Source organism: Colius striatus, chromosome 2 (genome assembly GCF_028858725.1).
Source record: "Colius striatus isolate bColStr4 chromosome 2, bColStr4.1.hap1, whole genome shotgun sequence".
NCBI classification, from domain to species: domain Eukaryota; kingdom Metazoa; phylum Chordata; class Aves; order Coliiformes; family Coliidae; genus Colius; species Colius striatus.
This window is the reverse complement of record NC_084760.1, coordinates 84237477-84525834: the sequence shown is the minus strand read 5'-3', so window position 1 is coordinate 84525834 and position 288358 is coordinate 84237477. Positions and strand designations below refer to the sequence as shown.

Here is a 288358-nt window from a genome sequence, read left to right as displayed (position 1 = left end):
GGAGGAAATATTTTGTAATGAACGTTTTCATTACTTGGGTTTTCATTATGATTAAATTAGAGATTATATTGATGTGTTTACATATATACATACAGTCAGGCACAATTACATACAGAAGTTCACACGTCTGTACATATGTAGCATTTTAATCTCTACTCCTTTTTTCCTGGTACAGAAGTCTCTTTTTTTCCCTGTTAATTCTGTCCTCAAATACTCTGAGGCAGACACTTCAGTTGCTAGTTATAGACAAGCAACTAAGAATCAGATTTAAGAACTTGTCCAAAAGTCATTCAGAGCCAATGGCACCATAGAGAGTAAAGTCTGCCTCAGTTTCTCTAGCTTGCTTTACTTCCAAGGTTCATGAATGCACGATGAAATCTGCTGCCAACGTGTCGGGGGTGATGCATTTATGTCACACTGACCTGGTGTTGTGTGGAGCTGCCTGCATGCAAAGGGTAGTTGGACAAACGCTTTTCTCCCTAGAGCTGGAGAGTGCAGGTTTGCATGCAGGTAAGTAGCAGAGAAAGACTGACTCTCTCAGCCTCAAAATGATTTTATATGAAGAATGCAAGTATCAAGCATACTTCCCACCTCTTAACATGGATTTTAAAATTTCCTCTGAATGCTTTCACACAGTGAGTTATCCTTACAAATGTGGGCTAGGTAGCTGTGTCACTTTCGTGATACTCTTCTGCCTGCTGCAGCCATTTTGCTCCTGGGACTTCATGCTGCTTTTCAGTGGCCCGCTCTTCTGTAACACCTCCAGGCAAATTGTAACTCATGGGATGGAGGCATGCAATATTATGTTTCCTAAAAACTGGTGTTTCTACCCTCTACTGCTTATTTATCTAAATTTAAAACTATCACACCAGAACATTGTACGTCTATTCTTTTTAAATGACTAAACAAACCAGCTAATTGTGGAAAATGTGGAACAGAAAAAAAACTTCACTGGTATCATAGGGCTCACGTTCCACATTTAAACATTACCAAGGATTGAAACTATTCTGTACATTTTATTTCATTGAATTTGACAGTGTTTGAATCCACTGGGAAACTTGCCTGAGTAGCTTAGAGGTGGACAACCTCTCATGGACCCTGGAGTAGTCCTCAGAATACACAAGGTGCATCAGAAGTATGCTTTCCTCTTCATGTATTCAAGAAATAAATAACTCAGAAAAAACATTTTTTTACATATTCATCTGAGACTCCAACATTTTCTTTCATGAAGTCACAAAACCACACAACATGCTTTCATCACTGCCAAAATTCAAAATACTATAAATAGGCCTATAACCTTTCAGTTCAAATTTGAATATATTTTTTTTTTAAAAGGCAGACTGAAAAATGGAAAATTCATTACTCAAAAAATAAACAATGTCCTTTCTTATAGAGGCATTGTAGCACATATGTTCAGCAGTAACCAAATGGGACATGAAAAAACAAAACAAAACCCAAAATAATATAACCCAGAGACTTATGATTTTTGGGTGAAGATACAAACAGCAGGAACAGATGAGCATTTAAAAATAACAAACCTATTATATTCAAATGAAACAAAGAATGAGAAGACAAAGTAAAAAGCTATAAAAATATAACTGTCAGTAAAGTTGTTTTGGGACTGAATGTTTCCCCTGTGAGATTCTCAGGAAGTAGCAGGCACCCTCCAGATTTAAAGCTTTCATCCCTGGGCTCAGAGCTATATTAGTTTCCTGTATAAAAGGAATCGAGACAAGAAAACATTTGACCAACTGCCCCAGCAATCGTACAATGTTTTATACTCTGTGGAGCGCTGCCTAACACAACAAAACCTGGTATTGTTACAGGGGACTCAAAAGAGTCCAACCAATTATGTCCCTTCATGGGGACGGCTGTACTAGCCTTTGATCACCAGTTCTAACTACCAGCAGTAAAGCAAACACAAATCTGCAGACAGCATCAATAAACCTTGCAGTGGAAGGGGACAGAGATACTCTGTGCCCAGCTGGCTTTTTCCCCACCCCCCTCTTCCCTAAATTCCCATTAACATTATCTACTGGTTGTCTTCTCTAACTCATGAGTAAATTCAAGGCAAGCAAAGGGTAGCTTTGCTCACTTTTTAAAGCCAGATGCATGGCATCAAGTAGAAAATGCGATTTTTTTAAAAAAGCATACCACTTCAGCAGAATTCTCTCACCAAAGCAAAGTTCAGGCTGCTAATTACCTTTATTAAACTCTGGTTTTACTCACACACATATGTATACATTTATTTGTGGTCAAAGAGTTTGTAGAAACGTTCTTCTCTTTACCTCACTGATTGTTTAGTTTGTGGGCTTTTTCCTGAAGATTTTCCTGCTAAACACAATCTAAGCACTCCAAATTTTCTGGTGATTTGTGTTATTATTTCACTGTGATCTCACAGTGCACAGTGAAGAGGTCTGGGGTAAGTGTGTACCAAGTATCCAGCACTGCAACTTGGGCTTTTTAAGTTCAACAAAACAGATCTCTCATAGCCAAGCAGCACATAGTCCTTTCAAGCTCACAGCCAAAGCTTCAGAATAAAAACTACAGTGGTTTTCATCATGCAGAACAGACAGGTTTAAGGTGCAGATCTGAACAAAAGATTAGGAAGGGCAGTCTGGTCCAGCAGTTAAGCCACTAGCCTGGGACCTAGAAATCCCGGCTCTGCCAGTGTTGCCTGTGACACAGCCTGTGCTGCTGGTGTCAATACACAAAATCACATTGGCCTCAAACCCCACGCTCAGCCTGAATGCCCTTGAAATCATTTAGTCAGGCAAAGTACCTTTGAGGGTTTGGGCCTTGTTTACTTTGTGCTGCAATAACTGTCCATAAAATGAAAGATGATAACGTTTCCCTATCTCAACAAGTACACTGAATACCCACTGTAACAAGGACACCCAGTATACCTGCTCAGGTGAGGTGCTGTATTGCTTCAAAGAGGCATGAAAACAAAAATGAGCTTCCACATCATCCTCATGCTGTACCTCTAGCCTGAAACAACCACGGTCTAAGGAAAAGCACAGGGTTGCAACCTCATAGACCTGTGAGGAATTAAGTAAAATCCAATTCTGTCACCCATGTGTCTGTGGTCAGATATTTCTTAATAACTAGTGGGTGCTGACTGGGTTTTCCGCCTGCTGTCTGCTTTGTCTGGCACATGATTCAGCTCCTGACACTGAAAAAGCTCTCTATTTTACTGGCAGAGCCAGTCTTCCCTTCCAGCGCTGCTGGTTTAAACATCTCACAGTGCACTTCACTTGGGACAAATCCTGCTCCCATGGCTGGCTGACTTGCAGGAGCTCTGTCTCTCGTGTAAATAAAGCCAGGACAATGCTTTTTTAACCACATTGCCCAGAAAATAAGGTTCTATTAAAAGTTTTCCATACTGTCTTCAGGTAAAAATTTACAAACTATTATCTACTCTGGAACAATCACACTGACCCAAAATTTAGGGGTGGAGAATCTGGAGGAAAGAGAGAGAATTACTACTTGTAATGCACTGAAACAGGAACATGACTTGGATTCAGTTTCCAGTTTACTCTGAACTTTGCCTATGTTTTCACTGCATCTTCCCCATACCCTTGTTCCTTTAGCACATAGTCCAGATGATATGGCATTTTTTCTCTCATCCTTTGTCTGGCTTACCTGTCCAAAATATGTTCCAGAGAGTAAAAAATTATTTTTCTGGGAGGATCTACAGCCTTTAGCACAAGAAGAACTTAGTGAAAAACGTTACTATAACACAAGTCACAGCTCTTTCACTTTAGTAGGACTACTTACATCTGGATGAAAAAGTAATGCATGCCAAATAGGTAGTAAAAGCCAAAACACATGGGTGATAGCCAAAAAGACAATTCAAGCTTTATAATTTACAATCTGTTAAACTCATGCCTTTACTTTTTTTTTTTTTAAATGTTTGCATAACTTCTAAGTAAACTTTCAAGAGGAAAGAAGAAACAAAGCACTGAAGAGAGTAAAGTCAAAGAAAAAAACAAGTAACATGAAAATAGAATGAATAGACGTTGAAGTCAAGCCCTTATGTAGAAATGAAGTAGATAACACAGTATCTATAGCAAGCAAAGCTGTATTTAAATAATTACAGCCCTATAATAAACTGGAAACACGGTAGATGTGTGAGCAAGACACAAGGTACAATTGCATGTAATACAGTGGTTCATACTTACTCAGAAATTCTGGTCCTTACAATACTAGTTGATACCAGGCTGCATTTTATTCAAGCCAGTAAAATCTGTTGTGTGGTCTCTTGACCTTGCTAATTGTCTAATTTACATGTAAGACAATGATATTGCTTAGTCATTTAAAAAGGAAGTGTTCCCACCCTGGAGTTTTGTGCTTGCACCTCCTCTGAAGAAACTTTAAACTGGAGAATGCTACAAGTGAATGGGAGTTCAGTGCAACACAGTTCAGAATTACCTCTCTTAATTGTTTGAGATCCAGAGCATTTAAGGCTTTACATATCAATTCTATTCAGAAGAGGGAAAATCTGAAGTTATACAGCTTTACATAATTTTGTGGAAGATAGAGAAAAAATAAAATTCTCTCTCCTAAGCATGCTCCAGGGTGCCAGGATGCAATCCACAATGCTCAGACAATCAACATGTCCTTGCATTTAAAAGGCCAAGCCTATCTTGATATTCTAGAATCACCTCTAGCTTGATATTCTAAAGTCAGTACAGAACTCAAATAAACAGAGGCTGGGACCACTGTGCAGCATCTTCAGCCAAACCTTACTGTATTAGAGGAGGGAACCACACAGACTGAGAGAAAAAGCTTTCCATCTTTCCTGCACTAGTAAGCAAAGAGATGAAAAATGCTAAAGTAATCTTCAGAAGAAGGCATCTTTATTATGTTCTACTGTTGTACAAATGGGGAACTTAGCTAAACACACAGAGACAGAGCTGAAGTCAGTGGGCTGCATTTTCAATTTCATGTTTTCCATCTAACCACTGTAAAAAGTTGCTCCGATTCAAACAGTCTGTGAGATACCACAGGTGCTTTCTTGCTAAATATCAATCAGGTATCAATCTCAGAATGAGGTAGATCCTCTAAACATCATGTTTGGTATTACCATACTGACAGGTAAATCCACCAGTTGAAACCACACCTATCTGGAGCCTCTGTGTGTGCATTTGAGCTGAAAGTAGAACCTGTCTCATGCCACAGGGTGCATGAGGAATTACCAGTATCATTGGTTTACACACTTCCATTAAACACTCTCCTGTTTTGCATCCATTTGCCATCCATTTTCCCTGAGTGCAAAGCCACACACTTCTACTCCATGCCACAGTCCGGTGCTGCATCACTTACATCAGTGTGACTTTGTGGAGAGATGTGTATAAATAAAATGTATTGGATCTGCAGATCTGACTCGATAAGAGGAAAACAAAACAAAAAAAAGTATTGCTGCTGGACATTATTGTGTATATGTTTAACCTGGATAATTTCAGCACAGCCTCACAAATTGTTGCACCAGCACAACCAGAGTAGTGACAAACTGCAGTGCAGGAACAGCCACGAGCAGCAGGGGTGGGAAGAGGGAATTTCTGAGTTTGCCTTGTGTGAAATCCAAATTATTTAACATCTAATTGCATCCTTAGAGTTATTAGAGAAAGAGGGGAGGAAATAATCTTTAGTTTTTAGGAAAAGATCCAATGTAAATTATTTTCTATTGCTTGTGCTTACACAGGAAACCAGACTTGGACATACTGCATTCACTTTCTAGTTCTGTTCTGAGTTTAACTAAGAGAGTTGTTCCCTGAAGGGTTCCTGGAAGCTAATTGATAATAGCTGATGAAACTCTGTCAAACTTGTCAATTCCTGAACTGTTTCCCATTTTGTTCCAAACTACATTGAATTCTCCCAGCAATGAAGGACATCAAGGCAGCTGCAGGAGCTGATGCAGTGTAACCCTCAACAGGTAACACACTGAGAAGTGACTATGATCTTCATGAAAAGAGGGCAGTGAAAAACTCTTTTAAAGCTTGTAGTTCACTCATTTTGCTTCTGAATGGTTCAACAATAAAGGATTGACAGTACCAGTTAAAAATTATACTAGGCCCTGCTGATCTTCTGCCTTCCACCCAGAGCTGCTACCCAGTCACAGAGTCTATATATATCTGCTCCTCAAGTGCAGTTCATAGCCCAGGGTAATAACAGAAAACAACTGGTGGCTAAGTTAAAATGCTAAGCACTAGGCAGTGGTGACTGAAAAGCTGACGCATATACTTGTTACAGAAACTTTTACTACAGGGCAATGTTTCAGCAAGACAGAAATGCCCAATAACAGCTAAATCCAGCAAAAAAAAAGTCCACTGCATCCCTGAATCAAGTCACAGAGCTAAACTCACAGCAATGTGTGGAGGAATACTTTTTTCAGTTTGCAGTTTAAAACTGCAAACATACCTTGACTCACAAAAGCACTGAGAGTAAATCATACCATAGGAGTCATGAGGGCTCAGTCCCTTTATAAAGCTCATCGCTCTATGTGCATTTTTTCCTGACAGACCAGATCATAAAAGGTTTGGTCACCTCTTACCTGAGAAATGGAATATAGCTCAGCTTACTCTGATTGACAAAGTTATAAATACCACAGAGAAGACAAATCAGAAACAACTGTTCACCCTATCTCAGATATAAGAATTAAGGAACATCCCGTGAATTTTTAGAACACAATTGAAACAACATTGGATAAGAGAAACTCGCTGCAATGGTTTGTTGCAGAGACATTCAAGGCAAGACTTTGTCAGTTCAGACAAACTCCTGTAGGATAAGTCCCTTGGCATCTGTTATGATCTGAAGACAACCTATGGTCTAGTTTCCCTGCAGCTACAAGACTGTATCATGTAGAGCAGCACTGTTTGTGCCACACTTTGTGCATCCCCTCCAAAGCTACTACCCTGCTGGACGGAATACAGAGCAAGAGGGACTTTTCATCTGGAACAGCATGTCTCTTCTGAATGTGGCATGTTTGTATTGCTGTTAGTTGTATTTGTCTGGTCACATCTCTGGAGGCTGTGCTGTTCTCCTCTGATGTGTACAAGGAGTTAGACACACAGGTGCTACCGTCCTACCATCCAGCCTCCTAATATTACTGCAGGATAAACACGGCAATATTAACAATTAGTGAATCAGATAAGACTCTCAGTTATCAATTCCCCAGCCAAATCTCTGAGGCTATACACTCTTTGAACACACAGCTAGGACTACTCCCTTGCACTGGGATGCATGTTCCCACTGTCTCCCATCGACCATCACTAACACTTCAGGACCTCCTGGGGAACAGGTTCACAGAGCTCACAACTTCTTTTCAGGTTACTTTTTGGCTGGATCAGCTCCCTGAGTTAAATGAGCAATGGTGCCGCTGTAAAAGAAGGGATAATCATGTATTACTGCAGATGGGAGGTAAGGAAAGGGTGAGACTCATGTGTAACCTGACCTGGAGTGAATCTTGACCTGGTCTTGAATCTTGACTAAAAGAAAAGGCTGTGGCTGTCATGAACTTAAGGTGTATTCTAAGCCACAGAATTGCATGGTCCCAGCCTTAGTAACTGCCATCCTAAACTTCTCTGCAAAAATCCAGAAAGCTCCATAAGACTGTAGAGAGATGGACAGATGAGAATGTCTCAGTAGGTGTGTACTTGTCAGATTGTGGCAACCTCAGACATTCACACCACCAACTACCAGATATTAACTGCTGTGCACAGGAGTCCTTCTAAACATCAAACAGTGGAGACTACATTTGACTCCTAAAAATTAGATGTAGTCTAGGAATCTTTAACAATCTTGTTCTCTCATGTCCTGCTCCTTCACACAAGGGACTGCAGCTTGAGCAGGACCCAGCTAAGAAGCACTTGCTATGTTTGTTACATACCAAACTGATCATCAAGACACCAAGGAAAACCGATTTATCTCAGACATATTTGGCAATTTATATTACTGCCAAGCGTACTCCAGGCTCCATATACAACTCTCTTGTCCGCAAAGCCTTCTTGTGGCCTTAGTACACCAGTCACCCCAAAAGATAGCTGAATATAACTTTATTGATAGGCTTCTTTGCTCAGAGAAGTTTTTCAATTTTCAGATATGCATAAACTCCTTGGGTTCTCAAAATGCACCTCTTAGCAGAAATAGCTGTCAAGAGTAGACAGCAATGAAAAGCTGTAAATAACACTAGGCTACAATGTACATTCACCAAAGCACTTGGAGCTATTTAAGGAAAGGCTTCCAACGCAAGGAATTTTTCCTTCAAATAGAGCTGGACTCAAGTAACACCTCAAGAGGTTAGAAAAATTTGCCCAAAATGTTGCCAAAGCAGTCCCATGGTCAAAACAATCAGGAATAAATAAGCTTCTCAGGACAAAAGCCTCATCTGCTTGCTCCAGGTAGTCCATCCAAGAAGTTTCCTTTAATATTCACCAGAAAGCACAAGGTTCAATAGGCACTCTCTGCAGATGGGGAACTAACTGAAGTCAGCAGCACAAGGTTGGGATGGCTTCCTCCTGGGCACCTCTCACACAATCCACCCATTAAACTTTAACCTAGCTTTCTATTTAAACTGATTTACATTTGTTTTACTTGCTAATGAACCTGCCCAAAGGGATTTGTAAACCTTGTGAGGACTCCCCAACTGTCTTGAGGCTCAGAACCTTTTCTGAGTGCAGGGACACTAGGCACAAGGTTTGGCCACCACTTATATTTCAAAAGCTATCAATCACACCATTTAATACCACAGAAACTATTCCAAAGAGTTCAAATAATCAGCTTTAAACCACTCAAGTTTAATTTCTCTCACAGAAAAAAAAAAATATTAAAAAAACCTGAGAAACGCTGGCATGTTTCTTCAAATCAAAACATTGTTAGATCAGACACTGACACAAGTTCAGACCTAGCATTTGCAGGGCTGGATCAAAGAAGAGCCCCAGACCTAAAATGCAAGGAATGAACAGGTTTGGACCTCCATGTTGCTTGTTTTTGGAAGCCTACCATATTTATTTCTCAAAAGGTAATGGGTTAGGCATTTTCCAGAGTACAGAGAGGCTGCAGGAGCACAGAGCTCCCAGGAAATACACACAAGCAAAACAGAGACAATCAAGACATGGTTCAACCAGGAAGGAATACAGAAGAAAGAAGCATAAAATAACAGTGAAGGCTGAGAGATGAAGGGAAAGGTATTGAAACATTGCAGAGCAGGTGGTGGGAGCCTTGGGAAAGGAGCTGCTGTGTTGGGCAGTAAGCAACACCCTGTTTTACTACTTAAAATTTGAAGAGATGTTGCATTCCTATGTCCCTAAAGACTATCTGCTCAACGCTCACTCTGAAAGTCACCCTTCTCCCCCTCACAACCTCATGTCTGTAACGTCAGTATAGTGCCACAAAACATGGCAAAGGGATAGTATTTGTGGAGATCTGCCCAGGCATTTGTAGTCGGAGTATTGTCTGAAGCTGCTCAGAGCAAATAGTTTATGCAGATGTAAAAATGCTTGGGGTAAAATCCCCGGCCCTGTCACATTAATGGTTCCCATGTTCAAAGGCTCACTGGAGCTTTGCACAAAACGAGGACTGAGTTTTGGCTGTATGTATAGAAATTAGGAAGTTATTTCAGCCTATGGGTCCCAGATTCCTAGTCCCTGGCCTAAACCATGGGTAATATCCAGCAAAACATCAGGGGACTGAGCCACTCAGGTCTACAAGCTGCCCTACACCTCCACCAGAACAGTTGTAGGACTCTGGGAAAGGATGAAAACTACTAAGACTCTGTTGACAGTTGTCAGCTTCCCACTGTCTCTTTTATCATCATTTGAACCCTGTCCCACTACTGAAAATGTGTAGAGATGTCAGAGAGTAGCAAAGTCAAACTCAAACAAAGAGTAGCAAAGTCAAACTCACATTACAGTGATGCTGAGCACTGGGAGTTACAGCCTGCTGGGATGAAGCAACCTGCTACCCTCTCAATAGGCTTGGGGACTCTCCTGCCAATGGGACCTGTGGGAGTCCCCAGTGCTCGGGATCAGCTTCTCTGAAGGCAACTGAATCAAAGACAATATTAAGTCATCACTCCACCATGGTCCTGCTCACTTCAAGAATTTATTTCTTGTGTCAGGAAAAGTGGAGAAAGTTCTTTATGTGGACTATAAGGGGGAAAAAAAAAATAATCTGGTCTTCTCTTTTGTCTCATACTTCAGTCAGTCATGATTTTCACTACTCCTGGAGAGATGCAAGGGTGATGGCCTAGACAGCTTCATAGGATAAGCACACAGGCCCAAGGGATGGTAACTCTAAAGTGTTCTCTGTTTAGTTTGCTTAAGCTCAGACAAAACAGAAAATGAAAAGAAACATGTAGAGCAGAAAAGGAGATACTGTCAGCATCTGCAAAGAGGTGTAAGGAAACACTGACAGATCCCCATCAAGACTGTCAGTCTAAAGTCCTCTCCAACAAAGTTGGAGAAAAATTCAGGATACTTGGAAAAGAATATCAGCATATATCATGCATTTTATAGCAAATCTTGGTTAAGCCAATCTTTCAGACTCAACAGTCTCATTGGGCTCTATGTTCAGATTTTGGGGATACTTATAGTTCAATACAAATTTATTTCATGACACACTATTTTTTTAGGAAGGCTTAAATGTGTAGACTAGGCAGCCTTTGCCTAGGTAACTCCGCTAGACCAATCATCAATCCTTTTGTAAGGATGCAAACATATCACACATTTGTTGTACATTTGCCTTACCCCATAATGTCTACAGTCAAGGATGATTGCAGAAAGCTTACTGGGCTTCTCCATCCAGCTGCTAATCCAAACCATTTTGCTTACAGGTAATCTGCCAATTATAAAAATAATTTAATACCAGGTGGTTAGGAGCAGGGGCTGGTGGTGGTGAGGGACATGGTGATCAACAGAACATTAGTATTGCTATCCATACAAGAACATCATGGTTTAGCCACGAATGTTTTTTAAAATGTGGATTACATAAGAGGAACACCTACAACTTAATGAGCATGATCTACCAAACGTATTGCTCCAGTTGATCTGAATTATGTCTTGCATCTTCAGACTTATTTTGAAGGATATTCATTACTAAGAAATAAGGCTTCATTTCCACCAAGTCCTCCTCCTGTGAATAAAGGATCTTGCTTCTTTTGAGGAAAAAAGAAATAGCGATGCTAACTCTCATAATATGTGAAAGCTAACAGCCAACTGAGGTTAGAGCAGAATTCCTGCTAAGACTTGATGAATTTTTCAAACGTGACTAAATTGTGTCAAAGCCTGAGGTTTCATGAAGCCACAGCATTATCTTGGAGACACTTAAATCTGGAACTTGCTACAGATGACTATATCAGAGACAACTGTATGGTATCTGGTCCTGTCTGATATCTCTATCCTAAACTCTCTAGGTATTCAGTTATACCAATAAATGCTACAACTAAGTTGAAAGAGTATTGAAGACAGGCTGGCTAATTAAAATTAACAAAAACGTATGTTTATTTTTTAAAGTTTAAAGGCTATTCCTTGAAGCATGAACAATGCAAAAATGTGTCATTTGTTCACTCTCTGACACACCTTTGTCTGAGACGCCTGTGTGTAATATTCTGTTTCAGCAGGAAAGCTGCTAGCTGCTTGAAGGATGGCACTGCAACATATCTCAGCTGCAATTTCACTGTCTTAGATTGCAAGTTAGGTTTATCTAGGTAGAAATTAACCCCAGCTCACAGACTGCCCCACTGTAGTCATGCTGCACTGTACTAGAAGCTTTCTAAGCAAGGGCAGAGCAGGTCCTGTACCTCTCTGAGGATCCAACCCAGGGATGAAGTACTTGAACCTCTCCTCCCAAAGGCCACAAGGAGCTGCAAACAAAGCACAGAAGTGTTGGAAAACATGTTGATAACACCAGGTGCAAGCAGGTAAGAGGTGAAGAGTGTGTCACAAACACATCTGAACTTCCACAATTCACTGTCAACATAATTTTACCACTTAGAAAATGGTTTCACCTTACCTTGTGAGCAAAGAAAACCTTCCAAGTAAAGCAGTATGTTCATTCTCTGCTAACTTTAGCTATACATTTTGAACAAAAAAGGACAACAAGAGAAAAGCATGTAAAGTAGGGATTAAATGACAGGAGAAAAAGAAATAAGGACAAGATTCTTCGGTAAAATCTCTAACCTTCTTCCTTTAGTAAAGGAAAAGAAAAAAAACCCAAACCCTTTCCTCTAATCATACTGCCTACTACTGATATTCATTAAAGGTCTGATTGTTCAAACTCACTGAAGCTGTGAACACACTATGAAATGCAAACTTTCTCTTTCATATTTTCAATAAATTAGAACATAATTCTCTGCCCAAATTCTTGGGTTGCCTCATGAGGCAAAGGTCTTGGCCCTGACCTCCAGCATAACACAACTAGAAGGAACTTGGTTAGTTGATATGAAACAGAGCTTCCAAAATGCTTGTCACGTGAGCTTAATAAAGCTATGATAAATACTTTTCAGAACCAAAATAAATGAGAACCCCGGAGTACCCTGAAAGCCCAGTCTAAGGAAATCAATCTATGATTAACACTTTTTCATCATATTCTACATAGTGTTTCTTCTTTGGGAAGACAGTGCCTTTGTCATGGTTATTGGGAGACTGGGAATAAATCTCCCTTCATCTTGATTGCTTATACTTCCCCCTAAGTTCTGATATGACCTCCACCTTGACGGTGTCAGAGCGACTTGCAGCACTGCCTTGAACAGTGCAGCCAACATCTAAAGCAAAGCACAAGCTTTGCTCTTCCTCTAAATGAATTTGGGCATCCTATACGTACACTGTAACCTCGTAGCTGTCTGTGGTAACGACAGGCGATGGCGCAGCTTCAGCCAAGAGCAGTTCTTGTTCCACAGTCCTGTATTAAGACCCTCCTGGGGAAGTTACATATCAGAGTTGAGTCACTCTTGCAGCGACAAGTAGCACATCCCGCGCTCCAGTCCTGCCCTTTCTTTTCTCCATCCCGGTCATGCTAACGCACCCTTTCTCTTGCATCAAACTAATGTTCATCAGAGCCTTCACAGAGCTGATTCAGTTCATTAACCCAGGAGCAAACAATTCGCTTTTTTGTCATGTTAGTTTTCTTCCAGGCCAGCGAGTAGAATCTGTTTCAGTCAGGGCCTGACAAGCACTAGACTTGCTGCCGACCAAGGGGAGTAGGCAGCCAGGAGCAGGCAAAAGGAACAATAAGATGAGGATGGGGCACCGGATGTCTCCAGTACAAAGGCAGACATGACCGGCTGTAACATGTCACTTTACCTTCAGGAATCTGACCCTGACTGAAGAAGGATTCTTTGCAGTCACAGAGCAAAACCATCAGCTGCAGCTCTGTTCACCAAGCTTTCAGCAGTCTTACTACAAGCCAGTAAGGACCCTCACAACCAACAGGGAAGCTCTGAAGCTAATCTAATACCCTATGGAAAGCTAAGGCAAATAGTAAGTTTGTTCCATTCATGACAGCTGTCGTTGGTGGAGAAATATATACTACAGATCTCTGTTTCCCAATGGCTAACAGTTTTAAGGCTGCTTGTATTGACTAAGCATTTCATGATCTGCAACCAACTCAGAGAGAAGAAAAAACAACAAACGCAAACAGGTCTGCACAGAAGAAATGACAAAGGAAATAATGGAAAGGCACAAAGCTTGCTATATTCGTAAAGTCCTCCCTCTTTCTATGCTTATTGCAGATCATCTGCCCATCCTTGGTTACTCCTGTCCCTTGTCAATTTTTTACTCAAGTTCTTTCTATTTACCTGCCTCCTCACGCACAGACACCTTCCCTAAATACCTCTAAAGCTGCTACAGCTTATTCCTTTTATAAAACCTCTAAAACCATTCCTCTACCATACATGTTTTAGAAAATCAAGTACTAATTAAGTAGCAAAAAGCTAACATCTTTGTATTTTCACATGAATATGTACCAAATGTATATACATACTTAAATATGTATAGTATGTTTAGTATCACTGTTTCCCCTCTTCTCTCCTTCGTTGTATGCTAGGGCATCTATCTAAATTGGAGCTTAATTGTTATGACTTGTTGGGAAATCTCATTTTCAAGTGCAATGCAATGAACTAGGGGTTCATCTAATTCCACCCAGTTTATCCACATAAAAAAATAACACACATCACTGAACCTGACTGTGTGAGTTGACAATCCCTTCCAACAATGAAAGCGATTTGTTACTTTTCCTCTAACAATAGGTACAAGGAAAAGGTTCCTTCTCCACAGCTGTTTCTTGAAAACCTACCGTACACTACAATGATTGACAGAACTTTCAATAGAGTAGGTTGGGCGCTTATTCATCGTGAATTGATCCAAGCCCTTGATAACCTGATAAAAGGATGCAGTTGACTGCTTTGTAAAACAGCCAGGATTTCAAAGCCTGCATAAAACAGTGGATATCATAGTATTTAACTCGTTTTCTCAAAAGCAGAGGTAATCTGCATAACTCATTTGTTTAGTGATACTCATCTAACATATTAGCCTCACACACACACAGTCTGACCTTCGTTACACGTAAGGTTTCAGTTTAATTTTTGGCTTCTCTTCCTACTGTGTTTTGCATCCCAAATGCATTGCTTGTAACTTTCCAGCCAAAAGTAAACGGATTCAATTTATACAGCAAGTAAAGCTTTTGCAAGTGGCTCCCTTGAAACTTTTCTCTGCCACTATCACAGCATCCATGATACCATTCAGGACTGGGTAGAGTTACCCTCTATAACAGAAACACTTTCAAAAGCCACTCTTGCCCCTTTCCAGCTTCACAATAACTTGAAGCATCACTGCTGTGCAGGGAAAACCCCTGCAGCTTTGAAAATTATAAAGGAGGAAAGCAGACAGATCCCTTTAAAAGGGGTAAAAGAGGTTACGGTTTCCTTCCCATAAGAATTACCATATCCTTTGATATTCTAGCTACTTTATCATTTTCCCCAGTTTTGCAGAATAGCAGCTGTGATAACATAGAGTCCATCTTCTGCACTGCCTGTCACTGCGTAGAGAGAGATCGGTGAGAACGGAGAAAACACTTGTTGTGAGTCTTCAGCTTGCCTCGGGTAGGAGGCAATAGATGAGTCACTACCTGACCCAGGAGTCAGGGGTCACCCCCTCCGGGGAGTCACTGCGTTGTTAGGTCCACTTGCAGCTAATCCCCAGAGAGTGGCTCTCACTAAAAGATTTCTTTTATCCCCTTGGCTGAAAAAAAACAAAACAAAACAAAAAAAAACCCCAACAGAGTTAACAAGCCCAGTAAAAATCCATGACTCGGGAAAATCCTTAAGGATCAAGTGGGGAGGGGGAGCGAATATAAACTAATCCTAGAGTCCAAAACGTCCTTTGCTAAAGCCTTTTAAAAAACAAAAACTTCACTAGAGTCTCCTCGTTAGTGCCGATTACAAGGAAGGCATTTCTTTCTTTCTTAACTAAGAATCTCATCTCGACAACACAAACAAGGGTACCCATTGACATGGTGCAGTGCTTTCTAATCCATTTGACCAGCTGGCTTTGTATGTCTTTTATACATAATGAGGGAGAAAAAAGAAAGGCTTCTCCTGGAGAAGAGCCTCTGTCTCTTCAGCGGAAATACTGGTTTTACTGCTGGATGGTCTGCAGTGTTCCTGGGGAATAGATACCAATTTTTCTTTAATAGAAATTTTTACAGTACATGGTTTTGAATATCAGCAGTGACTCACGGAAGTTATAGAAGACTTTTTCCTTCTTTTTCCCCCAGAGAAAATGACAAACATCTTAGATATTAGTTCTGCCACCAGTTTCTGAATCTGAAGACATCAGCCCAGGTTTCCTGGGGTTAAAATAAAAGCATTAGTGATGACACTAAATGTCAAAAGATGCCTCACGAATGAACATGAGGACAATATAGGGCAGCACATACACGGCAAAGAGAAAAAGGTGCATAGGAAGGGCCTGGATAGACCTGTGGATTGCCTTCAATACCAGCTTACAACACTCATTTTCTAGGTTGATTTCTAAAGTCAGATGGGAGAAAGATGAACCCTTAGCTGCTGTTGCCCCTCAGTGATTTCTAGCTTGGGCCAGCACCAACGTCACAGCTCAGCACTGCAGAAAGCCATCAATTCCCTCCATCTCCATCCCAGCCAAGTGGTCTTGTCTCCTCCCAAGGTTACCATTGCTAGCATTCACTTTTGTTTTCACAGAGCAAATAATAGCCAAAATGCCAACCAACCAACAAAATAGCCAAGAAATAAAATGAGTAGCTGTCAGTACCAGAACAGCCAAGAATGAATGCTGATATGGGAGTACGAGCCTCCCTTTTTTGTAGCATCGCTATTCTGTTTTGGCTCAAGCGACCTTACAAACACATACCATGCCCTGGGATGTGGTTTTACCTTCCCACTCCAAGACCTTAGTCCATAATCACTCTTTTCTCAAATCAGTGTCCAGAATACACTTTGATTGTTGGCTTTCCTGTCCACATGTGTTCCCTCATTTTGAGGGTTTTTTTGTTGCTTTGAGTTTTGGTTTTGGTTTGGTTTTTTCCTCAAATACCAACATATAAACTATAACAATGGTGCTGGGCCTAGTACAGATCTTTTCATTGGGTATTAATTCTTGTTAAAAGATTTATGTTTCACTTCCAAAACTTGCATATGGATGCACATGTCATGAGTTTCTACATAGCATATTTCAAGCTTGGGAGCATTCACTGAAGGCTGCTACAGAGCCCTGAACATACCTGAAGAAAAAGCATAGCTTTTCCCCACATGCTTCTATTCTGTTAGCTTCAACTATCTGGACTTCTGATGGACTTCAATATTTTTGTTGCTTTGTATGATTCGTATCAATAAGCTGAACAACATTGTCTCCTTTGCCATCTCACACCTCACTTTATTTTGCACACAGTGCCCTTTTAACAGAAGGAGTTGGCCCCATTTTTCTTCACATCTGAGAGTGGAAAAGTTTCCAAATAATTGTTTCCCAGCAAAACTCCAGGCCCTAGCCCCAGTTTGAGGGGCATGAGTGTTGTCAGGGGCAGCACCAGGAGGTGCTGCAGCAGTGCAGAGCTCTGTTAGAGCAGGTGCAAGAGGGGAGCTTGGAATCAACAGTTCCCTGTTTTGTCAAATGCTGTTAGGATTCACAGCTGTGTTTTGACCAACTTCCATAACCTCATGCCTACATGGGAACCCGTCTCAGCCACAGCTTCTACTGAGCAGTGCAAAGCCTTCAATAATGCACACTTGGCAAGGCTGGTGCAAACACAGCCTTTGCAAGCTCTGAAGCTGTGACTCGGAGCTCTTCTCTTTCTCTGCAGACTCCTTCCCCTCCCTTTGTATCAGAAACATTTCCATCTGCCTGCTGGTGAAAGATGTCTTCTAAAGCAATATATAAATATATATTCAGATGTTTAGGTGACATCTGTAAGGACAATTCTACTCTAACATTAAAAACAGCACAGAAAAAAATGTTTTGGATATTTTCACTTTAGGAGCAATTAAAAACTCATGTTGCTAATGTTCTGTGTTTTCAAAGAACATACATGCATATCTATAATAAAATGATTGGGAGGTATGACTGAAGAACTAGCATTTAATCTTAGAAACTTTGACATATAGTTCAGTCAGTTCCAATCCTTTCCAAAGTTAAAAGCTCCAAGGGTAAAGTCACTTAGCTTTGTGCAATGCAGGAGTTAAACAACGTGGGGAAGCACTGCACAACACAGACTGGGTGAAGATACACAATCTACTGTTCTTTTTCTATTAAACCAGTTCCCCTTCAAAGCTGTGAGGAGAAGAAACAAAGGCTGGATACTTAAAACTTTTAAAACGTAACTAGGCTGTTTTATTTTTCCTGTCTTTCATTTGCTGGGGCTTTGCAATTTGCCTCTAACCTCCCCACTATGAAGTCCTCAGTCAAGTCAAACCTGTTTGCCATTTGTGTATGTGTGTGCCCTTAGACCCATACCCAGCCAACAGTTTAGAGTAAACAGACCTACCCAGGGAGGAGCTGGAATTTGAACTGCAAATCATGTGTGGCCCAAACAATTACTCCCTCTCCAGGTGAGGGAATGCAGCAACATTTCTGATGTCTAAGCAAATTTGTCTGCAGCAGCTACAAAGATGGAAAAGCAGTCTTTTTTCATCATAGGTGGGGCAGTGCCTCAGAGACTCATCAACAACAATGAAAAAAAGAAAACTGTTTAGCTAAGCAGTCTGCTCCGTTTGCTTACCTACTGCTGATTTGTTGAGCTAATATTTTAAAAATAGCAGGTATATCTTGGAACCACCCTCTTACCTCAAAGATTATTCTTCTGAATATCTTACATAAGACTTGCATAAGTAATGTATTCTGATCCTGGTAAACTTGGTTGTTCTAGCTAATCAGGAGTACAACACAAACAACTTCTTGGTCTGCAGAGCTGCACAGTGACCAAGTGCTTGACACAGTACTCATCCTTCTTTAGCACAAGACTGACCTTTCAAAGAAGATTAAATTTAGGCAAGCAATTGAAAGGCCTGAACAAGCTGAGAGCTGGTAACAAAGGCAAACACTAGCACAAAGGAGAAATAAAAGGGCAGGAATAAATAAGGGAGAGCAATAACCACTCTCCATCTGAGAGGGCAGGGACCAGAGTGAGATCTGAGTATGCAGGGGTTTTGGTATGAAGCACTAAGATCTTCATCTCTCCCTCTCACCACCACCGGTTTAAGCATGCTTAGATTCAGATCTGTGAACTCACCTGCTACATATGCAGGTTCTAATTACACCGGGTGGTCCACTCACCTCTTGACCACATCATTTGAAATGTAAATGACAGGCCGAAGATAAAGGCTACCTATTTTCGAGAAGAGCTGTCCCATGCAAGACCTGCACATCCTGCTCCTCACAAAAAAAAAAAAAATCTCTCTTCTGGATTGACATAGAAGATTCCTCTGAAGACAGGTAAGGGTAGGGGAGGATGAAGAGGATGTGCAACATAATTGGTGTCGAGTGGTATCAATACCAGGCTGGAAACTGGAAGAGTAACTTCAGAGTGCTCCAGTAACACACTCATTATTTCATCTTTTCTGTCTCTTTTCCCAAACCCCAAGGTTTAAGGCTTTGTGTGCATAGACATGGAAGAAAGTAATGTACACAAAATACATGGCCCACACAAGTTTTGTTACTCATAAATGAGAACCCATAGCAAATTAAAATAATACTTTGATAATCACTTAACTAATATGCATGACCTTCTGCATTAGAGAATACATGTTAATTAAAACTTACACTAAATCTGCAAGGAGGTAGCCAATGGGACCATTGACAAAAAAAATAACCCCCAAAAAATTCTAAACAACAACTACCTACAAAATTCACAGTGGTTGGGAAATAAACTAAAGAAGGTGGATGGTGCAACCACCATTAGCCTCCCATGGCATTACAAGGCAGTCCTTATTACATGATCACACACTGCTTTTGCCCAGACTCCTGCCTCATTCACTGCATAATTTTAATGAAAATTAAGGTAAATGTTGTAATGCTACATGTCTTGGAAGCTCAAACTAGGAGTCACTACAGCTTCACTTACAAAGCTTCACATATGGTGTATGTTTTCATTCTACACTGAAACATAAGGCTAAAAAGTATGCAATAAGCACCAAGTATTTTGTCCAGGGTGATCAGCCTGGTTATATAACACAGGTCCAGCCTGGGAGAGGAGTAAACTTTGAATCCTGAATCTCTTGCTGTCAGCAGGTGCTAAGTTGTGTTGTGACCTGTTCCAGCCACACCTATAATCACACAGTGAGCTACAGGTAACTCCTGAGATTGCCTTTTTATCTTTAATCACTTCCTGTTCACACTTCACTCTGCCAACACCTCCCATCAGGATTATTGCTGTTTATTTCCCATGAATATCTAAGAACATCATTCATCCCAGCAATAAAAGTTTCCACGCAGTGAGGCGTGCTTCAGAAGTGACCTGCACAATTTCCTAAAAGGTTCCTTGACTAACTTGTTTGTTGGGAAACAGGAAGACCTACATTGTCTGCCATAAAAAGCAACAGTACTAGGCAGGCAGAGATCACTGAGGCAGTTATTCCAGTGTAGTTCTCTAGAAATGAAAGTCTTGTACACAGATGAAATCATCTACTAGTAGCACCAGTACTATAGGTCTGATCTTGAAAGTTTTTAGTCAGATTGTTTCCTCTTGCAAATGCTTGGACAAGACAGAGTTGCAAATTTTAGATATACCGCAATGGTGACTAATTACTCAGATCCAAGATTTCTAAGAGATGCTGGTTTTATTTAGTTTAGGATCCTAACTGTACACTATAACAACTGAGTCATACCACAGCCTCTTAGAAGTCCACATCTCCTTCTCCCAGCTACACATAATGATACCTAGGCAGTCAGCCTAACCACATGAAAGATAGCCCTGAAAAGTCTAGTAACTAACTTTTCTCTCACAAGGACCTGCAGGTGCCAGCAGCAATGCATCCCATCATATTTGCTACATCCTGCCACACAACCAACACAAGAGATGCACACCAGTGACCTTCCAGAAGTGTTGTTTGCCAAACACTTTAAAATATCAGAATCTGTTTGGGAGGCCACGTGGCAAACCCAAATCAGGGTATTTACACATCTGAAAACAAACTGGGGTTTTTTGCTACAGTGAGAAATAACACAGAAAATAATGAAATTATGATAAGATTTCTCTGAAACAGAAAAGAACGGTTTCTTGCAGTAGTTATTCTTTAGCTGTCGAGCATATTGCCACTGGGTACTACAGATGTCAAGTTTGAAAGCAGTCCAAAAATCAAATGCACAAGGCCACGCAAGAGAGATTCAAGGGCTAGTAACCTTGAGGATACCATCTCTAACTCCAGAATGTAACACACTACTGAAAGATAGGACAGTACACTAAAAAAAGATCATTAATTCTGTCTTGCTCTTTTAGCTCATTACTGACCACTGTCAGGGGGACTCCTTATATTCTTATTATTACATTTGCTATTAGACAAAGATGTCCAAGCAGAGCTTGGCTACCCACCATTCCTCATGTACCTCCTGTCTGCTGAGCAGATACAACTGCAATAACCTCAGTTTGGACGTACCTCCCCTGCAAAGGACTGCTGACAAACAGCAGCAAAATGATGGACACTGGACATGCTAGAGCTTGCAAGTCTCAGCATTCAGCCTCTGCTCAATACCTCCATTGGCCCCACAGAGTCTGACCAGTGAGAATTATGCTGCATCTTCCATTTTACACACACTCATTCTCTCTCTCAAGTCACAGTTTTGCTTCTGATGATACTCGTCTGCTTCCCCAGGATGACAAAAGTAACATCTCAGCCTTACAGAAGCCAGAGGCACTTCCCAGTATTGCTCTTTTCTTCTGCTTAAAACATCCTGCTTCATATTCACTGTAAGATTGAGTGTTTTTCACTGCTGCACACAGCTTTCCCCACTACCATTACACATTTTCATAATTAAGATTTCTCTGCCTAAGTCAACGAAAATCTACTGAAAATGTCAAGTATTTCAAAACTATTACCAGAAATAGTCACATTGCTTTCAGACAATCTTTTTTCCAGCAGGCACCACTTCAATGCAGAAATTAAAGCAATTTACTTCATCTATCCTCCACACTCATCAGGATTTGATAACACTGGTTTCTGCATAGCTCAATAATGAGTTACAATTATACCTAAGAGGCATAAACTCAAAGGGCTGGTCCTCTCTCTATGACGTTTTTGTATAAACTGGCTACATTCTGCCTTACACCCCTTGCAAAAATGTGCTTAGTGTTTACTGTCCATAGATTCATCTTTCTTATGGTCCTTCCACTTGGTAATGGGGGTCCAGCATTCCACATATGTAAGAAATAAGGAGAGCTACGTAAAGGATCAAAATAGAGTTCTGTCCCATTGGATGGATAAATTTGCCACAGGCCTCGGTGACCTCAGGCTCCACACTATCCAATTCAGTATATTTTTTGTGCCTGGCACTATTGATCTTCCTGCCTCTTCACCTATAAATTACAGCAACTTCCCCTATGTGTGAAAAACCAAGCACGCTCAGCTTTTCCTTCTTAAGAAAAATCTTTTCTTAAAAGAAAGCAGATACGAGGCAAGTTCATGGTTTTAAATAAAATAAAGTTGATTTTTATAATGACTCTAACCACAGTCTAAAGATAACACATCTCCTATGTACCCTTACTTCATAAGTAACCTGCCATTCTCACTACATCATGAATGAAAAACACACAAAAAAAGTTTGCCATATCCTGTAAATTTTAAAATGTTGCTGTTCTCCAGTAAAACCATTTGTCTAGTTGATGAGCTGCTGCCTACAGCTGCTCTGTACATGAGTAAGAGATATCAGACTTTGCTAGTACTTGAAGGAGATGTAGAAAAGTGATAGCTACTTTAGAAAGAAAATCACTCATTAATCCCTGATTAGCAGTTCTTCTGGGTTGCTATTGAAGCAAACAGCCATCTGCAGACAAAGTATGAAGAACCAGGATGATTCAAAGTACAGAAAATCTTATTCTTTGACAGAAATCAGCCAGCCAACAGGACTCTAAATTAAACCATTTTTTCTTAAACTTTCCTCAGAAGGATTTTACAAAATGGAGGGAACTCAGTAAAGCTTGTACTCCCTGTATCTTGTCTCATGCAACAGTAGCTTGAAATCTGGAATGTTTAATGGTTTATTTTAATTTCTGTCACTAAGATATACAAACACCTCTTTAAAACAGTGCCCTGGGAACAGAACAGAACAAAATCAACCCTTTCCATAGTCCCGCTTGCTTCTTTAAATCTTCCTTTCAAGCAGCATAGTTCTTGTGTCTTCTCCCTACAATACACAGAAGGAAACAACCCAAGCTACAAGCAATGTTGCCAAGAATGTTTCCTTTTGTTTTAGGTGAATCCTTATGGTAGGCTTTTAGATGATCTGGAAAATGTATGCTTTTATAACTTCGCAGCTGCTGTTGAGTGTAGCAGTCCTGTCTGAATCTGGTCCAGCGCAGGTCACCAAGAGTCAGTGCTAGAACAAGCGCTTCTTAGCTGTTACCAATTGCATCATCACATCACTTCCCAGCATAGTGTCTTGTCACTAATCATATGGGGCCAGAGATTTTTGTTAATTTGCCAGGTGAGCTTAGTAGGGTAAGATCTTTCTAGAATATCTGAAGGAGAGAAAAGTTACTTGTGGCCTTCTTTCTCATTTTAATTTTTACTGAAAAGTAAAGCAATCAGTGTTAACTTTGCAAGAAGATCCTCAGGGTTATCCACATAATCAGAGAACTCCAAGTAAGTAAATGTCTAAAATAAAACAAAAACCACTAACAAATGCATTGTTTTGTCTTGCTTCTAACACAATACATCTCACTAAGCCCCTAAAACCAATACTGAATGTCCTTAATTGTGATCATGCTAAACACAAGATTACCAGAGCCAGAAAATATCTTGGACTTGGATCAACAATTGTTTTCCATTTTGAAAACTTCACAATGAACATGGCTGGAGACTTGGCTTCCACTCCCTGAATGAAACATCAGCTCTGGGTCCCCAGAGTCCAAAAACTGAAATGACCCAGATGCTGCAAAGGTCAATGTAACCAAGAACCATCACTGAATTTACTATTTTTGCTATAATAATGCCTAAAAAGGCTTTAGTCCGGAGCCAAGGGTCCCACTGCATTAAGCAATGGGCAAACAATCTTAAAGTAGTCCCCACACCAAAGACCCTACAGTACAAGTTTCAGCAGGCTTCATCAGCTACATAAAATAAGCAAGGAGGGGGACCTGGTAACCCGGACACAAGCACATATTGGCACAATGAGCATTAGTCATGGCTTACCACCAACTAATCTCAAAACAAAATATTTTCCAGTAACCATTCTCACTTTTACCAACAAATGACAAAACAGAGCTTTTTTTTTTACTCTTCTCTCTGGGCTCTCAGTACTGAACCACCTACAGATAGAACACTCTTCTCTCTTTTTGCTAACACCACATCACTTCAGTGCATCTTGTGCACTGGTTGGGATGGAGGGGCAGCATGAGCAAAAAAAAAAAAAGCAAACCATGGCAAGCCAGTGAAGTAGATGCAGGCTGCCCTTTCTTTTCACAGTGAATGAGCTTTCTTTTTTTCCAAAACCTGATCTTATAAGGAGTTGTCAATGGGATCTTTTATGTAAAAGCTGCATTTAAGAGGGAAAACTCACCGTTCTCAAAAGAACATTGCATTCTCTCCTTGTTCTGAATCTGTTGCTATATGTGTCTTCACCAGACCAGCCTTTATCAATAACATTTGGTACTCTGCACAGTAGCTCAGAGAGAAAGAGTGATTTTCTACACATGATTTATCACTTCACTAAGTCTGAAAGGTCCTAAGCTTCTATGCTTATGCTCTCCAGTGTCCTGCTAGGTTGGAAAGGAAGCCATCAGTGATGGTACAAGGTCTGGTTTGGTTCCAGGGAGGGTGGCTGTAAACGCACCATGAGGGCTTTCTCCTGGTGGGACATGGGAGCTCAGCTTTGCTCAGCCAAGATTGTTGTGAGGTTATGTGACTCAGTTCACTACTTTTTGGTTTTACTTTTGGCTGGAAACTTCATAAAGAGGTTGTCTTTTATCTCCCCTAGCACAGGAAGGGTTTGGTTCAAACCTCTGGAATTCCTGGATGCTGAAGAAGACTTCAAAAACACAGAAGGAGAGGCTGGACTCACCCTGCAAAGCAATGCTATCACAACACACTTGAGCCTATATTCTATATTAAATTAGAAAGTGCTTTTTCCATTTCTCTCTAAGTGGAGCAATGCTAGGTGAGTCGAGCCAAGCCAAGTAAGTGAATTCATGTGCCTTAAAAGCACTATCCAAACAGACATGAATCCTTTTTCCATTCAGAGGAAGGTATTATTTACAAGTTAACCATATATTCTCCCATGGTAACAGTGCAAGAAAAACATTCCTTCTCTCCTTTGACATGATACTATAGTTCTCCAATCTTCCTCAATATAGTGAGTTCAGGGTAAATTTCCCATTTGTCCCCCTCATCCCTTACAGTTCCAAACAAATGAGTCCTAGAATGACAGAACACCATTTCACTGAACCAGCTAGCTGCTTTTGGCTTCCTTCTCATTTCTCCCCTATAACACAGGGCCTTTTATCTTAGGGCTGTCTCCTCCTGGGCATGCCTCCAACTAGCCTTAGTGCCTGCTGCACATGAGCAATATCTACGCAATATCATCATTGCTTTAAAAATGTACCAAATGCAGGAAAACAGTTTCTCTCTCTCTCATCCGCCCCTCTTTTTTAATAAGAATTTTTCCATGTGGTTAGAGAAATAACATCTGGAATTACTGAAGGTTGCCAAAAGGAGAGAATGAAAACAATGACTAGAGTAACACTTGAACCTGCCAACTTCATATAATCTAGATCTTCTTGATGCAGTTCAAAAAGAAAAAAAAAATACGGAAAATGTTTTCATTTAACTTTTTTTTTTCATCTGCTGATGTAAGTTGCAGAGTCAGCCAAGACATAGCACCATGGCGTGGGCATTCATCCTTGTAGTGCTGATATCACAATGGTTCTGTAATTCGTCTATACATATGCAACAGCAGATCACAGTTTCTCTTTCTGAGCAGGATCCCACTGAGCTATTGAAATTTCTCCCAGGAACAGATGCAGAGCTGCACTGGACATTTTTCATCTATCCCACAATTCAGTGCACAGAATTTGAAAGTTTCCTAAATATCCGTTCATTTTTTATGCCCACAAGCAGTACTAGTATGCTCTGATAGATTTTTAAATGTTGCATACTGTTGCAACGTAGTCTCTGTCAAAGATCAGCTCCCATAGGATTGCCCTAACCACAGACAACACATTTCTCTGCCTAGTCTATGAAAGGTCTTCAAGCACTTTCACGGTCTCAGTTTTTCACTTCTTTTCACCTAGAACAGATCTACTACGCTAGCACACAATTAATATGCCCACTGAAGTTGGTAATTGCGTTGCCAGTACAGATAAAGCAAGCAGCACAACTGTTTCATGAAACAGGAAACTCAGGTGGTAGGAACCACCAGCAAAATATTCTGTGAAAAACTCACATTTAGGAATCAAGTCATGTAGCCTGAGGAGTTTTCCATGGGATTTAAATGAAAATGTATGTGCATCAGGCAGGGGAAGAAAAGAGCAAAGCTGAAGGCTGCATACTCTTTACTAGAGCCTTGCAGGAATGAGAGAGAAGACCAGCAAAGCACAGAAACCAATAGACAGCAGAGAAGGATTTATAGCAACACTTTGGGAAAAAAACTAACAGAGGCCTCTGGAGAACAGACTTAGCTAGCAAGAAGAGTCAGCCAAGAAACTTTCTCCTGGTGATTGATACACTACATATTCAGGGATTTATAGGTATTGTTTGTAATCTGCCTGAATCCAATACGTGCCAAACTTCATCACCCATTCATTCATTCATCTATCCATCCATCATTTTTTCTCCTTAAAGATATCACTCAAAAGACTTAAGTCTAGCTAACTGCTAGGTCAAACAGGGTTGCATGGTTCATAACAAGACAAAGCATATAAAACTATTATCATCTGACAGTTGAGAAAAGGTGATGAAGAGTCATGCTGTTATCACAGGAGACGCTACACTCTCCTAGTAAAAGCAACCACAGTGTAAACTTTTTTTGCAGGAGTGTTTCTACTGATATTTCAAAAAGCCCTTAGAAACAGCTATTTTATGCTAACATCACCCTTGTGTGACATTAACTTACTACCATCACTACTATTAGTCTTGCAGGAGGAACAGGTGATGTTCATGGCAGCTTTTACATCAGTGTCCCAGCATGATAATTCCACCCTGGCTTCAGCAGCCCATTACTGTCTCAGGCAGAAGGCATCTACTTCCCTCTTTTCGTTTCATAAAAGTTACCATTTCATCAGGCTGGGACAAGCTTCTTTCTGCACAGCTATCATAGCTCCTTTCCTTCAGTGCAAAGCTACTGGAAATTCTTATCAAGCTTGCCCACTCCATTGTTCCATGTTATCACATGTTATCAGAGGAGTCACTGCACATTTAGCACACGTCCCCTTTTTTCTTTTCACTAAGTCACTTGGTAACAGTTCCAGTAGCTTTCCTTGCCTGAAAGGCTTTTAACAATCCTACCAAGATGGTTGAGCAGCTAGAGATGTATTAACAAAGGTTTATCCCTCACGTGGATAGACCTTTGTTCCAGGATAAGGCAGGATAAGACTCACTGTTTAGTTTAAAAGCCTTCATAAATAGTAAGCTAAAATAACCTCATCTAGTTTAATACCAAAACAGGAATGTCTACAAGATGTGGCTACATTGATTTCATTTTACTGTTTCAAATTCGTTTCCTTATCTTACACTAAGAGCTTTCCCATTTAGACAGTGTTAGCCTGCTAAATGGTAGTTAACCACCCACTATTTTATACTTATTAACTTACTGTCATTTAACATAAAGTGTTTAGGCAAACCATGAGAGAGATGATAATTCTGATCCTCATATTAAAAAGTAAAGGGCTCCAGGCATTAGATTGTGAAAGATGATTTCCCAGGATATATTAAATTCTGGTTTAATGTTCTTTTTGATATCAGAAAGTCAAACCTCATTTCATAAGAGGGCACTTCAATGTGCTTTGCATACAGCATGCTTTCCCTTGATAAAGTCTCTGTGCTGTAGCAAATTTGGAATTTGATCAGAACCTCTGGAGCATGCCACTGTGGGAGTGTAGGAGAGCAAAACCCACACCATGAACCTCATCTTGCAGAAGTTCCTTAGATAGTTTTACACCAAACATAAACAAGAGGAATGAGCCAAGGGGCTCAGCAGAAAGCATCACAGACTAGAATTATGCTGCAGAACAGACTGCAGATGCAGAGACTAGTTGGCACAGTGATGTGAAGTACAGCACACATTACATGTGTAGCTACATGTTGACTATATGTCTGCAAGAGTCATGACAGAATGATAGACAGAAGCATACCTTTAGGACCATCTGTAAGTGAAGGGGTGGCAACTGCCTGCCTAACTCTAGAGGAACTGTTGAAAAAAAGTTATGACCTAAGCCTGGTTGCAATATACCTGCTGTGCCTCAGAGATTCAGAGTTTCAGGGGGAAGTTCCCCTCTGTCCTCAGGGTCTTGCATAATTTTTTTTCGCATGTTCCTTTAGCTTTTGCATACTTCGACATGAAATAGGTTGAAACACAAAAGCACAATTGTTTACAAGAAAACCTACCGTGACTGATGTCATTACAGGAAATCTATAGGAGAATGTACAGGGGAGAGAAGTTTGGAGTGAAATGGAAAGAGTGCCCTGATAACACAATCAATTTTCTGCAACACACCAACAACTACTCCCGATTTCCCCTCCTTCTCCAGGCTCAAAATTCCCCAGAAGTAGAAGATTACTGCAATTATTGGGTGATATTCTGAGATCAACAGAGTAGGTTTTTACACAGAAACTTTAAAGTGAAGGCCCACCACTGGCAGTGTGTCTTTTAAATTTAGTACACTCCAGACTTATTTTCAGAATAGGTGGCTGCCCAATACAGTCGTGCTCAGTATAGAAAGCCCCCTCACAGACCTACCCTCATCTGATTGCAATTGCTGAACACTGTAATTTTGAAACCATAGGGGCAGCCAAGCAAAGAGTGAAATGGTCAAGAGCCTTTAACCATTCTCCAATTTGCCTCAGGTTCAAGTGTTCTCCCATAGCCATGCTATCTGTATGTCAGCAAGATGTTGCTGGCATAAAGGAATAAGCTGCTTTCCTGCAAATACTGGCTACTTGTGGAAAACCTTAGCATTATGCAACTAGGTCTTGATCTAATCTGATAACTGTAGTTGAGTATTTTCTGTGTTGCTCCCAAACAGTATGCTTTCAGTATGACACAAATGAGTTTTCAGGACATTCTTAACAGTAGATCCTGACTTATATCATAAAGGAAGGCTATGAGCCAGCAGCGTACCCAAATGGCCAGGAAGGCCAATGGCATCCTAGCTTGTGTAAGAAATAATGTGAACAACAGGACCACAGAAGAGATTGTCACCCTGTACTCAGCCCTGGTGAGGCTGCACCTCAAATACTGTGTCCGGTTCTGGACCCGTCAACACAAGAAGGACATTGTGTCCAGAGATGGGCAACGGAGCTGGTGAAGGGTCTGGAGAACAAGTCTGATGAGAAGCTGCTGAGGGAGCTGGGGATGTTTAGCCTGGAGGAGGCTGAGAGGAGACATGATAACTCTCTACAACTACCTGAAGGGGAGTTGTAGTGAGGCGGGATTCAATCTCTTCTCTCCAGTAATGAATGATTGGACAAGAAGAATGATTGGTTCAAGTTGCACCAAGGGAGGTTTAGATTGGAGATTAGGAAAAGCATGGGCTGCCCAGGGAGGTGGTGGAGTCGCCATCCCTAAAGATATTCAGAAGACGCGTAGATGAGGTGCTGAGTGATACAGCTTAGTTTAGTGACAGCAGTGTGAGGTTAGTGGTTGCACTTGATGATCTTAAAGATCTTTTCCAACTGAAATGATTCTATGGTTCTATTGCAGATTGTTTGAAAAAAATAAAGTGATAATACCAGAGCTTCAGGCTTGACAGAAGGCTCACAGTAGTGATGGCTTACTGCACAGTATTATAGAAGTGATCCATGTGTTGTTTGGAGTCAAAAGCAGTGGCTTTGAGTGACTAATTAGCAAAAGAATCCCGTATCTTCTAGATCTGCTTAAAGGTCTTATAGAAAACTCAGAGGTAATATAGATTAAAAGCAATAATAACTGATTATTTCTATTTTATTAACATCAGTTGTTATTTAATGAACTTCATTATGTTTCATAACTAATTTTGACTCTTCCATATTAATTCTTGCAAAGTAAATAGCAAGTCTCATATCCAGTGAAATTTTATCCCCTTCCTTCACCCTTCCACACAGTAGGTGCTTCATAAATTGTCGTTATCTTTTATCACACAATTTTTTTGTTTGTTGTAACAAAATTCCATTATTTTGATAGATATCTTGTTGATGTATGATTTTATACTTAAAAAAAAAATCCAAAATTAAAAACACTTGCAATGTCAGAAATTTACTTGTATTCAGGCATTGTTCAGTTGCTTCTTCCTGTGTTTTCATGCTTCCCATTGCACTTCCCCATGACCCTCTCTAATTCGGGAAAGAAAAAGAGGGGAAAAGGGAATACTTACAAATATAATCAGACTCACTGTTCTCTGCAAGCCTATGTTTAGTCTGAACAAATATATGAGACAAAAGGAAAAGAGCGAGACATATTTAATCAGCCCCACCATTGAAAAGTAAGAATGTTTTTCAGAAAAAAATGTAATTGCCAATTAGAGTAGAACCACAGTTTTGTCAACCAGGCAAGCAAACTACTCTATTATAAGTTGTGCTGATCTAGGAAATAACCTACCTGAAGGTTTTTCTTTGGAGAACTACAAAAAGTGGCCCAAGTTTCCATGTATAGAAAAGGCTACATTAGCTACAACTATTTCTGGGTTTTGAAACCTTCTTTTAGTCAATATATCTGACAAATCTTTTAATCTATGGATGGAAAAATCAAATATTTCCATACTGGGCAGCATTTTTTTTTTTTCTATCTGGACAAGTATGGCTTAGTTTTGGCATAATCCTTTTACATTACCTTCTTAATAATGCAACTAAATAGATGTAAATAAATAGTAAACCTTTGCAATTGACTTTGGCACAAATCATTGATAACACTAATCTTTAACAAAACTCTGCAGCAAATGAGTCCATTTAGTCAAGGAGAGGCAAGCTTATGTGTGTTAGGAGCTAAAATGGCATATTTGATAAACTCTTTGAGGCCACATTTCAATACATTCCAAGAACACTGGTGCTGAAGGAAATGAAACTGAGCTTTAAAACTGAAAAAAAAAAACTTTAGGAAAAGCAAAGCTCAAATTCACTATCATTTAACTTATTTGTTTGAACAACTGATTTACTATACACATTCCCCAAACAAACAAACAACTAAAAGTTAAAATTTAAATTTACCTTTGGGTTTATGACCAAAGCAGAAGAGTTAAACAGGAATTATGTCCACATTTTGTTATTTTATTTGTTCTGGAGATGTCTTCTTTTATTTACAATTACTCTATGTAGCACTGTAGTTCTTATTTAGGAAATAAAAATCAAGAAGAAATTACTCCTCTTTAGAAATAAACAATCCATAGATAGGCTTGCAATGCACTTGTGCTGTTGTCCTCCTGCATACATTAGCAAAATTACCAAATTATGAGAGGAACTAAGTACAAAAAAACTATTTAACAAGAAGTTAAGTGAAAATGTTCAAACAAACCACAAAGGTTTTGGTTCTGTTTTTCTACACAGTATCTATTGATAAAGAGCAATAACACAACACAAGATAAAAAAAATCTTTGAGAACTACTCCTTCTTCTATCTGACTTGATGTAAGGACATTTTTAAACCATCTTGTTGATGTGTGATTTGATACTTAAAAAAAAAAACCAAAAACAAACCAAAATAAACAATCAAAAACAAAAAAACAACCACGAAACACATGCAGTGTCAGAAATTTACAATCCATTAGCATAATTTCTTGTCAGGCCCTTCACACCAAACAACAGGTGTTTGATCATGAACTTGAGTACAAATCTCATTTTCAACACCCAGTTTTGGTCATTCTCATGTTATTCCAGGAGTTTCTTAAAACCTTTCATCCAGATGATAAGGTGAGCTACTCAAATTTCACTTGGGGGCTGGATGTGGATGAATTGTTTCTAAACAAATACAACTCTAACCTGTGTGGTTGTGGCAAACAGTTGTAAAACATGAGCAAGAGCACACCCCGAGAATCTCAAATATGGTGAAAAAATAGTAAAAATAATTAGAGGGTTTTCCTACTATTTAATTATATTGGAGAAGGAAGGATGATAGGACATATGGAAAGGAAATATGGTAAATACGAGGAACGAAAGATGATCTTCTATAGATAGAACATAGCTATAAACTAGAACCCCTCAAAGCCCCATGAAGTGAAGCAAACAGTCGCTTACTTCATCCTCAGTGTAATGCTGCAGCCTGGAGATACAATTGGCAGCATCACCCTATATCATCCTGGCCCCACATCAGGGCTAAGCAATCCAACCTTATTCATTCTTTTGCCTAAATTCTTTTTACTCTCTCTAGAGACAGCTCAGCTACAAGATACTAAAACAAAAGAGCAGAGATTATATTAATCCTCAGCAAATAGGCTTTTACCTCTAAAGATACATAGGAGCTCACATTGAACATCTAACACTACAGCTTGCAGTAGTTTCTTCTCCATGAACCAGTATGGTATCTTCATTTACCTGAAGTATGAAAGATGTTGTATCTAAGAAGGAAAAAAGGGAGGGGTGGGAGTGGTGCACCAGGGCAGAATCTCTTTGTCTTAAGATCCTTTCCCCATTTAGACAAACAGCATCATTTTGTTGCATCTAGAACAACTATGGAGCTTTCCTCAGATATTAAAAACAAATTCAGCAATCATCTCTATATCATGGTTAGTGTTATGTAATTATTACTGAAAGGTAACTGCATCACTGAGGTGACAACATACAACAATCCAAGGTTGTGGACTGTCAGGCATCCAATATGTGGTGTCAGTAGCTGTTTTCACAATAATGGAAATAAGAATAGCTGTTATTATTCACAGAAATCAAAGTTCACAAAAACCTTAAATTCATGCCAGTTTAAGATTCAGGTCAGATGTTCCTGGACCCTAGTAGCTTCCTCCTGTATCTAGTGGCCAACACAATTCTCCTGACTGACAAGAAGTTTGAAATGTTTTGCAAGATTGATGAAAAATTGTCTGGGAGGGTTAAAACAGATTAGCAAGGAACTGTGAGGTGATGAATGGAGCCTGCCCCTGCAAGTCTTCCAGGTTATCTTCATCTTCATGCCCACTGGGAACTGACTCACAGGTGTTTTAGGAAGAAGCAGCTGCCTGCTTTGTGACATTTCAGCTTTAGCCTCAAGGTTGAGAAAATTTACAGGATAAGATACAGAACAGAGAGGAGACAGTCTGCTGGAGATATTAAACTGCATTTACTACAACCAAGGTAGAGCTCGTCTGGCAAGTGAGCAGAAAGGTTTCCATATTTCAAACTCAAAAGAAGGCTGGTCCCATCTCACTGACAAAGGGCAGAGTCTCTGAAAAGGGAAAAGCATTTAAAGTAAATTAACACCATTGGTAAATTTAGAGATGTTGAAAGCTGCTTGACACAGGCTGACATTTCTGGAGGCTGACATCCTCCAGTTGCAGGGCACACAAAACAGCATTGCCCAGCTTCCCCCTTCCTGGGTCCCAAAGAAGAGATGGATGGTGTGAGTGTGCACATGCCAAAATCCTGCCCAGCACTGAGCAGTGCCTTCACGTTAAGAAGTCATCTAACTCCTGCCTTGCTCCACGCTGAAGCCCTTCAGCTCTTCCTCCTGTTGGTAAGAGGCACACAAGAAAATTGCATACCAATTAAGAACACTTATTTTCTCAGTGCAATGCACATCTATGAATTTAAATTTAAACACAATTTAAAGCAATAGATCAAGAAATGAACAAAATTTATTGTGACTGGTATTTATTATGAACCCATGCAACTCATAGAGCTCGTATTATCCCAAGCAGAGTCATGGCAGCATTTATGTAAGAGGCATCACACTTTTTGACAGAGTTTTTCTTTTCAAAAGCATAGACCAAACAAACAGACTCATAGTATATCTGTCAATTAGGAGATAAACCCAATAGATGGGAATCTCTGAGACTTTATCTCACCTTGGCCCAAGTTAATTAGTATGGTGTTACCCTGTTTTCTAAGAATCAATATTGATTTATAAAATACATAAAAATTGTCGTTATTCTTCTGTTATGCAGGGAAACTGATGTATGTGGAGACTGTATGAAGCTGAGTTTTTAAAGACAGTACTGGACTACTGATATCTTCACCTGTCGTCTGTAATATGTTTGCTTTTTAAATGGTCTTACAGTTTTACTGTAACCTTTGTCCTAGGAGGGTTATTTAATCTGCAAGTCAATAGCAACACAATCTTTTTATCAAGCCAGACACAAAAGTCTGCACAAGCTTTTTCCCCTCCAACATGCCACTTCAAACTCCAAAGTCACGTCACATTAAGTCCAGAATCACACGAACACACCTCCAGTCCGCAAACCGAGTGCGCAAAGAAGAAAGCTGAATGAGCGGAAAAGGAGCATTTCTTGGTTCAAAGAGTCCCTGAATTATTTACAAAGGAGGTTGAGAGGTTGCAGCAAGGCCCACACAGCTGTCCAGAATTACCCCAGTCAGAAACAGACTCTGCATCACTTTGCAGTACGCAAACCTTGTTCTATCAGTGAACCTATAGTAACTACATGACCACTAGGGATTAGTGTGACCCTCAGGTCATAAAACTTGATCGCAGTAGATTAGCAAAAGATCAGGCCAGTGCTGGAGAGAAGGCTTTTTTTCTTTCTTTTAAAGAAAGAGCATCACAACTGAGATGCTAATTCTGCTTTGGATCAAAAGTAAAACACACACATGACAAAACAAATGGCTGCTTACAAATATTTTGTCATATTAGATTAAATTATAGTGCACAGACTAAACAGAGAAATCTGAAATGCAGGGTCTTGTGTTTGGGATATCCTTGGAGCTTTTATACAAAGAAAGAGAAGTTTATACTTTGGCATTGCATGGAGCACAGTCATCTCATACCTGTTGCCTAACACAAACACAGCTTGCTCTACGACAGTAATGTATCTGTCAATGCAAGAACATGTTGGTTTAACTTTCAAAATCCTTCTCCTTTCCTACTTGCTTTGACTGTGCCGCCCTTCCGCTTGTGGTGCTTCTTGTCCTTTCATGATAAAACAGTCTGGTCTCTCTTCCTCAAGGCTGAGTTTTGGGTCTATCTCATTTCCACTCCGATTTCCTATTTCTTTCCTCTTTTTGTCTCATTTTAGCTCTCATATCCTGCAGAGGCCCCATCTAATAGGTAAAGCAGCCTCCCACCTTCTACCTACCTCAATCTCCTGCAAAACCCACCCCTTGTTATGAAGTTTTCTTAGACCAGTCTCCTCATCAAAAACATTTCCACGCCTTCCTACCTATTGCTACTCTGCACACCGGGGCGGTCTGAGTCAGGGGGAAGGCTGTCAGGGAAGAGAACTGGCAGAGGCAGCAATAGGAGAGGCAGCAACACATGAATTAGGTCAGGCAGGGAGTCAGCCTCTCCAAGTGGCAGGCACAGGGAGCAAGGGGCAGCCAGGTACCAAGTTCAGCTGTGTGTGCAGTGAAACAGCTCCTGGAGGATGGAAGGTGTCAGGCAGAAGAAACTGCAGGACCTCACTGACATTTGATGTCAGCTGGATGTTGTCGGGGGTTTTTTCAGGCTAGGAATTTTAAGAAAGGTACTACTCACTAGGCTAGTCTGAGAGCTTCCCTGTAGAGTTCTGGATAAAAAATATATATATTTTTTTTTAAATCTCCATACTTGTCTTTTAGAGAAAAGCTTATGAATTTAAGAAAGGAATCGAGTAAATGCAACATGCCTGCTGAGACAAGAGCGCCTAGACTGATTAACCCAAAAGGTCCTTCCCAGTTCTGTGTGTCTTTGTTTTCCAGGAAGTAAAGGAGCTTGTTGGACAGGTATAATTTTCACAAGGTAGAAGGAGGAGGAGAGAGTAAAGCAGTGTCTGAGCTTCAGGGCTTTTTTTTGAAGAAGAAAGTTTCAACCTTCTCTTCTCCTTTTTTTAAAATACATAATGGCATGGTTGGTTGTTCCACTTATCCTGCAAAACAGAGGCCCTTTTCTCCAAGATCTTGTGTGTTGCTAGGACTAGCGAAGGACAAAGAGGATCATGGGGGAGTTCAGTGGGGCCAGCACATCCAAGATCACAAACTGGCCAGTCACCCAGGCTGGCAGAACTGGAGGGACAGCATTTCTGTAGGCTTTCTGCAGAGTCGCTGACTGGTCAGCATGAATTACTATGCAAATGGGAGAGAGAATAGCAACAAAAAAGGATTTTGCCAAAACCACAAAATAATTAAGACAATTCCTGTCCTGCAGAAAAGGTATCTAGAAGTTAATTGCATCAGCAAAGGGATGAAAGCCTGCACTAACTGTACTCAGAACAGCATCAGCAAGGATCATAGAATGGTTTGGGTTGGAAGAAATCTTAAAGATCCATCTAGTTCCAACTGCACTGCCATGGGCAGGGACACTTTCTACTCAAGTCAAGTTGCTCAGAGCCCATCCAGCCTGGCCTTGAACACTTCCAGGGATGGGGCATCCCCAACCTCTCTGGGAAACCTATTCCTGTGCCTCACTAAACTTACTATGACAAATTTCTTACTCATATCTAATATAAATCTACCCTCTTAAAAAGAAAAGCAGAGTCCAGAAAGCTCCACGTATTTCTGCTATCCACCACCCAGTATACTCTTTGCTATCTCACCTCCACCCACCACCCAATATCTCCTCCAGGAGAAGATGTCACTCTCCCCTGTCAGCTCCTGATCAGCCAACACAATAGCCCTGCTATTCCTCACACAAAAACACTCTCCATGCCTGATGATAGGGGGAGGATCACTTATGGGCAGCCAAAAGGCCTCTGTCACTGCACCACTGATGAGCCTCTCTATCATCCCCTAGAGAAGAAATAACCCAGAATACATTAGTTTGATAGTTCCTGTAGGAAGCCCCAGCAGAGTCTCAGCATCCCTTGACAGCATCCAGCAGGGACACGTGACTGCAGTATACACCCCTTCTTTGACAAAAGATTCTCACAGAGCAGTTGCATCAAAAATTATCACACCACCATATATCTTTCTCCTCATCCACCCTAGCAGCATCTCCTTCAACCTCACTGTCTTCTCTGGCCTGTGTTGCTGCAGCCCTTGCTCAGCCAGGCACATTGGTGGCAGCAGCCCACATGGGAGATGCCCTGCGAGTCAGGGTGGCAACAGCACAAAGCACTGGTTCTACCACCTCTCGTATCTGTGCCATCATGGTCCAAAGCATTGGTGTCCAGGATGATGCAGGCATTTACATTAGCAGAGGTGATTTCAAACCTCTGTCTGCCAGCAGCACCTAACATGGCAATCATTACTGGGTCTGCGGCCTAAGGACACTGCTTCAGACTCCTTCACATCTATTCAGTAGCAATGTAAACCCAAAGCATCATTAAATCTGGCACTCTCCCCCTTTGCCCTAAAGCTCACTGGATAGCTTTGATTTTCACAGGTCAAGCTCCAAGCCTGGTCCTCCTAAAGGCACTCACCTCTTCCAATACAGCCAGCATAAAATACCTTCCCTGCCTGTGTTTTACATTCATTCTATCTGCTTCAGAACTGATCCCTGAAACAGTCCAAGAGGTTAAGGTGCCAACATGATTGTAGTTTGAAGGGACAAATATTTATTTTCTATTAATGTCCATTAATTACTTAAAATGCTGCTTAAGGTGACAAAAATTGACATAATCTCATATTTCAGATAAGCAGAATAGCTAAACTCTGAGAGGGTGACAAGTGGAAAAGCTTTTTCCAGCTGTGGGACAATGCCTCACATTCAGATCTGTACTGCTGGTTGCCTCACACCACTCAGTTGAGGCTTCCAATGGAGGGAACTCAGCATAGCACAGCCCAAACCTTCTCTAGCACCCTGCTTCCACCTGCAAACTTGCACCTGCTAGAGTACCTGGAAACAGGTCCTCCTCTTCTAGCCTCTGATGTCCAAGCCTGAATGCCCATTGACCTTAAAAGGTATTACACCAGCTGGGCTCCTACCTCAAGTGTGTCATACCTGTACATGCACCTCTGCAGAAACTGCTAACATTCATTTGACATGCAGCCTTTGCTGTCTGATAACTTAAATAATTTTAAAAAAAACTTCTCTTCCTGATGTCTGTGGTTGAGAAATGTTTGTGCCAAATGCCATTCATCTGGTAGTTATAGCTACATACATGTTTTTATTTGTCTTGCACTTGACTTAATACCATATGAACTGATGAGAGTAAGAGTACATTGATCTCTGCCCTACTGCTTTGCTTCACAACAAAGGTGTAGACACAAGAGGTGGGTTCACCACACAATATTCATGTATTGCAGTTTTGAGCAAGAACAGTTTGTAAACATCAGAATAAATAGTAAAAAAAAAGTTTGAGTTTTGAAACAGTAACATATGTCATTAAAAGACAGTTAACTTTTCAGACATGTACAGTGCTCCACATTGTTCCCTTGCTTTTCAAAGGAAATGATTAGTGTTATTAGCACAGCAGTCCTCTTTTACAAAAGGAACTCTAGCCAAGGTTAATGTTTAAGAAGGAATTAAATATTAACTCAAGGAAAAGCACAGAAATCATAGTGGTTTCAGACCATACATCAGACATGCAAAGAAATATTGCTGTGAAAGGAATTTAAAAAAAAAATAAAATACGAAAAGCAAGCGAGTTTGGTTCCCAAAGCTAAAAAAAAAAAAAATCTTAAAAAAGAAATCCGGAGTTTTCCTGCCTAACCGATTTCAGGTTCCCCAAGAAGGGAGGATAGCATTGCCTCTCTGCTTTTCACTCCGGGACAGGTAATTTTCCTCCTGCATTTGGTTTAGCAATGACTCCTTAACAATAGAAGGTGGATCACAGTGACTTAACCTGCTGAGGAGGGCTGCAATTTGATTCCCAGCCTGAGATTTGCAGGTAAGATAAAGTGCAAAGGTGACTAAACACCACAACAAGCAAGGTCTAGCCCTGTGGCTTTACCTGGAAGGGAAAACGGATTATTATTATAGCAGCAAATCTACCAAGATCTGTTTCTTTTCTCCTGTTCCAGCTCCAGTACATGAAAATCCTTGCAGCTGTCTGAAGACGGTTTTATAGTAGCAAATGACTTGTTATATTAGTCCACAACATGCATTCTGCCCTGTTCTACAATAATCCCTTATTCCCTTTCCCGTCTTTGCATTCACTGCAAACTTATGAGCTGAGAACAAAGCCATGAATATTAATGAACTGCATCACTATAAATGCACATTTTTATATTGCGTGTTGTGCTGAACTTCCAGAAAAATATTCTCATTAATATGAATGTTTGATCCTAGACTATATCTACACTACACTTTTCATCTTCAAAGCATTTTAAAGACATTAACTAATTAATCCACTCAAAGCCCTTTGGGAGGGAACCAAACTATCATCACCACACTGTTCTTAAATTTTTACAGATAGCGAAACTGAGGCAGGGAGGTAACTTATTCAGTGCCTCAGAGGAAAGAGTGTGTAAAAGTTGTCAGGACTTGCTGCTTTCCTGTCCTAAACCTGAGCTACTACTGTAGCTCATCTGCTCCTCATCACTTGTCACTGTGGTGAGAATGCCCTCCTTCCACATTCACATAATTTTACAGCAAGTCTTTAGCACATGGTCTTTAATAAATAGCAAACATCAGATAAGCAGCTCTCTACTCACCAAAGGAAAGGTGGGAAAAAAAAGAAAAAAAAAAGAAAAAAAAAGGAAAAAAGGAAAAAAGGAAAAAAAAGGAAAAAAAGGAAAAAAAGGAAAAAAAGGAAAAAAAGGAAAAAAAGGAAAAAAAGGAAAAAAGGAAAAAAGGAAAAAAAGGAAAAAAAGGAAAAAAGGAAAAACGGAAAAAAAGGAAAAAAAAAAAAAAGGAAAAAAAGGAAAAAAAAGGAAAAAAAGGGAAAAAAAGGAAAAAAAGAAAAAAGGAAAAAAGGAAAAAAAGGGAAAAAAGGGGAAAAAAGGGGGAAAAAGGGGAAAAAAGGGGAAAAAGGGGAAAAAAGGGGAAAAGGGGAAAAGGGGGAAAAGGGGAAAAGGGGGAAAAGGGGGGAAAAGGGGGAAAAGGGGGAAAAGGGGGAAAAGGGGGAAAAGGGGGGAAAAGGGGGAAAAGGGGGAAAAGGGGGAAAAGGGGGAAAAGGGGGGAAAAAGGGGGAAAAAGGGGGGAAAAAGGGAGAAAAGGGGAAAAAGGGGGAAAAAGGGGGAAAAAGGGGGAAAAAGGGGGAAAAAGGGGGGAAAAAAGGGGGAAAAAGGGGAAAAAGGGGGAAAAAGGGGAAAAAAAAGGGGAAAAAAGGGGGAAAAAAGGGGGAAAAGAAAGGGGAAAAAGGGAAAAGGGAAAAAGGGAAAAAAGGGAAAAAGGGAAAAAGGGAAAAAAGGGAAAAAGGGGAAAAAAAGAAAAAAAGAAAAAAGAAAAAAGAAAAAAGAAAAAAGAAAAAAGAAAAAAGAAAAAAGAAAAAAGAAAAAAGAAAAAAAGAAAAAAGAAAAAAAAGAAAAAAAGAAAAAAAAGAAAAAAAGAGAACTAAATAGCTTCATGAGGAAAGTGACAAATCACTGGGGCCAACTCAGCCTACTGGACTGCTTATTTCAGCCTAGAAAGAGACATGCAAGTACTGGCTATTACATGGGCTGTATATGCCCTTAATGGGCAAGTGGAAGGAAACTGACCTTCTCTAGCAGAGCAAGGCAGTGCAAAATGAAATCTCAACTCAGAGTATTTATTCATATGGGGAATGGATATATATGTGGGCTGTCTCTGGAATTCAAAAGTACTAATACATGTGTAAATGGAAATCCTATACATTCCGGTTTGGAGGATGAGGGGGAAAAAAAAAATCCATGGTTTTTGGTTTGCTCACTAAATGCATGCCTCTGTGAAGGCCAGAACTCTGGAAGCCTGCTCTGAAATGCCTGTCTCTCTTTCACCAGTGCGGCCAGATCACATTTTTCAAGTTTATTTTATCCCTTGTCTTATAAGGGAAATTAGCAAAACTATATGGAACAGCTTATCCCTCACACCTTCATCATCTGGAAGACAGTACATATTAAATCTCCAAGGGACAAAAAACTAACTCAGGCCTTAAAAGCTAGTCTCTTAGGAGCCAAAGGCTAAATAAATAATGATTTTCATAGGGAACCATACACATACAGCCTGGAAAAATAAGTCTAAATAGTCTCTACAGAGCAACAAGATATGATTATTTCTCATATAGTTGTGTGAGGCTGGAGCAATAGGTACCAAAGTCAGAGCACAGCTTGGCGCTAAATTTTGTTAAAGGATTTTCTCATGTTTTCTCCAAGAACTTTCTTTGGGAAAGAATAGCTTTCCATTTATTGTCCTTCCTGCTGCAGCTTTATCTAAAAGAACCTTAGCAACCTAAAATTAGCAACCTAAAATTACCACTTGAACAGTTGTAGAAGAATAATGTGTTAATGACCAATTTCTCTTTACCAGGTAAATTGCCCAAACACACCACCTGTACAGCGTAGTCCTCCAATAGAAACTACAAAGTCTGGAACACCATGTTACCTGGAAGCATCATTGATCTGTCCACAAGGGTCACAACAACATCTAACAATTCAACTGGTTTCTTAAAATCCAAACGGTCATTTCCAACAATGAAGCAAATTTGTATGGCTTCAGGTGAAAAGGTCTCCAAGGCCTTTCAGAAATGTTGTGTATTTCTTTATCTTTTTTTCCCTTGGCTTCGTTGCATCATGTTTTACAACTGCTCATCAGGTATTGGCCAACCAGGGTTATGACAGGAATATATCACATCACTAGAATTTAATCCATTGCTTCACTATATCTTTTTAAAATATTTTCTATTCTCAACAAACTGACCCAGCTACTTTCAGATGATGCTATCTTGGACTTTTTGCTCATGTCAATAACACTGGGAGAAAAGTGCAACTCTCCCCCTATGTCAGTCCCTTCTTACACATCTGTCTGCATTGAGCAGCTTGTTCCACGGTTCCTTCCAGCCACCGCCCGCACATACTGGCCTATATCTGGCAATTTATTCTTTCTATCAGGCCAAGGATCTCACAGTCTTCGTCAGTTGCACAATTTATTACTACAAACTTTTTACATCAGGTTGTTAATCATGTACTCATCAAGTCCCTTTTATAGCACTGTACACTTTTTTGAAACACTGCACTAAACGACTTGTAGGGTTACTATTGGGAGCTTTTGCAACACATTTTCTTGTGATCAGTGGTCATTTTTTACTCAAATGCCTTCAATTCCTTTCCTACATTAGGGCAGATAACCAGACCCACAGCTAGACTTGCCAGGATAGCAGCTTGCAGGTCTTCAGAGTAGTTCTGAAGTAGCGTTTGCAAGACCAGGTTTCAGACAGGCACACAAGGCTGTTTCTCAAGCACATTCCCACTCACAAAGGAAGTGGCAGGCTGAGGCAGGAAACAGGTACCTCCCAGTAAAGACGTTTTCTGCAGCTCTTTACAGAACATACAAAGTTGCCCAGTTCAGAGAGGGCATTTCCGTCACTAAAGTTCACAGGGCTTAATTTCAAAATTTCCTCATCTGCTTACACTTCCGATAGTCATTATGTTTATGTTACAATAGACTGTCTCCCTAAAAACCAATGTAACACTACAGTGAGCAGTGACAGCTGTCAAAGTAGAAACATATGAAGATTTTAAAGCCTCAGGATGCAAATGGTTTAACATCACCATACTCAAAATTCACATTTAATGCACAAAAAAAATTATTACCAAAACATCTTTTCAATGTGATTGACTCTTAGCTCTGGTAAGCAGACTGGTACAACATAAAAGCCACTAACTACTCTTTTTAAAGAGCATCTCAAAAATAACCTAATTGGAAACATGATTGATATAATTTCCAAAGAAAACAGTGGGGTCACTGGCACATTTACATAAGTGATGGCTGGGGCACTGTCTATGGGTGGCACAGGAAAGTATCATGTGCAGTACATCTGGAAAATGTCCCATGACATATGTTTGTATCTAGATTTCCAAGAGGCTGCTGGGAATAAATATTCTCAGGGAGAAGTTGAGAACTGGTAAGAACTTAAATTGTTTAAAGGGGTAAATACCAATTAATTGCAAGTAATCTACCACAGAACTGGCACTACCGGGGTCAAGGCATCACAACCCGGAAACTGCATCCTAAATAGGGTATTGCAGACAACCACTCTTTGGCCTGAGTTCCATTCTGATATGGGAGTTACTTCCCTGACTGTTTACAATAGGTTGATGAGTTGAAGTTTTGATTTAACACAGTTTCCACTCTTCTGCCCTTGTATCAGCCCACAAAAGTATCATCAGTAACAGAAGCTGTATGTTAATATTTGTTACTGGCAGCACAGATAATCTTCATTTTAGCTTTGATCTTAAATGCCATCTTCAACCACTTCGGTTTACTTGCTGATGCCCAGAATATGGCAAGATAGGTGTTTTCCACATGCATGTGCCAATACCCTCAATACTTGGAGCCAAAGTTGTCTACTTTTCTCTTTTTTTTTTTCCACTGGTTCCTCAATCACACACACTCTGTAGTGAGCTCCAAGGTGCTCAGCTTTGCTAAAAATCACAACTTGTCAGGTTTTCCATGATGACCTTATGCCCATTTCTTGTGTAGGCTCTGCAACTGGCAAAGTTACCTTCCCCTCTCCCCTACAATTCCTCTACAGCTTACATTTTTCCTCATCATACAGGAATTAATATGTGGGGCAGCTGGATGCTTTAATCTTTTTCCAGGTGCAAAGTGCCTGGAATTGATCTCAGGCCTTCAAAAACATTTTGATAATCTTTCAGCAGTTTTGCTGTAGGAATACGACAACGTACATCTGCTTATATGAGATTTTTTTTAGAGTTCCTTGTCTCTCTATTATGTGAATCACTTGTCTGTCCTCTTCTGTGTGTCACAAGGGTTATGAATTTACTAGCATTGGTGACTAGCAGTGACTTTGGCATTGTCAGTACTAACTGCACATTCACCATGTAAAGCTCTTCTTGATGCCTTCCTCGTATTTTATATTGGCATAGTGGAATGAGGATGATCCATTATGAGGATTTTAATATTTGCAGTGCTTGTTTACAGTTTCACATTCTTTCCCTTTATTAGTCCAATGTCTTTACTGATAACACACTCTCTATGCAGAATACAGTTTCCTGCCCGCATGCAGCTGCCCTGTGCTGGTGGTTAAATTGAAGTTTACAACTGTTTCATATTATTATTAACATATTATTTTCCTGTTTTCTTCTATGGATTTGCTTCTGCACAAATTTGGTTGATTTCACACCTTTTCTTCTCTGTTTACACTCTGTGTTAGATGTGAGCTGTATTGGAACATGGCTGTTATGTTTGAGAGGCTGATTTCTAGCTTATTGAGCAGTCCTCTTGAAAATTACACCATATCTGTTCTCATCACTAAGGTACAGTTTGACTTTTGAGACACACAGACAACAGCAAACTACCCTAGCAGTTCTCCAAATGCCAAAGTACCTATCCTAGCACATTTCAAAGATGTTTTGTTGGAGAAATCACTTTAATACTGGAACTGCTAAGTGTTCATGTTACAGTTTCAAAACTTCCTCTTTGACAAGTCTCTCAGTATAGTCCCATGTTTTAACAATCCACATAGGAGTAACAAAGATGTGGAAGACCAACAAATTTCAAATAGGTCCTTTCCATGGCAAGATAGGATGAATCTCCTCTACCTTAGGTAACATGACATTTTTATAAGTAAAGGTTATAGTCCTTCTGTGAAATGTTATTTCAGTTCCTGCATGCACAGAACCACACGTGAGATGCTGTGCATGTGCATCCTGGGCCTGGTCTGGAGAGACCAATAGCATCATTGAGGAGTCATTCTCAAAACTGCAGTATGTATTTCTGTGTTCCTCTTTCAATTAATCTAATGGTAGATCTGTTTATCTGCCTTGAGTAGATAAGGAAGTGAAGATATTTGACTAGAAAATGACCATAAACCACAAGAGAACATATTATAAGTATTGATAGCAACCCCACAATTTTTAGACTCTGTTACAAGAGTTGCATACATACTAGGGGGCATGCATAGGTTAAATGTTACTTCTACCTGTACTAGTAGAAGTAACAGACAAAAAGGAAGAGACAGGCAAAGTTCAAAGTCTACACTATCTGATAAGGCCTGTCAGAACGAAAACCAGGAGGTACTGCCAGAACTAAATTATTTCCTCAGGACAAATCATGCATTCGGAATCAAGCAACATGGACTGAACAGATAAAGCCCATTTATATGCCTATCTATTATTATGTTACATATTTCACCAAAATAATAAATATATACACTCTCTACAAACAGAGGGTGAAACCACAGACACAGCAGACAACACAACATCCTTTCTGCTGAGACTTGAAGAGCAAGACACAGAAAAGCTGAAAACCGACAGATATACATATACTGTCTGAAAGCTGTACAACTCTCAAAAAAAGTCAAAGCTGTCTCTCCTCTTACAAAAAGGGATTACACTTGCTCCAACACGAAACTACCCTCAAAGACTACCCAAGAATTTCTAAAATACCAAGACATTAAAAACAACAAAAAACCCAAACCAAAACATATATCCCTCCCCAAAGTAGAAAAAGATTTTTTTTTTTTTTTCAGGTAAATGAGAGTTAGTCAAAACAAACAGTACAAGCAGAGGCAGAGTGTGTCGTATATGTGATGAGACAAATTTTAAGGGACTACACTATTTAATAAGCAAACAGGCTTCACTAATTATGCTGAATTTTCCTATCTTGATGGAGACAAAAGAGGTGCCATAATAGACATCCCTACAGGAGGGCTTTATGAACAAACAGGGCTGCATGTAGTAACTTGGAGTTCTCTCAATTAAGAAAATGCCTGATAAGGATGGGAGCCTCCCCAGGTGAACTGTCTCCATTCAGGAGTGTGCCACAGTTACCAGGACCCTTATGACCTGGCCGTACAGCTCTTGAAGGCAATCTTTGTCATTAACCAAGCCAGGCGGGAGACTTTGCTGCCAGACCAGCACCAATGCTGCTCTCTCTGCTTGAGGACAATGACACGTGCTCCAGACTACTACTGTTTTACCAGTACAGGGATGTTTTATTTCCAGTAAGCAGTGATGGAAGACAGGCAGAATTTACCCTGCTTTTTACCTTTCATGTTTCTGCAAGCACCAGAGCTTAATCGCCCATACTTCCCTCTGCTCTGCAGCAAGAGTTTAAGGAATTATTCTATGTTCAGCTCATGAAAACATATCCTTTCCAGTGACAGGTGAAGAAGCTCTCATTTTTAAAAACACATAGCTATTGATTTTCCCAGCTACAATCATATTGGAGAAAATATGCTTTCTCCAGCAGGAGAAAGGATTTATAGATATTTATAGATATTTATAGATATTTATTCAAGAAAACCCTGTAAATTCACAGTGTTCAAGGTTCCTTTTCATGAACTTACTACAAACATTCATAGCAATTTTGTTCCATCTTTAAGAAGGTTCACAAACATGGATAACATTGCAGGTTCTTGTGCAAACATATATCTATTAATGAAGATATGCTAAAAGACTGGAAAAACTATTTGCATTGAGAGAATTTGCAGAGCTAATGTAAAAGCTTCTTGTGGTCTGGGAATTCCCAAGGCAGATATAAAAAAAGTGCACACCACAAGCAACCAGTAGAAGTAAAGCAAATAACAAATATTCAAATAATGTACAAGTACCCTCCAGACTCTGCTATGCTCCCTCTAACCATCCACTGCACAAGATGAAAAGTGGGTTAAAAAAAAAAAAAATCAAAGAATGTTTGCATAATATTTGGAAACAGAAGAGATATATTTGCCAAATGCATTTTTGCTACAGTTGGTTCACTGGTTTTAGCCAGATTCTTCATACTTCTGCTTACAAGAACATCTGCTGATCCTTTTTTGGCTCAGCAGCACACCAGATTCAGGTTTGTTCCAGGTAAATGAAGACAAGACTGGGCTATAGTAGCATGGGATCAGCTGATGCAGGATGGCACCACCGATACGGCCTTCAGCACTTCACTCTAACTTTGTGTATTTTGCTTTTATTGACTTTTCACAAAATGTCACCATAACACTGTGCAACTGACAGCAAAAAGGATGAAAGACAGATATCAGACATCATTGCTGCCTCCCAGACTTTAGCAGACCTCCTGGGGAAACCAGCAACCTTTCACCCTCCACACTAGAAGGGGCACACACTGCTGGAAGAGCAACCAGCTTTGCAAATGCTCTCACCCTGTATCTGTCATGGTAGGCCAGTCCTCTTCTACACCAAAGCTCCTTGCTCTTTCTCCTCCTCCAGCAGATCTGGGGGATGGGATACCACTTAATTCAAGATACTTCTACACAATTCATTTACTGTCAGCACCACATAGATTGACAACTGTCACAGCCAAGGGAGCAGCAAAGCCTGTCACAGGAGTAGGAGGAGGAAGGGAGAGTTGGGAAGTGTTCATCCAGGTCCACCACTGAGGCCAATACGTGCAACCTTGCCCTACAAGACTGCGGTAGCTCAGTGTTCCTGAAGAAATAACTTCTTGTTGACAAGATGTGCTTCTGGTAGGAACAAGGAATTTCTATTCACTTGGAACAAGTGAAGCTCATTAAAACTCTTGTTTGCTTATGATCTACTGTCCATTGTAGTTCCTCCATGAGAAGCACCTATTTCTGTCAACCATTCAAATGTAAAGTCAGAGCCAAAATAATCATAGAATAACTTGAAATCAGAGGTATTTCTCTTGAAAATAAATACTTTTTAAAAAGAGACGACAAACAACTCTTTTCTATTTGCTTTTAGATTAAACCAGAAGTTGGCCATTTGTTTAACCTCAGGCTTTGGTGGACTGACATGTCTGAACAGACCTTAACACAACCAGGACTGCGATACTGAGGTTACAGGAGAAGAAGGGCAGAAAGCTGTAGCTTGTTGAGAAGATCAGGCAGCTTCCAAGTCCTAACCATGACCACAATTGACACCTCCCGTTTGAAGGAGAAGCACATACAAAGGAGAGAATGGCTGAGTTTAAGCTGAATTCTTCGCTGGTACTTCTAAATGCAAGGAAAAAGGGTGGGGAAAGGATGGGGAAAAATGGGTCACACGGTAGTTTCATGTTGGTCTTTAGCTGGCAAAACACCAGATACATCTAGAGTGACTTATACTGTTAATTGCACATGCAGATAAAATGGGTTACAAATAATAAGAACTTGAAACAAAATCAACTGGCTCATGATCCTTAAAGGCTGTTATGTGCCCTTCCCCAAGTCTGATAGTGAAAATATTTGCCAAAGCCAAGCATAATATTAAATCATAAAAAATACAGAGTTGGGACAGAACTATGTGCTGTAGGAGTTACATCACCAGCCCCTGCTCTGGGAGGCAAGGCAGGTACATAGAGAAAATGTCCGTTCCTCAAAACTTCCGCCTTCTGCCTACACAGGCTACAAGGTCAGTCCAGAGGCAGTCAAACCTGATGACAAGGTTAATGACACAGAGCTGGGGTTGAAACAGCACCAGCAGGAACTATTTTAGCAGAGAATGCAGGTGGGAGAGAAATGGAGTTCAGCTGAAGGAGCCCCCTTCACCTGTGGAAATGAAGAAACACACCCTTTGTGCCTGGGTCAACTGAACTCAAATATTTTACTCAACTAAAACTATGTAAATATTTAAGCCAAACGGGAGACTGTTTCTCTCTCTTTTTCTTTTTTTTTTTTTAACTCTCCAGCTCTCCAGCCATGTGTCTACACACACTCCAAACGCTGGGTTATACAGATAACAGGTAAGACTCTCTTAGATGTCTGCCAAAAAAAAGAAATCAATGCTGTTTACTGCTACCTGAGCTTGGGATTTCTCATAGCTGAAGAGATAACCAGCTTTCCTGCTTTCCTTCCTCTTGGAATCGTACTTAATTTTACCAGGTATAAAAATGTAAACATTTGAGAGGGGAAGCAAAACACATTAGACAAACTTAAGTAACAACATCTGTCCCCAGTCAGTGCAGTCCATCTAGTTGGAAGTTGCAGGGACAGGACCCTGTCTGTACCAGAGGAGTGAGTTGGTCAAATAACACATATGGAGTTGCACACAAGCAACAATCACCTCCCATGGTGCTGGGTGCCCACAGGGGCCTGCAGCTGCGGTTGCTGTCCCGCTCAGGCCTGCCCAGCACCCCACCTGCCAGGAACCCCCTCATACACAATAGACATTGCCAGCACCCATGGATGCTGAGGGTGATTCACTCCTAAAGCCAAAAGCAATTAAACCAGCAAGCCCATTTAGCTCATCATGAAAGTGCATGCTTGTGAAACAGGACTCTGGCAGAATGAGCGCTAATTTCAATGCAGAGCCAGCAATGCTGCACTGACCTGATTATTTCTGCAAGCCATCTCCTTGGCCTTAACTTTGGCCCTCTGGAAGGTGCCCATGCTGCACCTATCGCTGAGTTATTAGCATGCTCCCTAAGCCAGGCATGTCCTATCTGCATTGCAAAACCAAACCAGATGTGAAAAGGGTTAAAGAGCTAAATTCAGCGAAATTCTTCTACTATTAAAATACCAACAATCTCCATACAGCTTTAGGCTACAGCTACAATGCAAAAACAGATTTTTACTAGTCTGTGCTTTGCAAGTAGCAGAATTTGGAATATGTATCTTTTATCAAAAGGGACTAATATTAAGTTTTTAAAAATGCATATGCACACACGTATGGCTTTAATTATTACTTCAGATAGGCTGAACTTTATAACTAGCATGAATTAAGCATGCTAGCTGAGAGATTTAAAAAAACTTCTATTTTCATGATCTAAACATGACCTGCAGGAGAACATGTCTTTAATATCCTTCCTGGTGGTGGTTAAGCCCTGGTTGAGATCAAATCTGCATTAGACAAAAGATTGTTCCAGGAACTCTGGGAACTTCTGTTTCTACCACCAAAGCTGTTCCTTACTGCCGAGTAGGTGGGTCACTGCATTTGGGTTTTGCTCTTTCTCTTGTAACAATGCTATAGTTACAAAGGTAGCTCAGCAGGTTCCTCTAATATCACAACTCATTCCTACTACCCACCCACTTTGTTAGCAAGCTTTTCGTATGCTAAGTGACAGAAAATCAGATAGAATCATCATACCACTGTATCCCTGCATCTTCCTATACAACAGGCATTGTCATAAAACATTGTCCTTGTGAGAAGCAGGAATGCTGGGCTCAGCAGACTGTGCTACCAGACTTTCTTTTCTGCTTTTATTTCTAAAATACATGCTTTGTTTCCCTTCCAGACAGGGATCTCAATGCACATGGGCCTATGTGCATTTTTTATGCTTATTTCTCATGCTAATTTGCGGACAAGTCAGCAGCAGCTGCTCATCCAGACACAGGTCATTTCCCTGCCTGTGGCCCACAATGTCCACGCTGTGGACACAGTGTCCTCATTACAGCAATAAAAGCATGCGTTTATGTCTCCAGGTAGCTGTTAAACCTGTGTCTCTTAGTGAGGGCTCTGATTCATACAGGGAAAGGGCTTACCCTGCAACTTCTACAGTAGCTCCTCAGGTTTCCCTCCCACACCTACACTGGAGATTTTCACCCTTCCTGTGAGGACAGCTCTGCGGCTCATGAAACAACAGCTGATCTACCACAGTTCACAGCCCGACATATGACAGTAAACCAGTACAGGAAAAGGTGCAGCATCACAGTCATCACCTCAAGCTAAGTTGTCCCCACTTCTCTATTTGATCACTACATCGTATGCTGCTTCTTCTAGGAGCGTGGTTATAAAGGGTTACTAACTATAACTAAAACCTCCTGACTTGGAAGATAAAAAAATCACAGCTGCAAAACATCATTTTTGTGTTCTTTTGACTAAGGAGCCAAGATACGTTTCTCCCTTGAATTGTGTCACCTGGACACTTAGACCTCTTTGTGCAGAACACTGTATGTGCCATGGAAGCAATACAGCAGCATGTGAATTCTCAGTGTTTGCTGACCCCAGGCAGTTAGCCAAAATTGTTTCCATTAAGTGGAAAAAAAAATGATGACAGAGTCTGTTCTCTCACTGATGCAATAATGTTTCTGTTAAAACAAAATAAAATTCAAAGTCCTGCTTTTTTTTGAACAAAGACTCAAGAGATAGTTACTTTGCCAAGCTTCAAGCCTCATGCAGTGAGTACTGAACACAAAAAAAAAAAAAATCATTTTTTTCTTCCTTTAGGGCCATTTAAACAGGCTTCAATAGCTATGTCTGGCTGGCATTTACTGTTTCTTTATGGTTCAGTTTCCCTGAGCAAAACCCCACACAGTGTTATCCCTGCCCCCTACACCCAAGCCCTCCTTGTTTGTTCCTACCTGTATTTTATATGAAATGTGCCTGTTATTTTCCTGGCTAGAAGCCAGTCTATGCTGCTTTTCATCCTGGTTTTCTACTCTGTCCAACAAGGTCAGTCTCCCTACCTGCTTTGTTCCTGGCCATAAGGAAGCACAGTGTTTTCTAGCAGTGCTATGGAATAATCACCCCTGAGGGGTCAGAAACCACAAAATGAGCCCCCCAGGACCATGAGTTTGAGATGTACAAATGCCAGTAACATGGATGGATCAACCCTTCTATAGTTGCTTCCAAGCTTTGAAGAGTCCAGCACCAAGCAGGAAAGCAAGTTTGCCATCCTATGTCATGGAAAGAAGCTGTGACCACTTAGGATCATCTTCCTCTCTTGGTTTTCGAGGACAAGATGACATGAAAAAAGTTAGGAAGAGAGAGAAGCTCAGATTTTTCCTGATGAAACCCAGTGACAGACTTCACTGCCCACATCGTGGAGACCTGGGGTTTCACTGAAATACCATGATACTCCGGGTACTTACATGAAGTGCTGGGTACCTTAGGGATTCTGCCACTTACATGCCTTGTTCAGCATCACATACTGCTGTAGGTACCGTTGTACATGATTTTCTCTATTTTCTTCCAGTACTTTCCCCTCCAGGTTACTCTTGCTCAACTACCTTCCCATAATTGACTTACATAACCTATTTTTCTCCCTTTGTGGGAAAAGCCAGCATTTCTATTTAAAAAAATAAAAAACTTTAAAAAAAAATCAAACAGCACTAATTAACAAATTCATTCAGAAAAAGAGCAAAAGTTAAACAGTAATTGAAATTCCCAGCCAATAAACACTTCAAAACAGACTGAACGATATCAAAGACAAAACTGAAGTAATTTCAAACCTTCAAAGGTAGACTGTAATGTTATGGAAAGGGTTCTCAATCACTCCTTCTAAATGAGGTTTATTCCAAATTAACACCTTTTTGCAAAGGGCTAGATGAATCAGCATTTTCCATTGAAAAAACCTTCCACATGATTTGCAGCTTGTTCTACAGCTTTCACTAAGCTTGACTTTCTTGCCTTTCCTGTACCATGTTTATTTTAGCATCATTACATCATATTTTGTCTCATTCTTGCAGTTCTCCTTTCTGTTTCTTGTCAGCTGGAGAGGGACAATATTTAAATAAGGCTTAGCCAAAACAGAAATGAAGGGCTACTAGAAGTAGTAGGCAGTGAGGCACAGGGCTCAACACATTCCCCAGTTATGTGGGCATAAATCCTATAAGAAAAAAGGAATAGCTATAACTGTCCGACTTAAATCATTTGCCTTCTGTTGCTGACCACACATACAGTTTGATTATTTTACTAAAAAAACTTTCCTATGAATTAATTATATTGGTCATCGGAATAGAATAGTACTTTATATTACAATGAGAACCAGTTAGAATATTGTTTGATACCATATAGCCATTGTACAAATGAAAATCTAGGTAGACTGAAGCACTATGGTATGCTAGAGGAAGGCAAAAAAGGGGAAAATAGGAAGGGAAGAAAGAAGAGTGATGGCAATTTGGACGAAGAAGCAAGTCTTGTGCATGACAGGCCTTCACAATTACGGATGTTCTTATTCATCTTGCACATAGAAGAGTTTCTATTTCTTTCTAGGACCTTCAGTTTCTACTTCTCTGTTAAGACCTTGAGATGTGTTGATTCCTTGTGGCAATAAGATCCCCAGCTTCATTATATGTCATAACTTGGAATTAACAGTAGTCAGTCTTGAACAAGCTAAGGTCAAAGTCAGCTCTGTCAAGAAGTAGAAGGTACAAACAAGAGAGAATGACAACCCTGGAGACTGCTAGGCAGGAAAGGGAGTTTCTGTGGCAGTGAATATAGTAATGGACCCCATAATAATTACACTGCAAGATTTTGGGCATGATATATAAAATGGGAAAGTAAAAACCTGATCTCTGTCTTACAGAAATTCTGATCTAGGTCCATGATCACACAAGGTGCTTTACGGGGTCCCGCTAAAAACAGCAGTTCCTCACAATCCACCTCAGGCTCACACAGGGGCGTACAAACTAGCAGCATGGTGGCCTACAGTCAGAGGATGTATGTCTAGTGAAACCCTGGCACCTGTCCATGCTGTGCTCAATACACTTCAATATATATACTGTCAACCCAAAAAAATAAGTACATATAAAATATTGCAGGTAACATTTGAAAGGGATCAAAACATGATAAGCAGTAACAAAGAGTGATCAGCCTTCCACAGCCTGTTCTCTAACAGCTTCCATAGTAAAGTCATCTGAACAGCACGATGCTAAAGCAGTCTTACACTTTAGAACTCTGTAAGAAATGGGCTCCTTTGTGTTGCCAGAACTATTGAGACCACTATTGGCCAAGTCTGGAGAGCTGGAGAGGCCCAACATTGATAGCACATGAAAATTAAAGATTAATATCTTTTACAATTTCTAGTTACTAATAGGGAAGATGAATAGTCAGAGAAGCATATAGATGTGTAATTTGGCAGAAAAAGACAGTGTCTAGAATCTGAAACAAAAATAATATTCAGACTAGACAAGCACAGCTAGTTCTGAACTAAAAAAATTTAAAAATCAGTAGAATAGTTTAGCTTGGAGTGGGATAGCATTCCATCACCTGAGCTTCCTTACTAAGGCTGATATCTTTATAGTTGTTGAAGTCACAGTCCTTCTCTTATAGAAACAGCCAGATTCCTTTGGCCTCTGTAACACAGCAGTTCACAGCAGCATGTGGTTAAGGCCCATGATATCCCCTTTTATGATACAAGTGATAAATTTTCCAAGGAGAAATTCGTCACTGTATCAGGACTAGCACTCCTAGTGATCTGCTCCTTGACAGAGGCTTTTTAACAATTGCAAGTTTTCACTAAATTTGATGATTCAGTCAAAACAACAACAACAAAATACCAACCCCAACAATCATCATTTTCTAAAAGTAAGAGAGGGGAAAACCATAGCAGATGAGTATTAAATATGGTCAGAACAGCTTTCCAAAAGTCTGGTTTGATAAAACCACATTTCCTTCTTAAAATTAAATTAATGCTAGGGAAAGCCCCACAGGAAAAAGTATTTAAAATTAAATTGAGGAAACTTAAGAAATGTCATTTAAAATCCCATTATATTATCTTTTGTATTTCTTACTCCTATACTGTTGGTTACAGCGTGAGCACGGAATAGCTGGATAAATCTGTGGGAGTGGTGTTTGTTAGAAATCCTGTTATGACTTCAATTCATCTATTGATTGAAATACCATTCCTATTCTAAGTCAAAATATCACAGGTGTTTGGCCCTGAAACACTTTGACACTATTTTGAACATCTAATACAAAAATTCAGAAGTGTAAACTTTGGGAAGATGATGGTGAGTGAGGAGTTCTCAGAAAAGGTAATTTCCTTTTCAATCACAGTGCAGGAACAAACTTCAAAGTGGTATGATTCTTTAAAAAAAAAAAAAAATGAGGTTTTAATGGTTCTACCTGTCAGCTTTGGTTGTTGCAGTTTTTTGGGATTTTTTTCTTTTTTAAGGAAAAGCTGCCTGTTGCAGAGAAAAATAACATCATTTGTTGGCTAGGCTTGAAGAAAGATTTGCTCCAGGTAATGGCCTGTCTATCCTCACTTAGATTCAGGAAGATTGTTCAGATTCTATCTTCTACAGAAAACTCATCTGCATCCAGCCTTTTAGGTCCTATATCTGTGAATCAGCAAGAGAAACAGTGCTTTGCCAAAGGACTCCTTTCTTATCTTGCTCTCTGTGACTTGATTAAAGATCTTTTGTTGAAATAATGTTGAGTGAACTGGCAGAATCAGAAAATTTAGAAACATCTCTTGTGTATGCCCAGGAATGTGAAGCTGGTTACTGTCTGACCATAACCACAACCACATAAATACAACTTTCCATTTGAGGGTATGCATGTGCTCAGATCTCCTTTTCTACCTTACTGTGCAGGCTGGCAAGATGCTGAGGAAACATAATTGCAGATAAAAGCACCAGCTTTGCTATTAAAAGGGCCTCACTGCAATGAAATACTGCTGATTACATGGAGGTGGAGTGTGAGAAGACTGGTCCAGAAAGGAGAGACAAGGAATCCAGATATCTGTACATGGAGAGATGAGAGCTGGCTCACCCTCAAAAGCATTTATTTTCATGTTCTGCACCCCAGACTTACTGAAGGATATGAAATAAGTACAGTTTCTTTAATCTATAGTATCCCAGAGGATGATCCTCCCAGTACATGGATTGCCAAGGAGGTGGCAAAAACATTAGACCTCTCTACTACATATATTGTGTCTAATTACACAGAAAAACTGAGCTGGTGGCAAAGAAAACACAGGGTTTTTTGTAACTTGTCAGAATATTAAAACATAGACATTTTGTTAATTATGGCTATGTAAGGGGACTTTTTCCTCTGTGTGTCTGCACATACGCCTTCCCTTAAATCTCCTACAGACATGTTTATAGAAGGAAGGATAAATATTTTTCCATAGCTTCATGGAAAATTACTACTAGAAACCTTGGAGGAGCACAGCTGTGGGGTCTTTCATTACCTCAGCATAAGCAGAACTTTCTATGCATTGAAATTTTGTTGTGCTTTCCTGAGTATGGTCTCCCAGTTGTACGTTCAGCCCTTTTGAAACACCGCACCAAAAGGATCAACGTTTTTCAATCAGGTTAGTATTTCAGAGGAAGCAACCAAGGGAGAGGATTCATTTCTGACCCAATAGACTGCATATTATTTCCCAAACCTATACACAGTTCTATAACATGAGAAAATGGGTCGGGGGCATGTTATCTCTCAGATAAGACCCAAGCTAGTACCAAAACACACAGAATCCTTCTACATCCTCTTTTATCTCCAGACACCTAGCATCATCCTAGAAATTCACCTCCCTGTGTGCTCCACGCTCTGAGTTCAGGCAGATATTTTTGTCTTACACCTTGTCCCACACGGCAAAAATAACACCTTGCTTCTCAGAGGTGGCTTCAATTTTGCAGTATATTAAAAACTGTTTGGTGCTTCTCAGTAAATCCATTAAAAATGCCAGAGATTCTCTGTAATGAAAGCCTCTTTATAGAAATAAAATATCCCATAAACAAAGCCACGCACTAGAATAAAAACCACCCAGAAACTCAACAGTCTTCACTGCTGCTGATCCCTCAGATTGGGCTGAGCAAGATTGTCATGACGCTGATGGGCAAGTTGTAGAAATAAGGGAAGAGGAAAAAAATAAAACAAAATCAGGATAAGAAAATATTTATTATTAAGGGCTCACTGCCTACTCAACAGTTGCTAATACAGATAAAAACACCCTTCACGCTAAAAAACACTCAAGCCACTGTTTCTTCACACTGTCTGTGTCAGTGCACATGCCCAAACAGCTGACTGAATAATTAGGATAGTGGGGTTTACATATTAAAAATTTTATAGTGTGAATATTTTCATTCTCTATAAATATTGGTTTAAGCAGAAAACCGGAAGTTTGAATATACAAGACAGGCTAGTGATTTTTAGGAGTGAATAAGACCTTGATATCTACCTGTAGCCTTCTTTAGCATCTTTGTATGTCTTCACCGATACATCGGCCCCCCTCACTGAAATACTGCATCTTAATACTGAATATATTTCCAATTCAGTAATCTTCCAGTTCAGAGCTATCTTACTGACAGTGACCTGCTGAATTTGAGAGACAGATGCTGATAAATAAAGAACTCTTTTTTTTCTTTTTCTGCTACAGATTTCAGATTAATCGGGTAACCTGAAACTCCCTTTCATGCTGTGGTTGTCACACCTGAGGGATAGGATGCCACTCAAAGAAGAAATGGGCCCCTACGAACTTCATGAAATTCAACAAAGCCAAGTGCAAGGCCCTGAGTCAGGGCAACCCCCGGTATCAATACAGTTTGGGGAACAAAGGAGTTGAGAGCAGCCCTGAGGAGGAGGACTTGTGAGTACTGATGGATGAAAAGCTGGATAAGACTCAGCAAAGTGTGTTTGTAGCCCAGAAAGCCAACTATATCCTGAGCTGCATCAAAAGAGGCATGGCCAGTGGGTCAAGGGAGGTGATACTGCCTCTGTACTCTGCTCTCATGAGATCTCACCTGGAGCACTGCGTCCAGCTCTGGAGTCCTCAGCTCAGGAAGGACGTGGACCTGCTGAAGCAGGTCCAGAGGACAGACTGTTTGGCAGGATGTGTAGCAATAATGGTTCAAAACTGAGAGAGGGTAGACTTAAGCTAGATACAAGGGAGAAATTTTTTACAATGAGGGTGATGAAACAATGGACCAGGTTGCCCAGAGAACTGGTAGATGCCCATCCCTGGAAACAGGAAACATTCAAAATCAGGTTGGACAGAGCAACTTGATCAGTTTCACCTGCTCACTGGAGGGGGTTTGGATTAGATGACCTTTAAAGAATCCCTTCTAAACCAAATCCATTCTATACTATTCTAACTCTTTCTCCTTCTGGGTGACTGCCTAAATTCCTATGAACTCTGCCAAAGTTAAATATGCACAGGGTCAGAAGGGAGAAGTTGGTGACACTTTTTTCTTTAGGACTTTCCAGATTCTTAGGTTCAAAAACCTCTTATTGAAAAAAAAGTTTATAATCACTCCTTTCAATTCTTTCTCCTTTTAACTTCGTAAAAGGGAGACATGACAAAATAAATCAGAAACGTAAACCCACAAAAATTATCTATATTGGTGTTTTTGCAATTCAGTCATTAAAAGTTTTCTAAAAAAGTAAGCGTTTTCTTTTTCAAACACCAACGTTCTGAGTTTAAAAAAGATCCATTTCTGAAAAGATTAAAATTTCCACTGACCAGAACTAATTGCAAGAAAAGGAAGAGGGGCTGGCCAATTGCCCGCCGTCCACATTCTAAGGTATTTTTGTGAAAAAAATATCTTGGCCCTAAGAAGCATAATCCATTAAGTCAATATGGTTCTGATGACTTTACTGGAGCTTGGACTACATCCTACATGAAAAAAGGACAGTAATTAAGCATGCAGCTGATCAGACATGACTGTCCAAACATAGTCAAGTTCAGAGATTTGGTTTACCCATTCGACAACAACACACTTGATACGTCAGCCCAAGCGTAGCTATATGGCAAGCTGCTGCCTTTCCAACCTTCCCTTCCCACCTCATTATGTCTTCAGGTCACTTCATCTCATTGTTGCTCCATGCTTCCCCTGGGGAAATCTTCACCACCCGAACTCTTCCCCAACACCTCCCATGCCACACGCACCCCACGCTCTCCTCTACTCCCACTGGGAGATGTGAAAACCTTCCTCTTCCCACCCACATGGTGGAGAACTCTCACTGTGCAAAGGGGGCTGGAAAAGCCCTTAGCATCCCTCCAAGACAAACCAGGATATGACCCAGGGAAAGTGACAGAGATGCTAGAGGCTGTAGCCATTCTGCAAAGGTGTGTGGACCCCACATAGCCCCTGGTTTTCCCCTCCTGGGCAGTAGTTCTGGCTCTGCCCCAGATCAGAAGTGCACCAGATGTGGCTGAAATTTTGGAGCCAGGCAGATGAGGCCATCAGACCTAACCACCAAGCATACACACACTGACATATCACCAGCAAAGGAGACCCTCAGTTGCACTAAGCCAGTAGATATAGCTATGAAATTCTGTTTCCTCTTCCTCACCTGCACGCAGCAGCCTGTGACTGCAGAATTGCAGCTGAATTTCCTCAGATTTATTCATCTAACCTCGTGTCATGGTGCTTCATGATATTGTTCCCTCTTTTCCCTTCCTTCATGTATGAATAGCAGGCAGCATTAAAGTGAGAAAATTGTCAGAAAGGAAAAAAAATGCTTTCCCTAGAGCCTCCCATTTCAGGCCTGTAATTGAGAAAAGCAAATACATATTACATTACTGTGATTAGTATTGAGTGAAACAAGCTCCCATCTTCTGTTTCATCTAAGTCTCTTCATGGAAGACTGAAAATAAGCAGCTTTCTGCCTGCAGAATAGGCTCAGGCAGTTTAGGGGCGGGAGGCGGGGGTTGGCAGCGAGGTTATATATATGCAACTGGTCAGTGCACACTTTAACAGGAGGTCAAATAAATATATTACAATTTTTTTTTTTTTTAAATGCTGTTGCTACTTTCTTTTGCAGCAGAGCTCTGCTGAGTGCTGTTGAGCCTTTTTACTAAAAGTGCTGTAAGGCAGAGATAGAAATCCCACTCCTCCTCCTGGCAGAGCTTGGGTTAGAAGAGGTCTCCTGTTGCAGGCATTGGGTAGCCTCGAGCACTTTGATGATCTGGAGCTATAGCTACAGTAACCAAGCAAGTGTTTAAGGCCTGGACTCTGCTAACAAGCTCATTGCCATAATTTATTACCAGCACAGTCCTATTATAGGCATCAATGGCAGAAGCTGTTGCTTGTTTGAGGCCCTAGTGCTTTTTTTGTTAAATGACGGGGTTGCATAAAAATGAAACAAAACTAATGCCACATGTCTTCCCTTTTCTGTAGGTGCTGACATACATTCACACACCAAACACCCACAAACCAGTGGTTTAAAATGTTACCCATTTCCTCGTCCCCCTTCCTTCACCCTGTTTGCTACTGCCCTTGCAGCAAAGCTGGGAAACCAAGTACACAGTCCGGCCTGCATTGCTTCCAACTCTGGCAGTCCAGCTAAAACCCATCTTCTGCAGACATTCAAGGCCTGCTATGTAAACGGAGTATTAAACTTTGATATGTTTATGGGGACCCCTCTAACCATTTGGCTGCTTGCTTTATTGTCCTTTGCGTATGCAAAGGCAAGTCCAGCCCCCACTTCTCCTTCAGTGAAACCACTAAGAACATCTGTGAGCAAATCTCCTAATTCCCCTTGTAGGACAAAGGGAATAATTTCCACAAACATCTTAGAAGTCAAGGAACAGTTTTCCACTTCTCTGGCCTGTGGAATCTGAAGTGGCTCAAAATTACCTACATTCATTTATTTATTTACTGGAAAAAATAGCCATCAGAACCGGCAATCTTTGCCAATTTTTTTTTCTTTTACCATTGACAGTCTTGTTTTCCTAACTGGACAAAGAAAAAAAAAACCAAGGAGTTTAGTTGCATTAGTCACTAAGCATAAAACTTTGGTCTGTCAGGCTTTTTCTCTTTTTAAAACCTTTTTTCTTCTTCTTCTTCAAACCTTTTTTCTTCTTCTTCTACTCTATGGCCAAACAAAGAAAGGAAAAAAAATTAGAGATATACAGCAAAGAAATTACAAAATATAGTCTATAAAAATAAAAGATAATTAGCCAGCTCTAATTTGTGCTTAGAAGTAGATTTCTTTCTGGCATTGCACACGTGCAGCTCAGTCTACATGCTGTGGCATTTAGAGAAGGGGAAAATGCTGAGCACGCCACAGACTTTGCTGTTTAATTACCCTGTGGTTGCCACCACAGCTCAGCTTGGTCTAACAGCTACTGTTGACTAAAGGGGCAACCCTTCCTTCTCGCTACTCCTACTGCCTGTTTGCTCAGGCTTAACAACCTCCCAGAGCCAGCTCAGCTCACTAAACCCAGAGGAAAAAAAACAAAACAAAACCAAAACAAACAAAAATCCCATCACCAAACTCAATTCTACTGCCAAAATAATATTTTTTTCTGCTCATCAAGTGAACTGAACCAACAGATAAAACAGGTGCTACTCCCTGTACAAGCAGGCAGGGCCACGACTGCAGGGTGGGAAGGGAGACAGGGGACATCCCTTTCAGTGGTGAGATGATGCTGGATGGACACAGCTGTATCGCCATTGAGAAATCCTCCAGCACAACCTGCTGATGAAGTCTGCCTGAGCCACTGCTTCTTGCCCAGAAGCTGTCAAGATGCACGCAACTCATCCTATTCCACCTCCAGCTTTACCAGCCTACAGTCTCCAGCAGAAAAGCAACAAGAAACAGCTGGGACAACAAGTTCCATTCTCCCATGACATTTCTCAGCAATCTCTTTGCTACAGCCACACCAAAGGTTGCATGTCAAACTTACTGAATCCATCACATCAAGAGAGAGATCCCAGACTGCAGACACACATTGTGATTTATCATTTCCATGAAAAGCACAGGTATTTGGAGAAATTCTTCAGAGGAAACAAACAAAAAGACCACACTTGTCTCCTTGCAATATTTTTTTCAGTGTTTGCCCAAGGAAGAGGTTCAGGTTGTATGGTGTTCCCGTCACAGATGGCCAAGTGGCAATGCAGGAACAGTGACCAATACTTACAAGTCATAGACTTGCCAAGGGAAGCCTTCACATGAGAGGAACAGGACGAACAACTGCAAGAACCTTTAAGTCAGAAATGCTACTGCCTGTACCTTTTTAGAGTAGAGCTTCTCCTCCTATCTGTAGGGAAAAAAAGTCAGCCTTGGCAGTGGGTGAAACTAAAAAGCTTCCACCAACATACTTACAGTGAGGGAAATGGATGCTTAATTTTAATTTTTTTTTTAATATTAAAAAGCAGATACTTGGCCTCAAAGTGGATGTGAGGACCATTGTTAAGCATCATGTCTCTGGGATCATTGCACAAACAGTACCTGACACCACAGTCCGTAGCTGCCACACCTGGGCAGCTCTGGCTGATGTTGGCACTCTCCATAACAAACAAAAGCAGAAGGCAGGTAGGCATTTTCCATCTGCCATTTCACTTGCTGTCAAAAAAGTGTGCCCTCAAGATATCCACCTACTTGCTGTTTTTTAAATGTTTCTGCTAATACATAGCCAATGACACAATACTTTTTCAGATCTGTAAAATATAGGAGTGGTTGAAGCACTACATAGAAAGGAAAATACAAAGTCAGAAATTTCAGTGCTCTATCTCCTACCCTCAGAGTCATCCTCCAGTACTCAGGCTGGAGCCTGTTTGAAAGAAGAAAACACATTTCTATATCTTTGCTTTTTAATTAAGCCACTGTGTGCTGCATAAGACAACATTCACTGGAACAGGGAAAGAGAGTAAGACTGAGCCATGCCATCTGCCCTCATGGCTAAGGTACACAAGAAGGGTTTCAGTCCACTTCCCAAGCAGTCCTGCAGAAGCATCCCAAATTTTTTCCTCTTGAAAATTCAGATTAAATGAAAAATCAGGGCAAATTCTGCAGACCTTGAGCAGTCTCATAAAGGAGACATTGCCGATTCTCTCTCCAGCTGTGTTTTAAAAGCAGCAGCCTCTAAAGCACTGCACACACAGTTGTGACACATTGCAGACAGGAGCACACACCACAGAGGCCAGGGGTCCACAGACGTGCTAGACACTCAGCTGTTTCATCCCATCGAGACCAGGAAACTTCTGGGCTGAAACATACATGCAGAAGAGAGATCTCAGCTTTGGGGGAGCCAAGTGGTTTAGCTACAAGTAAAGCAGAAGTTTTTGTACTTACAAGTTTAGCTTCCATACAGAGTTTCTCCTAGCTCTAGCCCAGCCTCCCTAGAGCTGCCTCACTGGTGATTTTTTTCCCCAGTTGTCTTTTGCATAATCAGGAAAGAGACTGTGTTCTCTCTCAACAAAACATAACATATTCTAACATTTTAGCAGCTGGCCCTGGGACATAATCTATGGGACTCTAGTTGCTTACAACCTAGTTTATGGTCAGCTTCCCAGAAACATTTGTGTGCTTGAGTAAAAGTTGAGTACAACAATTAATCTCAAGTTTCAAATAATAAGAAACATTTAGTCAGCGGCAAACTTCATGGAACACAAAAGAAGCTCCAATAGAGTCAAGAAAAACAGTATGAAGTTCTGAAATATCATGTATTTAATATTCCCCATGATAATTTATTAAATATGTAAAACAAGAAAAAACATATTCATTATCAGGAAACAAGTCCTGTAGCCAATACTTCAGCCAGCTGTAGCCAATACTTCAGAGCTCAGAAGTACTTTCTGGACTGTTGTTATATGGTTAGAAAATATTTTCCTAACTATAACTTATTTCCCATTTCACTGCAGTCCTTTGCTTCCTACATATCCTTTCTGGATTTCAGTAGGGAAAAATGAGGGATGACTGACCAAGAATAAAGGTCTAAACCTTTGTGCTCCTTGGAATCTGCCTCTCATTTTCCCAGGAATATGTGAATTCAGAGATAAATTTCCAAAGACTGTCCCTTCCTGCCAGCAAAAAGAAGATGTTTTCCAGGCTGTCTCTGGAACATGAGCAACACCACCACCACAATCTAAAATTTGGGAAGGAAATTGGCCCATCTATAAAGGATTCAGCCAGGACACAAAGCTCAGCTTAGCAGACTGCTGCTCTCCTCTTTATGATAGCAGCAAGATGTAAAGCAGGTACAGAGGGGTTCACAGCTCCATGAAGTGCAATGGTTCTCACTCCTACCAGATCCGACGCTAATGCTATGTGTGTCCATGACCAGAATTTCAACTCTATGGTAGTAACAGGGAAGTCATAGTAGGAAGACAGAGGGGAAACTGTCCTTACATTGTCTGAGGCTGTTTGGAATATAAATCCTATCATACTGTTGCAGAAAAATACCATAACAATTTCACCACAGTGTGGTGAAAACTGCATTCTCTAGTGCAGTACATAAGCCAACTGTCTTCTATCAAGAGTAGCAATTAGGAAACTTTTATACTGGTTTAATAGAAGTGTTAAGCCTGGGGCTCTCACAATACAAAAAAAAAAAAAAAAAGTGACTTTCTGAAATGCAGTTGTTGAAATTTTCCCCTAAAAGAGAGAAAAGGACAGATTTTCATCTGCTACTAAATATGTAGCTCCTGCACAAATCTATATCGGTTTATATCAAACAAGAATATAAACCAACATCTCCAGATACGTCCAGATTAGCCAGGTACATCATTTTTCAAAAGGAATTACATTGCTACCATAAAACTGAGAAAATTCTCTTGCAGCATCACCAAAAACTTTCCTGACAAGTAAAATATTGCAAGCTTTCACCTTTCTTCCTTTTCAAACTAAAATTATCGCATGACATTTTTGCCACAACACCTTCAAACATATTTTACTGCGCTACAATTCTACCTCTTTCCTGCCTTTTTCTTAAAAAATATGAGACCTGTGCTTATTGAAGCCCAAAAATAGGTTGCCATGGACTGCAGTGGAATTTAGGCCAGGTCTTTCTCAGTCTAGATTACCCACTAGACACTTAGGAATCCTCAGGTCTCTTAACAAGATCACATAAAGAAGAAATTGCAGATGTCCCAGGTTAAGTATGAAGGCAGGTTACATGGAGACTATCTACAGCTTGTGCAAATTTAAGTAATGGTTATACTGAAGTCTGTAAAAGCTTTTAAACAGGACTACAGAAATTATAAATTCAACACATCACAAATTACACTGCTGAATTTCATCATAGTCTGTCCCTCTCTTTCTGTTGGTCTTCCCAAGAGCCCCTTTAACGAAGCAATCACTGCTTATGGCTGTTAAACTGAAGGGTGCAGCAACCTTCTCATGTTGACGAGCAGTGTAAAAAAAAAAGAAAAAAGTATTGAAGCTATTTTATGAGATAGATAACTCAAACTAGAGAAGTCACCACCCAAAACACAGGCCACATGCAGGGCTGGAGTTGGAGCAGAGTTGCGCTGTGATGTCTTGGGGAGTTTCTGGAGAGTTTGAAATTTATTGCCTGGAGCTGCATGTGTGCAAGAGATAAGCAGCAACAAATGCCTCATGAGCAAAAAATAAAAGGCAGAAAGGACACATCAGAAACAGAGGTACATGCCAAGGAATATTGAGATGGAAGCAATGTTTCCACTACAAAAGTCACTTTCCCTGAACACAGTGGGACTCAGAGCAGAAAAAAATGGACTTTATGTACATCTCTATAAAAACAGTCAGACCTCAAAGATACTCAACTAATACATCTAATAGACACAAGCCACAGAAGCCTCAATATCAGTTAAACAAAGTATTACTTTTCTTTTTACTCTCTAAAAAAAAAAAAAAAAGTTTTGAAATCAACTTTGTTGCTCTTATACCATAAACCTTGGTTGAGAAAAGGTGAAGTCCATGCTCTCAAGGACAGTTGGGTTAGATTTTGGTTGGCAGCTTCACTTGAAAAGCACTTCCAAAAATGTAGATGGTTACATTTGTCCACCACCACAGACACAGACCAGGCTGACACAGGCAGGTCTGGGCACCAGTGCCTAATTCCTCTGTAGATGAAGTTAGAAGAAACCTTCCTCATGGAAAAATACTTTTAAAGACATTCCCTTGTATAAGCCATTGCCTATAGGGAAACGGGATCCAAGACTCCACAAGTAGCACCATCACTCAGATTTCAGTAAGAGTCTTTGCCTAGGCACAGGGGTAATAAGGACAGGCCAGAAAGTGTGGCCAGAACTAGGACAAAGTAGCTCTTGCCAGGAACTGAAGTTCCCGTTCACAGTAGTTCTGTTAAGCAGCACCCAGAATAAAAATTTGCAAGTACAAGGCATCTTCATCATCACAAGGACCCACAGAAAGCAAGGAGCCACAGGCAGGAGCCAAAACTGTACACAGTTTCTGACTCACCCTTTGTCCACCTGCAGCCATGTGAGCTATTTTTCACTCCTTCCCCTTCTCTTCCTTGCATCTTGTTGCTTCAGTTCCCACATTATAAAATTGAAAGTTTAGTTTTACTATCTGAGCTCCCCACCACAGATCGTAACTATAGCCTGCCTTTGTTTGCAGGCACGTTCTCTCCTTTTCTGTCAAAGGGGGCACTACCTGAAGCAGCAAGACAAGTTAGTTCTAAGAACAAAAAGCAGTTGTCCTGCTGTACTGTAACACCAATAATGAACTCCAGTAACTCCAGTCAGTCTGTGCTAGCATTAAAGTTGATAACAAAGAAAAGCTTAAATCAGCAGGCTCTCTAAGCATATTTATTAAGCATGTGTTTAAGTATTCAGCTAAAACAGGGGCAGAGTTGCCACAGTATGATTTAAGGAAGCTGCTTTTTTTTTTTGTCCTCCTCTGGGCCTTTGAAAAGAGCATAGTCATAGCTAGATCTCATATGTTGCACAATGATTGAAATTTTCATAGAGAATTCCAGAGTAAATTATTAGCAGACTGCACTGCCACAAACTTGTCAGCTCAAAAAATTTGGTTTAAATTTGTATTCAATCACCATCTTGTTTTGTAACTTGTGTCATAGACTCTGGTTATCTCGTGACCTCTGGTTTTCTCTCTGATTTGAGAAAAGCAAAAAAAAAAAAAAAAGTTGTTTCTAAAGTAAACAGGATTTTCCCCCTTCACTATTCCAGGAAACAGAAATTCTTCCCAAACCCGTAATTAAGGAAAAGTCAGATAGAGTTCAGATTTTATGAGCAAAGCAAATAAGCTGTTAGAGTATTAAAAACATTGTGGAATTCAGCTTACGAAGCTCTAGATCTTTTTGTAGAATAGAAACCATTGATTGACAGTGTTTTCTTCTCATCAAAATGTAACATACAGCATTTCAAATAGCTTTTAAGAAGATTTACAATTAAAGATATAGAATATCAGTTTTCACTGCTTTTCCACTTGCTACCTGTAATAATCTTATCTGAAGATAGGTGTCCTTTTGTTGACAATTTTGGTTCTTGTCCATTCAAAGCAGAGACATAGTCTTCCCCCTCTTTAGGCTCTACTGACCCTTCACATTATCATGTGTCAATTGTTTATTTTCCTGTGTGTGGATCAATGCCCAAGTGAGGTTGTCTTCTTCTTTGGAGGCAGATTGAGAGCTAGCAGAAGGGGGATAACAATGGCTCCCATGTGGTATCATTTCTTGCAGAAGAATCCAGAGACTTCAGCTATTCTCAGGACCCTACTGTGTTAAGAAATACACATGTCTACAGTAGGCACGCTTACATTGTTTTACTACATTTTCCATGCAGGCAATGGATTTTTTGCAAAGGTCATTGGATGTAAGCCAGTCACCACTGGCAATATAAATTGTGTATTCTTCATGTTGAATCATAAAGGGAGGGGTGCGAGGGAAGTGAGAGACAGATTTGCAACTTTCTTCTTTTTCTTACAATTAATATGGATATTTCTCTTTATAACAACAACATTCCTGGTTCTTTTATAATGCTTGATATCCAACAGTCTCAAAATATATTAGAAAGGAAGCACTCAAGAAAGGAAGAAATCAAGGCCCAGAAAAGTAAACTGATGCACATCAGCTCCAGCATGTTAAATATATGGCAGAAAGAAGAAAAGAATTATTTCAAGAACAAAATGTTTGATATGTCCCTAAATATCTGAAAATAGCTTTTGGCTTCCACTACAACTCTGGATGTCCTAGGGAGAAATGCAGACCTTCACCACCGGGAGCTTGCCTTCAGTACAGTCACCATTTAATAACAGGGGGAACTACTGTTCCTGTACATCTTAGACACATTGGTAACAAGTTTGTGGGCAGTGGTTCCATCTATTGCTGGAGTTCCACCTACCTAAGGAGGTTTACAGACACTAATTTCTATTCAATTTCTCTCCCACTGGGGGAGTCAATGGCTCTAAGTACAAGACCAAGTCTGCCACTGGGGGGAATTTGCCCCCAAGTAGCACTGCCATGAAGGAGCCCAGCCTACAATGAGACATAGAATGGCGATTCCATCACCCATTCAACAAGCTGAAAGCCCAGCTCTTACACATCCATCAAAGTCCATTTTAATTGGGAGCCTAAAGCTATTTTACTCATCAGTAATAAAGGAGCAATTAAGTTCGCAGCCAAAAATGAATTAATGAGATACTGCAAACAAGCTAATTAACTCCTTCATGGGTATTCAGATAGAAACCACACAAAAAAACCACAGGGTGCACTAATTACTTCAGGGGTCTGGGTAAAATGAAACAAAAAAAAAATAGAAAACCACAACATTTGGAGCAAAGGCTAGAAGTCTGTCATTAAGCCTCTTTCTCTCACGTACAGAAAGCATAGGAAGCCATGTATGACACTGCACACATGGAAATGCCTGCCTTCCTCATGTACAAGATCAAGAGCACTGGACCATCTGGAACATCTTTCATATGAGGAAAGGCTGTGGGAACTGGGGCTGTTTAGTCTGGAGAAGAGGAGAATGAGGGGAGATGTTATTAACATTTATAAATATCTAAAGGGTGGGTGTCAGGAGGTTGGAGTATCCCTTTTTTCTACAGTAGATAGTAACAGGACAAGGGGTAATGGCATGAAGCTGGAACACAAAAAGTTCCACTTAAATATAAGAAAAAACTATTTCACCGTGAGGGTGAGGGAGCCCTGGCACAGGCTGCCCTGAGGCGTTGTTGAGTCTCCTTCCTTGGAGGTCTTCAAGACCCGCATGGACATGTTCCTATGCGACCTGATCTAGGTGAACCTGCTTCTGCAGGGGGGTTGGACTAGATCTCTCAAGGTCCCTTCCAACCCCTACCATTCCATGATTCTAAGAGCAGTGTCAAATTTGGTAACACTAAAATTGGACCTATTTGCTCCATTTCCCTTGGTAGAGGCTCTGGATGTCACTATGAGCAGAAGAGTTGGCAAAGCAATTTGTCTGTTTAAACATACTCTGAGGGAAAGTAGAGCTTTTGCATTGACAGCTGGTAAAAGCCAGCATGAGGTATGTGGCATTGTGTAGTGCCTGAACAAGACTGAATTTCATGGCACAGTTTGAAGAAGAACAAGAGGGTCTCTGTATAAATGCTAAGGAGGTTAAACTGGATCCATTTTGCTCATTCCCATGCTTTGGTCATTTATGGCCATGCAAAAAAAGGGTAAAAGAGAAAAGTTTTACTTCTTTACCAGGCTTTTTTGCTCTGGTACAGATCTCATGCTTGAAGTTTAGAGCAACAGAGAAATAAGCCCTTACCACAAAACTCATGTGGTGGCAAAATACAGATGATCTTCAAATCTCAAAACCTGGGCTATTTTTAACGAAAAAACCCAAAGGTTCCCAGTGCTCACAGTGGAGTCTCAGCTGGCAGGATTCAATAACCAATCCAGGAAACCCCTTTCAACATCAGGTTTCAAAAGTTATCGAAAACAAAGAGCAAGCCCACAGAACAATATGATTCTTGATCCCTATTTCAGTAGTAGGAACACAGAAAAGCCTCAGAAATGGAGACATCTGTATTTATGTAGAGTGTTTTCCTTGCCTCTTTGTACTCCATTAAATTGCAAATGGTGAAAAGGATCCTTTTTGTGTGTGGATTCGCCATTGCTCCATCCCAGCTACAATACCACCACTAAAATATGAGAAGAGTACTTTCTGAAAGTTATAGAAGTATTAGAGTATTTGTTTACAATTAATACAATGGTAATTAAGTCTGAAGTCATGGCAGTTCACAGTAGCACTACCAGCTTTTTTGGAGTTTGCCTGAATTTGCAGAGGATTGAGATCAGAATCAGGCCTCGAGGATAGCATTTATACATGACAGCTTGTACAGAACCTGACCTCATAAGTCTCTTTGTTTGGATTCAGTTTACAGCAAGACTTTTGGTTCTTATTCATATACATCGGCAATATTTATTTTTCTTTACAGAATCACAGAATGGTAGAGGTTGAAAGGGATTTAAAGATCACCTAGTCCAATCCCCTTGCTAAAGCAAGTCCACTTAAGTCAGGTCACACAGGAATGTGTCCCGGTAGGTCCTAAAAACCTCCAGTGAAGGAGACTCCACACCCTCCCTGGGCAGCCTGTGCCAGGGCTCCCTCATCCTCACAGTAAAATAGTTTTTCCTTATGTTTATGTGAAACTTTGTGTTCCAGCTTTTGTCTATTATTCCTTGTCCTGTCACTAAATATAACAGAAAAAAAGTGTTGCCCCATCCTCTTTACATGAACCTTTTAAATACTTGTAAGTATTAATGAGATCCTACTGCAGTCTCCTCTTATCAGACTAAACAGTCCCAGTTCCTGCAGCCTTTCCTCATAAGGAAGATGCTCCAGTCCCCTGATCATCTTGGTTGCTCTGTGCTGGACTCTCTCCAGAAGTTCCCTGTCCCTCTTGAGCTGGGGAGCCCAGAACTGGACACAGTACTCCAGATGAGGCCTCACCAGAGCAGAGGAGAGGAGAATGAGAACCTCCCTTGACCTGCTGGCCACACTCTCCTTGATGTATCCAAGGATGCCATTGGCCTTCTTGACCATGAGGGCACATTCCTGACTCATGCTTATAGTTTGTTATCAACCAGGACTCCCAGGTCTCTCTCTGCAGAGCTGCTCTCCAGCAGGTCAATCCCCAGACTGTACTGGTGCATGGGGTTGTTCCTGTCCAGGTGCAGGACTCTGCACTTGTCCTTGTTGAGCCTCATGAGGTTCCCCTCTGCCCAACTCTCAAGCCTGACCACATCTCGTTGAATGGAAGCGCAGCCTTCTGGTGAATTAGTGAATTTGCTGAGGGTACACTCTGTTGCCTCATCTAAGTCATTGATGAAGATGTTGAATAAAGACCAGCCCCAGAACCAGTCCCTGTGGAACTTCACTGACCACAGGCCTCCAGCTTGACTTGGGTCCACTGATCATCACTCTCCGAGTTCTGTCATTCAGTCAGTTATCAATCCACCTCACCATCCACTCATCCAAGCCATACTTCCTGAGCTTTTATATGAGAATGTTATGGAAGACGGTGTCAAAAGCCTTGCTGAAGTAAAGGTAGATGACATCCGCTGCTCTCCTCTCATCTAGTCAGTCAGTTATACTTTAATAGAAGGCTATAAGGTTGGTGAAACAGGATTTCCCCTTGGTCTTGAGTCCCCCTGATAACCATCTTTTTCTTCACATGTTTAATGATGACATTCAGGATGAGTTGTTCCATCACCTTTCCAGGGATGGAGGTGAGGCTGACCAGCCTGTAGTTTCCTGGGTCCTCTTTCTTGCCTCAACTATAACTTCCTTTCAAGTAGCTGTAGAGAGCAGTAAGGCCTCCCCTAAGCCTTCTTTTCTCCAGGCTAAACAGCTCTAGATCCCTCAGCCATTCTTTATACAAGACATGCTCCAAATCCTTTACTGGCTTGGTAGCCTGCCTCTGGATCCTCTCCAGCATCTCAGTGTCCTTCTTGCAGAGAGGGGCTCAAAACTGGACATAGTATTCAAGATGCGGCCTCATCACAGATCAGTATAGGGGGATGATCACCTCCCTGCTCCTGCTGACAACACAATTCCCAATACAGGCCAGAATGCCATTGGCCTTCTTGGCCTCCTGGGCACACTGCTGGCTCGTGCTCAGTTGGCTGTCAACCAACACTTCCAGATCCCTCTCTGCCCGGCAGCATTCCAGCCACTCCTCCCCAAGCCTGTAGCCCTGCTGGGGGTTGTTGTGGCCCAAGTGCAGGACATGGCACTTGGCCTTATTGAAACTCATAGCATTGGCCTTGGCCTAGCCACCCAGCCTATCTAGATCTCTCTGTAAAGCTTCCCTAGCCTCAAGCATATTGATACTTCGACCCAGTTTGGTGTCATCTACAAACTTACTAAGGGAGCACTCTATCCCCTCATCCAGATCATTAATCACAGAATCTTAAGGGTTGTAAGGGATCTTTGTTAAAAAGAAGTGGCTCCAGTACTGAGCCCTGGAGAGACTTATCATCAACTGGATTTAACTCCACTGACAACAACTCTTTTGACCCATCTAACCAGTTTTTCACCCAGGAAAGCATATGCCCATCTAAGCCAAGAATAGCCAATTTCTCTAAGAGAATGCTGTGGGAAATAGTGCCAAATGCCTTACTAAAGTCAAGGTATACAACATCCACAACCTTTCCTTCATCTGACAAGGAGGTTACTCTGTCATAGAAGGTGATCAGGTTTGTTAAACAGGACCTGCCCTTCATAAACTCATGCTGACTGGGCCTTATCACCTGGTTGTCCTGCACGTGCTGCATAATAGAGTTTAGCATGGTCTGCTCCATCAGCTTCCCAGACACTGAAGTTAAACTGACAGGCCAGCAATTACCTGGATCAATAACGCTTATTGTGGTCACAACACCAATCTAAGTATGTTCCACTTATGAACAAAGATTCATGATTTTTTTATGCAAGTCACTTTCATTCCTAGCTCAAAGTTATTCTGCTTGCATGTATTTCTTTTTCTTTCTAGTTTACTTTAGCTGATATAAGAGGGAGGCTCATAAAGTCATCAGCATATCAAAAGCTTATATATGTTTTGAACACAAGGAATGTGAACCCACTCTTTGCACACGTGTTACAGCTATAACTTTGCACAGTCACAGTGAGTAGTTTGCTGCAGTTTGCCTTGGGAAAGATAAAGCAGAGCATAATCTACACATCCTGCAGGTCTTGAGGCTGCTGAAATGCATATCATATCTCTTGGTGGGTGGAAAATACAGCAACAAAAAAATCTCTGAAAAACAAACCAAACCACACAAAGCTACAAACAGATCTTTAACTATATCAAAACATAAAGTAAGTAAGACAAAATAACTATTGACTTTGGGTTTTATTATTCTCAAAGTTTCTTATTCAGTGTTACAAGAGGAAATGAGTGAGTCTTTTTGGCTAACATGAAAACAATATATGATTACTGTTCATTTATTTATCAAGGCAAGAGCTCATCTAATGGTACTACAATTCTCCTTGGAAGCAAAGGAAAGGAGAAAGAGGTGTTCACTTCTGCTTAGAGAAGTACCCACGTGGCTTCCATCTCCGTCAGTCAAGAAGGTGCAGTTATAAAAATATAACATCACAGTCACGCTAAATACAGCTTAGTGGAAAAACTGGAAATGGAAGGACTAGATTCAAGGGCACCTGGATTTTATTCCTGTTTGGTCACTGGCTTTAGCAGGATTAAATGACTGTCTCTTTGTCTGCTCCACTCCTCCTCCCTCCAGTGAATAAATTATAGTCATAGCTTATTATAAATAGCATTTACACTGCAGGAATATTATACTAACCTGCAAGCCTGTCAGGTCTAACTAACATATAAAGTGCACACCAAACAGGGTAAAGTACTGTTAACAGTCCTAAGTGCTGGGGTTTGAGCTATACTGATATGGCAGTGCTTTGGTCTCAGTTTTATGTTTGTCAGATACATGCTTCTGCTCTTATCAAAATGTGGTATATAACAGCCAGCTCTGAGGAGTTCCTGTGTACGAGTTCCTGCCAAGCTTATGCCACATTCCCCACACAGCATTTTCTCCTAGGCTTTTGCTTTGCACACAGTGCCTGGTGTTGACTTTGACAAAGAAAGTGTTAATGATTATTAAAAGCCTGTGAAAACACTTGCTTTTCTGACAGCTCCTTTGGGTTCAATGTCACTTGCTTTCCCTGAAAATGGCAAAAATATTTTTGTGAAGTTAGTTTCTCCTGATTATCTGATTAACAAATACACATATTTTCAGATGAGTTTGTGTTTTTCTTAAGAAAGGACATCAAATCTACATAGGATGCGTGAAATGTGTTTATCAGCAGTGAGAGAGAGAGTAGGTCTGCCTTTCTCTTGAAGATGTAATATTTCAATAGTAAGACAACATGCCAACTGGAATAGATCTAATCTTAGCCTATTATTAATAGCAGGCCATCCAGCATAAAAATCTCAAACTTAAATTGGTAAGAGTCCAAAGTCCAAGAAGATTTGCATTATTTTTTTCTTTTCTAAACAAAGATTTTTTTTCTTATTCAGACTACATAAGTCGGGATTCAGCCCCTCCCCTGTTCACTGTGGAGAGAAAGAAAAGTTTTAAACAAAATAGTTATTCCAATGGGTTAATATTAAATACCCTTTTCATTTTCATTCTTATACATGCTGATCTGAGGCCATGAGAATAAGGACCTGTGCCTTCAGTTGTTTCCAGGAGCAAGCTTCTGGAGAGAGTATAGAACATTGACACTACAGTTGCATCAAAACTTTGTTAATCTAGTTTATTCAGCATTTTCTATTCCTGCATTGTCTCACTTTATCTGCTGTCCAAAAAAATATTTCAGCACCATCCAAGAGTGATCTGTTACTTTTCATGCCACAGGACTTTCTGACAGCTCCTTGGAGTATTTTTCCACATATCACATTAGAGACCTGCAGATCAATGATCCCACTCTGCACTCCCTCAGCTGTCTCTTACTTGGAGCAGATTAAGCAAGACGAATCTCTCTCCACCTCCCCTGCAGTAAAGGTTTATTTACATTGACTGTCTGACACGATTTAGACTGGATTAAACCGCCATGCAACCACATCTCAAACTGACTTACTCCCCTATGTGCTCCTACTCCTTCTATGGCTGGCATGCTCCTGACCATAGATAGAGCTACACCAAGCAACCTTGCTAGCAGAAAGGTAACTCTTAAAATAAAATTTACAAAAGCAGACAGCTTTCATCTGGCTTAGTGAGCTAAATCAGCTCCAGACATGGTTCTGGAATAAGAGCAGGGCTGGAAGGAGTGACTGAAAAAGAGTCATGTCAGCCTGGAGTCAGATCAGCTCAAGCTGAGATTGCTCTGTATCCTTAGGTTATTTTGAAAATGAGACTATGAAGCGTCATTGTCAGGAGTGGCCAGCGGCACAGGCATAAAGCAGGTGCTCCTAGCTAATGACTTAAGCTGCAGATGATCCATTGAGGCAGTCAGCCTATATGCTTTTTGCTCACAGCATGTACAAGGTAACTGGAGCTATCCTAACCTTCAGGGTACAGGCTTAACCTGGTCTAAATGGCAAAGGTTTAATCCTTCAGTCCCAGGAAGTTTACTGTAGATACCTACCATTTGCTAATGGCATGCAAAGACACCAGCTAACACCATGTCCTGTCACGTAACTGCATAATACATCTCAGCTTTAAGGAATAACAATTATTAAGTCTTCTCAATAGCTGACTGAGACCCATCCCTTGGAGCCTCCCTAAGGGGGCTGCAGATCAATGACACAGTACTGGTGTAAAAGGAGTAGATTGTCAAGTGAGACATATTCAGAGACAAACCTTCCTGGCTGAACTTTCTTTTAAACTGAATTCAAACCCTAATAACTACCAAAATTTACTTATAGAACTATTCCTTTTTTTCTTTTCTTTTTCGAGCCATTTCAAGCCATTCCCCATTAAAACTTATAAAGACTCATTCTAAATGTTCCCAAACAGGTCATTATAAGCAGGAGCTGAACTATTTCAGTCATTGAAAGCAGCAGTTGAAAAAGAAGCAGAGGAATAACAGGTTTCACTTGTCATTCCAGATTAAGTCTCTCTGCAGTTTATTAAACTAAAACCAAAACATTTTTTTTTCAAAACCATTTTGTGATCTCACTGAAGAAACAGACAGTTGCAGTTCAACATGCCACTGTTGAAAAACAGACACATATTGTTCACATGCTCTATCAGAGTATCATACTGAATTGACTTAACATTCTCCACAGAAGAAAGGAAAAAACCTATAAAGATTGTACAAGCTGGTACACTGCACCACCCTGTAATTTTAAAGAAATTCATCTATATTTTAGCTCAAGGTGTCAGAGCTGCCATTTTGAACAATTCCCTCACTGTGGTTTGCAGCAGCAAAAAAACAACAAAAAACCTTAAACAAAACAAAAATGCATATAGCAGCCAACCAGAAGAGAGGAAGAAAAAAAAAAAGAGAGAGATATGGAAAGAAGAAAAAAAACTCCCCATATCCCAGAGAACATTACATCAGTTCTCCTCCCAGTTTTATTTAAAACACACGTGCCATCACTCACAGCTCTGTGGTTAGTGGAAAATATGACTGCAACTTCCATGGTGTGTGGGTTGCATAAAAAAAAAAGGGACCTTTCTTTGGCACAGCTGAATTTGGCTACTCATGGAAGGAAAAAGGGTGGCATATTTGTACAAAATCCTTGTGTTTTGGCAGGAAGATAGTCCTGGGTGAGCCATCAAGCCATGTTTTGTTCTTTAGCAGAAGCATACACACTTTTTCGTTTCAGTACAGAGGATAATAGAGAAAGAGCATAGCAAAATGTTCAATGTAGTATGTTTCTACCCCTACACAAACAATAATTCAACTAGATTATCAATGAAAAAGCAGTCCTTATAAAATAAATTTAGGTCAACAAACATTTCAGCTTTGATTACCAGAACAAAGATAGATAGTGTAAAACATTAATCCCAAAATCAAAATATTACCTACGTTTATGCTTTAGAGATGAGTCAGCTAACACCCCTCAGATTATTACAGTACAGACAAGTTGTTCAAAATCTGAGTCAAAAAATAAGGCAGCATTGAAAACTCCAGCAAAGCTCAAGCATCAGCCATTCATCAAGGACTGGATTTTGTGTATGCATGTACAAGAGAAGCAAAGATGCAGAATGAAAGACATTTAGATGATTTTCTGTTAGTTGGAATAACTCTATGCCATCTAACATTGTGCAATGTCACCATGTCAGCAGAAGTTTGACTTCCAGACAGGATTATTTTCATAAAGGTCCAGGGTCACCATTCAAAAGTCATTAGCCAGCGATTTTGAGGAGTTAAAAAAATCTTCATGTTTAAAATAAAAGGTACAGTGATTTTCTTATGTTTGTCTTGTAGAGGTTTAGAGCTCGTATTTTCAACTTTTCCAAAGTTACTGCTTTTAATCAAAAGCTGAATTTTTCCAGGACGTCTTAAGAAAGACACGAAATACCAAGAAAAGCAGTAAACTTGGAAGCCCTGGGACTCCCCTGCCTCTGGTTTGCAAGCATGGTGCACTATTGTTGCTCTTGTAGGTTCCCAGGGGCCATCTATGTCAGGAGGTCAAGTCCTGACACATGAATGAAGTCATACCCACCACCAGCAACATTTCTGGCCTCTACTCACCACAGGCTGAGTCACAGTGGCCCATGGAGCATCTCATGCTTGCATTCCCAACACCAGGCTGCACAGCACACAGGCAAGAAACACAGGAAGCAGCTGTTGTGGATGGGCCCTGGGGTGGGTTTTTCCCAGGGGATGCTCCCTCTTGGGGAGCCATAGCCAACCAAGGTCCAGGTCTCAACCGGCCTTCTTCCAGTAACGACCCTCCATCTCTGCAGCTGCACTGTGTTCTTATTCATTCCTTTTTTCAGGCCACAAATTCAATGATGTAAGCATGCAGCAAGACCTGCAGCCTACAATTTGCATTTTTCCTCAGTGAATGTGTACCAATGAAGACTAATTAAAAACAGCAATAGCAATGAAGAGCAAGGCAAAGTGAAGTCACTCCTCGATCCCTCTGCACACTCAAAAAAATAAAGGAGAGATCACACCAAAGTGACCTTGGTGAAAGGGGCCTCGAGACAAGTCAATATTTGAGATGGTGAAAGCTAGGTGCAGGTGCTATCTTCAGTCCAAGGCAACTCCTAAATAACTCACTTTACCTACATAGCAATTGTTGAATGAGAAAATGAATCTGTGCATGTACCTTGTTAACCATGTACCTTGTAATGCAGAAACACCATGTTAGGTGACAGCAAAGCATCAGTAATGGAAGCTGCAGCTGCTTGTAAGCTGCTCATCTACACTAGCAGCAGTAAAAATATTTGACCACGTTAGACCTATGAGTGAAGTTGTCCTGGTGACAAATTCTAGATCTGAAAAAATTGGATGGGGGGGTTGGACTAGATGATCTTTTGAGGTCCCTTCCAATTCAATCCTTAAGATTCTGTGAAAAATGACGGTGGAAGAAAGCCCCATTTGTTTTTTATTTCATATAAATCTAGGATGTCAATCTCTTTCACACAACTCTATTGATGTATAATACAACACCAGACAAGAGACATATACATGTTTATTTTTTTCTTTAATGTAGTTGTAAAAACCCACAAACCTAAAAGTGTAAAAACATATGAAGTGCTGTATCACACGCTGCTTTTCAAGTGCATAATTTTAGTATCTGCAAATACGGACAGATTTCAAGTCAAGAAAATCCATCAATTACAACTGGATGCAACCCGAATTCTAAAACAACTAAGGAAAGATACAAAGTTCCAAGACACAGGGAAGTTTTTCCTGTTTATTTCTTCTTTTTTTTTCTTAAACTTGCCAAAAAAAAAAAAGCTAGCCTCATACACTTGAGGCATTCACCATCAGACACTAAACCTTTGATGAGCGTCAAGAGGGCAATTATCTCTTAAAGAAAGACTTTTGTATATCATGGGTCCCACATTCTAAATTCAGTCTGAGAAGCAGGAGGAAAAACGATTCAGACGTCAACAGTGAATTGGCCAAAGGTCTCTGTGTTACAGATATACCACTGTTACGTTTTACATGGCCTTAGGAAGCGTGGCAGTCATTTGACCTACCAAACAGCAAGCACTTTTGAAGCAAAGCCTAATTGTCACTTATACTTTGTCACGCCATTTAGTTTCAATGATTTCCCGAACTCTTCAAGGAACCATGCTTATGTTCCAGTTTTGCTTTTGTCAGTACCAATGTGATCCTCATTAAAACAAAGCTGTCAAAACGGTTTTGATGCCACCTTCCTTAACAGCATCTGCTTTATTTCCTGTATTGTCACCTTGACTGTGGGAAATAAGAATTAAAAAATCCTCACCAAAAAAACCCAATAACTTATATCTACATTTTGTTTGAAAGATGTTATGCAGTGATGGGTATAAAGGTTTAGAGTCTGCTCTTTGACAGCACAGTCCTTTACTGAGGATAGATGAAATGGTGTTCTTTAGAGATCTGCTAGCTTCTGAAGTAGATGTCTTCCATTTCCACACCAATCACAGGCATCAGAGGTAATTATAAGGGCAAAGTTTACAAATCATATTCTTATTCACCTTGGTTTAGAGACTCAGTATTTCAGTTTACATTCTCATTTTCACAGAATCACCAGAATCATAGGAGTTGGAAGGGACCTTTAGAGATGATCTAGTCCAACCCCCCTGCAGAAGCAGGTTCACCTAGATCAGGTCACACAGGAACATGTCCAGGCAGCTCTCCCTGGGCAGCCTGTGCCAAGGTTCCATCACTCTTACAGTGAAATAGGTTTTCTTTATGTTTAAATAGAAAAAAAGAGATGTCCCAACCTCCTGACATCCACCATTTAGATATTTATAAATATTAATGTGATTTCACCCCCCCATCCCACACAGTCTCCTCTTATCAAACAGCTTTTCCTCGTATGAAAGATGTTCCAGTCCCCTGACCATCTTGGTGACTCTGCGCTGGACTCCAGATGAGGCCCCACCAGGGCAGAGTAGAGGAGGGGACGAACCTCCCTCGACCTGCTGGCCACACTCTTCCTTATGTATCCCAGAATGCTTTCCTACATCTTCATTTGGTTGAGTCTTACTAGTTTAATTTATTGATTTTATAATTTCTAGTTATCAAATAAAAGATCTCTGCCTCAAAATTACATTTGTTTTAACTTTGTGATTTGGAATCACAGAACGTATTAGTTTTGCTGCAACTATATTCTATCATTTTCCCCCATGAACATCTACTTTTATTGGGGCATGAAAACTTATAACGTGTGTTTAAGACATATGTTAACTCCAACTCCCAAGTCTATAACATTTTTTTTCTGGACTATTTTAAAAAAATATTTTCAGACCTGTAAATCTTTCTAGATAGTGTTCTGGACAGTTATTAGATTAAAAACATGAAATATGTATTCCACATTTTGAGAAATGGGAAATTAACCTCACAAACTACTGCTAAATGTGGTAGAGGTTAATATACGTGGATACAAGCTGTTGAGGACTGGAAGCACATCTCATTCAATCAGTGTACCATGAGCACAGCAATCTCAGTGACAAAGGCATAGCCCGCTGGGAGGGCTAGCAGCTTCAGCTGCTCCAGATAAATCCACTAGCAAACATCAGTCAGGCTCCTAAGAATGGGCAACCGGGAATATGGCTTCAGGCATAGTTTGCTTTTCTAGTAATGACATTCACCCCCATTTATAAGCTTCTACAACCTCTTAATATTGCCTTGAGCCATGTAAATTAAAGAATTATACTAAATTTCTCTAGCTGTCTGAAGCAAAATAAAATTAAGTATTTTTTACAATACTTGGCTAATACAACTAAAAAAAATAAGTCTGTACAGCAGGCAAGAAAGCTCACACAGAATCACTGCAAGCTTTGCTCATTTTAACACACAAACTCCAATTTGAAGGTGGGGAAATAAATTCAGTGTGCTATATCTTCAGCCCCTAGCATTTGTGTTAAGGGTCAAACATGGAAGTCTGTGTTAATATTTTTTTTAAAAGGCATTGACTACTCAGCTAACAGAATTTTAAGGATGATTCAGGTTCTCATGGTTTCAATTTGAAGTCACTTTTTCTAACTGTGAAACAATGACGGCTTAGAAGCAGCACCCTGTTTGGTAAATATTCAGCAGACGTTAAGTTCACAACAAAGCAGAGTCTAAACGGTGCTGCTCTAATAAATTTGGCTGAAAGTTCGGATTAAATGGTTAAGTCACCTAAAAAGAGTTTCAAGTCAGTAAAACTTTTGTTTTCAAAGGAAATTACATACAACTGCCTTTGTAAAAATCTATTTGTGTGTAATCTGACAGATTTTCTGTTTTTCAACGGCCTTCTCCAAAGCCAGGTATATCAGTATCTGGCCTGGTATATAGGCCGATATTTTTTAATGGGTTTGAAATTGGTACTACTTTACTATTCAAGTCCCAGCTTCTGTATTTGTTATTGTCTGAGAATCTCAGCTTTCATTTAAGATTTAGGCAACATTAATATATTAATCTTTTAAGATTTTTGGATAAAACCCATAAAATTCCAAACATATGAATAGGCCAGACAACACCCTTTTGCCTTTGCTTCTTCTCCAGTAGTTCAATCAATTAGAGAAAGCAAAACAAACTAAATTCACAGAAAACAAATCAAACTAGCCTGCAGGCATTAAAAGTATCTACTGAATTCCTGAGTGAATTTGACTCTACAATACACTTGGCAAAACTGCTGAACATTCTCAGTAACTAGTAACATCACCAGGTAATGGGTTTTGACAGTATTCTAGGCTTACAAAACACTGACACAGCACAACTTCAATCCATATATTGGATTTGCTCAACCAGTATAATTCATTCTTCTCTTTGCTTTCCCCACATTAATCTCTTTTCCAAGAAGGCTACCAGGGTCTCTTGCTACAGTCGCATCTAACCTGGTGGCAGACGTGAAGCCAACACATAGCAACAGCCTTACTGGGCTTAAGTTCTGTTGCCAATTGTCAGCATGGACAGGTCTAGAAAATAGGTGCCACTGATCTAAGGCTCCAAAACTCCTTGCTGCAGGGGTTGTTAGGTGAAGAAAAAAACAAGTAGACAAGAAACTTAATTTAAAGGTGCTACAATGCCCATCCATTCAGTTTGTCCTGTACTTGAGACTATAATTCCTGCTGCAGAAGTGAAGCAAAGAGCAAGACCTTGCTTCCACTGCTCCAGAGACAACTTGCCCTGGTAAGATTCACTGCCTCCAGCTACCTACACCACGCTGGCACCTAACATGTCTGTTTGATAAGCAGAAAACTGAAAGGGGAACATCTTCACCTTCCATGATGGCAGGTCACAGATGAGCATCTTTATTCAAATGGCTGGGAGCAGCTGAAATTTGGCCACATGCCTTCTTGCCACCTCTACTAGAGGGCAGCAAGTCATAGCAGAGGAGTAGTTCAGACTGCCGCCAGCAATACTGGTGGTGCCCTTTCTTATCTAGGCAGCAATTTTCTACCTGCCTGGGGCAGTGGAAAAACCTTGCTCTGGCCCTGCAGATATGCACTATAACAAGGTGATACACTGTAGTGGTGACATGAATTATTTCAGCTGTTCTGAGCCAAAGTGCAAATTTTTGCAATGGCCTCTAGTGACAAAGAGATAATTTTTTCTACAAAAGCAATAGGAGCCAGAAGTAACTACAAAACGTAGCCAGCCTACTCCCTAAGGAAGCAAAGATATACAGAGAGGTTATAGACACAGCCTCATTAGTATCACTCTCCTAGCATTTCTTAATTCTTTCTGCTCAGTACCATCCATCTCTTTGGGGATCCTAGTAGTTAAAAAAAAAAAGAAAACCACCTTTTTGTTTTTCCCTTTAAACCCAGCCCCCTTCAAGCATTGAGGGTCCTGGACAGGACCAGTAACTTCTCCATTTAACACAAATGGACCTAGAAAAGTACTTCTATCTGCTCCTTTACATCTGACCTAAAACTATACTAACTCTGCACAAAGATGACAACTAACAAAGGGCAGTGGAAGGTCCATGTCTTAGACTCCTGACTCTGGAGGTACTTCCCCATTGCAACACTGCCTGCAAAACCTTCTCCTTGTACTGCTAAAATGTAATCTTCTCAGATGTTAGCCTACTGCCTGCCTTGGCTAAAAGCTATACATTTTTTGTTTGAATACAAAGCTTCATCTTTTAGATTAATTAATAGACAAAATAGGGGAGTACTAACCCTACCTTCTCACCACTTGTCTTAGGGACTGTCACATCCCTTCCCCTAGTTGCTCTCTGTATTTTGTCTTTAACCATTTCTGACACACAGAAGTGAACAGCTCCTCAATCTGTACAGCAACACATTCATCACTGATTCTGTAAACACATATCATCCTTTCATCCAGCCCACAAAATCCTCTTCCTTGACAGAAAGCAGTAACCACCCCCAGTCAGCACTACTCCACTCACACAACAGCCAATAGTGTGAGCATAACATCCAGCAGGAACATAGACCAGGAGTATCTGCCTTCAAGTCATGCTTGCGGCAAGAATTCCCAAATGTCAATGGCCCCAAGGACTTCTAAATGCACCCAAACTCTTCAGTGAAACAGCTACAATTAGCTGAGTACAAGCCTGACAAAAGTATGTTGTTGATTGGGTATGTATCAGCACAGAAACACGGATGCACCTTAAAAAAAACTTCTACTGCACTCTGGAGAAAAACAAACCAACCAACCACCCACCCACTTACTACCTCTGGTTGAAGGCAGCAATCCCACAGGAAGGAAAGAGCCTTCTACAAAGAGGTCTGTGCATACATATAACTGATATAATTCACATTGAAGACAAGAATGCAGGTTTACCAAGAGAGCATTCAGGGACAGTAAGCAACATGCCACCTACATACTCATACCCGAGGCTTTGCTGCAGATTGGCACAGATAAAATGCAAATGCATTTAACTGTTATGTACACAATGCATGCCACAATATCAAGACGCCCCTGCTCAGGTGAGTTTAAAGAAACCCTCACTTTTTTATTATTTGTCTGAAAACACTAGCCTGACCATTAAAAAGACGTCAGCAAGTGTGTATGCTCAGTTTTCCAGTTGCGTAACACTCACGAGTGCCCTTCCTGAGAGGGGAACACGAGACCAGGACTTGACATCATCAACCTACACCATGCCTGCATAGATACCTCAATGGGCAGCCCTGTGGCAGGAAAGCTGGGCTGAGTGCAAGCCCAGCATGTAACTGTGTAGAGACATGTACTCAGAATACATGGGGCAAAAGAGCATGGGACAAAAGTATGCTTGCTTTTCGGCTTTCCCTGGTGATGAGACACTTGTGATAGGAGGGACATACGAGATTCCCTAATAGTCTTCCAGAGGAGACAGAGAAGGAACCCTTGAGGGGAAAAAAAAAATAATACTAATAAAAAAAAAAATCAGTATCCAGATAAATATCTATTCTACCTGACACATTGAACGTCTTTAACACAAATTGCTTTCTGACGGACAAGACTGATAGATACGAAAATAAAGGGAGAAGTTTTAGGCATATAAAAAGGCAAATGCCTTGTCCATGAAAGAGGCAGAGAAATAGAATCATAGAATGGTAAGGTTAAAAGGGACCTTTAGAGATCATCTAGTCCAACCCCCCAGCAGAAGCAGGTCCATCTAGATCAGGTCACACAGGAAAATGTCCAGGTGGGTCTTAAAGACCTCCAAGGAAGGAGACTCCACAACTCCTCTGGGCAGCCTGTGCCAGGGCTCCCTCACCTGAACAGTGAAATAGTTTTTTCTTATATTTAAATGGAAGCTTTTGTGTTCCAGCTTCATCCCATTACCCCTTGTCCTGTTGCTAGATACCATAGAAAAAAAGAGATGCCCTAACCTCCTGACATTCTCCATTTAGATATTTGTAAATGGTAATAAGATCTCCTCTCAGTCTCCTCTTCTCTAGACTAAACAGCCTCAGGTCCCGCAGTCTTTCCTCATATGAAAGATGTTCCAGTCCCCTGATCATCTAGCTGGCCCTGTGCTGGACTCTCTCCAGAAGTTCTCTGTCCCTCTTGAGCTGAGGAGCCTAGAAGTGGACACAGGACTCCAGATGAGGCCTCACCAGGACAGAATAGAGGGGGAGAAGAACCTCCCTTGACCTGCTGGCCACACTCTTCTTGATGCATCTTCTCAAACTACACAGAAAAATAGTTTTACAATGGGGGACACTGTATAAATCTACTATTTTGCATACTTTGGCTGATTTACTTCCAATCTTCACTCCTATATGAAATGCACTTGCAAGTAAGCCATGTTCAATTTCTAGGAGATGTAGACATTCCTCCTGGTTCAATTTTCTAGACATTTTTCATCAGATAATGCAGGTTGGAAGAGATCTCAATATGGTTTCTTATCCAACCTACCTGCTCAAGCCAAGCTTAGGTATGAGGTCAGAACAAGTTGCTCAAGTTTTTATCTAGTCTAGTCTTCACAGCCTTGAAGGACAGGGACTGCACAGCCACCTTTGCCACCTGTCTCACTGTCTGATTGTTCATGGGGGAAAAGGTTTCTCCTTATGTCCAGTCTGAACCTCTCATTTCAATCTATACCCCTTGTCGCTCCCTCTTTCATCATGCAGTACTGTTCATAGTCTGGTTCCATCACCCTAACATCATCTCCCTAGGCATTAGGGGCCTTCTGTTTATCTGCTCACAAAGTCATCTCTCCTCCAGGCTGAGCAAACACAAATCCCCGAGCCCATCCTCACAGGGCAAGAGGTGGTGGCTTCTGCTGAAATCACTCTGGCTAGTTGCGCCAGGGAGCCCAAACAGGAATACAGTTATTGGATGGGATCTACCAAGTTGTGAATAGTGGACAACACTTCCCTTGATCTGCTGCTTATGTGCTGGTGATACAGCACAGGATGCTGTTGGCCTCTTTTGCTGTCAAGGTACACTTCTGGCTCACATGCTTCCCTCAAATCTCTAGGTCACTTTCCACAGTTCTGGTCCCCCCAGCTCCTCTATCCCCCAGCCTGTATCCCTGCCAGGGGCTCTTTCTTCCCATGAGCAGGACTTTGCATTTGCCTTTGCTGAACTTGATAAGGTTCTTTTAGGCCCATCCCTCCAGTTTGTCCACATTCCTCTGGATGGCAGGCCTGCCCTCCAGTACACCATCTGGTCCTCCCAGTCTGATGTCATTCACAAACCTGATAAGAATGTACTTTGTCACCTGCTCTAGTTCACTAATAAGCATGCTAATCAGAACAAGCCCCAGGACAGGCTACAGGGCAGACCCTCGATGTGATGCACTTGTCACTGACTTCCTGGCAGAGTACAGTCCTATCAACCACTACTCTCTGAGCCCCATCATCCAACCAGATAGTTATCCATTTAGATATCCACCCTAGCATGCAAGAACACTGCAAGCTAGGGGGTTGTAAGCCTTGCTGAAGTTGATATTAATGACTGCTCTAGGCTTATCCTCAAATCCAATCATTTAAAAAGAATGAATCAGGTCAATCAATCATGAATTACCTTTGGGACTTCCAGACAGACTAGTCCTAACTGTCTTCTCCTCCACGTGCACAGAAGTTTTCTCTAAGAGATGGAAGCCTCTGCAGTATCAGTGCAGTTGTTCTGGCCAGAGTTGGGAATGATGCCCAGAAGAGCTGCTGCTGAGCCCCAGTCTTTGGCAGTATTCTGCACCTTTTCTCATTGTCCTTCTATGCAATTGCTTTTTCTGAGAGCTACACCCATGGTCTGGTCCAAGTATGTGAAACAGGTACATGGCCCTCCTTAATCAGGAGTCAGTCTTTCCCAGTTGTACCTGCTGCTTCCAGAGATATCAGAAGACCTCAAAAGCAGAGCTGCAGCACCAATAGGAAACTGCAGCATCCCAGTCCCACACACAGCCCCCGTCCTGCTCAATGCCCAGTCCCTCTTTGGTCCCCACACATATTGCAACCTTAAGGAGCATTTGATACCAAAGTTTACTTTGTTCTGAAACTGCATCACCTACTGGGGACACAGCACTGCCACTGGCCCTGGAACCCACTCTCCCCAGGGTAGAAGACATGGACCTGAAGGGAACTACTGTCCAAGCACAGTGGATACACTGTCCCCAGTGGGTACAGCAGCCATGAGCTGCTGCACAGACAGCCTATCCCAAGGGGCCTTTTGATTCTTCTCTTTCCAGCCCCCAATCCCACACTGCATTATGGGATACCTGTTCCCACTACAACCTATTCCCAATATGACTACTGTTATTCCTAAACGATATTTTCCATTTCCAAAGTGTTTCTGGGTAACCACCAAGACCTTACTAAAACCAGGGCCCTTGGTTGAGAGACTGACACTTTTTGTATAATGCTTCTCAAAATGGTGGTCCAGAACAGAGGTGCCAAAATTCTGCTGTAAGGCAAGCAAACACCCAGGACTTAGCAAGGGGAACTCTATCGGGCATGGTCCATTCAAGCCGCTAGGCAGTAAAACAGAATGAAAAGGGTTCATCACCTGGCTGTGTTGATCTGAATAAAAAACAATAAAAGCAGGAGGAAAAAAAAGTTATAATTGCCCTGGGCTTGGTAAACAAGTAGTTAATGCCAACAGAACAGCTGGCCTTCAGAAGGGATTAACTAATATAGCAACTTGTAATTAACACAAGGTCATCACTAAAAATTACCAGACCAATTTGCTGTTAAATAGCTTCCTCTAGGGAAAGTGTTCCTGTTGGAGTGTGAGCTATTGCATTGTGTTCATGAATATAGACAGCCCGTGCAAAAGTCATGTTTCCCTGGGCAGACATGGTCACCATACAGGGTTCCCCATGCTTCCCACGTGTTCAGACCCATGCCCCTCTCTTCTCTCACTGTCCTGCAGATCAAAGTGGCCCTCTGTTCCCTTGAAGACTGACATGCTCCAATACCTGCAGCATCCAAGCCTGCTGCAGGTCTGCATAAAGGCTGACAGTGATAAGCCAACACTTGTAGAATAAAATTGGGCATCAGCTTTTGGGCTGGTTCCACCTACATTCACTTGCCCGGGCATCACAGCCATATAGAGAGGGCAGACCGTAACAGCTGCATCTCTTGCATGGTTCCCTCCACAATCTACTTCCCACCGCTGATCAAATTCTTCCCAACCAGTCTGATCTGTAAGTCACTTTGTCTTGGAAACTTTCCTCTGGGGTCAAGTCCACATAAATGGAAGTTTCAGGCATACAGTGGAAGAAAGCATGTCGTTTATTAGGCAGCAGTTTCTCCACTTCCTTCAGACACTCAAATTTCTTTATCTCATTTTATGCAAGGGGCTGAAATGGCATGTCTAAATGAGTGCTACCAATTCTTACACTTGTCTCTGCTCTTCCTTTGCTTGAGAGAACATGCTTCACTCTCCACATCCTAGCTGCTTGCCTAAAGCTTCCCAACCTCACCTCTGGTTTCAATGCACAGACTAAAACATCTGATTATTTCCCAGAACTCAGAAGAACCTTCTCATGAAGTGAGCCATAAAAACACACTCCTTTATCTGCCCCAAGGACAGAGGCAGCCTGTGCCAAGAAATACCCTTTGCCTTTCACTGTCATTCTTCCACATGTCACTCCATGCCTCACTGCAGTGGTAGGCAGCCTTCATGAGGTGGCAACTGCAGAGGCTGTTCCTAGTACCACACATGCTGAAATATTTGATTGCCATGTGCTACAGCAGCATGGAGGCAGGATAAAAGCTTCCACTAGTGATTACTAGATGACTTTTGTTGCTGCTGGAAGACATAGTAGCACAAGAATCTGCTGCTACCTGATGACAGGATTGCAACAGAGGGAAAGCAGGAGGGAGACAGTGCCCCAGGGAGACAATTGGAGGGGTTTCATCCCACCATTTGGGTGTAACTCTTACCTCCAAGTTCCTACCAAGACTTTTGCGATAGAAAAGAGCACGTTAACATAGCTATAAATCTAAGCAAAACTAGGAGGGGAAATGTCAAATGAGAGAAAGTGCAGCCTCCTTCCATCAGTGCCATGTGCCAGCAGTACAGTAATTAGCCCAATAATCTTCTTCTCAGCCTTGCCTCAGTATCTACCAGTACAACCACATATCAATGTACAGGCTTGTTACCCCTGTACATACACCCTTATGCACAACAGAACAAATAACAGATAATTTCCTATCACTTAAATACCAGCTTCAGTTATGTCTTATCTGACTTCTTCCCTTGTGCTTCATTAAAGGTATTCAAAAAAGGAACAGGATTAGCAGCTCAAAAGATACGTTTTTACAGGTCTTCATGGTAAAACAATTATTGTATAAATTGGGGTAGGCATGAGGAACTGGGCTACTCGAGACCAAATCCTGCCTTATACTTCTCTCAAGCAAGTAAGCAGACTTGCCAAGGCCTTTGACTCCAGGGCAGCAGAATTATATGTTTTCCAGTTTTGCAACATACTTCACTTTAGGGGTAAATAAGCTACTTTTCAGCTTTCATTCAACATGCAAAACACTTCACAGTGAGCTTGCTAAACAGTTCTTCACAGGGCAAGCAAATAAGTGATTCTTTTTATCCTTTCTGAAAATTTCATATTCTTGAATTTCTTACAAGTCTGGGAAGGTGGAACTCGTTTGTAAATAAGATCCTGGGAAACACACACAGCCATGGTTTGGCAGGACCACAGCCCTGAATGAAGTCTTTCATTTCCAGCATGTTTGGTAACTTGGGTTAAAGAGCAAATGGTGGTTTTGATAGAATATTTCAATCAGAGCAACTAGAGCAATACAGTTACCTTTACCTAAAAGAGACTAATATAATAATAAACAATAACAACAGCAACTGATTTTTCAAAGCATTCCTCTCCATACCTCCTAAAGTCAGCAAAAGTGCTTCAAAAACACTAGGAGCAGTGATATGATTCCTCTAAGTGTAAAACTGAATACAGATGGGGAGAAAATGAAGATATTTGCAGCAGAACAGAATCCACACACTAAGATTCAAGTGGAAAGGGGTACTCATTTTATGATTTCTCATTGTAAATGAGAAATGTACCAAACTAAATGTACCCATTCATGATCTACAAACCTATACAAGCTTGTAGATTTATGACCTTTACAATGAGCCCCTTCTCCATTCAGACATAAATCAGGCTGCTCTTCAGGTGTATGGCTGCATAAATTCAGTTGTGGCATTGGTGTCTGTAATTTGGAAAAAAAAATTATAAGCAAGAAACATAAAAGGTGATAAAATATTTCAGACTGAAAATAAAGCTGTCTGATCTCGCCTTGTGCCCATGCTGATGGTAAACCCACAGAAGGTGGTGACTGGGGCATACTATACAGCAAAACCCACTCATCCCCACAAATGCCAAACACCCAAACTGTGGTGATTCCCGTTCATCAAGGAACATCTTGGAGCATCATTTGGAGAACAGTCTCATTAATTTAACGATTGACAAAATGGTATCTGACCTTACAGAACCTGGAAGTGAAGCTCGCACACTAATAGCTGCAACTCAACATACCTGCCCTGTAATCTGAACAGAAAGAAATAGTATTTCCCAAAAACTATTAGCACAAGCCACAACACGAAGTTGTTAAAAGTATCAGCATCAAGTAATTGGTTGGTTTGGAGATTCTATTCCTTACAGAATCATCTTATTTGCTAATTTTCAGGGAATATTTTTATCACAGCCTCAACTGTATTCCTACAATTTAAAAAAAAGTTCTTCTTGTTGCATGGTACATTCCAGGTCAGTTGTTTAAACGGTCATATATCTAACTGAAGCTTAAACAGGAAGTCAAGGAAAGCAACAGAGGTAAATTTAAATTTTTCTATCTCAGGTAATTTTTCCCAGAATGTCAAAGCTAGAAGAGACTATTAATAAATTTAGCACCAATATCCTGTCATAACTGTTTATTCTGGCCAGATAAAACCCCATTTGGTGGAAAAACATTGATTTCCTTTCAGCACCGTAGTCTGGAACAGCAAAAGCTTTGTTTATAAAAATCCAAATAGCTTTTTCTCTCCAACCTGCCGAGTTGGCTTCCATGTAACGACTCATACTGTAGGGGACAGAATGACCGTTCACATTCTGAATTGCAGACCATCCAATTTCTGCAACTAAGCTACACCCCAAAAAGCTTGAGTTATACTGGATAAAGATTATCAAGGCTTCAGTTCCCTTCTTCCTTCCAACATGAACTCGGTAGATTATTGACTTTAAAAAAAAAATATTTACTGTGTTTATGGGAAGATGCTTTCATGAGATAGCTCACAGAAACACTTTTTTTTTTATTCAAAAGACCATCTATATACAAGAGAGCCACTGGAGTTGGGGCAAGACCAGCTGCCAGGCATCTGGCAGGTTTGTCAGCATTGGCACACATGCTGGATATCTGGCAGTTAGCTTTTGCATCTGTTAGTTTCAGTAACAGCCATAGATACATCAAAAGCCACAAAGGCACGTCCTGGTTATTTTTCATGGTGTCTGCATTGATCTAACACATTGTAGGTTGACTGCCCAGCATTTGGTTTGGGTTTGGTTTTTTTTTGGAGGGGTTGGGGGGTGTTGGGTTTTTTTTTTCCCCTGCTAAAAGAAAGTGTGAAATAAGAGGGCAAGTGCTGGGTGACAACTGGAAGAGATCCACCTTTAACATACCAAGGCTTTGGATATAAAAACATGTATATATTTTATAGATCTAGATAGATTTGTCAAGGCCCTCTAGAGACTAGAATGACTGTCACACAGAGGCAGTGCTCCACACCAACATTTCATGCTTCAGTGTTCACCAATAAACAATCCATACTAAAAAAGAAAAAAGAAGAGGAGCAATTCCTCTTAATGTAATTCCACGTGGCTTAGGTTGTTGACTTTAATTGATCTGAGGCAATGTTATCCTCTATTGGAGTTTAATAAACCTGTAGGCTTAGTGCTGTGCCGAAACTTGCTGGCTAGCCTAGGGCCACTATCACTCTTCCCTCAATTCCAAAGAAGAGAGCCAACACTTCACTAAAAAAAAAAAAGAACAAACCAATAAACAGGAAACCACATTTTAGCAAATCTAAAGTCTAGTTTCGTGAGTATCTTGAGGGCAGTATAAGGCCATATTGATCCTGAATGCACAGTCTGACCTCGTCCGCCTGCTCACCCCACACTGAGACCAGCACAAACAACGAGGAGGCCACACAGCAAACCCAAATTGGGAAGTTAATCTCAGCAAAAGCTAAGTATTTAGGTTGTGTTTGCTGAGCTGGTTTCATTTGGATCAGTTTCTCAAGCTGGCTTCCAGGTATGTCTGTGCTGACACACACTGGGGATTTGTTTGGGGCAGAGATGCCGGGACTGCTTCTGGCAGTGGGTGCAGCTCAGGTGCCGGCAGACACAGAACAGAACAACCCAGTGCTGCTCTGCGGATTTTGTAGAGGTGCTAGGCATCCTGGCCTAGCCAGCACCTCCCCAGTAGCACTTGCCATTAGCTTCAAATTGTGCAGCGCTCCTACTTGCATCTCCTTCCAGCAGGTAAGTATTGCCATGACCCAATTCACACCAGCTGTACCTCTCAGCAAATAATGGCCATCCATTTGCACTAGCGCAAACCCCAAGTTCACCCCTCGTCTGGTGTTCCTGCATAGGTACTCACACACTGAATAGTGCTCACGCTACAACTTGAGCAGATCAGGTCAAACCACATAGGTTGTGAATTAGCTGAGGCTGTGACCATGCTTTACCTTCAGGCCAAGGCAAAGTTTCACACTGCTTCTCTCTTTTACAACCATGTAGAAGAGACACCAGCAGCAAATGGGGGCAGAAGGTCCTCTACCTGCATCAGGTCTTTGCAAACTTTACCTTTCCAGTTAAAGCCTGCTTTCAGACACACATATCTTGTTAACAATACTGTCTCAGTGTGTATCATCTGTCAAAGTGAGGCTTTCAGGATTTTTTTTTTCAGCTCTAGCAATACATCCTTGCCATTCACAAATTCTGCAATGTCTTACGTTTACCCACTAGAGGCAACTCTCTCTGGTATCTAAGGTGTTTTGATGACTGTGATACTGCATTGCTTGTCATCACTATACTGGAAGGAAGTATTTATGGTCAAATCTATACTAAAAGGACTGAAGTTTATTGTCTTTGCTGTTGGACTAGTAGGAAAAATAACAGATTTTACATTTTCAAAGAACTTGGAAAGCATCTGTGAGAGACAAGCAGAACTATACCTATCCCTGATAATATTACAAGATTAATATAGGTGGGAGGGGAAAAAAAACCCTACAGCTATGTAGTTCCTTTTTGGGTTTGGTTTTTTTCTTAAGAAAAACTCACTGCAGAGTAAGCCAAGAGATACAGAGGCACAGCAGATACACTTGTCTCACCCGTCCTGCCTTTTTTTAGCACACTTCACAGTTTCCTACTCAGTGATCTCTGTGTCACTTCAGTCTTATAACCCTTGGTGGGACCCTGAGAAACCTATTTTTCTACTCGTCTCTCCTGGGAATCTGAGGTTTTTCTGACTGAGGATATCCCACCCATTTATCCCTCTTCACGACCACCTTCCCAAGAGTTCAGATCATGGCAACGCTCTCTCCAACAGCCTCAATTCAATAACATGTCTGAGCAAGAAGGAGTGTTTTTGCCTCATCCTGGTGGTTCTGCCATACGCCTTTTAACATCCTCCAACCTTCATGAGCCTGGGAATCAGGGAAAAGAGGTTCAAGCCTTAAGTCACACAACAGATAGCATTCAGGGACAGCTGTTTATACTAGCTAGAGCCTTACAGCTGCAAGGGAATGAGTCTCAGGCAAGAAAAACATAGCTTTTAACACTAAGCCACAGAAAGATCACACTCAACAGCTCAGGTTTCAAAACCTGTTCCTGCAAAACTGTGTGCACAGGCATCCATTGCAGGTGGGCCACTATTTAACACCTGAAGTGGTGCCACTGGTATCACCTCAAAAACAACCAGCACATTCATTTTATGCAGAAACCTAGGGGAGGGGGATTTCTCTGTTCCTAAAGATTGACCTCCAAAATCCTAGGTATGCCCTCAGAGTCCACTAAAGAAAGCTCACATTCAATAAAACTGTTTTGGGTGTCATGGGCAGTTACATACAACTAATAGCAAACAATTGGAAGATAGATTGGGAGACAGCTAATTTACATTTTGCCACTTTTTGTCTATCTTTTCAGTGGCCTATAGTTAATCAAATCAACACCCCTTCTTTCTGTGTCACAAGCACAAGAAAGAAGTAGGCACTGTACACCCTTCCCACTATTCTCTTACAAATGGAGCCACAGCAGAATTCAAAAGTAGCACACAGAGGCCGAGTAAATTAATGCATTTGACTCCTCTCAAAAGCCAAGAAAAAAGCTCAAACGCCACATTTTCTTAAAAGCAAAGCATCCCATCAGCAAAATAACACTGACTGTCTGTATTGAGGGCAGTGGGCTTTTTCTTTTCAGAAATAGCATCCATTCATCTGTTGTTGTTTTTTTAATTAGAGAAATTGATAAATACAAAACCAATGGGGGAAAACAAACACAAAAATAACAAAGACACATTTATCTGCTCAAGGGAAGTGGCAAAGAGCAGCTGTCCTTTAATGATCGCCAGGCACGTGAAATTAATCCACATCTTTATTACAAATTTTAATTTATTTCATTGGTTTAAACTCCAGTCAGACCAAGAAACCAGGTGGGGAAGGAATAAGCAAAGCTCAGTTTACCACCAGCCTGGCCAGTCATCTCTACAAAAATAAGTACCTTTGTCTGCTGCCACCACAATTATTCTCTCATCACCATTGCTGAAGATGAGATAGGGAAGCCACTGCCCCGCTCTGAACAACGGGCGCTTTACGCCAGCGCAGTAAATGAATAGCTCCAATTATTCACAGGGGCTACGGATACATGTGGTGCAGAAGTTTCATTTTTAAATTTCCATGAAATACATGTGTTTAAATATAGCATAGGGAACAACAGTGCATTGATCTAGTCCTTCCCCCAAGTATCCATTAGTGGGATGCAATCTTGCACTGGCAAAATTCCCATTGAGCCCAGGGAGCTTTGCATGAGGGAATATTGCATTGTTCAGCTACTCATTCCTCTCTTGTACATCCTGCATGACAAGGAGACAGAGCAGGAGGACAAGGCACTGAAAGTTCAAAGCAAAAGGAATCATTGCTCAGATTAAGGGAACAGCCTGCTCCTCGCTCTCAGTAGCCTGTCCTGCTTTCAGGGACTCCCCTAAAAATGCTGCAAGGAGTAAAGGGTGCTTGAGGGCTAGAGCTGCTTACATATCTTGTCTTCTATGCTGCAGCTATAGTCCAACTTCCCTTTTTACACTCATATCCAGAATCAGTACTTTTTTTCCCCCTGCTGACTGATGACACATTGAATTCATACTTAGCAAAAGAGTACGGGCTATTTGAGTACCATCCTGCCAAGGCTACCACATGCTTTTATTATTTACAAGTTCCTTAGTTTTCAGACATTGGCAAAAGAAGCTTATCAACGTTTTTATTACAGATTCCACTTGTCCACAGAAGTCAGTCAAATATTTAGAAGTACACTACGTATATCTCAATTCAGAATCAGCTGCGGTGGGAACGGGAACAGGATTAGCTTTAGTTTGTGAAAATTTGCAAGAGATTCATGTATCCAGATGGGTTTTTTTTCTTTGCAAAAGAATAGTAGGATCATTTGTTTCTGTAAAAGGCTTTATTAAAATATAGAATGTACCCGGCACAAAGGGCAGTTCTATAGATCAGTGATTTTAATACACTTTAAAAAAACCAAAAAACCTCCTAAAAGCATTTTGTTTTTAGTTCTGCTAAAACTTCAGAATTAAGCTGAGGAATTCATATTTCCTTACAAAAGCCTTGAATTTTATTATAGAATGAACAGCATTTGTAACTTCCATCTCACATTTTTAACTTAAGCACAGTTCAAAGGAACAAAACACATTTGCATACATAGAGTGAACGAGGCAATGAGCAGTTACAATTAGCATCACATGGATTATATGCCATTCTGTCCCCCATACCTTTCCTTGAAATGAAAATATCCACTCCCTCAATGCTTTTTTTGTACAGCAGTCCCCTCAGCTCCTGATTAAAATTGGGGCATCTTATGCTCAGCACAGGAGAAGCACAAATGAACAAAACCCAACTATTAGAAGCTAATCCCCATTCTGGTAGGGTTGCAATCTAAATTGAAGTTAGGAGATAACACCATTACTCCAATTTACAGAAGTGGAGCTGAAAAACAGAGAGATTAAGGGTTTGTATATGCTAAAGCATTTCACAGTTTTGTTTTCTTCCATGCTTTGTGTAGTTAGTTTATTTAGATTGCAACTCATCAAAACAGGATTATCTGTCATATGTGTTTATGCACTGTCTAGCACAAAACAGCCATGAATAACTACAGAAAATTTGCTTTTCAGATGGTAATATCTACAGGTGATTAATAATGATGCAACTCCAAGCATGTAGCTGGCAATACTGTGTTTTCTTTTCTGGGTTACAGTGATTAATACTCCAAGTCATGATCTACCAATACTTATGTAAACAACCTGCACAGTGGGGGAAGAGAAATGGTACTTCTCCACTCCTGTGAACAGTGGGAAGACTGAGATATCTGACATCTATTCGAGGCAATAAATTAGTAGTTGTGATCAAATACCATCAACCCTTGCTTCTAGAGTTATTTGTCAGAGATATTACAAAAGGAGAGAGGAGGAGCAGAAGAGAAGCTAGTACTAAGTTAACTAGCACAGATAGCCAGGAAAGCAGGGAAAACTGATGATACTCCCTTTTATACAATACATACTTATATCATCTGGTGCTCTTTGCCCCATCTTTTGCCAGACTGCTACAGTTATCACACATTACCTACACAAAACACCAAAATGCAGGTATTCAGTGTAACCTGAACTGCCCTGATGTGTTTGATCAATTGATATACCACGAAAGCTGCAAGAGACCCAGTCTTTCTGGAGCAGCTGCTGTAAAGTAGCTCTAATAGATTTGTCTGTCCTTACCCCAAAATAGATAAATAGCATTAAATGTTTGCATTTAATAGGTTGCATGACAATCCCATGAGATACCTAGGTTTTGGCTATGCAATGCATACCAAGAGGTTTGGTCTCAGGCAGAGTCCACAGAAAAGACAAAGCCAGCTGCCAGGACAGTTCCCCCAGCCTTGGCCTTGCCACTCTGTGGGGTCCCAAGGACAGGGCTCTGCAGCAAGCAGGCAGCACGTTGGGACAACACTTCTACCAGCCTGGACGCAGCCCACAGGCCATACAGTCTCCATCACAGCCTATACTGTGAGCTCTGCAACAATTCAGAAGTCTTTGCCTGACTTAAAATGCACCAAATGAATGAGAAGGATCCCTTCTGCAAAGCTCCTGGAGTTCAAGAAAAGTGAAGTTTAATGGGGAAACACAGAGGTATGAAATGTAACATATGAAACAGATTAATAATCAGATTTAAATAAGTACTCAGGACAGCTGGACTTGAAAACACTACAGCATCACCTCTGGTAAGATTTGTGGCTCAGACTCCTGGTCTTGCCAAGCAGAAAGCTTCAAAATGAGTGATTTATACAAAAATTGAGATTACAGACAGAGGGAATACATTAAGAAAGCTATTTTTATTTACAACCAAGAGATCATTTACTTTGAAATCAGGACTTGAGGCAGATACTTCACCATGAGCACAGCCCTGAGGAATGCTGAAATCAGCCATCAATAACTCTTTTCACAAGACAAGCTCCCTGAGGGCAGAAGGATAATACCAAGCTGGGTGGTAGTTTTTAAGCAGCTGGACACAAATTGGGACTTGTCGGTTGTTGTTCCCAGGCACTGCATGTCAAATTGGAATAACCTGTTGTGCTCTCTTATTTTTTTCCATGACTGGCTGCATAACACAGAAGAGGCACCTGTTGACTCCTGGATTAGTTTTCCTTGTGATGAACAGCTCCTATCAATCATCACTCAATGAGAGATTTCAAAATAATAGTTTCTTCTAATTTTCTCCACAGTGAGAGGCATTCACTGCAAATGGCAACCAAGCTGCAACCTGCTTTTCTGACATCTGAGCTCTGCTGAGAAAGTTTCTTCACCAACTGTTTTTGGAGGCTTCTTGCTGTTTCCAGCGTGAGTTAAAAAACCTACTCCAGAATCCAAGCTCATGAAGCCACCTAGAAAGAGCATAGAAGCCCAAGGCACACTGACATTGGAACCATCTGTGGCACATCTAGTCTCCCACTGGCATTAAGCCCAAGTAGGGGGCCTGGTATTTGAGCTCACTGTATAGTAGCTTATAACATGCAGCAGAGAAGATACAGCTGCCTAGGAAGGCAATGGGAATTTCAGAGGCCTGCTAAAGCAGTCTATGGAAGGTGCTGTGCTCCATGTTGCATGAACAGGGCACAGGATGCCTTAGCCAACAACTTGCCTCATCACTGCTGACTCAGTAATGCCTTTGATTTAAACTTTTTGTAGCTAAAGGCTCCCTAGGTCAGATAGGGACGAGATGACACCTTGAGCTTCAGTGCTGCCAACAGGAGCTAACCTCAAGCTACTCAACACACACTCCAGCAGTTACGTTTCAAATTGATCTGTGTACACATTAGCAGCATAACTGCTAAAATATAGTGGAAATGAAGCCCAGCATCAACACTTAAGGGTCTTTAATCTAGCAACCAAGAATGGACTTGTTTCTTTGTAACCCAAAACCACTTTCAATTTGGTCCTTATCTCTTGTTCAGCACCTCCAAAACTCCTTCACTGGAAATAGCCTTAGTGTCACCTTCATCTGCTTGAATCTCCTAGCTGCCTCTGTGGGGATCCAAGATGGCTCAATAAGCAACTGCTAAGATGATTTTCTCATGCCCACTGTTAGCAGTTTCTCGCTGATGTGCCATATATTTGGCAACTTCTTAAGAAGTGCTACAGATCATGAGGTTCCACAATAACTCATGAAGTTGCTTTTAACAACCACCTTACAAGTGAGAGGGGCTGTTGTAACAGACAACCCTTTTCAGGCCTTGAGCCCGAAGGCATTAGAGGATACTTTGGCAGTACAAACTTCTTTGAAAACATTAATTTTGTTGTACTGGTTGTTGGCTACAAAGTAATATTGACTGTAGATGGGCTTCACGGGAGGCAAGTAAAATTATTGCTTGTCTTCCAAGTGTAGTAAACAACTAAACTATTGTCAAGAGAGCAAGAAATGGCATAAAATGTGAAGTAGGCTTTAACATTCTTTCCATCTTGAAGTATAATACAGAACAGATCTCTGAAAGGCCAGAGGAACTCTCCATTGACAATGAAATTAAAAAAAAAAAATCCACACAGGTGTACTCCAACATCAAAATATCCCTAAGAATGGGGACTCTTCATATTTACACATTTACCAAACAAGTATTTGAAAATTCCTCTCTGGTGACTAATCAGGAAGCTCTGTACAGTTACATAAGTCTAACTAAAGACAACAAAATTGCTACATCAGGAGCCAAAATGTAGTTTGACAGATATTTTCTCAAGTGTCAGTTTAAGCAGCACACACACACTCTCCACACGTCCCCATGGTACACGACATCACGTAGCTCCCTGTGGGGTGAATCTCATTCATTTGGTTTGCCTTTTCTTTCCCCACACCCCTTCCCCCAGGGGAACATGCCACCATTGTACTGGGTAGTTGTTGCCAAAGTGATATGGGAAATTGTGGTATTTCTCCTAGCAGATCTTCTCCAAGCATCTCAAGAGCTGCTGTATCTCTGGTCAAGTCCAGGTGGAATAGCTGTGCCAGATACACATGGCTGCTGAGAAGGGGATCTCCAGCATGGCGGGTTCCCTCTTCACATTTAGCTCAGTCCAACTGCCATTTCAGTGCCTGCTGCATCTTACCTCTGCTTCCTTGAGATGTAGGCACGACAACTTATTTCTGTGTTACATACCTTAAAACTGAATTCAACACATCTTTGAAATCAAAGCTGGAAAGATTCTTCGAGAAGTCAAAGGAAGAGTTTTGCTGCAGAAACAACCCATAGATAGACACTGCCCAGCAAGACAGAGAACACATACTGCCAGCCACTGATGGATGCAGGCTACTCAGTCTCTTAGCACGAGCAAATACATTTATTTACATAGGTGTAATCTATACCTCCTTGACATTAGAGTAAGCTGTCAGAAAAACGTGAGCTAAACACTCCCTGTGGGTTTATCAAACAGGAGAACAGCCACTCCCTTTCTTAACCCTCCAAAATCTCACGTATAAAGTATAAGCCTTAATTTTGAAAGGGCAAGGAAGACAAAATATTGTTTGAAACTTTAAAAAGGCCAAATCACTGAACGTGGTTTATAGTTTAAGTACAATTGTTCTGGGTGGTCTGCAAAGCACTAAGCTTGCTGTACAGAAAGGAGTATTTTTAGAACAATTCAGTGGGGCCCCAGAGTGTTAGAAAAGATGAATTCATGTTACAAAAACTCTTTGTGAAGTCTCACACAGAATGCAAATGTTGAAAAAAAAATAATAATACCTTCCCTTACCTATTTATTTTCATTTCTTATGCCAAGGTCATAATTCCTTTTTATGTATTTTGAGAATAAATATTAAGATTAATAGATCATCAATATTATGAAGGCTTAGTTTCTGGGACATAAGGTCATTGGCAAGCAAAGATCTACAGTCACTAAACACAGTGGTAATAAAAGTCAAGAACTCAACAAATCACTTTCATTTCTGATGCAAACAAAAAGCAGTTTGCATCCTGAATGTGCAAGACATGGCTTGATCCCTGCCCTCAAGTCCCTAGAAGTGGAAAGACTCTCGCCAAGGCTTGGTAGCCTGGGCTTACTTTCTGCATTAGTGGGTGCAGATGTAGAACAATTTATTAATGCTTAGTGAAAAAATAAAAAAAGAAAAAATCTGTTTAGGGATATTTTTTTCTACATCCTTGCTACTGGAGTGCAGTCACTGCAGCTCTACGTAAGGCTTTCTCCCCCAGAACTACACAACTTCTCCCTCTCAGAGTTGTGGCACATTCTCCAATAATAGCTTTTGGCTACTCCTACTTGGAAAAGGAGTTCACAAGATTTAGTTGTGTAAGACACTTCTGGAGGTACATACCTTTAAGAGCTGTACAAGTGGATACACCAAATATAGAAGAGTGATTTGAAATGCCAAAAGTGTTCCTTTCTTTCAAAATGTTTTGCAAAGCAGGTATGCACTGTGCCATCTATAGTAAAGGGAAATAAATGCAAGGGCAGGCAAGCCTGTGCAAGTTGACTCAAAAAAAAAAAAGGAAAAATTAGCAGGCAAATAGCAGGATACCTGGGTTTTAACACCACTGTTCTCTCCACTAGACACAGAGTATAAGTTATGAGAAAAAGCAGATTCTCATCAGGACTGGCATTAGAAACATTAAGTCTATTGTTTTCCCACTCTCACTTCAAATGACATCCACTGCTTTCTTCAAATGATGCCCACTTCTAACACAGACAGTATTCTCAATGTCCCTCATGGCTACAGACCAAAAGCAACCCCTGGTGCAGTTCTAATGCAGACACACACACACCTCTCCTCTATGCTAAGGCCCAATTTACATCTACAAGAGCACAGAGCCCCTGCACTTGCTAACTGACCACTGCAGCAGTAAGTGTCCAGTGAGATACAAAAAACAATAGAAAACAAAGAGGCTTTTTCCATTGGGTCACCAGAACAAAGTCCAGAACCCAACAAAAGTCATTCAGCACAAACCAAAACACTGACACACAGACTGCAGATGTCGATTGAACTGGAAAATTAGGCTCCCTCTTAAGTTTCCAGCAGCTGCAAGGAAGAGGCAGGTATGACAGTCCCTTCCTGGTTTCTAACACCTGTATCTCCTAATAAAGGACAACTCACCCAAAACATATGCCAGCTGAATAGCCTCTTATTAGAACTGGCATTGATAATAACATCTGTAAGTCTCTCCATAACCAAGTAAATAATCATTGACAAACCACACACCAATTACAACCACAAGTGTTATGTATGTTAGAGATACTAACCACCCTCAGGTGCCAGGGATGAGTCATTTCGGGTGGCTGGAGGAGGGAAAGAGGCAAAACAGTGTAATGTCTTCTTAAACTGACCTTCTTTTCAGTCTAACACTTCAGACCAACAGGCAAATACCGTAACACTGCCTGTGGATACTGGATCCATCACATCCTCTAGGATCTGCCATATAAGACACAGTACAATGTCACCTCATCTCAATAATGACACGGGAGTGATTGAATATTAACCACACCAACCACAACAGCTTATCCAAATACAAACACACCTAAATCTAAGCCTACACCCAGTCTTTCCATTTCTTTCAATAGAGGTCAATGAAAAAAAACAAGGATATAGTCTATCTGAGCTCTAATAGAAAAAAACCACTGCAGTTAAAACTCTGACCTAATACAAACTGATGAAGCAGTCTTCTTCTCAAGGAAGACTTCACATTCATACAGAGTAGTTTTCTGTTTCCCACACTGACAGAGGAATGAAGAAAGGCAGGACTGAAACCCTTAGACTGTGCTGCCTCGAGCCAGAACAGCAAGACAGAAAACCAATTCCTTGAGAGTTTGTGCAATGCCAAGCAAACCCCAACATGGTTATGGCATACATGGGTTGAAAGGGCCTAGGAATAAGTTACCTCAAGAATGGCAAAACTGCCACTCTAAACGACATCTGGACAAACAAATATAGTTCTATGGAGCAGAATCGGATGCCTGGCAATTCCTAAGTGATTCAAGTACATTCTCTTTTGTATAAAAATCCAGGATACACAAGGCACATTCACACTGTAACACTTTTCACTCATGAAAAGTTTGCTTTGGAAACGCAAAATCTATTTCCTACTTCCTCACAATTGATACAAGTTCGCCTTAAACAGTACCTCAGCATCTGCTGTAAATTCTTCAGAACAGAACAGTCAAGTGCTGCACATTACTTGCTATACTGATGACAACTTTAAAGAAGCAGTCACAACTGTCACATTCATAGACCTGTCATTTATGTCACATTACTTGTTAGCAACGTACACAGCAAAAAGAAAAAATTCTATTAAAAAAAACCAAAAGGATTTCACATCAAACTTTTTAGTAAAAAGAGCTGATGGCTTGGGTAATGAAACAGCCTACCACAATTAACTGCCTTGTGTAAGTACTATTAAACAACATCACAAGTGACAGATCAATCTATCCTCACACCTCTACGAGCATCTTGAGCATAAGAATCAAGCAAGGTATTTGCCCAGACTAAAGCCAAACAGATGGCAGGATTCTCATGTTGCTATTATTAAATACATATATATTATAAATACACATTAAATAAATACACACCTATATTTAAATATATAAACTATAAATAACACACATATGCATGTGTAAACGTATACAACCACACATACCACACACCAGCCCTGCTAAAACACAGGCAACCCTTTCATTTCTACAATTACGAGATCAATAAACAGCTTTGCACAACTTGGAACAGGGTGCAGCTTGCCCACTACCGAAATCTGCCGTTCCTGTGATAACACCGAGTTGCAGGTTTTCCACGAGGGAGTATGTAGAAAGACAAAACATAAGGTTAACACTAACAATAACATGTTGAGGAAGTTGATAAATTTTAAGTGGCAGGACAAATCAATAAACCTGAGAACTGCATCAACTGCACTCTGTTTTTTATCAGCCAAATCTCAGTCTGGTGTGGGAAAGTTCAGTCAGTACATGCAAAGACACACAAGAAAGTAAGTGTCTGTGCATTTATGCTTAACTTCCAGCAAATAAAGTGAGGGGAAATAAAAATTTTAAAATATATATGCTCTTGTCTTGGTCCTTCAGACTTCAGAAGATAATTTTTAACTGAAGTAGAACATACACAACAGAGGTAGAAGGCATCCACTCTGTGGCTGGAATATAGCTATTAGCCAGCTAAAAATTAAGTTACAGTTTTGCTGTAACACAGAGGGATTTACAAGGCCCTTTGGAGACATGAAGGTAACAGTTCAATATATTCAATGGTGGATGTTCAGCAACTTCAGTGGTCACTAAAAGGCCATCTGAAGATACAATTAATCTATTCCCATAAGCATGCCTGATTCCGAGCTATCAAAACAACAGTAACACACAGGAACAGCACATCCAGGCACATGTGAATGGAGGAGGCCAGCCAGCACAGGACATCTTTGGGGTGCAGGACTCAAGGATGCCAGCAGGCTGTGTGCTTGGTTGGAGGAAAGCCAGGTAGGAGTGGTGGCAAGGCACGTGAAGCAGCAGCCAGAGGCTGTATTACCTCCTGAGAGCAGGACTGGGCATGAGAGAGTGGATAATGCACTTGTCTCCATGTTGCTTTCTGCTTTAGTGCTACCAGTTTAACGTAACCCCTACAGAACAGAATATTTTTTTCCAAACTTACCAGAAGGTAAACAAGGTTCCCAAGCGACCATCAGCACAGCCCATATGAAACACAGGCAGCATCACAGGGATGCTACTAAAAATTGGGTTGGGAAATGAGTACAAACTGCAGAAGAGTTTGCCTACTCAAAGGAATTTTTCACTTTTGATTACAAATTACCCTTCTTCTACACCTCCTATTCAGAGAGAGATATTCTTTAAGTAATCTAACAACACTAGAGAGAAATAGGAGCGCCACCATACATTGAGAAGAAGGTATCCCTTCCAAGAGAAGGGGATTCAACCAAATACATAGACAGCAAGCATCACGAACAAGGATAGACAGAACAGGCAGCATTCATAGCCTTAGGTAGGCAGACGGAGGTAAGCTGCGTGGAATCAGAGGTTCACCTTAGACAAAAGGTCTTTACCCGGCCTTTCCTATTTGCTTCAATTTGGTTAGGGAAAAAAAAACAACAAGCCACCACCATAAAACTCAGGACACTCATCATGATGAAGCTTCTCTAGGTTTTCTAGAATCCCCCAGTACCCAAAATACCACAGCCCACCCAGGCCCCTCCTATCCATGTATCTGGCAAGCTAGAAATTAATTTCGTTTTAAAAGAGTTACCCAGATTGATGGGAAGGGGAGCAGAGAGAGGCTAAACTTTAAGGCCGGGAACCTTCAAGGCCTGAGTGCGAGACCCTGATCCCTGGGAAGTGCAGGCAGCACCCATAGGACTTCAACACAATTCCCAGCTTTCCTCTGAAGAGCTCACTCTTTGAAAGTAGTTTTTATTTCATTTCAATTAAGCAATTCTATTTAACACATATCATGATGCTTTCCAAATAAATTAGGATTTCTCTTTCTCAACCCTGTCCAAATACCAGCTGCATACCTCTCATGCTGAGCAAATGCAGAGAGCCTTTTACAAGAGGGCTTCAGGCTGAAGGAGAAGACTTGCCTATAAACTCAAATCCACCACTGCAACACAACTTTGCTCACTCTCCATCTTTCACAACAGAATTCAGTCACAAATTCAAGAAACCTGAGATATAACTAACATTATGAAACACTAATGGTTGGATAAGAGAGCATCACTGTCACAGACAATCAAGACTTAGAGAATTCATAAAAATGCCTTAGAAAAGAATGACAAAAATCATGTACTTACACATTTTGCTGAAAGTCATGGCATGGTAACATCTGGAGCTCGTAGACTCAGGGCTTTACACAATCATTGAGATTACAGAGCAGACTTCAGGAAAAACCTGACCTTCCTTTCACCCAAAGCTCACCTAGACTGCTAGGTTTCTGCAAGTTATTTTGAAGCACAAGCATTTCCACCTGGACTTAATTGGGTTCATTGAGAGAACTCATGAACACATGAGTCCAACCAGATTGGATCCTCTTGGAACATTTTAGTCCCCAGAAATTGACCAAATCATAAAATGATGGACTATTTGCATCATAATTGATAGGATAATAAAAGTGGGATATTGAATGCTTTAGTGAATTATTTCTTTTCTGTTGAATGCACTACAAGGGGAAGGGAAAGTTGCATACAACACTACTGACACTTTCTTTTGCTTTTCTTCATGCAGCCAAGGCAACAAGGCTACTTACGATGTTGTGGTTTCCAACTTACACGGTGCTGTCATTTGCTTGTGTAATACTGACACAGTCATGAAATATTAAGTTCTGTCTTTTCCTATGCTATTTTAATCCTAACTGGCTGCTTTTCACCCTCCCTCTTTTTTCTTTTCTACTACTAGTTCTGGAGTTACAGAAAGTACATTTCCTGTAATTTCAAGGAAACTTTCCCAAGAGACTTAGCATTTGCTTTTCTGTCTGGATTACACCATCCACTGGTTCTCCAGGAATTCCACACCACCTGAACAATTGCTCTTTCCAATCAGTTTTTAGAGTTGCAAGGTGAAAACATTCCATTTTATAAAGTGCTAGTTAACTAAAAGCAAAGAAATCCAGATAGGTCCTTCTTCCTTCACATCTCCTGCATTAGCAGAGGACCAAGAGCTTCACCACACTGAGGTTTTTTGCTTGTCTTCTCAATACACATGCCTCTGCTTAGGTATCAAATTGAAGCCCAGGAAACAGCTTCACATGAGGGGAGCATCACACCTGGCACCCATGGTCCCCCATTTTAGGGCAGAGGGACAGCCACCTTCACCTGGCAAGCTACCAGCTGTTCCAGGCTTTAAGATACTCAATGGGGACTCCTGCTACCCATCATGGTAAAAACCATGGGCAGCTGAGCTCACAGGACCCCTGCTAAACATCTGAAGCAATTTATAATAAAATATTAAGTTTTGGATTAAGATCCACACATTAATGACTGCAATAGCAGTCTCTGCAAGGCTAAATAGTATTGTTTGATAGAACAATTAAAATGAAGTGAAACCGGGAGCAAATATGCTCTGATATGCTAAAATAATATTCACATATCTCCTGCAAGGCACTGGGAAGGATCCTGCCCCTCTTGGCATAACTGTCCCAAAAGGGTCTCCTCCAGATTAAATCCTAGCAATACCCCAAGTCAAACTTCCCAGTTTCAAGCAGTGAAAGTAAGCCGGGAGCACAAACCTATTCAGCTGCCTGCCTCTGCTTTTCAGAAAGGGCCGCAGTCCCTCTGACAACAGGCTGTACCTCTGTGAGAGAAAGGGCTTCTTGACCATACAATGACACACACCTAAACACTGTTTTTTGGGACATGAAACATATGGAGGTATTGCTCTGTTCTGGAAGGTTTTGGTAACATGGATTTCAAGCAACAAATCTTAAAGTCTCATCTAAATTGACCATCTTTACAGATATTAACAGTGATTTTTCTTAATTCATCATCACATTTTATTTGTTCCTACCAACTTAACAACACCTATTCTGTATGAAACTACAAGTGACTGCTCCCTGAATCAGATGTTTAGCATTGCCAAAAGTATATACTATTGTACATAAACCTTATATATACACCATTTTCTGTGGTTTCCCATTTCCTCTTTGAGAGCTGGTATTTACCAGTGGTTTGAAAGAATCCCTTTCTAAATCTCTCAACACTAGTCTTGCAACGGTAGATTGTACTCACCTGTCAGCTTGCATTTCTGTAATTACTTTGAGAATGAGGATTAATTTCCACCAAGTCCTACTAGCTCCCCAGATGCTGAACTTATGGGACATATTTCTTTCAGTCATCCCAACCCAAACCACAATTGGCCTTGATTGTGTGCCCATATCTACCATCGGATGGGAAAATGGAGAGACACTTTTTAAAGAGCTGCTGTCAGCTTCTTCAGTAGAGCTGGAGATTTCAGGTGTATCACCCCTTCAACTTTTTATGATTGTTCATTTGTGAAAGACAAAGAGCTGTATTATTGGAAATATTCACTGGCCCCGTGTTTTGCTCACGGTCATCAAAAAGAATCTGCTGCAAATGCGACAGCCACTAAATGACAGCCCTACATTTTGGCTTGCCTGATATTTGCAGTTGGAGATATTGCTTGTTTTGCAATGCTCTTGCAGTGAAAAGTTTAGTATTACCTTTTGTGCTACGAATTCTAAATTTCATCAGGAATTTCATGTTAAGATGCAGGTTACCACAGGAAACATTTTGAGTAGACAGGAGAGGTTACGATGTGGTGTTCACATTGACACTAGCCCAGAGCTGTGCACCACTTCCACGGGAGACAGCTTTCCCAGGCTTTCAGGCTTCACCTTTCGTACACATCATCCCCCCAGTATCCCCAGCCACACATCCCCAAATGCAAAACAGCCAAACTGAAGTAAAATGTTCCGGTTCAGCTGTACCATTTGCTGTGTGAGGCTGTGCCTCCCTCTGACCCCTGGATATCACTCAATACATCCTGGGATTTCAACAGCCTGTGCAGAAAACAACCCCATAGAACATAACTTAGGCTGTGGTTTCACAGGCCGTTCAAGTCAATATAAAGTTGCGCTGATGCTGAAAACAGAGGTCCGAGCTCTGCGTTACTCACATACTCCTGCCTTTGCTCGTGCTTTTGTTCCACAGCCACGAGGCCATGGGATGAGTCCAGATCAGAGCACTAATATAGCAGAAAACAAACTCCTGTCTTTTTAGAGCTAGCGTTCATTTGGATTGGCAAATTGCTGCATTCTTCATCCAATCTGACCTTTACAAAAAGTATGTGTTAACGCTGAATTCATGTCCTAAGGTTTACAGTGTGCTGTTCAACCCTCTTAACACAACAGCAGCACTCTGTATCGAATGCTCCCTGTTTAGGCTGCCGTGCTGCTTCTGCAACAGAGCCAAAAGGCATCCGACTCAAGAAACAATTTGTCCTCATGCAGGTGCAGGCACAAACCGACCCAGAGCTCAGCTGCCCCAGGGGGAGATCTCTAGGCCTTCCCTTCAACACACATCTGCCATTTCCACTGCCCTGCTGGGCAGCAGCGAGGCATCAGACCAGCTCACAGACCCTGCAGATGTGGGCAGACAGAGGCACCAGATCCCTCTTCTTCCTTCCCCATGCTCACTCATGGGAAGAGTAAATCACCACTCAATGCCATTAGCTGGATTACGGCCTCTACTAAAGAGTGGAAGTCAAATTTCAGATATGATGGTACTTATGAGAAGCAGAGCTGCACACACACCCTCCCAGCCAGCAAGAGCTCTAAGGCCACTGCAGGGGCCAATGCTACCATCCACAGCCAGCCAGCAAAGCTGGAACTTTGAAGTAATTAAAAATTAAAAAGGGTTATCAATGGAAGAACCAGAAGGTTTACATATGTATATGTGGACAGAAGGAAGCCTTAACAATCACAAAAGCCAGTTGTTAGTGCTCCTCTGCAATGAAGGAATTGGTTTCACACTGATATTCAGCTCCCTTTTCATACAGTACAGGGAATCCTTTCCTGACATTTAGGCACAGTTGAAGGCTAATCAAGATCTCATAAGTTACCAGGCCTCTTACTGTTATTGAATTTCCCTCCATTTCTTATCTTGAGTAGCTATTACAATTCCAGGTATTCAAGTGAATGTCATTCAGAAAAGATAAGGTAATAATCCATTGATACAAGACCCTCGTATTTAGATTTCAGCATATCCAGCTCCCTGTTTATGTTATTAACCATGGTAGAAAAAAAGGGGGGTTAAATTACCCTGTATTTCCTTCTCAGACAGTGTACAGAAAAGAAACTACTCAGCAGATGTCATCTACTCCTCTTAGCAACGGAGAGGAGATTTGTCAGTGTAATTTTGTCTGCTTTCCTCAGGAATGCAAATTTTAGGGGGTTCACCCCAAAATGCCTCCATTAACATGCCCATTATACCTCTCTGAAAGGCGAGATGAAATGACTCATATTTGTTTGACTAAGCTTTGAGATAAAACAAAAATCTTTTTAGAGACAAGGTCCTCTAGATCTCAAGGGATGAATCTCATTCTTCAGTATTAAATTCTTAACGTTAATAGAGGAATTAGACCTACAAATAAATGTTCTTTGGTACATATGCTGCAAAAAATGACACAACCTGCTAAATCTATGCCATCCGATAACAAGCATTTCCCTTCACATTCAGAGCTTCTCAGAAGACGCAAAGCCTTGCCACACAACTACTACTTGTTTTCCAGTAAACCAGACAAAATAACTATCTGTTTTCATACAGTGGCTTTAATTATGCCCTTTCTTGATTTGAACTTTCCCTTTCTTTCCCATCTTTTCAAGCAGCACGAGAAATACTCAAGGTCCACGTGAGTCATTTATAACCACCAATACAAAAACTCAGTTTTAAAATGGGCATAGCAAGAATTTTTCAAAGAACTGTGGAAATGTTTCTTCAAACTGAACAAAATGCACACCGGAAGCATAAGCCAATCTAGCAGCTTGGTGAGGAGATTTGTCTTCCATCACTCCTGCCAGGGCTCTATCCCTTCCTCCCCTACTCCCCTAATGCATTAACTCCTAGGCAGATGTGGTGGCAGTTGTCAAAGCAGCCACCTCTAGCCACCGTGGTGCAAGCTGTGAGCAGGGTGCCAGGGTGCTCAGCCAGGTTAGCAACCTAAATGGACTCAAGGGGTGGGTCAGGAAGGACCAGAGAGAAGGACAGTGGAGAAATTGTTCTCTTCTGGTGAAGGCAACCCGCAACATCACCTCAAGTATATCATTTTCATCTCAACCCTTCACTTAACTTCTTTAGCAGATGAGCACTTCTGGCTGTGATAATTCAGCATATTCCCTCCTCTCTCTGGGAAGGTACCAACCAGGTACAAGGCTGGCAGAAGGGACTACGTAACTACACCTCAGATGCAATGAAGTGGGCAGCCCAGTACCTTCACCTTAAACTACCAAGGAACTGAGTGATTAAGCTGAAGGGCCAGAAAGTGAAGTTTCAATGTCCACAGCTCATGTGCTTCCAAGGTCTGTAGGCTCTGCAGTCAAAACCTGAAATGTCCTATACTACCAATGACAGAACACTACTGCCTGAAGCTGTGTCAAGTAAGATTCATGTTTAAGGTCAGCAAGAAAAGACAGATCACACAATTAATAATATATAGTACAAGTTCCTTACTAGCAAAATAAAAAAAACCAAAAATACATCTGGATCATGAACAAGATTGAAACCTTGGGCCTTCTTTGAAAATGGGGTTGTCAGATACAGCCTTTAAAAAAAAATATAAATAAAATCCAAGCTGCACACCTAACAATGGGATGGGACAGGATGGGGACAGAAAAGGAGGTCTATCATTTCTTTTTAGAAGTAACTCAAGAGTTGCACTGGGACATTTACATGCTATTCTGGAAAAGGGCTCGGCCCTTGCCTGTGTGTTTAACCACTGAGTTATCTATTTGATGTGCTCTGCATTCAGCAACACGACAGGGAGGAGCCGGCAGCCTACCGGCTCCTCCAGTGGCCATGTGCTCTCTGTGCTGTACTCATACACTTGAACTGGGGGTAAATCTGGGGGTCACAGCGAAATCAGCTCATGCTTCAGCCGTGACGTGCGCTAAGCAAAGAGCAGCATTCCTGGGCTTGGCGGTACACTGCTGGGAGTATTTTCAGTAGTGTGCAATCCGTCCAGCTGTGTGCTGAATCGGGTTTGACTTTTGTATGAACTTGGGTCAGGCAGCAAGAAGCCCAGAGAAAGCAAAAGCTCCAGAGTTACTACGCACCCACTCTACCTGAAGAAGGCAAACTGAGGAAACCTGAACAAATAAAAAGCTCCCAAGAAACCAGGACTAGAGACTAAAAATCAAAAGTGCCGATTTGATACATTTGAAAACCCCTTTATGATCATTAACCATTAATTCCTATTTTAAGATCTAAACTGTTACACCTATTTCTACCCATTTAAGCCATTACTGCAATTTCTTTCAGATTATCCACCGAAGCAAGCATGCAAGACTGAGTCCTAACCAATAATTAGTAAAATCCCCATTTCCCAGATCCTCAAAGTCATTTTAAGTGCCCCAGCTATTAAAAAAAACCAGTAGAGACCTTAGAGCTCCTCCTCAGCTCTAAGCTCTTGAAGAAAACCAGTTTATTTTTACGCAAAGTTTGTCGATTTATTGCAAGGCATCAAGAAATTTCTGAATGGTCTGACCAGCTTTACATGCCTCACTGAATTTTGAAATGAAAGCAAGGGAACATTTGCTTGAATCAACAACATAAGTCACCAGTTTAAAGGTTAACACTTGATTGTGCAGCACAAGAAACAGACACTTATCTTCCCAGTTCAAGGACTTCTGGTTTTCTGAACAGCAGCACGTAACGCTGAAACAGACTGTTTTGTAGCACACTTTTGCAGAGACAGAAACCAAACAGGAGGCAGGACGGGTGGCCTCAGAGCATCGTTCACTTGGAGCAGGGCAGAGAGTGGCTCAGGCCCCGCTCTCCACACACACTGGCACACCACCAGCCACCAGGAGACACTGGTGGGCTGTCACCCATCCCGTCCTGGCTGCCTTTTTGACACAGACAACGCTGGCATTGACACCAGCGCAGTTGTTTCACGTGGGGTGGCTGCTGTAAAGCTTCCAGAGCTCTTCTTCCAGCCAGGAGACACCAAAGCCAAACTCGGCACCCTCTCTGAGACCCTGTTTGACCAATAGAAAACCACAAGAAAGATAAAAGTACAGCGTGTACAGATGTACAGATGGAGTACAGCTGCCACAGATAAGGGACATATAGCAATAAGCAAGGTCCTTACCCACTGTGGCAAGAAAAAGGTGGGCTTGGGAAGAGGTGGGCAAGGGACAGATGCCTAAAACGCAACCAGGAAAGAGAGAAAACGCAAAAGTAGGGACATGCACTCCTAATTAACACAGTTTGACAACTAAGTTTCACCATCCTGAAAATGAGTTAAGACATCAACTTAGATATCAGTCAAACCAACAGCTCCCAGCCATGGTATACACACCCAGGGATGCCCAGGGCAAAATTCAGCAGTGCTTAGTGCTACTGTGCAGGGCAGCACCAGGAGTAGCTTTTCCAGAAATCGGTTTGGGAATCAAAGGGAGTGATTCTGAGGCAAAAATGTCAGATCCATCCACTAAAAAGGTTAAAAAAAAGTGTGATGGCTGTAGCTGGCCTGTGTTGTCATACATTGCTTACGTTTGGTTTAATTTTAAACTGAAGAGTCAGTCCAAGGTTTGTTACACAAACATATGGCACCGGTATTACATTCTACCTTGTATTTATAGAAAGTACCGTGGCGGTCCAGGCAGCACAGAGATGCCATAATGTTAACAACATTTATTATTAGTATGACAAAAGAACAAAAATAAGTCATTAAAAATCATAATTTAAAGTTGAAGGGACCGATTGGAACATGGGACAGAAACGCAGTTACTAGCTAAAATTCCATCAGTACTAATGCACACGCAGCCCTCAGGCTGCCAAGTATTTTGTTATATAAATATGCCCTCAGAAAGGTAATTTGTTTAAAACCCAGGCCCCGAAAACTGATTAACACATTTAATGCTAGTCCAATTAACACCGAGGCCTGGGTGATAGAAGAGCATTGAGGCAGAAGTCCATCCGAGTTCCTGGGAGCGAAGAGGAACAAAGCTTTTGGGACAAAGGGTAAACCTTAATTATGCCTTTTTATTACCCAAATTGCCATTTCCTCCTCCTTACCCCAAACAAGGCAGGAAGGCTAATGGCATTCTCGTATATCCCCATAAATGATGCAATTGATAAATGCCATTACTAGATTTTTCCGCTCCAGCTGTTAACCTACAAGCAGCAAAGGGTTTGATCCTTTGCCCCTTTTATTCAAAAAAATAACTAGGGAAAAAAAAAAAAAAGGCAGGATCCAGTACCCAGCTTACAGCACTACTCCAGAACCTTCTGGAAGCATTTATTAGCTTTGGCTGCCGACCAGTGATTGCTGCAAGAGTGGACTGGAGCTGCGAAGCTGCAGTGCAAACTGGTTAATCTGTAGCTAAACGTATTTGTGACTGGGGGGGAGGAAACAGGTGGGTGGGGGGGGGATAGTGTTCAGCAAGAAACATTCAGTGCCTGGCAGACAGGGCTTCAACAGTTTGAAAGGTGACTTTTTTTTCCAAAAAAATTTTATTGGGAGAACTACAAAACATTTACAGTACAAAGTTTACAGTCTCACACAATTTGTAGTGAACTGACTCCCGAAAAATATATTACAACTCAAGTTGACTTATCCTTTAGTTACATTCAAAACATACTTCTGTTAAAGTAGTCCAAAAGAGTACATAGTGCTCAATCTGTACCTATGTACAAACAAAACTAAGCTACTGCTCATTCATCCACCGTCCAGGAAAGTTTTGGAAAACTCCTGACTTTCTACAAAAGGAAGGAAAAATAAAAATTACAAGTTTTGGAATTCAGTTAAACAAGATATGCTCATGTACTGTATAAAGTTCAGATCCAAAGATGGCCTCCATTCTTCTAAAATAAAGAGTGGCAACAAATTTTGCTGTAGTTAAAACCCATCCCTACATTCAAATTATCTCAAGCATTATGAAAAATACTTATTTGGTTGAGAGAGATTAAGGCAAGCATGGACCCTCGAGAAGGCACTGTGAGACATAATACTGGGACCCCTGATTATTGCTACATACTTTGAGACTAGGTCACAGTGTGATTGGTGGAGTCAGGCAACAAGAAACGCTTTTTGGTTACTTTAAAAGAAATTAAAAAAAGTCTGAATTCAATTTGCCACTTTTGAAGTCTGATTGCTAAGTCAGTCTTTTTTCTTTTTGTTATTGATGGTGTTTTGCTGCTTTTTTTTTTTCTGTCGTTTTCAACTTGGACGGGCTACAACCATTTACATTCTAAAAAAAAAACCCATAGAAAATTCCTCAAACTACTTCCACAGCATCGAGACCGATTTCTATAAAGAAACCATGCAATCTTTCAGATTTACGTAAACAAGGAAAGAAATTAATGAAATAAATATTACATACAATCTCTTAAATTAAGAATTTTACTCATTTACAATAAAATAACCAAGTGAAGTTACAAAAAGGCATATATTACTGTGAAAAGAACACACTCCACATTTCGCCGATTAATAATGGCAATCATAATTTAAACATAATAAAAGAATATATATCTATTGCTTTTCATCATACCCGATAAATACAGTATGAACAAATTACCAATGTATACTTTTCACAAGATAATAAATAAGTTAAATAGTTTCATATTGAGTTGTGTGCAGTGACTCATTCATGCAATCAACTCAAACAGCTAAAAAAAAAATTAAAAAAAAAAATCAGCAGTTATTCTCCAACAATTACACAAACTAAACTCAGTTGAGTGCTTCCAAATAAAGCAACAACAACAACAAAAAAAAATTGTTCTAAGCCAAACATCCACTAAGTGGTGGCAATGGAACCAATATTAAACTTTGGAATGAAGGTTTTAGCATTTGTTATAATAATAATATATAGATATATAAAAAAAAGAAGGTTGTTATCAAGGCATATTCTTGGCAGGATGTTGGATTTATCTTTTTTCTTTAAAAAAAAAAAGCTTATAGGTTTAGTACGTTCTGTGTTTTTATTTGAACTGGATTGAACGACAAAACTAGTTTGTAACTTTTTTTCTCATGTGTATCTGAAGGCTTGGAGGAGCTGGGCAGGCAGGACTTGCACTCCCCGGATTGTTTGCTGCTTTTTTTTCTGGTGGTGTCTTTTTCTAATGCTTTTTTTTCCTCTTTTCAAACACAGATGGAATGGCTGCTGCTGGTGCGTATCATAACTTGTCTCCAATGAACAACAAGAAAAACCCCAAAACAAAAAATCCCCTTCTTCCAAGGTCTCTCTATAAAAATAGGTTTGTTCAGTTCGTGTCGTTTGCCCTTTTGAAAGACGCTTTTTGTTCAGCTCTCGGTGTATATATAGATAGATAGATAGATATATTAAAAAAAAAAAGAAGAAAAGGATTCACTTTCTTCGCTCGGTAACTTACGTGCCTAGCAGCCGCAGGACCTACCCCTCCCCCGGCCCCCCTAGTCGTCGGAGATGGATAGGCGGCTGAAGATGGGCAGGCGGCGGCCCGAGTCCAGGCTGGGCGACTCGGAGCCGCTGAGGGAGCCGGAGCTGAGGGAGCCGCTCAGGTAGCTCTCCCGGTCGGAGAGAGAGTCCGGGGGGCTGGGCGGCGCGTCGAAGACGGGCGACTCGGAGAGGCGGCGGAGGGGCTGGAAGCTGAAGGGCGGCGAGGCGGGGGGTGGCGGGCAGCCCCCGCCGGGCGGCGGCGGCGGCGGCTGCTGCTGGCAGCGGTAGTAGGCGGCGGCGGCCGCGGCGGCGGCGGCGGCCGCGGCGAAGTTCTGGGTGTGGAGGGCGAGCGGAGCGATGAGGCTGCCCAGCTCCTGCCCCGAGAAGGCGAAGGCGTTGTTGGCGCAAGGCGGCGAGAGCAGCTCCTCGCAGTACGAGGCAGAAGCGGGCGGCGGCGGCGTGCGCGACCCGCCGGGGCTCTCCAGCAGGGCGGCGTCCAGGCGACCGCCGGGCGGCGGCGGCGGCGGGGCGGCGCTGTGCGGGTGCGGGTGGTGGTGGTGGTGGTGGGCGGAGAAGCCGGAGAAGCTCAGGCTGTGGTGCAGCTTGGGCCGCTCGCCGCCGCGCGGGTGCCCGAAGCCGCCGCCCCCGCCCAGCGGGTGGTCGCGGGGGGCGAAGGCGCGGAGGTCACCGGTGCTGCCGGCGGGGTGAGGGGGCGGGTGGTGCGGGTGGTGGTGCGAGCCCGCCGCGGCGGCGGCGGGGGGGGCGGCCGTGCCCCCCCCGGGCGCCGGGCGGCGCTCGTCGGCGTTGTGGATGAAGTGGCAGCGCGGGCCGTAGGGGCAGAAGCCGATAGTGTGGAAGGTGCGGCAGAGCTCGGTCTTGTACTTGGGGTGGCGGGTGAGGCTGCGCAGCTCGTGGAAGCCGTGGGCGAACTGGCACTTCTCGCCGTACTTGCAGGCGCCGCTCTCCTCGAAGGGGCGGCACAGCTCTGTCTTGTAGCGCGTGGAGTTGATGGGGGCCCCGCCGCCTCCGCCGGAGCCGCCCCCCTTGCCGGCCGCCGCCGCCTGCTGCTGCTGCTGGAGTTGCTGCATAAGGTGCTGGCTGCGCTCGCCGTTTTCGCTGAAGGAGCGGTCCCGGAACTTGTTTTCCTTGTTGAGCAGGGCCGTGGGGCTGCTGCTGCCGCCGCCGCCTCCTCCGGAGCCCGTCTCCTTCAAGCTAGCGAACGAGGAAGAAGAAGACGAGGAGGAGGTGGAAGAAGAGCTGGAGCCGGTAGGGCTAGGGAACTTGGAACCGCCGGCCAGCGCCGGCAGGTTGCTGGTCGAGTGCCGCCGCAGGAAGCCCGGCGCGAAGCTAGAACTAGGGGGGGTCACCGGCGTCCCCACGGCCTTCTTGTCCAGCATGCTGCTGAGGTTGGTCAGGGACTTCTCTGTCTGCCGAGGGGAGAGGACGGGAAGGAGGGGGCGGGGGAGACAGGGAGCGGGAGAAAGAGAGAGAGTGTTGCAGGGTGACCGCCAGCCCATCGCCGCTGCGGCTCGCGCGGGCGCCCCACTCCGCCGCCCAGGCGGGCGCACCGCGGCAGTCGGGGCGGGGGTCGAGCCGCCCAGTCGGCCCCGCTTAAGTGCCAGGGCGAGCGAGGCAGAGCCGGGGAGAATCCCCCTCTGCAGGCTTTGCCAGGCGCCCAACTTTCAAAAAGTTTTTCTCGGCAGCGCGCGCGCGCGCCTGCAGAGTGCCTCGGCGCCCCGCAACTCCAGCTGACAGCCCCCTCCCCAAGAAGCCCGTGGCGGGGGCGCAGCTCGCCCCGCTGCGGCTCGCTGCCTTGCATCAGCCGCCCCGCAGCGGGGCCTGCGCCGCCTTAACCCGGCCAGCTGTCATGCGGCGACCAGCCCGCAGCGCCAGCCAGCCAGTCGCGCGGCCCATCCAGGGCGGGCGCGGGCCTCCGGTCCCGCCGGGATCCGTGCCCCGGGCCCCAGCAGCCCGGAGCGCCGTTCTGCAAACCGCGGCACCGGCCCGGCAGCCCAGGCCGCGTTTGGGGAACCACGCTTCTCCCTACCTTGCACAAGAAGTCAATGTCGTAGAAGGCGGATAAAAGTGTCGTCGACATTTCTAGATCCTGTAATGGTCGGAAATACAGGAAGGACCGAAAGATCCCGCTCTCCTCGGAGGGTTTGGAAAAGCCACGACTAGATAGGAAGGGGTTGTTTGCTTGAGATCCGAAATGGTCCCGTCTCCTTCCCGGCTGGGCGGGCGGGACGGCGGGTGCCGGGCCGAGGCGGCGACGGCGGCTGCACAGCAGCGAGCGAACTGCGAGAACTCAGCGGCACCCCGCGCCGCCCCCATATAAACGCCGCCGCCGCGGCCCGCGGGGGCGGTGCCCTGCGCCGCCCGCCCCGCGCTGCCCGCCGGGCCCGCCCCGCCCCGCCTCTGCCGGCCGGGCCGCCCCAACTTTTGCAGAAGGCCGGGAACGGCGGGACGGGTTGGTGGGGAGATAGTCTCGCTGTGCTGCCCGCCCTCAGCGCTCCTTCATAACCCAGTACCCCCGAGCCAAGTGCGTTCGCGGCGGGGCAGCGCGGGCGGGACGACCAGATGGCGCTCCCGGCGCCTTACGGGCCCGGCCTACGCTGAGCGGCCCTTCTCCGCACCCCTTTCCAGCCACCGCCGCAGCCCCGTCCCTCAGGGCAGCAGCGGAGGCGGGCGCGCAGCGCCGGGGACACCTCTTCCTCCCGCCCCACCGAAAATAAACTTTTGCCACGTAATTGGTTTGAAACAAAGGTCGGGCCCGCGCTGCCCCGGGGTGGACGGCAGGCCGGCGGTTGGGCACGGGCTGCGCGACCCGCCGCTTCTCCCTTCTTTTGGGGAGTTTGGGTCTGTGGTCCTTTTTTCTGTTAGGAGTTTGTGAGAGGTTGGCGGGCAGGCACGGAGGACAGGCAGCGTTACCACTGCAGCGGTCGGCGTGATACGCGACACTCACCCCCTCCCCGCACCCCTCCCACGCCTCCCTCCCACGCTTACCCCCTACACACTTCACCCCCCGCCGCGGCCCGGCAGCCCCAAGGTCTTATGACCCGCCGGGCTGCGCCAGCCTTTTGCCGAGCCCCGCCGCCGCCCTCGCCAGCCACGCCGGGAGCCCTCCCGCCGGGTTGCTTCACCACCCCCGGGACCAGGGCGAAGGCAGCGGCGGGTCCTTGGCGGCAGGTCTCCTTCCCCGGACCGGTGGCAGACTGCTGGCTAAGGCCGGCCGGGAACCGCCGTGTAAAACACACACCCCCCTCATGCCGATAAGGCTGCGCAAACACGACGTGGGAAAGGCGGCGGAGGCAGCGGCTCTGTACTCCCCGTTCCCTCCCGCGTTTTCTCAGCCGGGGGACAAATGGGAAGGGGAAAAGGAAAGGACGTGTAAAGTTTTATTGCTTTTAAAGCCAGCAGAGGCGTTTGATCCTCTTTAGCTTCCGAACCGGGATGTCAGACCCTGGATATCCAAGGGTGCAAATCTGACCACGTCAGCAGGAGCCCTGTACTTTGAAAACGCATTTGCAAAGGAAAGCAACTTGCGGGAAGGGGGCAGGGGGGGAGGCGGCTAATAGCACCCTTCGAGTCGGGTTTTCACACTCAGCCTACCCGCCGCCATGCTGCTCGCGCTTCCATTTGGTTCCCCTCCTCCTCCCCCGAGGCCGCGGCGGGGGGGCAGCAGGCGGGACCCGCCAGGCGCACCCCCGGCAGCCCGGGCCCGGCTGCTGCGCGGAGAGGCCGCCTGTGACCCACGGGAAAAAGGAGATCGGCTGTCAAGCTAGGGCCGCGCGTCCCTACAGACACCGACAACGCGCCGGGAAAAACGAGAAGCTGGGGAATAAAAAGCCCAAACCTCGCTTCGTCCTGTACCCAAGCATTTCGCTTAGACAACTCCCCCTGTCGCCGGTCGCTTTGAGAAGCAAGCGGCCAGCCCCGCTCCAGGCCCGGCCTCGCCCTCACCCCGGCAGCAGCCTCGCACGGCGGGCGGGAGGGGCCGGGCCCGACCGGGGCGGGCGCCAGCGCCGAGGCGGCTGCGCAGGGCTCGGCTTCCCCCTAGTGCCGATTCGCCTCCCGCGGGCGTGCTGGGACAGATAGAGATCCCTTCTATCTTTTCCTGCTCCTGGCCCGAGAGGGGCTGACAGTTCCTGGACGAGCAACAAGGCGCTGCGCCTTGGACAGGGAGTAAACGCGGGCGCATGCCCGAACCACCGGCCACCGTTTCTCACAACCTCCTCCCCGCCCCACTCGGGTTCGCTTGCGTACAGACCCAAGATCAAACTCACTCCAGGCATTTCTGTGATAAAAAGCTCCCTTTCAGAGCAGGCCCAGCAACTCGGCAGTGAACCCAGCAAACAGCGTTGGACAATAACCGTACAAGGAGCGATGTGTTATCGTCGTTTGCAGGAATACTTTGATAAACTGACTTTGATCAAACACATGGCAGATAAGTACTCCAGCATCAGGTTTTGTTAACCTTCTTCTGCAATTGCTGCCTAAGAGTTTAAAGGTTCTCGATTGAGTAGTTATACAGTAACTCAAGTCACTAGCAGTGTCTGGTGAAATGTAGGTCTGCTGATAAAAATTTTATTTGCTCTCTATAAACGAAGGCACAATGACAGAGGTTTCAGCTGCATTTTGAAACCATAAGGAAGAGACCGAGTTTTCCAGCTATTTGGCTTACCGATTAACCAAGTCCTCAAGGCTTCACATAGTTACTTAAGTTTTACGGTCACTCTGCATCTACTACTATGCTGTTACCTGCCTCCATTTATCCATTTTTTGGATACTGAATATATACATGGATATGCGTTTTTAATTCTACCCAATAAAAAACCCTAAAGTGCCAATGTTTCTAGGAAGTCTTACACTAACTAGACACATGCAAGGTCATGCAACCATACTGTAATTCTGATACCACTACACAAAGTTCTGTTTGTTTTCTAAAACAAAAGCTGTTGCTACACTAGTTCAACAGTGTTGGAAAGGTGTGGCAAACCCAACAGCTGTGAATTAAGAGTGACTTCCAGACACAGCCTGGGCTGTTCTTTTCCTGGGGAGCGCCAAACAGATGCAAACACCTTAACTTTTAGCTTAACTCCCAGCATGGGCTTGTTAGGTCCGGTATAACTTGAGTTCCGCGGAGTGTCTCTTCACTGCAGGTTCCAGCGTTTCCCTTGTGCCTGCTGAAGTCCCACATTTCACTGTAAATTACTTACGTAAAATACTCCTGAACCCTGGAAACTTAAAGACAAAGGTTTAAAGAGCTGTAAGCTGAATTTGTTGGGATTTTTTCAGTAGCAACTTTGTCTTGTGCCGTTTTCAGGTGTCCACTAAACCTAATCCACAAATTTATCTCGATTTATAGATTCTATGTAAACTCGAGAAGCTGGAAGCCACTGGCTATCGGGAACCGCAGCACCCAGCTAGGGTGAGCGGCGCGGGTTGCCCGGGTGAGCTGCTTCCAGGCCCTATGGCGAGGCGAAGGCGTGCCGCGGCGAGCGAGGCCAGGACGGCGGGCCGTGGCACGAAGGGGTCCCGAGCTGGGCCGGGCGTGTACGGCGGTGCTGCAGCGCCACCTGCTGGGCGGGCGCCGCCGCACGCGGAGATCCCGTCGCGGCACGGCGCCGGAGCCCGGCTCGTCGAGATTCCGACAAAACTGTGCTAAAACGCAACTGCGTGAGGGGACTGAAAGCCAGCAGTGGGTTACCGGACAGGTTGCCCTTCCAAGGAGACTGAAATAACAGCGTACACCGAGGCACGCTTTTGTTTTGGCTGTGCACAGCTTTGCCACAGCCAAACATGAAGTCACAGCCTGTGGCAAAAGGAACGTTAACATACCCTTTTTAAAGTAAATATTTATTTTCAATGTCTCATTTTCATATTGAAATGCAATTTCAGTTCCCAGAAACAAGCGTTTGCAAAGCACAACAAACATTTTTCTGTGTTTCGGTGACTGTTGAGCACTCAGTTATCTTCCCCACAGCTGCCTCACCTCAGCACTAGTGAAAATCTCCTAAAAGCTGCCATCCAAGATCACACTAACTCCACTGAGCACTTGCTCTACTGAGCAGGCATATTTTCCAAAACTGCTTGCAGAACAAGGTGTTTTGAAGTAAAGATGAAACTGTTTTGTTCACCATGGAACGGCTGCTTTGTTTTGAACACAGCAGACTTCATTTTAGACCAACAGTATAAAAGTAGTTTATACTTTAAAAAAGTAGATTTACAGTAAAAAAAAGAGTCACGCAGAATTCTTCACTGCTGATGTTTCTATGTGCAAAAAAGAGTTACAACCAAAGTGAGAATCCTTGCCTTCCTCCAGAGGAAAATGCAGTAAAATTTAAAGTCTTGTCGAAAAAACATCATGAAGCCAAGGTTTACTTTCTTTTCAAAATACTTAAATTTTAAAAATACCCCATTAATTTAATAACTACCATTGTACATCTTGAACGGAGAGGAAAAAAAACCCCACAAACAACTTTTTCTTAGTATTAAAATACAAGAGGTAAAAATGTGAGATAAAACATAACACAACTACAGGTGGCCTGCACCTGGATGAATGGAAAATATTCTTTAGCTGCTTTACTTCCTACAGTAGCTATAATAAACCATGCTCAGCTGAGTGAAATTAGCAAATGCATTTAAAAGAAACAGTGTCTCACATCACATCTGACCAAAAAAAAAAATAATGGACTCATATATAAAAGATGTGGGTTGTACCTGAATATTGAATAGTTTGTTGCAGGTTTACCAGAGTAATTATAGCAACCTCTTATTCCTCCAACATCGTTAGAATTCGGTAATGTCCTATCCAGTAATGTCTGCGCAGCTTCCTGAGGATGAACTTTTCATAAACTTACTTTTCCAGAGTTTCATTTTTGCTGAAGTCATCAGACTTCAGCAGATTTAGTATTTTAAGGTAGACCGATATTCTCTCATTTTGAATGGCCAATCTTGAAAATTCCACAGTTTTGGAAAATTCTGGAGCTGGAGGTAGTGCTCTAAGGTGGTGTCCAACGAGCTGGGCTTGTTCCAGTGCTATTCTTGATAGTCGATCAAGTTCTCTGTGATCTGCTAAAGTTAGATGAGTCAGCGATATAAGCTGTAAAAGGTGCTTACTAAGTTGCCTGACGTGAGTCAACTTCTCTGCCCAAAAATTTACTTCCCCTTTATCAAACAGGTAATCATCTTCTTCCTTTAGAAAAACAATGAAAGAAGATTAATAGAATAATAACAATAGAGGCTGCTATAGAACAGCTTCTTTTCATACAAAAGGTAAAAAATTCATACCATTTTTCAAAAACTTCAGAAAACCTTCAAGATATTTTTTTTACCTTAAAAAATCAGGCAGTTATGGTTTAACTCTTGGGAAATGGTGCAAGTAAATAGTAGTCCTAATCCTTAACATGTGCTTGCCTTAGCCTGTGAAACTGTCTTATGTTTCACAAAGACCTCTCTGTAACCAGTATGGTAATTTGCTATATCATGGAGCTTTTTTAGTGGATTAAATGAAAAAGGGAAATTGTATCAGTCAGTGAAACATCAGAAAGACATACCTAAAGCATAGGCTTAAGAAAAGATTCATAATACATTTCATGGGTCATATTAATTGTCAACAAACTTCTCAAAGATGTAGCTGCTCCTGTTCCTTCCAGTGTACCATCAAGCATTACTTTTACAGTCTTTTCAGAACAGAGAGCAGTGTGCTATACAGCATTAGGTTTTACAGAACCAGCATGGCAAAGGGGTTTTTTTTTACTTAGTAATCCTTCTGAAGATAGTGACAGATGTGAATGAGGCTGTTCGGTAAATTTGTGCCACTTTCATACGACTGGTTCTGCATGGCACACCAAAGATTTAAATGCCATTTCTGGAAAAGCCATCAGTTGGCAGAGCACTGTTTTTGAGTGCCCAATGTGCCTGGAATCCACAGCAGCAGTTAAATTAAAAGCAAGCCTCAAAACGTTCGAGTCAACAATGACTTGTTAAGTAGCTACTGATTTATTTCAATGCTTGCTTGTTCGTATCTCTGATTTTATGGTGATATTGGCAGGAAAAAGACATCAAACTCCACTCTGATTCTAAACACTGTCCATGTGCATTTTCTAAAAAAACTGTAAACCAACTAATCATAGAATTATTATGGTTGGAAAAGACCTTTAAGATCATCAAGTCCAACCACCAACCTCACACTGCCAGGCCCATCACTAAATTATGTCTCTGAGCACCTCCTCTATGATCTTTTAAATATCTCTAGGGTTGGTGACTCCACCACCTCCCTGGGCAGCCCACTCAGGCCTCATCAGATGAGATACTTCATCATATTCCGACCAAAAGACTGCAGAAATCTCAACATGAGATAGCAACTGGCTGTTAAAATTACCAGCGCTGAGGTCTCCGAGTCTCTCTTGGGATCTCTGTCTTCCAGCAGCCATCCCAGCAGGATGGGGACACCGCCATGGACCTCCCCCCACTGCAGGAGCAGCTCACATAGTATGCCAAACGCCAGATCCAAGGCCATCGGAGCATTCACTATCCTAAGTGAAAACTCTGTCGAGAGAAAACACGCGTAACAACGTGTAGCACGACCACAAGCATTTTTAAATAAAATCAGCACAAAAATGATTTCTTGAAAAACAAATGCTGAACTTACACAAACACATTTAGAATGATGAATTACACTGCAAATAAGTTAGACGAATGTTTACTTGTGTGCCACTTGGGGCCTTTTCTCAATTCCCAAATAATACACGAACCAAGTTAAAACTGCTGATACTTAATATTTTTTTCCTGCCCATGTAGTGACATTCATTAATTTGGGTTTAAATATACAAAGATCTCTGTTAGAAATATCTCCAGAGACAGTCTTGACACTATTACATGGTGACTATTTTTGCAAAACTGCAGCTATGCCTTGATCTAATTTGTTTCCACTGGAACTCAAAACCTACAGAACATTATACGTTTTTCAAAAAGCTGGGATATAAAATGAATCATCATTTGGTGTGCAATTTACAAGGTATACACACACCCATACACACACATGTGAGAGAGATAAAACAAGGAAGATAGGCTTAGAGAAGATGTTAAAGAAGGGTAAGGCAGACACTGTTTATACAGTACCATCACAGAGATACATTTATACAGGTTTTGCTGTCATGCCAGAACTGTACACAAAGGTATCATCCACACCGTATTTCTTCCCTAACTTCCCCACTGCTCTCATTTGGGCAGTTGTTGTTTTAACTGTGTGGTTTCTAGGGCTGCCCTCAATAATGGAGTACATTAAAAAGTCAGAAGCCTGGTTTGCATGAGAACTCCAACAACAGTGTTCACCGCTACAAGTTTCATCACTGCTAACATTACTGCAATTTTTCTTTTTAATGGGGATGCAGCAAGAGGACCAGAGGAGGAGAGATGATGAACAAGCCCCTGTAAAAGCCCTATTACTAGAAATTGGATTTTTGACAAAATTCACCTTTGTCCATTGTCACCAGCAAATAAAAAGAGTTCACTAAAAGGTCTTTTAAGTAGTGACATCATAAGGACATGTCATTCTTGAAGGCTGTCTTTTACAAGCAGACAACACGGCAGAGTCATAATTACTTGGTAAAAAAATCCCTACAGAGATGGAAGGCAGACCTTACTTTTTGTGTCTGAGTGTATTGAAGTATTTCCCCTGAAGGAAAATGATTCTTGATGTGAAAGGGACATAGGAGCGCTGCCAAGGCCTGTCCTTCACAACCCTCATGCAGAGCTGCGGCCTGGGCCTCTCTTCTGTGACACCTCCTGAGGCTTCATGCCAGCTGCAGGTTTTCTAGAGTATGTTGGCAGAGCAGAGAAATGTGCAGCAAAATGCCAGGACTAGGCAAATACAAGAATAAGGAAGCACAGGAAACAACTAAGGGCAAACCAGATCGATGGAAAGATAGGTATGTGGTATCTGACAGACCAGGCAATGTACTGAAGATACTGGAGAGGATGAATTAGTATTTGAGACCATGAGAACAAAGGACTGTAATAAGGAAGGGAGTGAAGGAGAAAGAACAGATGGTCCCCTCTTTATCTTGGAGTTAGATGAGGGTAAATGGAAATCTCCTTGAACAAGCAACAGGAAGGCAGGCAGGCAGTCTCCTGGTGACACTAATAACGTTACATATGCGGTTTGTCTCTGCTAGACAGTAAAATCCAATGTTCAAGACCATTTTCTTCATGCCAGGACTTATCACTGTATCAGGACATCCCTCAGCTTTGTCCATGAGAGACAGCTTGCAGGGGTGTAGTACAACATTCCCATACCATTTAATTTAATTAAATTGGTGTGTTTAGGTATTGTTTTTGCTGATGTTTCTTTTAGGACTTCTCCACCCCCTCCCCTTTCTTAAACTTGCTTTCCCTCTTGTGATGCTCTACTTGGTACCAGTCTGATACTCTTAAAACAATGGGTAGAATGGTTGTCCTCTGTTTTGATTTGTTAGGCTCAGGTAGAAAACACAGGTTCATTCAAGTGCCATGGGGACCTCAGAAAATAACTGGCAATCCTCAGAGCTGGAAGAATAGAAACAAAGATGGAATGCAGGGTTCTGAGCCTGAAACAAACATCCTGGTTACACAGGCTTAGAAAACACAACATTTCAAACCCAGGTCTTTCGAATTCTCATGATCCTTCAGAATTTTACAGATTATTACCAAAACACCTATGGCTGTCTACATTTATATAACATCTCTTTCTTGTGTCACTTTACTTGATTTAAATACTTAGCAAATTAAGTGATTCTGGGAGCTAAAAATCAAACATGTTATTTCCCACTGCTCTCTTCCCAAAGTTTTAGCTGTTGCTTCAGAGGACTGATTATAGATACAATTGCTGACATTTGAAGTATCTGTCATTTTCTGGGGCCTTTTTTCCCTTTTAAGATTTAGACTTAAGTATATATATGATGATCTTCTCTTTATGAATGAGAACACTGAACTACTGAGAAACGCATCAAAACGTACGTTGAGGCCTCTAATTCTGTTATTACATGAACATGCTGAAAACCACCAAGAGGTGGCAAAACAAGTAATGCTTAGACTGAACTTGCTTGCTAGCAGTTTTTCAACAGTGTGACTCAGAAGAAAAGGCAGTTCTGTGGTCACATACCATGGCAGTCTTGTAGGGAATCCTTGTGTCGCAACAAAGGAAATGGTAAGTTGTTGGTTTGGTCTTGGCTTGTTTTTTCAAAGAAGACACGAGAAAATAAGTACAAGAAAAACATATAAAGGAGGCCGAACACAGGGGAAAAACATGAAGACTCTCAACACCACTCTGAACCAACCCAAAAGATGCCACTATCCTTCTGTGAACTGTAGACACCCCTTAACTGATCAGCTAAACTCATGCATCAGTCCTGACATTGAGACCAAAGAAAGACAAAGCAACATCACTTTGATAAAGCTGAAATTCAGGCTTCAAAAATTTGGGTAAGAGCCTGCCTACCTTGGGTTTTGTGCTAGAGAAGCTAGCACAGTGGCCTTCTGGTACTTGTGGTGTTGACACAGATTCAATAACAAATCAAACTCTGGCAGATGAAGAATTTTCACTTGCACCTGTGCACCCCATACCATCCTCTACTGAAGAGCATCTAGAGTGGCTCCATGGTTTCTGAATCACTTCCTCAGCTGCTGTTTACTTACTGAGTGTAGTGATATTAACTGACTTTGATACTGGTTCACAAATTTGTTGCTAGAATAGTTAAAGATTGGATTTGGGGAGTGCCACAAGGACAACAAAGAGATGGAGCAAGTATTCAAAAAGGTCATATCAATTCCCTAAGCTTGAAGAGCTGAAGTAATACCAGATAAATAACAGCGAGCAAAGTTGCATCCATACCCGTGATTCAATAGTAAAAAACACTTTCAGATGGGAAGATGTTCTGTTGCTCTAAAAATAACAGCAATGGATGCTGTAAGAACTTACAGAACCTTTTAAGATACCCAAAAAGGAGTATGCCTTCTAAAAATAAGCATATGTGTCTTCACTGATGTATTAACTGTTTACAAGAACTACTCCTTACATCATCATTTGCCTGCAAAACTGGGCTGATCTTCAAGAAGCCACATATTACACATGATGCGGCGTTCATGACTCACGCTATGACTTCAGAAAGTGGTCTGAGCAAGCTGGAAGTTCACCAGAGACAAGGAAGGTGGCTCTCTTCTCTCCATAGCCCCCTCAGGTTATGGGCTCCTGATGCATACCTCCAGACAGCTCAGGCACTTTGCTGATTACCTGGTAAATTAATGCTCAGAATAGCAGAATATGAATTTGGCTGTGTGGGTTCTTCTGCTCGGCTGGCAAGCTGAGCTGGTTACTCTGCAGTGAGACTTGGTACAGCTGGGAGCTGGGGCAGGGAAGATCACAGGGCAGCAAGGGGAGGGAAAGAGCCCCAAGGGAGAGCAAGACCTCCCTGTTCAGCAGGCTGTCAGCTCAGGTCAGCTATAATCCAAAACTTCCGCATCACAGTCATGTAAACAAAATACTAAGAGAGATGATTCAAATGACTGAGTATTAATAGCCTTTCATAATGTAGAGTAACTATTTAAAGTAACTGAGTAAAAAAATTTCGAATGTCAGATCTCTGGAAGTCACTGCCATGGGAACTAAACTGGTAGAAACTGAACCTGAAGCTATTACCAAACACTGAAAATACAGCAGTGCTCCTACCACAACAGTTCAACAGACTATCAAAACTGTGTTAAAATTACCCTTTTTTTTTCATTTCTAATATGTTCCAATATGCAAAAACATCACCAGCAAGACAAGCGCCTGACTACATAAGCCACTATAGGGGCTGAAATACAAAAAATTCTCTATGCCTTAAACAAGTAGTTACAAGCAGAAGAATTAATACTACTCCTTGAAATGAAAAACAAAAGATAAGAATCAGGCACTGCATGCTTTTTTCATTTTGAGGAATTGAATTTTCATAAAGGGAAAGGAGTTAAGTACCGCAGTGTTTTAGTCTTTGTGAATCCACCCACATAAAAATTAGACCTCCCACATACACATTCATATACTCTAAAAGCTTTGATCGCGCCAGATGTAAATATTTCTTCTAGTAGCCTATTACATGTTCTCCAGCTATACAATTGTCCTCTGTTAAAGCCTCAGTGATATTATGGGGATGTGTTAAGAGCATGTACACAGATTTTAAGGACAGTCATGATAAAATATAGGCAAAATGGAAAAGCAGAACATGTTCCTTGCCTAACAACAGCATTTGGCAGTTGGTTTTATACTGGAAATTGTTAGCTAATTATAGATCAAAGAGCAATGAAATTTTTGTACATGTCTGCTGTGCTCAGGACAAACATAAAGAGAAGTTAAACTGCAAGGAAGCATAGTGTACCAGTCCTGAGAGAAAGTCTCACAAAGAACAGTGCAGCAAGGAAAACATATCGGGTAAGTTCTCCAACTGAAATTACACTAAGTATTTTAGGTAGACCAGGTATACTCTAAATTGGTAAAATATTTTGAACTTTTTTCACAAAGTGCTGCCTACCTAGGTATAAACGTGCCCTGAATCACTATCAGTAGAGTACCTCGTAACACCCTGGTAAAGTAGGGTAGTATTCCTGCTTCAGAGACAAGCACAGACATTTAAATCAACAAAGCTCACTGAATGATTGCTTTACAAAACTGGAGATTTATCTCAGGATTTCAAGCAAGAGATCATTCCTAGCCAAATGATGGCAGATCCAGCATCAGAGTCACTAATACCTGTAACATTAGATTTGCAAGAGGAAAATTTCATTTACTGACTCGCTAATCACTTTTTGTTGCATCAAAGGTTTTCTTCTTTTTAGTGTTAAGTACTAATCAGATTTGCCCCTCTTCTTGACATATCAAATATAAGAAATCTCTGAGAGGCATTAATGCTGTGTTTATGTGTGCACAGGCTTCACAAAACTTAAACAGCCTCGCAATTTAAAAAATAAAAAGAAATCCCACTGGCCCAACCTGAGGGCTACATAAGCTGGTAAATAAAGTGAGGTTAGAGACTGAACTTCTTACATTGAAATAACCTGCTTATATGTTCTGCTTTGAGCTAGACAGGAATTATGCAACTCGGCAGCAAGGCAACACAGAGATGTCTTGCCACCAGAAAAAACAACAGGACAGAAGAAAAGCAGTAGCAGTAGATAGAAAGTAAAATGGTGCCCATACCCAGTCAGTCTCCACAAATAATATTACAGAGCTACCATATTTCTGGGCACTAAGATTAACAAGGACAACTCAGTAGTAAAACAAGAGAAAAGAAATGCAGAAATGGTAACCCGTTGCATCCGGCTGGTTGGCAGATGGCTCTTGAAAGCGTGCTTATTCATTGCACTATGTCAATTTTAAGTTACAATCGTCAAACTTTCCACTTTTTAAAATAACCATTTATGTAAAATCTAATATATAAGCAGATTCCTTTTTATAGTGTTTCATAAAATCAAAGGCGATTAGATCATTTCTATCCTCTCGAGAAAGAGCATTCCCTAGATGACGTTACAGCTACTTCATCTGTTTTCCATTTCCCTGCCGGAGTCTGTTTTATAGCCGTGCTTTTCCAGGATGACTTTCAAAAAGAGGCCCTTCCTGACATCACGCAACACGATGTCAAAACACAACACGATTACAAAACAAACTAATCAAAAGTAATTTCTTAATAGTTGCAGTCTCCGAGGAGAGTGGCAGTGATCCTGCTCTCTCAGCTTCGACTTTGATTATAAACAGATCTGAGTTAATAACATCTCTGATTGTGACAGAAACTTACAGCTCAGGGCTGAGCAGAAAATTAAAGTTCCTTCTTAAACAAAAAAAAAGCACACACGTATTCATCGTTTTTTAAAGTCCTTTTTTGGAATGTGAATGGAACAATATTTTTCAACTCAATAACAAGTGTGGGTTTTCTTCTTTTAAAATCTATATATAAGCATACATAAGCTTTTCCCGTGAAAGCCATACCTCCTGTACACAAAGGGGTTTATTACAAAACAACCACAGCTCACAGGTCTGACAGAGGAAATGAGCTTTTGGACATTACCACTTGCATTATTGCTTTTGCAGAACCTTCCCCCAAAGCTATGGTCTATTTTAAGCAACAAAAAAACCCAATACCCCCTGCATAACCTCACAGAACCTAATGTTCTCCTTTTGAAAAGGTAAAAAAACGTTGTTCAGCTAATTGTTTAAAACCCTGCCAATGAGAACATACGTTCTTTAACTCAAATTACGTAATTATTGGAAAAATGAAGATAAGTACTCAATTTCAAAATTAGCATCACTAGAAGTAAATGTATGACTGAAGACTGTTGTTGTTGGCCTACTCCAACTAAGGAACTTTTTGCGTAGCACCGAGGATTAGAGAACGTGAATGAGATGTAAGTTACAGCTCTGCTGCAGGAACACAGGAGATGAATTAATTTGTGTTATCATAGCTCGAATTTCAGAATAATATCTGGAGAATGGTGATGAAAGGTTTGTTATTTAAGGGATAAAGGCATATGGAAAGGGTGAGTAATCAATACAGAAGACTGCACACAAAATTCCTTTCCTCCACAATACCTGTGAAACAATATGATTTGGGCAGAACACTTCAATATATAAAAGCTGTTTTTAAAGCAGTACTAGAAAGGCAGGCCTTCCTTCATTGCTATGGAGTCACAGCCACGACCATCACAGCTTGCATAAGAAGCCTATCGTGACCTGAAAGCTGCTGTCCTGTTTACTCACTTGCAATTAAAACACTGATAAGAAAAAAAACATTTACTAGATTATTCACATTACTTAACATTTACCACTTTCAGACTTCAGTGCTGAGCACATGCAATTATTTTTCATCTATTATTTCTTAATTTTCATGAGTATAGCTCATAACCTTTACATAAGGGTGCTACTGTGTAATTAATAGAGCTAAATGAAGCGCTGTCAGTAAATAATCAGTAGCCAGTCTTTGATGGATAAGCTGATTCTAATTCAGTCCATTCATTTTCAACTTTAATTACTGGCATTGTATTCTACAAAGCAAATGGTCCCTTCATCCATGTGATGATCTAACATTGTGTAAGTGGGCTAAGAACAACTTGTCAAGTGTTGATATAAATTTGGGAATACAAAGTAAAGAGTCACAGTGATCATACATTCTTTATATAAAGTAGTTCTTTACAAAGATGCAAGTAATATGAAGTTCCCATTGCAAAAGCCACTGATTTAACAAGTACCATACACACCAATAAACCTTAATAAGACAATTAGGAGTTTTGATGCAGTAGTTCTCTCCCCCTTTTCTTTAATTAAACCAATTGATCTGAATTGCAAAGCATATGTGTGACCTGATCTGGAGGGGGCTTGCTTTAGCATGGGGGTTGGACTAGATGATCTCTAAAGGTCTCTTCTAACTCCTACCATTCTGTGATTTTTTTGCAAGACACAAATAAAGGCACAAAAATGGTATGTACTTCTATGTGAGTACTGATGCAACACTATACTTAGCGGTTTTTCTTACTACAACCCTTGTTCTACAAGCATGCTTGTCACAGCTGGTGACAACTACTAAACAAACTCTTCACTTTTGAAATACTGGAATTTGGAACAAAAGTAGATTATTTGAAAAATTTCTAGTAAACATATAACAATTTGAACTACTCAAGGCCACTTAGGTTATAATATGCTTTGATCTTGCTCCAAGTTTTCTCCTGAATGGTAGTTTACATTGTTATATCTCATTCAGGAGTTCTGCTCTAAAGGGTGGGGCAAAGGAAAGTTGCAGATTCCTGCATGCTGTGGGTGTTGAGCAGAGAAGACTCTTGCTAATTTACTTCAAAACATCTGATTCAGGTGTATGTGCAGGTTACTGAATGCAGATATTTTTGAGCACAACAGCAAAAAGGAACTTGGGAACCTCGGCAACTCAGTCTTCTTATTTATTCTGATACCTTATAATGAAATAGTACAGGGAGAGACTTTTTAAGATTGTTTTTTAGTTAATTTTTATCTTTGTTTCATATAATTTATGAAAATGGGTGACATTCGAAATTAACTGACTACAAAATTGTTCTTACGGAAAGTGCCATAAATCCTTTGTATAATAACTTACGTCAAAAAGGTTCATGATACATTCTCTGCTTCTTTACTGGTTGATTTTCTAAACCCATTTCCTCAGCATGTAAGAGCATATATTTAAAGAGCAAGACCCCACAGAAACTGTTCACTATACGAACACTTGATGGAAAACCACCCTCTTACGTCAAAAACTTCCAGTACAGTCCATATCATATGTCTTATTCAGATGTTGTCTAAGAGATAAAGCTTACGTGTAGAGAATGGCTCACATAATTTTTATGGTTTTGCTGACACATATGTACACAAATACACATCATAAATATACCTTTAAGTTTTCAAACACACTGCAATGTTAGAAACTACCGCAACCACAAAACATTGACACTGCAAGAGTATTAGTAACAAAGGACTGAGAGGACTTTTTCCTTTTTCCCTTTCCCTGTCGAGATCCAAATGCCTTCTAATACCTGTTGCAATTTGTTTTCCATGTGGTGTAGTATGATCTGTTGTTACAAAGTTTCTGACATTCCAATGAAAAATGTCAGCCTGACTCTGGAGCTGTGATCTACAGACAGGCGGATGCTCAGTGATTACAGACCATTCAGGGGCAGTTCTCCTGTAGATGTCTAACAGATAAATTAAGTGCAGCTGCAAGCCTCAGTCCAGAACAAAAAATACTCATCTCAGAAAAATTTTTCAAGAGCATATTCAATCCATGAGGGAACTATTTGCTGTTCACAATGGGAAGAAGTTGCACCAATGATTTCACTTGAGAGTGAGTTGATTTCTGGGCTTTCTTTCAGAAATACTCTGAAATGAGAGGAAGCGTATATATTCCCCACTGTAATACCACAAGTTTTGTTCACAGCAAAGCCTTGCTGATCCTAGCATGGCAGAGGCATTTCTAGCATCATGACTCAGAGTGTCTTCCCAAGATGACGTTCAACATTTCATATTAAAGCAAGAAGCTCACCTTTTTTCTTTCATACAGCTCTTGCCTCTCCAGTGATTTGTGGATTTTGCACAAATCTACAAAAGGGCACTTCCCTTTACATGGACAGATCCACACCTCTTTAGAAATCCTCTGGTTTATTTATCTCTCTTACTGAAGCACCTGAGGCTCTAGCATTTCCATACAGCTGTCATTTAAACGCATTACAGCTGGGTCAAGACTTGCTAGGAAACTTCTAGATGTCGTCAGTGCATCCACTAGAAAGGCCTAAGTGAGTGACTTGGATGGTATGTCTTTATCCCAGACATCTGTGGAGTGGCTACCTGCAACTCCATCAGATATAATACCATTTTGGAGGCCTTGGCACAATCAAGTGTATCAATAAATCGTAATGTGGTTTGTAGTAGTTACTTTGAGGCCTTATTTCAAGTAAATGTATGGGAGGAGTAGGAGCTGCTTAGTCTTGCCTATAATATGAACATATACACAGAGTGTTTGATAAATATTATTGAATTAATAATCAGAGTTCTTCAATAGAAAGTCTAACATAGGTATCAATATACCTGTCTAATATAAACTATATGTTTACCTTTTCCATTTCGTTCAAACTCCTTTGAGGAGCTGGTTTGTGTCTTTTCAACTGAGAAGGAACTAAGATAAGTGCTGTGAGTGCTGCCCTCAATCTACTGATATGCTGGATATAAGTGCCCCTTGAACAAGTTACCACAAAATGGAAAACATTTGTGTCTCTCAGATTAATGCAGACATGAACTATGCAATACCAAGGAATTCCCAGTCACTGGCAAGAAATCTCTCTCCCTATTCACTGCACATTCAATACATGGCTTTGAACACTTCTTATTACAAAATATTCTAAATAGGCAAGGAAGACAGAATGGCTAAGTAACCAGTGACTCTTAGTCATTCATCATGATATGGAGTGCTTCACAAATTACTTGTATTTTTAACAATGTCCACAGAAACAAGAAATAGCACTATCAGGATTAAAAAATCCTGACTGATTTTAGATGTCTGACGTGACACATGATGACCTGTTTCACTGAGGAGTCAGCACCCCATAATGCTTTAATAATCAAAATCCATTTCTCTCTGGCTTCAGATAGAAGTGCTCTGAACTCCTGCAAATCATGCCTCCAAGGCATCTAGCTAAGCACTCAGCAAATTAGTGACCTCCTTTCCAAACTTGAGTTGGAGTGACTTGCTTACCTGCACAAAACAGCTCTCTGGGAGAGGCAAGGACTGAACACAAATCACAAAAGCAACACCAAACAGCTTTGGCACATTCCTTCTTGTGATCTTGGTCTTACTCATTATATCACTGTCAATTTTGCAACTGTGGTAGTAGTCATGCTCTTGGAGATGACAGGTCCCTGTATTCTAGATTCCTGATTCATCATCAGAGCAAACCTGCCCTATGTATAGAATTGTAAAATAACTTGTGTAAAAAATGCAAACGGTGAGAGTGTAGCTTATCTTTGCTTCTTAATACATGCAGTACAGCGAGGTTGAATTCAAGTTGAAGTTCCTAACTTTTGTATACACAGCCTTGCAATCTTATGAATATTCTTACTGTGGGGAAAGGGTGGAGGGGGAAAGATGGCAACGTGTATGTGTAATGTTCCAAGTTCCAAAAACAGGAAAGAAATTTGTACCTTATTCAAATAATGTGTCATTATATTGAGGGTCATGGGTCAGAGAAACAGTAGAACCATAAGGCTGACCACTCACGCATCTGCTGCTTCAAACTGATGGAGTAATAGGAAATGGTAACATCACTGGTGATGGGAGGTGTATCCATAGCACTGCTCCAGGTTCTTCTACCTTGACCCAGTCACCAGACTCCAGAGTCTCAACATAGGTCTAATCATCTCAACAAATGAAGCCCTGGGTTTGACATTCAGCCTCATAACTACCTCCAATCACACTATGTCCCAAAATGCAGAAAAGTGTTCCCCTTTTATCTCCTTTGTCCATTCTGTTTCTTCCCTTTTCATAGAATCATAGAATGGTAGGGTTGGAAGGGATCTCTAGAGATCATCTAGTCCAACTCTCCTGCAGAAGGAGGTCAACCTACATCAGGTCCCATAGGAACATGTCCAGGTTGGTCTTGAAGACCTCCAAGGAAGGAGACTCCACAATGCCTCTCAGTCTCTCTCGACACACCTTTCACCAAAGAACTCTCTCCTCTCACACTGGCAAGAGCAAGTCCCCTCCCCTAACCAGACCGAGCATCACCTCCTGTTCCCTTAATCTCATCGGTTCAGCTTGCCTCTTTAAGCAGTCAACTGATTTTTTCTTATTTACCTTTTTCCCCTTTTTTAACCAGAAGTGATGGCCCATTCCTCCTCATTTTGCTGACCACCCACAGCTATTATTGAAAGGACAAGAGTTTTCACTATAAGTGCCTAAATGCAGCCTGGCGCAGAGCTACCCACAGCCACAGCTGCAGAGTCCTGAAGCACAGCATTCCCTCAGCAGCTGTGCTGTGAACACAGGTAAGCATTTCAGGAGCAGAGAAATTTAAGCTGCTTAGTGAACACAAAAATCTTCAGAGCTTTTAGGTTCCCTTCAGTCTCTACTGAATATATATAAAGTATAGCATTTCATAGTCTTATTTCTCAGCCAAATTTGTGCATCCTTTACAAAACATCTCTGGCTACAAAGCATACACGTGTAACAGCATTCAGTGAAGAGGCCTTCAATTTTCTTTTCCCATAGCCTACATAAAGATAGCATTTTCCTCCTATTTTTCTAAGTAAAATCATGTCAGCTGTAATCAAAAGAAACAAACGTAAAAAAAAAAAACAACATGGAAGAATCTCAGTAGCAACTATTTGGGATTAACATAAATTTATAATGAAAAGTCAACCCTAACAAGAAGACCATCATTCTTCCTTATAAAACATAGAGTTCACACAATTAATTTAATTTACAAAACAAACTATAAAGAGAAGATGGATAAAAAAAAGTGCAGGCAATATGTTTAACAGAAGTCAATTCAAGGTCTGTTGAAAAGGTACAAGAAACAGGATAAAGTAGGAGTGCAGGTAGAGATGAAGGGAGCACTCAGTGCATAGAAAAAATAACAGCTCTGGTATATTTTATTTGATCAGACTGGCAATCTACAAGAAGAAACAACATCAAAGGGATTTTTGTCCCATTTTTTAACAAAATAAGGAAATCAGCAGGCATGCTTCTGTGTACGTGTTTCCCACCACAACTTCTGAACCAGCTGCACAATTTCAATCCAGTCTGACAAAAAGAATACGGGAATCCAAAATATTAAGTTTTGTTTCTATGAAACTAGCCAGCTGGGTAAAGAAAAGAGACCCTATTGCTGTCCTGCCTAGTAAAAGGCTGAAACTTCAATCATCTGATATGAAAAAAATCCATTTATCTGCAAAAATTCCATGAAAAATAAACCCCAAGCTCCCTTCATTTCACTGCTCCAAAAACTTTTTTTTCCTTTTCTTTTAAATAAATAATGCTATTTGCCATTACACTCCACAGTGACATATGTCTTTAACATAGACATGTACATCTTTAACATAAAGATTCTTTCTGTCTTTAGTATTTTATTTTTCCAGTTTCAAATGAGCTTGCTTCAGGATTCTACTTTGCCATGGATGGCACTAGTTGAGCCGTCACCACTAACCAGCTATTCTGTTAAAATCTTCTAATCTGGAGAATTTACCTTTACTCTGTGGCATGCTTACACAGCATCATACAGATGATCATGCTGAAATTAAAACACACTGCAAAAGAAGGCAGCTAACAAGCAAGGGCTGATTGCATTGCTCCTACTACTTCTGGGAATTTGAAATGAAAACACTGATGTCTGTGATACAGATTAGCATATGAAAAAATTTAACTTGTGTATATAAGCATTATTTCACTCTTTATCCCTAGGCTCTCCTTATACTTCACAGTATTTGCACTCCAAGGTCTGTGCTGTCCTTTCATTAGGACAGCCTTAAGTCACTGGATCCAACGAATCTCAAGTCCTCTGTACTTCAGTATATAATCTGTGAGACCGTTTCCCATCTCAATATGATCTCGCCTAATTAAAGTGATATACGCAACACGCATTGCTTTAGGAGAAGGAAATCGAGATTAGGAACATATTTTTTGAAAGACCTTTGCCTTGTTCGTTAATGGTTTATTTGAGCCTAATGATACTAGGCCCCAGAGAATATGGCATATACCTGTTTCCCTGACATTTCAGAGAGATGATGGTGAAGGAATATGGGACACTAGTCTACTGTATTGCAAAATGGTGATTGACTTGAATAACTTACATTTGGGGATTTTGAATTAAAGCAGAAAGATATCCTGAAAATTTAATTCTTATTTGTGCTTCCTAATGCCTCTATATTAGACATATTATGCTGTTTTTACAACAAAAGTAGGTTAAGTTGAACACCCAAGGGTAATGATATATAGTTTTGAAGGTCCACTATTACAATACACAGATTCTGAAATTAGGAAAGGTTGGTTTTATTTGGGTATGAACTCACAAGTACAGCAAGTAGAAGTCCACAAAGCCTAACTGCTGTCTTCAATACAAGCATGAAATCAGCTTGTGTGTGTCTGCACATGAGGGAAAGTAAAAGGGTAATTAACACAGAACATGAAAAAAATGAACGGGTTTTATTAGCCCTGGTAACAAGATATTCTAAGTCCAACCTCCACTGTGATCAAGCCAAATGTATAAGTTAATCAAGACCTTCACTAAAGTATTTCTGTTAACACTTTCATCTTACCAGTGGGAATTTATTTATAAAACTGTTTTCCACTGCTAGCATGACAAGGTGATCATTAACACACCACAGACCATGTGAAGGAACAAAATTAAAAACACGTGAAAGTGGCATTACACTGGTACTGTAAGCAACTGCCATAAATAATTCTGCTCCTCAAGGTGACTTCAGTGGTCTTGCTCTAAATCTAACATATCAAAAGCCCTTCATAAAAAGTCTAATTCTCAAAATTTAAATTTCTAGGCTCCCCATGGATGTCTAACATGACTTTTTCATGCATGAGAAATCAATTTGTTCAACCAAACCAGTTCCGACTTCCCCTTGTAAGAGCTCATTTGGAGTTGATTACAGGAAAAAAAAGACATTGAGTTTTACACATCTTAGGTTTTGAAGTAAGAGCTCATTGTGTCCCACAAATGCTTCCCATCTCCCCAATCAACCCACTAGGAATTGAAGCAACCAAATCAGTGGGAAGGCTATGGCTCAGGGAATTGGTAATACGATAAAACCACCTTTCGTTTTAGGGTGCCACTTTGACACTGGCACAGGTAGGCACTATCTTGGTAATTAATATTGCTGAGTGCTGACTTACGTGAAAACAAGCTGATGGTTTAGGTTAGTTTGCAAAAGTATTTATATTCCCTACCTCACTCCCACCCACACAAACACAAATTAATTTCTGTGTACAAAAATCTGCTTGCAGAAATATATCATCTCCTCATTCTTGGTGAAATCCCTCTCAATGCAAAATGACATTACAAATAAATATCAATATCCTACATGCATGCTTTGAAATGGAGCACGGGCTTTGCATAGAACAAATATTTTGCTTGGGGCTCTGCACAGGTTTTTTAGCACCATTCTTGCAGAGGTGATACCTTATGTTGCAAAGAGCAGAACAAGAGGAAATCTGCCTCCTTGATATCTTTTCAACCTCTGCTGCTGAAAGACAGAGACCTTCATTCTCCACAGCTGTTGACAAGAGTCTTTCATGTGCAAAACATTTACAAAAAAATCTCATTTCCCATAATATTAAACATGCACTTCTTAGCAAACATTTTTCTATTTTCTATGTATAATATAAGCTTTCACCTACTTTGCTTAAATATGAAGAGTTTACAAGCTGGTTTGCACATTTAGGGTTATGAGGTATGGAAATAAGTAATTGACAACTTGTAAAATTTACCAAACTCTCCAGCCCATCACATGATTTCTGCAGGTATCCCATCTCAGCTTTTATAAAGAACACAACGTGTGTGTGGGTGTGCCTGCTCAGGGCTCCCAAATCTTTCATGTCAGAACTTCCCAAATATGGTTCTCAACTGTATGTGAAGTTGATATTCAAGATACCATAAACATCAGAGATGCTGGGCCGCATCCATAGAATCATTTCAGCTGGAAGAGACCTTTAAGATCATCAAGTCCAGCCTTTGTCCTAGGCCTATCAACCACTAGACCATTTCCCTAAGTACAACATCCAACTGTCTCTTAAATACTTCCAGGGTGACTTCTGCATCTTAAGCAACCTGAGGAGGAGGGATGTGGTTGCAGGTTATGGGTAACTAAAGTTCTTTTTGGGTATAGTCCCAGCTAGAATAGCACCCTGTTTGTTCCAGCTTTCACTTGTGCAGGGCAACAAATGATCAAAAAGTTACCACCAACTTCCATATCCCAATTTTTAACCTCTGGTCAGATGGTCTGAGAAAGTGAGCACCCTATAAAAGGAAATTATTTTCTTTTAAATTGTAGGCAACTCCCATTCAATCCTCCACTGTTCTTTCTCCTATTCTCTTTTCCCCATTCCTAATCATTAAACAATTCTTTCTGAAGCAAGAGGATTTCTTTCTATAGTTGTTTGGCTGACTATTTTGCAACACAATCTAGCTTTAAAAAAACATTTTTTTTTAAATAATTGTCCCCTATATTAAAATTGCTGAGGTCTGTAGCCATTGGTCTTTAAAAAAAAAAATCTCTCGGGACAGCTTAACCTTTTCATAGCAGCAGTGAAACAGAAGGAGCACTACTAATAAAAGTAGAGAACTGCAGCAACTGGTCAGAAAAACAATGCAATTTCTGTCCAGACTTCATTTTTATAGGTGAAGGACAAGCTACAATATTATTATTGCTAGTTTTGTTTCAGTTTTTCAAACCAATAAAGTTGGAGTCCATTTATTTGAATGATATAGACTTAAACCTTGGTATAACAAGAGCTGAATACAGTAGCGAAGTGTCACATGGATTGTGGGCCAAGTCCCATACTCTTCATACATCATGGAACCTCTATTATATCTCTAAGTAACTGAAATAATATTTCAGAAGTATAGGTATGATTTAAAAGCTCAGCATTTTTGTTGATTCCTAGCATGCCCACAACACAGAATGCCAGCTGCAAAAGGAAACAAGAAACCAAAACAACAAAAATTCACAACTCTTCATGACTTAGCTGTAAAAAACAGTCAACATTGGGAAAGACAATTTATTTTCACCTGTCATTCCATGGCATTCTTTCACACTTTTGTGAACAGAGTACTTTTGTTCCAAAGCACTGCAGCGAGCACTTCCAGCTTGTTCAGAGAAAGCACAAAACAGTTCTGTTCATAAGAATGTGATCAGTGCTTCAGTTTTTGTTTACCCCTGAAGAGGTTGATTTTACATAGTTTACTAGCTTGGCTTGAAAAAACTACCTTTTCAATGTTCTTTAACTCTTCTGTAGCTAATCCAGGAGTAGAAAGCAAATCAATATAAGAAACACACAGAGATTATTATTTTTCTAACACTAATCCATCACAGACATCTGTCAGAAATAAGTGCAATGTTTTATAAAGCAGAAGATGATCAATACTGGTGCTCTTGTGCTTATATCAAAAGGGCACATACTTGTTAAGCTAACAGAACAACAATTGTCCAGAATGTATCAGAAAACCTAGTTTCATAAGCTTATTAAGTTTAATAAAAAAGTACAGGAGAGTGTGAATTCACTTTGCCCTCAAGTAAGTGGTTCATTAATATTTTTACTCCAAGACTGCAAGTTTTGTAGGTAAGATGTGGCTAGCAAACAGCCTTCCTCTATGTGGGCTTTGTCATAAAAGAAAAGAATTGGCATCAGAAATTTTTCAAAATTTTTCCCTGAGACAAAGGCTACTACCAAAGATTTTTCTGAACAAGAATATTGAAGCCAATTTTCTGTCTTCTTAAGTTAACTTTTTCTCTCTCTGTATATAAGAACAATAGCTAAATGTTAAGAGTCACCATTAAGTCAGGAAACAACCATACAAATGCAATCTAAAAGACCTCAGTTACTTCCCAATCAGATCTTCTAAAAGTTTTCATAAGAGTCGTAGATATTTTAGGGTATAAAACTAGAATGTCAGATATAAAAGAAATATTACAAAGACTGAAAATATATCTCTTAGCATAAAAATATGATACAACTAGGCTACAGGTCAAGTCTGTTCCTGACAGTTTAGCTGAGAGGCCAGACAAATTGATTTACACTCTTAGGCCTCAATTCTTTCATTCTGGAAACTGACCTGCAATTGTTACCTTCTCAGAACTATTACAGAAGATGTAAAAAACTTGAAATGACTTCTTCAAGCCACAGTAAGTATTTCATAACCTCTTACCACATGTCATTTTGCTTTCTGTAGCAAACTTCTTAAATGTAATAGACATCAGGTAGTCACCAACTAGCACAGGTATTTACTATCTTCTTAGTTTGCCAGGATTTACATGGTCATTGTTACACATTTGTCTCTCTGCAGAAGTCCTGTTCTGTGCGCATGTGTATGGAAGTGTTCACCATTAAAACCACATAAGGGAAAAAAAAGATGCAGCCAGAGGTATGGTCCCTTAAGCAGAAGGCTGAACATTCAGCATTTTGAGAAGAACGTTGTCCTTTCTCTCTGAACCCTGTTCTCCTTACAATCCTACAATTTCAGACAGCCTAAGTACATTATTGGTGAAGCTACCCTCCACAGTTTACAGTAGTTTTCAGTAACATCTAGTGCACTCCACCATGCAGTGTTCTAGTAATTCTTGGCAGCACACTAGGACCCACTTCAGAGGATTCCCAGAATACACACACAGCTGTTTGACCTTTTGTCCTGTCCTCAACATGCCTTATCTAATATAACCAGAGAGATGTCATCACCTTATAGCATTGCTGAATACTAACTCCTACACCATGTTTGAATATAATACCACAAACTGCTGCCACTACTTTACACCTCTCCAGTGAGGCTGCACGAAGTATTGCTTTTAACGTAGGCTATTACATCCCATTTAAATCCTAACATGCAGCTCAAAAGGCTCCTCTTTCATAGCAAGCTTAGAAATCCAGTTCTATTCAGTGAGCTGTGCATCTGGTTATGAGAATGCAGTTATCAATAACACTGTCGAAGCAGAAGAAATCCTGGAGCTGATCCCCCCAAAAAAATAATTCATTAATCTTCCTTCTACTTGTCCCCATATCAAGGAATATTTTTGGCTAACACATTTAGCACTTTTGGATTAGTAACCCAAATGGATGCTGTGAGAACTTTTGGACTGTTCCCAGCCTCCCGTGGCATATTGCAAGGTCTGACTGGGAGATTTTTCTGACCAACAGATTCCCAAATTATAAGAGACTCTCAAGGTTGCTTGAAAATCATTAATGACAAGAAATACTTTTCAAATGTGCTTTCCAATTTGCTGTTTTTTTCCCACCCAGGGCAGTAGGAAGGGCTTGAAATTGATGCAATTGTGGGAAGCTCTTAACTTTCTGCACCAGAGCAGCTGATGTCATGTATCTACAATGAAGATGTTCGATCTTCCATGTGCAGCTGTAACCATCCACAGCACTGCCAACCAACCTTATTTCCAGGCTGACTAGTGGAACAGCTCTGTACAGCAGTTTCAACACAGCTCTTTCTATAGTAAAATTCTGACTATGTGCTTTTTGCAACCTCTCCACCAAATCTCTAGAGAAGAAATTCATCTCTCAGAATACACAAGAAAATACACAAGTCTGACAGAGACTCCAGTTAATGCATCCTCAAACCAATTTGCATGCATGCAGTTCCCTAGTTTACGTTCAGGTAATACCACTTATTTCTCAAAGCCAGGCAGCTGCCAGAACTGGTTTTAAGAGCCACAACTAAAGGAGCTCTCTGGGGCCTCAGAGGTCTATTAGCCTAACCTGAACATCAAGGCAAGTCATCCAGTGCATGAGAAAAGTTGAACTCTACAAATTAATCTTTGTCCAGGATCAGAGTAACCTGATACTTGTTTTACTCACCACCAAGTCCTCCCATTTGCCTCTACGTGAAGGCTATGCCAGGACAGAAGCAGAGCAAAAAGTGGTGAAATCTGTCCTCAACTTTGGCAAGAGGATGAACACATTAGTCATCTGAAAAGCAGAGTTCTCAACAGCTTATTAGCATCTCTCCTTTATATGCTTCATCAGAAGAGAGACACAGCAACTTAAAACTTGCATTATTTCACAGAGAAATGGTGCAGAAGTTCTAGCTCCCAGTTATTTTCCATCTCCAATCCCACAGCACAGACTTAGCAATTTGTAAGCAAACAAGACTGGGAAGAGGAGGGTTAACACAAGCGTTAAGAGATATATTGAACACATTTACCCAATGGTAAACATGTGAAAGAGGAGTCCCTCTTGCTATGCCCAAAGTGCACGTTTGAATAGTTTGAAAACAGACGCCAAGAAGCAGCTGAGGCAATACAAAACGTAAAATACCTTTCTTTACTGTTTACCAATATGCGTGATGCTCTTATGCAGCTGAACAGTACCAATGACAACAGTATTTTTAGCATTTTAGGTTTGCCCAGTAGTTACTCTTAGCTGTTTTACTAGCAACTGCAGCAGATAAAATCTGAGTTACTTGTTCTGAAATACCTCATGGATAAGCTGTAAAGGACATTTGGGGTACAAGTTCTGGGATCATGCCAGTCACCCATGATTTGCTGATATCACCTGTGGTGTTGATGATGAATGCCAGACCATTGTGCTGCACTAACATCACACAGACTGTGTAATCTCTTATCTCTAGCTCAAGTGATTTACTTGATCTTCTTAGGGCACATATGTACAAAGACTTCTGCACAGCTTTAGGTTCAAGAGGAAGACTTTCAGAGAATAGGAATAAGAAACATAAATCTGACTAGAATTTCTTCTCTTCTTGTCTCTTTCAAATGTTAATACAGTTAGCCTGATATTCTCTTAACTCATCCTTTCCTATCTCTGCTAATGCTTATTTGCATGACACACTCCCCATTAAAACCCCCAGGCAGCTTCCTTGCACACGTCTTCATGACAAAGACTCCTACTCTAGATTCCTGAAGAAGTTTATTTTGAATTCACATTTTGCATTCATGATGTGTGAAAAAATATAGGTGCAAGAAACAAGCACATTTGTTTTACTTCATGCCAAGGAAACAGCACAGTTCACAAAGAGGAAGGTTCTACTCAGTCAAAAGCTGAAATCTAGAAAGGAATTCAAAGTCACCTTGAAAATATTTTCGTTTTTTAATCTACTTCACTTTATTTCTGCTCCCCAGCAGCACATTTCAATTTCTCCCTTCACTCACATACTCTCTAGTCAATAAGCAAAACAAAAATTGCTAAAATCAGGCTCCTACATGAGTTTAGTCTGATATGGTAAGATAGGGCTGAGATACTATGGTTTTATGAAGATTAAAAAGTACAATCTATCAGAAAGGGAACAGCCACCATGAGGAGCATCCTCTTTTGTTCAGAAACTCCTGGCCAGGAGTATCATCTCAGGCTTATTTTTAAAGTGTATGAAATGGGAACTGGAGGAATAGCATTAATATATTTGAATTTTTGGCCAGTGGATTAAAACAGAAATATGTTCAAAACCAACTACATCATTTATAGCTGCAATCCTGTTCTCAGAGTTACCCAAGAGCTAAGGGAAATAACAAATAGCATCGGACCGATTTTCAAAGAAGCTTACAACGCACCCAATGGTGGTGGTGCTCCGTGTGAGCCATCTACCTGGCTAGTGCTGGACAATGCTCTGCTGCAGCCACACAGCTTCCAGAGGTAACTTGCTCATCTCTGTACTATACTGCTATTTCACAATAAACATAGCAGAAGGTTCCTGAAGGCCTAAATTATATTTTAAGAGCATATTTAGGCTGTTAAATCATTCAGGCACTTTCGAAAGATTTGCTCAAGTTCACAAATCAAATTGCTCATCTAAGCTTGATTCAGCTCAATTTTTAAAATCACCTAAATTGGTGCTAATGCTGGCAACATTAAAAATGCTCTTAAACCCATTTAAGGTTAATTTGGTAATTTACCAACATAAAGACTCAGCTGACTAAAGAGGGGGCTTTATATAGGGAATTTTACAGAATTGCACTGGCTTAGCTGTAATAGTAAAGAAGAGTTTATTCAAACTTCTTAAATACTGGCAAGCACGTAACTTTACTTAGGGTAACTCTTCTCTAGATAAAAAAAGCCGTAGAGGAAAACAATACCAATGGATATAGGTTTTGTCCTCGCAATGAGCTGCTTGTTTTTTGCACAATATTCAGTAAAGCTATCATCAGTACAGAAATAAACCTTGTATTTCTCTGACACAAATGGTCTCATTTCTTATAAGGAGCAGCTTTCTTGGATATGAAATGCTGCTGTGAATAGGTCTAGACTTTACACAGCCATGGGTCACTAATTTAATTAGATTTCAAAGGAGCTATTCTACATTTACACTGAATACAATACTTCCTGTACCCTCCCTCATACTAAAAGGAATAAAACAATCCCCCAGAAGTTTACACCTCAATGCATGAGGAAACAACAACAAAGTGTACATACAATACCTTGAGTTACAGATGGGGTTTATATTGTTCAAGTTATTAGGAAAACCTTAACTACCTGACAAGTGGGTATTTTTAGCAAGGAAAAAAGGTTTCTCCTTTCTAGTGAGACATGATTCTGGTTGACCTACTCTGCTCAGAAAGTGACTGCCATCAGCCAACCTCAGTAATTTGCCCTCCTAATTATGAGCTTTTACACATAGTACAAAAATATTTCAAGATTCTCTGTATGAATAAAAGAAATTTCAAAAATGAACTTCACTGGTAACAGTGGCAGTCCTTGCCTTCTATTAAAAAATAGGGGTTTTTTTTTGTAGGAGTTTTCTTGGGGAGTGAAGGGCGGGGTAGAGCAAGGATAAGAGCCCCATGTGTTTGGACTGCTGAGCTTTTCTTCTTTCAAACAAAACTTGGGGCTGCAATTTTCACTAGGTTCTTGTATCACATGTGTTAACCTGCATTTCAGACTCTCCAAGGTTACTGCTCTCTGAGTGATCCAAAGCTGCATGGATTATTTACTTGAGGAAAACAGGCTCTTACTAAAATTCTCGGCCAAGGAGCTAATATTACATTTCAAATAATTACACAAGATAGAACCTGTTACTGGAACTGAAACCACACTAATAGATGGAATCATTGAAGGCCAAGGTGGGGACTGGGAGAATAAAGAATCGCCCACTGTAGGAGGAGATCAGGTTCAACACCATCTAAGGAACCTGAAGGTGCACAAGTCTATGGGGCCTGATGAGATGCATCTGCAGGTCCAGAGGCAACTGGCAGACGAAGTGGCTAAGTCACTACCCATCACATTTGAGAAGTCATGGCAGTCTGACAAAGTTCCCACTGACTAGAAAGGAGGAAACACAACCCTCGTTTTTAAAAAGGAAAAAAAAGAAGACCTGGGGAACTGCAGGCCAGTCTCACCTCTGTGCCCAGCAAGATCATAGAGCAGACCCTCCTGGAAACTATGCTAAGGCACATGGAAAATAAGGACTTGATTAGTGACAATCAACATGGCTTCACTAACAGGAAATTGTGCCTGACAAATTTGGTGGCCTTCTACAATAGTGTTAGAGTATTGGTGGATAAGGGAAAAGAAACTGACATCATCTACCTGGACTTGTGCAAAGCATTTGACACTGTCCCGCACGACATCCTTGTTGTGATGGACGGATCACTCAGCAGATAAGAAATTGGCTGGATGGTTACACTCAAAGACTTGCAGTCAACAGCTCAACATCCAAGTGGAGAGCAGTGCCAAGTGGTGTTCCTCAGGGGTCAGTACTGGGCCCAGTGCTGGTTAACATCTTTGTAGGCAACATGGACAGTGGGACCAAGGGCACTCTCAGCAAGTTTGCCACTGAACCCAAGAGGTGTGGTGCAGTTGCTGTGCTGGAGGGAAGGGATGCCATCCAAAGGGACCTTGACGGGCTTGAAAGGTGAGCCTCTACAAACCACATGAACTTCAACGAGGCCAAGTGCAAGGTCCTACACATAGAATCATAGAATGGCAGGGGTGGGAAGGGACCTTTAGAAACCATGTAGTCCAACTCCCCTGCTGAAGCAGGTCCACCTAGATCATGTCACACAGGAATGTATCCAGGCAGGTTTTGAAGAATTCCAGAGAAGGAGACTCCACACTCTCCCTGGGCAGCCTGTGCCTGGGCACCCTCACTCTCACAGTAAAATAGTTTTTCCTTATGTATAAATGGAACTTTTTGTGTTCCAGCTTCATCCCATTACCCCATGTCCTGTCACTAGATACAATAGAACAAAGGGCTGTTCCAACTTCCTGCCATCCATCATTTAGATATTTGTAAATATTAATGAGATCTCCATGATGGAAATGAAGTTTGGGGAGGGCCTCCATATCCTAATAAGAAACACAGCAAATAAAAACCAATTATGATGCTATTTCCTTGATTATGGTCACTTCTGCTTTACAAAGTGATGTTACAACAGCAAGAGCTGCTGTGACCTTAGTATTAATTAGTAGGACAAAGCCCTCATCCAGCTTAAGGGCAACGTCCCTTGGCACAGGGATACAAGAAATAAGAATGCAGAAGATACAAGGAGCCAGAGAGAAAATCCAACATTGTATTATTTGGAGACATTCTAAGGCCAGTGTTGGGGACTTGAGGCACAAACACACAGAGACTCTTGACACTCAAGAGAGCTGTAGCTGGAACTAGATAAATTGCCAGAGCTGTGATGAGAGTGCTGGAATCACAGCTGAGGGATTTAACACAAAGATGAAAGCCATCCATAACACACGCCTCCTTTTACTTTATCCTACCCTGTGGCACTGTGTGTTGTGCCTGAAAAGTGCAAGCTCAACAACACATCTGCCACACGAACACATTCCTGGCTACTTCTGCAGTAGTGGCAAATGTACAGTTTTACTGCCTTTCTTATTTTTTGTCTAAACCACAGAGCTGCTTTATCTCCAGTCTAGCAGAAGTTCACAGGGAGATAGATGACTAATTTGAACTGATTGCAGACAAGACAGTACAGGCATTACTGAGTAGCACAGACCAGTAGGGACCACCAGAGAGATGAGCTTGGTAGCAAACTCCAATTTATTCTTAACACATGGAAGGATGCGTCAGCAAAGACTCTCAAAGTGAAGCACATTAATTAGTTAAGCCTACTCAAGTTTTGTGGCTATTTTAAAATTAATAGGGTTGAGTAAACTAGGGCATGCAGACAAAAAGGCCCACATCCTTGAAAGCACGTTGTGGCTGAGAATTGCCTTTGTTGATCTGGATTTAACTGGATTTCAAGGTCTAATAATGAATCAATGAGCTGAACACTGTTTCCCAGATTCCTGTGTCTCTGTGATCAGGCTATTATAATGACCTGGGATTCAATGAGTGCCTTCCACTGCATTATATTAGACCAAAGCTGCTATTAAAGAACTTTCAAAAATATAGAATTATGTGCTAGTTGACTCCTCACAGCTAAATCCAAAAAGCTGAATACTGCTGTTGTGTTTTTTACATATCCATATAACCAAATTATACCAAGAACAGTAAAAGTAAAGGAATAAAGCATGATTGATGTCAAACATCATACCTTGCTGAAATCCTCCATGGTGTGTGTTTCTAAGAGATCGATGGATCACTTTACAGTAAGAAAGAACTTCTTGATGAGAAGAGAAATACTTTAAAAGAAAAGTTAACGTACCTGTTCTTTTATAGCTCTTTTTTTCAGACTGTGCCACTTGTATAATCTCAGCAGCAGCATCCCTTACTACCAAATCTTCATTCTGCAGCAGTAGAACCACACATTTCCACATAGCAAGGGTATCAGACAGTCCTGCATTTATTTATGGAGAAAAAATAGAATATTACTTCTTACATGCATTCAAAGAAACTATAGAGCTTGGTTTCCACACCTAAACATCACAAATGTAGTGAAAGGCTCAAATATGGGCAGGAGAAATGCATTTGCAAACCACTGGGAAGACAACTGCCAATGTGATAAAAACACTTTCAGCATGTGTGAACCTTATCTAGGTGGCTGACTCACTTGGTTTAAATAATTGGCAACAGATAAGAAAATGGACCTCTTTTAATCCATGTTCAACTTGAAGTTGTGGGTGCTCTGAGTTTTCTATAGCTTCTCGGAGCTCAGAATTACTGCTTGGCAACAGCACAAGTTTTGCTACTGTAGACTGACCAACATACTGTGATCATGGATTTGCTGTTAAAATTTGCCTGGAGCATGGGCTGCCAAATCAAGTTTTGTTCAGATACTGTCAGTAATGCTTGCCACAAATGGCATTCTCTGCAGGTAAGAGCAAACCATCTCACATCCCAGATCTATCCATCCCCTACTTCTCACATATTCCTCTTACCCCACCACTCACCAACACGCTCTGCCACCCATATACCCGCTATCTGTACTTAGAGGTTTGTTGGGGTACTTTTCAGATGACTTTTCAGCTCTTGTTGAACATAGTCATTGAAGGAATCCACTGGAAGGTCTCTTTTAGAGGCAGCCAGCTGTTAGATATCACTTTCCAGTGATCACAGAGAACAATGGAGTTGGCACTTCATTGCTGAGCTGTTTTTCCTCAAACATGTTATCAACAGGTCTATCACAGAGTTGTATTACAAGTCTAGCCAGACAATTAAATGTATTCCATTGCTTGGTCAAAATTAATTGCAGGAGGCTTTAATACACAGGCAGAAGCAGCATTCCTGTATTTCGTAAAACTTTCTTATGTGGGAATAGCATGGAGTATGATTATTTCAGAAAAAAGTTGAGATTTTTTTCTAGGATAACACATCCAACAATGTTATACTGGCAAGCTAGAGTAGTATGATTATTCCCTTCTAAATGGCCAGCTTTCCCACCTAGAGAAGTTTCAACTGTATCTCCAGGAGAGGTAGAAGTCTGTAAATGGATTTTCCAGAAATACATACTCTGAACCCTCAAATAAAATGATGGAGAAAGGATGGGGTCACTCAGAACATGTTGATTGGCATTCACCCTCTTCTTATTGGGAATGACTACAACCCTATTTCATACAACCACAATTTCCTTTAACTTCTACTTCCTACTATATGTGGTCAAGCAAGCTGATGCAGAATGAGTGTGTATAACCCCTTTAACTTTAAGAGAATGAGTCTGGATTTATATCAATATAACTAAACACCAGATCATGCCCTTGATTTGTCAAACTACTCACTGCAATGCTGACAGTTTCACAGCTGTGAAGAACACCAGACTGCCAATTCTAGGTAGTAATGAAGGTAAACTCTGCATCTTTCCTCCCCCGTCTCAATTTTCAGAGCAAAGACCTAATTCAGGTGCCTTGCCCACCTAGGCCTTGGTGGTTTATTTTCCTGAGAAGTTTTTGGGGGAATTTGTGAGGGTTTTCTGTTTGCTTTTTTTGTTTGTTTGTTTAAAATTTTACACAGGATACAAACTGCTGCTATTTTTAATTTCAGACCTTCACATCTGCCCAAATGGGAAGCATAGAAACCAGCAACTGTTCTGACAAGACCAAAAAGGAAACTGTTCTCCGTCATCTATAGACCAGATCCAAACAGTAATAGACAAGAACCACAGCATTTGGGAGTTTTTCACTCCACTATTTTCACTTGGTATAAAACGGCAACGTCTGTCCTATAAAGAGCTTTAACTAGATGGTAGAGGTCAAATCCAGAGTTGATACTATGAACATTTAATAGTACAATGTCTACCTCACATAATGGAATTAGCTCTGTTAAATATCATCAATATCTCTTAAAAGACATATCTGAAAATAAATAGTTGACTTTTTAAAAACAGTGCTATCTACAATTTAAGAAAAATACCAAAATCTGTACTAGATACAAAAATTTTATCTAGTACATATACAAAGCCTTCAGCTACTCAAACTAAAAACGTTTAAATAACTACAATGGAATAAAATATTCCAGAAACTAAAAGTATTTAAAGCTGCCTGTCTTGTTCAGGATGCAAAATAATTTCTTTATCATTACCTATTTGTACATATCTCTTGGCCCTTTAGTCACAAAAACCTCTTATTCTCTGTCTAAAGACAGCAGGAGAAAAAAAAAACCTGCTAAAACAAAAAAAAAACCAAACCAAGGTCTTCTGCACATCAGACCAGAGAGTTTCACTTAGCTGTATCTCTCATTAAGTAATATATTGTTGAATATGGCTGTGTAGGGGTTTTTTTCTAAAGAGACAGTCTAATATTAACTTTAAAAAATAATTATTATGTCTGGGAGGTATAATGTGATTCAATTATTAAACATGCTCATAGTAGAATGTCTCTGTTTTCGATATTGAACCTTTTAACATTTAGCCAACAGAGCTTTGTTACACTCGGTGTTAAACTAAAATATATCCCCATCATCAAGAGACTATTTCAGAAAGATTCAAGTCAGAGAGGAACTGAAAGCCAGTAAATCTGTACCGCAATGTATAGTGAGCCTGGAGACATAACAGTATCTCATGTCCTCCTTCTGTGGGGGTAACACAAGAGGCTCTGCACATGTGCTTTCTGTATCAGAATTTTAAAAGGTCTATATGTTTAGTAAATGAATCTTATTACTTTAAAAAAACAAACAAACATTTGATGTAATTACATGTTTTGACTGTGTGTACATATATATGTATACAGTACCTTGTAAGTCATGTGTTAATGGGTTTATTCTAAAAAGATCCAGAAAATCAATGATCCAACTACTCACCAAGAATGAGTTTCTCGTTGATCAGAAGGAACGACGCTATACTCTTAAGAACTTCAGCAGCTGCTAATAGCATCTCTGTCTCTTGCTCATCTCCACAAAAATGAACTATTAGCCCAACCCATTTTTTCAGGACTTCTTCTGTAATCTGAAGGCACAGAATATGAGAGAAATATGCTGTATAATCCAGCACTATCACTTATCACCACATTCAACAATGAACTGCAGAAGGGATACTACTTCTCAGTAAACATGTGGGTTTTTACAAGGTGGTGTACACCTTAGGTCCATTCAAAAGTTAGCTTACTCTGTCACAGACAGTTAGGATGGGAGACTTCTTTTAGCAACAGCAGTATTCATAGGCAATTTTCTTGCTGCCCCTTCACACCAGACTCAATGATCACACAAGTCAAAGCATATCTTTTGAGTCCTAAGTTCTAAACATGCAAACCAAAGACAACTATGCTGGACTATATAACAAAGAGAAGCAATTCTCAGAAGTATCCTAGATGTAGACATATACAGACATCTGGAAAAATGACTAAGAACATAAGAATCATAGTATCATTCTTAGGCTTTGGTAAATGGGTGAATACAGCTCTGTCTCCTCTGCAGCTACTGGGGATGCAATTTTTTTTTAATAAGACTGCTGAGATCCCTTTTCTGGCAGCATGTGCATTCACAGCATTGAAGGAATCTCCATGTTGGCTGATACACAGCAAAGCTTGTTATCCTAAATCATGAAGAATTAGAAAAAATAATAGGAAAGAGAAACTTCCTGGTTCAAATAAAATCCAGATGCCATCTTCTGGAAAATATTTAGTCCTCAGAAATATGCTAAGAAAACTATGACTTGGTAATACTGGGACAAAGCTTTGACTCTTTCTGCCACGTAGTGAGGGCTATTAGATTTTTTGTGGAAAGAAATAAGGTGCATTTTACCCGTAACTCAAATTGTGCATCCAAGACTTGTAACTCTGACCTCCATTGGGATAGCTTGGCCATAACTGGGAAGAGAAAGTCCTAACTGCCATAAGTGAGCAAGAAGGAGCTTGGATGTCACACTCAGGAGCATGGTGGGTTAGTCAAGGTACAGGAACCTCAAGCACAGGTAGTGAACAGAACGTGCAAACTGCAGGAGAAGGCATCTTGGCACAGTCACAAGCCAAGCACGTTACAGCAATTAGAAGCAAGCTCCAGAATGAAAAAATAAACCAAACCAAACAAAACCAAACAGATTGGGACCTAAGACACAGAAGAACAGGAAATGCAGAATCAGATTGTCCTGGAGACACTTGAGGTAAATATGTGCAACTAATTTTTTTTTCCTCCCTTCTTTCCTTTTCAACTTATTTTTAATTAAAGGAAGTGAAAAACAGAACAACCAAATACGGTGAGAAAAAAAAGAACCAATGAAAAGGTGAGTTAAAGGGCAGACAAGTACAGCTACATGAGGAATAAACCTCCTCATTTTAAAACAGGTCATGAGAACTTTATTTTTAAAAATCTATTAAGTGGGTTTGTGTATCTTTGAAAACACAAAGAAAATTAAAATTGTCTAGCGCTAAAAGCTGCCTTAGCACTGTTCTTTGCATACATATGTGACATCACAAACTGCCAAATTAAAATCAAAAGAAATCTGAGCCCGTAATTTGTGCTGGTATAAATCTAGATTAAATAGTCTATAAACAGGAACAGGGAACACAAAGTTCTGAATTTTACAAGGGTTATTATATTTACTCTGATGTTTTAAAAACTAATTTTAAGAGGAAATTCAATGAGAAACTCCATGTAGACAACAGGCTGGTGTGCTCAGACAGTGATTTCTGTCTGAGAATTGACAAGGTCACACTGCCCACAGCGAGAAAGGGAACTGCACCTAACCACCGCTTCAGCTCCATGCCTTCCCCTCAGATCTGTTCTCCTGGTGGCTTCTCAGCAATCAGAAACCACAACAAAGTTGCACTTGAGTAAATGGACTGGGTTACATTTGTTTATCACCACAGGAATTTTTTTGCCACATTACAGTGACTATTTTGGATGCTCTCAGAAGCTGAAATTAAACCATCAGAAAAATGTACTTATGTATTTATCTTGAAGTGACTTTGAGAGGGATATACTGAGATGGTATCCCTGCAGAATGTGGCAGTGTATTCAGAGAGGAAGACACAACACCAGAAAAGGTGCAATGACACAGGAAAACACAAACTTGGGGCATCTATCTAAAAGACACTGCATTACTTCTATCATGAAAAACTCCAGAATTACAAAACTGTTAAGCAGCTCCATTTCCCTTACCTGCTGATGGTTCTGCAAAAGGTGGATAACCAACTTTGAAGCAAACTTGAGAGATATGCTTTGAATTTCAGTGCTGAGAAAAAAAGGTAAAGAACACATGAAAAAGTAGCTATTTCTGCCATCTTTTCATCTCTACCAGAAAAAAACCCAGCCAGCTCTGAATCATTCCTGATTATCATCAATGGGTATTTTTCAAGCTGAGCACTTGAAACTTTTAAATTACAGATCTTGATGTTAGTTTTCAGTTGATATGAAAACACAATACACTCTTATTTTCACCTCTTGTGTTTATTTTCTACCTGCATACTTCCCATAGAAAAACACATTTGAAAATGAAAGCCAAGTCAAACAAACCAGAGATTATTTTAGATGATAAACAAAAGCATTTTTTCAAGCTAGTGTTAGGCTCCAGGAGCATCTCTTCTATAGCTTCTAGAAATGTTACTAGTGCATAATATGCCAACTGCCATCTCTCCCAAGCCTCCACACAGCCCAGCAGGGTCTAAGGACATGATGCATGGCACTGTGACTCCTGGAAGGGCTCGTCGCACCACAAGGAATGGCAACACCTGTACAGTAAGGTCTGCTACTTCAGCTATTTCCCTCTAACAGCATCAGTCAGTGTTATTTTACCACAAGTATCTTTTTTCATTCCAGAAATAAACACTCCATATCATCATTTAACTTGAAGAATGCAGAGCAAATTATCAGTAAATGTGCACAGCTATAAAACGCTGCTCTACCCTAAATATTCTACATTGGTTACAATGGGGTGCAATGTTTATATGGCTTAAAACTATTAGAAACAGGATGGTCTTGACCTTAGAGTGTGGACACTTTAACCCTGTCTGTCCATTACAAATGGATGGATACAGCTTCTAATTCTGCATGAAATACAAACTAGCTCCAAATCTTCAGTGCTTTCTGCTGACTTTACAGTCTGAATAAGGCATGCAAACCCTACAGATTAGGGTTAAGCACTTCTGCTAATCCAACAAATTGAATCTAATCTGTCACTCTTTCTACAAACTACCTGCAGATAAACCAGGATAGGATGAATGGCAGATTCAGAGTGAATGAGTGTATGTTTGGACCACTAATTCTATGTAATTCCCAATTACCATTTATGAAGAGCTATGCTCACCAGCAACCAACGGACAGCCAGAGTAACTTCTCATTTCAGAAACTGTATTACTGGACATATACAGGGTGCTTGCCAGTATGACTTGTGGGCCTTTTTAATAATTCAGATCCATGTTTACCTTCTCTGAAAAATTCTCATAAAGAGCTCTCTTTATTAAAATAAGCCACACTCACTTTTCTGAAATATGGATTTTAATATCAACAGACGGTCCAAAACCAATATGTTAATGCTTCAACATTTCAAGTTTTAAAAGTACATGTATTTCAATGAGCATGACAGACCATACCTGTTGGAGATTTCTACAGTGTTTAAACTCCAGGTTAAGAGCTCGTTTGGATTCATTTTTATAGAGCATTCAGTCTTTGGAAGCACATTTCTGAGATCCATATTATAAAGAATTTCCAGCACCTGCACACACAATTCACAAACAATTTACAGACAATCTCAACATGAACGTGTACCTGTAAGATGAATAAAACACTGCCTTATACACCACTCCAAGAACACAAAGGTTCTCTCATGACATCTCTAAGAAAAGGAAGTTCTTGCTTTTATGTAAGAACATTTGATACAGCACAGCTCCTATTTAATGTAAAAAAAAACCCCAAACAAAATCACTCGCATACTATTTAGAAACCATTATGAATGTTTGAAACATATTTTTAAAAATCAGAAATATAATTTACTGAAAATATATCAATTGTCAATAAAATCACACACTACCTTGCAAAAACACTGGAGATTCCTTTCCTTCAGAGCCATTGCGAGAAGAGTGCCTTCCAAATCAATGAGTAAAGACAATACACCTCCTCCTTCTTCTGCAAGCTGCTTGGAATTTATTTGCTTCAGCCAGAGCAGTACTGCTTCCAAAGCAAGCAGACGTACCTCATAAAATTCACAGTGAAGGAGATGAGCTATTGACAATGATGGCTTGGCTACTTTCTTTCCAACAGGTGAGCTGCTGCTCTGGATGTCAGGACCTGCTGTCACCGACAGCACTGATATCACAAGTTTAGTGATGCTCTGAAGATACTGTATGAGTCCTGGTACTGCAGATGAGTAGGGAATACCTGACATCAAATCAGAATCTGAAATAACTCTATTCATCTCTTCCCAAAATTCAATCAATTGCATTCCTGAAATGAGAATAAAACCAAGTAAAGAGACAAACAGGTGACGTTACCATTTGTTCCAAACCATGAAGTGATTCTAAAGTTGAAAAACATCAGGTACCCAAAAGGTATCATAAGGTAAATTCAGGCATAAAATTAAAAAAAAAATCTTGATTTTAAACTGATTTTGGATTATAAGACAACGTCCCCACATATCATATTTATTCATATTTAAACAGAGAGAAATAAGGACATAAACTTTCCTGAAAACTCTAAGTTGTTCAACACACGGGATGAAGGCCTCAAGCAACTTAAAAAATGCTACAACCCTTTGCATGTTGCCTTTCATCTTTGACAATTGTAGCTGTTTGGTAAGTCGTTAAATCAAGCTACTAATACAGCCTTGCCAATTGTACATGCTTTGTAAACCTCAAAAAAAAGCGCCAAATACGAATATGCAATCATACTATATTTGATAGAATATCTCCAAAATTATAGAGATCAGACTGGAGAAAGTCCAGTTGGTCAGCCTACCCACCAGCAACTGAAACCAGAAGAAACAATGACAGGGCCACTCTGATAATACTGAGTAGCTTTACTCAGAAAAGGTTACTGTTATGAGGATGTCCCTTGTACATAAGTAGATCTGTCCTGCATGTACCAGTCTGAAGAATTTACTAATTAAAAAATTCAGTATGCTTTTCCTGTGCCTATTAACTTCAAACAGCTAGCATAGCTAAATAAAAAGGAGCTGCACTGTAATCCCTCTTATGTATCAGCACAAGAATTACAACATTTCAGCCATTTACACTGGTGCAAGCTGCCCACATGGCACAGTACAGTCCAAGAACCTTCGTTATTGCTTGGCCACCTCCTGGAGTGAATAAAAAGATCGCTGCTATCTGTGATGCCTGAGGGTGTTAGCAAAACTGTCAATGTTGACAATAAATGAAATACAAAATAAAAATCAGTAGTCCTCTCACACACATAGACTGAAATCCTCACGTCCATTCAGTTCAATCTTCTTCTCCAACATCATTAGAAATGAATCATATTATAATATTGAAACCAAGATTTTTGCCTGGTTCAGATGTCTGCATAGCTTGTACTGCAGGGAAATTAATATGCTGTATCCCACAACATTAAAATACAACTAAGGAAAATTATGAAGATGCACAGAAGAGAACAATATTGCTACTGCTGTTTAAGGATCTTAGGAGTTTACATTTTTTTTTTTAAATGTCAAAATGCATTCAAAGTAAATAAAAACAATAAAGAAAACTGACTCAGATTTCTTCTGTACCTACAAGACAAGAATTCAGTGCCATATGACTTCGCTATTTATAATTAAGTGAGCACTGAGTACTGCTAAAAGCCTGTCCAAATACTACTATTAAATTGCTGCAACACAAATATGGATTAATTTTGTTGCCCATGAAGACATTTCCCTAAGCCTTCTATTTACAATTAAATATACTGCCCTTTCATATTCAAATTCTTTCAAAGCCATCTTAATTTGTTTGACATTTACGTAGAAACTTGGCATGGTTGTATGCTCTCTAGCATATAAGGCAAAAACACTTTCTGAGTAATTCTGGACAAACTTCAAAACAAATTTGTTATTTGGGGAAAAAAAAAGACATTTTCTGACACATTACCTAAGCAATAGTTTTGTTTTCACAACAGTTTCTTTTCTGAAGGCACTTGATGGAGGCAAAAAAACTGCCAATATCATTGCAAAGCTATGTCACAGAGTAATCGTCCAGATGACACAGATGGCTTTCATCTCCTAACATGCAAACTTGTATATTGTATTGTTACATTTTCTAAAACCCCTCCAAACAATATACCAGCATCATAGTAAAATAGCCTTAATGCCCCTATATCACACAAGAAGTAGCCAACTGTCAGAATTCCTTAATTTCCGAATCATCTGGTTGCCTTGGAGAGGGATTAGGCCTTCATTCCAGTTATTGCACAGTCTGACTCCACAGACACCACCAGTTTAACAACAGAAATAATCCCAGGTAGCTGAAAGAAAAAGGTTCAAGTTCAAGCACCTCAGTTTGCAAAGAGAAACAGATTCAGTTCTGGAACTCTGCACCCTCTCATCTTCCTACGTGTTTCCCTCCTCGGCTGCATTTCAGCAATACGTGAGTCTACCTGCTCAATTGTTCAAACCAAGTATGTATTTCTAAGTATACTGCAGGAGAAGTGTTTTTATTTCCTATCAACATGGCTTTATTGAGGTATAGCTATCATAGAAGCAGTAACACGAAAACTGACAAGATGAAAGGCTGAAAGTGCTAGGGCTAGGCAAGGGAAAGCGGTATAAGGTGGACAAACAGAATAGACACCAGAGGAAGAGAAGGAATGCGTCTTCCATTTTGTTGGTGTCAACACTGCTGGAGCCTGCAACCTAACATTAGAGAGTGGTGACCCTTGCATTGACTCCAGGAGCTGGGCCATGTATGGAGCTTCAGATCTGGTTCAGTAAACCTTCATTTGAATTTTGCAAGGCCAACATAACTTCACCCCGTGTCTTCATCTTTGAAGGGGAAGATTATTCTCATACAAAGAAACGTTGTGGAGTTACTCACTCCTAGAACTACTAGTCTGCAGAGATTGCGATACAATAGCCTGTCAGAGATCCTCTTTTTCTTTATGTATCAGATACTTCTGGTCTGGAAGCCTTCTGGATGACTTCTGTTTTTCCCATGTAAGAAAGACCAGACGCCATGGCTCATCTTCTTTACAGAAAGTCTCTTTAAAACTGCATGTCTCAACATAAAAGCTGTCAGCAAAATAAGACTGCCTGCATATTTGCTTAGCCTCAGTACACTACAGAGCAAATCCTTTTGCATTCATCTTGTGTTTCACATGCTCTCCAACACACTTTTTTCACACAAATATGTACAGAAGGAAAGAATTCCGTCTTACTAAAATGCCATAGAAATATTTCTGCTTTCAACTTCATCCCTAAGAAATCTTTCCTGGCTTTCATGTAAATGTCTTCTCTTCTGTTTAAGTAAACTCTTTCCTTTGGCTTACATCAAAATATCAAACTAAACAAAAAACCCACACTGGTTCCCCAAGTAAATGTCTGTATCTGTTGTGAAAATACAGTAAAGGCATACTTGTATGTACAAACATAAAAAATCACTGTACAGTTTGAACAACCAGCTGCTGTGTGAAGGAAGAACAAATTTTTGTCTGACCAAACAAGCATCCTGGCAAACAGCAGTCTTGTCCAGGATGCTGACAGATGCGAACAAGACCCCGGGAATTAAGTGGATTAATTTTTTTTCCCCCCTCCTTAAGGATTGCTTAATTTGTGGGAAAGGAAGAAATTTGTCTCTCTTCTAGGAAGGGACACATCTTAACAACTTAGTTCCCCTCCACACACTACATGAACATCCCACAGTCTTCCTCAAACCCTTTTTGTCCACTAAGTTGAGATATGCATACAACACCTACGTCACATTGTCTAGGTTTGAGTGGTTGTTTTTTAATCCTATTTGTGATCAACTGGTGTTCATAGCCAGTTATATGAAGTTAAATGGGCTTTCATCATTTGAGAAAGGGGAAGGGAGGGGAGGGGAATGGAATTAGCAGACCTGATGAATCTCTAGCTACAAAATTCCTCAAAGTTTAGCCAGCTCCAACACCTGTGCCCTGCCTTTCTGTTCCTTCCCAGTGGGGAATACACATAGTAAGGACAGAAAAACCTCCCTGCTCAGAGATTAACAAGGTGTCAGTTGATTGACAGGTCAGCTGGTCTTTCATCTCAGAGGTTGTATGATATGTTAAAAAGAAACAAATAATTTGAATTCCTAAACTTTGTTTAATCGCCTCAACAGCTGATGTACAGAACCGATTACCTATTTCTGTTGGATTTGGAGAATTGGCTGTTAAGGTTACTGCCAATTTGACAACTCTCCATATCAAGTGCATATTGTGTGGGGTTTTTTTTCCTGTGATTATGACACATCTAAGTATTTGCACACTTCCAGATAAATATTGAGATCAAATCCTGTATGTCACACTCAAGCATCCATGCCACCTCCCATCTTTCTACTAGAGGCTTCAGAAGAGAAGAACAAAGAAGGGAAAAAGGGGAGAAATTATTGTTGATGTCAGAAAACTTACTGACACTCTGCAAAGTCAAGACAATAATTTTAAGAGCAGCAATCAAACTCTGCCATGTCTGCAGTAGACTGTTATGGGAAGGGGGTCCAAGCATCACAAATCCAGATATTCATTATCATTCACCAAGACCTGCAAGAAGTCTAAATTATTTATGGACTGAGGTTAAAATTCTTTGCAATTAGCAGACCTGAAAAGGTAAAAATTTTTTGCACTCACAAACTACCATCTATCCAAGGGTATCTGAAGAGCTCAAATGAACAGAGAGAAGGCTGAAAGGTAATCAGTACCAAGAAGAGACTTTCCCAGGCAAATATTAAGGAAAAGTGTTTTGTTTTATATTTTCCCTTTTTAATAAAAGTAGATTAGGTGAAGTCACTGATAAATAGAGAAATACCCAAAGAGAACAGAAAAGCATATTTTATTACAATCTGAAAGTCAGATAACTGTTGATCAGGAAAAGAAAGAAAAAAAAATCCTTCTTGAAGACACGTGCAACATCTTTGACATCAGAGACTAAGCATCAGTACTCACAATACGATTGAAAGCTACAAACATGATTAACAGAACTCATGGATAATATATTGTTGAGGACAGAAGCATCTGATTGCATTTTGTATGGTATAAAGGAAAGTTTTAAAAGGCAATAAAATGGAGAAAAGAAAAAAAATCATTCAAACTGGACAGTGAGACTGACAGATCTTCTCTCTGGCACAGCGCTGAGTTTTCCCCATTTTTGCATTCACAGAAAACCATAAAACCCCATGGAGACAGTGCAAGTCGGTCAGCAGTACTTGCTAGAATCGAAAGAGAACTCCAAACAAGATTTCAGGAGGATGAGTAGTCTCCATCTTAACATGGTGACAGAATTTTAACTACTAACACTAACAAACATGATCAAATCCACTCTCTGGTAGTATCACTTATTTCCTGTAACACCTTTCCATATCTCTTGTTCAATACAGCATCCCAGCAATACCATGCTCTACTCTCCACAACCCCCTTCCTTCTTTCACTGTGTCACCACAATCTTTCTGAAAACACTTTTACTTTCCTTGTCCCACACCTGACATTTCCTTGACTGTCTGCTGGTCTTGCACACCTCCAGCTCCTTTCTCTTTTCAGCCTCAGTTCATTTGCTTTTTCTTTCTGTCTCACACTCCTTTTGTGCTGTCTTTGGCCCACCTTTACATAGCATATCCCTCTCTTCATCTGCCTCTGGCATTTTACTGCTTGTGCAACTCCCAGTCACTCCCTGACTCTTGGACCTCCAGCAATCCCAGCCTCAACTTCTTCATTCTCCTGTCTGCTTTGAACTAGAATACAGAATACTCAACTACGCTTCCTTTTGACTTGTGTAATGTAATGTCAGTAGGCATAGGCCATTTAGATGATTCTGTAAATGTTTTACATCTTTACTTTCCTTGAGTCAAAAAACAACATTGGCCAAGTGCCACAGTCAATATACAGGCACACAAAGTTTATATAATTTCTGACATCATAAACAAAAATTGCTTTCAATTTGTTCAGACGGAATTTGTTAAGTATAAGTTAACAACACCAAATAACCAAAACATGCATTAGCAAGCTGACAGCATTTTTTCAAATAACTGTTTGGCTCTACTACTTAGGGATCAAGGTAAAAAAAAAATAAAGTATGGTTAAAATGACCAATCTAGTTATCCTTGACAAATTTTTAGCATTTAAACATTATCAGTTTTTAAGTTGGCCTGTAGAAAAAAATATTTTAGTTCCCACTTAGCTTCTTATCAAGAAAGGAAAGAGTAAGAAGTACACTATAAGTAAGAATAAGTGGACACTGCCTTCAAATGCTATTTAAAAGTCCTACAAATTATTGGAGAGATTTCTAGTTACAAAACAATTTGTGCTTTCATGCAAAGCACCTAGAAGTTCAGTAATGCATACTATTTCTACCAATACATTTTATAACTTCTAAAAAAAGGACAAGTATAACTAAGAGAATAGTATTTACAGTATCTGTTATTTAAAACATAGTCTTCTGTTACATTGGAGAGCAAACTAGTAGACAGTTGTACACAATTGCCCACATTTGTGATCTCTCATATTTGTGCAGTGCACAGTGTTTTTTGCAACTGTTTTTGTTGTTCATGAGGAGAATTCAGAAATTAAGAATCTTAACTAAGCCACATCTACAAAAGGTTTAGCTGTTTGGGAGGCAATAAGAAAATGGAAGTCTATTTTTGCAAAACTCAAGGGAAGTAAGATTATCTTAGTAAGAATAGAATACTGGCTGCTCCATTTTTATATCAAAACAATCTATTTATGAAGAGGATTAATTATCTAAATACTGTTCCTACTGCTGACAACAACAGTGGAGTTTAACTAGTATCAAAAACTTTTCTAATCTCTTCCACCTCGAATGTAGAAAGACAGATTAGACTGTTAGACTTCAAGCAGCAGTTTCTCCTAGATCACAGATTCATCCTATTTGACGTCCAGTTTAAATGTTTTCTCTTTCTCGAACTTAAATTTTGAAGACACTAGACTCGATAACAGGACAAATCAGACACGATATATATACTGACAGCATATATATAGGATAAGAGAACAACCCAGAAGGATTATCTTTAGCAAATTTGCATTTCATCTTTTCCCTGACTTGTGTTCTACATCCTATTTCACTTATGTTGATGGGCTTTATGGACTGAACATAACACCTTATTGACAAGTGTCCGTTTTAGGGTTTTTTTAGCACAATCCTAGGTAAAATATCCTATTATTAGTCAAGTGTATTTTAGAAAGTTGCATCCATTGTCCCCTTCATGAATTGACAAAGTACTCAGAAAACTGTTCTGAGACATACGGAAAAAAGGAAAATGTGACCGCTTTGCCTTTTGGCATTCTCCATCTGTTACAGAGACAGAGCATCCCAGCCCTGAGCTTGCAGGACAACATACTGCTCCGGCTCCTGTATTACCAGCACTGCAGGACTACAGTAATATGCTCATTTTATTGTTTAGCTTCAGACACTGATCTCCAGGATCTAAAGATTTGAATGCAGGAATGTCTATGATGGGTCCCATCAAAAGTTCATTTACTCAGCAAAGGAATCTTATCCATTAAAACACCGTGTCACAGCATAGTCTGTCTGGAATTCTGCCTCTTGCAAAGTTCACCTCTGAGTGCACAGAAAAGTGTGTAACCTCAAAGGCATGCATGGATCTGTAGCACTATAGCTTCATAGACCTCCCTTTCTAACTCCTGCTGACCAAAACATGTGAATTTGCAAGCAATTCTAAATACAACTAAGGCTTGACACATTCTCATCTGGACTTTGAGGCATTTTCCCCCTCCTAAGATGTCCTACAAGTGTTATTTTCTTCCTCCTACGCCACTCACTCTGGTGCTGGTTTACTTCTGGAGGAGCAACTTCACTGCTTTTAGCAGAGTATAGTACCAGAAAATCTTCTGGAAGAGGACTGCATTGTTCTACCTATTAGAATGAAAAGGTCCTGGACATCTGTGATTCCAAGTCTATAAAAGCAGTTACTGTGGAGACAATATATCAAAGAGGTCTGCAAGAACAAATTCAATTTACGGAACATTATTAACAATTATTAATGCTGACAATAGACATTAGTTCATCAAATAATACTAGATCTTGCAAGAACTTTTCTTTGCTCTCAATAAGGGCAAAAAGTAATTTTATTTATATATATATATTTTTTTTTTAAGGCTTGCTTATTTTTTTTCTGCGTTCCAACCGCAAATGAGAACTGGGGGAAAAAAAAAAAGTTACAAGTTTACATAGTCTGGGCATTTTTGGTATTCACTTTGTATTGTTTCTGCATATCAGAAGACCCTCAGGCATAGCATGAGACAGAAAAAATGCTCCAAGGAAAGAAAACTATTTTTCCAGTGACAAGAATAAGGCAACACTTCCATCCAAACCAGCAAGTCAGAATAACTATGGGGGGTTAGGGTTTTTTTTGCTTGTTTTAAGATAAATAATCATCATCTGGCCAGCAATAATTTTTTAGCTGGACAAGATGCTTTTGGTATCCATTACTCCCTGCCTTCCTTATCCGACATTTTAAATTGTTTTGAATTTGTGAAGCAAATTCCCTAAGGGCTGTCCTGCACTTTAAGAGACAGACTTTATTAATTGAAGACAACAAATCACTTACAGAAAATAATCATAATGTAGGAAAGGCCTAGGCAGGCTTGCACTCTGAAAATGTCTTTGTAATTGTAGCCCCTTTAGACAGGCATAATCAATTAGAAGTGGTCTGATTTTAACCAGTTGCAGGCTCATTACATTGCATTCCCGTTTCTGTTGATGAAAATCAGTTTCAGCCCGTGGCCTGGAACTCATATACAGCACTTCCTGGGGCCTCTTAGATAAACACATCAAGAAACAGTTTTATTTGCATTTGTCCTTCACCCTTTATTCATTGAAACAACTTTACAAATCAAGATTAAAACAGGGAAGAATTGGCTCATAACCAGGGATCCACATATATGAGTAAGATATTTAATCTCAGAAAAGTATAAAGCTTCAGTTAGTTATTCCTTACACACTTATATGTGAGACTCAAAATATTCATTTTTAACTGCTGCGTTTAGTCTCTCTTACTGTGTCACAGGACACTAGTTCTATTTAATACAAACATATTACTCCTACATTTCGGGAGGGTTTCTTCCTGTGATATATAAAATTGTCCCTAATGTATCTTCAAGTTTTCAAAACAGTATTTCCAGTCTAAGTTTCCACTCGCTGTAGATACTGCCTGCAATATATAATTTTAAACCTATACAGGAATGAAACTTTCAAGCAAGGTAATACTAATGAACTATCCTTGAGCAGAGAGAATCTGCAAAAATAATTGCTTTTCCTCTACAAAAATTATACCTTACAGCACTCAGGTTCGGAACAATCCATATGAGCTTTGAAAAATAAATGAATCCATTACAGTCAATAATCCAGCCACAGCATGGTGGAGTCCCTCAGGCTCAAAGGGCTATTCACTAGTCAGGGACATTAAAAAATAAAGAGGGGAGCTTCCTGGAGTGGAGAGGTCAATAAAAGCCTTTTCAGATGTGCAGCATTAAAAAAGAAAAAGAAAACAGACAAAACCCCCAAAGATAACTGAAATAGGAAAGACAGCAAAACAGGAAATGTAATGCTCACTAAGTAAGCAAATCAGGAGCCCTCACCTGGAATACTGGCTGTTTCTCCACAAAAGAAAATACAAAAATAGAGTTGAAGTGTGAGTGACAAGAATAATGAGAAGCAGAGGAAAACAACTTCTTATAAAAAATAATACAGTAAAATTGGGCCAACTCGTATTACAAAGCAGATGAACTGAGGTGGAGGATCGTGATTAAAAAAGTGTAAAAACTAATATTCCAAAGAGGATCTAACTTTAAAAAAGGAGCACCCAAATTACAAAGAAGAGTGATGAGCCCAAATACAGTTGAGGCAGGTTTTGTTTCTTTTGTTGATGTGATACACAGTTAGATCTGTTAATGTATTCAGGATAATCACTGAAGCCAATGGTATATCACAATAAAAATAAGTAAATACATATTGTAACATAAGAACTATTGACAGTACATAAAGTTTACCCAAAACAAACACTAAAGAGACAGGGAAAAAACTTATCCCTAGGGACATACTAAATTGAGACTGTGTTCCTCCCTATAAAGCACGCAGCCCTTACCTAGTCACAAACTGGTCAGTACCTGATGGAATGAGACCTACGGAGCAACATCGTCTGGAAATTTCCTTTACTGAACAATACATCTTGACATCTGGGACACATGAGAGAGGAATGACTCTTCAGGGGACATGAAAGATCAGACCCCTAACTCTTAACTGTCTTCTTCTGGTATAGTGGAATCCACCTGTCATATATTTTCTATCTGTCTATGCTTCTCTTATAATGCCTACATTCTGCATCCACCTATCTGAAGAGGTTCATTTCAGGTATGTTCACCACTGAGTCATTTTCTTGACAAACATCATTATCTGGACTGTGCATTCATGAGAAACCACACAAATAGTAATTATGGAATTAATATTGAACTACTTCTACCAAAGGTCCAAGCAAAAAAGCAAAAGGAATTTGTTATAAAATTAAGACCAGCCCCCAAAATAAGACTATCTGAAAGAATGGTTACAATGACTTAAATGCAGTGTTAAAATTAGTCTTCAAGAAATTTAATGAAAGAACTATTATTTATTTGCCTTCCTGAAGTGACAAGGTAATTTATTACTCACTTGTTCATAACGAATGAAACAGGCCCACAAGGAAGCTGGTTACAGCTGACTGAAAATTGCTTACACACAGTCACACCTGAAAGGGTATCCCATCCTCTGCATCTTTCTTTTGCTTACTTTTTACACACTGTTTTGTATTGTTGCAAACAACATTCTGCATCATTAAAACCACTGATATTTCTGACTGGTCCTTCAAAAAACTTCAGTGATAAAGAATCAATGCTAACAGAAAAAATTAAAGAAGCTCTCAGAATTCTTTCTTTTAAAACTTCTAAACATGAAAAAACAATCTCTCTTTAACCTTTCCTGAAAGACACAGAGATGTTCCCTCCTGAGATACCTGAAAGTGTTTAAGCAGGCACATTCGGGGCTTGCATCTTGTTTGTATTTACAACCTTGGATCAGAGAAACATACTGGAACACTGGAAGGGATTTTTTTTGTTGTTACACAGTTCTAGGATTAGGAATGCTGCAAGATCATTGCCTCAAGCTTTGACATGGAGCTGTACCCATTCTTGTCATCAACAATCCCTGTGACAGAAGACAGAATAAAGGGACCTTCTATACAAAGAAGCTAAAAGACTCCAATATTCAAATAGATACCACGAGTACAAGTAATATATTCTTGATTCTATGGATTCAACAGAGCTCAGAAATTTCTCCACAGATATTCCATCCGATTTATATAACAATACATTTGACTTACCTTGCTTTTCAAATTTGCCCAGGTGAGTACTCAGCATCACGAGGACATCAAGATAGGCAGCTCTGGTCACTAAACAAGGATTTAGCCTAGAAAAATCAAATTACTAAAGATTAAATCCTTATAACATCCATCCTCAGAAGCAGCTGCAAAATACACTAGCATGGTATATCTATTTTACTTAATTAATGAAGATCAAGTATTGATCAAATCAGACTGCATATACAAAATAATTTGACCAAGTTATCTAAGCTTCACTTCCTGGTTCATGTTTAATGACAGTTTCCCTAGCAGAACAGCAATGTTCTTCCTCTATCCATTTCACCAAATCACAGTTTATACATTTCATTATTATTGGATGAATCAGGTTGCCGTGGCAACTAGTGTGTCTTTGTTTTGTTTGTGGCTAACCTGTGTAACTAAATGCATTAACAAAAATAAGCTTTCAGATCTTATTGTTACAGTTTATAAAGGAGGAAATTCCCCACAAAAAGTATCCGCTACATCTGCCATAGTACTCTCACTGTCCTGATGAAGACCACAGACATATGTATGTTTTTCCTTCCAGAGAAGAATATTGTGGAATTTGTATGTGTAATGCAAATCAGTAATTTGCTACTTTCTGCTCTATCTCTTCAAGTTGCAAATGACAGACATTTTATCTCTAATTAGGAAAGTAAAATTACATTAACATCTTTATTTCTCTTTATATTGTTACCAAGATATGCTTCAGTCATGAAAACTCTTCTTAAAATATAACTTAATACAGGAATAAACAGGAAATCCATTTGAAAACACAGATATTTTTCTGACAAGTCCAATGGGACTTGCACTAAACCAAAAACTTTTAGAATCCAGCAACACAAGCCTAACGTATGACTAATTCTGTTCAGTATTTAATTTTATCTGGCACTTTCTTTGTAGGCTTATCTTGACGTTTGAAACTCTTTCAAAAAATTGTTAATTAAAAATGTCTGAACAAACATTCTCAATTCTGTAACTTCTTTAAAATTCAAGAAAAAAAAGCTTTTTCAAATCATGACGATCATGACATAAATACGAAAGGTCTGAGGTTCTGACCTACAAGGTTTGCAGATATATTTGACTATGCAGTGTCGACTTATGAACCTCTTTAAAAAGACAACTTTTTCTCACCTTTAGTAAAGAACTCTGTAAGAAGCCTAAATTATTTACACTTTCTTTTATGGCCTACAATATTAGGCATCCATATAACACATAGAAGACTACAAGCTACTTCTCTTGAAAAGCCTTTTTCTCCTTTTGTATAAACAGTGACTTTTTAGACACTTTCTTACTAGTGAAGTAGTCATGAACCTCCCAAAACTACCCCATGCTTGCCTCTAACAACTTGCCTTAAAGCACGAGAGCTAAAAGCCTGCCTGCTGAGATGATGTACATCAGTAAGAAATGATACAATAAGAAACCAAAGCAATGTTAATATGACCTGGTTCAGAAAACCTGTACTAGGAAAACTTAATCTCTATCCACTCTCTTTTGTATCTTGGGTATTCAGGTGTTGCCCAAGTTGTTCTTCACAAATCTGTGTGAAAACATCACCAAGAAATACTGACAGGGTTAGGAGTTCAATCCATGAGAAAAGACCAACAGATCAGTCAAAGGCTTAGAAGAAAAAGAAACTGAGAGGTCTGATAAAATGGATGAAAGCAGCCATGATTTGTTTCAATTAAGATGAAGAACATAATGCGTCTAGTGCACCTCACTTCTATCAAAAACAAAATGGAAGATTCCATTATTATTCAGTCATTTCACTAGAAAGAAGACTTCCAACATACAAACTGTGCCTTGGGAAAAACATGCTTGACTCAATCTTTACTGAAGAGGTAATAACAGCAGTACTGACAGGGGTTTTTTTGTTGTAGTACAGCTTTTCAGCATTTCCCCCTTCATTTTGAGTATGCGCCTATGAATGTTTTGACTTTGAAACACGGCTTTTCGAGCATAAAACATGCCAAACGTTTGTTCTTGGCTGGCTCCATTGCTCTGGTGATGCTAGTGAATTCTCAGACATATGTGCCAGGTGGACACAAGAGGAAATTCAGTTTTTTAAAGATAAGAAATTTCAGGGTTGTTCAGACTATAGCAGAAAGCTCAGTCTTGGAGAAAATTGACCTGTGATTTGCATAACAGACCTGACAGCCAAAAATCACATGCTGAACATTTCAAATGATGCACTGCAAAGTATTTTAAATGACCTATTTGTGCAGAACTTCAATGATGAGAATGGAAAGAGTACAAGATGTTTCTTTTTTAACTCACATACCCAAATAAAGTGGTGTTCTCATAAACAATCTTTGAGGAAATCTGTCTCCAAACAAGAAAGTCACAGCAGTAGCAAGGGTGGGAGCTCCAGGCATCTGGAACAGTGTTCCTTTTTTTTTGTCCAAAACCCAAAAATTAGTTCATTTCCCTTCCAACATAGATATTAATGGAAACAAATATATCATATGCTCACTCCAGATGATAAACTGTATGTGACTCTGAACAGGACAGAGCTAGACAGGGTTAGGATTCTCATATCTAAGGGTACTTCCACACAGAAATACAAAATGGGTACCAAAACAATATTCACGCTACGGCAAACACATACTAACATCACGCTAGTTTATGTTAGCACAGAGATCCATACCTCACTGAGGTAATGCTGTAAACATCAGCAAGCAGGTCGGTGTAATAACAGCAAACCTAGGAAGTCAAACAGTTGGTACCAAAGACCAAACGGCCACCCTACATACCGTGCCCAGATGCCTTAAACCAAAATTTTCCCAAGTTCATCTTGTTGCTTTTTGTTTCTCTTGTGATACAATGCTTATAGTCAGTCTCCTCCAGGAATCTCACTGCACTTTAAAGTTTATGCTACAGTTTCTAGCACTCCTTCATAATGCTGGAGGTTGACTGTCCAAGTGGAAAGAAAAATCAGCTCACAGATGACTCTTGAGTTAAATTTCTCCAACAGTCAATATTGCAGAATATTTTAACATATCTGAATGAAGAGAGGTCAAAGGCTGTCTGCCCTGAGTAACATGTAAAAGGCAAGCATCGTAGTAGGCTTGCTTGATCTGTCAGGCAGAGAAGACACCACCTGCAACCTTTAGAAGCATTAGCAGGGACAGAAAGGATTACTGTTTGGACAGAAAAAGACCAGGAAGAGAAGTGTTCATAATTTAATCAAGGAGAACGAAATGATGACTTAAGGAGCTGCTGCCTCCCTGCTAGATCATCATGAAACTCCAGAGAAGATGCAAAGTGACTGAGAGAAAATAAGTCAAAAAAGTTAAAGAGACTGAAAGTTTTAAAAGTCACACAGATTTTTTTTTTTAACTGGCCAAAGCTCCAGCCTAATATTATCTTCAGTAAAAGAAAAAAAAAAAAAAAGCCTGAACAATAGTCTAATTTGAAAAAAACAAGTGCAAGTTCTCATACTACAAATTTTGACACATTCTAGAAGATTTCTGGATTAGATCCGGAAAATAAAGTCTTCCAAAACCTAGACAATTTTTTATCATTAATGCTGAGCAAATAATTGAGGATAGGGTGGCTGGGATTCTTTGCAATTTCTTTTTCAGTTCTGATATGTGAATATAAAATTAGAAAAGAGTTGAGGTCACTTGTGGGAGGAAACTTTTTGTTAGTTGTTGGGTCCAGAATTTTTTAAAGATAAAAAGATCAGTGGAACTAAATAGTCCTTTTAAATTCACAGGCTACTATTCACATCCTTTTGAAGAGGCCCGGGTTAAGCATTTGTAGAATATTAGATGTCTAGAGTAACAGTATGCCACTTGTTTTCAACAAGGAACTGCCTGGTAGATGAATCAGGAAGCATACCCTTCAGGAGATATTCCCTCTCTGTAGATGTAAATCAGACTAGGCAGGTTCAGAAGCTCCATGTGCATTGCTACATTTTGCTCCAGCTGGCTTTGTATACCTACAGTAGATCTGGGAGTGCTTTGATTTCTTTTTCTGTCTTTACTGCCTTTGAGTACTACTGATTGTGGTTTAGGTCTATGTAACATGAAATTGATCCTAGATTCTCATGGCTTAGAGCTCTGCAAATATTTTTTTAAGTTTGATTTATCTTCCATAGTTCAGTTATACTGAATTTAAGGTAGTCATTGGTTTGCTTATTTTGGATAGCAGATCTGATGCAAATCAAACTGGCATCTACTGAAGAAATCAGTACTATGTGGTCATAGACCTCCTGTGTACCCTGCCCACACACACAGTTTGAACTCTTAACAGGAAAACATAGCTTAACTTCCGAAATTTAGCTTCTCTTGTATTACCGTTTAAAGATCAACATTAATGAATTACAGAGTAAATTACTTCCTCTTCCAAGGGAAACAACAAGGAGAAAAGAACATGGAAAGCTCACACACTTGGCCTCAATTCTGTCAGAACACTGAGAAAAGCATTTGAACACACTAAATTCACCACCTTTCGCTCCTCTGACCACTACAGTCTGCAGAGGCCCTTAAACATATTTTGAACTCATTAAAAGACACTATTAATAACCATTCAGATTTATATATATTTATGAGGATGTCATCACACCTTTATGTAGATTAAGTACCAAAGAATTTCGATGTACAAGTTTTGCAGATTCTCATTCTCTTTTGAAATTCCCTAAGTCACTAAAATCCTAAGTCAGAGAGGTTGTCCAGAGACGTTGTGGATGTCCCATTCTTGGCAACGTTCAAGGCCAGGCTAGATGGGACTTTGGGCAACCTGGTCTAGTGGAAGTTGTTACTGCCCATGGTAGAGAGTTGGAACTAGGTGATCTTTAAGGTCCCTTCCAACCCAAACCATTGTATTGTATGATTCTAGGAAAAAGAAGTCAACTATTTTTCCCTGGATCGTTCTCCTTTTTACAAAAGAGCATCATCTAACTTAGAGATGAACAATAACAACAGTAACATTCATATATTGCATTTGTTACATAAATAAGACAGATATAAGTCACTGATTATGAAACCAAAGCTGTTTGTGGTTAATGTTTATAACATTAGGTTTTGGTTATTCTAGTCAATAGAAAGTCAATGTTTTCCAAAGAGGTAATTAATTTTGCTCATATTTTCCTTCACTAGGAAACAGATGTTGCAAAACTATTAGCAGAAGCAGCACTATAAATATACAGTAACTTATATTTACTAAATATTTAATGCCTTGAAAGTCAACGCATATTTGTTCAAACTCTCAATGACCACTTAACAAATGTCAAATGCAACTGTCCAATCCATGTCTGTTAAATAAAAAGCAGTAACATTTCTCTCATGATTTAGGTTAGCTATCGGTATCTTAGTGTAGTTAGCTATCTTAGGGATATCTAAACCAAAGCTTTTTTGTCTCAGAAGAGCTTTTTGTTTTGCAGTCTCTAAGCCTCTAGAAGATTCTGAATTATTTAAAATCTTTCAGCCAGTGCTGCCTATGAATACAAGCTAACCTCAATTGTGAAACTGGAATATAACTTTAAATAACTAACAAAATACACTTTCCTGCTAATAATATTTAACAAGTACATCATCATTTTGGACACAGTAAAACAACACAAAACTACACAGAGTGCCAGACAACTTTTGTTTCAGTGAAGTACAGTGTTTAAATGACTCTGTGCTGCTTCTAATCTACACACTCAAATTGATTACTCTCAGTCCTTAAAAACTGATGACAAGAATTGGCTCATGAATCAAGCTAACACAGAACTCTAATCAAAAGCACACAACTCACAAAGCCACCTACAAATACCTGTATTTTGTCCAAAAACCTCAGGACATTCTCTTTAAGCATTAAAGAAACCAGTCCTGGCAAGATTACAAAGGTAACTTTTTCAAAGGCCAGTTCATAGCTGCCTTGCAGACGAGAAGAGAATCATCTTTATGTCTTGCATGCTTCTTCATTTCATTTTCCAAAGTGATCAATTAATTAAAAGAACTGCCAACTCCTTCTCTGGTCTTTAATGAAAAAGTCATTCTTAGTGCAATACTGTATGTTTCTGTAGCCTTTGGAAAGGCTGAAAAAGCCTAATATTCCTGGAAGTAAAACCTTGTCAGAGGATTAAATTTATCAATAGTATTTTCAGAAGAAAATAGTAAAAGAAAATCTGTTACAGCTAAACAATACCCTGTTCTTCTGTTTAAATAATACGTTAATGTCAAGAAACTCTGAGCAACACCTGTTGAATTTTACTTTTTAGCCATCAGAAAATAAATCATCCTGTTGGTGTTGAATTTAAGCCCAGAACTCTCCTACTTTCTAGCCACCAATATTATGTACAGTTTTTCCTTACAACAGATAAATCAAATTGGTTTCCTAAATATCTCATACTACCTAATACACAGGATGCTACTGCAACAAGACTTTGCACAAATTCTTGTATTTCTGAATTTTAAAATAATTTCTGATGAGTCCAATTTTTAGTGGTTTAGCCCTGTCTGGGCACCAGATGACCACCAAGTAATTATATCACTCCCCCTTCTAACTTGACAGGGGAGAGAGAAATTTGGCGAGAGGTTCGTAAGTTAAGGACAGGGAGATTGCTCAGCAATTGGCATCATGGCCAAAATAGACTTGGGGAGAAAAAGGTTTGATTTATTAATAAACAATCAAAACACAGTAGGGAAAATGAGAAGTAAAACCAAATCTTAAGACACCTCTCCCCATCCTTCCCCCCCTCCCAGGACTCTCCTTCCTTCTCCCCCAGCAGTGCAGTGGATGAGGGATGGAGTTCAGTGCATTACAGATGGACTTTGCTGCTGCTTCTTCTCAGGGAGAGGCCTCCTCACGCTTCCCACTGCTACACTGTGTGGTCCCTCCCATGGGAGACAGTCCCTCACAAACTTCTCCAGCATGGGTCCTTCCCATGGGCCACAGTTCCTCACGAACTGCTCCGGTATGGGGCCTCCCATGGGGGGCAGCTCCTCACACATTGCCCCAACATGGGTCATACACCAGGAGAACAGTCCTTCAGGTACCAGCTGCTCCAGCCTGAGTCCCTCACAGGATCACGAGTCCTGACAGCAAGCCTGCTCAGGTGTGGGCTCCTCTCTCCCCATGGGCTCCCAGGTCCTGCCAGGAACTTGCTCCGGGGTGAGCTTCCCACAGAGTCACAACCTCCTTCAGGTATCCACCCGCTGTGGCGTGGGATCCTCCAGGGGCTGCAAGTGGATCTCTGCTCCTTTGAGGCCTCCATGGACTGCAGAGGCACAGCTGCCTCACCATGGGCTGCAGCACAGGTCACAGCTGAGTCTTTCTTTCAGGGGCCTAAGCACCCTCCTCCCCCTCCTTCTCCAGTGACCTTGGTGTCTACAGAGATGTTTTCACATTCTCACTCCCTGTTGCTGCCACAGTTTAGCAACTGCGTAACAACTTCTTCCCCTTCTCCAATATGTTATTCACAGAAGCATTACCTCTATCACTAATTGGCCAGGCCTGGGTCAGTTTAGGTCCATCTTAGAATAGACTGGCATTTGCCCTATCAGAGACAGGGGAAGCTTCTGGCAGATCTTTGTTTAAAGAAGCCACCCCTGTAGCCCCGCTGCTACCAAAACCTGGCCCAAGCAAAGCCACTGCAAAACAATTTAGGTTGGTATTTCATCTTCAGCCCCAGAATAAATACAGGTAACAATATGGATTAAGTCAGACACACCCTAATGCTGGCTAGTACTTGGGGATGGCATCTATTTAACTTCCTATTCTGAATCTCCCAGTCTTCCTTTGTCTTCTATCATCTCAGTTCCTCAGGCTGGCACACTGGCAACTATATCTTCAGTGTACACTTAAACTTTCTCTCCTCACTAAGTTCCAGCTTAGTCCTTCCTGAAGAGAGACAAATCTCTGCAAATTATTAATTCTTCCAGTAGACAAATTCTGATACATGACCTGCAATTGTGTAAGTTAAATTATCTTCTAAACACACTAAGAAAAGCATCTTCTGTGATGTTTGAGTCTTGATACAGTCAACGCTACATAATCTTTAGACAGCTAGCCATTCGGAGTTTAATCCTTAGAGTGTTGCTGATGAGCCAGGACAACTTGGCCTTGTATTGACCACATTTTACCTGAAGAGAGATCTGGAAAACGATCACATGTCACTCATGGAGGTGACAAAACTTTTGGAAATCACATCTACACATATAATAAGCAGCTGATTGAAAGATTACATCTCCAATTGTTTTGGTTATTAGTTTTCAAATTCTTCAGTATCCTAAAGACTGAGGGTTTGGGGGGCATATTTGTTTAAATGGTAGCCTTCATAGTTTAACCTGCTTTCTCTCAGAGCCCACATTTGTAGCACTGAATCAACATGCATGTCCTTCCTCTTGTCTTCTGGAGGAGACATTAATAATGGATTTAATTATTAAACTTGGTCCATAGCATTTTTAACTATGTAATACAAAACCGGCACATCAGTGAACATCACAGCCAACAGACCTACATTTAATGGAAAGCATTTGAAAATAATAATAATGAAGCCTACCCTTCCAAGTAATCCTTGCTGAGTTCCTGGAAGCGCAGGAACACCCGCATTGAAATACAAACATCCAGTAACAGCTCATCTGCTTGCCTACTTGGTGCTGTTGAGAACCTCGGAGTAATTACCTTGCGCACAGTCCTCTTGACTTGTCCATTCTATAAGATCAGGTCATCCTGCATTATAGCAGGCATTTTCGCCAAAGGGAGAGCAGCTGGTCTGGTGATTTAAGTTTTTCTCCCCCTACCAAAGCCAGACGTCCATGTTGCTGATGATTTCCTTGCTAAAGGCAGAGAATTTATTGCTTCAGAAAAAAGCCACACAAATTATCTTTTCATTGTGATACCACCAAGAACATCCTGAGTTTCAGCTATTAATAAAAATTAATTTCTGCTCTGGCTGTCCTTGGCAAATGATACTGAAAAGTTGTGTTTTGTTGGTGGTGTTTGTAGCATACTGAATTGATAAAACAGTCCTGTCCTCTTTTCTGTTCTCTTAATGAGAACCATATGTAAACCCTTAGCAGCATCCTAAAAAACTTAGAGGTCAAACTAATCCCACATGCAAACTTAATGAATTTTACACAATTAACATCAGCAGTTCTGCCTATAAAGAGGTAAGCTACCAAAACTCTTTTGTTTGTTTATTGGAAAATGGTTTCAGGTATGAGTAAGGATTCATGTCTAAACCCTCTACTTTTACATGGCTTGTGCCTACTCTGAACGTTGCAGTGATGGAGGGAACACATCTTAAACAACCTTATTCAATTCTTAATATTCTCCGAATGTTCATATTTAAGTTTAGGAGTATACCTACGAACCAGAGTCAAAAAATGCTTTATCTTATGCAAAGTACATCTTAAACTTCAGTCTGAAGTTTAAACATCTCTACTGATACCCAAAGCAAGTGTTCCAAAACAAGCAATCACCAACTGCCTAAATAAACAATTTGTAGTCACGTTAAGGACATTGTTATCAAAACTGGTGAAAGAGTGGACTTAGAGCAGCACAGAAACTTGAATTAGCCTGCTAAAAGCACGTAAGTTTTAAATGAATGCCTCCAAGAATACATTTATGAACAATGACATAACCGTTACGACTCAGCTCTCAAAAGCAGAGACAAATCAGGCTAAATTAGGCTCATGGGTCAGAAAGTGCAGGTTAATGAATTACCACTGTGCACCTGATGTGCAATAACTGTTCATACTGGTATGTTTCACTTTTAGCTGGAACAAGACAACAAAAATTTCCCTTGATGTTTTGTGTGCTTAAGAACACACACATTGGTAATTGCTCCAGCGCAGCTAACAGAAAGTTAACTTTTCAACTTGAAACCTAGTAAGCAGACTTCCACAAAGCCAGGTTCAGTCATTAAAACTATTTTCAATTTTTGAACACGTCTGTATAATGCATACAGACCAATAATGAACAAAGGGAACTAACTGCAGTTCTCCATGCGTAGGTTTTAAAGGCAGAAATGGAAAGGTAGAAAAGTTAGAACAGGAGGATGTCGAAGGCAGACATGGCCTTGGAAGGACAAGAAGGTTGGTGTTGATGCAGTGAAAGAGGAAGAACTGAGGGAATTATCTGAAGAGAAGGACCACTGCGAAGGACAATGATCTTACATTTTCCACATTAGTTGTTGCCTTGTTGCTGTTCTGAAAGTACAAAAGGGCCCTTTCAACCTATATCTAGATAGGCCTGCATGTGCCACTATTTTGTCTTTAATAGCCTGCTCACTAGAAATTACTGCTGTCTCTCCAAAGAGGCAATAAGAAAAATAAAGGCATATTTAGATTACACTCTTTGAGCCCTGAAGTCCTGAAGCACAGCGAGGCCACATTCTTGCTTTCCACACAGATGGTCTAAACGCACTGCACATGAAGTTCCTTTTAGGAGGGGCCTATGACTGGTTGTCTGCTATTGTCACTTACATAGCACTGTCAAAAGCAGAGGAGGGGAAAGGGAACACTACAAGCTTGATGGAGTGCCATAGCCATGAACTTGGCAAGTTAATGTACTCTGTAGTGGTATAAAATACCTGTGAGATTTCCCTCATTCAAAGTGGATCATCCTAGAGTCAACCTGGAGAAAACTGAGCAGCAAGTATCTCAGTGAATAGTGAATTTGACTTTGAGGCTGGAATAACTTTTGCATATATTTGTTGTATGAGCCTGAATCTCATGCCCCTACACCAGGACCCATTTATGCTTTTAAATCCCACTGGTAAAGAAAAGTTAAGCAGCAGCACTGCAGAGAATGGGATATTTGGGTTATAAGGCTAAGTGCATACACTGCAGGTAGTCCATTCCAGACAAATTAGTGACTCTTTGTAAAATGCAAAGCCAATCAGTTTAAGACAAGGCTGTTCCACACAAGTTAGTTGCAAGAAAGCAGTCTTTTTAGAAGTAAACTTTCCCAGTGCAGACAAGCTCTCAGCTAAGAAATGGCACATGGCTAGGGGTTAGCTGGATATGTTATCTGACTTCTGGCAGAACCTCAAAGTCTTTTCCCTCTCCTGTGGTCTCCAGTCAGAAGGAAGGCAGGAAAAAAAAAAAGAAAAAAAAAATCGAACTAAAAGCAATGGAAGACAGTATCCTAGAGCAAAGCTGTGCAATGACATATTTCACAATTTTTCCAATACCAATACTTCGCCATGCCAAAGGCAACAAATGAAACAAGACAGATATTTCCGGGACTTCTGTAGAAAAAATTACCAGCTCCAAAGGCTGCTCTTTCAGATTTCTGTATTTATGAAGCATAAGGCATTTAGAGTTAGTCTTGTAACTCCTTGGTATGCAACTGAACTAAAAACTACCTTTTTTTAAAAAAAAGAAATCATATGAAAGAGCTTTGAACTCTTTCAAAGGCTTTGCTTGATATATTGATTATTTTTTCAAAGCTTTCACCAGACTGATTTCCATCACTTCATTCCATCACCTCAGTTCTCCAACAAAGCAGATATTATGTACTTTTAAATGTTCTGTTCTTTTCAAACACCCTGCATCTCCCATACTTGCAAAAAAAAATACAAGAAACTACCAGGGGTGTAGGGGTGAAGGAAGTAATAACATTACTAAACCACTTCAGATGAACAAGCAAGCGTATTCTAAAACAAAATAAACCCCACTAAATTAAGTATTAACCTGCAAGTAAAAAGTTTCAAACATCACCTTCAGAAGTAGATGGAAGGCAGGTCTCATTTACCAAAACATGAAAAATGGTAATACTACTTTTGAATACATAAAAAAGTTAGTATTTTGAAGATGTAAAAAAAAAAATAAAGGAAAGTGGAGGAAAGATTCCTCCCCCCTCCCCCCCCCCCCCCCCCCCCCCCCCCCCGATATTCTAACATATGCTACAAAGGAGAAAAGGCAATCCTGTCCCATTAACATGAGAGGTCTGCCTTCACAATAGACAGGAAAAGAGGAGTTGAAAAAGTGTATGTTTTGTGAAATTCAATTTCAGGAACATGAGCCATTCTTTTACTCTATAAAGCAAAATCAGTTGAGGAAGTGGAGGAGGGAGGAGAAGTTAGCATGTTACAGGTAGAGTGCAATAGTTTCTTGAGCTGTTCAATGCCAATACAATACGGTGAAACAAAATTATATTCTCAGCCAGAAGAGGCAACAAAAAAAGCCCCAAACCCAAACAAACAAAAAACCCCATCCAGTTCAGCAAATAGCTGTAGAATTATAATCTTCCTTCCAGATATATATAGAAGACAATTGAGGATAATTTTTCAGAGCTACTAAGCCATCAAAAGTTTTTTAATTCAAGTTTCTCAAATAAACGTGTTCCATAGTACAAAGGAAGTACGTAGTTGGAAGAACACCAGCACAGAAACTAGCACAGAAATGTGAATGAAGAGTGACGTTTGGAAATCATTTCCCATTTCACTGTGAGCACCTCTCATACCCTCTTTTCAAACAACCACAGCACTACAGCATCCATGACACACTAAGCCATCTCCTTTTTCATAAGGAGGCAGAAACAGGTGGAGATTGATTAATTTTTCTCTGTGGTACTCACTCTTTGCCTGAACAGAAAGAAGGTAAGAATGAATGTACTGGGGACCCAGGCTCCAGCCAGCCACCATCCTCTCTGACAGTGACCAGCAGCAGATGCATACCAAGAAGTCTAACACAAGGGCATAAGTAAAGTGCTGTTTCCTGATATGCTCTCCCAACATCCAGAAAAGTGCACAGACATTTGCAGAGTGTCACAATTCAGTTGCCAAGCAACCTCTCAAAACACCTTTAAAGCAAGAAAAAAGAAAACAACAACAAAATACCCAAAATCCACCATTCATCACAGAACACTTTTTCAGCTCCACACAAACACAAATGTGGGAGACTAAAACTACCATAAAATACCATCTATTTCAAAATTTTTGTTTGTTTGACTTCTTTGTTGGGGTTTGGTTTGGTTTTAAATCACACCATACTGAATATATTTATTTCAAGCACACAGTTAAGAGGCAAACAAACTTTTTTAGCTGTATTATTTATTGGAGTCTTAAGTTTAAACACTTTTTGAAGTAAATTTGCTTACCAAACATTTAATGGATATTTTATTTGTCTTTTTTAAAGACTTAAAAAAAGAAAAAAAAGAATAGAAAAGATAGTTTAGCTCAAAGCATGCCTAAGGCTGTATGGGCTCAGACAGAATGATAAAGTACATTAGAAATTTGCAAAAACGGTTTACGCCTGTAAAAAACCCAATGCCTTAACTTAGTGTTGAAAACCTGTATGCTCACAATATAAAATTTTACTTTCTTTGGAGAAGTACATTTAAAAATCATGTAGCGTTAAATGTATAATTGAGCGTGTATGAATATGAAAAGGAGGCTACAACAAACTGACAAAATGAAAACGTGCTACTGACAGAGGGTTAACATTAGCACATACAGCTGTGGCTTTTTACAGGCAAGTGAAAGAGAAAATATGTCTCTTCAAACGAATACCTATACCGTCTACCAGGATTTCTTAGAAAGTGCCTGAATATTTCCTTTCTGGAGACAATACTGCCCCTGCCCCCTAAAAAAAAGTCAGCACTAAGACCGATGTATTAAAAGGCCAGCTTTGAAAAAAAACCATTTTGAAAACAAAGAATTTATGTTAGATGTGTAATGAAGAGCCTGGCCCTTATGTAATTGTTGCAGAAGGGAGAGGTTTTATTTAGCTGTTGCAACTTTCTACTCAACTTGATCTCCAATGTTTGTTTCTTCTTCTTTACAAGACTGTAAATGGATTTAACTTCAGTAAATAATCATTCTCCTTTAAAAAGCTTATGCTCAGTTAAGTCAAAAGGTGCACCGTGATGTCTTCAACTGGGGCAGAGAGCAGATGCCAAGGAAAGGGAAGTGTAAGAACAGTGACACCTGTTAAAATCTCTCTCTCAGCCTTCAAGGTTGCTGAAGATTTTCTTGAACCAACTGTGATATCTACATACTTAGTAACCTCACAGGGCTTTTCTTCCATGACTCTCTTCAATCATTTGTTAAAAATTGACATAGATTTAAACCCAACAGTATTTTATATTGTGAAGTCTCATAGATAAACTAAAACTGCATGAAGAACATTATTTTCTTTATTTTAAATCTGCTACTTTGCATTGGAAGAGATGCTAATTCTTCCTGTACTTAGCACTGGTGAGGCTGCACAGTACTGTTTGAGTACTGTGTTCAGTTCTGGGCCACTCACTAGAAGGACACTGAGGTGCTGGAGAGTGTCCAGAGACAGGTAATGAAACAGGTGAAGGGTCTGGAGAATAAGTTTGATGAGAAGCAGCTGAGGGAGCTGGGGATGTTTAGCCTGGAAAAGAGGAGGCTGAGGGGAGACATGATCATTCTCTAGAACGATCTGAAAAGAGGTTGTAGTGAGGTGAGGGTCAGTCTCTTCTCCCAAGTAACAAGTCATAGAACAGGAGGTAATGGCCTCAAGTTGTTCCAGGGGAGGTTTACGCTGGATATTAGGAAGACCTTCACTGAGAGGAGGGTTAAACATTGGCACAGGCTGCTCAGGGAGGTGGTGCAGTCACCATCCCTGGAGATACTTAAAAGGCATGTAGATGTGGCACTTAAGGACATGGTTTAGGTGGTTGACATAGCAGTGCTAGGGTAACGGCCCAACTCAGTGAAGAGGTCTTTTCCAAACTACATGATTCTGTGATTCTGTAATTATCCGACCCCTTCCCATGTGACTCATAGTGTTATTTTGTTTAACGTGTCATCCCTCAGTTGTCCCTTTTCCAGGCTACAAAAAAAATATATCTCAGCTTATTTAGTCATTCTCCATCTAAACAGTGTTCTATACTTGTCAGTCTTTTTATTGCTCCTTATTTCTACAACATCTTCTTTTGAGACTTAGGCAATATTCAAATATACAACAGAGATTAGGATACAAACATAAGGGTGTTTTCTGTTTTGTTCTGTGTTCTTTTTTATGACAATTGCTCCCTCTTCTCTTAGACTCCACCAAGAATCAAAGTAATTTTTTTCAAACAAAAAAAAAAAATCTGCCCAGTCAGACACACTGTCCCCAAGTGCATCATTTCACAATTATTTGCACCAAGTTTTACCATCACTCTCTCAGGAGATACCTCTGTAATTCTCAAAGATCACCTGTATCTTCGATACTTTAATTCAGTTAAAACTAGTAGATTTTCTCATCCACTAGTCACCTCACTTCTTCACTTACAATTTCACTTTCAATGAGCAGAAAGCAACATAGGTTTTACCAGAGTGCACACTAGAGTGCATTGGTGACCTCTCTCCACTGTGAGACCTGTGCTCTGGAAGAGTTTACCTATTTATCTGTGCAAGGACTTGTGCTCTCCGTCCATAACTAATTCCTTTAAAATTTAAAAGGGACTTGCATTTGATGAGATCAAGTGTATTTCCACTCCTGCCCCTCTCCAAAAAGAGAGGTTCTTGACTGCAGTGTGCACATCATCTGAAGGTCCTTTTACAGAAACTTAAGTAAAATGTTTCCAAAACTACTGAATTGTTTGTGGGCAGATAAATACTTTTGATAGTTTCAACAACTGTTATGATGTTTTTCTACTACTTTTTTGTAAAGGTCAAAGTCATAGAAAACAGTAACATCAAAAAACCTCATATAAGTAGCCTATTTCTTTTAGCCCAAAAGGAACGTTCATCTCAAAAAGGCTGCTTCTATAGGCATTTCCATTCTTTTTTTTTTTTTTTTAATGACTAGACTATAAAATTTAGCTGAGAATAAATTAAGAGTGAAAAGCAATAGTGCACTTAGGTAGAGTTGTGTTCTTCCATCCTTGCTTTTTGGAAAAAAGAACAAAACAAAACTACGCCATCTTGATTAAAAAAAAGCAAGCTAACAAGGCAGCTAAATTTTACATGTTTCTAGCGAAATATCTGTCCACCTTGCTAGAATGAAAAATAATTTAAAAAAAGAATCAGCCAAGCCTTAGATATGTTCATAACCTGTGTGTATAAACATAGTTATCTCGCAGTTTATCTTACCTTTTAGCCAACCACAGTTTGGTTCCTATAGATGTAATGATGTCACCCAGTCCTTGCTGAAAGTCTGATCTAATGAGCTGTTTCGATTCCAAGTATGACTGCAGCAAGTGAAAAACCTAAATAAAAACAAAAAAAATTTAAAAATATTAAACTAGAGTTTCTAGCCGTTGCTTTTCCACCAAATAACTGTAAGATGAAAACAGCCACCTGCAAAATAAACAACTATTACTCCAGGAAAAACACATATACATTTGGCATAAGAGATCCTTAAACTGACTATTCTTTAAAAGTCACACTTTGCAGTAATTAAACAGAACACAGAAAGTGTTGAAATATGTTAGCCTCTATGAGGTGAACAGAAGACAACCAGATGAACACCATTCCTCCTGACCCTTTCCAACTTCAGCATTCCTCAACTTTCATCTGTCTGGAGGTGCCACCTGCCCACCAGTGCCAGTACAGCTGTCTGCAGAGCACACCAGCAGCTTGCCCCACTGGATGGAGCAGGGCTGGTTGCATCGTACAAGTACAGCCAAGAAGACAGGAAAGAGTCTTAAAAAATTCACACACTGAGCAAAAAGCTTTTTAAAGGCAGTAGATTTATCATCTCTAACCACTTGGAAGTGCTGTCAGAGAAGTATCTTTATTCCTGCTCGTACATTCCTTTGTTCGGGGCTCCAGTCAGATACGGTTGGGTAGCTGGGTTACAGAGACAAAAGAGATGCTCGCACCTTTCCCTTCCAAGGACAAAAAGACTGGGGCTGTGCACTGACTGCCCTGTCTCATGTAGAGCTCCACATAAAAGGCTAGATGATATACCCTAGCTACCATGAAGGAAAGAATTCAAGATACCAAAATAGAAAGCACAACCTGAAGCTTTCTGGCCAGTTAACAAAGCAAAATATTTATCTTCTTAGACACTTTCCTTTGCTATTTAAAAACAAGTTTTCTGAGTAGTACTGAATATACAGAAAAGTGTTAAGAAAAAAAATTGAGTTAAAGATGTATAGCACTCTAGATCAGCCTGGAGAAGGCTCTGGGGAAACCTTATAGCAGCCTTCCTTTCCTAAGGGGGCCTACAAGAAGTTCTTGACTATGAGGTGGTGAGGCACTAGCCCAGGTTGCCCAGACAGGCTGCGGATGCCCCATCCCTGGAAGTGTTCAAAGGCAGGTTGGATGGGGCTTTGAAGAACCTGGTCTAGTGGAAGGTGTCCCTACCTATCGCATGGGGTTGGAACTAGATGATCTTTAAGATTCCCTCCAACCCAAACCATTCTATGAAAAGGAAATATTGGATAATAGATGCAAGCTGATCTCAACTGCGTAATCATAGAATCATAGAATGGTAAGGGTTGGAAGGGACCTTTAGAGATCATCTAGTCCAATTCCCCAGTGGAGGGTTAGTGGAGAAGGGTCTCTCCAAGGCCAGCTCCTGTAGTATCCATTCTCTTAGCATGTGGACATGGTGCATGATACACACTTCCCACACATGCAATAATGCCCGTAACATCCCACTTAGTTCTTACCTTTTCCATTTACATGCAGGTGAACAGGAAACACCTAGGTGAGTTAACTTCTCAATGGAAAATCACAGGGATACACATTGTAGTACTGAAGCCTAATGGTAAAGGTCTTGCTCTGGTTAAGGAGTTTTGTATGCACATGCAATTTGGAAGCTGGAATAGGAACAGGGTGCTAATCTGCTAACCTCTCTCTTTCTTCAACTTGCTTTATAGCCTCAAAATTTGAAAACATTTGCCTACACAAGTAAATTACATTGATAGACAACTTCTACGCAAATTTAAAAATACGTCCCATTATTTTTGAAACTGGCCATGTGCAGAATTTAGGAAGCTTTAGAGGTGTTACCAGACCGCTTCTGAAAATACCTACATGCGTATTTTATATGGAAACACTCTTAATGTGTGAGAGCATTAGCACTTCATTCTTGCAAAGTGACAATTTCATGACTAACAGATCAACAGATCAAGCTGGGGCTTTTACTTCACTCTGGGAAAAGAAATACCATTATATCCAGATTTTAACATCTAAGATCTTGGTTTCCCGCATTCCAGCTGTCACTTGCTCCGGGGGTTATATATTTTTGTTTGTTTGCTTGTTTTGGAAACACAAGCACTGCTGCATAGCATTAACTTGACACAATTTCATCTGGGTTATTTTTTGTGAAATTATTCAAATGGAAAAACAGCTGCAGCAGTTGCAAATAAGCAAGGAAAGAGAACAGAAGAGATGTCAAGAGACTGTCTAATCCATGCAAACACTGAGGCAGGGTCTAAACGTTCTCTGATGAAACAAATGTGTGACTGTCCTAATCCGGAAAACAGCCAAGAAAGTAGACTCAAAAATATTTGTATGCAACCTCTTTTGTATTTCACCCTCAAAATCCAAGCTCTTGAGGTAAGGTGTTCCTCTCCACCCCCACCCTTGCCCTCATGGTAAACAACTGTTCTCTGGACACCATTCAGTCAGTCTGCATTTTTTCCTAGTGAGGTACTTATTAAACACAGAGATCCCACTGGGGCCCCTTTGACGGGAACAATGAAATAAACTCTCATCTCCCTATATTAGCAGGTGCTCTGTAGGCAAGAGACATCCTGGAAAGATAGCAGTCGTCTTGTCTTTCTGGTTTTTTTAAAATCTTCTGAAGCCCTCTGTACTTAACATCCTTTTGTTGATGGTAGAACATTGTCCCAAGATGGTCTTTCCAAGATATTTCTGAGTTTTGATCTTTTTCTACAAAGTGCTCTGGAAAAGTGCAAACTTGCAAACATTTCAGAGTCTCACCAGAGATCACTACCTTGAATCCTCTTCTTTAGCCTGCTCTTACTTGGGCAACTCTCTGCTTATTAAAATGGTTTACAGAAGTATCTACTCAACCTCCTACAGTTGCCACTGCTACTCGATCCTCTGTACTTTTTGTAGCTTGACCTTAATCTCTGCTAAGTCACGGACACTATAGAAGGAAAGGGATGAAAAGGGAAAATAATATATACGCAGAAGCTCTACTTATTGCCTTTTATATCCTTTGCTAATTGAAAACCATTTGGTGCCTTTACCTTTCTGATTTTATTCTTCTGTGCTTGTGTTCATTTCCAGGAACAAGAAGGGATTTACCTCTAAGCAATAATATAAAATCTGTTACACAGTTATGAAGGGGCTATCATATTTTTTCCTAGAAGCTTAAATTAATTTAATCTCTTCAGATTTGAAAACAACTCTCCAAGTGCCTTGCTCCTAAATACACAGGAAACCTAAGTAGTTTGACAATTCAAGTAAAAGGTCTTGAGAGAGGGGGAACTGTGCATACTAAGCAGGTCAAATTTCTGGAATTAAATTATTCCAGGTAGGTAATTCAGTACTGAAAATGCAATCAAAACTCCTCTGCAGTTCAGTCTCTCTATAAACCATACCCTTTCAATACCATTCATAAGGTAAAAATCAGAGGACGAGTCATACTTAAGCAGCAGACTTAGAAGATGCAACTCGCATAAGAGTTTGATTCAGTCTTGAAAAATGCCAGCATTCACCAAATACAATGTTCAACTACTATAGTTCACCCTGTTCCAACTTCTGACATGCAAAATCCTGATTTTTCCATCATTTCAGTGCGTGCCCATCATAATTTATTTAGGTCCCCTCACCAAACCTCAGTGATCTGGAAAGCTTTCCCCATAAAGAAATTAATTTTTCAGCATATGATTTTAGAATCCCTAAACTAAATTTCTAATTATAATTAATGTCAGCATGTTTTATTCAAAGCTTTATTTTATCTAAGCTAAAACTGGAAGCAACTAAACAAGCAATCTTTAAAAATTAACCTCGGTAGCTCTTCACTTTCAATATCTTTGGCTTATAGCAATGTTGCCATAGCTTCCATGATCTTTGACTACAAACCAAACCATGTTTGCATGGGAAGGTAGCAAGTTTTATGAGACTGATACAGATAACAGACAGGCTTTACAGCACGTGGCTCTGTTCAGGTCCAAAATAGTCTCAATTTAAAATCAGCTGCTAAATTCCTCACACGTAAATGCAATGAGGTCATGGTGTTCCATTCTGAGATCCTTTGGTCCATGAAGTTCCACTAACTCTGACCAGATCTGGGTAAAACCATCAGCACAGGAGGACTTCTTAGTGCAGAACAACATAGGGGGGAAAAAAAAAAAAAGACACCAAGCCAGCTCAAGTGTGACAAAATATCCTAAATAGCAAAACCCAAGGACCTAGGATGTCAATGAACGAAAATCACATCTTGCTCTCCTGCCATTCCTAGTTCCCAGTACCTTTCCTCACTCTCTTGACAGTGTTGATGCTTCATATTTTTTTCATCTGTGTTCATCTGTAGAAGCTCCCAAAAGGTGAAAAAGCAGAGGAAGGAGGGAAAGGGAAGCAGTAAAAGAGGAAACAGTCGACTTGGTTCCCTGCTGGTCAATCAGCATGCTTATCCTTCTGTCCTGTTCTCATCCATCCCCCACTAAGAAACACCCTTTCAGATGCAACAGACTTCTGTGTTTCCCCGTCATGACACTAAAAAGTTGTGTGTTTTCTTTGTATCCATGCAGATCTTAAGACATAATATCTGCTATTTTCCAAGCGTTCATTTTGGAGGATGAAGTAAAAAAAGAGCAATCATTACTTAAAACAAACAAAAAAACCACCTCAAAACTTTAATGATTAGATATCAGCTGAGTCAAAAATGTAAATCATGAGAAGCAGGCAGAGACACTTTTCTGCCCAACATCAACTTTATATGATACAAAGCTGATCATTATCCTTAGCAGCTCTCATATCAGCTCAAATTGCTGTATTCAAGCTGTGAAATACTCTGTCAGAACAATGAAGCAATGTAACAGTGGATGAAAATTTGTATAAAACACATTTAGAACATGTCTTTATATATTTTTTGATGGCAATAGTTGTCCTGCATATATATAGAGCCACAAAGTTGATCTATTGTGACACAGTTTCTAACAAATTAACATTTTGTAGCATTAGAATTAATTTTATAAGAGTAACTAAGGTTTCTGAAATTTACAATAAACTTTCAACTTCAGACATGAAATTAGGGTTAGGTGGATACAAACATGCACATACACACCAAGTATTTAAAAGAAAATATATCTTTCTACATGTTGCTGCACAAAGTGTCTCTTTTAAACAGTTGAATTTTTTTAAACTACCTTGAAGTTTATACAATTGCACATTTCTCAGTGAAGCAGCAAAGTTAAACTTTTCTCCCCTTAAGCTGACCTGAAGCAATAAAAACGTCTTCATGCATACACTCAGCTATGTTTAGATACAGTACTTCCTAAGTGCAAGACTGAAACAATGCTCCCAGTGTTCATTTCAAACCTTCTTGAGGGGAAAAAAAAACCACCCTGACATCACCCACATCACTCTAAACTGTATATTCTCAGCACAGATCATTTAACTCCATAAAAAATTAAAAAGAGTACATATGTTTTGCCAGCTGAAAACAACAAAAAAAACCCCAAAACCACAACAAAACCACTGTGTAAATATTAAGCTTGGAAAAATATGCCACTCACCAAGCTACAGAGGTTGAAACAACAATGAAAGCTAAAAAATGGTGTTTGCAAAATGGCAGCAGTAAGGAGATTACTGCACTAAGCTAAATGTGTCTTGTCAGAATTGTTCCATCAAAAGCTTTTGCCTGAGTATTAGCAGGCTAGTAAGAAAACCTCAAACATTATTTAAATGAGAGAAGAAAAGAGAAAGGCAGATAAAATTTTATTCTCATGTGATAAATACAACTGGCAAGTTATCTCTGTATTCTGAAAGTGAGGCCCAATTTTTCTTTTTCTTTTACCACAACCATGCAGATAAAAACTGGCAAGCTGCTGTGACAGTTGAAAGCATTTTTATTAAGATGATTAAAAGTTCAAAGTTACAATAATCATCTCTAGAGAAAAATAAGCCCTAAAAATCTCTTTTTTTCTTGAAGATAAAAAGTACCAATGTGATAATTACAATGGAACTAAAAAACTCTTCCAGGAAGATACACAAACAAAAATAGATGGGTGAGTTTATAACTATCTGGTTACTTTCTCATATCACCCTCATCTGTAAAACTATATTTGTAGAAAAATAGATGTAATATTTCATCCCCAGCAAGTATAGTAGGAACACAGTCCCTGTGGTTCATGATGCTCTCACGAAGAAAAGCAGCTACACAACTTGCAGACTAATAGTTTAAAATTAGTACAGAACCACAGCAGGCAGATGTATTGCAGTGGACAGCGCTGGTGGCACCCCTGTGCCCTGTGTTCTCATGGCATGTGATTCATCCTCTGCCACACAAGTTTTAGCAACAGTGTGGACAGCTCAACTCTTACTACAAACATTAGTCTGAGGCATTTAATTATGAGAACAAATACAGGTGAGGGGGAGCAGAGTAAATATTCTGAATTTGTTTCCCCATGTAAATGGCAATATATTCAAGATGAATTTCAAATATTTATCAATTCACTTGCCATCCACAAACAAATGTGTTAGAAAAGCCATCATTAATTGCATTGTTCTCATAGTCTTCGATCACTTAGGCATACCAGATTACTGTAGGCATAAACCCTTTGTTCCTACCACTTCCTGTCTTTGAAGTCTTTAATTTTATGATGGTAATTGCAAAACAGACTAGATTATTACTTCTGCCAAATATAAATTGTATGATTGTCATATATGATTATTATACATGAATATTCCTCAAATTTGTTTGGCATGAGTTAAAAAATTAAGTCTGAAGTTGAAATATTTCCCTTTGCAAATATTTTTCTGAAAACTGTACATATTTTAAAGCAACAGCTAGTTTACAATTCAACTTTTCCATAATTTCAGCTTTGTTTTGTCAGAACATCTCATCATCTAATTCAAAAGTTTTGGTTTATCAGTCATGAGAAAGATGGTGGTTCAAATCCTTATTCCAAACATATCCATCAAAATTCATAAAGCCAGGTTTATAAAAGGATCATGTTGTTTTAATTAAAAAGCAGCCAAGCATGTTCTGAATGAATTAAGAAGTTGTAAAATAAGGTATCAACGCATCTAAAGTTATGAATAAAAATACAATACTAGTTAACTCCATATAACTGAGCAAGAATAACACAGCTGCTTAATAATCTGAAAATTAGCAATGTGCCATAACTAATCAAAGATACAAAATGCTGAAAAAATGCAAAGTAGCTTTCCTCTCAGTGATAGATATATACCAAAAAACCCTCATTATCAGAAACATGTTCTTAAAATTGAAGATAAACTCCTGCTTTTGTCTAATGCAAGTGACCAAATGTGAAATGTCACAGATCAAAGCTCTTGCAACTCTGTTTTTATAAGGCTTTTCTTCAGGTTTTTCTTCCTATTTTAGTCAGGGTGAAATTGAATTTCAGACTCAAATTTGTGTATGCTACTCAAATTCCATATTAGGAGAAAACAAAACAATAAGAAGTTTGCTGCCAACTGACATCATATTCATTAATGTTTTTTACTCAAAAGCCCTAGCTGAATTTTCTCTTAGAAGTACATGGTTTGCCTATTTGCACAGAAACCTGATACTAGGTCTGACTTTTTAATTATTAGGGCTTTTTTTACCATTAGGATTTAAGATATTTTTTAAGCTGACATTCATCTTACAACTCAAGGCCAATCAAAAGACTGGCTGATGAGAAAAGAGAAAATCCAAAAAAGTAGCTGGTGCTAAAAAAAGCCAAAGCTGACTGGCAAGTTAGGGTCTCATAGGCAACTTTCTAACCAGCCAGACTGACCAGAGAAGAAAGAGGCTACTGTGGAGCTAGTGGCATTTCCACTGTTATCTTCCCAGTAGCATCTAGTCAAAACCCCAAACTCTAAAGAAATCAACACACTAGATTATCTGTTAGAAGCAGTTAAAAACTGTGTTCAGTCTGTATTTCTGACCTGAACTAACAGCAGGAAGGATACTATGAAATCTCCTCTTCCAAGTCTATACCCTGTCATAATAAAAACTTGCCCATCGCTGTGTCTGAATCCAACTACTTCGAGGATATCAAGCTTTCCTCCCGTATTTAAACAGTTCTTTTTCAGTTCTTGTTCTGGTTTTGGGGAGTGGTGTGAAACACTTTGGAACGATTCTTTCCCAAACTACATCCCCAAACACAGCCTGAATATCTCCACAAGAAGGAGATAAAATGCAAAGAAAAAACGAGGTTCACACTCTTGTTTACTAAGGGCTATTTACCATTAAGAAGAATATTAAAGGATATGTCTACCCCACTGACACTAAGGCTGACATGTAAGAAACACAATCAGTATGAAGAGGTTTATAAAAAAAGCTCAGAAGTACACTGCTGCTTGACCCCATAGTTTTGCTGGTTTCAGCAGCAGTGATCTTCTGTCTCAGGACTGTCTGCATTAATACACAAGCTAAGAAAATAATTAGAAGTAAGCTGTATCAATTCAATGCTTTTATTTCCTAAATTTACATTACAGCATAAAGGGAAGTAAAACTTGCCACTTCAAAAAACAATTCTCTTCTATCAGCTAATGATTTTAAACTTACAGAAAATACATATACAGGTCTCTCTCAAACAAAACAAAAACATTCAATATTTTTGAAGTCTGAGGAATAATTTTCCACATTAAATGTCCAAGTGCAGGTAGTTGTAAGGATGAAAAACACACAACGCCATCATACATTAAGTCAGTCACAACCTGTCACTATACAAGCCTCTGTACGTGAGGAACAACTTGCTGTTCTATTGCCACATATTTACAGGCATATTGTCATTTTTGCTAGCTTCACTTACATCTAAGTAACTCAGTATTACCAACTGTACACTTTTGTCTGAACTCTAAACCAGCTTTATAAAGCCTGCTGAACTTAGGGTAAGATTCATTGTTCTTCCAAGGCAGGGATTGCTGCACCTCTTCACCAGTTCAAATAACGGGGAAAATGTCCCTCCCTTAAAGCAAATTCTCACACAAATAGCTGCTGGTAACAGCAGGGACATTAGGGGCTACAGCTATACAGATACATAAAACACTATCCACATTGGTGCCTAGACCCTGAACTCAAATGTCATGCTCCTCCAACCTAAAGTAATATAACTAAATGCATGTAGAACTCAAGAATTTTATGCTGTTAAAGTTATCCCTGCAAGAAAGGAACATTTAACTCAAACATACAATAAAAGTAACTTTATGTCTAGACAACACAGCTAACCTGTGGGCTTAACACATAGATCAGTCAAACTGAATTTTAAGTGTAAATATTAATGAGCAGTGTGGTTTTGCACAGGCAGTATACAGGATAACAGCACAAAGGAAGGTGCATGTAATGGAAACTTCTTTTTTAATTATAGTAACATCTAGAGTAATTCATGTAAGAGGATCCCACTGAGCTGTATCATGAAAGGAAAAGGACAATCCTCAACCAAACAGCCCTCCTGTAATTTTGGTCTCATTGTTCTACAAAGCAGTAGTATACAGAACAGGAGGATGTGGATACAGCCACTTTCCACCAAGGAAAATCTCCAGAGAGGATTCACTTCCTGAAATACACATCAACCATTTACTTCTTTTCCATGTATGATGAAGAAATAAAGCTGTTACTTATATAATGGCATACTGCTTATAAACTTTTGTTGTCTTCCTCTGCTTCCCTCTTGCCCATCCCCTACCACTCCCTGCCCCAAGGATTATTACAGAAGACAGTCCTGCAGGCATGGAAACAAAGAAATTAAGTTACTGATTTAAAATCTACAGGGATCACAGACACAGAAATTTAACTCAGAAAATTTAAGTTCCAATTCACAGTAGACATGAGAATTTACGTGGGGAGAAAAAACCCCACTATATTTTTTTGAAAGCACTCTCCAGAGAAAGTAGTGGGAATAATATACATATGCCAGTATATGCAGACTGTATCACCAAAAGCACATAGAAAATATAGACAGTATTTCATAGAATTATAGGATGGTAGGTGTTGAAAGAGACATTTAGAGATCATCTAGTCCAATCTCCCTGCTAAAGCAGGTCAACCTAGATCAGGTCACACAGGAACCCAACCAGGCAGGTTTTGAAGACCTCGAGAGAAGGAGACTCCACACCCTCCCTGGGCAGCCTGTGCCAGGGCTCTCTCACTCTCACAGGGAATATATTTTTTTTCTTATGTTTAAATGGAGCTTTTTGTGTTCCAGTTTTATTTCCTCAGAGTTCATCAGTTTTAGATCACTGACCTTCCCAAAGTTTTCTACTGGTATTGTATACTTTTTGAAATATGAAATTCATAGAAACATAGACCACTTATCATGAAACTTAAACTACAGCAAATACATGAATCATCCTACTGATGAAACTCAGCAGATTTTTGCCTTACGCATATGGACAAGCTATTTATAAATTTTTCTTCCCATCAGGCTCAGCATGATGTAAGCTTACAATAACAAGTTAATGTTAATGTTTTCCAGTAATTTTCACAGTGCCATTTAACTGCAAGTGCTCTTGCCAAGGTAAACCTAAGGGCAAGGAAAGGGCTAACTGCATAATCAGAGAACAACGTTAATGAATTTTTCATCTCTGCTTTGAATGCTTGGAATTCTACCTCCAATATTTTCTCTTTTGTTCCCAAGTTTAATCTCACCACCTAGTTGATTCCAACTCCCTAACACAGCTCAAACACTACTGATTTTAATTAGCCACCAAGCTTCATCACCTTGTGGAATTTTTTTTTTCCCCCCAGACAAACAAGTACCCTACACTATTACACAAAGTGCCAAATTCAAAGCTATCAAACATTTCTTGAACTCTTGTAAGCTCATATACTTTTTTACTGATTTTTACAATCAGCAGCATGACAGCAGACAAACACTATCTCTGCGAATTCACCAGTAACAGACAAGTTCCCAAGAAAAATGATGAAATTCGCTATGGCAGAAATGCCTCTTCAGAGGCATTAGAAGGTGTTCAGGAAGATCCGTTCTTTGCTACCATTTTTCCCCTCTCTCTTCCACTCACGTGCAACTGTTAAGATGTGTTTTTGATGAAAGAGAATGTCAACAGCAACAGTTTTTATGGCAGAAGGTCGGGGTTTTTTTAAAAAAGTTCTTCGAACCCATCCTCTTACTGAAGACCGCCTTTTTCAACATTTGCACTTACTTGCCTTTGATTCTATCATCCCAGAGGAGTACAGCTGTTTCACTGTCTCACTGTCTGTAAAAATTGTTGTAAGAACAGTTTTAAAGCTGCTATGGCTTAACCACTCACTTTGCATACAGAACTACATAGAGGTTGTCTTCTGAACACAGCACTTCAAATGGTAGATGTTGCATCCTGTTGAAGTTTGACAACTTCAAACTTCCTATCCAGGCTTCTAACAAGAGCAAACCTTCCATTTCCCTTCAGTCACATGAGTTTGGTTAGTAGAGGTCTGCTATTTAAATTGAGCAAATATTAATCCTTTTTACTGAAAAGTCTCAGGGAGGATTACCAGCTGATCTATGGCAGCTGCAAAACCCAGCACAGGGCTAGTGATGATCAGATAGATGTGGAGAGCTTGTGCACAAGCCTACAGAAATTCTCTAGCATTAAAACCTCAAAACTGGCAATGAGACTAGGTAATGTACTCACTTCACTGCATGTCAGATTTGCTCAAGGCAACTGAAAACCATTTTCCATCAGTGATGCAAGGGACTGTCAAGATACTTTATAACCTTTTTTCTTGCAAATGACACCAAACAAAAAGCGGTCAGAGTATCTCAATGGGTTCCTTCAGTGTCTTTCCTCCTCAAAATCAGTACCAATTTGGCTTTGGCCATGTTTGTCTCCACCCACCACTCAACAGACAGTTGCAATTGCAATACCACTCACTAAAATCGATCATTTTCTTAGTTAACAGATGAAACACTTTCTGTTTACTACCTTCTAATAAACTAAATCCAAAGCCAGAGAGAGCTTTCAGTTTTAAGTCACCTCACTGTCTGAATCTGGGAGAAGAGAAATGAGTGGAAGGCACCACTACTCTCTCTCATATGTTCCCGTTACTTTATTGGTAACCTCTGATAAACCATAAACAAAGCTACAAAAAGTGCCACATGGAATAGCTCCTCATCCCATAGATCTTACATGTATCGCAGTGTTACATTATCACAGTGTTGCAATCTTTTAGAGCCCTAGAGGTGTTTATGACATATCCTGTCCTAAATCCAAACCACATGGTATCCATTATCTTGGTCATCCACAGATTTTGCTGAGGATTGATGGTTTACGTTGGAGGATAATCACACAACACAGCACCATTTTATTAAGTAGTAAAATTTACTATAGAAATAAAAGTACAGTAAGACACATATAACAGTACGAAGTATGATTGCTTCAAATAAACTCTAAAAATATTTCAATTTAGTGAAAGGGAAAACAAAATGAATTAGCAAGATGATGTTGTCAGAAGTTACTGAATCCATGGAGGTAGCCTAGGAGTTTACCTAAATTTCCCACAACTCCACAAATTAACTGCACTTGGAAAAACAAGAGAACTTTATTTGAAACCAAGTTCCCTTTTCCCTCCTCTCCAAACAGTGTTAAGCCTTTCCTGTGCACGTTGTCAACTTTTGTTGGCCTTACAATACACTCAAAATTATCAACCAGCTGCAAAAGGGGAGTCTGCTTATTTATTTACTTTCTGTTAAGGAGGATGAGCGCTCTCCTAGTAAGATGCAGATAACAACAAAGCAAAAGCTTTTTGTTAAACAGGTTAAGAGGTGACAATGAAATACTTATTGATGACATTGTGGAGTTCACTACAAAAATCTGTGGTGAGGTCCCTTACAAAGCAGTAACAATGCTGAGTATGAATGCTTTATATTAAAAATCATTAAAGAAAAGAAAATGTTCCTCAAAGTTCTCTCTTTTCATCACCACACAAATTGGACACATACCAATGTCTGCCACCCAAAATTACTAATTTTTCTCTATATTTTTTTTCCCTCCCCAGGAAAACTAGGCTAACCAAAGGAAAAGATCCAAATCAAGCTTCACTAGGAATTCAGTTACAAGTATGTGACAATGTCTCCAGCTCATGACATGACACCAAAATTTGTATCGTGCATCGTCTAGGGACAGCTCTGAAGTGGTTTATGCTTGTATAATTGCAACATTGCAATTGTTTTGAGGATTTTCACGGCTAATCATTCAAGAAAGTTGTTTCTGTAAAGCCTCAGAGATCATCCATGTAGATAAAACCATTACAAGCCCCATTCACATACCAACGTGAATGAAAAAAATCTATGACTGACCCGCAACTTCTAAGCCTTTCTTCCTGTTCTCCTATGTAATCTTTATAAATATTGAAAAAACCATGAATTTAAGGATAACATTCACATGTAACACTTTTCTTCTGAAAGGAAAAGGCTGATGGAAAAACACAGGCAAAACTGAACAGTCAAACAGTTCATGGTAAAATGCATCAAAGACTGCAATGGCTAAAAACACCTCTCTTTATGAATCTGACTTTTAATATCAAGGCCTACCACACTCTAAGACAACAAAAAAAACCCCAAGAAGTTACTGCAGCAATAATTTGAGAGCTGGACATGAGAAATTTAACAACATCTGCAACTTGACTTAGGAAATATTTCGGATGAGATCATTTCTTTGGACCATATGATCATGGAAGTTCACATGAAATGAACTACTTGTTCAACTGCCACAAAGTACCACATTATACAATACTGAAAATAGCTTTAAATGTCATTAGAACTATTAACTCTTATGTCATATTAGATTAAAATGACAATGCTGTATATTCAATGTAATGGCCTTTAGCTAAAAACTAACTTCTTCATAGAATCATAGAATGGTAGGGTTGGAAGGGACCTTTAGAGATCATCTAGTCCAACTTCCCTGCCAAAGCAGGTCTACCTAGATCAGGTCACACAGGAATGCGTTTAGGCAGGTTTTGAAGACCTCCAGAGAAGGAGACCCCACAACTCTCCCTGGGCAGCCTGTGTCTAGGCTCCCTCATCCTCACAGTAAAATAGTTTTTTCTTATGTTTAAATGGAACTTTTTGTGTTCCAGCTTCATCTTATTACCCTTGTCCTGTCATTACATACAATAGAAAAAAGGGATGTCTCAACTGACAGCCTGAAATCCACCATTTATATACTTACAAATATTAATGAAACCCCCTCTCAGTCTCCCCTTCTCTAGACTAAACTTTTACCTAAGAGCACAATATGACTTTTCAGAAAAATGAAAAATAAAGGCCATGAAACAAATCTGTAAGAGTTAAGATACTTTGTAGTTGTATTTCTTTCTTTAATACTGTATATCTACCATTGCTACCAACAGCTCATTTTTTTTAAGGGATAACAGTACTATACTTTTTTTGCTAAAGGCAGTATGAGGTTACAAAGACAGCTTTTTCCCTCCCCAGTGATAACTGAGTGTTAAGCCACCATATTGTATATATTTTCAAACTAAACAAAATGCTTATTTTGACTTTTCTAACCTCTTTCCTTCACTTCTGAGAACAGAAGATGTGTGATGCTGCAATATGACTTTTACATGTCTCAGAGAGCACAGTAATCCAAGAGGAATAACTACAGTCGTAAGAGCATTACTTCACTGGTTCCCAATATCCACAGGATCTGCCTTAGTTTGATTTACTTCTTATTTAATTAAGACTAACTAGTACCACCATGGAGGTTGGAAATGCTGCCTGATCAACAAGTCTCCTGTAAGAGTGGTACCCAAAGGTGATTACACCAAGTACTGTCCCTTTGAAATGCTTCAGGACTATCTATGGGCTGTGGTTTTATGCTGCAATACAGGGTACATACCTACAGGATATGGGGTTTTTTTATTAGATGCTACATCAAGAAATGACAATTATTTACAACAACTATTTGGCAACAAGATGTATACCTGAAGTCTTTCAGACTTTCTTCCTTGAAGAATAGCAATTTAATTATTATAAAGCTAAACAAATGCATGCATTTGGACAAGGGAAAGGAAGAAAAGGTACTAAGAAACTTTAACGATACTGAAGTGAAACTCAGTATGAACTATAATTGTTTAGTATCTTTGATCTAGGTCAAATATTTAAGTGCTGAGTTCGGAAGTGGTTTCTTGTAGTTGGTGCATTTGCACCAAAAAAAGGCAAGTCTGAATTCCAAGGTTTGAAGCCTTCCCCCCAAACATCCACTTCTGACACAAAAACCTTTATGTATCTAAGACAATACTTGTTTACATTTGAGAAAGAATGCTTATTTTCAACAATAAAAACAGGCCAGAATGAACTACTGCATGCAATCCAGACAGGTGTTCTGCCCAAATCAGTCTAAGAGGTTAATTGGAGCTTTGAAGATACACTGAATCTGAAGTGTGCACTTCTCAACAGAAGTCAATATACAGGTGCGTTTGACTTACACTTCTGACAGCATGGTAATTGCCCTACTGTAATGAGCAATAATAGACCGGTACAGCAGCAGTTCGGAACTGAGATAAAGAGGGGTAAGCTCCTGAAACAAGAGCTGGGCGCAAGCAGTGAGGGTGCCAGTGGAAACAGAGATAACAGAGGTACAACACTGAGACCTAAGAAGGAATGAGGGAGGATAGCATAGAAGTACCTGCCGTATATCATGCCTTCAGAAGCCTCATTCATTCTTTCCTTGCTTGAAGTTGTGTGGGAGGTTTCCACACTCCCAAACATCAAGGAGATCCTGATGATCCAGAGACAACTAGTATCTTTCATGAAGGAAAGAGCAGAGAAAAGGAGGGACCTTGACAGGTGATAAATTTAGAGGAATCTCCATCACCCTCTTGGCATCCTCTTTTCCCTCTTCTGCAGTAAGACCACACCTAGGCTGTTTCCAGGACCTGAAAAGGGCTCTGCAGGGTATTTTAAGTCTAAGAGCTGCCTGTATCTCCACTGGAAGCTGCATTTTTGACGATCCAACTCAGAAACCACATTATTGGTTGAGGGTTTTAGCAGCTAAGCACTGGAAATGGGAGCATGTTGTACTAGACAGAGGAACACAAGTTTTATTTCATACAGCATTGCTCCCCACATAGACTCTGACCTAAAAGAAAACATATAAATAGACTGATAGTAAGACAACATCCCTACCCCTCCGAAAATCTCCCTCTACTACTAGATATGCATATAACACAGCTCCTTGTTTGTCCTGCCCCCACATAAATTTTCTGTCCCATGTAGCTTCTTTATGTCAGACAAACTTCTGTACAATCCCTCCTCAGCCTGGGCATCCATTTCCCATTCTCTTCTGGCCTCTGAATAAACAGCATCAGAAGAAGACATTTTCAGAGTATGCCATCAGTTCAGATGAGTCATTTAGAGCCTGACTAAAAAGATCACTTCAAGTCAAACAACCACGTGAAAACTGTTCCTGGAAAAATTTAGCATCATAGGAATAACTACTTTAGAAATGCAGCAACTCTAAAATAATTATATTAACACAATCAAGAAAAAACAGTAGTAAAAAAGTAGTTTAAGAAATGCCTGTGACATACAAACAGAAAAAAAGTAAAGCAAGTAACACACTTTAAACTTGTTTAAACAAAGTACACTAAATTCATTTTAAAAAAATTTAATTTGACTCATGAACACTCTGAAATTTATTTTCACATCTTGGAAAAGTCTCTTATTTTGTTTTGTATTTACATTCATTTATTTTCTTAGATTCCCAGGTTTATCCTCCTCTCAATTTTTTGTTTGAAAATCTCACTATTTGAGATTCTTGCACCGTCACCTTCAGTATAGGTAAGTCTTTACTGAATAATTATCCACTTAAAACTGCTCACTCCCTGAATTCACTTCTCCCATCCAGCATTCTTTTAAATGTCAATCTTCCCAGTTTTCTCCTCCTTTCATGGAAGGTATTCTTCTGCTTTGTAAACAAGCTGAAAAAACTTCCAAAGACCAAAAGAAGGCACATTCCCACATTTCTCACTGTAGCCCAAACACAGAGAACAGTAAAAAGTCCTCACTGTTCTTACATATTTTTTATACATCCTCAAGAGCTTCTAATGGATGGGTATTTTTGAATGTATACCCAGGAAGTGTATCCAGGATTTTTTTTTTGGCTCTGAAAAGTTTCAAAGACATGGTTTGTAGATCAAAAGGCTGAGAAAGAAAAAATCCCACGCAGGTGGGACTGAAATCATTATTTTGGAGATGAAAAATGAACCCCATAGAGCACTAAATTAATCCAGCGCACCACCTAAGAGAATATTATATCTTCAGTACACTATACAAGTTTCAACTTTTCCTTTCCCAACTGTAAAAACATCCTCTGCCTGGGACAGAGTGATAGGATTGCTTTCCTGACTAATCATGAGGGATACTTAAAAGATTCATAATACAAAACAGGTGCAGGAAATCTACATAGAATTTAACATAGAATTATTTAGACTTCACAAGAGTTCAATCGGTGTTCTGGGAGGTCTAAATCAAGTTAACCAGCCAGTCCCTAAAATAGTTCAACTCTTTTCAGGAACATTTTAATAGTAAAAAGGAGAACATGGTGCCAACAGTATTTGTTTCTAACATCTCCATCATCTAAAAAGAAAATAATCTATCCATTGTGAAAACTGTACCTATAGGAAGATTTTTCTTTCCTTAGTTTAATCAACACCTAATAAAAGTTGTTCTATACAACCACATTGTACATAGAGTTTTCAGTCACTGAACGTTTATCCAACACTTGATGAGACAAGCTACCTGAAACACTAGTGATGTTTTATGGCTGTAACTGAACAGCAGGTAGGGTACCTTAAATGGCCACATATGCAGCTGCCCTGAAATTTCTGCCAGCAATGTGGGTTACAGGAGCTTTTATCCATTAAAGAGTGGTACTAGGTGCAACGTGGATCAAGGAGTCCAAAACATCTGCATAGCAACTGCTTGCCTTACCTACAGTCCTGAGCATCAAAATCTAGGGCATGGGAGAGAGGAAAGCAGTGTATCCATCAAGTCATCTTTTTCACCTTAAGAAGAGGGTAACCATTGCACTACCCCTAGGCACAACTCAGAGTACCCCTTATTATAGTTACCACTCAACTGAAAACAGCAGCAAGCAGCCTTGTTTTCACTAATTGATGAATATTGCTTACTCTGTAATGAGAACACACTGAAGTTTTGAAGATGAGAACACAAGGTTTACAGCAATAGCATCTCTGCATATATATCCTTAGTTGCTGTAAGAAGGAACTCAGTAATGATGCAGAAAGTGAACAGAAAGATCTAATAGAGCTTTAAGAGCTGTCTAAAACTATGCCCTTTTGAAAACTAGTGACATGTCTTAGGAAGTCAGACATACAATATTTGGGAGCATTACTAATTAGACTTAAAGCAGCTTCAAAGTAATGTCCAAGTAGCAGATCTGCCCAGTCAACTAGCAGCACCACATGAGGTTGTTTCTTTTAACTTTTAGAAAAGCATCTGGAAGAAAACTTCTGGCAACATCTCATCAATGATTTTCTTTCAGACTTCCTCCTCCCATTCTTGGAACTTAGTTGTATTTCTGTTGCATTCATAAATATAAATCTGCTCCTCAGAAGTTTACTGCCTCCTTATATCTATGTAACCCTATGTATCAGTTAACATGATTTTATAACAGAAAGAAATGAGACAATTATTCTGTTATTGCCAACTACATATAAGTGAATATGTTTTCAACTTGACATCAATATTTCTTTTCTCTTTGTACTAATCTTAAAAGTAATCCTTATCTTGAACACTAAAAACTGAGCTTAGAAAAGAAACAGCTGGAAGGAAGTTTCATTGGAAAACATTTAATTATAGCAGGTTTATTTCTTTGATCTGTAGATAATGTAACGTTTGTTTACTATATCGAGTTTTTATAAGCCAACGTGGAACTGCTACACTTCAAACTTTACTGCCAAGCCAAATAAATATAATTCACCATAGTCAATGTTTCTGTGCTACTGAATAAAACCAAATAAACAGTATGCTACTTCCCCATTCATTCCCTCAGACCCTAGAGAACCTTTGTCTGCAAAAAAAAAAACCCAACAAGAAAAATATATGGTCACTGACAATCCTGTTAGTAATTCACAGGATTTTTAGATCAAGCTAAAGAGTAGTGTACCTGTCTTTCACTCAGCCACGAGGACGAACATCGAAGAATGACCTTCAAAATATATTTGCCTAATTTGTTTCCTGTTGCTATACTCTCACACCCTACTCACTGGAGCCTGCAGGGTTTTTTTATCTATTGAGTCCTGTCATAAAAAAGGTCTCATCGTTGCTTGCCAGCCTTTCTACATGCATCATTCTTCTCTACTTTATTTGCAAGTGCTCTTTTTAATTTAAATTGCCTTTATTCCTTTGGGTGAGCATCCAAGTATTAAACTCATAAAACACAAGAGTGATCGTTATCTCTAATCCCTAAAGTCTGACCTTCCTTTGCAGCAACTTAAGCTAAAATCCTTCTCCTCTCAAAGGAAGGAAAAAGGCATCCACATGCATTAGGCAAGCTCTACTTTCATCAGTAACAATCTGTCTTAATACAACTCTTCCACATAATTAAACTACCTAACATATTGATGTTTTCAATATCAACTGCTTATTTTCATCAGTACAACCATCTACTCCATTTTTATCTTCAACAGTCCCAACTATACATCTCCAGCTCAAGAGTACTCAAGAGTCTTTTTGCTAGACTTGGCTATTGGTCTTTGCTGGAAAGAGCATATGGAGTTGGAAAAATCTTTGGATGACCCACTATGACTATTCTCACATTATATTCTTGTCCTGGATTTACTGCTGCTTTAATGAAGTCTCCAAACATCCTTTAAATCAATCCTTCAATCTTTAAATCACTTCTTCCAGCACTCCATTAATATTTGATACATCAGCATATCCAAAGAGTTCATACAGATAAAGTCCTACTATCACACAAGTCTTGCTGTATTCAACAAACTTCACAAACAAAATCCAGAAAGAGTAAATCACTTTCACAAAAGCCCTGTATAGATGGCAGAAAAATCTGCCATGTAGCCATGCAGAGGTTTTATTCATATTATTTTTTAATACAAGGACTCTGGATTCTTTCATTGAAAGTACTTTCAGAAAGAGAAGTCTAATTCTATAGGATGCTGAGAAATAGTAACTGATAATTTCTTTTCCCATTGAAGTCAGGTGGAGAGCAATCTTTAAAATTAATGTTAAGTAGTGTGAATAGCTATGAAGCCTTCTGTCTCCCAGTATATCTAATTTTTGTCACATGCAACTGACTAAGTTGATATGACTCAGTCTGTTCTTTAGATCTGAGATAGATGCAACAGTGTTGCTGGTATCAAAAGCAAAACAAAAAATTCAAACCAACTTTCCTTGCACAACACTTCACATTCATTTGCCAAACAAGAGTCTTGACATTAAAGAATATAAAAATTCCCCACTCCAACCCAGTAATTCAATCCAAAACCACTTATCTGAACCAGCCTCATGCTACAATACCAGTTTATTTAATTGAAATTACAGAATTTAGTGGGAAATTTGAAGTGTGGAGAAAAGTAATTGACTGTTGATTGGTGACACCTGAAAGAACTAAATAAGTGAATTTCCATTTTTATGTTCATAAAGTTTTAACCCTGCATCAAATCATAACAAATTATCTCTTTTTCATGTGTCACTTGCCAGTTATAGTTTGTATTTCTTTAAAAACAGGTCACATGGACCTCTTGGACAGAACATATTGTTCTTCTCTTCCAATGTAAAACACTGGCATATGCACAGCAAATGAATTTCAGGATAAATCAGTAGGAGTGACAAAGTAATAGCAGTAAGTGGGCAGACTGCAGTGAAGAAGAGAAGCTACCAGCCAGACCTCAGATGAGACAATGGAGGAATGTAAAGAAAACTTCCTGGGTACCACAGCAGACCAGGTCTATTTCTGTGACTGTGCTACAGCAGTGACCAAAATCAGTCACAACAGTGAGGATCCAGCTGCCAGGACATGATAGGCCAGCAGAGGTTTTCTATTTTATTCTATGCAGCTGTTTGATCTGTGCCTAAAAGATGGCAAAGGACACACAAATGCTCTCCAAAATGAAGGGACTGTATAGTGAAAGAGACAGATAAGGCAAGCAAAATTTTTTGTACTGTTCTGTATCTCAATCTCAAGCTAGACAATATCAGCACTTAGTTATAAATCCATACAAGACTTCCAGGGAGTAAGTTAGAGTGTTCAACTTTCAAAAGTGTCCAAAACAAGGCACAGAGAAGGTATATGAAAACATAATGCCTCTTTTAATATCTTTCATTTACCTCATCTCTTACATTCTAAAAATACGCAACTGCAGTTTTGCCAAAGTGAACATGGGAAAATCAAACTGTTAACATACAAAATAATGACCCAATTGATGTGTAGATTCTCTCATTTGAAAAAGAAATAAACCTTATTAGTAATTGCATCTGCTCCATTATTAATTGCAGCTGTCCAATGAATTGTTCTCAATATGAACAGCATGTAAGGGTATGTTCACTCCAATTAGAGTACAGATTTTTCCAGTGCCCTAATAGGAAAGATTTCTGGAAACTAATGTGTGCAGAACTGTGACTGAAAGCTCCCAGTGATACTGCTGCTATTCTACTGTATTAATAACAAGTAAATTTTAGGTCTATGCACATCACACGGCCTTTGAAAACCAGCATTAATCATGTTAACCGAGTCTCACAAGATAAAAACAGAAGCTGAAGTCTAACATTTGCTTTCCTTGGCAAGCCAATCTGAAAGTTCATGCTTTTAGGAGTTTTTTTAATCATCACAAAAAATCCGTAATGGGATGAATTAAAGGTGATGCTCTCTGGGCAAACCATGCTTAAGGTCCCTGTAACCTTTTTACTTCAGTTTTTTAACCTGTTCCTTTGGGTGCTTTAGAGGAATTAAGAGATCTGTGCACATATTCAGGACTGCTGGAATCACAGAGACAAGATAGCTGACCCACAGACATGGTGCTACAATGGAAGGATACAAGCTCTTTATGAAGGACAGGTGTGGAAGATGAGAAGATGGATTTGCCCTGTATGTGAAAGGAACAGCTGAAATGGATGAAAGCTCTCCCTGAGGATGATAAACCAGCTGGGAGCTCATGAGTAAGGATTAAAGAGCAGACTAGTATGGGTGACACTGGAGTGGGTGTCCGCTACAAGCCACTAAATCATGAAAAACAAGTGGATGAAGCCTTCTATAGACAGAAGTAGCCTTGAGTTTTCAGGCCCTTGTCCTCATGGGGGACTTCAGCCACCCTGGTATCCGCTGGAGAACCAACACAGCACCGCATAAGAAATCCAGAAGGTTTCTGGAGAACATTGGTGACAACTTCCTGACAAAATCAATAGAGAAGACAAGGAGAGGTGCTTTGCTGAACCTCATACTCATGAACATGGAATGATTCATTAAGGACGTGAAAACCAAAGGCATTAAGGACGTGAAAACCAAAGGCATTAAGGACGTGAAAACCAAAGGCAGCCTTGGCTGCAGTAACAATGATATGATGGGAGTTCAGTATCCTGAGAGGAGGGAGCAAAGTAAAAAGCAAGATCACAACTTTGGACTTCATGAGAGCAGATTTTGGTCGCTTCCTGGATCTGCTTGGTATAGTCCTGTAGAACAAGGCCCTGGAGGGAGAAAGGCCAAAGAAAGCTGGTTGATATTCAAGGACCACTTCCTCCAAGCTCAAGAGCAGTCAACAGCAATAAGCTAGAAGTCAGGCAAACATGCCAGGAGGCCTGCATGGATGAACAAGGAGTTCATTGCAAAATTCAAACATAGAAAAGGAATATAAAGGAGGTGGAAGCAGGAATAGGTAACTAAGGAGTGCATGTCCAAGCATGCAGAGATACAATTAGGGAAGCCAAAGGACACCTGAAGATGAATCTGGCTGAGGTACTGAATACCATCTTCATCTCAGCCTTAACTAGTAAGGCTCATGGGTTAGGAATAACACAGGCTCAAGCTTTCTTTCCCTCTTATGCCCACAAGCTTACCTTCTTGGATTCTGTTCATCACAAAGTGTAAGTGTAAAGAACATGTTACCTAAGTTTTATATTAAAACTACCCAAAGTTTCAATCAGTTATTTTTAAATCAAGTAAAATTCATGTTTATAATATTTAACCCTTTCTTTGCAGTAATAATTGTAAGAATTAATTTGAGTAATTTACATCAGATTTTTCATTGTTTACACAAAACCATCTGCAACAATAAAAGCTGTAAATGTCATTCTCACAAATGTATGCAAACAAGAACCATTCTATGACTCTGCATGCAGACTGATGGAAATAAAAACTGCATAGCTTCATGAAGATGACCCCGTCAGGGGCAGAGGACACTGGCAAGAATCCAATCTTCCACATCCAGGCAAAATCTTAAATACATGATGGCAGATCTGTTTTAAGTGTTGGACATTAATTCATCCTTAATGTTAGAAACTGGTTTTCAATATGCAAGATTATATTTGACAGTGCTAATGAACTAATGAAGAAAAGTATGCCTTTCGGACACCAGCTATCAACACTTTCCATGTTCCAAGACTAAGTATTTCTGCAGAAATTTCTTGAAGCCTACAGCCAGTTTTTGCCTTGGCCTTTCCAATTTACTCTCTGCACACTCTTGCCTCAGTATCCTTCTTCTTGCTTTTCATTCAGTAAAGAACTCCTAATTTGTCCAAGCTTGTGCATTATTACACTTTCTACCCATTCTGTGTTAGGCTGATTCCTACTTCTGGAGTTATTTCTTTGAAAAACTGCCACACTTCCATAATTCCTTTTTCTACTTGAGGATCATTTCTATGTGATCTCTCTCAATTAATTTCAAATTTAAATGAACCTTGAGCTTTACTAATGTTTGGAGGTCTTTGATTAACAAGTGTTTTGCTCAAAACATTCAGGCTTAATGCAACTTTACAGAATCAGACAAACTGAAGTCTATAAGTTTTCATAATAAATGTCAGGACTCAAAATACACTCTTTTACATAGACATCATCTTTACTGTAGTTTAATAGTCCCAGTTAAGACTGTCACCTATGAGATTTGACACAAAAAGAGAAAGTAAAACACATCCCTACCTGCATGGCTTACAAATACCAGTATGAGTCAAACCAGCACATGGAATTTACTAATTGCAAGTACAGGTTACTGAATAAACATTTCTGAATTAATTACAGCTTAATTCTGAATTTCTCAATTATTCTAAACAGATGGAATACATACTGCAGGAATTCCAATCTAAAGAGGCAGAAAGCCAAAAAAACATTTGATCCTCTGATAAGGATACTTCACAATCTTTCCAGACACTTGGAAACTGACTAAAGTCAAGAAGTTTCACAAACATAAAAGCTTTCCTAGTGATAAATTCTAATGCACTTCCAGAAGCCTTTACATAAAGCTCTAGATGAGCTCTTCCTTTCAAATGATCAGATAAAAACCCAAGAGCTCAAAACAAAAGATGCCAGAAACATTTCATTATTAAAGAAGGCCAGCAGTATACTTCTGCATTTTCTTGGGGATTATAAATTTGACTCCCTCCCCCCTTCTTCTGTCCACCATGTCAGTCTGGAGTATGGAGCAAAGTAAAACACGTACTCATAAAAGAAACACTAAGCATAGAAAAGATTTTTCTTTGTTTTACTCTAGTCAATGCATTTACTTATGATGCAGAACTGCTCCTTGAAGAATATCACCAGTTCCATAACAGTTACAGAACAGCATTATTCCTAGGCAATTCGTGAAGAGAATTCTGCAAAACATGTAACCATAAGATTATTTTATCTTCATGCACATTCATATTGCTATGTAGATTGAGCCACGGTTATTACACTGAAAAGTCATTTTCACATAATGTAAAGATCTAAGTTAAACACAACACATTTGAATCCACTGTCATAAAAAAACCACTCCTTGTCAATCTCAGCATTTTGAAAACCAGGTCATGTTTGGACAAGCATCCATGCTGAACTCTTTTTGAATGATGTTTCTATAAACTAACATTTGGCTTGCATCAGATGAAGTGATTATATAACTTTGAAACAGAACTGAAATCTACCTTCAAAATACATTTGGCACTAACATATAAGCTTTAAGTCTGAATAATTCCAACTTTCCTGTTCAAGACTTGATAACATACAAACACTGACATTTAAAAAAATAAAAATCAGACAATGAACTTGGTCAGCTTCTGACTAATGTGATACAACAAATAAAAAGAAACTATTTTCCATTTTCAGAAGATATTGGCCTTGTATTGATGGAAAAATCTAAATTTTACTGAGTTTTGTACAGACTCACCCTTTTTAGTAAGGATTTTTGTTGTGTTTTTATATCAAAGAGGAAGATAACTTCTCTACTGTGTCATGGAAATGCAGAGCAAACAATTTTGAACTGTGCCAGATCAGTCTCTTCAAATAAGGCTTCAGAGAAACAGTGCTTCAACAATTAGTCTTGCAATACAATTTTCTGTTATTCAATAAGCCTACACAACAGCTTTGCAAATCCCACCTTAACACTGATAAAAAGGAAATTGAAATCATGCATTCAACAACTAATGAATGTCACAGTACTTTGTACTGTTTACAGGAGGTGCACACTACTATGTTGAACTGCCAGGTATTAGTGTTTTAGAGATACAACATCAAACACTGCTGCTTCCTTTTTGCACATCTTTATCACCCTACAGTATTTCTCATGAATGTTTTGTTATTTTTACCTAGCAACAGTTCAGCGTTTCAGTCATACACTACATGTGATTTAAGTATTAAATGAAGACTGCCCAACCTTGGTTCACAAGTCATAAAAACAAAGCCCAAGACAAATGTGAAAAACCAAACATCGCTGACCTGTTATGCTACAACTGACATTGTTTTGAAGAATGTCATACTCTGACAGCACCAGTCTCTCCTTGGTGCAGTACTAATTGCAGTTGTAGTTCCTAGCAGCTGCTCAAAACTGACAAAAAAATGTCATGTTACAGCATTGAGAATATTTCCTGCCACATAGGTATGGAAAAGAACCCTCCCTACACCTATGCATAATACCATGTTAGCAGCATGGATTAAAAATCAGAACATCCCTTGGGCCCTTTCATAACCAACTCTTCATTATTTTTTTCCCAGCTCACTAAAAGAAGGCAGCGGCTTTATACACGACAGTCAGTCCTTCCCTCATGACCAGCATATTATAATCTTTTTGGACTGAAAAAATATTGGACTGAAAGGGGGAATAGCCCTGTCTCCCTAATGCTTCAGGAGGAGGTTCAGGAGTTTCATGAGAGGCTAGGGCTGCACAAGTTAATGGCAATCTTCTCCTTCCCATACTGATGCAGCAGCTCACAGGTCTGACTATCTGCATATATACATGTGCATGCACTGCTTTTCAGAGCAGAAAAGACTGGGCACAATCATCTCACATCCTGTGACAACCTTCACTGTAACCAATCATCATCCAAATCGAGATGCAATTGGCTGAAACCCTTTACAGGTAAAGTTGATGGTAACTGCTTTAAAAGAACTTCAGTCATTTTCCTGTAAGGTCTGGATTTTAAGAGCAAATAACATGCTGGAAAACATACACTAAAAAAACCCAAAACAAAACCATACACACCCTACCACTCAGTTTACAGTGAGAACATGTACCTAGACAGCTTGTCAGCTAAGGCGGACTAACAGAACTGATCACGTACAATATGGCTTTCTTGGAGTGTTGCTCATGAAAAATAGGCAAAATGAGTAACTTATTACCATGACAGCTTAACAATCAAACACAGTGAAATGACTGCCATAAACCAAAGCCATGATATATGGGGAATGAAGAAATTTCTGATTCTAAACAAACAGCAAGCTGTTCTCCAGAATGTTTTCAGAATAATATAGCATAAAGTTTATCACAACTTATACAGCAAACTGATAGGAAGCTGCTGGTGCAGCAGGAAAAGCAAATGAAGTAGTATATAAATATGTAGTAACTAGCAAGTCTCAGTATCTACAATACTATTGCTTGGAGTTCAGCTTTGCCTCAGATTTGCTCTGTGATTTTGGCCAAGTCACATAGATCTCTCTGTAGATAAGTTTAAACATATTTGCACTCAAAGCACTTTAGTCTCCAGAGATAAAACATTATATGAAACAAAAAGGTTGATATTTACAGCTTACAGGCTTTTAATGACAGTTGAAATGTGCATTCCATATTTGTCATCTGATAAAATCGACTCAAGGGCAGGCTTCATATATGTTTTGACAACGTGTGAACATTCATCGCAACTCATTGCCTGTTATCTGGCTGTGAAGTATGAACAAAAGTCCAACAAAAACCCCACAGTAAAAAAAGAAGCAAAACAATACAAACCAAAACCCAAGTAAACAACTCCCAGAAACTTACTTGCAGAAGCGTTCCATGAATGTTGTTCTGTCTTATGCAAGGACTAGTGGAGTCTGGAAGCCCCTCCACCAAGGAAAGCACTGTCTGTGGTACTTCATTTACCATGACAAATGGAACAAGGGCCCGACCTGACATCTCACGTGAGCGGTACACAGGAGAGTGCCCACACCTAGAAAGAGGAGAAATACTTATTTGTTTTTTGTCATCCAGCTGCAATCCACTGCTGTGGCTAAAACTAAACAGAGGATAATGCAATGAAAACTAAAACACACATCTCACAAATCACAAGTACAGTCTTCTCAGAAGTGAGAGAGTATTTGCCCAGAAACAGAGGTCATACTAGAACCGTATCAGAAGCTTTTCTTTCCCTTCAGAAGTTCCTGTGTTAAAGTTAAAAAAACCCCAAAAACTAAAACAAAAAAACCACAAGAAACAAACAAAAACAAAACAACAGAAGATGCAACTATGTCATGAAGCAGGTTAAGTATATGGTTCTGTTCCATAACATGAGTTTGACTCAAAACTACTAGATTGCATGTTCTTAATCAGATGCTTCCACAAAAACACAACATAATGTCTACTGGAATTTTAGACCTCATCTCCCACTGGTTTTTAGAACACATTTTAAGGCAGAAAGTAAAAGACAAACCTGAAAATAATCACTTTTGAAAATAAAAAATAATAAATTATATAAAATTATTTCAATTTTTTTAGCTTACAAAATCACATGTAGTTTAAATTATCTGTTGCCAAAATGAACAAACCTATTCTGAGCTCTCCCAAAAAAGCCTGCCAAGTAATATATACATATTTTAAAAAATGAAATGAAATTAAAAGGTATTTTAAGTTTCCAAATACCTCTAGCAAATTTACATCAATACAATTGAATAAACAAGGCAAAGTAGTTGCTTACTTTAGTTAACATAAAAGAAAACTGTGATTCTATGAGAAATACAGAAAAGCTTCCATCTTGAACCAGCAACTGAATTAATAAGGTTTTGAGCACAAGACAGTAAACAGGCTTAGCTGAAATAGAATAACAGTTCTGACATTTTACTCATGTTAGGCCACAGTATGCCTGAAAACCACCGACCTCATTTAGAGGAAAAGAGCTATGCTGCCCCTGAATGACAGGATTCTGTGGGAATTTCCATCCTCACAAAAAGGCAGCATGTTCTGTCCTCCACCTCCCTATGTCATTCCTTGTAGGGAACGATTTTTAGAAGGATCATCTTTGTGTTTCCTTTTCAAAGACTGTCAGGCCTTCACAACTGAATGCAAAGGCAGAGAAGTGACAATTGGAGGCTCTTCCATATGGAAAGGCTTTAATTCTGTATTGACAAGATGGATGAAGTCAGCTAGCTCTTAATAATAAAAAACCTTTAATCTTTTTAAACAAAGGCATTTTTAATTCTACGGACCAATAAACTTAAACCTGAGAAATTATTTGTCTGCAACCATTCATTTATTTCAGCCAAACCATGTCTTCTTACACCAAGAGATTCTCACATGTAGATTTCTTTCCAAGCACAAGCAATACTGATACTGTAACAGATGTCTAGTTTTTAATTAGTTATAACTGTATGCTCAAAAATATTCTTTATTTTGTTCATGACCTTTTACAAATCCCAAGGAATCTGACATCTTCAGAAGGAAGAGTGGAAAATGGGTAAAATGCCAGAGTTTCCTCTAACTTGTGCAAGGGTACTTTCCAACACTACATGCTTCAAAGGGGTTTTTCTCCTTGAACACGATGCAATGAATTAGAATGGAATTCTGAGGGGTTTCTTCCTAGTAATAAAAAATGAAGTTCAGACAATTTTTAGATAACTTTGTCGTCTTGTAAAAACTGACATTAAAGACTTAGAGATGCACTTATTGATGAAATAGAAGTGATTGCTCTATATTGAGAAAGAACAAAAAAAAAAATCGTATATCACAGACAAAACTGTCTCAGTTCCCTTAAATCTGGGTCCACAACAGGGACTGCCACCTCAGCCTTCACACTGAATGCATACAAGGCAAAAGTGAAATTCTCAAGACTACAGGTAAGTCTTATCTTCATCTGTCCTCATGCCCCACATTGGTGTGTCCTCTGTAAGAACCTTAGTAGCCAAGTGTTATCCCACACAGAATCCTGTCTAAAAGCCTCAAATTAGGTTCTGGTTTGCACTTCAAGAATCCTAAATCAGGAGGCAATAACCTCCTCCTCCCCCTGAGCAAACACACAGGTGCCCATGAGGTGGAGAGCTCACCCAGGATGCAGGGAATCTGGTTCTGCAACTTTCTGTGCCTGAAGGAAATGCAAACCCATCCCTACTACTTGCCCCAAGGGCAACTCAGCCACCAACCTGCCCCTGTAACAGGCACCTGCTGCAGACTAATGCAAACTTCTCACACTACAAGGAACCCTAAGTAGCAATCTGTAGATCCCAGAATTGACATCTTAGTGGAAACCCTACAAGAGCACTCCTACAAAGTCATTACTAAGGAACAAAAGCATCATAAAGTTCAAGAACAATCAAGTATCTGCTTTATAGGAACACACATGGGAACAAAAGGAATGTATTTCACATCTGCAAAAAGGTTTGCAAATCTGAGAGGGGTTAATATTCCTACTGTTTCTTCTTCTTTAAAAAGAAAAAAATAATTATTTTTAAAAGTCTCCTAATAATTGGCATCTGCCCAGCCCCTAAAGAAATCGTACTGATAACATTTCAAAAACACTTCTCCTTTCACATACATATGCAAGATATCATGACAAGTCCCCACTAGTGACCTATCCCTGAACTTCTGCATACCCTGAAGGCATGTATGTGTACATCTCTCATGTTTTGAAGGCACTTGGCTTCATTCCCAAATCATGCAAGAAGTTTGCCAGAAGAATGTCAAAATATACACTTCTCTTTCTATAACCTGCAACAGTACTCTAGAATAAAACCAGGCAGTTTTGATTTTTACTGGATCCCAACCTTGATAGAATATCCTACCTATAGTAAAACTAGAGAGGATTTGTTCTCAAAAGCAAAAGAGTGCATGCAAAGAAATTGAGTAATATAAAACAACAACCTAACTCAATGTAGCAATTTATTTATTACTATATCAGCCTCCAAGATGAACTATACACCTTAACACTCAGTCTACCACCTGTATATCTAAGCATTTATTTTAACTATGATTTAGCAATAACTATGGGAAACAATCTCAGAAGCCATATTAAGAAAAATAACTACCCAATTAGAGCAGTCACTCTAATTCAAGTCTGAAGCTGCTGTTTTGTTGCAGGTAAAGGGAAGAAGTATTTTAAGCCTATTAAACTACTTTGGCTACTCCTCCTTTAGCAGTTTAATGCACTGCCACCCCTAAGACTAGTTTCACTTATGAGGTGACAGTTGCCTTGCCAGGACATTGGCAGAAAGGAAAAGGATCCTCAGCCTTGGTCACTTCAGCATCCAGACTGAGATTCACCTGCTAACAGCATGACTAAAGTTTGTCACAGAGCATCTCCTTACCTCCTCTGCAAGCAAATACCATCAATGGAGTCTTGCATCCACCAGTGAAGCATGTGCATGTACACAAACCTATATTTAAAACTGCTTCATTTTACTTTGAAAAATACTTGGGGGGAAGTGTTTTCAGTATGTGACACTTTCTTTACATGCCAATCATGTATAAATAGACCTGAAAATCTAAGAAATATCTAAAATGTAGTAATGTAGTCATGTAAAAACATAGAGTATGCCAACCTGAGTGGTTTTTTTTTTTTAATATCACAAGGTAGCTGCAAGCAATAAAACTTGCAAAATCCTCATGTGATCCATTTCTATTCAGTCCTGAGGGCTCTTAACAACCGTTGAAGTGGTATTCCACGCTGAGCTCAGGACTATTTATCTAGGTGCACGAGGTATTGGATGTAAACATGTTTACTTCAAACAGTCCATGATCAAGAACAAAAAGTCAATAAATCTGAGAAGGTTTCACTTCATGTAACTGTAGACTCAATGCATTTCCAGTGCCCTGTTCCAGCTTTAACACTTAGATCCTGAACAACCCTCCTAACTCACATAATTTATGACTAACTCTCATAAGGCACAAAGATTCCATACTCCTCTGCACACATCAAAGTGTCTAATTTATTGCTCTGGCTCCAAACAACAGAAAACTAGCTGTAAATAAAAATATCTGAAACTTTTTAAAAAGAGGAAAAAAAGAACTGCAGGTGTTTCCTATGTGCTTGTTTTTCTCCCATTTCTATTACTCCCCCTCAATAGACCTAATATTACCCAAAATAAAAAACCAAATAAGGATTACCTTTTATATGAAGGTCACGGAAACAAATGAGTAGAATTAACTTGAAAAATCACACCTGTAGCTGAAAATGTGTCTATTATATTATGTAATAGCTACAGTTGTCAGAAGAAGGAGCAACAAGGAGAAAAATAACATTCAGTAAACCTGGAAATAGGTTTTGCAGTGATCTGTGCATTGCTAATTATGTTACTACTTAGTAAAAACATACTTCCTGCAGTCCTATAGACACTATCACACCATCACAATTCTGTTTTCAGATGAAACGTTCATCACCCTCATAAAATGGTGGACAAGGGGGTCAGGAATAGCAGCCATAAAAATGGAAACGAAACATGGGGAAAACAGGCCGAACAAAAAGGAAGAGAACATTCTGCAGACTGGGCCCATGATCTCTTAAGTCAAATCAAGCATTCTACCACCATGAAAAAAGAGTTTGGGAGAAGAGGGCAGAATGAAGCAGGAAAGGCACACTTGCAATTCAAATAAATAAATTCTGCCCATTAGTTAAAGTATTTTAACAGCCTCTAGGGTTTTTTAAAAAAATCAAATAGAATGTATCCTTTAATGCCTAGAGCTATTAATGTCACATGGTTCTATCAAATTGAATGCAAAGAAGAAGCTGTAATAAGGCTTCTGTCTGATTCTGTATAGATACATAAGTTACACAGGACAGAGGATTTCTCTTTCCTTCACCATGAAACAATACTGTTCAACCCATGTTACCAGTTCTGAAGCAAGAACTAAAAATATGAAATTACATTAGGGTAAAATGTGGTGGGGGATCACAAAGAAATGTATTTATCAAGAAATTTAGACCTTATTAGAAAAAGTTTGGTTATTAAGATTCAAGAGCATTATACTTCTTTAAGTGAAATGAACAAACAATTTTAAGAGACACTTTTAAAAAAAAAATTAATCATGATTATATATCCATTCATTTGTTTCAAGTTTTCTCCTGAAGGATTAAATCTAGTACCTTTCAAAAGAAGTATTACCAGTTTCTAAGCAAAGAGGTCCAAAAATAGCACTAAAAAAAGACATTGATTCTTCCACACAATTAACATAACTCAGACTTCTACACTGGAGACAAATCGGCAGCACAGTACGAATTCATTAATATGAGGTAAGGTTTCCTGGAATATGAGCAATAATTTGCTATATATGTACATAAAATTTCTTTTGTTCACTTAATGATTTGCTTACTTCATATTTTTAAGGAAACACAACTATTTTCCATTCCATTAGATTTCTGAGTTCCCTAGTAATGAAAGTACCCACAGCATTTAATTAAAAAACCTAAAATTTCACTGTGAAAACCTGTATTATAATTGGTCTGAAGACGATTTTTTTTTAGTCTTTAAATTAAGACCAAATAAACTGCAGTATAGTCTGAGTTTTGATATAGCATCTCAATATTTACCTGAGAAATAGAAAAACATTACTAAAGCATCAACAGCTTGCCAGAGGTTTTGGATCTGCAATCAACACATAAATTTAGTCCAGAAAATGTCTTAGCACAACCATGGACAGAATGAACTCAAGTTTAATTTCATGTTATATATGCAGTACTAAACCTCTGAATCTTTATCTATTTCCTTTAAAGCAAAGTGAATGCTTGCCCAAACTTCTAGTCTCTTTATACATTGTGTGAAGTATTTTATTCTTCCAACTTGGGTAATTAAGATAAAATACCGATGTTTTTTCCAAGGGCAGGGTTTTCCACACAAGCACTTAATGAATCGGAGTAGCTGTAAACACTGCAGAAACTGTAGGTAAAGTACACAGACTTTTATTTGTGAAAGCTGTCCACAAGCTATGCAAGGAGTTGTTTCTCTATATGTTTTCAAACATCTTCTAGAAGAAATCATAGACATTTTTCTCCTCTTGTGACCAAAACCTAGGTAAAAAAGTGGCCAACTGATACCAAGGTCAATCAATATAAACTTGACCTCTTGTGGTTCAGACAGACAACAAACTAAGATCTCTTAACATGCAAGTCTATGAAAACTGTTAGTAATACCGTATGTAAACTTTTGAAGAGAATGTATTTCTGTTGGCCTAAAGAAGATTCACTACAGATTATACTGACACAATTTAAATGTCACTTCTTTTCTTGCATTCCCATAAATAAATCTCAAATAATATCTCCAGGCAGCTAACCTCTAGGTCTATTTAACTATTTGTTCAAGTCACATGAAGTTAGAGCCTCCTTTCATCAGTTTCTGGTTCACAGCATTCTAGAGATAAAATAACTTTAAACTCAAGGTCATGTAAAATAAAAATGTTCATTCACAACCATATTTCAACTTCACTAATTTATGAAAAGTTACAATGATGATTCATATCTGCAGAATAACAGACACTCCCCACTTACTATGAAAACAGATATGAAAAAACACAACAAAGAATGTAGACAAACCACTCTCTGTCTTAGCAATCGTATCATTATTTTAAACTATAAAAGGGAAGTTGAATGCATAAGTCAAGTCTCAGAACCTTGTGATGATTCTGAAAGCTTCAGTTGATTGTAAACCATCAGGAGCAATTTTCAAAACTTTTTATCAGATCCCTGAAAATCATCGAAGGATCTGAGTTCTCAAAGACACTTTCCTTTCAGCTGTACTACCAAAAGTACCCACTGCCAAAAAGCCTTCCTCAACACAGACTCTTCTCAAACTCAGGCTGTTCTTTTTTAAAAATATTGGCTTTGTACTTGGTTTTCCTTGACACACCTACCACTCTCTGCATAGTTAATGCATTATTTCTCTCTGTGTTCGTGTTCCTTCCAGCAAATACTTTTGCAGAACAAGTTAAATTTTACTATTTGACCAGCAAAGTACTTACTGGCTAATTTAAAATATGTAAATGAATACAATTAATTAACCAATCATGTGTTGACAGTTTCAAATAAGAAGTAGTACACACCAAGTTTTAACCTAGGGTCCTAACCACTGGCCCTCTTCAGGAGTCTGTAATACTGAACAAAGACAATTACTCTCAAGTGCTCGTGAAAGCCTCTCTGCTAGACATCACCTTTTAATTCCCATGAATCCTGACAGCTCCCTACAGTTTGTGAATATTCCCTGAACTGCTTTAGATGATACTTTGGCAAGAAGAAGCAAACGAGCTGATGAACATGGTATAAACTGGAATAAAGACTTAATAATAAATACCTAGGGGTTGTATTACCACTTCAACACAAAAAGAACACTTGTTCGGTTTAAGAGAAAAGGTTGAGGAATACAGAAAAGAACATACAAGATTTACAATGATCTTCAGTTCATCAGGTCTAGAACAGCCTACTGACAACCAAGCATTCTGCAATCTTTTCTAGCATCACAATTTGAATATAAAAGAGAAAAAAACCACATTTAAATAACTCTTTAACTTTCCTTTTTTAAATGCTAAAAAAAAAAACCCCTCTGAAAATCTTCTTATTAATAGATTCTTTATGGTAAACCATAAATATCTTTATCAGTCACTATACAATCGGGACTGCTCAGAGAACAGACTGTAAGTAGAAATGGAAGCACTCCAAACTAATCCCAACTCAGAAGACAGGAGCTATCCTCAGAGTGGAAACACATTCTTCTCCCTCCTATTTTCTCCCTTAGCCATGCAAAACTTCCATCTTAGGTGTCAAGCAAGAGTTTAAACGCTACAAACTACAGTAAGAATCTAAAAAAATAATTTAAGTTTTTAAGGGTGTAAGTTTCTCCTTTTTACAAATGTCTGTGCCTGATCATCTACTTTGGGAACATTGCCAACAATCAAAAGGACATCTGTCTTTGTGCTGCAATGACAGGTCAGCCCCATAAGCTTCCTCAGCAAAGATGGGTCATTCCAGTGGGTCAGAGCCTGCTTCCGGTATCACAGGCATTCTAAATAAGAAATTATTTCAGACAGTTGTAACACTAAGCAGTTACACTGATGAGATATTAGGTTAAGAAGAAAAAAAACCCAACAACAATCCTATACAAAGGAAAAAAAAAAACCAAACAGATAACAAAAACTAAGAAGATGTGCAAGTGATATGGGAACAGCAGGGATATGCTTTTATAAACAACTGTAATTAATCAGGAGCAGCTATTTTAATACAACAATGCTGCAAACACATATAGTTCTTTTCATCTAATATGAAAAGACATTCCCAGAACAGCTCTTTGCTTATCAGACCTTTGATAAGATCCCCGGTCTTACAGAAATGACAGTTGCAAATGGCCAAGTTTTAACATTCCTTTTCCTACTGGTGCCATGCCACGCCACATTAAAATAAAGGAAAAAGAGGAGAAAGACAAAGGAAGCACACTTAGCACAATCATTCAGCTATATTGTTTGGCCACTTACCAAAGTATACTAGTGTTTAGCCTAGAGAAAGTCAGATGGTTGCTTTCAAGTCAGATACGAGATGATAAACAAAACCCACATATGTAATTGTATATGAGTGAAACAAAACAAAAATCAGGGAAGCTGCATTTAAACAACTTACATAAACAGCAATTTTAACAAGGTACACATGAATGACTTCAATCAAACTCTTCCCAAACAAACTGAAGATATCTTCTTATCAGAACTCCATTACTCCTCTGTCTCTTGTGCTCTTTATTAAGTGTAAGGTTTTAAATATTTCAAAGTCTCACAGACATTTCCAATTTGAGATTTGATTTTGTTTCTTTATTACTCCACCTTACCCTAGACACAACTCCCATGAAGCCTATCCAACGTTTGTCTCAGGCCTGCAATGGAACAGCATCAGGCACCTGATGGACTAGATGTAATTTAACATAATCAAACACAACATAGAACAATAAAACTAAGAGGCAGAGGTCAAGGAGAATCAACTTTTTCAGAAGAGCAATCCACATGCAAGTAACATTATTGATCAGTGAATACTTAAATTCACACCAGCTTCTAGAATATGAATACTACTGTGCTCGGTTTTCTTCCTGAAAATGTTTCCTTAAGAAGCAAGCTCTCACAGACTTATAAAATAGAAAGACACGGCTGTGACTCCTAAAAAGCCTCAGAATTCATAGTCAGGTGCTCCACTTCCTAAGCAGCTAAAATAAAGCTGTATCAATCTCACTTATTTAATATGCACTTTTCAAACTGCCTAAAACATAGAACTCAGTGATTTGTGATACAAGTATACACAGGTTACAATAAGAAGATAATAATTTTATGTATGCATGTTTACACTATAGAATTTGTTGTTCAAAAACAAAAGATGTGAACTATGGCAATAGTACTTCCTCCTTATCTATACTGAAGTAAACTGAGCAGTGAAGACTGAAATTAATAAAAAGGAATTTTTGAACAGAAGTTGAAAAATAATGGAGAGAGAAAATAGCAGGTGAAGTTGCATCTTACTAGGAAAGCTTAAAAGAGCTACCGATAAGTCAGTCAATGGCAAAAGACAGCATAATAAGGTAAATATCTGAAGTATATCTGTCAATTGAAAACTGTATTTGGAGGCTACAGTATTATGCAACATCATGAGGTTGCTTCATTACATGGGAAAGATCCTAAATATTTCACTAACCAGAAACCTAATGAAAACAAGTAGTCCCTTGTACTAGGTTCAAGTAGAGTGTTGCTGAAGGTCTACTTTTAAGTATTCAGCAAATATTTTTAAAGATAGACCATGATTCACTTTGGCCAATAAAAACTGCAAAACGAAATTAATTCTAGGAGATTAAAATTCAAGTTTGTATTTCTATTAGAAATGTGTATTTTAACAGCATTTTAAAAATAGCTTTCTAAGCTTGTTAGTATCTGACAATACTCTGAATAGCATTCCAGAAAAAAATATGGAATCTCTGCATTGTACAGTGAACCTCTCAGACTTCACTTCATCTTTTCTAACAGAAACCTACAGCTTGTTTTTAAATTTTACAGAAAAATCTTCAATAATGTGTGTATTATTCTGGATTGGCATCTGTCAATATCTGACCATAAGTCAACAAAACTTTGCATGTTTAGTCATTGAATAAAACAAGTGTATCACATTACACATGTGGAGTTGTGACCTCTAGGGGTTTTTAGCTTTTCTGCTCAAGTTTGAAAGAAATTGAGGCCAACAGTTTGCATCACTTCTTGCAAAGGGACAGAGTCACAAATGCAGTTCTAAGAAACGTAAGGTAAGAGTCACGTGATGCTTCCAAAGAGAGTCCACCAAATAACCAGGGTGTCAGATCTTGAAAGAGTCTGCTCTAACCCCTTCAGAAAGTCCAAGAAGCCAAAGTTCAACAAAGGAACATCTTCCTAGCCCCAGAGGCCACTGGCATGGTAGGCCTCAAAGTGTTACGTGGGGGTGTGATCCACAGGACATGCTGGGCTGCTGTGTCGCCGCTTACAAAGGTCTCCCACACCGCATGGCAAGGGATGGACACATGGAAAGGGATCACGGCCAACATCCCTCACACCTTGTACCATTACAGCCCATGGATTTTTCAGAAATTACCAGGCTGACTTTGCCAGCAGCCTATCAGGAGGTTTCACAAAGCCTGTTCTGACAAGCAAGCTGCAAAGGCAGTAACTTTCAAGAAAAAGTGTACCAATCAAAAAAATACCATCCTCAGTTGTTTCCCCTGCCTTTCCAAGACGGGGGATAACTAGATGAAGGTAAACACACGTATGCTCTACTAAAAGTATTCATCTCACTTAAATAACCCCAGCTTTCTTACCCTAGCTACTCCTGACAGCATTTGAACTGCCAGTACGCTCACAACTGATGTGGACTTCCCCTCTAAGCACTCTTTTAGGAATGACTTATGGTAACAGGGCAGTTGACAATGCTCCATCCTACAGAAAAATTTTCTTTGCCACACAGTTTTGTTTTCCTTACGTATTAGTGTGGGTCATTAACTAATAGTCACAGTAATTATCTTTGTATATTAATGACAAACCTATGTGAGTGTAAAACCAAAACAGCACTGTTATCAGTTCAGGGTGGTGGATGGAGAGGGGCAGGAAGGGGAAGATAAAGACTAGTGCTTCCCCCTGTCACCTATCCTGATCCCCGACTGAAAGAGTATCGGGGGATTTAGGAATTTGGAGCCTCCATTTTAAAGAAAGATGCAAGTTACAAAACTCTGCACAATTGTATCTATTTAATAGCTGTGATATTTTAATGGAAAGATGTTTACATTTCCATTTAAATTGTCCTCACAGTGAGTTTCTTCAATGACTTGCAACATAACATACCTAGAAGCAGCATGGCTTTGAAATCTATTTGACAAAGTTTTAAAGAGAAGTTTCATTAAGAGTTAAAAATAGGTGGAAGACAAGGCATATACACCCCAAAAAACCTTATACTGTTTGACATTTTAAAGCTACTTTAAAAAAAATAAGATTAACAAGTCACACTCCTAAATAGGGACAGACTTCAATTAGTGAAAAGTATTCAAGTCAATATAGCAATACTCATTTTACTCCTTCACAGCACCCAGCTCAGAACATTTAACACTAAACAAACACTCTGACAGTCGCATGGTACGAGAGGACATAAGGTAACTCAAATTTAGATCATTTTGAAGAGATTACAGGTCTTTGAAAGGAGAAGGGAGGCAAAAGGGAGGTTATGTTTTTGTTTCATACTTAAAACATTACCTCCCGATTACCTCCCTTGTTAATCAAAAACATTCTGTACATTCCTTCATCTTAGAAAGTAACCATTAAAGTAGACCTATCTATCTCTTAACAACAAAAAAAGAAGAAACTGAGGTAATAAGTTGTGAATCAAAGTGTTCCCTTCCAAATAAAACATCTGCAAGGGGAAAGGGGAAAAAAACCCACACTTTTAATAGAACTGTAGATAGGTAATCAAATGCCCTAGTTCAACAGGGAGTAACAAGTATGAGCACACAGATTGAAATTTGTCCTTGTAGCATTTAATCCTACTCATATTGTGCAATTCATCTCAGAACGGTCAGAGCAACCAAAGCTCTACTCCCACTAGATGGAAAATTCCACTCAGGCTTAAGTGAAACTCTTCAATAGGCCAATTTGAAATCTTACTGCTGAACTCAGTTTTGCTCAGAGAAATGCACATTTGCTTGAAAACATAGTAAATATTCATTCATCCTCTCATTGCAACAAATGAATGCCACTTCATTGTGGGTTGAAAGGGTCTGAAGAACAGTTGTGGGTTACATTCACCCTTCCTTTCTCCCTGCCACAAAAGTAGTATATCTCCTTGACAGGGATACAGCAATAGAAATATAAAAATCTCAGGTTAAAAATATGGCAATTGAATGTTATAATTGCATTCAGTTACCATATAATTACATGTATACATCAAAACAATATTACATTGAGCAATTCAAATGAATAGTTATATATACAGTTTAATGTCTTAATACATAAGGCTTTTGGCACCAGGCCTTCTCTTTCATCCTCTCCAAGTGGTTAAATCCCAACAATCTTTATTAACATCCTCTAAAGAACAATCGAATGAACAGGAAAGTATTTTATTATAGTTCATTTGCTCCCGTAGAATGGAAATTAGGAAGGGAAGTAGAAGAGAAAGTGTATGCCTGTACACCCACATATCATTTTCTGTCTGAAATACATAACAGTTTTACTCTGATCTTATACCTATATCCACAGCACTTACTGCCAAATTCCATGGAAAGCAAACATAGAAAACATCATCTTTATCTGCCACACCACTCCTCTTTAGGAGCACAGTAAAAGAATGTAGGTCCAATGATACAGGTCTCATAAATGCTTCAGGTACATTTTTTAAAGAGTTCATTCCACTTTTCTCCCCACATCTTCAAAATCTAAATAATTTAAACAATTTCAAGAGAGTAAGCTAATCATGAAGAATTATTTAGCTGGCATATGTACTTTGCCAAAGCAGTGGTCGTAAGTATAAAGACAAAACTCAAAGCTATAACCAAAAGCTTATCGAAAGTTAATCTATTATCAATGTCAAACTATGCTGAAGCTTTATACTAGAAACAAGGATTCACTGGTGTATTAACAAAGGCATAAACACACAAAACAAATACACTTTTAAACATTTCCCTAAATAGTATTTAAGATATAAATATCGCAGAAACCATTTTTAATTGTTAAATACAGTACATTTTAAAACTCTTACTACAGGTTTTTTTCTTTGAAAAAAATGGTAGCTTATTCTTTATTCTCGAAAATTAAAAAAAAACACTGTAAGAAGCTAGAGATGCATCACATCTGCTGTGAAGAGTAAGCAGACAGAGGTGTTTTCTAACATAAACAGCAGCTTAAAATAAAAATTGCAAGATCTTCTGATAACATCAACTTTATCTTGCTTCACTACTAAAGAAGCAAGATTAAGTACAGAGTCTTCTCACCATATTGCTCTGAAGCTTTCACACAGATAGCAAGACTTCCTCTCAAATACTGACTACCATAGAATCATAGAATGGTAGGGTTGGAAGGGACCTCTAGAGATCATATAGTCCAACTTCCCTGCCAAAGCAGGTCAACCTAGATCAGGTTGCACAGGAATGCATCCAAGTGGGTTTTGAAGACCTCCAGCGAAGGAGACTCCACAACCTCCCTGAGCAGTCTGGGCCAGGGCTCGCTCACCCTCAGAGTAAAATTGTTTTTCCCTATGTTTAAATGGATCTTTTTGTGTTCCAGTTTCATCCCATTACTCCTTGTCCTGTCACCAGATACAACAGAAAAGTGATACTTCACAGAAAAAAAGTGATGCTTCATTATGTTCATTCCTACTCACTCACCACAGTCCTATTCCTATATCAGTCTCCCGATCCCACATCAGTGATATATAGAATAGTAAAAATATTTGCTGAATATCTTGATGTAACCACCATATAAATGGAAGTTATATGGTATAAAAACTTGAAAAGTCATCTTAGAAATACATTAGATACAGGATAGATCCACATCTTTAGCTAGCTATAGAAGTCTCTACTTATACATATGAATTAATATGGAGATACATATTATGTCTACAAATCTATATAATACATTACAAACAATCATTCTGCAGGATTGAAAAACCCATCAAGAGTTTTGCAGAAAATCTTGAATTGCTGAAGTCAGTCAAGGTCATCAGTTTTCATCTACCTTCTCTGTGGTAGCCATCATGCTGTACAGCATTTACAGATGAAGTTTTACAAACAAGTTATAGAATGGGTTGAACGAGTTGAAACTTTCTAACGCCCCAAAACAAGCATAAACATCATAGGAAAGTACAACCAATTAATATCATATTTTTCCTTTACAAATTTAAGCTGAAGAGAAGCTTAAAAAGCAATTTGATTACAAAATCCAAAGATTCAAGAAAGAACTCACATCATATGAAAAATCACCACAAAATCACCTTACCTTATAATAAATGGGACAAAGGGTGCCATGCTGAGTGCTGAGTGCATGCCATCCATTGGAGATGGATACAGCCTTCCCAAGATTAAAAGCAAAAGGAACAGGCTTGGATGGATTTTCAACGCTTCAGCTTCACTAAATAAAAAAGTAGTAAGAAGCATTTGGTGAAAAAAAACATCCTCCTTCACGTCAGTCTTGAGATTCTTCTACACATTCTTCTTTCGCATTTCTGGTTCAAGAAGGTATGCTAGGCTGACCATTGCAAGACAGTGCAAACCCTGCTAGGATCAAACATGGCATCCAGTTCTCCTGTGCACCACTGGGGACTCCTGTATGAAGGCACTTCAGGCTGTGTTGCTTTCCCTTGCACGTATTAAGCCCAAGTCTCCTTTATTCCTAATAACAGCAAGCTGCCTGCACTTTTATGTAATATTGAAAAACCAGCACAGATAATATCTCTCTAGGAGCTCAGAAACTGAGAAAGCTGAGTTACAAAATGACAGTTTATAAGAAGTTCTTTTTTCAACTTTGGAAGGAAATGTGTATTTAGTGAATTCCAGGCTTTATTAAAGAATACTTCTTGTCATTGACATCGTGTGGCTACTACTCATCCTGTAAATGCAATCCAAATCTAAGTCAAAATGATCACTTTTTGGTTTAGCTAATGATTAATAATAAGGCACAAGCCTTAATCAGCATTGAAAAAAGCATTCAATACATTTCAGGCAGTAGCTTTTAATTTTTTTCAGTTTAAAGACTCACTAAAATTTTCCAGTGATGACACTGATGCCAGGTAAAACAGAATGCTACACAGAACATATGTGCCCTCTTTTCTTACAGCAGAGACTACAAAACATGCAACACTGGTAGAACTCCTGCTCCCAAATATCCATCTCAGTCTCATTAAACAGACAGCTGAACCTTGCCCATAAATCAGCAGTTGAACTTCCACAGTTTATATCATAGCATTTTAAGAAAAAACAAAGTCAGTACTGGTTTACTTTAAAAGTTCATGAACCTAAGGGTAACACCATCAGCGTCATCCCAAATGGTATCATCTGCATTGATCAAATTGGAGCTCTCAGACACCATTTATGGAGTCTTTAAAAAGAGATCAAGGACCTTTACCAGAGTCAGCATGTCACAGACTGGAAAGTGTTCATTTAGGGTTACATGAGGCCTATGACTCTGTATTACTTAAACATTTTAGGAAGCTTCATTCTTAAACATGAAACAGTCTTAAGACTCAGTTTCTGTCTCTCCATGAAAAATATATGTTCTTTCAGATCTGATCCTAGGAATGCAGCAATTATTTGTTACTCAACAGTATTTCATACTCGAGAGACTTACTGCAACGTGCAACACTTGCAGAACAAAAGCCTAGTAGAATCATTTCAAGAAGCACTGATGAGAAGGACAGCACTAGGATGTATGTGACACAACTCAGTTTAACCTGTTCATTGCACTTCATATTTTAAAGCTTTCTCAGACACACTCTTACCTGTTCAAAGTATTGGTTACAACCTCCAATTGCTTGAGAAGGAAAGGATAAAGACTTGGAAATCGAGAGAAAAACTCCCTTCCTGTCATTCTGCAGAAAGGAATGAAGAAGAGTTACAATCAGCATTCTGTAGAAATTAGCTGCACTCAAAATACTAGTTCACTTGTTGGATTTCTGATGCTATAGTGGAGTCTGAAGATCCATGCACACATGATGAACTCTTTTCAAACAGGAACAATGTCTCCTTTTAAAAATATGACACAGCACAGTTTACACAAGTCAAGTAACTCTGAATGTGTGCATACTAGCAGTTTGTCAGTTAAACTGGTAAGGCATTTTTGGGGAAAAAAAGGATCTTAGCCTCTTAATCACACTAAAAAGAAAACATTCATCAATTTAAATTCTGGCACCATTTTGACAACATTCTGGTTGAACAACAGAAGATGACACTTGGTTTAGTAAGGCTCATGTACTAAACAGTTCGTTAAATATATTTAATACATTCATACCAATAGATGTTCTTATTTTACTGACATTGAGAAGTGTCTTGTACTAAGAAATCACCGAAGATCTGTAAGACAGTGGCATAAGTGTCTGACCTTCCACTATCCCTCTTTACCTAGCACTGCTTCCAGCATTTGGCAGTGGTAGCATTTCCAGGACATGTTTTCACTTGTGTACATTCAAAACAGAGCAATGTACAAACACCTATTGAACTCATCCCTAGCCGGAATTAATAAGGCAGCATAGTTCAAGCCACAACAGCCAATCCATCCCAGATAAAAAGAGATAAGTAGAAATCTTCTGTACTTGTTTGTTTTACACTCTTTTGATCAGACAGAGGATGGCTTCATGGTTTATAGCAAACTATTTAGCATCATCTAAGCAAGAACTGCTTAAATGGCACACTGGGGAGGTTCTAATTAGACATATATGCTACGTAGATAAAACAGACTTCCTTTAATAACAAATAAATAAATAAAGGACCATCCATTTAGAAGAAAGCCAACTGCAGAGTTTGCTTGCCACTTAATCAACCAAGATAAATAAGTACATGTTAGCATGACTCCAGTGCAAAGCTTCCAACAAGCAGACAGATTCAAGACTAGAAAAATAACACTATGAGATGGCAACGGCCAATGTGCGTAAAAATAAGCAGACAAAAAAAAATCACGCAAGAGTAAATCAGCACATGGCAAGCATCAACACAGCGTCTTCCAGCTCTCAGCTAACATAACATGTCTTAGCCACAGAATAAACACAGCAAAACCAGATTGCTAGATGGAAGCAAATGCTCAAAGAGGTACAGGAAGCTTTCTCTAGGCATGTAAGAACAGTACAGTGAATTGCTGTAACTAAAAGCATGATCATGAATTCTGCAGTAGCTGCTACCCACAAAAATGATTTCTGTTAAAAATGTAGATGGAAGCATTCAAACTGTGAATGAATATAAATTGAAGCACTAATAGGATAGTTTAAAAACATCAATACTGATTAATCACTGGTTACTGAAGCAGAAAACACCCATGGAATTTCTTCTAACAGTTTCTTCAAAACAACTTCATTTTTTGGCACGCACATTACACGGAACACAGAAGATGTAAAGCCAGAGGCAGCACATAAGATCTAAGTAAGCATATGAAGTCAAACAACCCATCTTACCGAGTCTTCATATGTAAAACAAAGAACTTAGTATTTTAAAAAAATAGAAACCAAAGAAAGCTGTGCCACCTCCACCTCTTACCCACAGAGCACACCAAATGAAAGCAGAATTGGTGTTAAGTTTCCTACAGAATGGATGGCCACTGGTTAGAGACTAAAGAACACTATATGCAAGCATCATCCCAGACACCAAGTATTTTTAACAGATCTATTTTTAATACATTAAAAATTCAGTAGCCAAGTGTGAATCAATATTAAGAAATGGAACTGAGTATCATTACAAAGCCTTGAAATTTTTGTAATTAGTGTGGTTTCATGAATCTTTTTGACAAGGAAAGAAAACGGTGACTACTGAAGTGGGTAACTTACATAACCTCCCACTTGCTTTACTGCTCCACATGAGGGGAGAAGGCAGTCTACTCAAACCCATTAATCAGTCATATCTGCAGAACAGATGCCCAAAGGCATTTTCAGAAATAAAAAAAGAGACACAATTGTCTGAGCAGACTGGTTGTTGAGGGATGATTTTAAAGGGCCAACAGTTCAGAGAGGAAACAAGAAAGACTACACGTTAGCAGAAGTGCTGCAAGATACAAAGATGTTCTTAAAAGTACAGAGCACCAATTCAGCTGTGAATCCACTACCTGGGGATGTCAAGACCACGATATGTGCAACTGGAGAATGAGCAGAAAGTAAACAGCTAGATACAATAAAACATGGAGGTATCTGGGTGTTTTGGTTTTGATTACTGACTATGCTAGTTGCTGCTGGAAACACATACACGTCTTCAGGCACACACAAGTACTCGTGTAAAGTAACTGAGGCTGGAAGAACAGAAAAATGCAATGGTTCTGCTTTTCAAAAACATTAATGACACTAAGCCACATTTTCAGTTAATTAATTTCCTCAAAAACTATACTTTTTTTAAAAAATAAATACCAACACTTGAGGATTTGGTAATGTGTATCAGTGATATACAAACACACAAATATGAGTCAGGCTTCATAATCAATAAGCTATCCATATCTTTATGAGAAGATAAGTGCTTCACATACCTATAAGGGAATATATCAACTAAATGTGGACTAAAACAAAAAAAATCACTGCTAGCACTTTTTCATGGAATAACCTTATTCTTCCTTTTCTAAAATATCTGACAGGAGACGATAACTTTAAATGAAAAATATAGAGAAGTATCTTTCCATTAGTCACTGACACAGTTCAAACAGAGATTTCCGGCAATGTAGCAAAATGAAATCTTTAAATCCAAGATTCTGCAGATCACAGGAATTTACATTTACTTACCCTAAAAATGTTTATAAGGAGAGTAACTGGGAAGAGTCTCAGGACACTAGTATTTTTCTTTATATTGCTCCAGAGCTCATCTTTGACAGTATGTTCAACCACAAGCTCTATAATAGCATTTTCTTTTTTCCTGTTAGTAACCCAAAGCAGCACAATTTCACAATCCAGAATTTCAAATGGGATTACTGAGACCTAAACAATGGACTAGGGGAAGGTTATTTACTGGAATAGGAAGTACAGTAATGAAAAAGAAAAGTTATCAGTGGGTTGATGATTCTTACAATAAAATCCCTCTCCCCAGTGTACAATGTCATTTCAATATGTAATTAAAAAGACGCTTAATGTGAAAAGGTTGAGAGATAAACTAATGGGAATGCTTGCATCCTCCTAAATTCAGTTGTAAAAATAATTTGTAAAAGTATAAACACAGAATAATGTGGTGTATAAATACAAGATGCAATATTTACACCTCAGATACTCTGCAGCTGAATGATGTTAATGCTTTGTCATATGCAGGCAATTCTGCAGAAAAGCCAGACAACTAAATTAGAGTACAGCCTCTTCACAGAAGGTTCCATTTTGATGGCTAGAGAGAGCAGTCACATTTAGCCCTTTTCAGAAGAAAAACTGATGAAGAGTGTTTATGTAGAAAGGGAGACATACATGAGTTTCCTTCCCATTTTCACGCAGGTTTCTCACCTGAAGAGATGTTCCACTAACAGAAAGCAGTCATACAGAGGTATGCCCCATTGCATGCCATGCCGAATCAAGGGTTGTGATGACAGCAAGAAAGGTATTTCACAGAATACAGAGTTCATACAAATCAGCAAGAAGTTACCCTGAAGGCATGTGATGCTACAAAGGACAGAATTTAATTCCTAACAATAAGCATTTGGAAGACAACAGTGAATCACAGCTAAGTTACCAAAAACCACCAACTAGCTGTGAGGGAGGAAACAAGACTTAATAAGCATTTGGAAGACAACAGTGAATCACAGCTAAGTTACCAAAAACCACCAACTAGCTGTGAGGGAGGAAACAAGACTTAATGGAAAACTGACTATAAATCCACAAAACTTCGAGGAAAAGTCAAGAAGGTAGTTTAGTGTGTTGGTAATTCTTCCTTAGGAAAAATTTAAAAAACAGTTTTACTTTTCTCTGAAATAACTTAAAACTGAAGTCATTATTATACTCCTGATTGTCAGCAGTTCTTCCATTCATTCAGCACTGGCTTTTCGGCTTTAGCACTTTTCAGAGTAGAACTTGGGGTGGCTTCAAGTAAGACCATATACATAGAAGTTTTCATTTCATATGCTTAGGTTGTGAAGAAATTTAGTATCACCAAACTGAAATGGTGAAAGCTGTTGACAGTTCCAGTCATCATGTTTATTTGAGTAGCAACCTGATGCTGCATAATGCAAGGGTTAGTATCTACATTCATATAACTAGTGTAATTCTAAATAAATATGGCATCTTTGTGTGTAATGTGTGTGAATTATTAAACTGCATTTAAAAAAAATACCTTAACAATAAATCCATGGGTGTTGCAATGTTCTTTTTTAAGCCGTGCTATACGCTTCAGAGAATGCTCTAGTTTACAATTCTGCTGTGACACTGGGGCATATGTATCATTTTACTGCAACATGTGTGAAAGATTTCCTGCTTCTGTTCTTTTATTTATTTCTCAGAAGAACTGAAGGCTTTATAACCTTGTATGCTGCTTTTAATATTTGACATGTTAAAGAACATTTGCAGTACATATGTTCATATTTGAGTACAGCATTGCTGAGACTTAGAGACAACCAATCTCCTGAAAGAGCACCAGAGACCATTGCTGCCCTTGGAACATAAACACTGCTAACAACTCAGGTCAGTTGACAAATGCATAGCCACATCTGTGACAAAGGAAAAAAATAGGGATATTATTTTTAAAAAGGAAAAATAGAACTTGAATGTGAAAAAAAATACAGACTGATAGATTTAGAGAAATCAAGAAGAAGAAAGTAGTTTTCATGAAATGATGCAAGCCTTTTTTAAATTGTGTCCTGTAAAATCTGCGCTTGCTATACCAACCCTTACATCAGAATCAGTAACCATAACATGTCAGATGATCCTTTTTCTTTAAGAGCAGTAATGCAGAAACAGAATCCAATCAACGGTTTGCACTGCAAGAACAATTGTTGCTGAAATAATTTAAAAAACAGGATTGAATTTGGCAAAACTATAATTCAAAATGACAGATTTAAAAAGATAATTCACGTTTTACATACTTGCTTCTTTTGCCTTCATTAAACTATGAAAAAAGAGAGCAGCTTAACTAGACAAGTTTTTGATTGCCCATTTGTCATGTTCCTTCCCCGACCCTTATCACTTGTTAAGTAGTTAGACAATGTCTCAAAATATATGAAGTTTATTTGCCTGTTAACAAAGATATACTTCAGAAGTGTAAACTTGAAATAAATTGAAAACATTTTCTTCAACTACACAAAAAAGACCAACACAAAAATGTCTGACATTGTTTTATACTGAAATTATAGAGAAGACCAAAGGTAATTCAGATATGCTTTAATAATTAGATTAATTTTTTACTCCTTAAAGAGCACTAAATAATATGACACACTTACTAACAATAGTAAAGGCACGGGAAGTAAACAGGAAGTATAATAATAAGGTGCAGCAAAACTCCAATAATTTACCATACTCAATTCAAGGATAATTTATAACCTTGGATTTTGGAATATAGCAAGACAACATAATGCTACACAACAATAGGGAAGCAAATATGTAACATTTTAAAGTATTCAAGATTGTTGGTAGGGAGAGCAATTCAGAAACCTTTCTTCTTTCCTCACGTATGTACAGAAATGTAGGGAAAAAATAAACTTGAAAAGGAGAACAATTACAGATAAGGAAATAAGACAGAACGGAAAGAAGTGAAATGTCCAAAACTGTTAGAAAGTAGATTGTGCCAGCCTAACCCTTATCCAAGAATGGTAAGGGTATTTCTAGACAAAAGAAATAAAAAAATTCTAATCACACAAGACTCTTGAATTTTATATGAATAAATGGAACGTTTGAAATCTGCAAATTCATTACCCCAAATCTGCTTCAGTGAAAGTGCAGAGCAGCTCCAGCTCAGAGCAGAGATCCAGTTCTCATATGCTTCCTTCACAGCTGAAGAAACCTATGGGCTTTCTGTGTGACAGAGAAAATGCTGGAAGCAAACAACATTCTGCAGTGTAGTCTGAGGAAACATCTACACAAGGTCCATGGTGAAACTACAGTTTTGGTTTAATAGATTAAAGTCTACTGTAATCTCTACAAGTGACAGTAAAACATGGACATGGTGCAATTAGGATATGTTATTAGGTAAAATGGGTAAGTTAGAGAAGGAACAAGACCTTCAAAAAGACCCAGAAATAACATGTTTCAAGTCTGTTATTGGTGGACCTAATCCATTGTTGGGACCAATATTATAACCAGCATAATTGAGGATCACAGTAAAAGAGTTAGGAAGGTGCCAGTGAAAATCCACCAATGAAACAAAAGTTACGAAGCATTGTCTGTAGAGAGGGAAGATTAAAGCACTATAAATCAAAACTAGGTATCTTGAGGAGCCAAATACTAGAAGGACATGAAATTAATAACAGATAAAAAGACTGTATGTATGAGAACTAATTAAAAATGTGCTACAACTTAGGAGGTCATCAGCTGGAAATAGCAAAAGTATCCATGCACCTTAGTTGGTACTCTGGATTCCCCATCAAAAGGGCAAAAGGTAAATGTGATTCTGTAACACATCAACCTTGATACAGTTAGTACGGACAAGGAAGGGCTAATGCCACTTTCCAACAATCAGGTAGGACGTAGTTGGAATAAATTGCTGGTACAGTTAGTACGGACAAGGAAGGGCTAATGCCACTTTCCAACAATCAGGTAGGACGTAGTTGGAATAAATTGGAGCTAACTTCCAGCAAAGACATGCCAGAAAAAAAGATGTACACATGACCAAGGGAATAGAAAGAAAATTTGCTGAGTGGAGATTTTAAAACTTCTTTTATTTGGCAAAATGAACACACATGGGATATACGACTGGCATCTGCAAACACCTCAAGGGAAGTATCAAGAGGGAAAAATAATTATTTAAAATAAAGGACAATGTTGGTATAAGAACAAATGAGTATTCAATAGTCATGAATAAATATATGCATTGGAAGTTAAGTTTCTAATGATCAAAGTAGCAAAATTCGTGAGGAATTTTACTTGGGAAGGTGGCATTCAGGGAGTCTTCCTACAGAAATGGAGGGAAAAGACAAACTGTTTTTAAGATGCAACCCAGTCAGGTTTTTTACAAGGAACAGCATAGCAAACTTGATTATGAAAATAAGTGAGTCAATATACCAGTAGGAACCCTTACTACCATGTGTTTCTGTGACATGCTCATCCTCATGGAAATTCCACCTCTTTCTTAAACACATACAGTTCAACTTGTGCTGAAATGTTGCTGATAAGAATTACATGAAGGTTAACAATCAGCAATTTTCAAGTCTCATCCTTGATGCCATCATCAGACTGCGACTGGATGTAAGCTGATTCTAATGTACACACCAGATGAGAATGAAAAAAATTTTAAAAAATTTTAAAAAACCTTACTTGTATTTCACTCTTTTTTAAGCAAAACGGAACTCCACAGTATGTTTCTGAAAGGGTAAATGACCATCTCACACTTTCTTAAAAAACACCAAGTGCACGAGAACAAAAAACAAAACTCCAGAAGTATTTGAGGTTTCACTCGAATTGAGAAAAGAGAACCAGAATCTTAAATTCATCCTAATCTGTAAATTCCAGAACAAGCACCATAACTGGAGTTTTGGAAGAGTGTGTACACACTATTGAAAGGCTCCAACTTGCCAGGTTTCAGAGTTTCACGTCTATAAAGAAGTAACTGACAGAGAAATCAACTTAAACAAACTTGCCCATAAATGCAAAGAAAATCAAACAGTCTGGTGAGCACCAAAATAGCAGAAACTAACAGATTTGTGACAACTGATAAAATAATTCTCATCATTTTAACAGATTCAGATTCTTTCAGTTTCTCATTTGGAGGCTGAGTGAGTACAGCCTGGATGAACAAATACATTGGGGCTGAACCACCAGGCTCAAAAGGTGTAAGTAGTTCAGTGTTTGGTTGTTGGCTGGTAACCAGTGAGATGCATTACAGGTCAATTTCAGGGGCCCTACATCCCTCAACTTTATCATCAACACACTGGTCAGTAAGACAGAAAGTGCCCTTTGCAGATCTGTGGACAACACTGAATTAGGGGGAATGGATGAAACATCAAACGGTAGAAGTTCAGTCTAGACAGACCTCAAGAAACTTGAGGCTTGGGCCAACAGAAACCCCATGCAGTTCAACAAGGAGAAACATAGAATTTTGCACCTCGGCTGAATAACCCTAAGTATCAGCACAGGCTAAAAACCAACCAGCTCAGAAACAGCCCCACGGGAAAGAACCAAGGGGTCACAGTGGATGCCAAGCTAGTATCAGTCAACGACACATCCTCACTGCAAACCAGGAAACCACACACTGGACTATGTTCATTAGGATGAATGAGGCAAGAGATCAGGGAAGTCATTATCCTCCTCTAATTGGCACAGGGAGGCTGTACCTGGAATCCTCCAGACAGTTTTGGGTTGCCGGGTTCAGAAACTATTAGAACAAACAGGAGAGGGTCCAGCAAACAGCTGCTCAAATGGACAGGGCCTAGAGTACCTGCCCTACGAGAAGAAGTTGAAGGAGTCAGGTTTGTTCTCTTTGACAAGGAGGAGGTCCGGGAGAGACTTAATATCAGCCTACAACCACTGGAAGCAATCAAAAATTAGAGAGCTAAACTACTTCTAGTAGTTGCAGATGGTACAAAAAGGGTCAATGGTCACAAATCATAGCTGGGGAGTTTTAAATTGAGCAACAGGGAACAAGGGGAATGAAGCATTGGAATATGTTACTCAGAGTGGTTATGAAATCTCCATCCTTGGAGGTTTAACTCATCCAAAGCCACTGCTGATCTGATCTAGTGTTGCTAACAGTTACACGAAAGTGGTATCAAGAGATCCCTTTACAGTTCCTATGATTCCACTTAGCTATTTCACACACCAGCACCATAGTTTTAACCTGGTCTTCTTAACAGATTAGTATTTTTCTTTTCATCTTGTATTTGTTGAACATCACTAGCTACTGCAATCACAGTAAACAATGGCTCCTGTCAACAACAAAAAACATCTTGATATTTACCCATTTTGTAGTAAGTTACTAAATTAGCCTTCAGTTTAGCACATAGCAGAATTTTTGCCACAATGTACACAAGTATTTAAAATACTATATTGATGTGAAATAAAACTAACCACTTAAAATTTTGTTTCATTCATAAACAGTATTGATTTATACAGTGCTCTTGATTAACACACCAGAAGGCTGTGCTGCCATTCAACGAGACCTGGACAGGCTGGAGGGTTGGGCAGGGAGAAATCTAATGAAATTCAACAAGGGCAAGTATAGTCTTGCATCTGGGAAAGAATAACCCCATGTACTAGTACAGGCTGGGGAATGAACTAGAGAGTAGTGTAGGGGAAACGGACCTGGGGGTCCTGGTGGACACCAGGATGACCACGAGCCAGCAATGTGCCCTCGTGGCCAAGAAGGCCAGTGCCATCCTGGGGTGCCTTAGAAGGGCTGTGGGCAGTAGGTTGAGAGAGGTTCTCCTCCTCCTCTACTCTGCCCTCATCAGACTGCATCTGGAATACTGTGTCCAGTCCTGGGCCCCTCAGTTCAAGGACAGGGAGATGTTGGAGAGAGTGCAGTGCAGGGCCCCCAAGATGATGAAGGGAGTGGAGCATCTCCCTTCCGATGAAAGGCTGAGGGAGCTGGGGCTCTTTAGCTTGGAGGAGTCTGAGGGGTGATCTCATTAATGTTTACAAATACATTAAGGGTGGGTGTCAGGAGGATGGAGCCAGGCTCTTCTGAATCATGTCCAACAATAGTACAAGGGACAATGGGTACAAGCTGGAACATAAGAGGTTCCAAAGAATCACAAGGAGAAACAACTTCACTGTGAGGTTGACAGAGCATTGGAACAGGCTGAAGTCTTCTTCTCTGGAGACATTCAAAACCCACCTGGATGAGTTCCTGTGTGACCCACTCTAGGTGGTCCTGCTCTGGCAGGGGGGTTGGACTAGATGATCTTTAAAGGTCCATTCCAATCCTTAAGATTCTGTGTTTCTGTGACTAGCAGCCCCTCTAGATGACAACCAGAGAATTATCACCATTCTTACTAATAGACAGAGACAACAGTAACCATTAAGTTCCTTTAGAAATGAAGATTACACATAAACTTTAAGAGTTTCAGATAATTTTGTTTTAAAGGACATACCTAAGAATTAAAATCCTGAAATCACATTCTGTCTCAAGACTCAAGACAAGATGCCTTCATACAAGCATTTCACATGCATAAGAGAATTTTAGCACTCTCACAGAAGACAAAATGACCACATAATTTTGGGAGGAGGCTTGAAAAACACAATGAAGCCTCAAAAAATTCAATTGTAAAAAACCTAGTGCTATACATCAGCTAATAAACCCAAGAGAAAGGATTTAAAACATTATTGCACACTTGTTTTTCTAACCTAACGTGATACAGGACACCTCTTCAGTGACAAGAAGGGACAACTTTTCTATAACCACAGCAAGTTAGTTACAAGAAACAATTCAGATTTAACTTCTACTCCACATTAAATGAAAAACGCAATAAAGGGGAAAGAAGAATCATTATATAGATGTTGGGTTCCCACCTTCAATAAAGACATGGTGACTTTGCACCTTCAATAAATCTAACATTTGTTTTGTTAGGAATTAGAAAATACTTAAATCCCAGAAGAGTAAGCAGAATAGTTTAAGCTCACTGACTTGAAAAAGCATTCTTTTATGTTACACAGCCCTAAAATAAATACTTAAAAGGAACTAAGAATATGCCACTATATCTTGATTTTAATTTTCCTCCAGATAGAAGTGCTAGAGTAAACATTCTTACTAGTTTACGTTGCTGTGTTTTTATGAGGTTAATAACTGAACTGTCAATCAAGGCTTGTATAAATACAGTAGTTAAATACCTTCTGCTTTAGAAGTACTTTTATTTACAAGAGAGCTAGCCAAGATTTCCAAAGGACTGCATGGTCTGGTTTGCTTTGATCTCTTTTAAGTACAAGTTTCATTATACCTCTTGTTTTGCTACTTATTATACCCTTTGTGTAATCAGGTAAAGAAAGAGCACCTGCATAAAACAAATACTTCAGGAAAAGTGTGACTTAGAGGAATAATTACGCAACACTCTGTTCACTAAAATAGCTTGTGAAGTCCTTTTCCAAGAGCACTTTTTTCTGCTATGCTATCAAGAGAGGTAAGCATACAATGGGCTCAACACTTGATTCTGATACACATATACTAATGTGTCTGTATATAAGCATGTATAGAAAACTACATATACAACATAGTTTAAAACAAATATAATATATAATATACATATAATATATAAAATAATTCCTTTTAGCAAACTTGTTTTAGAAAGATGATTTGTGTACACGCATAAGTGTGCACATGTGGATGTACACACACATGTATGTTTATGTACACATACAGAAAGTCTCCAAGAACTCTGTTCACTTACTGCCTATATAACTATTATCTTTAATTTCTTGCTACAAATTTAGCATTGCGTGTTTTACCTCTAAATAAGCCACATGCTTTCTGTCTGGGAGTGTTCTGTAAAGTGTAACTGCTTTTTACTTAGGATGGTGAAGTTAATGAATAAGGGAAGTGTACATTATGCATGCAACAAAGAATAATTACATCATTTCATACTGATGAACACTTTTATCGCTATAGCAGAAACTACATTATTTATTCATGTGGTTAGGTTTCCAGTAATTTTTGTTTCATTTAATGCATTTTACTCATTTAGTAGAAACAAACATTAACAGTGCAACTCCATTTTAATTAAAATAAATGAATGGACTGAAGTTACCTCAGGCTAGCACATGTATTTTTAGGATGTTTCTCTGTGGGTCAGATTTCCTTCAGGTCACTCAAGGTGGTGACTGTCCCCTTGTATCCAGTGCTGGTGAGGCCACATCTTGGAATACTGTGGGCCTCTCACAAGGACAGGGAGGTGCTGGAGTGTGTCCAGAGATGGGCAACAAAGCTAGTGAAGGGTCTAGAGAACAAATTTTATGAGTAGTGACTGAGAGAGCTGGGGATGTTTAGCCTAGAGAAGAGAAGGCTAAAAGGAGACATGACCAGTCTCTACAACTACCTGAAGGGGAGCTGTAGAGAGGTGGAGGTTGGTCTCTTTCCTCCAGTAAGGAAAGATAGGACACAACGAAATGGGCTCAAGTTGCACCAAGACAGGTTTAGATTGGACATTAGGAAGAACTTTTTCACTGAGAGGGTTATTAAGCATAGGAACAGGCTGCCACCATCCCTAGAGATATTCAAAAGACATACAGATGAGGTGCTGAGGGATATGGTTTAGTTTAGTGATGGGCCTGGCAGTGTGAGGTTAGTGGTTGGACTTGATGACCTTAAAGATCTTTTCCAACCATAACGATTCTATGATTTTCTAGTTCTGACTTAAGACAGCATATTATAAAGATCCTCCCTCTTCAGAAGATCACAGATACATGTTTCCACACCAGTGCTTTCAGTGTGTGTTCAGGCCCCAAAGATTTGGCTGCAACTTATGTGGGTTAATGTTTTTCTGATTTTGTATATACAAGACCAAATCTTGAAGTAAAAATGGTTCTGTAGATTTTAGGCATTTCAGATAGATATACATATTATGTTCACAAAATCAGCACAAATCATATAGATGCAGAGCATCTTCAACCTCTAAGAAAACAGTCCATATTTTCTGCTACAAAGGATTTTACATAGTTTTAGATTAGACTTGTAAAACACATACACTGACTGAAGTAGTAACGTAGAAGAAACAGATTTCTTTAGGAGCTTGTTTTCAATTTGTCTCTGTTTCTGTACAAAACTTTAAGAAATTTTAAGAAATTTTAATTCCAATTTACCTAATCATCATTATTCCTGTCATAAGGCACTTTGAATAGGAAGCCAGTTCAAAATTATGTTTAAACAAGCATATTGTTTTTTGAACTATTAATCAGTAAAAGCTGTAACAGTTATCTGAGTCAGCTTGAACTTTTGCATGTTTTCTTGAGACAGTTCTGAGATTAAGTCTTCTAAATCTGTCAAAGTCAATTAAAAAAAGAGCCTGAGCATTAAAAACAAAACTTCAGCAAAATAAATGTGGCCTATTTTTGGCAGACAGAAAAGGGAGGTGGTTGTTTTTTTTAACAAAAACGATTCTCTCCCAAGACAATGAACTGCACCAAGTCTTGAATAACTACTTCACAAGCATTCACTGGAACAGACATTTCAATGGCTCAGTCATCTCATGAAACCCCCCTGTCATTGACCCAATATTTTATCTGAAAAGTCGCAAAAGACCAAGGATGCCAGAGAAAATCCACTAGGGAATCACTAATGTGATCGAAGATAAAGCAATCCCAATCCTTCCCTCCATAGCAAGAGGTACAGGACTCACAGTTCAGTTTTGGGAATCCAGTCATACTTGTACTTCCCAGATGAAGCAGGCACAAGAGGCTCAGCACTCTGCTGCCTCAACTGCTGTCTTTCCCACAGACCCACTGCTGTACCTCAGCTGTTACAATTTGCTAGTGGTGTGTCTCCAAGCCAGCACTGAGCGTTTACAGGCCAGTCAATCTGAGTTATCACCTCTAGTGAAACTCTCCTAAGGGCTACCTGATTTTATAACCCTGATGAGCCACTACAGCGTGACCACATTAGTGCCATCAAAGCTTCTTTCAACTTATCCCAAAACAGTACCAGCCACTCTTCTGTGGGCAACACAGACTCATCTCAGAAGTCCAATAAGAGCCAGGTATGATGCACTAGAAATGTCTAATAAAAGTTGCTTTAAAGAATGAAAAAATATCATTGATGTAAGTCCGATTTTTCAGCTGTTAAGTTAGAAATAATGGAAGTATTAGAGTGTTAGATGCAGAACATTCAACAGAAAGCATGAACTTCAGATGTATTTTGTGAACTTTAGGCTACAACTCTAGAGTGGCTTAGTGAAACAGAATACCAAATTCATATAATTTAGGGGTAACATTATGAAAAGAGAGGTTTGCATCAGAATATGAAATTTATAGTGTTTTTCTCTAACCCGTCATAGTGTAAAATTCAACTATTTATGGTCTTAAAAGCATTATTTGCACAAAACCTTAATGTTAAAGAAAAAAACTACAGGTTAATTTGGGAGGAAAAAAAAATCAACTTCATGTCTTTAAAAGTTAATTTGGTTTGACTCAGTGACATTCAAGAGTGCAAGCGACCAATTACTAAGAAGTGCTGAACACTCAACTTGCAATAAAAACAAAGAAAGCAGAGGACAGTTGCCTATGTTGACTGTCCCACAGTCAGTAACGCATCTTCAAAACCTGTTCATATCTACATAGTTTTCATCTTAGTATAAGTAGAAAGATAAGTTTCTCTCTTCAAGTGTTTGAAATTTTTGATAGTCAACATTTACTGACAGCTATCAGTGATAATAAAGACTTTAAGAAATACTGTGCTACAAGTTGTTCCTTTCTTTACAAATACATCTAAGCCAACATTGAAAACATGGCAGTATTCATACTCAATTCCCTAATAGCATGAACTCCATAGAATATGTGTGTTGACACCTCAGGTTTTTTTCTGTATATCCATTTTCCCTTGACTAGAAGCTGGATTCATAGGAGATTCTCCTCTCCCAAAATGAAAATATGTACATTTATATACTCATTATTTCATGTAAAAATCACCAGTAAAAATTACTCCTCTATCAAGTTAAGAAGATAAGGGAATTCTTCATATCTCTCATCCTCTACCTGAGGTCACTGATTATTCTTTCTGAGGATGTTGCAACACTTATATTCCAACTCAAAAAATGACATTTTCAGATAAACCAGGATAACTCTTTTTTACTACTCTAAAGACTAAAGCTTTTTCTAAGTCCAATGGCCAGTTGCCTCAAAAGCAATTTCTGATCATGCACATCCTTTGAAGAAAAAAGATAAAAGCCAGAAATATCAGGTATTTGATGAGATGAGACTTATCTAGTAATAAGCAAGAGCAGCTTTAATTAGAATTGGACTACAGACCAAAGAGGTCTCAGATATATGCATATGTGTGTGTGTATAGCATTGGAGTACAAACTACTGCTCTGTACTCTGCTATTCTATATACATATATACAGTGTATGTATAGACATACATATGTATATATACAAACGTATTTAATTGTATCTTAGAATTTACGTGAAAGTATCACTATTTCTACTCTAGCTCATTTGTGCAGAAGACAATTTCTTTATGATGAGAAATTTAATTACATTTAAAAATAAATTTCAATAAACTTTACACCTAAGATATTTCAACTTTAATGTTGCATTAACTGTCACAATATATATTCCATTTTCTTTTTGTAATCTCCTCATCTCAAGACATCCTAATTTTTCATGTGATGAATACTGGAGCCTACAATCAACTAGAGCAAACATTTACCTTAGATGATTTGCAAGCTGTAGCAACACTAATAGGAAAAAAAAAAGGTCCATGAAAAACCCAGAATTATTAAGCACACATTGAAACCCAGCTTCTTGAAGAGTGTATGGCTCAGCAAATCTACACTGTAAACCTGTTGCACAAGAAAACTGGAAGTAACTATTTAATCAAAACATGAGAGGCAAAAAACTCAGTGACCTACAAAACTCACCATCAAGTGTAGTACTCAGGTCTTCAGCATGTCCCTCAGAGTGCTGCTTCCAGAGCAGTGGGAGGACATGCCTGGGGGCCGGGGCCATGATAGACACCTCTCCAGAGCCACTCCTCTGACCTTTCTGTGGTTAGAATTTCAAAGTCTGTGGATTTGAAATTATCTTAACAATTACAAAAATCTATTCCCAAATCAAGTATTTAAAACCAAAACTAATGCCCTCTACAAGTAAGTGTTAACAGGACCCTTTGTAAAATGTCAATTATTTGTAATTCAGCATATCATTTAGCCAAATATATACACACACATGCACACACACACACATATATATATATAGACATAAACACATAGACTGTATCAAAACTTCTGTTGATGCTCTTTCTCATAGAGAACCCAAGGAAAATGTATTTGTTTCTAACTTTCTTTTCACTAGAAAGCACAACCTGTATAGTTGCAGAGACCACTGTGAACCATCTTCACACAACTTCTATCTCTTCTGCTTGCAAGAGCTGCACACAGTTGTTATTTCCCAACTATTAATTTTCCAATTTATTATTTCTTTGCCCATGCTAAAATTACAAAGAGGCATGAACATTTAATTAAAACAGACTATGATTGCATGTCCTAAAGAGTAATCCCTTTAAGTTTCAGTGAACTCTTAAGAATGAAGTTTGGCATCTGCCAAGAGTTCCTGCTCAAGAAACCTGTCCTTCAGGGCCCCAGTTCTCCACTCCCTCCTTGTGCCAATGTGCCTATTGAAGCAAATACAGCAAAGCCTCACCAACAATGAAATCAGCAAAAACAAGCAGCAGGAGCTATGAATCTAGATAGCAGTTTCCTCAACCCATGTCTCCTCCAACTGCAGACCAAGTTTTCAGAGAACAGATCTTCTCTAGCATAATCCACTGTTCCCTGACAGTTCTGGCTGACCTTCTGAATGGCCTTTCAAAGCTCACAAAGCCCAACTCAACATGCTTTCTTGTCTCTGCTGTCCAGTAGGGATGGAGACTGAAGATGTAACTTAACATGCCTATCAGCAGAGTTAGACAACCCTTCACTCTCTTTCCGAGGGAGCAAAGGGGTCCTTTCAGACAGTTGTCCTACTGCAAATATCAAAATAACACAGGAAAGTTTGGAGTTCAAAAAAAAAAAAACCCCACAAAAAAACAAGAAAAACAAAAACCCTACAGAAATCAAAACAAAAACCCAAACTCATCGTTCTCAAACCCACAAGTTAAACCAGGTTACTGACATGGGTTATAGTTCATTCACTCATTCAGTTGAATACTTCACAACTGAACAAGACCATCAAACTCTTCACCACTGCGCTGTCACTACCTAACACTCCATCTGCAATGGCAATTAGAATGCACAAAATTAACAAAAATGGAACTTCACATCAGCAGACTAAAAGCAGCAAAAGACACAAGTGTGTAATTTTTGTATAAAGTATGCTACATGTGAATTTTTAGCAGAGATACAAGAAAAAAGGGGAAACGGAACACACAGCATGTTAAAGAAACACAGCAGTGGAGTTGAGCTGCCAGTACTGTTCCAACAAAGCTTTCTTCTGGAAGTCTTTACAACTCTCCACCACCCCAATTGTATCAGTTCCATAGGAAACAAGCAGCAAGTCCATCATTTTTCATACAGATGCCCAGAATAGCCCAGCAATAAGGTAATTCCCTGCTGGCAGAGACTAGACAGATTTAAAACTCTAATCTAAAATCAGAGAAACTGGAGACCTGTGCAAGATCCTAATGGTAGCATTAGAGAATTGGTCTCTATCTCTATCCACAGACAGAATGTCCCTTAATGCAAACAGATAATCCTGCAAGCAATAGAACATCCAGTGCAAACCCAGATGACTTTCACACCAGTTCCTATAGATGCAAGCTGCTAAAATGCTAGTGCTTTTGAAGTGAACTGCCAGATGTAAAAGTGAGGGGGAAAAAGATACTTTAATATAGGAATTCTGTTCCGGCAAAACACTAAAGAAAACAAGTCTAGTGCTTCCAAAGAGAAGTGCCCAAGCACAGCTGCACTGCAGGGATGTAGTTTGCAGAGAGCTGTGCAGCAACGGTGACACCTCGTGGTGTCAAACCACTGAAACACAAACCTCTTCCCAAATGCAACCTACCTTAAATCCACCCAGGAGGTTCAGAGGAAGAAGCTTCATAAACAAGATAGCCAAATAACTTCCACATAATTTTCCTTCTAAACCAGTATCTCCTCTGAAGACAGGAGTCAGAAACTTGAAATCAAATCTCTACTTCTGTTTTGATATCGTGTCTCTCACTGACCTCTCTTCAGAATTGTTCTCCCATTCACTGTTTCATGGTATTTATGACTACATGTAGAAAACAACATGTAGAACCAACTATATTCATCAATGTTTAATGCAAAATTGCCAAATGAATAGAGGAAGCAAAAGAAGTCAGCCCATCTTTAATATCTTTTAGTCAAAATGACTACAAAGACAGCTTCAGAGAAACAATATGACAGTGACAAAAACCCCCTTTGTTTTTAACAAATTCAATTCAGCTATATAAAGATTTACTTTCCTTCATTCTGGTGTCTGTCATCCCCAGCAGACACTCAAATGCATTATTTGCTGCAACTTCACGGAAATCTCAGATTACATACTTGATCACACTTCATGTATTTGAGAAGTCAGTGTGAAGTTTTTCCTTGGCACAAAAGCTTGAAAAAGCCGAGGTATGCATTTACTCCAATAAGAACCCAACACTGAAATTTTTAAAAAAACAACTTCAAATGCCGTTACAAAAGGAAAGCAAGAAGGCAAGAAAGGAGAAGCACTTTTTATTGCTCTGTTTGGATCTTTGGGGTTATGGGAGTGAATTCCAGGTTAGGGTGAGATGTGATTTGGGTTTATGACAACGTAGAGAGAATTTCATGCAGTAGGGAAGGTGACATTTCAAATTCCTTTTGGGGAAAGAGTTATTTTCCAAAGGAAATCTCCTTCCAATCTCCCACCTCTTATTTCTTTCTCACATTAATACATACATAGTAACTATGTCTTTGAGTGACACCTGAAAGTAATTATTTCAAATACACAAAATAGCATCCATCATCCAAAAGAGGAAAGGCTAGTATCATCCCAGGGTGTTTAGTTTCTCCTAATATGCACTAAAATTACATTAGCTACCCAGATCAACGCTAAGGAACTACTGTCAGGAAAAGAAAAAAACAAAAAACCAAAACAGAAGAATGGAATTTTTGAAGTTAAATTGCAACAACTGCCTTCTTTCAGAAATTGTGTACTTTGTGATTTGAAAATCCATTTGGAATTTCTGAAGTGGTTACCGTAATATCCATAGTGTGACCACTCTATGACCTCATGGACTCACCCAGGAGTTATTTCTTAATGAGTTTATTCTGTGGCCAAGGTTGTTTTCATATCTCTACTAGAGCAAGAACCTCAGCTACAGAGCACAGGGCATGGGCATGCTTCATTTGCTGCACAAGCTCAAGGAAGACACTGAAGGCCAAGGAAAACATGGGGGTTCTTGTGCATTAACTGGAGGTCGCAGAGAAACAGGAATGCTCAGAACAGAGGAGTGTTAGGAGTCAGAGGAGAATTCATTTTACATTAGAAAGTGAAATAGTAGAGGATCTGTAGCAGGACCACAGAGTTCAAGGACAGAATCCCTTGGAAGAGAAGCAGTTTTGCAAGCTGTAGTTTTTGGAACTTGAAGGAAAGAGACACGAAAGAGGGACAGAGTGTTCTAAAGTAAGACGACTAAAGGGAGAAATCTCCAATTAGTAGGGGTGAGTTTACCTCCAGGCCTTCTCAAGCATAAGTTAACACCCATGTGACCATTACTTCTCTTCTTTTTCACCCATCTCTCTTTGCTGTCAAGACCAATTGGGCTAGTTTGTGACCACAGGAGAGACTGGGCATTTGGAAGATACTGGTAACAAAACCTCTCAGCAACATTGCCCTTCTGTGAAATTGCACGTGAGCACAAATTAACATTCAGTGCTTAACAGCAGATATTTTTGTTCCTAACCTCTTATTTCTTGGCAGCACAGTTTAAGCAAAGCTAGATGTTTTTGTAACACCGTAATTCAAATATAGCCATAAAGCAAGCAACATTTTCAAATTGTTGTTGGCTAAGATCATGTTTTGCAAGCTTACAATTGGTAACAAGTGAAGCTTACCTATTTTTTTTGGAATTTTCATCTTTCCCTCTTTTAACCCCAAAAATTCTTGTAATCAGAGCACTAAAAAGAAGTGTAGATGAATTTCTTACCTAAAGAAAAAAGAAAAGAACATGAAGTATGTTTTAAAAATCCTTATGAAGCGTACTAATGTTTTTAAACACAGTCACTAACGTACAGTCAAAAAGAACAGCTAAGTGAAGGCCAGAGCATGCCTATTTTCCAGAGGTCAGCACATGGAAACAATCAATTCAGAGCATCTTTCCTCTCAAACAAGATGGCACTAATAGAAAGTTCAGATTCTTTGGAGATGGCTACCTTTAAGGGATATATCCAGATTTCTACTGGTTCAAAGCATTTAGTCTTACACACAAAAAGTTCTAACATAATATGCCATATGAAATACTATATTTTTCTGAAAAGCAAAGTAACATTGAGAATTAATGCAAATGCAGTTTTTACTAGCTAGGTGAACTGGCTCAAAATTTAACAGCCAGATACAGTTTTATCTATAAGGTAATCTTTGTCCCTACTTTTTGTTAATATCAATACTTCACATTACAAAAAGAAAAAGAACCCAAAAAGGTGACCAAAACTATTACTTTTTTGAAGGTCTACATTATTCTTTATTGTATCTTCAAATATTTAAGCATGTGACATTCCAGAAATTGTGGTAGTGCCATTTATAAACATGACCAAAGCTTCACTGAAAACCACCACTCTACACCCTGCTAAATTAGAAGCAAGATTAAGAATTAACTTACTGCCCAGACAGGTGACATAAAACCTAGAATCGCTGCTTGTATTCCATCTGCAACATAAGGCATGACGTTTTCACCTAAACGTGTATCCCTAAACAGTGCCCGAAGGATATTTAGAGCATGAACCTGTGGGAGTAGAAAAAAATATGAGAAAAATACCTATTCATTGGAAAATAGCTTAAATTTAACCTAAGTTAATTACAGCAGTGAACAATGAGAAACAAAACCAATCCATATGCACATATATACCACTTTATTTCCATATGAAATACAAGAATACTGCTAGTAAAAAATACATTAAAACAGTGCAGCGCTAAACACTGTTAAAAACAACTACAGTTTAAAAATATATTCCTCTGACAAGTGCAGTCCAGGCATTGCAAGCAAAGGCCAGCATTCTTTTTTCCTTAGCTTATAAAAAAGCTGTAAAAATAACTTTCAGAGTTTAGAATCATCTTTTCCAACATTCTTGACGTGCTGTAGATATTGTGAGAAAAAATAAACTACAACTCACTGGAGGACAATATTAAGCTAAAACTGACAGTCACGCTTGCTTTACCATATGGAGGATTTTCTGATATTTCTCTTCTCTCTGTAGGGGAAGGTGGTAATCTGTGTATCTTCACAGACTTTGACAAGGCCACAAAGACTTATACCAGCAGAAGATCTGGCAGAGCCATTAGAAAATACTTCTATGTATTGTCAACAAATTACGGCTTGCACTTACAAAGATTAAGTATTTGATAATAACATTTTGAAGATCTTGACTTTAAAATAGAAATTTGAATGCATTCCAAATGTTTATATATTTTAGGAGTTACTAACTATGCCTAATTTTTCATGTAGTATTCTACTGCATCCAATATGATTTATGGAACTCATTTATTTACTCTAAATGTAAACAAATGCTTGCTTGTTAATTTACTTGTAAACAGGAAATTACTCATCTGTTTGTTTAGAAATATACTACAGGCAGTAAACATATAAATTCAAAATTACTATGACTATATTTGCTGCACTAGAAAAAAAAACCCATGAAATTATGACCAATCCATTTCTTAGTATCTTATGCACTTGAGAATTCCACTGACTTCACAACCTTTGAACATGCAAACATGTTTTAAGATCTAACTGTAGATAATAAAACCAAAATATCCTTATTAAAAACATACACAAGCTTCCTTAACTGTTTGAAGTAACACAAACACTTTTTTGACATTTGCCTTCTGATGAGAGGCTGTGTTTTACCTGTGGAATTACACTTGATGATTTATTCAAAGGTGCAGCCAAAGATATCAATTCTTTCATTGTCATTTTCAGCAAATCTCTTTTGCTTTTCTTTGGTTCTGAAGCTAACAAAGCCTAGAGAAAGTTTAATAAATAAATAAATAAACAAACATCACAAGTATTACTAGTTATTTTGATTTATTACCAGTTCTGTTCCACATTCCTATATTTACCATATTAGAGCTTAGCTTCTGACCATAAACAAGGACTAAAGAAAAAATTGCAAAAACTAAGTTTCAGTTTTTACTCTTAGCTTTGTTCAAAGCTTTGTCCAATGTTTCAGTAAGAAAACTTTCCTCACATACTACTCATCTGCCTAAAAAAATGTGCTTGTATATAACAGATAACGACTTATCACACACCAAAACATCCTAGTATTTATTGCAGTGAAAGTAATTTTATACATACATTTCCTAGTATGAACATGTTTTTTAGTTTAATAACATACATATTAAAGATGGCATGGGCTGGCCAAAGAATAAATCCCAGTTTGTAAAATAGGATAAAAAAAACAGCACATTTTTAAAAGGACAGAAGAGATGCATCCATCTCCTAGTAGTACTTCAATGGGTAAGACATCCAGCTGAGATGATAATACTCTAATTTAGTCCTCTAAAATTCAGTTCTAGAGTTAAAACAGTCTTTCACTGTCTAGTATCTCTTTTTGAATTTGTCCAACTTAGTACAAATGGATAATCATAAATCACTTATTTCTTAAAAAAAAAGTATTAACCATTTGGGTTTGGGGGCCCAGAATCTGTTCAACATCAGTTCAAACAAGATATTTAATAGTACTTTACATCACAGAATAACAACCAAATGGACACACTGCAAGTTAAATGAAGTATAGAGGTTAAGCTAAAACCCTGAAGCAGTCACTGTCATTTCCAGCCCCACCTTTAATGATGGGAAAGAGGGAATGGGAGGGAAAAAAGGGTATTCATGAAGTATAAAAATAGAGGAGAACGAAAACTGTAATTTCATACCCTAAAAACGTTAAGGCTGTAACTAGTACTTTCCCACCATCTTCTCACCCACTAAGTGGAGCTGCACCTTTGTACTATTAGGTAATAATATTTCTGTTTTAAATAGATCACTCAAAATTACATATTATCATCAAAACACATATGTTTTATTAAAACAAGAAGAAATGTCACAGGAAGCAGATGGCAAAGAGACCACATCGAGTCTCAATTTTATGCATTAATAAAATAACCATATTATAGTATTGTTAGGATATGCATTACAGCTTGTATTTTTATTATCTAAAGGCAACAGTCTCTTTAAGGCTTAATCTATTTTACTGAGTGCTACAGGCACATTCAGAACTACTGCCAAAGAACATTATCGCCTCTCTTTACAATAAAATTACAATAAAATAGATTATTTCAGACTAACTCCAAAGTTTATTTCAACCCCCCACATTAATTGACTAGGCTAACTTCATGCTCTTCCAGAGATGTCAAAATAGAAGCATCTGACCTGTTTATCCGAACATCTATGGCACAGTGCAAGCTTTGCCATATGGACTCAGTAATGTAAGCCAACTGCAAGCTACAAACATGTTTTCTACAAAGGGATGCTCTTGGGTCTACCTAGTCCTTACACTGAACAGTCTAATTTTTAGATGAAAAATTGATTAAACACATTCTCAGGATTAACACTAGCTAACGCCTAAAACTCTGTGGTGTGAATGGGGAAACCAGAAGACATGAAATCACTAAATTCGTTTTGCAGGCAACTTAAATTATATAAAAGGCAAATATATTTTTCTTTTTCAATTTCAGCAGTTAAAGATCTCTAAAAGCAATGCCCTACATCTGATCTCCGTTGCCTAGCACACACACATCTAGCAAAGCCAGGAGCAGGCTGTGACTGACATAAGAGAGGTCAGACAGAAGCAGGCTGCCTCAACTTTCTCAGGGCAAACTCTGTGTGGAAAACAAGCAAGATGAATTATTCTGGCAAAGAAAGCTTGCTCCCAGCAGTCCCTCTGATTCTTGGAACGTGCTTGAAACTATACTTCAGCGAGTGGAGAAAGTTACAAATTGTCTAGTTAATCTTGGACTCCTGTCTTAGAATACTGGTTGAAAAATTAAAACGATGAAGGTTACCTTAGGGGAAAGTAACTATGGCTGCTTTAAAGAGTAAAGGCATATAAACAGATGAAGTGTCATCTGTGGGGCCAACACTGTAGAGACTGACTCTACAAGGATGCAGATGGGTTGCTGCACACCACTGTGAGGCACTCAGTAGGAGGAGGTACTTTGAGCAGAGACAAAACACTGCTAGCCAGCCGATTAGCCATCAGTTCTGAACTTGGCAGCAGCCAGAGACTGGGATGTGTGGAACTGACAGTAACATGGGGAGCAGGAGCATGGCCCCACAGTGAGGGATGCAAGACTTCATTGCACTGGAGACTCTCATTCAAGACAAGTTAGTGTGACTATTACTTGATCTTGCTTTATTACCGTTGAGAGGACTAGGCCACTGTTTTAAAATTCTGTGATGGTCTGTTCATATTATTACCACCCACTTCTCATGGAAGAAGCATGGTGTTATATAGTTAACAGAGTCTTATGTAATCTGTGCATTAATTTATGAATTTGCTAGGTTTATTACAGTGGCCACACACAGCCTATGCTCAGTCTTTTGGAAAGTTATTCCAATCTAGCTCAAGCCAAAAACCCCAACAGTCCATAGAACTGCAGTGCTAAACAGCACCAAACATGGTTTAATTACTTTGGTTTCTTGGTTGCACAAAGGCAAACAAAAGTAACTGTTTGACTAAAACAGGTTGAAGCAATAAAAATAAATACAGATCTCAAAAAGGAGATTAAAACAAAAAGTTAAGGGAGAGACAACAACATTAGTCAGTACCTGTATGTAGAATGGGATCCCCGCGCTACGTCTGGTTGCACAGAGTGTAGAAGAAGGATCACAAGACTTGATTTCCTCTAATACACAGCTTAACCACTGCTCTGGCATCTTGCGCAGACTCTCACTGTTACATCTACATGAAACAAATATATAAGAAACTAGGACAGAGTCAAAGAAAACATTTAGTGACCTTAATAAATATTTCTTACTCCATGTGAGCATCACCATGCATATGTGCAGATTTTTTAAGAAGACAGAAATTGAAAAAGGAACCACACAAATGATATTAACCTTACTTATTAAGTGCCACTAGAAAGAAATATTTCACTGAACAGAACTCAGGATTGTATGTTTCAGCACTCTCAACTGTTGTGCCAAGAACTACTATTCTGCTCTGGAGAAGAAAACAAAGACATATGTGCATCAGCCACTGTGTAGGAAGTGACACTTCACAAATTCCCATCTTTGTGGTCAGACAGGAGCTGATGCCTGACCCTTACATTAACTAACATACACAATTATGTTTATAACCATACAAAACAAAATTGAAGTCCCTCAGAGTAAGTCCCTATTATGTAAATATCCCAGTAAACCTCAGAGCAGAAACGAAAAACAGGACATACTGCTCTTTTTAAAGTACTATGTCTGTCAAACTTTTGGCAAAGTACTTAAACTGCTCTTCTATCATCAAATATTTCTCTGCAGTTATAAAACTCAGTATTGCCTGAGAGCAAAGGACTTCAAAGGATAAGGAGGCCTCAAATCTACCAACATTTGATGGTTCTGATCAATTCAATGATATGTACCATATACAGTACGCAAGACCAGCTCATTAATCTTATGTCAATGTTCCAAAAGGATCATTCATTGTTAAGAAAATTTCTGTTAATGGGGCATTGTTAGCAAAATGTCATACTGGTTTAACACATGATTCAGAGAAGAAGAAATAACTGATCACTGTATGTAATATAACTGCAATTATCTCAATCATGCAGGACTTGCCTTACCTAAAAACATAAATTATAATTAAATCCACGATTAAGTAGTGAGATCTTACAGTAAGACTAAAATCAAGCTCTCTGTCTAGGTAACTGAAACAAAGAATTTGAAAGAAAAGCTAAAAGGCAGCAGGTACTGAAGTGAAAATCAAAAATCTAATGGAAGGTCTACATCTACTCTCTCCTTTACCATCCTCTTATTAAGGCAAGAATCTAAGTACGCTAAAAACCGGATACTAAAAACTGAATTAGGTTTTACTCTGCAGTGAAATCCTCCTTTTCTTCTTTTACAAAATAAACAGAAGAATCAGTAATGCAGAAAACGAAGGTCACAGGAGTGTCACACAGGTCAGCAGAAAACACAGCAAACTTCCTACACTTCAGTAATTTCCACTACAGCTTTCTTATACTGCTGCCAGGTCTTCCCTCCATTTTTGAAGAGCAGCATCTCTTCAAAACAACAGGCAGCATTGTGAACCATCAGTCCAGAACACAAGAGAAACATGGCCTTCACAAAGGCAATGTCAACTCATACCATACATAAAAGCAAGCATAATCTGGAAACCAACGGTGAGTTCCCTTTTCTCTGCTTTTCCTCTTTCTGTTACTGATTATTAGCTTCCCTTGCTTACTTTCAGAACATGTTCCTTTGCTTGCTTTCAGGTACACTATAAGAGGATATAATTCTAGGGTTAAGACCATGCAAAACTTCTCATGGATCTGCTCTGTGAGTCTCTGCAGCTAGACTCTACTTCACAGCTCTTTTCATCCACATAACCACATACTGCAAAAGCTGCTACTTCTGATCATATCTGTGCCTGGTCTTACCTCCTTAGTTAAGCAGAATTTAAATGCCTTAAGTTTAGCCATGGAATGAACAGTGCTCGTATCTCTTTGTTATGTTACCTTAGTATTAAATCAAACACCCCACAAGATATACTCACATCTGCAGTGGTGCAGAGGAACACAAAGCAAAGCATTAAGAAAATATTTAAAGGTTGTTATGTAGCATATTGAATATTCTGTTCCTAAGTAAACTCACAGCTTTTTCCCCTTTCAGTAGTAATAGAAAGAGGAGAAATACATTGAAATCCAATAAACTTCAGACTCCCTTAAAACTCTATAGCTTTGATCTTGCCACAAGTAATTCTACCTTGCTAAGTCACCCACTAAAAAAAAAAAAAAGAGGAGAAAGGTGAAAGAGTTACCGCTTTAAAATTAGAAACATTAGAGACTATTGACTTTGCAATGGAGATGACTACTCCCTTAAACTTGGCAGCTCTCTCTCCTTATGGTCTGGCAAGATGAATATTGTCTTAAGAAGCAGGTGGTCCTAAATTTTAAGAATAACTAAGCTTTGCATTATAAAAATGGTGGTCTCAAGCTCAAATGTCATTTTCTAGAATGAAATAGTCATTATTTTTATCAGATCAAACAAATAGTGTTGATAATTAAAATATAACACAGCAACTTGATATACCAACCAATTAAAATGCAGTAGTGTTTTTCCACAAATTTCTGCCTGACCGTCTGCTGGTTATAACAATTTCATACATATCCAAAACCTTTTCTGTGGTCAGTATCAATGAGTACAAAAAGGCTGGCTATCCAAAGTTAAAGCTAAATCTTTCTCCCTAACTCATATGGCTGTACTTTCTCCTATCCAAGATTAATGGTGTGTTAAGAGCAAAGGGTCGATCTCGGATTTGGCCTCCCTGGATGTCCTTGGTTTGTGGCCTAAACTGCACACAACCACACGCATTTTCTATGGAGGTTTATCCGGAATTCTGTGTATCCCCAGATAGGGACTTACAATAGAAAAAAAGACTTCTTCCATCACTTTTCCTCACTCAATAGACTTGTAGTATTATCCTTCTTCACATAAGTAATGTGGTTCCTATATTCTTTACAGTCTCCATACTGCCCCCAACACCTAGACAAATAAGGAGACAAGAATCTAGCCTCAGAAACACATTACTATTTGAGGTACAAGTCACCCTAGAAAATGTCTACTTTTAAGAACTTCTCTGAAACTACGATGTCCTTTCACTTGCTTTCTCCTTTTCATAGCTGTATTGGTTCTGAGGTGCTGGTGATCTTCTACAGCAGTCGTAGTTTTGTGCCTTCTGCTGGTAGCTAAAAATGTGTACTGACAGCACATCAACGTTTTGGCTACTGCTTTCATAGCATCATGGCTGTCCCTCCATGATTTCTTCCCCTACCTTCACCAGTAGGCTGTGGGTAGGCAGGATCCTGGGAGAGGCCACGGCCAGGAGAGCTGACCCAGGCTGACCAAGGAGATATTCCATACCATATGACAACAACTCAGCAGTGTAAACTCAGGGAGAGGAGCAGAAAGGGGAAGCATTTGTGATTCACTTTTGCCTTCCAAAGCAACCGTTACACATACCGCAGCCCTGCTTCTCAGGAAGTGGCCAGACATTGCTGCTGATAGGAAGCAGAGAGTAACAGCTTTATTTGTTTTGCTTCACTTCTCACGCACGTGGCTTTGCTGTTTCTCTATTAAACTGCTTTATCTCAACCCATGAGGCTTATTTTCTCCCCTCCCTGGCTTGCCGAGGAGGGGGTGATAGAGCAGTGTGGTGGGAACCGGGCATCCAGCCAGAGTCAAACCACCACAATGGCATCTCCTCATGAGGCAACATTTTCCAAAGTACATAGACACATTGAGAAAGGTGCCATTTTGAGGTTTCTCTAGCACTGCAGAAGAGCTTAGAGACCTTTGGGTGGCCTAAAACTTCAGAGAGATAATAACATTATCTGTCACTAAACAGGAAAAGAAATGGGAGGAAAATATGAACAGTGTCAAAAAGTAACAGAACTTTAGCTGAGCAGTGCCTTAATGTTGTACCTTGTACTTCATTATATGGCCTACTTCCCAACCCTACAAAGCATCACAATACATTAGAATACATAAGGTTTTTTCCCCCCAGCTGATTTCTCACCATTTTAAGACTGTATCCTTCACATCTCTGATAACACTTTTGCTGAAAAGTTCGTAACAATTCTAGTACATTTCACTAGAAAGTCCATCAATGATTTTTTAATTTGCCAATAAGTCTTCCTAGCAAACTGTAGAGGCCTGGGAAGGCAAAGTCATAGTCACTTCAGAGCAACAAAGCGAGTCTTAAAAGTTTACTGCAAAGGATTAGGAGGGACTGCTCCCAGTTCCCCAGGAGAAATATTACAGAAGATGAGACCAAGACTATGTACAGATGAATAATTTCCCCTGATACTAGATTAAACATTTGTAAAATCAAAGCAATTGTTTTTCTTTATCACTATAGTTTTGCAGAAAATTATACAATATTGTCCTGACATTGAAGATAAATAAAATTGTATTCACACAGTGCAATTTAAGCTCCAATTTGAACATTTTAAAATGTTCAAAGTATATTATTCCTAAATAAATACATTGTGCTGTACGACATCACTCTTACCAAACCTTCCCCTTGCATTCTGTAACTTCAGTGAAGCAAAGTCCTACAGCCACAGCTGTGCAACACCATGATTTTGAGATTTCTAGAAATCCTTATGTTCTACTTCATCTCTCAGAAGAGCTTCAGTAAATAAAAGCAAAACAGGGAAAATACCATTTGAAACACAGAAATTGTCTGGGTATTTATTAGGACTACAGGAGATGTAAGTTTAAAATAGACGTCCAGAGGCTTCCAGGTACTTTCCCGAACCAATATGTTTTCGGACCAAATGAGTATCTGTGATTTCTCAGGTCCTATGGCAGGAAAGTTGGGGTTTTTTTTAAAGCATTGCTTATTTCATTGATGTGCACATTGCTTTTTTCCTAACTCTATGGTTTTCAGCCACAGATAATATTAAGCAGGCACAAAGGAGCATTACAGTGCCAGAAGGGAAAAGGAAGAACAGTAACTCACATACTTAGAGCCGACTCAGCAATTTACATCCAAATGTCAAGACCGAGATCCAATTTCATGAGGTTCATAAGAAATCTCTGTGGAGGAAAGATTTTTCTTTCACCACTAACTCAGACAGGTCTGAATACTATTGCTCAGTCTAGAAAGAATCTACTCTTGGTTCTTACAAAGATTGGTATTTCAGGGTTGTATAGCTAAAAGAAAGCTCAGATGGTAAATACTCCAGCCCATAGTTTTAAGAAAATGTTTGGCTAGAGAAGTGAAGGACCACGTTCAACTCGAGTAATTCATAAAAGCATCGGAAACGGATTTGGCACAGCTGTAGTGACAGACTTTTCACTGAGTCTTAAAGAAAGAATGAACTAAAAGTGTCAAGGATGATTCTGCAGGTCTTGTATTCAATTCTGTTCAACCAAGTATCATGTTTAAGCTATACATTACCATTAGCTGCCCCAAACAAGGGCTTTCTCCTCTGGGATTCAGTAAATTCATATAGATTCTTGTACATAACTTCAAGATCATCTGAGAGCCTGGCAGATACAGAAAGAGGTAGACCAGTTTGGATTTACTTGCAGAGTGAAGCCTCTCAGCTGACATAGGATAAGTGGATGGACTCTAGGACATTCAGACTTGCAGGGCAACCGCGTTTGCTGAGAGACTTAACCATTTTGGAGAAGAGCCTCAAGACACTCCTCATATCCCAGGAGTACTAAACCAAAGAGTCACTTGATATTCTGTTAGCAGTCTCCTTTCTCCATCGTCTTAAATACAAATATTAGCCCTGAGACCCATATTTCCTGGCAAATACCATATTTTACTGAAACAAATACATTTCCACAGAGTTGCCCTCTGGTTCTTGTAAACTGGCTCTCCCCAAAGGAATACATGCTGTACTTGAACTAAGCAGTATGCATGATGAAAAAACTGGTTTGGAGAACTGTTAATTCAAGAAAGAAAAATTACTTTAAATCTAAGCACTTTTTTTTGGATGATGATATATACATACCACTTAATGTTTAATAACTTTCAGAGAAGAGATTCCCTTAAGCTTGGCTCTTCATTTTACAACATAACATAAAGCTGTTTTTAAGAGGATTGTGCTGCATTAAATACAATGGCAGAAAAAAGGGAGAGGAAAAAAAATATAACAGGAATTTTTCTGAAGACTGGGTAGATTTGGTCTACCCTTGTCTTAGCTTTTTAAAGACATTTTTAAAATGAAAATCAAAGAAAAACAGTTAGTCTGCCATGTAGAGAATCTACTATAAACTGACAGAACATTTTATACATTTTCCAGTATTTCCTGCCTTTTAGTTTGTCTTTCCTACAAATTTTGTTCTACATAGTCCTACATATTGACTGAGATCAAACTACTTAGGCTGTACCTGTCTGGATCACCTCTTCTCCCCTCAAAAAACTGGTGGTAGTAAAAGGTCTTTTTTTAAAAAAACATTATTCCTCTGATGGACAGACTCTCTTCAATCTGATGGGAGGAATAAATCCTGTGAAACTAAAGTAGATCAAACAACCATGGAATTTATTATTTTTTTTTAACATCAACACACATTTATATTCATTTCCTGGTTTTGGCTGGAATACAGTTACTTTTCTTCCTACTAGCTGGTACAGTGTTGTATTTTGGATTTAGGATGAGAATAATGTTTTGGTTGTTGCTAAGCCATGTTTATACTAAGTCAAAGATTTTTCAGCTTCTTACACCACCCCACCAGCGAGGAGGCTGGGGGAGGCACAATAAGCCAGGCGACCTGACTCACAGCTGTCCTGTTGTATCTAGTGACAGGACAAGGGTTAATGGGATGATGCTGGAACACAAAAAGATCCATTTAAATATAAGGAAAACCTATTTTACTGTGAGGGTGAGGGAGCCCTGGCACAGGCTGCCCGGGGATGGTGTGGAGTCTCCTTCCTTGGGGGTCTTCAAGACCCGCCTGGACATTGTTCCTATGTGACCTGATCTAGGTGGACCTGCTTCTGCAGGAGGGTTGGACTAGGTGATCTCTAAAGGGTCCCTACCATTCTATGATTCTATGAAAGCAGACAAAGGGATATTCCATCCCATATGAAGTCATGTTCAGTAAGTAAGTAATGGGAATGCTGGCTGGGGTGGTTGCTTGGGAATTCACATCCAACATAACTAGGATAATGCCCTTCAATATCCAGGGATCATTTCTATGCATTCCATATTGTTAACAGCTTACTTTATATGGAATACTCTAATGATTTAATCAACATTCAATGAAATACTGTCTGACAAAAATACCAGCTACTGGTACATTTGAATTTGTCACCATCTGTGTCAAAAGAAGACCAATGCCTTAACTGGTTCACATTTTGTTATCTGAACTTATTTCTCCTTTTGGCAAAAGTAAGTTTCACATACAAAACTTAAATTTAGATAATGATACAGAAAGTCTTATGATGTCAGAGTTCTGCAACAGAAGCACTGAAAAAATGAAAGACTTGGCTGTTGGGAGTGGAGGTTTTGGTGTTTGGGGTTTTTTTAATTAAAAAAGCACTATTGCAAGAGCAGCATCCAATTTAGAAGACTAAATGAACTAGTGCCTAGTGTGCTACAGTATCTATAAACAGCAGCCAGAAGTATGCAGCAGACAGTGGAACAAGGTTTTGTATTTGACTTGGAAAAGTCAGAAGTACCTGCTCTGTAGCTCATTCAAACTAGATTCACTAATTGATGTGACACTATAACCACCTCTCTAGGAAGTTGCCCGGATAAGCAGGATCACCTCAGTGTTGTCCATGATAATATGTTCCCAGTCACTCATCTTGGCAAGCCTTTTCTCGCTTACTGTAGAAGCTGCTCTATAAAGACTCACAGCACGGAAAATGAGAAAGTTCCACCCCAGCAGAGAAGTTAATGAGAAGCCAGAACAAAGAATGCCACCAAACAATCATCTTAAAACTTCCTGAACAAGTTTTCATAGTACAGAACAAGAACACAACATTTACACAAACCTATATAATCTATACAGACAAAGAAAAGGATAAGCAAGAACTGTATCACACATCAGTTGTGGGGGGTTTCTCCTCCTTTTAAGTAAATAATCACATGTAGAGTAAGGTTGTGTGAGCTTTCAAAAAACTACTTGAGGCAATCTAAAATGCTTCAGATTGCTAGCACATAAAAGGAGACGAATCCCTCAGTTCTGTTGGGAAAACTGCCTGAGAGGACACACAGTGAAGCTGGTCAGGCAGTTGGTCAGTACTAAAACCACCAAAACTGTTCACATCACCAGATTATTTTTACTTTTAAAAAAACACCACCACCACAAAACTAAATCTCTCTTTCTTTCTCTGCATCCCAAAAAAACCCCAAGAAGCAGATCAGTGCTTCAAACTGGCCAACCTAGAGCAAAAGGGAAACATCTGTTACTTAATCTGGCATCGCTGTGAAAATAGTTAAAAGTACTTCCAATGGAAATTTGACTAGTCTTTCAAAAAATTATATTAAAAAAAACAACCACCAAAACCCACAAAGTCAGCAGAGATTTTGATTTGTATCATTAAAAAATGAATCTGATATAATCACTATATATCACAAAGAAACATTAACAATACTTGACCTAGGCAACTAAGCATGTAATGGAAATTCCAATGCTCTTGCCCAGAGCTCAGGACAATTCTGTTTACCAAGTTCTTCTAAGAAAGTATAAAGCTACACGGGGAAAGAAAAGAAATTTAAGAAGACTGCGTAGCACATCTTGGGATGCACTACCAAATGGTCTTCCAAATGTCAGAATACACAACCCAGTGACAGTGTTCAAAGTTCCCAGGAAAACATTCTGGCTGAAACAAAGTCTGGCATTCATTTTCACAAAGGGCCAGGAAACAGAGGTGAGAGGAATGGGAAGAATTCTATACTCCTAGTTTTCCCAAGAGGTTTTGAAAGCTGCTCAGTAAACTAACGTGGCAGAAATAAAGAAAAATGCAACAGGCATTAAATATCTGTATCATCTTTCAATGTCTAAGCACCAACTCTAACCATAAGTATCACAGTCCAAGTCACAGATGTCATATAACTAACGTCATAATCATGCCTACACCAAATCTGAATAAAATCCACTGAAATCAAGGATCTGCTTGCACAGCTAGTTTCAGTATCGATACCACAGTTAGGTAAATCCATTATATTAAAAACATAGTAAATTGCCCATGTTCTACCTGGAAAGCATTTCTGTAAGTTGCACAAAGCCAGCATATGCCAATTCAAATGCACCCCTGTGCCTTGATTGCAGTAGATGGTGTTTGAAGTAATCTCCAATATTTTTAACCTGAAAAAAAAAGAGAAAAAACACGAATTTACTATATAGAGATAATTCATTTTTATATGGAAGATATTTCTGCAATTAAAAGCTGCAATTCTTCCCTTGCCTGTAAAGGCCACTGTCTAAAGCCAAAAGCCATTAGAAGTCTTATCATAAAAAAATAAGCCCAAACCACCATTTACTTGAAGGATAACAAATATTGCATTAACTTTTTCAGGTTAAAGGGATGCTGCTATGTTCTTCAAAAAAAGGAGAAAAAAAAAACCAAACAACCATTAAACTAGTTATTTGTCCAAAAGGAAAAAACTCAGATTTTAAGAAAAGAAAGGGACAACTCTAATTTTCAGAAGAAACAAACTTAGAATATTTATTTGCCTTCACTCTTACCTAAAATCCCAAGGAAGGTAACTACTAAATAATAACAGCAAAAATAAATAGCTAAAAAAGAAAAATCTGAGAAAGACAAGAAATTTAAACTTCAGAAATTGTGCATAAGGGAAACAAATCTACTTTAGCTATTTTTCAAGTTCTAATATTCTGCATAATTGCCTTGGACTACTAGAAACAATTTTAAAATTAAAGGAAATGTTGTATGTGTGTAGTAAACAGAAATACCAGCCTCAAAAAGCTAAATCCTATAGCTGAGGTTTCACTGATAGTTACTTTCTAGAGCTGTATTAGGAAACCAAGTTTTTAAACTTGTTTGGAAGCTTACAATTTCACACAATCTCACTCTACTTTTTTTCAATTTCTTTTTCTAGAATTCTTATTAACTTTCAAGGTCTAAATCAAACAATATCATTTGCTTCAGATACATAGCAAATATTTAATTCTATTATGCCAAATTTTCCTCAGCAATCTTTCCTAAGCAAAAGGTTCTTCAAAGCTTTTATGTGAAACTAAGTATAAAATTATATCAAGTTTCCTTTTAAATAACAGAATAAGCAAAATTTTATAAAGAACATGTTGCAACAGTCTGACAAGTAATAAAGAAATCAGAAAAGTTAATGTTATATATAGCTACATGGTTTTCCATTCTACTATTAAGAAATTCATATTACCCAAGCAATGAGAAAGCAATAATTTTTTAAAAAGAATTGGAGAAAAAGTCTGCTATTATTTCCCGCACCTAAAACCGACCTAATTTGAAACAAACAATACCTGGAGATAGTTGACTTAAACCAGTTATTTTTAAGTAGATTTTATGGTAGTTTATGTACGGAGAGGGTTTCAATTTTCTAACCCAAAAGCAGAACTAAGTGCTCTTCTTTCAGAATGCGCTAGTCTACAGATAAACCAACTCTCCAGGTGTACAAACAAAACCAAACCAAGACAATCATACACATGCAAATCAAATTAGTCCCGTTCCATCATCACCACTCTTATATTGTTAGAATAATTCATAAAGATTATTTTTTTCCCCAGGTCACCTAACTTTGAACTTTACTATTTATATTTCTAAGTTTTCTGCAATAGCCCCATTGACTAGAAAGCTTACTTCAAATCGCTCTCTTATACGTTCATTTCCACTCATAGGACAGTGTTTGAAGCAAAAGCACTGCCATAACTCAGTTCTTGCAAATGACATAGGACTAGTCCAGAGACGAGTGCATAAGTATGCTTACCCAAAAGCATCATGCCATCCATAAGCACACACCTTATCAGTGTCACAAAACCAGTACTTCATAAGTCGGAATGGAGAACAAGTCAAAGAATTCACATTTCCCACATCACAAAGATCCACAGTAACTACGAAAGGTGATTCTACCAGCTTCGCTTACACAAGAAATAATACTGCAGTTCAAGTCAAAACATTTGAATATGGAGCAGGGAGCAAATATCTTAAATACATTTGACTATCTTGATCAAAGACCTAGAGTACAACAGATTAGTCTTATTAATTTAACAGTCAACAATTTACAGGACCATGCCTGCTGCCGAGACAAATAATCTCAGTATTCAAGACACAAATTCTGTATAAGGTTCTGAAAGTCCTCTAAGAAGTAGTTGACACATTTGTGCCTCTGTATCTTCTTTTCCTGGCAGTAAGATGCCACTAATGTAAGATCCTACATTCTAGAGGGTGTTTTCTTCCAAACTGTTAGGAGAGGAGGGCTTTAAATCCCAAAAAAGAATGAAAAAGCACCTCACAGTTAGAAACAACTAGTAGCTAGTGAACTATTGCCAACCATACCTAAGTCCTGAGGAGAAAGACTGATTACATTAAGAATGAAGGAGAGACTGGTTTTTATTTTGGGGGGGTTATTTGTTAGATTGCTTTAAATTCTTCCTTGAATAGAACACAAAGTCCAAAGCAGCAATGTGAGCTACACTTTTGCACCAGTGGCACATACAAGTAACAAATACTGAGGGTTGTCGGCATTTCACAAGTCTTCCGTGTATTTGCACATTCCACCACAAGGGCTGGGATCATCTCTCTCAGCTGGGTTAACACAAGCAGAACTCCCAGCATGGGGACAGTACTAAGTCTTTACTTTTGCTTGCCTGTCCTTTTTCACTTCATTACATGGCTCTGGCAAGCCTATCTCTCAAAATCATCTTAAAACTTCACAAGTAAGATAAATGCGAGTTTGAGGAAGAGCTACAAGTTCCTCCAGGCTTGGAGCACTGTCTCATGATTTGCAAGTCATATGACAAAATCAACACACAGTCTTTATTAGGTATCATATTGCTAATTACCTGGTGGTTACTACCAAATGATACTTTTTGTATCAACTGACTTAAAAGGCAAAGCTTTGAGTCTGCCATCTCTGGACATCAACAGTTAAATGGTTGAGTGCAAGGTAAATATATACTTGAACAGAGTCCTTCAGAGAAACTGGGCACTTCCAATGTCTGTTTTTAAAGGCAAAGTAGCCATCACAAAATGGCTTAGGCCTTCGCAGAATCACTGAATGGTAGGGTTGGAAACAACCTTTAAAGACCATTAAGTCCAGTCCCCCTACTAAAGCAGGTTCACCTAGATCAGGTCACACAGGAACACATCCAGGGGGGTTTTCCTGGGCAGCCTGTGCCAGGGCTCTGTCACCCTCACAGTACAACATTTGTTCAAGCAGAACTTTTCCATGACTGCCAATTCAAATATAGTATTCTGAGACTCCTCTTTACAGTCATCTCCACATCAAGGAGCTGAAGATGTTACGGTCAATGTGCTCAAATGCCATGCAAACCCAGTATCTTAACTGCAAATTTGGTATCATCCCAACTTCCTAGCAACAAAAAAACCCAAAAATCAGTATAAAACAAGCTGCCTCTCTGACAACATTTCCTATATAGATACATACTGCAACAGACAGCTACATGGAGGAATCAATTAGTGCCATGAGTGGCCAGCTAACACCACTGCCTACCAAGAAGCATAGTTCTGTTGTGCCCTTCTTAATGTGGAAAAGCATCAAAAGACACTGTCTTGTCATTTGCTCAATTTAAAAAGGGGTAAAAGTAATTAAAGGACTATGAGAAAACTCAACACTCACTATGATATTTTGTCTGAATAAATTGTGACATTAACACTGATCCCATAAGGTACAATTTAACACAGTTACCGTCCTAGACATGATGCAAGGTAGAAGCCAAGGAAGGCTTTGCAACAGGATGCCACAGAATGGCCAAGTACTAGACTTTTCTCAATAATTATTTAGCCATGAGTGCAGGCAATAAGATCAAGGTTTCTCTCAAGTTTTTCTCCTCTGTACTCTTACATCTCTTTTAACACTTACAAAATAAACAAAAAAAATAATAGCAATTTTAAGAGAAAGCTCCACATGCATAAGATACCAAAATCTAATGCTCTTATTTTTCAACACAGGAAAACATTTAATAGAAGTCTAAAGTCATAGTGGTTCTGGTATTGACTTTTCTAGTAATTTATGATGGTATCTCCCTTTTTTTTTCTTGTTCGATAGTGTAATGCCAGTTACAAACAGTACAGAGAAAATGCCCACACTTTCTCCTATAATATTTGTTATACATTCAGTCAAAATGTATTTCCTTGCAAGCCTGAGGAAAATCAGGATTTCAACTGATTTCTCATCAGTGAACAGTTTTCAAATAAGAATGTAGATATGCTGTTTTACAGGAAGACATCAGAAGCATAAAGAATCTTATGAGGAATCTATTGGAAAAAAAGAGATGTGGCTTAATAACATAGCATTTCTGAAAGGACAGTTACTAATGTTTGCATTCTAAAGAAAGACAGAGGTTCTACAGAGTTAACTCATTCTAGTATACTGATTCCTTTTTGACTTGGAGCAGATTAAGGAATGTAATGGTGGAAAAGCGTATCTGTACTCCCATCTACCCTCCAGACCACTGCAACAATACAAGCATAGCTGTTAACCAGATGGAAATATGAGCGTATAAACAATGCAAGAATAAAGATACTAAAATTATCTCTGTGGCACCACAACATTAGGTAAGGTTAAGAAATAAAATCTGTAGTACATTACACAATTACTTAAAATAGAAAGTTCTAATACCTAAGGAAAAACTGAATAAGTATTTTCTGTAAGAAGCAAAATGAAGTTAAAAAGTGGTATGTCTTGCATATTTCAGTCTTCCATGTACAGACTAGTTTTCTTGAAATCATATGGAAATGAAAAGGTCATCACTTAAAACCAGAAATTTAATAAACACAAAATATTTCCCAAATAAATGCCTGTGGTAATCTAATTTCTTGTAAACACTGCACTCAACACGCTACAAAAGATCCAGATGGTATATTAATGTTTCTGATCTTTTAAGGAAAAAAAATAAAATAAATGGAGGAAAGAGTCACACAACATACAAATTATTCATAATTCCCTTTCCTATGGAGGACAAGAATATAACTAAGTCAGCAAATTCGACTTGCAGAATTATTGATTATTAAGTTCAATTAATGAAGAGCTTTAAGTAAAATCTCAACATCTAGAATTCAAAATGAAACAAAAGACATTTTAAATATGAAGTCAGTTTGGAAGATTTTCAGCAACTCTACTAATGTCCAATATATCCAGAGAGAGGGACAGAAGCAGGCAGATAGGCATTGGTATGCCTAAACATAGCATATATCTTATAAATAACTCAATACAATTAGAATAAATATTCCTGGAGTTTGTTAGCTTTATACAATAATTTTTTCACTTATCTGTTACTACTATAGTTATGTCTTCTGAATACCACTTCATAAAAATGTAGACTGTTAACCAAGTACAAGAAAACATGAAAAATCTTTTGTTGTTTTTTTTATTGCCATATTTTTCCCATACAGAATGCAGAATTTTAAAAAAACACTTTTCTGAAAGTTGCCTTCCACCACCACTACTCCAAAAGAAAGTAAAGGTTTTGTAAAAATAATACTTCCCTACCTGTTCTACAGTAATCAACCCAGCTGAAGTTTCAGATGTAGCCTGTAAAGGCAAAAGTTTACACAGTGTCCCTAAAAGCAGAGATACTTCCTTCATGCTTCTCCAGCAACATACAAGCACCATTTGAGCTGTGACATCGCATGTTTGCCTTTCTTTACCTTAAAAATAAAAGCAAATAAATTAAACAGTGGAAACTCAAGGTTCTCAGACAGTTTTGTAATTTAAACTTAATTTAGCCTGATCTTAAAAAAAACAACTAACTATGAAAAACAAATTCTAAACTTGTTAACCCAAAAGATAATTCTGTTTTGCTGACATTGATTCAACTCCTGAACACTCATTGAACTTTATTTTGCTTGGAAGATGCAGCTGTACATGCAGCTGTGCAGCTGCACATTTTATCAAGAAACTGCTATTCTAGAGAGCCTAGTCCTTTGGTCACAAATGGTATTCACCTGCACACCACACTACACAAACACTTCCAACTTTGGAGCCAAGCTCCACCAAGCTCCACGTCAGTTGTCACTTCATATCGTCATTTCACCGTTCGCTGCATGTTACCTGGTTTTTAGCCCAGTCGCCCCCAAAGAAGAGGCCTGGCAAAGGCACCACATTCCTAACGCAACATCCCCATCTGGTGGCCACTGTGCCACTTGACCGTGTTTACAGACCATGAAACAAAACATATGGTACAACTTCTAAACACTGGAAAAAAAAACATGCGAGGAAATAAATTTCGAATATTTAAGACTTAAAATGCCTGCACAAACTATTAAATTTAAAAATGTACAGGTATTCCATAAAAAGGCATTCTGGCACACACTACATACACCAAAGTTCACAATTTCTTCATCACTGTAAAACTCAATTTCATAGCTGTTATTCATTAAAGCAAACAAATGCAATCTAACATTTTCCCACTGCAATGTTCCCAATAGAAGCTTCTGCTTATGGAATTTTATGCAGCAAGTTTTACTGTGTGAACATATTCCCCACTAGCCTTGTGAGAGGGAAATCACACTAACACCATTAAGCAAGAAACGCTTCAAAAGCGTTGCTTGACAGAAAAGTTTTTAAAGATTACCTGGCCAGCACAGTTATGGCAAGAGAACCTAGGCCAATATCAAAACAATTCCTTTTCACTCGTGCTCTATTGAGATTAGACACAATACTCCAGAAAAAAAAAAAAGTGAATTAGTCTTTAAAACCATGTCCATGAATAACTAGCTTCTAACAGATTTATGTAAGAACTGAAACATTATGCGGAGTAAATACCTTCCAATTTTGATCACTCACGTATAAAGGATATCTTGATTTAATCACTATTGGATTTACCTCTCATTTCTGTGCAAATATTTTCCATTGGCCTGTGCTCAGCCAGCTTTTCAGTCTCTACTTTGCAGTGTTCTTCCAAAGTTTTTGCTTGCACAAAATAATCATTCGTGTCCTGTGGTTGAATCTCATGCAGAATCATCTGTAGACGATCTGCACTTTCTACACATAAAACAAGGAATAAGACACTTTCAGTTTCTTACTTTCAGTTTTTATAGAAATGTAATTTATTTTGGGTATGTTAGAAAAAGGAAAGTTATTACCACTAACAAAAGAAAAACCAAAAAAAACAAACAAACAAACAACAAAAAAACTATAGTGATTACAAGGATTAAGGAAGAACACTGGACTTTAAATTCATCTGTTCTAAAACAGATGCAACAACACATTGGGGTATTTTAGTGCAGAAGTAACGACAACCTCTATCAGAAGTTAAAAGATTGGCTTAAGCTTATGACACAAAATGAGAAGTTGAAAGGAAGGGATTCTAGTTTTAGCTCTGAATCCCTGTGAAACAAACAGAGCTTCAAATGCTTCAGATTCCACTAAAATTGTTTTAGTGTTGTCTTTCTTTGTTTACCTGAATCACTGTCCATTGGAATCAGACCTTCTGGTGACGAGCTCTGTACTACAGGTGACACTACAGCAGAGAGTTTATATGACATCAGAATGAGCCTGGCAACCATTTCCTTCCACTCAGCTACCAATGTCAAGTTACTTAAAAAAACAAAAATAAAAATCACAAACAAGAACTGCACAATACGGTTTAAAAACAATTTTATTTTTAAAAGAAAGAACTGAATTTACAAATACTTCCACATGAGTATTTATAAAAAGTATAAATGGAGTACCGTTTGAAAATTCCCAAGACTGAGTTTAATACAGGCAAAGGAAGTACCCAACAGCTCGCTAAACAGTGCTGCAGCTAGTAAGATTTCTAAAAGCCACAAGTACTGGATTTCCTAACAACACTGTATGCTTCCAGGTTCACCTGAGCAGCTCTTCCACTGTGATTAAATACAGAATTACAATTTACTATTTAGCAGTATGTTTTACTTACTTCAAAGGTAATTGCTGCAAAGCCCCAGTTATACAATGCACTCTCCCATACATTGGGAATGATGCTGCTGCTTGAAGCAGAGACTTCTTAGCTTGAAATATTTCTTCTTCAACATTCATCAACAAAAGCTTGATAACTAAAAATTTTAAAAGAACAGATTTGCAGTATACATACCTACATATTGTATTTTCTAAGAAAAAAATCTGCTTTAAACAACTAGGAATAAAGTCTGTTTACACAACAATTCAATTGAAGATGTACAGCAATTTCCTTGTTTACACTTTTCACTGTTTTGTCAGTTAAACGGAAGTTATTTTTGATTTTCAGTTACCTAAACTTCAGCAATATTTCTTTCAATCAACTTAATCTGTCTATCCAAATCAAATAGCAGCTGTGAAAAGCACAGCTCAGATTGTACACTTGGGGACAATCCCACACTTCATCAAGTCGAAAGAAGTTACCTACCACATACAGACAGTCAGACTTCACCCTTAGAGCCAGGTTAATACAACAAGCAGTTTAGCAGAATATTGACAATTAGAAGTTTACGGTTAAATATTTAAATCCTATCTTAGTCACTAAAGAACCTGCCTGATTTTCAAGTATACAAGTGCCTGTTTTGTTTCTATTTATACTCTTAACCATCTCAATGTCAGGATCAGAATGAATTACAGACTCAAATTAAGAACTAAGGATAACTAACAACGTGAGATACTCTAGAACAATCAGATATGAGGTTACTCATGCACACCTGTTTTATTTAAGGCAACCACAACCATGTCTCAAAAATCATGATTTCACTGCATATGAAGATGGTATTAATAGGCATCTATAGAGAAGCCAATAACAGCACCAAAAAGTTGACAACAGTGAATTTACTACAAATTACATCTAATGCTTCATTACAAATAATGAATTTAAATATTTCAGATCCATTGCAAAATTACAAAAGGTGGAAAAAGTCTGTTAATGAATTTGCCAAGTCTACCAGAGTCTTGAATTTTCATCCTGAGGCATTAAACCAAACAAAAATATTCTACACATGAACAAAGTTTAATTACTGCAGAAACAGGTGCACAGGACTGCAAACCACTCAGTAAACCGGTTCCAAGTGAACAGAGATTGAAGGACAGTGCTGCAAATACCAAGTACTGGAACACGACAATACAGATAAACTATGGCTGCCTTCACTCTGTGTGAGCAGGCTCTTAGAGGAAGCTTCCTTTCCCACACATTATTATAGAATGGTAGGGGTTGGAAGGGCCTTTTAGAGATCGTGCACAGCTTCATCAGGTTGGCTACCAGGGCTCCAATATCACTTCTTCTCTGAAACAGTAGCAAAAGCCATCCTCTAAGAACATTCAATACGCTCAACATGAACAGGACTAGATTAAGACCTTACTAAGGCATCTGGCTTCTTAACAGCAAAACAAAGTAAAATTCTCTTAGAAATAGGCATCTCTTAATCGTTATACCCCTACCAAAAGCTTTAAGGAAAAGCAGTAAGGTTTCAAAAAAAAATAAAAACCATAGGGGTTGATTTCCCCAAAAGCTTACCTGCTAAAGTGTTCTTCTCCACTGTACTCAGTGATGTGTTTTCATCCATCTGGGGATTATACTCAATCCATTTTCCTAAACAAATACACTGTAGTCCTTTATGATGTACTAAAAAGTTCAATAAATATGAAGCAGTGACACAATCGTATGGCTTGGTACTTGTGCTAAGATCCATTGCTGCTTGGAACAGGAGATCTAGATTTTCAGAAGCCTAGAAAAAAAAAAAACAAAACACAAACACACTATTGCTTATTTTATTGAGCTTCCATATTGATTTTATTAAACTACTTGGTGTCCTACAATCCAAGAATCTGCTTTTCAATAAGTTTGGTGGTATATATTATTTAAGAAACACTTATTTTGTACATTGATCATCTTACACTTAGAACATGCAAGTGTATTTATTTAACAAAGACACGGTTGCATACACATAGGAGATGGGGACAGTAATTTATAAAGCAGTATCCAAACACACTGCACTTCATAGGAAGATAGGTTTTTGGTGGGTTGGGTTTTGTTGGGGTTTTTTTCAAAATATTGTGTTTCATCTGCTAGCAGACATCACAGAGAATTTAGTTTATCAGGAAGCAGTATTTGTTGACAAATACTTACAATTTTAAAGGTATCTTTTTATGAAGTGATACTGATTTTTCTGTTTAAGCCAAAGGGCAAAATTTGGGAGAAATTAAAAAAGACAATCAGACAATGAAATCTGAGATCAATCAGAAAGGAAAAGAAACACCGGGCTGGATTTCTTAAACTGCAAGAGTAACCAAGTCAAAATGCCTCAAACATTTATAAAAGGAAGTCACAGCTAAGCAAGGAACACATATTAACTATTTCTCTGATAGTTCACAGTCACATCCAACAAACTTCCTTAACTCTCTCATCCATTAATGCAACAAGCCTCCTAAGGAAAGGGTAGAAGCTGTGTAAAAATACATAGAAGATGCTAGCAATGAACGCTACCTGGAGGCAACTTGGAGAGATTTCTAATTTTCAAGAACTATGCTTTGTACCTAAAGCCATGTATCTCATATAATACTGAACATTCATCCTTCAAAAAGAGTTTAAAAGGACTAATTTTGTAACTACATACCTGTAAATTAAATGCAACATCACGTAACTTCATCAAAAGCACAAATGCCAGGACTTTGACTTCCTCAAAAGTACTGGTAAAACACTGGATCAACGTTTGGACACGAGTAGAATCAATCTCCTGATCCAACTGAAATACCTGTATCTGGCCTGTTCAAAGGAATCAACACCTTACATAGTTTTGCTGTAATTCTTTCCAGAATATGCAGTATACTCATAGTTTGCTTAGTTGTACTAAAAGAAGCACTAACATAAAATTTTTGCTAAATCATCATTATTTTAGCATTACGTATTTTTCTTAATAGGTCATAAAATGCCATGTTTACAGTTGAAAAAATAAAGTTGGCATATCCAAAAGCTATTGCTTAGTAATACAGAAAGTAACTTATCATGAAAACCAGAACCCCATTTATTCACTTGAAATTCAGACGAGCATAATCTTTATTTTACTTTTTCTTAAAAATTATTTTCTTGGAAGTATGCAATATTAGAACATAACTCCTCTCAAAAAAGGCTTAAAACTTCAGCGTATTTGGCAGTTTTGTTTTTGAGATTCTTTTTGTCACACAAAGAATCCCCTAAAATGGAAGTCATTCATGATTTATCAGGGGTTTGGAAAAAAAAGATCCACCAAGAAGGCATTTTTTCTTCCTTTTAAAAAGCAGCTTTTAACTTGTGTGTCTCATTTCTTTAAAACTAAAATATGGTTGCAATTTAAGACTCAAAAAGCACTTTTGTGTTGGCCATACAATCCAGAGACAAAACTTAGCAAGATCGTCAATACACCAAGGTGCTACATAACATATCTTGATCTGAGGTTGTCATAACACTGTAAAGAAAATGTAAAGTAACAGCAGCACATTATAAACTGTCCAATTAAACTTTCCTTTGATTAGTGTAATACCTCCATGGGGGATCATAGAATCACAGAATGGTAGGGGTTGGAAGGGGCCTTTAGAGATCACCTAGTCCAACCCCTCCTGTCAAAGTAGGTCCAGCTAGATCAGGTCACACAGGAACCCATCCAGACAGGTTTTCAAGACCTCCAAGGAAGGAGACTCCACACTCTCCCTGGGCAGCCTGTGCCAGGGCTCCCTCACCTGAACAGTGAAATAGATTTTTCCTTACGTTTAAATGGAACTTTTTGTGTTCCAGCTTCATCCCATTACCCCTTGTCCTATCACTAGATACAACAGAAAAAAGTGATGCCCCAACCTCATGACGTCCACCATTTAGATATTTATAAATATTAATGAGATACCCCCGCAATCTCCTCTTCTACAGACTAAACAGCCCCAGTTCCCACATAAGGAAGATGCTCCAGTTCCCTGATCATCTTGGTGGCCCTGCTCTGGACTCTTTCCAGAAGTTCCCTGTCCCTCTTGAACTGGGGAGCCCAGCTAGGGATACGCAAGCCTTTTCAGTCAAGCGTTTTTATGGTCTGAACATTGTAAATTACTCCATTCCAACATCTTGACAGTACGTAAAATTATCAAATATATGGAAACTTGTCCAAATTTTTTCTTCATAGGAACAACAACAACAAAAAAATCATAGAAAAACTTTGCTAAAAAATATGCAATAAAATCCCAATTTATGGAAGATATTCAATAAAACCATAAATATTTGCATTTACTTCAATATTCCATTTTATAATAAAACTATTCTCCTTCCTTTCAGGTAAAATGAAAATAACACAGGAAATGCCACAGAAATTAAGGACTTAGTAAATTTCTTTCACAGTAAAAGATATTCTAACTGGCCTAAAAGAATATTCTTCAATATCTCCTGCTCCTACAGCCCATAAAATTAGGCATCTCACCTTTTGGAACTGAAAATATTTCTGCTACTGATCCTAAAATAGTTAGTGCAGAAAATCTGGTTGGGTGCGATGAACCAGGAAACAGTACCTCAAAAAGTCTGTCACATATTGACGACATGAAATCCTGAAAAAAATCACAACAAAAAAAAATAAGACAGTTTACTTGCTGCTCTACAAACAAAAGTCTAAGTAACTGAATTCAGGATATTCTTCTTTACATATTACCTGAGAAATTATGATCTTACAGTTAATTTTGAAAGAGTGAGAGGCCAATCTTCATGAGCCTTCAAATAGCAAAACAAGATGAATAAAAAAAGAAGTCTTCATACAGAAATCTTCATGCTGAAGCTCTGTCATTCATTCTCTCACTGATCATTCTGGAGAGCTAGAAAAAGGCTGAAGCTCAATGCATCTCTATTTCAAGCCCAAGTAACGCACATCATTTAAAACTTGCTACTAAACTGCCAGCAGCTGACAGGACATTAACCTGAAAATTTTAGACTGAATTGCAGGTACATGTCCAGTCATTCCCCACTTACTTCTGTTTAAGTTCACATCACAGAGTAATCCCCTAGAAAACAACCCTTATTGCTTTTAGACAAAATTAACCTTAAAGATATACTCCAAATACTAATAGGCACCCAGTTCATGAAATAACAGTACATTTAAAGAAGTGCATACAGAGCGAACAACGTCCTCACCACTTGTTTTGTTTTACAGATTTCTTCCTTCTGCATTGCACCATACCCTAACACAGACACAGCCTAACTTACCCAGAGGTGTTCAATAATGAAATATTTCAGAAATGCTATCCCATTGAATGCCATCCATCTGCATCTCCAGCACTGTAACTTACCTTATATTGCTGCAAAATCACCAAAGGATGCCTTTTAGCCGAGTTTTCAAGTAACTCTTGCTTGGTTTTATTTTGCTCCAACTTATAAAGCACCTGGGAACTTTCTTGTATCCTACAAAATAACTTTCAGAACAAAACAAAAAAAATAGGTGAGGCAAGAATCATTAACAGTTAAGTAAGGGAAATGGGGATTTTCAGCTCCTTTTCCAAATCATACAGTTGGTAATTTTTAAAAAGATTGCATACAGTATAATACAGAACAGATCCTTCTCTCTCCATAAAGTATTTTGCTCCTCATCTATCTTTTGACCTTTTTCCCTTCCCTCTGCACCTCCAACACCTCCAATCTTTCTCCTTAAATTCATGCCTAGTCTTCCCCTCCCATCTCCTCATTCTGTTGAACATATGTTCCACTCTAAAACAAAACATCAGTTAATGCATGTAAATTTTATAGCTTCAGTATCTCTTACACAGTTCAACTCACCTCAGTAGTGCTTCCCCCAGCTCTTTTATTACCCACTAGTAGTATTTCCTTTCATATTATACTCTAACACAATTTTTTCCATCTCATATTCTGCACCAGGTGAAAATTGAAAGAGATGGACTTCCCCTTTGTTTCCGACAAACCCATTCCCTCATTTTTCCCCATTTCACATTATTTTCTCCTTCCACACTGCTTTGCTATTAACATCTTCCAAAACGTTCTTTACATGTACATGGTTTCCTCATTTTATTTATGATCTATATATGACCTTGGCAACATCCACACTGTTGACACACTCAGTCCCTGCAGACTGTAACAGCACAGTCACATGTCACAGTGCTCCCTTAATATTCCTTCACCTTTGTCTTCCAAGTCAGGTTGCCATGGCTTATCAAGTGACAGTGAGTTTGCCTGAGGTCTGGTAAATCCTCATTAAGCACACTCTTAACTCCACAGCAAAGGCAACCCAAAGTTGATTGCTTACTCTACACCACATTAGTTTGCTGTTGGTAAAGTATGCATATGCTGACAGATGAAGTAATGCTTGCCATCGTTCACAATCAAGTTACTATGCCTGTCAATTTCTTGTTTAAGCCATCCTTGGCCAAAATGACTTCTCACCCTTCAGTTAGGTAACACATGCAACACAGTCCTGGTCTTAGAGCTCCTACTCTTCATACTCAGTAGATTTTTTTTTTTAAGTCTATATAACTAATACAACAGGCACATGAGACACTGTTTATAGTTTGAAATTACCTTTCTCAGTAAAGAATTTATCTGTTGCCTTACTGAAGGAGACTGGCTGTTCAAGTTGTACAACATGAAAAATTTTATTAGTTCCATTTCTTCCACCGACACAATTTCTGTGCTACGATGAGTTTCACAAAGTAAACCTAAAGCATCAATGCAAACCTGAAAGATATTTAGATGTTAACCACAAAACAGTTAGTTACAGACTCTATAAGAATACCTTTGTTTTAAAATAATGCTGACACAGTATTTAGGATTGAAGTAATTCTTCTAATTTAAAGACACACAAAAAAACCTCCATTATTCCTTTACCTGATTGTGCTGATGAACTAGACCCTGTCTTATACATTCAGTGGATACAAGACCATTGCTCATGATATTTGAAAGTTCCAGGTGTCCATGAGCCCTCGCTGTTCTTAGGCATGCCATTAATGCTCCAAGAGCTCCTCTAGTACTGTGAGAGCCTAAAGAAAACGAAAACCAGTAATAATTACAGTTTGATTAATGCAAACAATGTACTAAAAGCAATGCTCATCAGAAATTCCCAATACTTCCAACATATGACTCCCTTTTCTTTACCACAAAACCCCAAGACAGTGTCATAGACCAAACTAGTTCTAAATTGCCTCATTCCCAAAAAGCTTTGTCTTGAACATGTCATACAAAAAAAACCCAGAAGAACCTGTCAAGTCTCACATGCTCTTATCTTAGAATTACACTAAATCATGTCAAAAACTATAGAACATACATGTCATATTCACATATTTGTAACAAAAAACAATCTGCAAAGCCCTGTTACTGGACATGCCAGTGTAAGAAATAAGAGTTGAACAGAAAAGTAGTAGAAAAAAAATACTGGTATGTGGCAAAGGTTGCTTGTAAAGAAAATATGCTGTAAGGCACTCACAGTTAGAAAAATAATTATATTGCTCGTGGCATAAAGATACATTTGTGACTATTACAAATACCACTTTGAAATACTAACAGCAATAATAACCATCTGGATTTTTTCTCCCAAATTAATTCTAATAATAGCAATAAATCAGAAATCCTATTTCTGGTAGTTTTTTTTTTTTTTTAATTCATAATTATAAATAAAATATTTCTTTTCTTACCTAGATTAGCACTTGCAGAAGCCTGAAGAATTCTAATCATGTAGCTCAGACTGTCTGGGCTACATTTGAGTAATTTTGGTAAATAGTAATCTATTATATAAGTAGTTTGGTCATGGTTCCCTTCACACAGTATTACCAGAAGAGGAGAAACCCAGATGTCATGCCACTGGTCAATCCAGGTGCTTTCTTGAAAACTCAAAGTAAAATGGGCTTTGTGATTTGTAAACATGGTTTCCAAAAGATCACTGGCATAGGGTGCAAGAGACTGATCATTCATCACGTCCAAGATTTGTACAGGAATTGTTCTGTCCAGTTGTAGTATATTTTCAGTGCCCACACACTCCACAAGAGAGCCAAGAGAAATGTATTTCCCTTTTACGTGCCACTCCAAGCTTAGTAAATGCATTATCAGACCTGCGAAGAATGGGTCTGGTTTTTCATTAGATCCAGTAATGGTGGTTTGATGTATCTGAAGAAGATTCTTGAATATCAGTTTGGTCTGGTGTCTAACAGCATCCAGAGGGTGTTCCCAGTGTGTGTAAATATACTCCAGCAGCTTCCCACTTACATCTGAGTTCCCGTTAAGTTTCATTTTTAGATTTAGGGAGCCTGAAACAAGGGCAGCCAGTGCTGAATTAGTCCAGATAGCAAGGATTCTAGATAAAGACATTGCCATGCTGGATTCTTTTAACCTTTTAAAAAGAACAAACAAAAAAGTTCATTATTTGCAGTTGGGGTTTTTTTGCCTTTTTTATTTCAAAATAATTCTTCATCACATTCATTTACCTCACACTAAAACTGTCAAGGAGATACTAACAATTCATTGAAGAAAAGCAACAAACACAAAAAGGAGGTGCTGAACTGGATGTTGCCAAGTGTATGCTTAGTTACTTAATGTGCTATTAACAGGACACAGCCAAGACCCCCAGATCTGACAAGTCACTACACTTGTTACTTGGAAAACAAAAACAAAATTCAATATCCACATGCTAACATTTGAGCAGCATTATGTTATTGCACTCTTCTTGAAAATAGAAGGAAAACTTTTCATTAGCATGTGGAACTGAGTAGCATATGTGCAAAAGCAACACCACAAAACTCCAATGCAGGAACAAAGGTGAAAAGAACACACATTTTAATCTCCTATGCAATAGTGCTGGTGCAGTCAATGCTTGTATCCACAAAAAAAAAAAAAAGTTAAACCTCGCCTTACTCCAACTATTCCACTCATAGGCACACTTTGTTTTCTTCTGTACTTTTAAACGCATATGAGGTGATGTCCCGAACCTAAAGTTTGTCCACAGAACAACTCATTATGCCTCACCTTACCATTGGGTAGCTGGTAAACTAATCCCACTTATGTTGGGAGAACAAACTTTCATTTTAGCATACAAGAAAAAGTCGGAACTTAGAATTATCTGTGCAATATGAAGACATTGTATTTTTCAAACTCAGTGAGTTATTCTAAATATATTAAAAGGATTATGTGATCTGTAGATGAAATTAGTACCACTACACTGAAAAATATCAAAGACATATTCCACCAGGACCATATGAGCTATGCAAAAATTCAAGTATAAATACCAATGCACTTCCTCCCAAACGTGAAACAACACAAATCAAAACACAGGCTTACTCTGAACTCAAAGACAACAAGACTGATGCAATATCTAATAACAGTTTCTCTCCATTTTCACCCATGCTGCCATTCTTCCAGTCCAGCATAGCCAGTGCTCCATGGCAAAGAAAGAGAAGAACTGAGTCAGGGAGTTCTTCCATACAGAGAGTCTCACAGTTACTCATAAACCACACTGGCACGCCTGTGTGTTTCATCAACCCAAGAAGCAAGTCATTGACCTGTAATAGCAAAATAACACCCATTACTGTATCTCAGCACAGGTAGAAAACTATTGTGTGCATCACTGAGCATCTTAGAAATCCGAGGAAATTTCTTGTACATTGTCTTTCTCAAATTCAAAATCCCAGTCTTAAATTATTTCACATGGCAAGAACAGAATAAAGGATTTACACTCCAGCAAGACTGATACAGAGTTTGCCAAGTCCTGCTATTCACATTAGCAAAGCTTCTGATCAACACTGGTGGCACTGATTAATGACACTGTGACAGCCAACAGTCTTTAGCAAAGAAATACACTTACCAAGGAAGGTAATTCTTCAGTTGGCTCATACATAGCCTTAGTAAACAGAATAAAGGCCAGTCCTGAGGTAGTCTGTACAGTTTGCAGGAGAGTTGCTACACGGCACAGAAAGATATTTGACATCAGTGTACAGCAAACCTTATGTGCTAGAACTATGTATCAAAATTATGAATATGGTATTGAATTTTCCTAGACAATTTGTAGTTGTATAATCACAGATCCGTAGTGTCTTCCTGAATAACAGGTATTAACAAATTTACACTCTAACGTAAAAGGAAACTATTAACACCTTTTGAACATACAGAAAATACAGACTTGCCCAGTCAGACAAGGAGAACTGTGGCAGAGTCTAGTGACATTTACATTAAATTCTACTGCACAAAAATATCTAAGAAGTAAACACAATTACTTACAGTGCACCAATAAATAGTCCTGGACAGCATAACGCAAAATTTTGTTAGGCACATACATTTGGTGAGTCTCAAAAGTATTTGTTAGTTTATAAATAATAGCATTATTTAGAATAAAAGCATAAAACCTTGTGTTTTTTGTAGTAGGACAAGTTAAACTGTACACTCTAAAATAATGATATACAACCTACTACTGCTCCCACTTCCATCAGTCTCAGCAGTTCAATTTCCATTCAAGCTAAAATAAGTTTCTATATGAACAGACTGTGTTTACTAGAAAGACAAGACTGATGCAAATAGACTAACTTAAAATATTTGGGTTTCAATGTTACTAAACTTACCATCCATTAGGAAGTTTGTGGAGCTTTTCAGTAAACTACACATACTTTGCCAAACAACAGACTCCTGGTGTTTCCAAAAACTTCCCTGAATATTTTCTTGTAACTTCTGTACAAGCATCATTGAAACTTTAATGGCTGTCAGTAAATCGTGCATCAGTTGAGTCTGAACAATACGATTTCCATGATTCTTTCTGTGTGGGGAAAAAAAAGACAGATATACACACAAAAAAGAAATGAGACTCACTTTTCACCATTCCTGGAAAACCATATTCTGCCAACTTCGGACAGAATTACTGGTAAAAGCTAATTTACTGTTTCATTTGACCAGATACATTAATCATGGGAAAACAAGAAGCAGAACTCAAGGGTAGTGCTTTAAAATGAAGTTAACAAACATAAAGAAAAATTCTACTACACTTTCTAGAGGTTCCTGTAACAAACTTTCATTCACTTGATTCTGATGAGCAGAGCTTCACCTTTCCAGAAACTTTCCAAAAAGACCAACAGAACTCCTTTATGGTTTTTTTGTTAGTTTTCAACCACTTCCTCCAAGCACAAAGCTTATTTCTATGATTTGACCTTCTTCTAACATGAAGATATGTAAAATTTTAATGTACAAAACAATCTATTAAGTACTCTCTTCCTCTGGGTACATGATGAGAGACCACAGTGAAGAGGCTTCACTTTATGCAATGCTGGAAAACGTCAAGATAATAAATGATGGCTGCTGTGACAAGGTAAACAGAATATCAATACTGAATACTCACAGAAAGTAGAAGGGTATTACTCTACCTGAATTTTAATAAGTGTATCTATTAATTACAGTGTTCAGTCACAATTCAGATAGCAGAAGAATAACTCAAAGGCCCTCCCTGAGAAGTAGTAGCTCTAATACAGTATCAGTGTCTAAAATGTTACCGCCTTTAATTTCCTTCTTTTCCTCTCTTATCTTACCTCATCAAATGCCACAAAAGAACAGAAACACAGCAGCATGGAGGTCTTTTTATTGTTTAAAAAATGTATCACTGTAAAATGTCATTCCCATCTCTCATCAATGTATAGCTATCAAAGTGATATTCCAAAAGGTACCAGATTATCAATTATTAACAAATAAAATACAGCTTATATTGAATTCACTTGCCTGTTTTCTTCCTGTATGTCAAGTAGCGTCTTCTGCAGAAACTGAAGAACTAGTGAAAATAATTATAGTATTAATTTATTTAAAAGAGAAATAGAACAAAAAAAATCCATCAAAGCAGTCACACATATACATCATATCTAGACACAATGAACAGTTATCCATATCATTGAATCACAGAATGGTAGGAGTTGGAAGGGACCTTTAAGAGATAATCTAGTCCAATCTCCTGCTACAGCAGGTCCACCTCGATCAGCTCACACAGGAACATACCCAGGCAGGTTTTGAAAACCTCCAGAGAAGATGATTTCACATCCTCCCTGGGCAGAGCTCCCTCACCTGAACAGGAAAGAAGTTTTTCCTTGTGTTTAAAGTTTTCCTTATGGTCCAGTTCATGCCTGTTACCTCTAGTCCTGTCACTGGAGACAACAGAAAAAAAAATGTTGCCCTATCCTCCTGTACCCTTTAAGTACATTAAAGTGTTAATTAAATCCACCCTTAGTCTTCACTTCTCTAGGCTAAACAGTCCCAGGTCTTGCAGACTTTCCCATGAGAAAGATGTTCTGGTCCCCTGATCATCTCTGTAGGGTTCTGCTGGACTTTATCTAGAAGTTCCCCGTCCCTCTTGAGCTGGGGAGCCCAGAACTGGGCACAGGACTCCAGATGAGGCCTCACCAGGGCAGAGGGGGAGGAGAAGCTCCCTCAACCTGCTGCCTGTATACCAGTATCTCTTCCATTCCATAAACAAATTAAATTGACATTGCACTGTAGACCCAAAGAAGCCATGCTAAAGAAAAATCTCAAGCTGGTTTGTGATAATCTGGTACAAAACAAGAGTCTCCAAACCACTTGGCCTAATCACGTGAGGCACTGAGAATTCTGGTTCTTCAATGAAAAGCTGAAATTTACAAGTACTGAAGACAGAGCACCAATAAAAGCTGCACAGGAAACTGTCAACATTACCTACATGCTCAGGGCACAGCTACCCTGTATTACCAGCAGATTGCACTTCTACCAAATTACTGCCAAACAAAATTCTTGCCAGCGTAGACCTAGGCTTGTTATAGCTAAGACTGGCTGTTATACACATAATCATTATGGTTGGAAAAGACCTTTAAGATCATTGACTCCAAACACCAACCTAACACTGCCAGGCCCATCACTGAACTAAACCATATCCCTCAGCACCTCATCTGTCTTTTGAACAACTCTAGGGATGGTGACTCCACCACCTCCCTGGGCAGCCTGTTCCAATGCTTAACAACTCTCTCAGTGAAAACGTTATTCCTAATGTCCAACCTAAACCTCCCCTGGTGCAACTTGAACCCATTTCTGTGTGTTCTGTCATTCATTACTGGAGAGAGGAGATCGACTCCCATATAATTACAAGTCCCTTTCAGGGAGTTTCTCCCTGTAACAGCTCAGCGTCACTACAACCAACTTCATCAAAAGGCACACAAAGTAACATCAACTCCTTCAGTCCTTTAAGAATCACTCATTGGGACCTTTTCAGATTTGTATATAAGGCTGCTCAAAAAAACAAGATTAACCCCTGGAAGTTGAAGGTACAACTCAAGGGGAAGTCTTTGACAAAAAAAAGTGCCATGTGAGGGTACCAGTTCTTTCAAAGTAACCAGGAGGAAATCAGATCTGATAAACTTCATGCCTACCTTATATTACTTCTTCACACACAATCCTACTTCGAGTAATCTATATTGTAAGTTATATTAGCTATAAATATAACTTTACCTTCTTCAAACAGGTTCTTAATAGTCGCTCTACCTAGAGGAAAGAAAATACATTTTAATGGATGAATAAATAGCCAATACTATCTATTTTACATAGATCAAGTGTAAACATTACTATTAGGAACTGCACAAATACGCAAACCAATGTTGAGTAAGTTAAAACAAAAGATAATAGATTCAATGTCATCATACCTAAGCTGAAGTCCTCCAAACAAGAAGCAAGGTTGTCCAGTACTTTCCTGTACAAATAAATGTTAGTGGTTTTCAGTTCTTCTCTAAGGCAGCATACAAAGCTTTGTACAGCTAACTTCCAAAACTGTTCAGGAAGACCATTTAGTGAACTGCAACAGCAAGAAACAATAGGATCAGTTAGCTCATATTGAGTTGTTAAGTATCCAACTTGATGAAAGACAATGGCAGATGAACTCCAATAACAGCAAGGTGTTGCTTCCTACCTGAAAACACTCTGTTCTAAAATAAGACTTAGTAGCTAGAAAATCTGTAAATGGGGTGTAAAGTTCTGGCACAAAATCAAACACAGGAGGGAAATCCTGCATCTCTCAGTGGGACCACAAATGATTTTCAACACAGAAATGAAGACAGCTAAGCACTGGACCTTAAAAACGTTAAGGCTATAATAAATTCACTAACTAAATACAACAGCAATTTTGCAATAGAAAAATTTCATTGCAGTAAAAGTAGGCACAAAACCCCACAGTTTAGGTACAATTCCTTTGAACAGCCTTCTCTTGACATGGTCAAATGTGAGATTTTTTTTTTTAAAGAAAAAACCTTAAATTTCTAGTGTAATACTGGATTTTCAAATCTCAAAGCACTAACTGCACATTATGTTGTCTTTCCACTAATGAAACAGATACAAATACTTAGAAATTATTTATCCAATGATATGTGGTATTATTTATAACAAAGATTTATAACTAAGCAAGAAAGAAAAACAGTACATATTCACATATTAGTATCACAACTTTTCAGTAATTAAACTACAGCAATTTGTAGTGCATAACAAATTACTGACTTGCAGGTAAGGAGAGCATTTTAAAAAAAAAGACTTAATTTGCCTTACTAGGCAATTTTTTACCTTGCTAATACTTTTTTCAAGGGATTCTTCACATCCAGTGAAAAATATGTCTTTCCCAAAATATCCAAACAAGCCTTAACCATGGGATCACATGCAGAGTTCTGATCCATCTTCTTCATCAATGGTATAATCTACAGTCAACAGAACATACGATCAACAAATACTCTGTATTTATTTTTGTTGTCCAGTTCTGGGACCCTCAGTTCAAGAAGGACAGGGAGCTGCTGGAAAGAAAGAGTTCAGCGCAGGGCCACCAAGATGATGAAGGGAGTGGAGCATCTCCCTTATGATGAAAGGCTGAGAGAGCTGGGGCTCTTCAGCTTGGAGAAGACTAAGGGGTGATCTCATTAATGTTTACAAATACGTAAAGGGCTCGTGTCAGGAGGATGAAGCCAGGCTCTTCGCAATCATGTCCAATGATCGGACAAGGGGCAACGGGTACAAGCTGGAACACAAGAAGTTCCAAAGAAACATAAGGAAAAACTCCATTGTGAGGGTGACAAGAGCACTGGAACAGGCTGCCCAGATGGGTTGTGGAGTCTCCTTCTCTGGAGACATTAAAAACCCACCTGGACAAGTTCCTGTGTGACCTAGGAGATCCTGCTCTGGCAGGGGGGTTAGACTAAGTGACCTCTAAACATCCCGTCCAACCCTTACAATTCTGTGATTCCCATAATTAGGAGCGGCAGAACTCTCTCTCATACAAGTATACAAATGTCAAACTGTCCTCTCTTTATCAAGTGTTGAATAATGTTGCAATAACATGTTTAATACTAAAAATACATACATATCAAATAGGAAACTTGGTATCACTTGTCTTCCATCATTTTCAATAACTGTAGCCCCTGCTAATTCAAGTATTAAAACCACATTTCTACCTAATCCACGTGCTACAGAAATAACTGATTTTTACCTGTTTCCAGGAACGTTTAAAACATTATAAAGCTTATTCTAGAATCGTATTTCCCACTAATAATGCACATGACACAATGTCTGTTAGCAAAAGCCACACTAACAACAGGGAAGTCTTACTTGTTTAATACACTGGATCTGCTGGATGCCATTGCTCAGCTGCGCACAGCGTAGAAGCAGAGATGCTAGGTTCTGCTCTTCAGCCCTTGAAAACCCTGCGTTCAGAAGAAGAGCCTCTTTGTAAAAAGAATTACAATAAGCAGTATAACCAATACATAATGTACAACTTTAAAAATCGCTGCTTAATTCCTAGGGTTTCTTTTCCTGTTCCAGTAAACCTATTGGTGACATGGTCCTTTAAGTCACCTTACAACACTGTGACACTAGTTTTTTTTGTAACAAACAAACAAAAAAATACAAGTTTCACTGAAACATAGTAGTATCACTGTAACATGGTAGTAGACAATCTTCAGTATGCAGACCAGTTTAACAAAATCACAGCATGGTTCAAAGTGGAAGGTACCTCGGGAGGTCATCTGGTCCAACCTCACTGCTCACATAGGGTCATCTGGAGCAGGCTGCCCAGGACTATGGCTTTTGAATAGCTCCAAGGATGGTGACTCCCCAGCTTTCCTCCGAAACCTGTTGCTAGAACTCAGTCATCCTCACTTTAAAAATGCACTTCCTGATGCTAAGGGAACTGCCTGTATTTTAGTTTGTGTCCATGACTCATCACTGTTCACCAAAGGAAAAGCTGGGCTTTGTCTTCTTTACCCATTTACTTGAGGTATTTTTTACACGTTGATAAGATCCCCTTCAGTCTTCTTTTCACCAGGCTAAAGAGTCTCAGCATTCACAGCATTCACTCAAAGGAGGGATGCCCCAGGCGCTTCATCATCTTAGTTGCCCCTTTGCTGGGCTCCCTCTGGTATGTTCATATCTCTGTCATACTGAGGAGCCCAGAACTGGATGCAGCAGTCCAGGTGTGGCCTCATCACTAGAAGGCATGGAATACCTCATAGCAACTTTAGCATACAAATCTTGTATTATACATTCTTGGAGTTGTTTTTTGTGTTTTGTTTTTTTAAGTAAATATCACTAAGTTTATCTCATCAAATAAAAAACCCACAACAAAATAAAAGAGCACTTGAACACTCTCTTTAAATCAAATTAACTACAGAAAATACACAGACTGGGAAAATACACTCAAGATGACCTCTAGAGATCCTTTTCAACTTCAACCATTCTGTGATTCTTTGAAATCCAGTGTTCATCATTCAGGTAGCACTTAATTACAGGCCTGCAAGGGGGATCTTAGTAGCACCTTCTACCACGTCCATATCAATGACAAAACAAAGAGCTTTCAAAACAAAGACACAGTGCTCTAAAGGATTCTTTTAACTCTGCAGAGTCATTGTCATCACAAAAAAAAATCCCACCAAAACCCAAAATCAAAAGCAAACCACAAAAGAGCAAACATACCTAAAAAACACCAAAAAAAAGCAGCAGAAATAAAACAAAAAAAAAATCCCAATCAATTTCAGTTGCTATTCAAACACATTCTACTAACAGAAAAAGAAACTACACAGCACTTCAGAAAAATAACTCCCCACTTACCCTGAAGTTTTTCAAGCTGCTGTTGATCAAGAAAGAATGCATCTACCTGAACTTCTTTCTTCTTCTTTAAAACCATTTTAGTCAATTAGGAGACACCTGCTCAAAAAAACCCCACAGAAATAAAAGAAAAAAACCAGGTCACATTGTTTTAAAAGGAAAATGACAAACAATTTCTATGATTATGTTCTTTTCACTGGTCTGAAATAACATTTATTACATTATTATAGAATTATAAGAATCACAGAATGGTAGGGGTTGGAAGGGACCTTTACAGATCATCTAGTTCAACTCCCCCCGCAGAAGCAGGTCCACCTAGATGAGGTCACATAGGAACACGTCCAGGTGCGTGCTGAAGACCTCCAAGGAAGGAGTCTACACACCCTCCCCGGGCAGCCTGTGCCAGGGCTCCCTCACCCTCACAGTAAATTAGTTTTTTCTTATATTTAAATGGAACTTTTTGTGTATTTCACGCATTTTGTCCAAAATTCACCTAGACTTTATGGCACAAAATGGAAATCACAGAAAACAGGATTTGCTAGATGAATGACATACTCACTGGAGCTTTTACTGCACTTGTTACGTAGTCTGTGGCATACCCCCAGATCAGTTTAAAAATATGCAGAAGCTTGGAATAATACCATAAAACTTCTGTTGCTCAGTTTTACTGTTCAAAATTAATTCAACTTGTATTAATGTAAAGATAGAACTGAAAAGCAAAGCAGTTTTGCTTTTTCAAAACATATTAACCACTTCTGTGCTTGTTATAATAGATGCTAAAAACAGCAAGTTATTTTTCTTCTTTGAAGTGATGACAACTCAATGCACCTTACTGTTTCACTGACTTAAGAACTTATTCTCACAAAACAGCTGAGGTTGGAAGGGACCTCTGGAAGTCCTCTGGTCCAAACCTCTGTCCAAGGAGGGCCAGCTGCAGCCAGTTACGCAGGACCATGTCCAGGGGGCTTCTGAATGTTTCTAAAGCTGAAGACTACACAGCTTGTCTGGGCAACGTGTGCCACCCTCACACCACATCTGACACTTCCTGATGTTCAGACGGTCCCTGTTTTACTCTGTACCCATGGCCTTCTCTCCTGGCACTGGGCAGCACTTAATAGCCTGGCTCCATCCTCTTTGCATCCTTCCCCAACATATTTACATACACTGATGAGATCTCCTGATCTATTATTTAGTCTCAGTTGATAGCGATCAAAAAGAACAACTCCTTTTATTTTCTTCTAAAGACAAGTGGCCTCGGCCCTTCAGCAGCAGGCCGCTGGCCAGGCTGCTTCACCCACACGAAAGCCATGAAAACCCTCAAGCAGCCTCAGAAAGACGGGAGCCTGACCTACGGTGCCTCCAACGAAGCCGCAACCAGGCCTCGCTGCCGTGCGACCGCTTCACGCTCTGCCTGACCTACGGAGACGGCCCGAATAACGCCGAGCCCCACAACAGCTCCTAGCGCGCCGGCGGGCCCCCGGGCCGGGACAGGCCGCACCCGCTACCGGCACAGGCGCAGCCCCGTGGCCTTCCCCCGCCCCGCCGGCTCCGGCACCAGGGCCCCGGGAGCGGCGAGCACCGGCGCCGGCACTGGCCACGAGGGGCGGCAGGCCCGTGGCAGGCCGCGGCGCGGCGTAGGACGATCGCAGACGCGAACAGAAACACCGAGAGCCCCCTGCCAACCCCTCACCCGAGCGGAGACTCACCCGCCGCAGCCGCTGCCCTTCCCGGCCGCCGCAGCCCCGCCCGCACCACGTGCCGCCGGCAGAGCGCCGCAGCCGCCCGCCACCAACCAGGGCGCGGAGGCCGCCCCCGCGGCATGGCGAGCCCGGCCCCCCGGCATGGCGGGCGCGGCGGGCCCCGTGCTGCGGGAGAGCCCAGCAGGTGCCTCTCGCTCGGCAGCAGCGCCCGTGGCCAGCGCCGGTTGCTGCGGTGCTTTGGTAAATGCTTAACCAAAAGATAAACCAGGGAGAGAGGCGCTGGCCTTTGTAGGGCACGACCGGCTTCCCTTATTTTAAAATGTACTCT

The 288358-nt window shown here is 39.4% G+C and overlaps 2 protein-coding genes and 1 long non-coding RNA gene across 4 annotated transcripts; all 3 read right to left on the bottom strand.

The window, feature by feature from the left end:
- Positions 1 to 113216: 113216 nt before the first annotated feature.
- Positions 113217 to 117475, bottom strand: ZFP36L2 (ZFP36 ring finger protein like 2). Its single transcript, XM_061991339.1, has 2 exons — positions 117187 to 117475; positions 113217 to 116566 (listed from the first exon to the last, which is right to left on the bottom strand). The coding sequence occupies exons 1-2, from the start codon at positions 117235 to 117237 to the stop codon at positions 115154 to 115156; spliced, it is 1464 nt and encodes a 487-aa protein (XP_061847323.1). The 5' UTR covers positions 117238 to 117475; the 3' UTR covers positions 113217 to 115153.
- Positions 117476 to 118468: 993 nt separating this feature from the next.
- Positions 118469 to 119283, bottom strand: LOC133624923 (uncharacterized). Its single transcript, XR_009818193.1, has 2 exons — positions 118996 to 119283; positions 118469 to 118884 (listed from the first exon to the last, which is right to left on the bottom strand). It is a non-coding gene; the product is annotated as an uncharacterized LOC133624923 (long non-coding RNA).
- A 1699-nt stretch (positions 119284 to 120982) lies between these two features.
- On the bottom strand, positions 120983 to 288072 carry THADA (THADA armadillo repeat containing). Of its 2 annotated transcripts, XM_061991338.1 has the most exons (38): positions 288037 to 288072; positions 286334 to 286429; positions 284837 to 284931; positions 283805 to 283935; positions 282898 to 283046; positions 282707 to 282739; positions 280957 to 281009; positions 279820 to 280006; positions 279069 to 279163; positions 278546 to 278766; positions 276910 to 277601; positions 276107 to 276258; positions 275801 to 275956; positions 274561 to 274683; positions 273705 to 273828; positions 271884 to 272032; positions 270785 to 270995; positions 269228 to 269363; positions 268748 to 268884; positions 268171 to 268329; positions 266836 to 266993; positions 261363 to 261472; positions 252251 to 252383; positions 249332 to 249445; positions 248087 to 248209; positions 247323 to 247414; positions 227273 to 227362; positions 225775 to 225906; positions 211120 to 211288; positions 183693 to 183808; positions 167687 to 167772; positions 156181 to 156593; positions 155744 to 155865; positions 154314 to 154386; positions 152019 to 152163; positions 148993 to 149124; positions 123526 to 123692; positions 120983 to 122337 (listed from the first exon to the last, which is right to left on the bottom strand). In XM_061991338.1, the coding sequence occupies exons 2-38, from the start codon at positions 286407 to 286409 to the stop codon at positions 121999 to 122001; spliced, it is 5793 nt and encodes a 1930-aa protein (XP_061847322.1). In that variant the 5' UTR covers positions 286410 to 286429; positions 288037 to 288072; the 3' UTR covers positions 120983 to 121998. The 2 variants fall into 2 exon arrangements, with proteins under 2 accessions (XP_061847322.1, XP_061847321.1); XM_061991337.1 differs by lacking the exons at positions 279069 to 279163; positions 279820 to 280006; positions 280957 to 281009; ... (4 more) ...; positions 286334 to 286429; positions 288037 to 288072 and having other exon boundaries at positions 276910 to 277518; positions 278546 to 278631.
- Positions 288073 to 288358: the final 286 nt, after the last annotated feature.

Excerpts from the sequence above, each read along its gene's own strand:
- ZFP36L2 (XM_061991339.1), bottom strand. The coding sequence starts at position 117,237 with ATGTCGACGACACTTTTATCCGCCTTCTACGACATTGACTTCTTGTGC. Across the intron at positions 116,567-117,186 it reads ACATTGACTTCTTGTGCAAG|ACAGAGAAGTCCCTGACCAA; the intron begins GTAGGGAGAAGC and ends TCCCCTCGGCAG.
- THADA (XM_061991338.1), bottom strand. The coding sequence starts at position 286,409 with ATGGTTTTAAAGAAGAAGAAAGAAGTTCAGGTAGATGCATTCTTTCTT. Across the intron at positions 279,164-279,819 it reads CACAAACTTCCTAATGGATG|CAACTCTCCTGCAAACTGTA; the intron begins GTAAGTTTAGTA and ends TGTGCCGTGTAG. Across the intron at positions 211,289-225,774 it reads TTTGTCCCATTTATTATAAG|GTGTGGGCACTCTCCTGTGT; the intron begins GTAAGGTGATTT and ends TCCTCTTTCTAG.